Below are 288,358 nucleotides of genomic sequence, written 5' to 3'. Positions count from 1 at the left end.
AGACGTTCTTGGGATGTTTAATTTTGATTTTTTGTCTTCCCAGGAGCTTCTGATCATTATTCACATTTGGAACCACTGTACAAGGGTGGCCCTCAAGGTTCCCTGTAGTGGTAGAAATAGTTCTAGGTTTGTAAGAAAAAATAAGAGCAAACACCAGTCTCCAGTCCGTGACTCCTGAGAAGCATGACCTACGTTAGAAAACATTTTTCAAGGGAAAAGACCTGTAAAACATTCAAATTGGAACAAGGACCCAGGTAGCAATCACTGCAGATCCCCTGCTGTTCCACTTTCCACAAAGCTGAAAATTCATGCTTCAGAAACAGTGAGGCTCAGTCAGGGGTAAAGGCACCTGCGGCGATCTGAGACACATGAGGTGCGTTCTGATTTCCTGCACAAAGAACCTTCCATCCAGGATGTCTCCATTGGGTGATGTGCATGAATTGGACCCCTGGTTGAAGGGCTAAGACAGGTTTTAATAGGAAGTTAAATGGGAAAAGGGAAAGGAATGGATTCTCCACTGCAAATAATTTAAATGTAGCAATTCTCTTTCAGACAAACTTTCCACAAATGTGTGAAAGGAAGAAGCTTGTGTCCATGGATCCTTTGTTCTCTCATCTTTACTAAACTGGACAACTTTATGTAGTCATGGTGAATAAAATATTAGTTTTACCCTTGTTTGATATAAGGAAATGTTGACAGAACAGAAGCAACTGTAATCCAAATACTTGCCAGCCTGGCATCAGGACAATTTCATTTATTTAAAACGTAACTAAGTAAAGGAATATATTGCATTGTTTCAATTGCAGTGATGTGATCACTAGCATTGATTATTTGTTTATTTTCAAACGCTTGATTCATTTATTAATAATCTATTGATATAATTTATCATTATATTGTTTTATCTTATGTTTATATTCATCATATATTTGATCTATTTATTAATTAATTTATTACTCATAGTTGTAGTAATATATTTGCCTGATGATTTGGAAATCTAAACTTTATTTTTGGTGTTATTATAACTTGTGATATCTTCTCTTGATTTTAGACTTAGCAAATCTTGCCCTACTTACACACATTTAAAATAAAAAAGAATTATTTTATATATACACATATATAGGTATAGACACATTTTAAAAGCACAATATTAAAACAAAAAACCTTATGTGCTCTGCTCACCTTAAGAAATAGAATAATACTGGCACCATCCAGTTGAGCACATTTGTCATCTTGTCCCAGAGGGTAGACATGATGAACAATTTTCTGCTTAGAATTTCCTTATTATTATTTTGGTTTACAAATATGGGTATATCTCTAAGTAATATGTTCCTTGATTTTGCCAGTTTTTAAAATTTACATATATGAATACTCTCTGCATAATCTTCTATGGTTTCTTTTTTCAACCAACATGATACTTTTTAGTTTCAGTTATGTTTATGTGTATAGATCTGGTTTATTTTCACTGCTATACACTTTATTTTACATATGTGTAGCACAATTTAATTATATAATCTATCACTGATGAATATTTATTTTTCCTATATATTTTTAACTATAAAACATGTTGCTATACACAGTGTTATACATATAAACATCAGGATTCAGCTGAGATCCACCAGGGAGAAAGGTGAAAATTTAATACAAAGAATTGTTAGCTGGTAAAACACTCTCCACTACAAAAAAAGTGGGGTGGGGGGAGAATGGGCGGGAGTAGAGCAGGGGCAAATGCAGACAGCACTTACTGCTCTCGGGGAGAGAGACCAGGAAGAGCAAGGCTGAGGCTCTGGCCTCTTTGGAGAAGGCACTGCTGACGGCGACAGCAGCCCCAAGGAGGAAGACGCTTGCTGGAGGATGTGGACAGAGCTGGTCCATCAAGACGGTCATCTCCAAGCGGTGGAGGAATTTGCTGGAAGGATCAGAATGTAGCTGGCCCATGAGGGCCACAGAGGTGCACGCTGCTGGGCCCCCTGCATGCCAACCTGCTGGCTGCCAGGTAAACAAAGCTGGACAGAACCAGGAAAGGACTCCCTTTCCCTGCCATGGTATGGAGGGACCTTCCCGTTCTCTTATTCTCTCCAAAGATGGAGCCCAGCTGTGGCCAGCTGGCAGAGAGAACTGCTTGCAGGACCCGTCCCTATTAACACAAAGCAGGCAAGGACGGGAGGATGTGGAGCTGGGTGGGTGGCAACGACCCACAGCAGATGCAAATCTCCTCACGCTAAACATCTGGTTCTTAAAATAAGAATTTTCCAAGACTTATGCCGAGTGGAAATGCTCAGCCAACATGTGTCCATTTCATCATTTCTAAGAAATGCCAAATCAATTTCCAAAACTATTTTACCATTTTATACTACTGGTTGTGAAGTGTTATCCCATTGTGGTTTTAATTTTCCTTCTTATGATTACTAGGATTGTTGAGTTTATTTCCGTTTTTTTATGGATGTCTCTGTTTTCCCTTCTGTACAGTGATCGCTCATGTCTTTGGCTTGTTTTGTCTAATTTGTGTGTGTGTGCACACCTGCCCTTTTCTCATTCTTACCAGTTTTTTTTTTATATATTATGAAAACTAATGATTTTTAGTTACATGTTTTGCAAATATCTTCTCCCTATGGTCAATGTCTTTATGGTGACTTTTATTTAATAGAATTTATTAATTTTAATGTAAACCAAGTTAACAAGTGCTTGTTTTCCTTATGGGTTGGGCATTGCTAAAGAATTTTTTTCTTTCTTTGGGGACATGAAAATATTCTGACAATTCCCGTGTCACATTTTTTAAAGCTTGACTTTGCATTTAATTCTGTGATCCATTTGGGATTAATTTTGGAGGGAAGGTATGAGATGGAGTCAGGATCTATTTTACTTTTTAAAAATATATGGATAACTGTTGTCCTTGTACTGTTTATTGAAGAGTTCTTCCTTATTAGATTCAGATATAGTTCTGTTTGGGGGGCCAGTGCATTATGTTTCTTTCTGTTCTGATTTGTTTCTATAAGTCTGTGGCAGCCCACACCATCCTAAATATTACAGCTTTACAATAAGTCCTAACGTTAAGGACAGTGATTCTTTCCACCTGACTCAATAATTTGCAATTTTTTGCAAATTCTATATAATTAAGGAATGCACTTTTCAAGTTCCATGAAAAATTTAAATGATTTTTCAAACAAATTTTTGGAAGAACTGGTATTTTTACAAGGAGCCCTCCAATCAATGGATACAATGCATTTTTTTGTTTATTTAATTGTTTTGAATAAAGGCTTATAGTTATGTTCAGAAAGGTTTTGAGTCTCTACTGATAACTTTATTGTTGGTTTCTTTCTGCTTGTTTCTACTTTTGTAAAAATTATGTTGAAATTTGTGTTTTCCAAATGCTGTAGTCGATGTATAGAAATGTAGGTGACTTTTTAATGAGGATTTTAGATCTGGCACCTTGTGGTATAAGAACTAAAATTAAAGCCTGATACTATGTGCTGTCATGACATCTGGGAAAACCAGGTGACCTTGAATGCCCACCTGCAAGCCCCCCTCCTTACGGTGATCCTGAAGACAAGGTCCCCTAGACAGACCCTCCTTATCAAGGGAACCAGTCCCAGTTCCTGCTCATCCTGGAGAAGTGACCTTGCTTTCCTGCCAGCCCATGGGTTTATTCAAACAAACCAACCACATCCACCTGTGGGAACCAGGGGCACCTGGCCCTACTGATCCTCCAGAGCTTGCCCCCTGTAGCCCTGGTTTTTCTCTCTGTTCCCAAGCGCAGCCCCCGTGTGGCCTGTGTAATGTGCTGTGTCCCCATCCCCAGGCTCTGAGACTCTGTGATTAATAAATAGCCGTCAATCTCAGCTTTCCGGTGTTGGGTGTCCTGTGCTTGGCCATCCCTGTGACCCTACAACTGGAAGGTCTCCCTCACCAATGCAGTGAGGGAAGATAAAGCACCTTCCTGCTAAACTTACTTTTAAATTCTAACAATTTGTTTCTATTATTTGATAGATTTTTCGTAGACCAAATCTACACTACTGGGGTGCCTTAAATGAGTTGTAAACATGTTGAAAATTTTATCCAATCAGTTATGCTTGTCCTAGGGTTACCAGAGCCTTGGAGCCAAGAGTATACAGTATGTAGGGGCTTCCCTGGTGGCGCAGTGGTTGGGAGTCTGCCTGCCAATGCAGGGGACACGGGTTCGAGCCCTGGTCTGGGAGGATCCCACATGCCGTGGAGCAACTGGGCCCGTGAGCCACAACTACTGAGCCTGCGCGTCTGGAGCCTGTGCTCCGCAACAAGAGAGGCCGCGATAGTGAGAGGCCCGCGCACCGCGATGAAGAGTGGCCCCCGCTTGCCGCAACTGGAGGAAGCCCTCGCACAGAAACGAAGACCCAACACAGCCAAAAAAAAAAAAAAAAAAAAAAAAAAAAAAGAGTATACAGTATGTTGTACAAATGGCACCTTTTTCTATAAGAATCTAAAATTAAAAATTTAGGCAGCCAGATTTAGATAATTGTATCATCTGCAAATAGTGATAGTTTGGGGTTTTCTTTTCCAAACTTTGAGAACTTTAACCCCTACCATTTTTTTGAATTATTGCATGGCTAAGGCCTCCAGTGGGATGTTGAAGTATAGATAGCCAATATTCTTGACTTTATCCTAGATTAATATTCTACTATTAAGTAGCTTCTACGTATTTTGCACCTTTTTTTCAGGTTAAGGGAATTTCTTTTTTTCCTAGTCTGCTACGATATTTCTTGTAAATCATTGCTGAATCTATTCAATTATTTTTCAGGATGTACTGAGATGATCACATGGTATTTATCTTTTATGAATTAATAAAAATACGTATGGTGATTGACACTGACACATTTCACAATGTCAAACTCACTATGAACTACTGAAGTAAGGCCAACTCAATCATAATAACAACATTTCTGGATTATATCTACTAATATATTTTCAATGTTTTTCAAATATATTCATGAGTTATTAAACAATATTTTTCTTCTTCTCCTTTCTTTGTAAGAATTGCCCCTGCATGAGGGTGAGGGGAGAGGTTCCTGGCAGACAGTAGAACAAGGTCAAGGCTGAGATGTTGGAGAAACACCACCCAGGATTCCTGGACATCAGGGTACAAGGAGGCAGGGAGTGATGCAAGCGCAGGTAGAAACGCAGGGCTTGATGGACGTTTAGGTCCTGCTGGGAAGTTTAGACTCCTTTGAAGTCGTTAAGATTTATCCATATATTTAAACACAGGAATGGAATGCCCATATCTGCATTTTAAAAGATCATTATTTCCACAGTCACATGAATGTATTAGAAAGACATGAGGGTGGAGACAGAGAAATAATTTTCACAGCTGTTGCCATAATTCAGACATGACATTTAATGAATTTCATATTTTAATTGAATAAAATGATACAAAAATTCTTGTAATGAGAGTCAGATCACTGCAACTATTTTCAAAATCCCCATTGTTGGTGCCGACCATGGTGTTCTGATGAGCTATTCTCTAGTGGCACAGACAAGGTTTCCCTGAAAATATGAAACAGGCCAAGTCCCTTTGCAGTCGTAAGGGCGAGACAATCAAAGATCTTCACCCTGACAGCAAGGGTAAAGCCTCATCAATCCTACCCTGTGGAAACAGATGATCACAGTGTCTGAGTATGCAGCCAATTCTGAGAGTGTTTTCGTGTATGACAAAAATGTGTATCTATCTTCAGTTACAGTATTTTTGTGAGAGTGACTTTGGCCAATCCCCATTCCAGTGGAGAAAGAGAACAAACAAAAAACAATGAGTATTAAAGAGAAGTTTTGAAATTCCTAGTTCCCTTAAATGTTAGAGATGACAAAAATGAAGCCCCAGGTCAGGAAGCTCTGCAAGCGTCACAAAGGAGCAGAGGGGCAGAGACTAAAAGCTCAACCACTGGCTTCACAGACCAAGCTTCCCTGCTCCCTCAACATATGTGTGGAGCCAATTCATTTTCCTCTCTGGACATGGATTTTTACACTTGCATACAGGGTCTAACGACGCCTATCTCATTAGGCCATTGTAAGATTGAGTAAAATACGGTAACAAAGCACTTAGAACACAGCCGGGCACCTGGTCAGGGCTAAATACACGTCACTATGTAGTTTTAAGACATGGCTAGAAAGTTTTAAGTTGGAATGTGACATACATCAAGGCTGTGTGGACCCCACTGCACTGACAGTTCCTCTTTTTGAGGCTGCATTGATTCACGTTGTAAGTTGATTTTCTCCTTTCTGCATCGACTAATTCCATGACTACAATAAAATGTATCTGTAAATTTTGCTTTAATAAGATATAGCAATATTATCTGATAAAAATGCATTCTTCTATGAAATATACCTGTGGTCAGGATTAGTAATAGTAAGTCATCTCCTCTTTCCCTTGGGATAAATGTATCCTTTACACAAAATGCACATTTAGCCCTAAAATCCTGTGCTGTGTTATTTTTTGAAAACATATTTGGAAAAGTTTGTTACTATGGAATCTTAAAGATCATGTTTTTCCCCCACTCCTGCCCCAACCCCATCTTCACTCCATACATGCCACAAAAAGCACTCATTCTTTGATTCATCCATCCATTCACTCATTTATCCATACACTCATCTCACAATTATCACGTGAGAGCATATTATCATGTGCACAGGTCCCATGACAGGCAATGGGGTTACAAACAAGAAGCACAAAATAACCTCTCCTTCAAGGGGAGAGAAAAAGAGAGCTCTAAACCCCAAATTTTAATGAAGTGATGCATGTCCTTTGATGGAAGTTTTTACAGATATCAAACGTCTAGAGTAAGGGTCTTCATGAATGAAGCAGTTTTCGATCTGAGCATCAAAGACAGGTGGGTGTTGACTAGGAGACTCTGAGAGGCAAGGTTGTGAGGCAAGAGAACAAAGGAATCTCCTGAGTGGGAACAAAGCACTCTGTGGTCACCTGACACATTTGAAGAATGTCAGAAGATTCTAAATAGCTGGAACTTAGGGTGCCCACTCCCAAGGAGTTCTGTATACCTTGGTCATCAGCCTGAATTTATTCAGGGAGCCAATGAAGAGATTTCATTTAAGACTAAACTTTTAAGATTTGTATTATATATAAAATAGATAAACAACAAGGTCCTACTGTAGAGCACAGGGAACTATATTCAATATCCTGTAATAAACCATAATGGAAAAGAATATGAAAGAGAATATATATCTATATCTATATATGTATATGTGTATAACTGAATCACTTCGCTGTGCACCAGAAACTAACACAACATTGTAAATCAACTGCTCTTCAATTAAAAAGAAAAGAAAAGAAAACCAAATATTCACCTTGTTTTATTTAGGGGCTATCATTACAACCATGATCAATAATGAATTCCTTATGAGCTGTACTAATGTCTATAAATGCCAATACACCAAGTACATTGTAAATGCAAATTAAATTGCCTCATTAGCGTTCTGTTTTCTCATGGCGGTGCAAGGAAATGCACACCCATTTTCACAAATCGGAAGTATTTTTTTTGATGAGTGAAAAGGACTAAATTGATCACTACATTTAGGAGCATGTTTTAAGGTATGTGTATCATGAAATTGTACGGAGACACTTTTCTTAAACAGCTACTGTGTGCTGTGCCTGACTGCTTTAATGTACTTTATTCCATTCTGCCTTTCAAAACACCCTGCTGTGAAGTCACTCGCTCACACAGCGAGCACAACTGGGGCTCTACTGTGGTGCACACGCTCAATTTCATGGTCATGAAGGCCTCGCAGTTTCATATCTTCTTTACCCCTTGATACCCACAGATTTATTCCTTGTTAGTCAATGTCATTAGCAACTTTCTGCCTTGTATGAAGATTGTTTATATTATCTCCTTTATTAAAAATAAGCCCTGGAAAGAGGGCTTGGGGAGAAAGTCTTACTGATTTCTGTATCCACTCATAATGCATGTAGAGTCACTAGTTATTTGATTAAAAAATGAACAGATAGATCAGTGAATAAAAATAGTAAAAAAAAATCACCAGTGAAACTTATGCTATCCCACCACAAAAATGTTTTCAAACCACTGAAATATATATATATTTAAATTTTTACTCATAATGTCTCCTGAGAATAATCAATTATTTCAGAGAAGATATATGCAAACAAATACAAAGCTAGACACAGCTGGGAAAAGCTTTATACTTCTACCTTAGCCTGTTCAGTCTGTTCTATTGTTAATAAATATATCAAAGACTGGGTGGTTTGAACAACAAACACTTATTTCTCACAGTCTGGAAGCTGGGAAGTGCAAGATCAAGGCCCTGACACATTCAGTGTCTGGTGACAGCCCTCTCCCTGGCTCATAGATGGCGTCTTCTCCTGTGTCCTCCCATGGAGGAAGGGGTGAGGGAGCTCTCTGGGGTCTCTTTTACCAGGGCACTAACCCTATCATGGGGGCCCCATCCTCAGGACTGAATTATCAATATCTCCCATAGGGCCCTGATACCATCATCTTGGAGGTAAGGGTCTTAACATACGAATTTTGAGGAGACACAATCATTTGGTCCACTGCAACCTCCATATAGAGATTATTTTTCTTAAGGTAAGATTTATATTCAGTGAAATACACATACTTTAATGTGCCATTTAATGACTTTCAATGCAATACCTATGTAGAACATACTTTCATCCAGAAAGTTCATTAGTTTTCTATTTCAGTCAATCTTTCTTCCTAGAAGCCACACTGTTCCAACTTTCATTCTTAGACTTTGTGTTACTTTGCTCAGGCTGCCATAACCAAGTGCCACAGACTGGGGGGGCTCACAAAACATAACTTTATTCTCTCACATTCTGGAGGCTGGAAGTCTAAGATCAAGGTGTGGGCAGGGTTGGTTTCTCCTGAGGCCTCTGTCCTTGACATGTAGAGGAGATGATCATCTCCTCACTGTGTCCTCATGTGGTCTTCCCTCTGTGCATGAAATTTCTTGATGTTTCTCTGTGTAAATTTCCTCTTATTGTAAGGACAACAGCCAGATTGCATAAAGGCTCACCCTAATGACCTCATTTTAACTTCATCACATATTTAAATACCTTATCTCCACATACCTCACATTCTGAGGTACTGGGGGTCAGGGATTCAGTATTAAATTTGGGGGGCATACAATTCAGCCCATAACAGACTTCATATAAACTGACTTATATAATAAGTGCCCTTTTCTGCTTGGCTTTTTTGGTTCAACATAATGTGTTTGAGATTCATCCATGAGGCTCTGTGTATTGTTTTTAATTCTTTTATTGCTAAGTGATATTCCATTGTATGAAAATACCATATATTTTTACTCATTTCCCTGTTGAACACTTAGATTTTTCCAGTTTGGTTATTATCAATAAAACTTTCCCCCATTATTTTAAATGATAAAAATTACTGTGTGTCAAATGTCACCACAAACTCCCAGTAATCTTTGAGATAAATATGATCACCCCATTTTTGTATAAGTAAGGAAATGAGGTTTAAGTTATTTGCCCAATTCAGAGAGCTAAAAGTGTTGGAACTGTGTTTCTGGGCTGAAGCTGTCTGACTCTAGTGCCTATGTAGTGAGGTTTTCTCCCACTTTGTACTCTGGTCAGTGAACAAAATACCACTGATATTTTTATATTATGCTTCATATAATGATGCAGACTTTCACCTTATGGGTTAACTATCTAAATATAAATTTATGGAAAGGATTTGGCCACAAGAAGAACTTATCTTTTCCCTTAATGCCATAGCCCAATACTCACGAGGAGACCATGACAATTCTATGTTATAATTTTGTCATCATTTACTTCACATGAGAAGGTGAAAACAGAATTAGGAAAGCTGTCTGATCTGCATACAATAATGTGGTACCCTAACAAAAAGTCATAAGGCAATGGGACTGGAAAGTATTTTAAAAATTATGTAGTTAAACCTATTTATTTGCCAGATGAAGGAAAATAAACTCAAGAGTGATTTTCACCTCTGGGTACAGACAGAGGTGAATTTAAATCCAAGATTCCAGACTACTATTACCTTCAAACTATATCATTTTTCTCTTAAAGAATGATGCCTTTAATAGTTTCTTTATACTGTTTTAAAAGTGACCAAAACTCACTTGTTATTCACAGAGTATGGATAAATAAACCACTGTCCTTTCTGAAGCCCTCATTTTTCTGAGCCCACAGTAGAACATCATCTTTCAGACCTCCAGGTGCACCTGAGAAGCGTAGAGCTCTTCTGCTGTGATGACACTGCCCAGCTCACTTTGAGGATGTGGGATTCTGTCCAGGAAAATGTCAGCATCGTCTTGCTTCCTGATGTGACCTCACGTACTCACAGTTCAGAGGGGGCACGAAATTACATTACAGACAAGGATTTCATGAAAACTGGGTTATGAATACATTAAACAGCAATTTCAACCATCTTATTCACTCAGGCACTTAACAAGTGTTTTCAAAGCCCTCACCATGCTCAAGCACTGTGCTGGGTGCTTAGTATACAGCCGTACTCATTAGCAAACAAAGAGGGTCTGTGTCCTCACTAGGCTTGTGTTCTATTAGATATGACAATCTCAGTATAACTTCAACATTGCCACTCAGACTAATAAGGGCTCCCCTTGCCTAGAGCCTTGATGAAATTTATGTAGTAAGCAAACATATCTCCTATTCCTTCATTCCGTAGAGCATTGTTAATATAAAGAACGTGGCTATTAGGGCAATACATGAGCTTGAAAAACAAATGCAAACACTTAAAACTGAAAATTATAATGCATGTCAGTAAGAGTGGATTGGCTTGGACATTTGCTGCTACTGATTGTCTCATAAACCCTGGCTAATACCTTCTGTCTTGTATGATTTTTCTAATTAGACCTGCCCATCTCCAAAAAGCCCTTCCAGCTGATTCCAGTATACTGCCACCAGCCCACTCCCCAATTCCTGTTTCTTCTCAGAGGCGTTTGAGCATGGTATTAAGAGCATGAGCTCTGGAATCAGAGGACTTGGATTAAAATCCCAGCTTCCGCCTTGCTGTCGGTCTCCTTCTCCTGTGACCTGAACAACAGCTTAACCTCATCTGTGTCAGTTTCATCATAAGTAAAACAGAGACAAGACTATCAGTAACTCACAGGGTTGTTTTATGGATTATGTAAAGCCATGAGTATTTAAAATGATCCTAGTAAGCTTTTAATATTCATTAGCAACTTTCCTTCCAGAAGGGTATGCAAATCACTTTGATAGTCTCACCACCAGGGTTGATTGTGTCTGTCCTTCTGCACCTTCACTACTATTGGCTAATAGTGTTTTGTTATAGATGGCTTTGCTTATTGATGAGTTAAGTAGGATTTTATACACTTCCTATTTGTACTTCCTATTTTGCTGTAAATTGGCTGTACATCATATTTGTCCATTTTTCTGTTAGCATTTTTGTGTGTTTCCTTTTAAGAGCTATTTATTTAAAATATTTTTTCCCTTTGAACCCTTGCTGCAAATACTCCCCAGGTCTTCCTCTTTTGTTTAGTTGTTTCTATTAAATGGTTGTTATTTTTGCTTTTAGTTTTAGAACTAAACTCTACATATATAGAAATCTATATATCATTTCCTTTTCCTTTGTGACTTCACCCATAATTTTATGCTTAGCAATTCTGTCCTTTTCCTGATATGATTTTCTTAATAAGACCTCAACAGATGATTTGAGTTTGTATTGAAAGGAGAAAGAAGAACTTTAAAAAAGAATGACATTATTGAGGAAGAAATTTTTTAGACCCATCTTGACTATTTAATTATTCATCATTTTTGAGACCTAAATTTTATTATCAAATTCAACTATAATATAGTAAAAGTGAAAATTATTATGTTAGAATAAAGATGCTCTGAGAGACTTACTGTGTATAGCTTTTAGATGCTGCATTTTTAATATAAAATAGAGGTGAAGATTTTGCAATACAAATGGTGCAAACTCAAGAGTTTCTATATATGGTCCATTTAAATTGAAGCCATGGCTATGTGGTATATTCTAACCTTCTTAGAGTTTATCAATATTGTGCAGCTGTTGTGTCTCAAAGAAAATGCCAAGAAGAAATAATGAGGTTGCATGAAACTCGAAGTAAGAACTTTCAAGGCAAAAATCACAGAACTAAGGGAACGAAGAAAAAAAGCCATAACTACAGTAAGTCTTACTGCTTATTTACATAACATTACCCTAAATGCTTTGCATTAAATTTTTTCTTTGAACAATTGCCCTCTTTGGAATATGCCAAGAAGCAAGTCTGTTTCTTTCAGGAGCTGGCACCACACTGATAATTTCTGAGTACAAAGTGTGCAACTGCAATTTCTGTTTCACTCTGAGCTTGAACTACAGACGTCTTTGGCATGAATACATTGCCAAGTGAGGAGACCTCACTAATACAGAAAGAAAAAAAATAGACAAGTCATCTTCATTCTTGAATAAACATACTGTTCAATTCACGTAAAAGCAAGTTAATTTCAGAAAGGTTTGCTTCTGTTTTCTTGAGATAACAAGATGTGAAGCATTTGCTTAAACTCAGACTGTTGATAAAATCCTTCAGACATTATCATCATTGGCTACGTATTTACACCCATAACATATTCAAACAGAATGCTATTTTGGTAATTTTTTAAACTCATACCTTCCTTGAACATGAATGGCATCTTCCATGTCTATCTACGCTCTGAGAAACATTCGTTAAGTTTGGCTGAATCTTTCCTTGTTTAAAAAATGGGAAATCCTGGGTTTGCCCAGGAAGTAATGATTCCTCTAGTCTCTCTGAAATTAGGATGTGCATTAAAAATGTGTTTCACACATGTCAACCTAATTCCATATTAATATATAAGTTAAAACTTTTTCTGTAACTATCATATAATTAGCCAAACATTGTCAGGTCTGAGTAAAAAATATTTTGGAAAGGCAGTTTTATAACTATTATACGTCAAGTATTTGCACGAAGCAGTCATTATGTTTACTATAGTTGTACAAATTAAAATTCATAGAACTTTTGATTTTAACATATTTTGAACTATCTTCTAATACTTTTAGATAAAAGTAAAAATCACTAAAGTATACTTCATCCCTTAGATTCTAAATAAGTAGTTGGTTTAGTTTTGATTGTAAAATTATTGAGTAAACAGATTATCAGGAAAATGTAATCTACAGTTCAGATTATTTATAATAGGTAGAATAGACTAAATGTATAAAAAAGAAATTTAGGGCAAATAAAAGGCAGTGTTACTTTAATAGCAGCTGGTAAATTATGGAACTGATTTCTGCTGAGAGCTGTCTTCAGTTTTCTTTCCTTCTTTTTGGTTTTCTTTTCTCCTAAGGTTGAACAGTATCATAAAATCTAACATTTCATTTTGGAGTTTAAGGAGAAGCCCCGTGCCCCCTCATACTAGAGAATTCTTTTTATGTATTCCTCATAAAATGATAGTTTATTCCCTCTTGGATTCTCTTCTCTGGATTAAAGATCCCTTGAAATCCGTGAAAGCAAAAGTGTCAAATTACAGAGCAGATTTTGGATTTTGAGGTTTTTTTTTTCCTTTTTCGTCCCTGGTCTTAGTAGCAAAACATACTCCAACTATTAATACTATAGACAAAAAATATAAATTCATGGAATTGTTTAGGTCATTTTTTATAGGAAATTGAATTTTATTTTTTACACAAATTGATGGTATTTGGGGGCATATCTAACTTTTAACAAAATATTGTTGATATCAATGATTCCTTCCTTAAAGAGTTCCCTCCCCCCTCAAGAATTCAGTGCAGATGTAGTACTAGATGTGTCTTTCTCACATTTTGGGAACTATATACTTAAACATAGTTTTATGTGGAGGTGTTCCCTGATTTAAGATAGCCGGATGTTTGAAATATAAAAAGTAGGTTGGTAATGCAATTGCAAGGGAATTTTGATGCCCTGAAACAATTGCCGTACGATTTCCTCTGAAGCCTGTTGAAGTCTCTCCTAAGGCATTTGCAGCTCCTCAGCCACCTGCACTGTAGGCTCTCATTTCTGACAATGGATATTCAACTCCTAGAGTGTTATAAAGTGAATTTCACATCATGAGGTTTAAATAAATGTCTGTTGAATAAGTGATAAATGTCATTAAAAATATGGATATTTCCAATGATTTCAACGCTTATTTACTAATTTAATTCTATTGTACTTTCAGAGATAAGGTCTAGCATACTATCAAGAATTATGAGAACTATAAAGAAGAAATACAATGTGGCTCATAGTTAAGAGAAAAATCAGCAAGTCATACCCCCCAAATAACCTGGATGTTAAAGAGACAGGTAAAATGAGTGAAGAAATGGGAAATTCAGGAGAGATTTGGAAGCTGCCTAAAAGATTCAAATTGCTATCCTAGAGAAATGGGGCAGAAAAATGATTGACGGACCAATTTGGGTGACGGACCAATTTCACAGGCACAGAGAAGATTCACAGGGGGGTAAGCTAAGAACAAAACAACAGGGGAACCTACAAGAGCAGAGCACAGATAGCAGAAGCTGCAAATTTTGAGGTGACAAAGTTAAATATTAGAATAAAAAACTACTAATTTTCAGAATAACACAACAAAGTTCAGAAGCAACACAATGTATTATATTCAATGTCCACTTTTCAAAGAAAATGATTGGCATGTAAAGAAACATAAAAAGAAGTAAATCAATAGAAACTAGAATTGATCTGGCCAAGAAGTAGTATTTAGGATAAGTGACCTGGAAAACAGAATGGTGGAATTCACTGCTGCTGAACAGAATAAAGAAAAAAGAATGAAAAGAAATCAAGACAGCCTAAGAGACCTCTGGAACAACATTAAACACAACAACATTCGCATTATAGGGGTCCCAGAAGGAGAAGAGAGAGAGAGAGGACCCGAGAAAATATTTGAAGAGGTTATAGTCGAAAATTCCCTAACATGGGAAAGGAAATAGCCACCCAAGTCCAGGAAGCACAGAGAGTCCCATACAGGATAAACTCAAGGAGAAACATGCCGAGACACATAGTAATCGGCAAAAATTAAGGACAAAGAAAAATTATTGAAATCAGCAAGGGAAAATGACAAATAACATACAAGGGAACTCCCATAAGGTTAACAGCTGATTTCTCAGCAGAAACTCTACAAGCCAGAAGGGAGTGGCATGATATACTTAACGTGATGAAAGGGAAGAACCTACAACCAAGATTACTTTACTCAGCAAGGATCTCATTCAGATATGATGGAGAAATCAAAAGCTTTACAGACAAGCAAAAGCTAAGAGAATTCAGCACCACCAAACCAGCTCTACAACAAATGCTAAAGGAACTTCTCTAAGTGGGAAACACAAGAGAAGAAAAGGACCTACAAAAAGAAACCCAAAACAATTAAGAGAATGGACATAGGAACATACATATCGATAATTACCTTAAATGTGAGTGGATTAAATGCTCCAACCAAAAGACACAGTCTTGCTGAATGGATACAAAAACAAGACCCATATATTTGCTGTCTACAAGACACCCACTTCAGACCCAGGGACACATATAGACTGAAAGTGAGGGGATGGAAAAAGATATTCCATGCAAATGGAAATCAAAAGAAAGCTGGAGTAACAATACTCATATCAGATAAAATATACTTTAAAATAAAGAATGTTATAAGAGACAAGGAAGGACAGCACATAATGATCAAAGGATCAATCCAAGAAGAAGATATAACAATTATAAATACATACGCACTCAACATAGGAGCACCTCAATATATAAGGCAACTGCTAACAGCTATAAAGAGGAAATCTACAATAACACAATAATAATGGGGGACTTTAACACCTCACTTACACCAATGAACACATCATCCAAACAGAAAATTAATAAGGAAACACAAGCTTTAAATGACACAATAGACCAGATAGATTTAATTGATATTTATAGGACATTCCATCTAAAAACAGCAGATTACACTTTTTTGTCAAGTGTGCATGGAACATTCTCCAGGATAGATCACATCTTGCGTCACAAATCAAGTGTCAGTAAATTTAAGAAAATTGAAATCATATGAAGCGTCTTTTCTGACCACAACATTATGAGATTAGAAATCAATTACAGGGGAAAAAATGTAATAAACACAGACACATGGAGACTAAACAATTCGTTACTAAATAACCAAGAGATCATTGAAGAAATCAAAAAGGAAATCACAAAATACCTAGAGACAAATGACAATGAAAGCACGATGATCCAAAACCTATGGGATGTAGCAAAAGCAGTTCTAAGAGGGAAGTTTATAGCAATACAAGCCTACCTCAAGAAACAAGAAAAATCTCAAACTATCTAACCTTACACCTAAAGGAACTAGAGAAAGAAGAACAAACAAAACCCAAAGTTAGCAGAAGGAAAGAAATCATAAAGATCAGAGCAGAAATAAATGAAATAGAAACAAAGAAAACAATAGCAAAGATCAATAAATCTAAAAGTTGGTTCTTTGAGACGATAAACAAAATTGATAAACCATTAGCCAGCCTCATCAAGAAAAAGAGGGAGAGGACTCAAATCAATAAAATTAGAAATGAAAAAGGAGAAGTTACAACAGAAAACGCAGAAATACAAAACATCCTAAGAGACTACTACAAGCAACTCTATGCCAATAAAATGGACAACCTGGAAGAAACCAACAAATTCTTAGAAAGGTATAACTTTCCAACACTGAACCAGGAAGAAATAGAAAATATGAACAGATCAGTTACAAGTAATGAAATTGAAACTGTGATTAAAAATCTTCCAACAAACAAAAGTCCAGGACCAGATAGCTTCACAGGTGAATTTTATCAAACATTTAAAGAAGAGCTAACAACCATCCTACTCAAACTCTTCCAAAAAATTGCAGAGGAAGGAACACTCCCAAACTCAGTCTATGAGGCCACCATCACCCTGATACCAAAACCAGACAAAGATATTACAAAAAAAGAACATTACAGACCAATATCACTGATGAATATAGATGCAAAAATCCTCAACAAAATACTAGCAAACAGAATCCAACAACACGTTAAAAGGATCATACACCATGATCAAGTGGGATTTATCCCAGGGATGCAAGGATTCTTCAATATACACAAATCAATCAATGTGATACACCATATTAAAAAAATTGAAGGAGAAAAACCATATGGTCATCTCAATAGATGCAGAAAAAGCTTTTGACAAATTCAACCCCCATTTATGACAAAAACTCTCCAGAAACTGGGCATAGAGGGAAACTCCCTCAACATAATAAAGGCCATATATGACAAAACCACAGCAAACATCATTCTCAATGGTGAAAAACTGAAAGCATTTCCTCTAAGATCAGGAACAAGACAAGGATGTCCACTCTCACCACTATTATTCAACATAGTTCTGGAAGTCCTAGCCACGGCATTCAGAGAAGAAGAAGAAATAAAAGGAATACAAATCGGAAAAGAAGTAAAACTGTCACTGTTTGCAGATGACATGATACTATACATAGATAATCTTAAAGATGCCACCAGAAAACTACTAGAGCTAATCAATGAATTTGGTAAAGTTGCAGGATACAAAATTAATACACAGAAATCTCTTGCATTCCTATATACTAATGATGAAACATCTGAAAGAGAAATTAAGGAAACACTCCCATTTACCATTACAACAAAAAGAATGAAATAATTAGGAATAAACCTACCTAGGGAGACAAAAGACCTGTATGCAGAAAACTGTAAGACCCTGATGAAAGAAATTAAAGATGATACCAACAGATGGAGAGATATACCATGTTATTGGATTGGAAGAATCAATATTGTGAAAATGACTATAATCCCCAAAGCAATCTACAGATTCAATGCAACCCCTATCAAATTACCAGTGGCAGTTTTTACAGAACTAGAACAAAAAAATCTTAAAATTTGTATGGAGACACAAAAGACCCCAAACAGCCAAAGCAGTCTTGAGGGAAAAAGCGGAGCTGGAGGAATCAGACTCCCTGACTTCAGACTATACTACAAAGCTACAGTAATCAGGACAATATGGTACTGGCACAAAAACAGAAATATAGATCAATGGAACAAGATAGAAAGCCCAGAGATAAACCCACACACCTATGGTCAACTAATCTATGACAAAGGAGGCAAGGATATACAATGGGGAAAAGAGAGTCTCTTCAATAAGTGGTGCTGGGAAAACTGGACAGCTACATGTAAAAGAATGAAATTAGAACACTTCCTAACACCACATAGAAAAATAAACTCAAAATGGATTAGAGACCTAAATGTAAGACTGGACACTATAAAACTCTTAGAGGAAAACATAGGAAGAACACTCTTTGACATAAATCACAGCAAGATCTTTTTTGATCCACCTCCTAGAGTAATGGAAATAAAAACAAAAATAAACAAATGGGACCTAATGAAACTTAAAAGCTTTTGCACAGCAAAGGAAACCATAAACAAGATGAAAAGACACCCCTCAGAATGGGAGAAAATATTTGCAAACGAATCAACTGACAAAGGATTAATCTCCAAAATTTACAAGCAGCTCATGCAGCTCAATATCAAAAAACAAACAATCCAATCCAAAAATGGGCAGAAAACCTAAATAGACATTTCTCTAAAGAAGACATACAGATGGCCAAGAATCACATGAAAAGCTGCTCAACATCACTAATTATTAGAGAAATACAAATCAAAACTACAATGAGGTATCACCTCACACCAGTTAGAATGGGCATCAACAGAAAATCTACAAACAACAAATGCTGCAGAGAGTGTGGAGAAAAGGGAACCCTCTTGCACTGTTGCTGGGAATGTAAATTGATGCAGCCACTATGGAGAACAGTATGGAGGTTCCTTAAAAAACTCAAAATAGAATTACCATATGACCCAGCAATGCCACTACTGGGCATATACCCAGAGAAAACCATAATTCAAAAAGACACATGCACCCTAATGTTCATTGCAGCACTATTTACAGTAACCAGGTCATGGAAGCCACCTAAATGCCCATCCAGAGAAAAATGCATAAAGAAGTTGTGGTACATATATACAATGGAATATTACTCAGCCATAAAAAGGAATAAAATTGAGTCATTTGTAGAGACATGGATGGATCCAGAGACTGTCATACAAAGTGAAGTAAGTCAGAAAGAAAAAAACAAACATCATATATTAACGCATATATGTGGAACCTAGAAAAATGGTACAGATGAACCAGTTTGCAGGGCAGAAATTGAGACACAGATGTAGAGAACAAACGTATGGACACCAAGTGGGGAAAGTGGCAGGGGGTGTGGGTGGTGGTGTGATGAATTGGGAGATTGGGATTGACATGTATACACTGATGTGTATAAAATGGATGACTAATAAGAATAAAAATTAAAAAAAAAAAAAAAAGAAGGAAGAAGGAGACCAAGCAGTGGCCTTTAACTACTAGTGAGTGAGAAGGAGGCATAATTACATAAATAGGCAGCAAGGCCAGAGTGGTAATTAAAATAGCTTGACTGTATAAATCTTTGGCAGTAGCTAATTGATCACAGTCTATGTAGGATTAGAATAGGTTATCTCATTTCAGGTAGAGAGAAATGTGTTTTCATTTGTACAAGAAATTTAATAGGATAGGTAAGAATAATTTTTAATATATAACTATGGGGAAAATCAGAGAAGTCAAAGTGTCGGACTATAGTAGACATTCTTTTTGCTGAATTGTTCCAAATTGGGGGAAGTCCCAAGATCAGTGGAAGCAAGATTCTATCTCTCACTGCAGAAGCCAAAGTGGAGAAGATAATCTGTCTTCCCTATCTCTTGGGATACAGAGTGTGGGCACATGCCTTAAACATACCCAATCAGTTGGTCAGATGCATAGTTTTGACCCTTAGGGAATGAAGCAAAGTCAGCGAGAGATTATTTTCAGCACTTATGGGGAAATCAAAAATCCATGACATGGCTGCAAGTGTTCAGTGGTTAAGTCCAGTGTTGTAGTGCCAACAGAAATATATAAAGAAGACTGTAAGTTGAAACCTTGGCTATCCTTGCCTCCCTTGGTTCCTGTCTAAACCGGATTCTCTAGCCCACCTAGCAATTCTTTTAGTTTCTCAATATCCTTCCAGTAAAGTCCTCCACTGTTTAAAGATGATTTCTATGACACGCATTCAAGCACACTGACTACTACAGAGGCATAAATGCACTATAGGATAATTATGCCATCAAGGACAGAAACAATTTACTGCCTATGTATATACTACTTCCTGTAGCAGACTGGAAGGTAAGTAAACTATAATGACAGACGTATGCTCAAAGCCAGAATATTTACTTCTTCTATTAATACGTTAGATTGAATCAAATGAAAACTATAGCTATCAGACCATTTTTTTTAACCTAAAAAAATTTTTATGTGGTTTAACCTAACATTTCTGGGTTGTATTAAAAGGCAGTCGCACCTCTCCCTACCTAGCTGTTCTTAGCTAATTTTAAAAGGTTAGCTTCGAAATCCTTACTTAATTTGTCTGATATTTTTTAAACGTTTAAGCTTTAAAATTCTACTGGTAACAGCACAGATATTTTTACCCAGAACTGGTTGAGCCTTACAGAATGGCGACCCTCTTAAAGTCTGTAAATAATAGAGAACTTTGGGAAAAAATAATGTTCAATAAGAATGAATTAGAATCACAGAAATTTGTAACCAGAAGGGCAAAAGAAATTTGTAACCAGAATGTGATTTGACTCACATTTAGTCCTAACTTGCATCTTGTTGGTTTGAAACTCCTCCTGTCGAATGGGATTTTGTATTATTCTTAAAGTCATTAAGAAAAGAATATAAATTTGGGGGTAAATTATTCTAGTTTCCAACACCCAGAAACCTGTCTGGGGGGGTGTCTTTTTTTCCTTTATATTTACGTATATCATACCTGCTACATTTCCTTTTACATTTACAGAATATTAAAGGTAGTTTCTCATCAAACAGTATATATTTACTTTTCATACACTTAAAAGTACTAATTTAGGCCTCAGCATTTCACTTCCTACTCAACCATCCTAATTCTTTTAATATTTCCTCAGGAGTCTATTTTCTAGTCCCTTTCTCATATTCTCTAAACCTTGTGCACATTTGCCAAATCTTCCAAACTGCAGAACATAGTATATCTTAAAAGCAGATGCAATGTGAAAGAAGAAACCAGTTTTGGGGGTGGGTGAAAATGTGCTCCTGGAGACGAGGATCAAAAAGGAATTGATGATAAGGAACATGGAGTGGGAACGACTATTAGTAGTCAAATAGGTACTTACCCAACCATTCTTAATACAAGTGCAAGGCTAGAAGAAATACACTGTGGAAAATGAGATAAAGCAGGTTTGCTTTTTGTGTTTCTTCCTTTATTTTTTAACCTATCACCAAAGTTCTCTGAGTCCAACAACAAATTATTAGATTTTGCTCTAAAGCAATAGTACTTAGGTTGCCTCCATACTTGCTAAAGTGTTGCTAAGCTGATGATGGATTTTTACCTGAATGGCACTTCTTCCTGTGGAACATCCACATGGTAAAGAATAAAAGATCTCTCAGAATCTTCTCGCTCACCATCAGTGACAACAGTGCCTTTAAGTTTGAAAACTGATGGCAATCTATAAATAAAAAGCAAAAGAGATATTTTAAGATAATAAAAATATTTAGTCTTAGAAATAAAATTATTGGTTTGAGGCCCAGTCTTATTCTCTTGAAGGGCCTCATGTGATTTAGCTCTCCTTGTGTACAACTACCAGCATGAACTAACATGGTATAAAATAAAAGGACCAAAAATAAAAAAATAAATAAATAAAGAAGAAGTACTATTTAGCAAATACTTCAAATAAGATATTAAATATAATATTCACAAAATTAAAGAAAATATGCTCAATTAATTAAAGGAAAACATGGTACCAATAAAGGTACAGACAGGGAGGATCAACTATATAAATTGTCATTCTAGAGCTGAAAAGTACGAAAAGAAAGAATATAATGTTTTTCTACTTGATCACAATACCAGAAATAGATGCATATAAATATAGTTAACTGAGTTTTGCAAAAGGTGAGAAAGGTAATTCAATAGAGTAAGGTTAGTCATTTCAACAAATAAGTCTAGATCAGTCAGATATCCATATGCAGTTACGTACATAAAGCAACCTCAACACTTACCTCATATCTTATACAGAAGCTAACTGTAAGTTGACCACAGTCTTAAATGTGTAACATAAAACTATAAAACTTCTAAAAGAAAACAGGAGAAATGTGCATGGCCTTGGATTGACAATGGGTTTTTAGATAATACACCAAAAGTGTGATCCATAAAAGAAAAATAATGTACAGGTTGGATTTTATTAAAACTCAAAAAATTTTGGTCTGTAAAACACACTGAAAAATATTTTTCCAAAACCACACACATGAGCCCCTCCAAATCAGCCCTCTGCATTGCCAGACTCCTGGGTGCCCTTAATCCGCACTGGAGTCCCTCTAAAGTGGATCCCACCCTGAGGGCAGGCCCTGCACAGAATAGCGCCCAAAATAGTTGTGACCAGACCTTACTACCAGCCTCACCAGGGCCAACCCCTCACATTCGTGCACCAGCAGCAAACATGGTCCAGCCACAACAGAAGGACACACACAACCCACGCAGTGGGTACTCCTGGAGCTCCTGGCACTGGAGACCAGGGAGGAGTGCATTAGTGGGCCCCACAGGATGCCTTCCACACAAAGCCACTTTTTCAAGATCAGGAAATGTAGCTGATCTACCTAAACATAGAAACAGGGAGTTAGGCAAAATGAGGAGACAATGGAATATGTTATAAGCAAAAGAAGAATACAAAATCTCAGAAAAAGAACTAAGTAAAAAGGAGATATGCAACTGTCCAGATAAGGAGTTCAAAGTAATAGTCATAATGATACTCAGCAAATTCAAGAGAAGAATGGATCTTTCTCCTAGGGCAAGGGCAACAAAAGCAAAATCAACAAATGCAACTACCACTAAAAATGTTTTGCACAGCAAAGGAAGCTATCAACAAAATGAAAAGACAACCTACTGAATGGGAGAAGATATTTCCAAATGGTATATCCAATAAGGGGTTAATATTCAAATCATATAAACAAATAATGCAGCTCAATTTAAAAAATAAAAATGATTAACAAGTGGGCAAAAGACCTGAATAAACATTCCTCCAAAGAAGACATACAGAAGGCCGACACATGAAAAAATACTCAGCAGCACTAATCATTAGAGAAATGCAAATCAAAACCACAACGAGATATCAACTCACACCTGTCCAAATGTCTTTCATGAAAAAGACAAGAAATAGCAAGTGTTGGCAAAGATGTGGAGAAAAGGGAACCATCATGCATTGTTGCATGATATAACATGTAAATTGGTGCAGTCACATGGAAAAACTATAAAGGTTCCTCAAAAAGTTAAAAAAACAAAACAAAACTAAACAAAAAAACAAAACAACCACCTACTAGCCAGCAATTCCACTTCTGGGCATTTAACTGAAGAAAACAAATACACTTGGAATTTGGAAAGATATATGCACTCCTATGCTCATTGCAGCATTACTTACAGTAGTCAATGTATGGGAGCAACCTAAATGCCTGCCCATAGCTGAATGGATAAAGATGTGGTATATATATGCAATGGAATATCTCTTAGCAATAAGAAAGAATGAAATATTGTAATTTGCAACAACATGGGTGGACCTAAAAGGTATTATACTAAGTGAAATAAGTCAGACAGAGAAAGAAAAACATAGTATGATTTCACTTATATGCGGAATCTAAAAAACAAAACAAAAGGACAAACAAAACAATACAGAAACAGACTTAGAGATACAGAGAGCAAACTGGTGGTTGCCAGAGGGGAGGGAGATAGGGGATTGGGAAAAATAGATGAAAGGGATTAAGAGGTATAAATTTCCAGTCATGAGGATTCAATATACAGAATTAGGAATATAGTCAGTAATACTGTAATAATTTTGCATAGTAACAGATGGTTACTAGACTTACTGTGATTTTGTAATGTAGTTGATTGTAAAATCACTACATGGTATACCTGAAAGTAACATACTGCATGTCAATGATACTTAATTTTTTAAAAATCCACAGACCAGGAGAAAATATTTGCAAACTGCAAATTAGATGAAGAACATGTATCCAGGACATGCAAAAGACACGTAAAACTCAACAATAATAAAACAATGTATACTATGTGTACTAGCTATAGACAGAGTGCATTGATTCTTAGAAATGCATCCATACAAAACATGTATGTAGTAGCTTATTTAAACATTTAACTATGGAAAATAATTGTCAGATCTTATGTCTTAAACGCCCTTAGAGCTAAAGATAGTTTCGAGATTTAATGCATCTTTTACCAAAACACTATTTAAATAAAGAGCTTAGGATGTCAAATCCCCTATCAAATTACATAGAGAAACATGAACTAAAAGAAAATAAATCTAGTAAATTTTGTGTGTTGTTGCTATGGTTGCAAAGGTCTCTGAACTCACAGTTCTTTAGTAGAAATTATTTGGGTACAGACAAAGTTCATTTTAGATATTACATTTTCACTGGGATTTTATATAATTCCTATAAAATTATAGGAACTATATAAAATGAAGAGTCTAACTGACTTGGTCAGATATTATGTCAGCATTGACCTGAAGGCACTCACATTTGGGCAAGTCACTGCAGCTAATAATTTGTGATATTCTATTAACAAATTTTGAGAAAACAAATTTTACCCTCGGTCACTTGGATTTGTACCATTGGCTCCTCCCTGCTTTCCCTAGAGTTGACTTGGCTTTACTCAGGTTGACTCTGTTCATCTTTCCATCCCTTTAATCCAAAGCACAACAGATAATTTTAATAATCCTTTTTGAATTCCAATCAGAATGTCACTGATTGAAAATGGTGTTGTGGATCCTCAAAGCGGTTTCTGATGTAGTGTTTCTCACCATTTCTCTTTCAGAGTGCATCTTAAGAGCTCTTTTATAATTCCGTACAATACCAAACTGACAGTACAATTCTTTGTGGAAGAAATCTTTATCTGAGGGTGAATGGTTTACCTTAGAAAAGGTGACAAAATTCTATATGGTATTAAAAGTATAGAGAAAAGCATAGAAGCTAAGAAAATTAAGAAAACATGTTCTAAGAGAAAACAAGACCAAATGGAGAGATTGAAGAAAGAAAGGGGGAAATAGGTGTTCTCCAAAATTTGCCTGGTGAAGACCCTGGGGTAATCTTGCCTCTGTGCAGCTGTGAAGGCTCTGGGTGGGCTTGAGGCCGGGGGGTCTGAGTCCCATGCAGGATGTGCCTACGGCAGAATCACAGAGCCCGATGTGTTACCCTAAGGAGGTCTGCTCCCAGGAGTGACCCTCCAACACTCAGGCTTTAGCTGGTCCAGCAATGTCTTTAGATGTCACTGTGGAGACAAAGGAGAAAGCAGAGGTTTTGTTATGTGCTTGTGGCAATGCATAATTTATCAGCAGCTGCTCCATATATATGTGTACTGAGTCAGAGTCAGATGATTTCATGAAAAGCAAATTCCAGTGAGACTGGGAAAACGGAGCTCCAGATCTGATGAGAACTTCCTGTGTGCCTTACCCACACTGACTGTTTTTCTTTCTTTCTTTGCTTGTCTACACCTTTCTCATGACAATATACCTGTTCTCTCCTATCTACCTTACAAAGTACTAAGAGGATAAAATCCATTTAGTTCTCAGTGAGTGGCGCATGCCGAGAGTGTGGAAAGGAGGTGTTTCCCCTCCTATCCATCATTTGTGCGTCTGCCCCTAAACTATTCACTGACCTTCCTTGATTTCTGAGATCTCCCTCTCCTCAAATGTGGAATATAAAGGCTAGTTGACAGATGGATAGAGAATGTTTCTGCCTGGTAGACTTTCTGAAATTTCTTGACTAGAATTATCAATTCAAAATGCCAATAAGGTTATCATAAAAAAAAAACACCATTATAGAGGCTCAAAATGAAAAGCCATAAAAACAGAATAGCAGTCAAGAAAAGGATCTGGAATGGACGGTCTGATAGGAGGAAAATGTGCATTTCACATTGGGATAAAAACAATTTAAGGTGATAAGAAAAAGGGGAAGTCGCCAGTGTTGAAAAATGTAGCAATAAAGCAGCAGGGAAACCTTGGACAGAGAGAATTTCAAAAGAAGTAGCTATTTTGAAGTGGAAGAAGTAAGAAGGAAAGCAAGGGGTCCAAGCCAGCTGAGAGGGTGCCAACTTCCATGTTCCAGGAGAAAGAAAAGAAGGAGGGAAAAGCACAGTGCTTGAAACAATGGGATTAAGTGCACCAGGAGAAATTAAAGAGTGAAAAGTGACAGGAAGTTCACAGAGAGCCTTGAAGATTTAGATGAATTCATGCAGGACTTTACATCTGGACATATACTGCCAGTCTCCTAACAGAAAGGACCAAAGAAAGAGATTCTGGAGGAAACAAGCTCCCAAAAGCGTTTGAACAAGCATCTTTTCATATCCCTTAAATAAGAAAGTGATTGAGGAGACAAAACTTAAGAAAAGTAAGTCTTTCCTGCAGGAAATCCTCAGCATCTTTCAGTGCCCCTGTGTGCAGGAGTAGGTCCCCAGCACCTCTTCCAAGGGTCAGCACGATCTAGCCCCTGGCTCCTGCTCCAGCCTTCGCTGACCATTGCACTGCCCGACCCTCTTGTTTTTGTTTGCTTCTTCCCAGGCAGGGGAATCTCTGGCCATCTCTTGGACTATCTGTGTCCACTTTCTAGAGCACCTTCCACCCCCATTCCCCACCATTTGGTTGGTCTAATTCTTACACATAATTTAGACTGAAAATTAAATCTCTCTTTCTAAGGAGAGAATTCTCTGGCTAATAGTCTAGGTTAGGCAGGGTGTCTCATGCAATTTATCATTCAAACTATGACACCTTTGAAAGTAAAAGGGGAATTATTAATACTTATGCTGAAACAAGAGGTGTACATCAGGAATGTTCAGGTCAAACTGGCATGGATGTTGATTGAAAATTAGGATTCCAGGATACATTGGATTCGTCCATTAGGCCATAGTAAAGTAGCATAAACTATGTGGCTTAAGCAACAGAAATTTATTCTCTCACAGCTCTGGAGGTAGAAACCTGAGGTCAAGGTGTCAGCTGGGTTAGTTTCTGCTGAGACCTCTTCCCTTGGCTTGTGGATGACCCCCATCTCACTGTGTCCTCATGGTGGTCTTTCCTCTGTGTGTGTCTGTGTCCTAATCTCTTTTTATAAGGACATCAGTCATATTGGATTAGGGCCAACAATAATGGCTTCATTTAACCTTAGTTACATCTTTAAAGACCCCATCTCCCAGTAGGGTCACATTTGGAGGCACTGGGGCTTCGGGCTTCAAGATACGAATTTGCGGGAGGGGCACAATTCAGCTCTTAATAGGTCCTCAGAACACTCTGCCTGTTTTCTCCAGAGAACATCTCTCAAGTGAAACTTCATTCATGAGAGTAGAGACCACGTCTATTTAATCCAATACCTAGGATGGAGCTCGGCACAGAACTGGCACCAAATAAATGTTTGTTAAGTAAATGAGTAGAAACCAAAATATAACGATACGTGCATTACAAAATCTCTTGTCAAGGTAAAGTTCATCTGCTACAGAGGAGTGACAGTGAGGAAAAGGCACATTGACATTCGGTCTTTGATTTTACCATACCCCTCAGTTACCTTTCTTAGGTAAGAGGTTGAAGTGGCAGGAAACAGACAGGCTATACATTCCGGAATGAGGTTAATTTGATATTTTTGAAGGGAAGGGCAAAGAGGTGGAAAAGAATCATGGATTATCATATAAAGATTCAGGAGAGCAAAGTCTAACTACCCGATTCTGCCAAAAGTGGACCATAACTCCTGAAAGGGCAACACTGTGGTCAGATAAAAGAGAGGACTGGACCCTTTGAGAACGCTGACTTAGTAAACATGAGATTTGTGACTAGCCACTGGTTCAGGATGACTGTGATTTGCTCAAGGGAAGCACCACTTAGGGGCACACTCAAGATGTGGAGGCAGGACATGAGATTCTGAAACATGGGCCCCTCCCTCTCTATTTCTGCTTCTCCCCACTAGGTCTTAGACACCCTTCCCTCTACCGAACCCCAAATTCCCTCGTGGCAGGAGCAGGAACTAAGTGGCCACTGCCTTTTCTACAATAGCATTCCTAGGTTATTCCACAAAGAAGGAATCCTTCCAGGTTGTTCCACAGAGAAAGCCATTGCCAGTCTTCTATCTCCACTTAGCCTCCTTCACGATCTGATGTCATTAGCGCTCTCTTGCTGACCACCGTGCTTTCTCCATTGACACGGAGCTGGCATTGCTGGGTAAGGTAAAGGGTGCTGACTCACGTGGTGAGTTGGCAAGGTGTCCAGGACATCCGCCTTCATGCAACTCTGAGGACTGACTCACAGGGCAGATCTGCCTGGTGTCTACAGATGCCTGGGTCAAGTCATATCTCGCTGACCTCAGCGATGGTGCCAACCAAGGCCACAGGCGAGATGGCAAGTACATGCACACACACAGAGTACAACATGCACACACACACTACACACATATACCACTGCACACCCAGTTACAACATGCATGATGCTTAGTAATAAATCTAGAAATGGTATAGTTTTAGCATGGTTTAAAAAATTTTAAAACTTACATATGAACTAAACAGTCATATAATACAGCCTAAAAGTGTAATTAAGCAAACAAAATAAAATCTACTCATAATCCTTTCATCCAAATATAACTACAAAAGAATTTGGTTTTATTCCTTTGCATATATAGTTTTCTATATTAACACGTAATAACCATCTTTTCAAATGACTATATTATTCTACTAAGTAAATGTGGCATACTTTACTTAACCAATTACCTATTGATAATCATTGCCTATTTATATACCGTGGCTATCTTAAGTAGTGTAATGCTAAACATTTTTGTTTAAAGCTTTGATTATATCTTCAATTACTTCCTAATTCACCTAATGCTAGCAGTATGCTAAAGATAATTTTCTTTAAGCAGGATAATTTTCTACACATCAATCACAAGTATTTATTAGTACCACTGTGTGTTATAACTAACTGCTTGTCACTGAAGAATCTCACTCTTCGTATATAGGTCTACCCTTTACCTCAACAAGAGTTGGTTTACTCCTTCCCAGCACACGGTTGAGGCTTCTCAATCCAAATTTGGAGTTAGGAATCTGAGGTCTTGGAGTGTGTAGGTAGGCTGAGGAAGTTATTTGTAGAGTGTCAAAACAAAATTAGTTAAGATAATTGTCCTTTTATTTGCCTATTGTTTTACTTCCTCTATAATTTATTAATTATGAAAGCTCTGGGCCAGATGACCAAGTACCAAAATAAATGTCTTCTTTAATAGCCTAAGAGGGTGCTTATGGAAGTGTAGCCAAGGGCAACGTTGAATGGTGCAACATGGGGGAAGAACATTTAGAAAATATAACTTCACCCTTCTACTCAAATTCCCCAAATTAATGATACCCCTCAAAATAAGATAAATAAATTAACATGTCTCCCAAAATGAATCATGGAGACAATGTGGGTATATATTAGGAATCTGAAGAATTGGGTGCTTGTCTCAAATTGAGCCAACAAAATCCATGGAGTGACCACTCTGAACAAAGAGGAGACGCCTTCACTGAGAAAGGTGGCTGTAGTGAATGTCACATTAGGTGATGTGATTGAAAGTTTCCTGACAGGTGTAATCACCCAGCGTGTCACAGAATTTAGGAGGTGAGAGGTATTTTAGACCGCAGCTAGTCTAACCTCATTGTTCTACAAATTCTGAAACTGAGTCAGTGAGAAAACATTCCTCATCCACATCACAAATCCAGTTAACAGTAAATAAGGAACAAATCTGAGTTTCTGCCTTATGGGCTATTTACACTATTTGCACCACTTGCATTTTTATCATTGCCTTTACGTGGAAGGCACACTAAACTTACTATGCTAGTTTTTTCTTTGTATATAGCAAATCATCACAAACTTATCAGTTTGAGCAATTTGCATTTATTATCTTTGATAATCTCCTTTTTGATTAATTCAAAGTCAATTGATTAGTAGCTGAAATTACATCTGTAAAATTCCAATTTCCATATAATATAACATAATTGCTGTGTGATATTTCATCTTAAGGGGGCGGGTAATCAAGGCCGGATGTTTGGGAATTATCTCTATCACATCTGATGAAATATTTTAACTTCTGTCAAAAAAAAAAGAAAAATAACAGCCAATGCTCAATTGCTCTGTAATAATTTAGCCCCTTTATCCACCGAAAGTTGATCTAGACAGGAACTTCCTTGGTGATGGAATTACCTTTCTTGGTCTCCATCAAACAGAGAATTATTTGGTCAGTAGTTTGATCAGTTGGCCATAGCTTATTATCAACCAGCTCCGTAGATAAGGGCCCTATTTACTGTACAGTGTCCAGAGGAGAAACACATCTTAACAAATGTACAGTTTTTCCAAGATGGAATCATTTTATGAACTAAGAAGATTTCTGTTGAGATCACTCCTTGTCATTCTCTATCTCCTTATGTGGCTTTGTTTTTCCTTGCAGGAATCTTTACCACTGCCAATCATTGTATGATATTTTCATTGTCTTTCTTCCCCACTGAAATGTGAGGTCTATGCAGACAGAAACTATTTGTTTGGTTCACCACTTTGATCTTTGAAAGTGACTTGCTTTACTTACTTAATGTTTGAGTAGTCCTTCCATTATCCTTGAAGTTCAATAACTTATCCAAGATAAGTCAGTGTTAATTGCTCTGTATCAGTTTTTTTTTTTCCCCTGGAAAAATATTTTGGCCTTTATCCTTGCAGACTCAGGTCTTTATTTAGAGAAAATACACTTCTGTTCTATATTTAAATTCCTTTTTTCCCTCTTCCGTTGGCTGAGTTCTCAAATTGAGGGACATGGCTTATTCAAAGGTCTCTTGGTGCTCCTGATGAATTATCTTTGTGTTGAATGCTCTAATCTCTGGGCTCTTTCCTAGCATTCAATCTACCTCCAGCTGAACCTCTATGTCAGTAATTCAAATTCTAGCCTTGTTTAGACATTTCTACCATATCTATCTGTCGTGTTTTGATGTTGCCCCATCCTCATTATGTTGCCATTTTTAATATTTAATTTTAAAGGTATTTTAATGGAAGGTTTACTTTCACAGCAAAATTGAGAGTGAGGTGCAGAAATTTCCATATACTTCTTGTTCCCACACACGGATAACCTCCTTCATGATCATTATGCTCCACCAGAATGGTGCATTAGTTATGCTGCCTTTGTTTTTAATTGCTCTTTTTCTTTGTTTTTGTAATGTCTTTTTTTGCCTGACAACATCTTTTTGCTAAATTCACTCAAGTGAATTGATGGTCTTATTAAGTTTTCTATAGGGAGAACTTAAAAGGGTTTCCCTGCTCCACTTAGGTTATCTTTTTCTTTCTCCCCTACCCCAGCCCATACCCATCTGAGTACTTTTATCTGCAGCTTGAGACGTTTCTCCCTCCCTCTGTTTCTTCTCTGGCCAGTGTGCATAATGGTCATTTGACTCTTCTAACATTCTCAGGCCATTCCTTTGATATGGCATGGTTCTCACTTTCTTCATAACTTTTTGGTTCTCTTTCAATACACACTTGAAGGTAAGGGGTCGAGGCTGGAACTCTGAGCAGCAACTCTTAATACTATAGCTCTGTTCTTTTTTGCCTGATATTTTTTCAATACCTTTTGTCAAAATTCAATATTCAGAGTTGTGAGTGTAACCTATGCCCATGAGAGAATACCTTCTGAGTTTTGATTATTTCCCATTACAGCTGGACAACTTGGCAAAGAATGAGACTCTCAGGTAGTTCCTTCTTTGTCCGAACTTCTGAAGGTAAAAGTTCAATGATTGAAATCTTCATCTTCTTCTTCTCCTCCTCCTCCTTTCTTCTTCCCCTTTTCCTCCTTCTCCTCCTCCTCCTTCTCCTTCTTCCTCTTCTCTTCCTCTTCCTGTTCTTCTTCTTCTTCTTCTCCTTCCCCTCCTTCTCCTTCGCCTCCTCCTCCTTCTCCTCCTCTTTCTCCTCCTCCTTCCCCCTCTTCTTCTCCTTCTTCTTCTTCTCCTTCTCCATTCCCTCCTTCCCCTCCTTCTTCTTCTCCTTTTCCTCCTTCTACTTCTTCCTCTCCTTCCTCTCCTTCTCCTCCATCTCCTCCTTCTCCTTCTCCTTCTTTCTTCTTCTCCTCCTTCTTCTCCTCTTTCTTCTTCTTCTTCTTCCTCTTCTTCTCCTTCTCCTTCCCCTTCTCCTTCTCCTCCTCCTTCTTCTTCCTCTCCTTTCTTCTCTTCCTCTCCTTCTCCATCTTCTTCTTCTCCTGCTCTCCTCCTCCTTCTCCACTTCCTCCTTCTTCTGTTCTCCAGCCTAACTATTTACTCCACTGTGTGCTGTTCCCCATTGAGGGTAATTGTACAAAAGTTCAAGGTCTTTTACATTTAATCTTTCCAGCAGAATAGCTTTTTAAGAATGGGGGAAGGAAGAAATCATACTGAGCCATGTCAAAATTGATTTGTTTCTTTGGCAGAGTTTTCTAAAGATTGTTGATTTTTTCCCCCTTTTGCTTATAGTATTTTACTGGGTTTCATTGGTTTGATTTTTGCTCATTTTGTCAGCTATCAGCGCATGAGAGTCAATTCCTTTGACCAATTCATCTAGAATAATGTCTGAGTTATTATTTAAAAAATATTCTCTTCAGTTGGAGACTTTTTTGTAAAAACACAGGTTTAATGAGGAAGGTACGAACTAGGAATCAGCAGAGTTAATTTTAATCTGGTTATGTCACCTAAAATAAGTCACTTCACCTCTCTGAGCTTCTGCCTTTTCATTTTTAAAAAGAAGAGGGTCAGATTATGTATTATGTAAGGCTGTTCTAATGTTCACATTCAACAATTCTGCACTTCCATGACTCTATATTTATATAACTATATTTCTTTTATGCTGAGTCAGTAGAATGAGTCTATAAAAATAACTTCAGTTACAGAAGTTCCAAAAACGTCCAGGGCAGTTTGAAAAGGTTTTAAAGAAACCAGCTTTTAATCTTTTCTATTTAAATAAAGCATTCTTGCCTAATGTGCTCTTTTAAAGATTAGATAAACTCTATTTATATGGTGTTTCATGATTTTTTTCTTCAGTTCTGCTAGTCAACAGTTTGATGAACATGGTACCAGTTTTGCTTGCCAGTGTAATGACCCAGCTACCAACAATTGCTCTATTTCTCATTGGGTTCAATAATCTAAAGAATGTGCTAATTCCTTCTTCATGTATTTTCATTTTACCCTAGAGTAGTTGCTTTTTTTGTACAAATATTAATCTAACCTAGCTTTACTATCAAAAGTATTCTCATTGGTAGCATGTGTGGTGGGTAATTTTATGTGTCAGCTTGTCTGGGCCATGGTGCCCAGACATTTGGTGAAACATTATTCTGGACGTTTCTGTGAGGATGTCTTTGGACATGATTAACATTTAAATTGGTGAGCTTTGAGTAAAGCAGATTGTACTCCATAGTATGGTGGGATCCATCCAATCAGTCAAAGGTCTAAACAGAACAAAGTCTGACCTCCCCACCCACCAACAAGGGGGGGATTCTGCTTGCAGACAATATCCAGACTTCAAAGCAACATTGCTCTCCTGGGTTTCCAGTCTGCTGGACCACCCTGCAGAATTTGGACTTGCCAGTCTCCATAATCACATGAGCCAATTCCCTAAAATCAATCTCTCTCTCTCTCTTTCCACATATATACGTATATTCATTGCTTTCATTTCTCTGGAGAATCCTGACTAATACAGCATGACTTAATTATTTCCAAAACTGCACGCATGATAAGAACACTGAATTTCTTAAGGCAAACATAATTTTTCTGGAGGGTGCTGAGGGGCTGAGGGGGGTGGTGGTGGGGAGTAGAAGAGCATAAGAATAAAACAAAGCTTCGTCTCAAGGAAGAACAGATCTCCTTATCTTTGCTGAAGGAAAAGTGCTTGGAATTAAACCTCAAGTTGCTTTTGTTCCTTATAATCTGGTGTGTTCTGATACCACTTCTTATTTAGCTGCAGGTCTTGCCAATCTTTCTCCCATGATACAGCTACCTGGTTTTATGATTAGACATCTCTAATTTAACACCCAGTCTAGTTTTCAGTAAAACAGACTGTTGCCAGTTGTCAGTGTTGTTAATAGTTCTGCTCTATGATGAAACTGAAAAAAAAAAAGTTTCCCTTCTAAGAGCTAGTTGGCAGCTTGCCTGGGAAAGGCATGCCAACATCTCCTCGGCCAGGTCTCTGGGCTCCTGCCTGTCCAGACTGCATATTTCATGGGTCGTTCACTTTCACTCCTTAATAAAAATACTGTCTTGTCAGAATATCAAGTTCATAAGTCATGCCCTTCCAGATAAAATCCCAAGTCAGCTATCAAAGTTTGCTTTTGGTTTATTTGTTTGTTTAAAATTTTTATGGAGGTCAAATGCCCTCAAATCTATTAATCTCATCCATACTCTTTTGACCACAAACCTGTGTGCTGAGCCCACAAGGGCCAAAAAGGGAAAGATGTTGATACTTTCTCAGAGCCAGAGGCACTCAGGGCACCTAGGCTGCTCACTGCATAAGTCAGTCGTGTGCCTTTGAGATAACAGAGTTGTGTTTCATTAGTCTTACTCATCCGGCCTCAGTGTTGGAAGAGCCATTTCCCACTGCAAGAGTGATGCTGTTGAAATACAATTGTTCTCCGACTACATAAATTCTGGCATATATTTTCCTGGCCTTCAACAATCTAACTCTATTTAGTTACTATAAAAAAATTGGGAATTATTGGTAAGATAAAGGAAATCTTTTAAAAGTTACCATTCTCGGCATATAAGATAAAATGGTAGGAGAGCACATACTGTAATGTGTGTGTATTTGTATAAAAATTAGGATGCCCTAGGTTAGTAAGCCCTCATTTAGCAAAACAGTACATCTCTGTATGTGGAAATATAAAGAGCCAATTTATATTGTGTCACAAAGTCTTTATAATATCACAATTTATTTAGACAATTTGTTTTCTAGACTATAGAGGAATTATATAGAGGATAGAATAAGGAATTAATTCTATCCATGAAGAAAGCAATGTGAGGCGTTCTTACTCAAGAGCAGTTATTCAGGAAGTTATTGTCAATGAATCAATATGTTACTATGATCACTTCACAGTATGCTTAACAACAAAGGAAACAAAATAGCAAAGTACCTTTTAAAAAATGTATTGATGAAAAGATTATGGGCTTTGCCATCAGACAACAGGATTTGAATGGCAACTTTTCCGCTTCTGTATTACACAGGTGAAAATATTTCACCTCTCTGAACCTCAATATCATCTGTATAATCATGCTATTATAAGATAGAAGGATTAAGGGTAATCATGTATATAAATGATCTAGAACTGTGTCTGGCACAAGTAGGTGTTCAATAAACATAATTTACCGACCCCTTTTTCCTGAATCTCAATTTCCTTGTCACCAATACGTGGGGAATATTTTCAAGTACAGCGAGGTTTGTGAGGATTAGATATGATTCACGTCAGTGCTCTTGTGCTGTACCAGGGAAATAGTGTATGGATGCTGTGAACCGGCTGATCACTTCTCAACCCTTCCACCCCCATCCTGCTGGGTACCGCGAAGATTAGAAAGCCAACACCGGACTCTTCGGTCTGTTTGCAACTGAGTTCTGGTCGCCCTTGCAATGTGGAACAGTGAAATAAAATGGAGGTGTCTACATGTCACCTTGACCTGCTTCTGAGATTTTAGCAGCACTGTCAAGGTGAGAAGTCTTTCTGCAGGGCATACAATGGTCATGCTCAAGCTTCCCAGTGATGAGAGACAGCTGCTCCGTGACCCCCATGGTGCACACCTCTGGTTTCTAGCTGCCCCATTTCCTAGATCACAGCTCTGATCTTTGAACTTGATGGTTTTGGTAATGGTCTCACAGGAACCAGATCACTGGTGTGTCCCTTGTTTTTCACTCTGTGATACATTCCTGGAGACCCACTAAATTTTTTCCAAAACATTTTTTGAAGCACTGAATTTCTTCCAAGACTTCATTTTCTATTTAAATCTCCACAGTGTTTTCTATTTCCTGTACAGGGTCCTAAGTGACCCCCAATTGGTCTTTAAATGATATTTCCCTGTAGTTTTCCTTGACTTCAAGGGAATTACCTTGTGGCTGGGGGTGGAGGCCCAGTGCGGAGGGTGAGGACACATGAAACTTACCAAGAAAAGTCCAAGTCTGTCTGTGAGTGATTGCAGGTGGCTACATGGCCCACGAGGGGTTGGGGGCCGTGGGCGAAGGACGGAGACAGAACGCGACAATGTGATAAGAGGGGACTGAGCCTGGTGAGGGGCTTCAGTGGAGCAGGTGAGAAAAAGAAAGGGGGACCTTCTCCTGTCATGGCACAAAAACATTCTCCCGCTGTGATTTGAGCGAAAAGAAGCACAATTCTTCCCAGATAAACAGGAACACTTGAGAAGAGAGAGAGAGAGAGGTTGGTTCTATTTCCACAGAGCTTATAGTAAAAATTACTGTGATGTCAGGTGCGTAGACTGAATTCCAGGGTTCCTGGAACTCAGAAAGCGGTCATTCACCTCCTGGGATGCTGTACATTGGGAATTGGGAATGGGAGTGGGGCTGGGTTACTGGTAAATATGATGGGGAATAGCTGAGTGACTATTTTAAGATCAACATAAATCAATTTGATTTATTTTCTTTTTTTCAACTTGTTTGGCAAACAAACAAAAACAAACAAACAAAAAACACCTCTTTTGATGGTTTTTCCAGTTATGCAGGAGGGCATTTCACTCCTTCCTCAACGTATGAATGGTCAGTTACTGCATAGCATGACCATTCTCAAAGAGTCCTTTATGCAGACATATAGAAACAATTTGCATTTAATGATACAAAGTACACTTTAAAAGAAATGACCAGAAGTCATTGAGGAGTCTATAGGATGTATGAAGAAAAACAGGAATAGAAAAACTATAAAAATAACATAGCTATTACATTAAGATCTCAGCCAACTTTTCAAATGAGACTAGAAAATAGATTCTCTTAATTTTATGGCAGTCTTTTCATTATGTTGCTCCCCAATGCCTTTATAAGAGAAAAGGGCTTTGTAAATTAGATTGTCTTATTACACATTTCCAACAGGATGTATATTCTCTGCAGCCCCTTATTTTTCTGTGAAGAGTCCTTGATGAATAAGCAGTGGGTGGGCTGGGTAAGATTACATAAGACCCAAACTAAAATTTAAAACACCTCAGTGATTTTACCTAAGATGACTGCTATATGCACATCTAGGACTTCATTTGCAAACAGGAAAACATATTTTGCAAGTTGGGGCAAAAAAATTACAAGCTCAAATTGCTATTATGAAAAATATTTAATCTAAAGCAACATGTACCCCAGAAATCACTGACTAGTTTCCCTTCAGTACTTAGCATGTTCTTCTGAAGTACAACGTTTTATTTACCAAAGACTACAACACTATCTTATGTATCATTGACAAGCAAATTTAAATTTCTTTCCATTGTAGTTAATAGTCATAATAGCTAATATTTGATTATTGTCTTTTTTTCTTTACTACTGTGTGTAAAGTGGCTTTTTGGCAGGTTAGGAGTTGCTAATTTTTTTCTGCAAGCACTTCCTCCCCTTCAGAGAAGTTTTATTTGAGGTTTTGCCTGTTCAGCACTTCCTTGTATTTGTTGAGTGCTCAGGTGGACAAAGCCCTTAGCTGAGGAAGAATCACCTGAGGGGTGTGATGTTTGTTGGCTACTATACCATCCTAAGAGGCATCTGTGAGATTGAGTGAAGTGGGAAATACATTGTCTTTTGTCATTATAGTTATTTGAAGCTTCCGGAATCTCCAGATCAAAAAGGCAGGAAATTAAATTGTTTCCCCTAAACGCTTTGCAAGCTAGGACTTTTAATTTTACTTTCTCAGTTTCCTTTATACAGACTCTGCAAGGAAGTATTTACCTATTTATTTCTCAGATGACGAAACACACATTCGTCAGGGCAGATTGTTTTTGTGGCCGTGTACTTCATGTACAGGTAAGGGTGCGGCTGAGATTTTTTTATTTCCTTTTTTTCCTCCTGGCTCTCAAATCCCTTTTGTTTCTCTTTAGTGATAGCTATATAGCTGTCAGGCTAAAACCTGTAGGTTGTTTTGGGAAATATTGGAAGAGAACAAGTGCTAATTTCACCAGGGCAAAAAGTGGCAGCTATAAATCACTAAACATTTACCTGTGCTAAATCTTCTGCGTCATTTACAATTTATCACAACCTTCAGAGCAGTTTTGTACTGGCAGATGTTTAACTACAGCTCTTTAGAAAAAAAAATAGTATTTGCCAATTTCTGTGGTGCAAAATCCCCAACTATGGCAGAATTCCATCTCGCAGTGTGACGTCACAGAAGGCAGAGTCTGGAAGAGATGCGCATAGTGGCTCCTGGGCCATCTGGAACCTGGACTCCAGCAAAACACTGCCCGGAAAGTCATTACTGCTAATCGCCCCAATTCACAGGTGGGGAAACTGAAGCTGGAAACATCTGGCAACTCTCTCGAGGTCACATATTAGAAAGTAGCATTGCTGGGGATGGAAACATGGACTATCTGATTCTAAAGCATTTAAACAGCTTCGGGGATGATTCAACTCTTATAACTGCAGCGAGAAGCTTATTTTTCTACTTATGTATAATTTTATCAGCAGACTATTAAGAAAGACCGAACAACAAGAGGAGCTGCATCTCTCACCTAGCGGGTAAAATGTGTGTGTGTTTGGTTTGCTTGCTTTGTTTTGTTTTATTTTCCTTAAAGGTTGTTTCTCCCCATCAACAAAATCATGCAATCTTATGGACAAGGTAGTTACAACCCTTCTTAGAAATCTAGGTAAAATACTAATTGCACAGTGGGAAGAGTCGGTTAGCCCTGGAAGGTGGGTGTCGGTGCGCAGGTAATAGGATTCTGTTCCTCTGCCCGGGTGCGGGGCCTGCTCCAGCCCCAGTATTCTGCTGAACTGCGGACAGAGAGGCTTACAGGGATGGGAGCTATGGTACCAGAATGAATACAGCACCTTGCAGAGAGGTTACTTTTTCCAACCAGTTTATTATTGGGCCTGTTTCTCTTCTTATGAGTTCCTGTTGTTGGAAAAGAACCTAATGCTTTCTTTAAATCTAGTTTTCAGGAAACAAGGAAACAGAAAAGTACTCAAGCTTTACTTAAATGAAAAGTGCTGGGTATTTACCGGTAGTTAGTCTAATTTTGAAAGGGCAGTCTTTTCCCAATGTAGACAGAGAGCTTGGCTTCAGTGGGTGAATTTTTTTCCTGTTTGATTTTTCATATTATCTGGTGTTAATACCTTGAAGTATACCTTGAAACAATCACCTTAATTAATAAAAATGCTATTTTAGTTTTCTTTGCTGTTTACCTCATGAGCTATTTGTTGTGTAATCTGATACAGATTACATGTATTACATGATACAGATTCATAAAAATAAACCAAGAGGATTAAACACACATGGATAGCCGGGTCTCTCTCTCTCTTTCACACATAAACACATGCACACCCCACCAACACACAGACCTGTGCACACACACCTCTTCTAACTTTGAGATAAAGCTAAAAATACCTGCTGTTTGAAATCACTTCCAGTGGTGCTTAAAAAGGATGTTTCCCACCGAGATCAAAGATGGTCCTTCTTCTCTGTTGAATCAGGTCCTTTGCCTTGGTTGTCAGGGTGCAGCCATGACTCCTGGGAAAGCAGAGCGTAGGGTGTGTACTGTGGGCTCATTTAAGCTAGGTTTTGTTTAAAAACAATCTTTTCCAAAGTTATTTATAATTCTTTGGCTGAGAATAGTGCAACTTTAGTGTAAGTAGATAGTAAAAGGAAGCAATTCTATTCTGTCGTGCAATGGTCCTTTTAAAAAAAAGGAAGGACGCACAAGACTAGAAGTCAGAAGTCCTGGTGGGCACTTCTTACATTGCTGTTTTATGTTATGGGGCTGCAGATATATTACTTACCATTCCTGGGTCTTAATGCCCATATGTGTTTGCTCATTCTCATTTGTATATACCCACAAGAATGGGAAATGACGTTGGGCTCCTAGGTAGATTATGTCATATAGACTGTAAGTAACTTGAAGATACTTCTCAAATTGCAAGTATACATCCTCCAAAGGTTCTGATTCTCTGGTGCGAGGGCATGTTCGCCCCCCATCCTTCTGCCTACACGTATATACTGGAAATTACTGGATTTTCTCTCCAGGGTCCTTTCCAGCCCTGAAATTATATGACTCCAAAATTAACTCACTCCTCTGAAACCTCATTTGATCACTTGGTCATAATAGCTTGTCCATAATATTCATAAATGAAGAAGCCTCTCTAATGGTTTTTCACATTTTATATAGCAGCTTCCATATACTGAGTGCTTATAATATGCCAAATACTTGACTAATCTTTTCACTCATATTATCAATTTTAAAGTCACTGAATTATCAAAATAACCTTATGAAGATTTATTATTTCCTTTTTATGGGTAAGAGAACTAACAGTGAGTAGATATCACTGACATTAAGTGGAAGATTTGTATCTGTAGATCCTTAGAATTCTTCATATTATTCACTATATAAATTCTATATAATAAACACATTCAAATCTCTTTGAATTTAATAGACATACATGTATTCATATATAAGATTAAAGTTCAATCATTTTTCCGTTAAAAGCAGTGTTCTAAGGCTTTTACTTAGTTTGAACCTACCGAGAAAGTAATAAATTTGCCCTTCAATCTAGTTATCTTTTTAAAAATAATGTTTTCTTAGTCCTTAGTAAAAGGACTTTTACAAAAGAGTTATAAAATACAAGAAAGGTAAACTGAATTCTCCATAAGCCATCACCTATATAATCAGATAACCTTTATTTAATAATGTATCATTTAAAATACAAAATAATTTATAGTTATATACAAATGTTTACATTTTTAATTATTTTTCTAGTATTAACAAAATTTTACCTTCCCTAAATCACCATTCAGATAATAATAAAAGGAAATAACCCAGATATAAATCAATGGGAGGTGCATACAATATGGATTGAAAGACAATGAAGAAATACAAAACACGTCACGTTATATTAGCATTCAGAGTTTAGAGAAAAATTCACCTGGGATCGGATCCCAGCTGGGACATGCACATCATATTGAGGGTGAGTTTCCTCCTGTCTAGAATGAAATGTAAGTGTCTAGTGTAGTTCCTACCTTTTATCACATATGAATAATCCATCTCTTCCTCTTACTCGTGGGACGGTAATGTGGGTATAAAATTTAAATAGAAACACTTTATATCCAATAATCTTGCTTTCATCAAACCAGACATATTCTTACCATGACTACTGCAAGCAGAGCATATAGGAGAAACAAAAAGCAGTAAATAAAAAAGCAAGGACCTTGGGGATGTGGAAGTAGATAACAACCATCTAACTGAACCTAAGAAGTAGGCTTAGAGGCACCTGGATGAGTTTGTGCAGTTGGCACCCTGGTCTCTGTACCTGTGGAACCACTATGGGAATTTCTCAATGTAGATGTACCCTCTGTGTGAGGAAGACCAATTTTTCATATCCCTTAAGCTTTGAGATTCTTTGAGATGGGGGTGATATTGGTTTTCCGAAGATAAGTGACCAAGCGTATTGAGCGAGTGGGAGGAGGAAGAGCTTGGAAGCTTTGCTGGAGGAGAGCACGCGGCTCATTCCCTCCTTACATCCTAGGAGGCAAGATTTCATCTTTTAACTGGTGAGGGTGTTAGAACCACGTAGCCAACCTAGTTTACTTCCTGGCGAGGACTAAATGCTTACTTTTGATGCTAAATTAAAAACAAAAAGTTGTCTTCCTTTCTACTTTAGAAAGTAAATATAAAATATATTATTTTATTGTTTACTCATTCTGTGGTCACTAGGTTTTCAACAAAAGTGAAGAGAAATGAAAGAGGAGAGAGGTTTGTAAAATGGATGTTTTTGGTCAAGTTTATTTTATTTTTATTATTATTATAGTTCAATGTTTCAGATGTACAACAAAGTGATTCAGTTATATATATGTATATACATATATATGTATTCTTTTTCACATTCTTTTCCATTATAGGATATTATAAGATATTGAATATAGTTCTCTCTGCTGTACAGTATTTAAGACTTCTCTATTTGGCATACAAAGGTGATATAAAGGTGACATTTGATAGCATCTTGAAAGTTCTTTAGAACTCATCTCTAGGCTATATGTAAATTTTAACTGTATAAAACTTATTTCATTTTAAATTTAAGATTGACCTGAATGTCATGTGTCTCTGGAAAATATTGGCATATACGGTTAGTTGTTATTCATTGAAATTAATTCACATTCCTTTCTGAAATTGTTTTTCTTCTATTCTTCAAACTGTAGATCACAAACCTCTGATGTCTACCAATTTTGTACATAAAGATGTATAATCTATTGAGTCATGCACTTTTGTCTTGACACTTATAAAAAAAAATAAAACAAACTAATGGGCTCTCACTAACTCCATTTTACATTTTTTTTAACTTGCCTGAAATAGAGTTGTCATCCAAGCCTAACGTGTTGTTGTAGAATTATTTGGGGGGAAAGTCCCCCAATGAGATGACATGGAAATTTGGCACTGGATCAGCTTGTGACCTTTAGTCTGACTATGTGTTACCACCAAATGCACAGAAACCACCTGGGGCAGGGGAGCCGGCCTCATGCAGTCTTTCTTGAGAAGGTTCCTAATTGCCCACTGTGGTTTTGCATCTTCTTTACCACATTTAAACAGCTCTTTACTTCTGCTTGAAACCTCTCCTATTTGACTTTTTTCTTTTGTTTTTAAAAATTGTCTTACTTAGCACATTAGCTCATTGTCTCATTAGCACATTTTATTTTCCTTGCTTCTTAACTATTTTGCTGTCCCATCTGGTCAACCAGTGCAACTTTTAAAAATTATGTAATTCATGTAATAATGTTTCTTTAAGCCGAGTATGGTTAAATCAACAGTGGTTACTCGTTTGATTTTCAGCCCAGAGACCACAATAAAGTCTGCTTCTGTACATCAGATGTGTTGATTAATACATTGTAGAATTGGGCTCAGATTTTTACAGCTTGGGTAATTGATGAGAAGTCAGAGCTTGGGGCTGTATAATTAAGTCAGCTGGAAAATGAATGCAGAAATTGGCTTTGTGATTTGATTGGTTTAAACTCTATGAATATACTTACCTCATCCTTTTGAGTTAAATTCCGTGCCAAAAAAATTATGTTAGCTACATCTCTGCAATGTTATATCTTCAGGGCAGTGTTCTTTTGCTGTCTTTGAAAGAAATGATGTGTATACAAAACACAATGACCACCAGCAATCCAGAAAAAAAAAAGATTATTTTCTTGTTCGTTGGTGAAATGTGCTTGATATTTTCCTATACCTTTACTTTCTCAACTGATCTTCTAACTAACTTCTGTGCAGTAAATAATTATAGCGCTGTGGCTACAGCTGAATACACTAAAGTCTGCTACTAGGATTAACTTGTCCTACTGGTCAGCAACATCAGGCAGTTTTTATGCACAGAAATTATGCTAAGCAAGAACAGTCATTTGACAGCCATATGCCATACTTTACTGTATGATGGTGGGTATATCCAAGGAAAAACACAGAGCTCACCAGAGTGACTGTCTTTTAAAGACTAGGATAAGTCTAACTAGTTGAGTGCTATGCATTAATTACAAAATAAACACAAGTAGTAAGTGGATAACCAAATTAATGGAATGATTTCCTTACTTGGTCTTTTCCTCTCCCCATCTCCCTCTCTCTATCAATCTCCATTCCCATCTCCATCTCCGTTCCCATCTCCATCCCCATCTCTATCCCCATCTGCAACCCCATGCCCATCTCCATCCCCATCTGCATCTCCATTCACATCCCCATCCCACCTCCATCTCCATCCCCATCCCCATCTCCATCTCCATCCCCATCCCATCTCCATCTCCACCTCCACCTCCGCCCCCACCCCCACCCCCATCCCCATCCCCATCCCATCTCCATCCCCATCCCCAACTCCATCTCCATCTCCATTTCTTTCTCTCTCTAGCCCTCACCTCCTGAGAGTTTAAACCACACAGACTTTCCATCTTAACTACACAGATACCTCCTAACAATGCTCTAATATGTCTATTTTCCTTTCATTTGCTAGAAAATAGGAAGGGAATTGGGAATGTGGATGTGTGTAGTACATGTGGTGGGGGAGGAGATGGAGTTGGCTAAAATTGCATAGATGATTGTCCCAAAGCTATAGACTTCCTTTGTCCGTGGAGATGGCTATCTAAATTGATTACTGGTTTCCATGACAGCCAATCTAGATAATTTGAGCCTTCCACAGCATGGATTTTAGGATGTCCAATTATTTTAAAAATTACCCAGTTTTCTCTTCCACAGTTATCACCTCAGATATTAGTTGTTAGAATGTAGAGATTACTTATGAAAAAATATTGAAAATGCATTCCCACAGAAGTATTAATATGTCAAATTTTATGCACACCTATTCCTGAGGAATTTTTTTTTCTGTTCCACACCTGCACAGAATTGAATTTTAAAGTGATTGTTTTGTTGTTGATGCTTTTTACAAAGGTAGACAATGTTTCTTATTTGTAAAGAGAATCAAGCAAAGTCCACAGAAATATTGAAATGGAAGATCTTTCTGATAATTTTGGCATTTCCTGATACATTCCGATGGCCACTTTATAAACTGTTATCCTCTTGCATGACATGACACTAGCTTGCTTCTAACTTAACTCCTGTGAACTGTGATTCGCTTTTCTAGGTAGCAATGAAATTCCACCTTTAATAGAATGTTTGGTGGTCATGTGAGCCTGATAATGCTAAATATTATCACTATTTTAAGATTCTTTATTCAGAATATACAGGGCATATATTCTGTAAAATGATTCTTTAGGAGGCTATTTGAGGAAAATATTGTGCCTTAAAGGTGTGTTTTCCCAAGAGCTCTATACGGTTTAACTCAATTTTGTTAAACAATGACTCATAAGTTTCAGGGGATATCTGGAACTGTGGGAAGAGTAGGCTGACCATCAATGCATATGCACATGTGACCTCATGACCTTCAGGGAGCAGCCCATCCACATGCACATATTTGTTCTGAGGAACCAGATGTTGGGCAAAAGGACACATGGATTTGAACATAGTTCTCTGTGTGTCACTCTGACTGTCTCCAATTCCTGACCTCTAGGTTTATGCCTGAATACTAGAGCAAAAAACTATCAACAAGAGGTTATAATGTGCACGCTAACATACTGAAAGTCATATAGACAGAAAGCTAACAAAAGAAAAGAAAATTGTAAAAAAGATCCAAGAAGAGGAAAAAGGAAACAAAGAATAGAAATTTAAAAAATAGGAATATAGCAGAATTTAAATCTAACTACATCAACCATTACATGAATGTAATGGGACTAAATACCTCAATTAAAAGTCAGAAATCATCAGTTTGGATAATAAAGCAAGACTTGACTTCATGCTGCTTACAAGAATTGCACTATATTATAATTATACTAATAGGTTAAATGAAATTGGATGGGAAAAAATATAACACACTAACAGTATTCAAAAAAAAAGCTGGAGGGACAATGTTAATATTTGTCAAAGCCAATTTCAGATCAAATAATTTTTCAGAGGTATAGAAGTCATTTCATAATGACATGTGTGCCAATTCATCAAGAGAAAATAATATCCTTAAACATTTGTGAACCTAATTACAGAGCTTCAAAATACATGAAGCAAAAACCAATGCAACTACAAGGAGAAATAGACAAATCCAAATTTATAGCAGGAGATTTCAGTACCCCTCTTAGCTACTGATGTAACAATTAGTCAAAAAATTGATAAAAAATAATGAATGACTCAACTCCATCAAATAATTTGACCTAATTGATTTATAGAACATTCCATTCAACAATAGCAAAGCACACATTCTTTTCATGTGTATGTGAGACATTTATTAAGATAGATTATCTCCTGGGCTGTAAAAAATCTCAATTCATACAAAAGCATATTCACTGAATACATTTGATTAAGTTAGAATTCAGTAACAATATGATACCTTGTTATCCCCCAAATTTGGAAAATAACACTGCTAAATGACTCCACGGGTCAACAAAGAAATCAAAGAGAATATTATAAAGATTGTGAATTGAATGAAATTGAAAACATATCACATCAATATTTGTGGCATGCTGATACAGCAATATTTAGAGGAATATTTATAACACTAAATGACTATTTTAGAATATAAGAAACACATCAATCCAATAAGCATACATTGGACTTCAAGAAACTAGGAGAAAAGGTCAAAGCAAATCAAAACCAAGCAGAATAAAGGAAATAATAAGGATCACAGGAGAAATCAATAACTTTGCAAACAGAAAAAAGTAGCAAAAATCAATGAAAAAAATTGGCTCATTGAGAAGATCAATATTATTGAAAAATCTCTAGCAAGACCGACCAGAAAAAAAGAGAAGGAAGACACAAATTATCAATAGCAGGAAGTGGAGAGATGACATCAATGTGCATTTTATGGACAATTAAAGGATAATTAAAAGGATATTGTGAACAAATTTTTAACAATCAATATGATAACTTGAAAGGAATGGGCACATTTCTTAAAAACATAAGCTGCTAAAATTCACTAAAGAAAAATAGAAAACCTGAATACCTTATAGCTAATAAAGAAGTTGAATTGAATTTTTACTTAAAAAGTCTCCTCTGAGGAAAACTACATGCTCACATGCCATCACTGTTACTTCTACCAAACATTTAAGGAAGAAATAATACCAACCTACACAAATATTTCTAGCAAATGGAAGAAGTGAAGACGCTTCCCAACTCATTTTATAAGGCCAGCTTTAATCAAATACCAAAGTGGCAAAGAGAAGGACAAGAAAGAAAAACCAAATGAAACAACAGACCATCTATGTTACTCACAAACATAGACGCAATAATTCTAAAACAAATTTTAGAAAATTCAACAATATGTAAATCCAACAGTATATAAAATGACACTGCATCATTACCAAGTGAGATTTATCCCAGGAATTCACAGTTGATTTATCATTCATAAATCAATGAATATGATTAACTTCCAATCGATATTGCACTGGAGGTTGTATGTAGCAAGGGCAACAAGGCAAGAAAAAGAAAAGGGATATAGATTGAAAGGAGAGAAGTAAAACTCTTTATTTGCAGATGGCCTAATTGTTTATTTAAAAAGTAAACAGCTCGGGCTTCCCTGGTGGCGCAGTGGTTGAGAATCTGCCTGCCAATGCAGGGGACACGGGTTCGAGCCCTGGTCTGGGAAGATCCCACATGCCGCGGAGCAACTGGGCCCGTGAGCCACAACTACTGAGCCTGAGCGTCTGGAGCCTCTGCTCCGCAACAAGAGAGGCCGCGATAGTGAGAGGCCCGTGCACCGCGATGAAGAGTGGCCCCCACTCGCCGCAACTGGAGAAAGCCCTCACACAGAAACGAAGACCCAACACAGCCATAAATAAATAAATAAATAAATAAATAAGTAAATAAAAAATTAAAAAAAAAAAGTAAACAGCTCAAGAATGCTAGAGGTAGGGCTTTGAAGCTACAGTAACATATAACAAAATGACCTCAACTTTGCTTATTTTTTAAAGAGTTTAAAAGAAATCAAAGTAGAGTTGTCTCCAACACGTAAAGAGCTTGATAGTCTTCACTCTTTTCATTACAACAAGAAAAGAAGCTGAAAGAACTGAAAATCCATTAATTTTTTGGACGTGGCAACTAAACAATGTTGCTTGCCATCTGCCTCTACAAGGATTGAGTCACTAGTCACTGCAGTCTCTGACCTTTAACATACCCTGAAAGGAGTTCAGGGCTGAGATCAGAAATGAGGCATCTGTGCTCTGGGAAAAACTGGAAGAACAGGTGTTCAGATAGTTAGATATTTTCAGATTTTATAAGCCCAATTTCTTGCATCTTCTCATATCTAGAAAAGCACTAAAGTCATTAATGGAGACATCTATTCCTTGTAGCGACTTTCTACTGAGACGTGTGCTTCATTGCACGTACCACCTTCACCAAAATCACATATATACTGACTTCCCCTATTACCTCTTTGGAGCTGTTCCTCAGAGCTATCTGAGATGCTGTCTCCTGGGCTATAGTCCTCATTTTGCCTCGTATAAAACTTAACGCACATCTCTCACATTGTGCTTTTTTTTTTTTTTCAGTCAACAGATCTATCAGGGAAATGGGGTCACAGGGCAAACAGTTACCTTGAAATCTGGACAGACATGTGAATATAGAGAATCTCATCCGAGATTAGTTTATCAGGAGCAGGAGTTGCTAAAGCCATGAACTGGTAGAAACACTTCATCGGTAATTTTGAGGAATTGCTGGAGGCTGAGTGTGGTCTCATTTTAGAGTGAAAACTCCTGGGAGTCCAATCATAGGAAGACATTCACATTTTCATGAGTTTTATTTCCAGAAACCCCACCAGGTTCTCATGGTTAAGACTTAAGAAAAATCCCCTCTTGTTTCTCTCAGGGGAAGGAGAAAAGAAAATATTTTAAAATACTCTTAGAGCATTATCAATAACAAAGGCATACCCTCCAAGGGAAAAGATATTACCAGATCCTTACCAACCAGGTGCAAGGGCAATTATCCAATCTAGCTCCCTCTAGCCTTCCTGTCTCACCAAAGGGAAGGATAAAAATGTTAAGAAAAACTTCTGAAGATCTCAGCACAGGGACACAGGCCCACCAACAGACTTAGATGTAATCATAAGATTATAGAATTCATCTATCCCCTCACTCCCATACCTTAACATCACATCAACAAGGTTTCAATAAAATAGCAGTGAATTATAGCAGAATTTGCTGCAAGACATAAACTCTATTAAGAAGGAGCTCTCAGGAAACTAAGCAACAGTGGGAAAAAAAACAAGGAAAAAGGAACTGAAAAAAAAGTCTGAAGAGAGAAAGTAAGTATTGGAGACAGACTCAGATATAACACAGATTTTGGATTATCAGTGTGCAGTGAAGATTTGCTCGATCAGAAGTCTGGTCTCCGTCCTCAGCTACCTCTAAGCCCTTGGAAGTTCTTAGTGATGGAAGTGTCTTTGTTACACATGGTGAGCCCCTCAGACCACACCTGATTGGTTATGCTAATAAGGTGAATCATGCCAAGTCCCTCAGACCACAGGGTGTCAGTGTGACCTCTAAGGAGGGGTGGACAGAAAACCAGGTGGGCAATACTTCAAGGTGATGTGCAGGTACACGTGGATGCCAGGAGGGGAATAAGTCCTGAAGACAATGGAAGCTTTGTGTTAGAAACCCCCCTGGACTCTACCCTATGCACTTTTTGGCTGGTTCTAATTTGTATCTTCACTCTGTAATTAACGATATCTATGAGTATAATAGCTTTCAGTGAGTTCTGTGTTTCTGGTGAGATGAAGTGGAGGGTGGACTTGCAGTAGGTATCAGAAGTGAGCGTGGTCTTGTGTGGACACTTCCCTCTGACTTTAAAGTTGGACCCTAACTCTTTGCAGTTGGGTTCAGAACTCTCAAACTCAGTTGGCTGGAGGACTGTGCTTTGACCTCACAGTTTGACCAACTCTGGGTAATCAGATAGGAAACTTAAAAATTACTATCATTAATACGTTAAGGCCTCTATTGGAAAAAGTGGACAATATGTGATAAAAGATGGGCAACATTAAGCAAAAAGGAATTTTAAGAAAGAATCAAAAGGAAAAACTAAAAATGAAAAATACTGTAATGGAAATTAGTTATGCTTTTGTTGGGTTCATCGGTAGACTAGACATGGCTGACACAGGATCGGTGAGCTTGAAGACAGGTCAGTAGCAACTTCCCAAACTAAAAAGTAAAGAAAATAAACTGAAATAAAAAAAGAACTAAATGTCCAAGAACTGTGGGACAATTGCAAAAGGTATAACATATGGGAAGTGGAATATCAAAAGAAGAAGAAAGGAAAAATGGAGCTAATAAATATTTGAAGTGATAGCTGACAATGTTTTTAAATTAATGACATACATTAAACCACCTTAGACCCAGTAAGCTCGGGTCTATAAACATCATATTAAAATTTCAGAAAACCAAAGACAAAGAGAAAATCTTATAAGAAGACAAAGAGGGAAAATTCAATTTATCTGTAGAGAAACGAGGATAAATATTGTATCAGACTTCCTGTCAGAAAACACTTAAGCAAGAAGAGATTGGAGTAAAATACTGAAAGTGTTGAAAGAAAAGAAAAATTCTATATAAAGTGAAATTATCCTTCAAAAGTGAAAAAGAAATAAAGACTTTCTTAAACAAAAACTGAGGGATCTCATCACTAGCAGAATAACCCTATCGCCCCCCCAAAAAAAGAGTTAAAGAAAAATAAAATATTTTACTTTTATTATACATAATTGATATAATAAAGAACTGTTCAAAGTAATACTAGCAATAATGTATTGGTGTTTATGGCATATGCATATGTGAAACGAATAACAACAATGCTGTAAGGGACAGAAGAGGAAATGAGAATACTCCTCGTAAGACACTTCAATTACACATGAACTGAAATAGTGTTAACTGAAGGTATATATATATATATATATAAATCTAGTAAAAACTCATAACTTCAAAACTTTAAGAAGAGTCTAGTTGATATGCTGGGAGAAGAGAGAGAAAGTCATTAAACAAAAGTTCAACTAAAAACCAGAGAAGGCAGAAAAAGAGGGGAAGATGAAAAAAGGAAGGAAACAAAGTGCAAGCATGCAACAAATAGAAAACAACTGCAAAATGCTAGATATTAAGCTAACCACATCAGTTATCACTTTAATTATGATCTAAGCACTTCAATTAAAAAACAGTGATTGTCAAGGTGGATAAAATACTAGATCCAACTATATGTTGTCTTTGAGAGACCTGCTTTAAATATAAAGACATAGATAGGACAAAGGAAAGAGAGAGAAAAAATATATATCCTGAAAAAACTAATTAAAATAAATTTGGAGTAGCTCACTTAGTTTCAGACAAAATAGACTTCATAATAAGGAAGATTACAGGGATAAAGAAAGGGGTCAGTTTTCAAGGAGACACTTCAATCCTTGGAATGTATGCACCTAAAAACAGAATCAAAATATGGGAGACAAAAACTGAGATCTGCAAGAAAAAAAACAGACAAATTCACTATGGAATTTGGAGACTTCCATCCCCTTTTTTCTGTAATTGATACATGCGGTAGGCAGAAAATCCATAAGGATTTAGTTGAACTAAACAGTATCATTAATCAATTTGATCTAATTGACATATACAGAACATTTCATCCAAGAATAGACGAATACACAATCTGCTCAAGCTCTCATGGAATATTCACCAAAAAAGACCAATACAGGGCCATAAAGCACACTTTAACACATTTAAAAGAATAGAAATCATAAAGAATAAGAACATTTTGGAATTAAGCTAGAAATCAATAACAGAAAGATAACTGGAAAATCCCAAGTTCTAGGAGATCGAGCAAAGCACTTCTATAACACTTCATCAAATAAAAGTCTCAAGAGAAATTTTTTTAAAAATTAGAGATAAGTGAAAATAAAAAATCATTTATGAAAATTTGTCAGATGTCTGAACTTGCCCAACCTTCAGTTTCTGACGATAAAATGAGTGCAATACTGTAATCGTATCTATTCCAAAGGGTTGTTGGGAAGATTATAAGATGATGCATATAGTTGGCATACAGTGAAGTTTTAATAAGTATTATAAATATAATAGTATTGATAAAAATCTTTCAAGCTTCTGGGGAGATTGAGACTTGAACAATCATTCATTCAATGTGCCTTCTGTACCTACTCTGTATCAGGCCCTGGTTCTAAAGAGATAAGATACACTATGTCCTCTTGACTCTCAAAGAGGCTTAGTGTCTGGAGGGAAGATAGACGTGCAGTCGATGCAGCTGAAAAGGAGGCACATACAAGATGATTCAGGGGCTTGGTGATAAAGGCAGTTCATTGGTGAGGATGTTTTGGGCTGAAAGAAAAACACAACTCAAATTGTCTTAAATAATTTGAAAATTTATTATTGTACATGACAGTGTCAAGAGACTCTACCACTCAATGATTGAATCAAGGACCCAGATTCTTTCAATCTTTCTGCTATAATAGTGTTGGCTTCATTTTCAGACTGTTAGTAAAGAGACACAATATTCAAGCACATCCAAATATGATAACGTGTAGAAGAAGAAAAGATAAAAAAAAAATTCTGTATCTCTTTATAGGAGCAAATACACTTTTTTTGGAAGTCCACTAGCCAACTTCTCTAATCTCATTGGCCAGACAGGGGTTATGGGGCTATCCTGTACAAATCACTGCAAGAAGAATGAAATTACCCTTAGAATCTGGAGCAGGGATGAGATTAGCCTACCTCTAGGCACATGGATGCATGGGGAAGGGTAGAAACCTAAATCAAATCCCAAGCAAAATCCCAGCAAGCTATTTTATAAATACTGACAAACTGATTCTAAAGTTGATATTTAAAAAAGCTAAAGACACAGAGCAGCCAACACAATACTAAAAAAGGTGGAGTACTTGAAAGCAATCAGTGTAATCTATCATATCAATAGGCTAGAGAAGAAAAACTATATATTAGTTGATGCAAAACAAGCATTTGAAAAACAAAACACCCATTCATGACAAAAACTCACAGAAAGCTAGAAATATAGGGGAACTTGTTAAAGAAGATCTCCAAAAAATGCTTACAGATAACATTATCACTAAATGGTGAGAAACAGGATATTTCTCAATATCAAAAACAAGGCAAGGATATCTTTTCTCACAGTTCCTATTCAACATCACATGGGATGCTATGTAATATAATCAGACAATAAAAGGAAATAAAAGATATTCAGATTGAGAAGGAAGAAATATAACTGTCTTTGTTAGCAGATGACACAATTCTCTACCTAGAAAACCCCAAAGAATCATCAAAATAACCTTAAAACTAATAAGCAAGTATAGCAAGTTCACAGGATACCAAGATAATATACAAAGGTCAATTGCTTTCCTTTGTGCTGGCAGTGAACAACTGGAATTTGAAATTAAAAAAAAAAACACAATACTGTTTACGATAGCACCCAAAAAAATGAAGCACTCAGGTGTAAATATAATAAAATATATACAAGATCTATACGAAGAAAACTACAAAATTCTGACTGTAGAAATCCAAAAAGGTCTAAATAACTTGAGAGATAGTTTATGGATTGGAAGTTTCAATATTGTTAAGATGTCAATTCTTTCCAACTGATCCATAGATTCAGTGTAATCCCAATCAAAATCCCAGCGAGCTATTTTGTAAATACTGACCAACTGGTTATAAAGTTGGAATGAAAAGACTAAACACACAGAATAGGCAACATAACACTAAAAAAGAAAAGTATTAGAGGATTGTCCCTACCAGACGTCAAGACTTACCGTGAGTGTACAGTGATCAAGACCGTGTAGTGTCGGTGAAAGAAAAGAGACAGAATCACTGCTTATTGGAACAGAACAGAGCCGATAAATAGACCCACACATATTTGGTCAAATGATCTTTGACAGTGGTGCAAAGACAATTCAATAAAGAAAAGTTTATCTTTTGAAAAAATGGTGCTGGAACAAATGGATGCCCCTAAGCCAAAAAAAAAGAGAAAAATGTAGATTCAGCTTTAAATCTGTTATTAAAATCAACTCAGTCAGACACCTGAATATAAAAGTAAAAATCTATAAAACCACTATAATAAAGCTAAGAGAAAATCTTGGGTTTGATGGTAAATTTACGTTATAGCACCAAAAGCATGATCCATGAAAGAAAAATACTGATAAATTGGATTGTATTAAAATTGAGAATTTCTAATCTACAAAAGACACAGTTAAGAGAATAAAATAAAAAAAAACATAGACTGTGAAGGAATATTTGCAAAATGCACATTTGATAAAGTGACTGAATCAAAATATTTAAAGAACTAGCTATTTGTATCAAATAAGCTATCAAGAAAAACACTCAGAGGAATCTTAAGTGAACATTGTTAAGTAGCCAGTAGGAAAAGGTTTTACACCCTGTGATGCCAATTATATGACATTCTGGAAAAGGCAAAACTACAGACCTTAAAAGTATCAATGATTGCGAGGTGTTCAAGGAGAGAATAGAAAGATGAAGATGTGAAGCACCAGGGAATTTTAGGGCGTGTAACTATCTGTATGGTTTCATAATGATGGATACGTGACATTATGTATTTGTGAACATGTGTAGCATTTTATAGCACAAAAAGTGAACATTATTGTATGCAAGTTAAAATAAAAATAATTTAAAATGTTGGGGGATTCTAGGAAGGAATGCAGACTGTGACAAGAGAACCTAATATGGTTATAAATAAAACAACTTCAAGAAGGAGGTGTAGAGGAAAGGTGCTGGCTTATATAACTTTGGAAGTGAGTGAAATCTGTTAAAGTGAAGGCAAAGGAAACTGCACATAAGCACTGTATTCCAGTTGATAGAGCTGTTTCCCACAGGAGTACTGGATAGCAATTCTCATACTACTATGGAGGTACGTAGGAGTTGAACACTTAAGGAAATAGACAGCAGATGGTAGGAGAGGGAATTTACAGACATGCAAGGAAGCTAAAATGATCCAAGTGGAAAGGGATTAAAGTTGGAGACCTCAGTGAGAACTCAGTGTAATTACAGATGGCTACATATGGAAATAGTTATAGCTATTTCTATATACACAGGTTAATAGATGCACATATATTCCTTTGCTCTGAAGGACTAAAAGAAACAACTCTTCAGGAGCAAGGAGCCCACCTCATGCCCAGATCTTGGTTTCTAATGCCTATCTCCAAAAAAAAGAAACCAAAGCTTCCTGGAGAAATGACTGATTCCAGGACTGGGCCAGGAAGTATGCAAGACAAGCCTGATTGGAGCATCCTGCAGTGTCGGGAAACAAGGAAGTGCCCAAACAAAACAACAAGAACTCACACTGATGGGGCATGTCAGAGGGACCAGGGGCCACACAGAGAGCCCCATGGCTGGAATGGTCTGTGTCACAAATCCAGTAAAGTCATATTAGGTTATACCTCAAGTGTAGAGTAAATATTCATGAGTCCATACTGATCTAAATAAATGACTTAATAAATTAATCAATGAGGAAAGAGGAATAAACCTCCCATGCAGAAGAATTCCAAATAATTTATATAGATGTTCAGCCCTAAAGAAGAGAGATCACAACTCCAACTCTTCAAGTGTGAGCTGCACAGAGACTTCCTTCCAAAGAGGAATCCAGGGGGAGGGGGGGTTTGAGTAACTTTACAGTAACAACCTGACAACCACCACTTCAGACAAGTTATCCAAGTCGACATCAAAGGTCATAAATTGTGTTGCTATTATGTGTCCTTGATGTAACATGATGAAAATGGCACTTTATGTCTGTGATCTTCCCCCTCAAATCTCAAAGCCCTAGTCAAACCATAAGTAAAACATCAGACAAATTCCAACAGAGGAAAATCCTACAGTATCCCTGACCAGCGCTCCTCAAAACTATCAAGTTCATAAAAGACAAGAGGAAATATGAAAAACTGTCGCAGTCGGGAGGAGCTTAAGGAGAGACGAGAGCTGGATACAATATGTTGCGCTGCATAAATCCTGGAACAAAAAAAGGCCAATTTGGTAAAAACTAAGGAACTCTGTATACAATATGGACTATTGTTAATAATATTTCATCAGTATCTTTTCATTGATTATAACAAATGTAACAAAGTAATGTAAAGTATTAATACAGGGGAAACTCTGTGTGACTATATGGGAACTCTCTGTATTATCTTCCCAATTGTTCTGTAAATCTAATACTCCTCTGAAACATAAAGCCTAATTAAAAAATAACCACAAAATAACCATGCTGGAGTACTTTTTTCTAGCAGCTTTTTCCAGCTATGTCTCATTAATTGCAGCTATATTGTAGTTTTCTCTTCCTTTAAATTTTGATATTTATTCCACGGAGCTGTTGGGAGGATTAGACCCTCACAGTGAAGTCCCTGGCATAGAGTAGATGGCCGATAATTATTCCTATGCTCCCACAGCTAAAGCCATTCTAGAGCTGATATTTTAGAATGGCCACCAGGGCCACAGGGAAAAAACAATTTCATGTGTTATGTTAAGATATAGATTTTGAACAAAATGTTACTTGAAAGCACGATCACCTATTGCATTAATTTGATTTATGTATTCATTTATTTTTTTTCAAACAGCAAATTTGTAGCAACTACCTTGGAAACTTTGATAGGCTTCTGAACCACTAAAGGAGGTAGCAGAATGTAACGTTAATAAAATATATTTCAGAATCAGGGAGATTTGGATTCAAATCAAACTATGCTGTGTAGTAGCTTGTGCTTTTGAATAAGTTACTTAAACTCTCCAGGTCTCAGTTTTCTCAACTTAAAACAAAGATAATATTTTTTATAGCCTTAGTGTGAAAATTAAATGAAGTAATGCTTAGTAGGTATTTAGCACAGTCCTTGGCATATGGTAAAGTGACAATATGTTGTTGTTGTTACTATTATTATTATTATTCATATATAAGTTCATGAGTCCTAAGTTTTTCCATTAATATTTTAGACTTACAAAAATCTAAAATAATTATTTATATTATAGCTCAGGGAATTCTGCTCAGTGCTCTGTAATAACCTAAATGGGAAAAGAATTTGAAAAAGAATAGATACATGTATATGTATAACTGAATCACTTTTCTGCACACCTGAAACTGACACAACATTGTTAATCAACTGTACTCCCATATAAAATAAAAATTTAAAAATAAAATATTTATGACATTTTATATTATAAATGCGGGAATGAAGTGGATTTTCAAAAGTTCTAAAACTAGATAATAATTACGGAACTAGAACTAGAATACCAGGTCTCTTTTCTTCCAGACAAGTGATCTCTCTTTTCAAAAAAAAAAAAAAAAAGTATTAATGGTCCTTAATATTGGGTAGAATAAGAATAGACTGCATTTCTTTATCACATCTTCATTTATTTTTTGATATGAAGACACAGGAAACAATTTTGGCTAGATTGTGGTTTAGAAACCACACAGGTGGTTCTCTGTTAAACTCTGGGATTAGTTTCCTATGATCCCAACTTTGCTAGATTCACAAAAGAATGAATATAACATAGAAAGAAATACAGTGCATCTCGTTCCACAGAGCCTGTTCTAATATTCCCCATGCCCAGTGAAACAGAATTACTGCTTATCAAGGAGGCATCTTTCTGTATTTTTAACTTAGAAATATGAACTCTAATATACCTCCACTAACAAAGACTAACAGTCAGAGTGTGAATAAATTGCATCGACATTCTCCCACACCTGTATATCTCTGGTTACCTGATTTTGCTATTTTTAAATCAAATTTCTTAAAATATTTTATAGCAAGCCATAAACAATCTTGACATTAAGCAATTTGATAGAGGTCTTTGCAGTAAATAAATACACTGCTGGGTGGTTACACATAGTTAACCATTTTAAAACAAGAGCTGCTAATACCTCATCACATGAGATGTGACACACTTTGTATTATAATGTGCAGGAGGAAACAAAAATGCATCTTCCCTCACAGTGATGATTGGACTTACGTTTCATAAATATTTTCACTTGCGATTAGAGTTGCCATATTTCACAGACACACATTGAAGTAAAGAACTATATTACTATCTCGAAATCTTCCTCTTCCTCAGGGAAGGTCCTCCACCACTGACTCAGCTATATGATTTACTAAACATCAGCTGTCCAAGCACTGCTGGCTAAAAGTTATTTTTACGGTGTATGTAAACTTGAAAATTTAAAACGAAGGAGAGAGAGAGAGAGAGAGAGGAAGAAGATAATGTCTTCCAGACGACAGCTTTTTGGATGGGATCTGAAGCCTGAAGCAAGAGAAAATTTTCATTAACATTCAGATTACATGTCATTTTGATTCACACTCCCTAAGCAAGCTAATTTGGTCGGCAGCCAGCCTTCTCGCAGTGTGATGACAACACAACAAGCGTCACCGCCTCCCTTTCATTGCTAATGATTCCTTGAGTGACAGCCATGGTCTCAGAGCTCTGCAAGACACATCGCCCTGCCTCGCCCTGCAATGCCAGGGCTGCTGTTGTCCTGGCAAGGACAGGCTGTGGCTTCAGGGACACACTGGCCACCGTCATCCCCAAGCACGTGGATATCTACACAGACACAGGTGCCCCTGACACTCACCTCTCACACGCTGCATGTTGTCAGAACAATATCGCCAGGACAAAATCAATTGCGTTGGTAATTGGATGCCCTCTGTGGACCCCTGCCCTTCCAGCCAGGGCAGCGGGCATTAACCCTTCACCTCACCAAGGCTGCACCTAATCAATGACTTCTTTGTTGTGCTATATGCCATTCTATTCTGTGTTCAAATGTCACCGTTTGCTTGCTTGCTTGTTTAAGTTTCCATCACTCTCTTTTTAACAATCTTTTGTTCAATATATACGTATTTTTTTTTCAGAAATCAAGAAGTTTGGTTTGCTTGTTTGTTTGTTTTCAGAGTTCAGCTTAGCAAACCACAGCCCTCTCATTCCACATCCTTCTACCTGGTGTTTTGAGCTATGAGAAGGATAGTGACCTTCATTTCCTTTCTGGAAAGGATTCTGTAGATGTAGGTTTGGGAAAGGACCATAACCCCCTGATGTGAGATCTGCAATGGCAGGTGTCTTGTTTCAATTCCCTTGGGCATCCTGGAGCATGGAAGAACGTCTGCAATGGAGGCATTCAGGAGTTGTTTATGAATGAATGAATGTGTACGTCTCATAATGAATTCAGTTTTGTCATTTCTGCCTGCAATTTATCAGGGTAATTGGCAAGTTTGGAAAGCATACCTGCCTTTTGGGTGTATCTTCTCCCTCCTCTGAGTCCTCTTCATTCATTTTTTTATGATAGGAATCTTGTTGTCAAGGAACTAAAGGTCAATAGGGGTTTGTGCCCAGGCCCTGGTTCTCTCACCCCATAACGTGCCCCAGTTTGCATTTTCCTTCATTTCTTAGTTCATTTATTTATTTGTTTAATATATGATTACTGAGTATCTCTGACTGCGGGGCACAGTGCCGGACTCCTGGGCTACAAAAGGTGAACACAGGTGAACAGGTAGATCCCCTGGTGGCTGGGATCTTGAATCTAATGAAAGATGTAGAAAAGTTCATTCTAGTTTAAAGGTGTTAGGAACAAGGAAATTCTAAGTTGAAACAGAGAGGCAGCTGACAAAGCCTGGAGAAGAAGCTGCCTTTTTCAGAAAGCCCTTTGTGGGAGGCTTTGTCTCCCTGGTTTTGCAGACCATTTGTTCCTCTGCAGTTTAAGGTTCTGCACAGAGGAGACTATCTACAAATACATAATTTACAAGTGAAGATAGGTAGACTCTGTTTTTCTAGAAATCAATGGGCCTCAGTGACCTAGAAGAGGACATTAAACATGCATGAACAGAGAGAAAACAAAATATACTAAGGGGTCATTGTAGCTCCAGCTTTTTGGAAGTTCAGTAAAGACACATTTCGTTTAAATATTCTTCCCTGCTCTCACCATGATAATGTGGTAGTTAATTATTTTTCTCACTTTTTTGAATGTATCAGTATATGTGGGGGGCACTTGACGTTTGAGAGGGGAGAATGATAGCTCTCTCATCAGAAATGTGTACCCTTTTTTGGCTTATATGAAAATGTGGAAAGATGAATCTATTTGGAATTAAAATAATCAAACTCAACACAGATTCACAATTTATTGGGTTGCTTAAATTTTTATCCTCTCTGAAACTTTCTATTCACATCTGTAAAATGATGATCATAATAATGCTTATTTATAGAGGTGTTTTTAGAATTAAATGAGATGATTTGTGCACTCCATGTAAGTAATTAAACCCTAAACATAAGTCAATACTATTCTTCAAAGAACATAATAGTCCTGTTATTATACAGCTAAAGAAAAGATGCATTAAAATTAATTTTTCTTCTCTTTATATTTTATTACAATTTCCTCAAGGTGAAGCTTTTAGAAAATAATGTCTCTCATGTTTTAAAATCAAATTTAAAAGTGTGGGGAGACTGGTGGATGAAAGGAAGACTGAACATTATCTATATTAGAATTTTTAACATATTTCAGCTTAAAATAGCGCAGGAATATAAGAGAGCATGAATCTTTGTGTTTTCTAAGCATATCCATAGTTTACAAGAGTTTGAAAAGTGCAGGGATGATTAACTTGCAAGATAAACAAATTTATTTCGGTTCAAGGCCACAAAATTTTCAGTGGCCTAGTTCAGATACGAGAATTTTAGTTAAAACAGTGCTCCATAAGAATACTTCTGTGGAAGGTTTACCTTATTGCTTTTGAGGGTTTCTCTAAGGCTTTTCTCTTGTATCCACGAGTGCCCTTCCGAGACACTGGTCTCAAATGGAACCAAGGACATTCACCCATCAGACCCAGGGAACTTGCCTCAGTTTACATGTTCATTTTAGTTGGAAGCATGTGTCCCTCTGGACAAACAGCCTGGAGCCACAAGGAGAAAGTCAAGGTACCTGTGAAAAGAAACACAATGGAGCCATAATAATGACAATTATCTTCAAATATAGAGAGGGGTGAAATGTATTCTCTGTGGTTCCAAAGGGTGAACATTGCAGGGGAAAACTTTTTTACTCTAAGGAGTTTAGAAAAATTAGAGTTTTCTGAAATGGAAATAATGGACTGACTGTCTTTTGCATTAGTAGGTTATAAAGTGAAATAATTCTTACAGAGTAGACAGATTCTTGTCTACGGCGTTTAAGCCCATCCATATGTCTGGCAGGGATAGAATTTAAAATATTCTCACTCTGGATTAAACTTTAGGCTCACCTGGGATGCATTTTACAATAAGATACCTGGGCCCCAAAGGTAAAGATTCAGATTCAGCTGATCTGGAGTGAGGTCTCACCATGGTTATTTCTAAGCCAGGATTAGAATAACTCCCTAATTGTTCTAACATGCACCCAGAATTCAGAAGTACCTATGCCAGTTGATTTTTAGAATTGTTTCTCATTGGACGAATCTGGTGCCTTTAGTAGGTACCTGTGCCGATCAAAGTTAAAGCAGCTGAGCGTAGCTGGGGCTCAATATGGCTTGCCCAGCAGCTCTGCAGGCAGTCCTGATACAAAGCACTGGTAACAGATTGATAGAGTTTAAATACAGGGTTGATCTGTGCCTTGTTCATTACTGCTTTATTCAAGAGACAAGTATCAGCCGAGTCTTCTGGTCTTTGCCTCAAATAGAGACAGTTGCTGACAGGTCGGGTCCGCCCCTCTTCCCCAGGAAGACGTTCTTCATGGAACACAGCCAGTAACACCATCCCAGAAACAGTGACAGAGAAAAGCTTATAATATATATCCTCCTATCTAGTGCATTGAAAGATTGCAGAGCCCATGATGTATTTCATTAAAACCACCTCATTCCCAGAGCCTGTTAGCAGAGACTGGAAAACATCATTCTCAACACAGTGGGGAAAATCCTGTCATTTTGTGGTGGAAGCAGGACGGGGATTCTGACAGCTCAGTGGCAGGGTGTGTGTGTTTGTTACAACCTCTTTTCTCTGTAGCTGTGCTCCCCAGACTTTATGACACCAGGTCTTGGCTTAATCCCCAGCCTCCCTGCACATTTGCCTCTGCTGAGAACGAGGCATTTTATTTTCTGCGTCCTTATTGTGGCTTTTGGATGTAAATTCTCATTAAGCTATTTCTGTGTAAATAGAAGTTTGACATAACAAGAGCACCAGCATAGACTGGTGTGGCTTCTGATAACTCATTTCTAATCCATCTCTTCCATGCTGGGGCTTAATTTAAAGGCTGGGGCACTTGAAAACGCATTTATTAAGTCTGACCTACTTTTTAAACATTTAATATTCCATTTTGGTTTCCTTGTAACAAAAGAAGCTTCAAGGTCTTCATGTTCTTGCCCATTTTCAAAGCATCGATATTGATTCAGCTAATAAGAAACTGTACAGACTCACTGACCCCTGGACCACTTTCCAGATTTGTATTTAAAGCAATTAGCGGGTTCATAAGATCTTACGGGTACTCGGACGTCCCAAAGGACTGGTCTGCATTTGTTCTTGATAAAAATTATCCTCTTTCATTTTCTTCAGATATGTGCCTGTGTGTTGGTAAAAAAGGCTCCAGATCCATAACAGGGAAAGTAACCACCATCTTCACAGAGGGAAGCCTGCTTATAACGTATTAAGGCTTATTCCTTTGATCAAAACTATTCTGATTTGAGGAACGATAGATACAGGCAAAAGATATAGAGAATGGGGAGGGAAGAAAGTAGGGAGAAAATACAAAATAATGTGCAATGCAAACTTGTGAAATTTAAGCAATACTTGTATATACATACTGCTTAGTTCATTGTAAAAATAAGTTAGATAACACACATATGCCAAAAAACTCAATAAAAGACAATAAAAAGTAAAGATGGAATTAGGTATGAGAGAAGTAAGAGGGTAGAATTGCTTGCAGCCAGGGTAAATCCAGCACACAGAGACACTTAGCATAAAACTGTGTGCTAGATGGAGTGCAAGTTCCCTAGTAGCCGAAGCAGAGATCAAACATGACAATTACATGAGTTAACTCTCTATATGATAAGAGCAAACAAGTCACTCAGAAGTGAAATTCTTTTTGATCCTGATCTCATGGAGAGTTTCTTTAATAGAGTCACTTAAAAGGGATACTTCTGGTCCAGATGACAACACCCAACAAATTAGCAATAATAAATGCGATAAAGGATTTCATAGAATTGAAAATATTCATCAAATTATACTCATACTCGCATACTTAGCTTTGGGAGTACGAATGCAATAGGTGAGGCTCTGTCTCGCTACGCCATCTGGTTTACGGCTCCATATTAAACAAAAGCAACAGATCTCAAAATTGGGAGGAGGAGGTGGTGGTGGAGGTGAGGGGTTATTGCTCAGTTACTGCAGAGAAAACATGTTGTTTGTCAGATAGGCTGGTAGGGACATGCTTTAAAATAGCAAAGGACTTGACTTTCATCTCCCGTAGAGTTTGAAAACAACATTAGTTAGCGAGTGTGGAGAGAGTGACAGTAACTCTTACAAAACACTTTAATCAAAGAGATTGCAATTTTCTGATGTATCTTTAAGTCCTGAACAGAAAAATAAATGTCTGGGGATAAATTGTGATGGGCACGGTTTTAGAACTAGGACTCAGCCCTTATGAAGAGCTCACTCTTTGTAACAGCATACTTTGACAGAATTCTAATATTCTTATTAAATAATACTTTATTATTTTTATAAGAAATATAATGAACAGACATGTTCTTTTGGGTTGTTTTTATTAACTCGCACTCACTGCATGCAAACTCAATACAATTTCTTGCTCTGGAAGCTATACATGTAATATATCTAATCTTTAAAAGATGAAATTTGAATGTCACTATTTCCCTTTTATTAATGTTTAAAAATTTGAACAATTCCTCATTTGATGCTACTGAACTTTCTATTTACATGACCATACATTTTGAGTGTAACGGTATTCTTCCCGTTGTTTATATATTTATGTTTCTTGCCTAATGCATTGGCTGGAAGTTCAAGAACAATGTTGAATTATGGTAGTGATGAAGGGACTGATTGTTTTGTACCTCATTTTAATAGGAATTCCACTGTGTTTTGCATTAATTAGGATACTCCAGTGTGAGATATATTCCACTTATATTAAGATATTTCTCTTCCATATCAAATTTACTGACATCTCCTTTTAATCAGGAAAATATTTTACATTTTAAAATTAATTTTATTGCCACTCAAAAAGAGTGGATGTAGTTTCTCTTTTAACCTATTACTTAGATGAATTTTACACATTATTTAGGAAATAGGCATTAATATTTTTGCAGTATTGGAGCAACCTTGTGACCTTGAAATTCTGATGTGTGTGTGTGTTTGCATTAATGCCAATATAGATACCTATGTTATATAGGTTTAAAAAAAAAAATTGAACGTTTTCTATGCTTTGAAGCTTGACATACTTTAGAAAGTATGTATTCCTTGAAAACTCTATAGAGTTCTTAAAACATATGAACCATATACTTTTTATACAATTGTTTTTAATTATTTACATCGTCCTAAAAATATTTTTCAGTATGTCTTCACACTTATTAACATAAAGTTTTATATAATGTATAACGTTCATAAAACTTTCTTAAAGAGTATATCTCCTCTAGAATTGTGGTTTACCCCCTTGTTGCTAAATTTTGTGTATTCTTTCTCAATTTTTAAAAATTTAATAAATCAGAAATTTATCAGAGGTCTTTTATTTATTCATCTTTTTCTGTGGCATGGGTCATTCTATTTTACTAATTCCTGCTGTTATTTTTAGGACTTTTCAGTATTTGTACTTATTTGAGTGGCATGCCCATCAGGATAGGGATTCTGAGGTAACAAGCAAGGCAAAATCTCAGTGGCTTAAAGCATCAAACCAACCTCTTGCTCATGCTTTCTGCCCACAGCAGTGTGGCGGGAGCATTTCTCTGAGTTGTCCTGACACCAGAAAACATCGTGGATTACTGCCGTGGCTGCCACACAGGGAAGAGACAGGATAACCGATGGAACCTGGCCTTTAGAGCTTCAAACATGCAATGACACACATCATTTGGTTAAAGAAAGGCAATGGTCACATCCAACTTCCGAGTGTCACAAAGCGTATCATCACGCTCCTGGGGAGAGAACCAGAGATATGGGGGGCCCCCTCTCAGGATGAACACAGCCCTTCTCTTTTGTTTTGGTTTTGGTTTTGTCTCACTTTCAGGCTGGCTGTTTGGTTCAATTTTTAGTATCTATTTGGTTAGATATATGCAAAGTGTTTTAAGACTTACACTGAGTTCACATTTTTACTCAGTGTTTATTATCTTCTAATTATTTTGTTCTTTTGATTTCCTCTTTGACTCTGGTAATTAAACAAATATTTACAAATCCACTGGCTATATTTTTTGTTTTGTTCATTTTTTGGTTTATAGTTTAAAATTCTGTAGCATTAGGCTAAAAGCACTTGCCCTCAGGTAGGTAAAATGTCTCCATTTTGGAATTTGGGGCTTTGTAAATTATACCTGTGTGTGTGCCTATGTGTATACACCAGTTAAGAGAAGTTATTATAATCTATGTATTCCAACATGTTTTGAACATTTCCTGGAGATGGAGAAAAGAGGAAATGAAAGCCCAGGTCTGTATGCATTTGTTGGGGGAGAAAGTAGGAGCAAAGGGGAGAGTTTGGGTTAGGGCAAAGTAACTTCGATATTGCCATGAACTTTGCACACATTGTCACACGTTATAAATCCAGTGTTCTATGGAAATGCACGGGTATCCTCGTTATACAGTGGTGACCAAGAGGCTCCGAGTGGTCAGGGCATTGGCCCAACACCATGCATCTAGCAGAGTGCTGAGGTGCGCTCACTTCTGCTTGTTTGGCTGTGTTCCTCCCCCCTTTCTCTATTCCTTTTGGGGTGGGAGAGGGAGAAACGGACAAGACTGACTTACTTAGGCGACAGCTATGCTATCAGCTTCTCTCAGTTCATTCCACACCGTGGATGCCTCACTCCCTTCTTGAGTTACTCTGTCCCTTTATATTTCATATTTTTCCTATTTTCAGGGCTTCTCCCAGTTTTTCTCTCCTTCCTTTACTGCTCTCCTTTTACTCCTCATTCTGTGGGCATCTCTTGCTCTATGCCCACTTCTCACTATGCACTACTTCACAATGTGTCCATTCTCTCCCCATGCCTTTTACTATCACTATAAGTGATTACCACTAATAAGTTCATGGCTAGCACATTTATGTGTTATTTCTAGAACTTTGTTCTGAGTTCCAAACATATATGTCCAGCAATCCATAATATCTCCACTTGGAAAAAATCACAATTTAATGTCACCCCATAAAACAATGCTCAGTCTCTAGTGCCCCTCTTCTCAGTGAAGGGTATTTTTACGCACCTAACTATTCACAACAATATATAGGAAGTCATCCTTCATAGTTTCCTCTCTGTTAACATACCTGAACAGCCACCAAGTTCAATGATTTCTATTTAAGTTTTGCTCACACATGTCCATTTATCTCAACCCCTATTGTCACTAGTCTAGTCTTAATCACCTTCGTTTTCTTCTGAGCGTGTTGTGAAATATTCCAGGTAAAATTAACCATACTATATGCTGACCGTGAACTCTTCAGAATCCCCAGTGTGCGGAGTATCCAGGTGTGCAAGACCAGCACTGTGACCCGGCACCTGTCAGCATCCTGTCCCTTCATGGGAATCCTAAACCATCCCTCTTTCTGCTGTGTTTATTGCTTTATTCCTTTATTGCTTTATTCATTTTTGGTGACCTCCTAATTGTTACACCAGTCATATAATAAACTTCCCACTTCAAGAAATATTCCAGGGTCTTACTCTTTTCCTTCATAGCATTCACACTACTATCATTATATATATATATATATATATCACATATATATTCAATTATTTAATATCTATTTCCTCCACTAACCTAAATGCTCCACGAAGGCCAGGAATTAACCGTACCTTGTTAAATTTTATATTCTCAACATCCGGTGCCTCAATATAATAGGTATTAAAAATTATTTGTCTAATAAATGGAATACCTAAAGACCACATAGAGTATATTGAATAATAAAACCTCTTTTTAAAGAGGAAGCTAAGCCTGTAGAAATTTTATGAAGGCCCCTTGATATCAAGGTAGTCTGAAAATTAATTATTTCTGAAAAGAGGTCTTAGCAAAATCCTAAACATATATGAAGGTTAAAAATTTTATTTATCTTTCAATACCCCAATCCAACACTATCACCTCCCCGAAGCCATCATGAACCTATTCTGGTCTTCTATCATGAATTTTAATGAATTTTCTTCTTGTCTTATCTTCCCAGTTATCCAAGAGCTTCATGGGAGCAAAGACCTTTCCTTTGTATTTTGTGCCCCATTTTGTGCATATTAAGTAATTATTAAACCTCTACTGAATAAATAAATATGTCCAGGATGATTTATTATAGAATACTAAATACCAGCAAGTGCTAATGGAAAACCTATTATGATACAGACATTGTACTAGACCACAAATAAAAACAAACTAGAGACCATACCTTAAAGACTTCGTATGTTTACTTGAGAACCCTTTTAGTCTTTATTTCTGCCACTCATTCTGCCCCCACTGTGTCGTAATTCCAATACCACCTAAGAGGGAACAAGGGAATCACACCCAACTCCCTGGCAACTGCTGGGGTGATCACATGCATAACAAACCCTAAGACAGTTTATCAAATTAAAAGTGTATATGCTTCATAATTCATTTTTTATTTACTGGAAATTTGGCTTACCACAGTTATAATATTGCATATGATTAATTATGCCATAGAATTTGTATGTTCGAGCTGATGTTTGCTCCCGTAAGTGGAGCCATGCCTGTTTTCTGTATTCTATAGAGAGCTCATCATGATGCATTGAATTTCCATTTGCATGATATTTACATAAATTTGCATTTCCATACAATCTTATTAATTTTACATAAGAAATATGCCTAATTTTAAAGACAATTAAATCTAATCTTATGGCCCCCCCAAAAGAAGTAGTACTACTGGAAGAAACTGGATAATATAAGAAGCTGGAAAAAAGTACAGAATGTATTTTAAAATATTGGAAATGATAACTCCCCATTGCATAAGGAGTTCTATGTGCAAAATATTTCCATATATTTCATCTCATCTGAGCCACATTTGAAACTTTTAGTTAAGTAAGTCAGAGATGACACCAATCTTAACAAAATAAACTGTGTCCTAGAAGTTCAAGGTTGTGTCTAAGGTCAAGGAATAGGTTCCTGGCAGAATCACAACTTGGAGCCAAATCTCCAAAGCTGAGGCCTCTTCCACCTGGTCTTGGACATGGGTTCACACACAAGACAAATAGGATGGAAGAGAACTACACTACAGACAAGAGGAGCTCCAGAAGTCCATGCTTCTTCTTTCTCCTCCCTTTGAGGTTCTCACTCCATCCTTTCTTTAAACCTTCATTCCGTCTCACCAAATGCACAGCCTGGTTCCCACTAATTGGTTCTGAGGAAAACGAAACTAAAAATTCAAGGTGGCCACTCTCTGGAAACTTGCACTTTAAAAGGAGATCCTTTCAGTTAAAACAGTTTTTTTCTTAGAGAGCTAGAGCTGATTGTGCAAGATTATTATCAGCTTGATTTTTGACAACAGGAAAGGCCAGTCCTGACTTGGATTGTTAAATTGCTGAAAGGATAACACAGAAAGACAGGCGTGTGTTACGAATTCCAAGTTCTTATGAAGATGAGGATGAGTAATAAAGGGAGATGTGGGGGCACATTCAGGGGTAGCTCAGCTCTTTAGATGAACAATTGAATCAAATAAGCAATTACCAATCACCACCACAGTAATTTTCTGTCTTCTGTCCACAGACTTTGGCCAGTAGACTCTCTGCCCTGTCTCTAATCCTTTCAGTAAATCTGTAAAGTAGTTAGTACTAACTTCCTATGTGAACAAACCAGTGCTTAAAAGGATTATATAACTTGTCCGAAGTCTCATAGCTAATATGTAGCGGCACCAAGATTCAGACTGTGGTCTCTCAAATTTTTAAATCACTTTATTAATGTCATTCTTCAGATTGTTGACTAACATAAGTTTGAGAAATTGGAAAGCTAGAAGGGAAAGCCTGCCCTTGTGTCTTGCATCTCACAAGAAGATGAAGGCTCGGTGACATGCCCCAGACTGGAGAGTTGGTTGGTGGCCACATCAGGACAAGAACCAAGTCTCGGTTTTTCAGGCATAGATTGTTTGCATTTGTTTGTTCTGTTTGCCCCAGAGCATCAGGCTGCCACTCTTTTTCCTCACAATGGCTCTCGTACACATGCTCCCCTTAACTGAGTCTCTGTGATGAGTCCTTCTGCTTGGATCCCAGTAAATGATGTCAATCAGCACAAAGATAGTATCGATACAACCCATAGGGTGACCGGTGGCGGCAGAATATTGACAATGAACATGGGAGACACAAGTCCACCCAGAATGTAAGATTTTTTGTAGCATTTAGGATTATCCTAGATGCCCATATGTTTGTATCAATGGATTTGGGGTTAGAAAAATTTGTGTTCCAATCTCAGCACGAGTGTATATAATTAGCATGTCCTGTATTCTGATATATATACCTCTGAGACTCAGCTTTTACACCCGTGCAGTTGAACCAATTAAAACCTGCCTCACAGAGTTGTTGGAAGTAATAACAACTATAAGCATAAGCAATAAGATGTATAAATTATATATATATGTAAAATAAGTGGCATTTCCATTGTTGTTTTTAAAATTTGTTTGTTTTAGGCAAACACCCCTAAAAGCCAGCCTCACTGGTGAAAACAGAGACCGTTAGCCGAATACTGTAGTTTAAGTGAAAGTCGAGCAGTTTTCCAGTGAAGCTTGTGAATTAATTGCTTAGTCATGACACAAGACTTGAATAATAGTTGCAGCTTGATGCAAACCTTTTCAGCAACCACCATGAATACTCAATACTTCTACATTTACCCACCTAACCTTTCTTTCCTTTTTATCCTCCTTGCTCTGCAGTGAAATAATGTCATCAATTTTGTAAAGTAAGAGTAATTAAAAAATATTGATACGAACATCAACATAGTGTGGTTCACACCTTACACTTGCTACATTATGTGCAAAGTTTCATGCTGTGATATAAAATATATAGATTTTTGTTTCATTTTATCAGGAAAATATCAATATAATGATGCCCGGTTCACACCCTTCATTCACTCATTCCAGGATTGCTACCAGGCAATCTTAATTTCAGTCAGCTGAGGGAGGTGGTACGTAAAACTGAAGACTGCCATTTCATCTTAAATTAACAGTAGGGAAGGGATTAGAACAAGGGAAATATAATCACATACCTTGGAATTTGGCCAGAGTAGCAGAACTCCAAAGTCCAATAGACCTCATTATGAAATGATGCGTGTGTGTGTGTGTGTGATGTAATGACAACAAATAGGAATCCAAATCGATCACACACACACACACACACACACACACACACACACTCTCTCTCTCTCTTTCTCTCTCTCTCATATGTGTGTGTGTATATATATATATATATAAATAATATAGAGCACACACATATATGTGAAGCTCACCAAACCCCAATCAAGTCGGCTGGTTTGATATCCTGTTTCCTCTGCCCTCATCCTCTGCTTCAAGGGAAGAGGTATCTGGCTGACAAATGCACCGATGAGTAGCTTCAAGCAGTTCCCGAAGCAACCTTGACCTCTAGTTTCAACACTGACCAGGCTTATCCATATTCAGCTTGTGAAACAGAATGAGATCAGGGAAAACCGTAAGACAGTTGTTTTATTGGCAACAGAGGCCAGTGTTGCAGAGGCTGCTTTTCTGGGGTTTGAGTCTCACTGGGGCTGCTGGACAGGCTATTCCCTTGGGGAGGTCGCCCCCTAATGTTATGGGAAGAAACCAAATACTCTTGCTTTAGCTTAGTTGAAAAAACGCCATATCCCTAACTTGATCTTAATTAAAATCTACATATTATCATAAAGAGATATAACACAATTAGAGACTATCTTAATGGCATGTTCCAGTTAAAAATTCAGCATTAAACATTGTACTAGATACATTAAGAAAGGCAAAGTGGCATTTTTATTCGTGACTAGTTTTCGCAACTTTGTAGACTTTTACCTGAAATCACATTCAATTTTTATTTTCTATTTCGTGCTTTGTAATTCCTATCTTCAACAATTTTTTATGTTACTTCTGAGCTCTTTGTTCTTAAACAGAAGCGTATTTCTAAGACTTTCACTATGCATTTCCTCGGAAAGAAGTCTTGAAAAGATGGTTAATTGTTCTAAAAAAAGACAGACTCGGTGATTAACATCTAATATTTAAGCATAATACAGAACAAGTTCATTGTTTGGTTGTTGCCATTTTAAATGTAGAGACTTTCAGGTACAGAATTCTTAGAGGAAATTTTCGTCTGTGTTAGACTTTTCCAAAGACTGTAATTGGGAAATGAGATTAAAATATTTGGTATGTAAGTGAAATATTAATAGAAAGTAAAAGATGATATTAAGGAAAATTGGTGCATTTATATAAATATTTATTAACAAATAAAGAGTAAATAGATATAAAAAAAACTAAAAGTGGCCAAGGAATTATTTCATCTTCTGTGTAACTTTAATAAGCTTACTTTAAATGTGAGCATACTCTGACATGTAAACCAGAACAGCTACTGAACTGGTTTAAATATTCAAGAGAGTTATTCATAATTGATTTATTAATACAAACAACTTTTCCATACAAACAGGAAATATAATTTTTTGGATATAATTTATTATGAGTGAGCAAGTTTTCAAAAGGTGAATTAATATTAGATCTGTTTCCCCACCACCAAAGAAATACAAAACAACACTCCAGGAATTTTTTTAAAATATGGCTTCTATGATTTGGGTGGCTTGTAGATGAGTGCATAATTCATGACAGATGTATGTGTATAGAGCAAATAAACAAGGTGATTTCCTAAGGAAATTTTAATTTCTTCCAATTGATCACAACTTCCAAAATTTCTCTTCACCTAAATAAAATCTTGAAAATTGAAACTATGAAGAGATTAATAAAATTTAGTATATAGAAGGAGTGAAATAAACTATTCATTTAGTTTAAATTAAAAGCATGCTTATTACAGTAAGAATTAAATTTCTAAACTCACATTTGAATTCTGAATTTTCCAAATGGGGATAGATCATGTGCATCAGCAGGGGAGGAGATTTAATAGGTTAGTGCTTACACTAGAGGTTGAGAAGTTGGGAGGTTTTTTAAAAATTGTTTTGTTTCTTTACGGAGATGCTCTAATGGTGTGTGTTTTAACTTTCTATTTCAAACACTGAGTTTTTTTAAATGACTCTGTCAGTATCTCTGTATCAAATCAATTATAAGGCAATGCTATATATTAACAGACAAAAAAGAAGCTTTAATTCCATTATCAATTACAAGAATAAATGACCTCCACTATTTAAGGGCTATAGTCTAAACAACTACAGACTTGATTCTTTATCTCTGATACGTCACTTGAATCTCCGCAAATTTCCTACGCGATGCTGAAATGTAGCCTGTCTCAAAGGCACAACCCACTGGAAAAGCTATTTTAATGTAAGACCAGGTTAAAATAAGGTTGTTTTATTTGGTGCTTCAAAATATTTCTGAAAGAGGATCACTGCCTCATTCTGGCACTTCATGTTGGGCGACCACTTCAGTCAGAATGCATGCTTTTCTTAATATTTCCTTTTGCATTTGGATTAACTCTATCCATAAAGCAGCCTCTCCATGAACCCTTCTTCGACTGCTAATGATTATCTATTGGAAAAAAATGTTCTCTTCCTTTATGAAAATGGCAGGGCCCCGTCTGCTTCCTGTGGGACTGAGATGTGCCAGAGCAAGGTCCTCTCGGTGGGCGAAGTTTTATCCTAATTAGAGCGGTGTCGCTGGGACGGTGGGGCTGCTACTGTCTGAAGCAGAAAGTGCACTAGACACGGGGCTTCGAAGGCAGCTGTGAAGGACGTGCAGCGCCTAGTAAAGTCACCGGAGACCGGTGACACGGCACACGGGTTCTGATGCTCTTTCTGAAGCTGACCTTTTCATGGCGAGTGGGTCTTACCTTATCCCTGTGATGAATTCGAGCCTAAGTCACAGAATCATGACCTTTGAACATATGGGCTGCCTTTCCCCAGACTGCCCGTTCATTCCCAGCGAGGCAAGAACACAGGGTGACAGTCGGTTACAATCGTTATTTTCACACACAGACCGTAGGCAGTGGTCTTTTCGCGGTAGCTTCACTGAGAGGCGCATTGTCATAAAGTCAATTGTCAGTCTGACGCACTGTAGTTCTGTAAATGGGATTTTCTTCAGCCCTAATTAAATAAGTAGAATCAGAGCAGAGAATAAGGAAGCACAACCTAGGTGCTATTTGTATGTTTGAAGCTGTCATATCTTCCACCTACTAATTTTAAAGAGATCACAGCATATGCTCAGTGTCTGATCTAAGTACCCAAGAAATATCTCGTTATCATGACCTAATGAATCAATTTTAAATGTATAGCACGACTTTAAGATTCTATTTTCAGAAATATTGAGAACGGTGTGATTAAGTTAAAATCTGTATACCTGAAGCTCCCTCCTCTGCTCAGGTTTCTTCTGAGTTCTGACTCACCTGGCTGTATTTTCAAGCCATTCTCAAAGACCCCTGAACACCCAGCTCTCCATATTCTAGACTGAAGCTAAAACACCTCTTCCAGCAATTCTCAGATCTTGGTGGTTTGGTCTTCCTGGATACCCCATTAGAAAATTTCCTGTTTTGAGAAAAAAAATCCTTTCATTCTCATTCTTCAGCTTCCTTCTGCTTTCCTAACCTTGTCCGCATACCTCCTACCACAGGATGAGTTCACTTCTCAGAATTAGTCTCTCTACTCTCAGTCACCTCCTGGTCTTCATAATGCTCAGCTTTCCAGGGTCTGAATGCCCACAAGGCCTGAACATGAGAGCACTTACCTCAAGCAAGATTTAGGTCAAGAACAGGGAAACCAGCCATGACAAGATGTTAGGTGGACAAATACATATTTTACCAATGAACACAATACAGGGATAATCAGGGCCCAGCGCAGTTGCTCGATTGTTGTATGACTCTTAATCTCAAAGAGACATTTTCTGGATTTCTCATCATGCTATCGCCTATTTCAACAAACTGTGTCTTACACTGTCAGCCAGAAGTCACCACTGCTCTTGGTGGGTAACAGGCAGTGGGAATGGGCCTTCAGCTGGGACAGCCCTGATCTCCGCAAGGGAAACATCAGATACATGACCATTTGGGTCTGCTGGACTGACAGCCATGATGATACACACTACCCTCTCTTTTATTAGCTCCATGTTTTGAGACAACTCTTAACCATTATACCCACAATCCTTGTCTGTAAAATGGAGAGCGGAGAATCATGGTTTTAGTTACTAATAAGATGACATAGCGCAGAGTATGCAAATTGAGAATGGTGTTGCTGCTGTTAACGTTATCGTGACCCTTTGTCATGTGTACAAAAATAATCTTCCACCTTCCATACTCCCCCTTCAGTCAAGACCAGGGAAGGGCTAACACTTTTGTGCTGTGTTCAGTCTCTGAATGAAAACACTCCTAGGCGCGTTTTAAATGCAAGCTCACCCTCACTTCAGAAGACAGAATATTGAGCCAGAGATATCAATCTAAACTTCTACACTTGATTCACGTCAAAACTTGCCCTCTCCTTTCACCAAGAATCCTCCAGTTAGGAAGTTGAGAGTGGTCCTCCTATTTGCTCCAGGCTCTGTTACTTTAACCTGGATGACTATGGCCGAGCCATCCAACTGCCCTCGTAGGGGATGGAATTCCTCCTGGACGCCGTTCCACCAGGGGCGGCTTTCCTGCCTTCATTCACATGGTCACCGATGTGCCAGCCATGCAGTCAGGTCTCAGTTGTGACACCTATTCGTGGCCAAATGGAATGAAGTGTGGGAGGTGGACTTGAGCTATGATGGGCCAATAAGAAGACTGTCTTGCCTGGAATTAGGGCTGAAAAAACTGTCTCTTCTGGATGAGCTGGTAGCAGGTACGCCTCGGACCTGTGGTCTCCACATCTTCCTCTTCCTTCCACACAGGGCAGAGAGACAGAATCCCAATCCCAGGAGATGTAGGGAGAGCCCAAGAATGGGGGCCAAGAAATGGAGACAAAGAATAGAGACGTTCTTCTTTGGCCCATTCCTCTATCCTTACAATAAAGAGCCTTTTTCAGCTTACCTTATTTCAACTGGATGATGCTATTTGCCAAAAATAACACAGTCCTAGTTAAATAGCTTCCCATCCACTGTTTCCCCTGATTTAATGTGTAGTTAAGAATAAAATCACCTACTTCACAGGTTTGCATGTGCTTCCAACAAGGTAATATGGAAGTACATTAAAAACAGTTATAAATACATATGATATTAAAACTTGAATGTGTCTTTGTGAAAGAAATCTCTCTTTTTTCTCATTGCAAATAATCTTGGGGACTTTATGTCTCCAGTGTGTTTCTTTAAGAAATATAAAAAGACTATAATAGGAGATTTTGTTCATTGAACATCAACTTTTACATGCTTAATTAGATGTGGAGGGCAGTGGTTAACTTCTCAACATAGTTTAGATTTTATGGGAAAAATGGGAAATAAAATTAAATATACATAATTATATAGAACTAAATACACGTACACACTGTTTTATCTCATTTCTGGAAATGGAACATGTTAGTGACTAGATCCGATACATTTACGCCTTCTTGAAAAAAATTAAAAAAAATCACCTTCAAAAGAAATGTAGACCATTTGGCAACTCAATTTTTAATCATCTTCACTTTGTTCACTTGGTCTTGACACATAACTAAGGTTTTTGGTTGTTCTTAAAAAAAGTGAAAGATTTCAATTTAGAAAAAAGTTTATTGAAATATCTCCTCTGTGTAAGTCACTGTAAGAGATTATCTGGAGAAGAGAGTAATAAGTATTTTATAAAACCTTCTCCTGAGGATTTGGAGTCGAGGGGAAGAGACAGTACTTTCACCATTGGCTGCCCTGTGGTTGAGCTGCTGTAAGAAATACAGAAAAGTATAAACACACTGTGATTGGAAAACAAATAAAAATGTTATTAATTCTGCTTGGCACTGAAGAAATCAGGGAAGGCTTAATTAAGTAACTTTGGAGATATTAATTTACTTATTTACACTCTGTGTTATAAATACATTTTGAGATGACTACTTTTCAGTTGTACTTTGAAGAATAAGTACAATTTCAAACAGATCAAAGTTCAGAAGAAAAGTATTACACAGAGAAGAAACATTAGGTAATACAGATGGTCTAATAGGAAGTGACAGTTTAAATTTTTTTCTTATCATGCTATAGCTGATATTGCTGATAACACAGGATGAATGAAAGTTTGTGAAAGACTAATAAAGACATAAAATTACCCACAACCCACCATCAAATGGTATGTTATACCTCTTTCTAATTTATTCTAAATATTATTTATACAAATTGAGACAGTCTACATCTATATCTGTGCTGCCCTTTCAATTAATATAAAAAGTTACATTACTAAATCAATATAATTTTAATGTTTACACAATAATCTTTAATACTAATACATCATGTGAGTATATCCTCATTTTAACATTTTTTTCCCTAACTTTTCTCTAGTAATTGTTATAATTTACATTCCAGTGAAGTAATGTATATGAAATTATTTTTTCAATAACCTGCAATTTGAATCACAAATGTTTTATTTTATTATTGTTCGATGTTCTTTTCTGTAATTAGTAAGCAGTTGAGATGATCAATTGATATTTTATATGTTTAGTGCTGGTATAACTTTAGGACACATTCCGTTGAATTGTCTCTAAATGTGAATGTCTGTGTGTCATAAACATATTTGTTCATGAGAGCAACTCATCCTGGAATCATTCTAAATTTAAAGATGCATATGAAAGTCTCTTCTGCTTTAAGTCACTTTCATCCTTCAGACTAAGACCTGACATTTTCATACTTCAAGATACTATGTAAAGTCTGGGCATAATCTTCAGATAGATCCCACGAAGACAAAAAATATTACTCACTTAATATTCTCATTGTTCAACCGATATGACTTGAGTGTCTGAAAGTTGTATGATCTTATGTATAAAGCCCTGGGTGGTAAAGGGTCTGAGTTTAAACACGTTGCATGTTTATAGGCCACCTTGTATTGTGGTGAGATTGAAGTCTTCTGAATCTGACAGACTTGGACACAAATCCCGGACAGTGGATAAATCTCGCTAGCAATGCCAGCTATGTCAGTCTCATACACTCATCTCTTTGTATCCTCAGGGTACCGGTACCAGGACCTTCATGGATACCAAAATCCAGATGTTCAATGTCTTTACATAAAATGGTGAAATATTTGCATATAACCTACACACATCCTCCTGTATACTTAAATCATCTCTAGATTACTTATAACAACTAATAAAATGAAAATGCCATGTAAATAGTTGTAAACACAATGTCAATGCCATGTAAATAGTTGCCAGTGCATGACAAATTCAAGTTTTGCTTTTTGAAACTTTCTGGAATTTTTAAAAATATTTTTGATCCCAGCTTGGTTGACTCCATGGATGCAGAACCTGTGGATACAGGGGGCTGAGCGTATTGACTAGGGGTTCCTTGTGAGAGCCCAGAGACAGTGACAATCGTGTGCTGCCCGAGTGCCCAGCTTGTCCCTAAGTCTGTCCAGTGCAAGCTTCGGGTTTACAGAAACTGGACACCTCACTGCCTGCCACAGAGAACACAGTTTATAAGAGTTGAGTTTCTGCTGGCACAAAGGACCCCTTTTTAAGGGCATTTATAGACTTGCCTGGTAGAAATGATAACCTCTGTATATTGTTTAACGATCAAATTCTGTTTTCCAGGTAGATCTCATTCAATCCCAGCTCTAGAGGAAATATTGGATTTCTTTATGATAAAGATACTGCTAAGCAGTCAGAAAGCCATGTCTGAAAAGAAGTAATTTACATGTAAATAAATACTTTAAAATTTTTACCAAGGTAGCCATTTATTTGAACTCCATTTCTTTAATTGCCAGGCCTGGAGTCAGATACTTTTTCATATGTTCTCCCTTTCTCTTTCTAGTTTCAAGAGAAGAGCAGAGAATGTTTTAAAGTAACAAATGTGAGTAATATTCATATCATTAATAAAGCAGCCTTGGCAAGTCATTTGTGAAACCAGACATAGTTAGCCCTACAAATAGTACTTCATTGTTAGGAGCAAAAAAGAACCCCACGTCCTTGGTCTACAGAAGATCTGACAGATGGAAACGTGATGACCTGCTTTACTTCTCTCTGTCATCAGAGGGGAAGCACGTGAAGATCAGTAACCATACGACCTGAGTAAAAATGCAGAAACAAGCTAATCATAATCTTCATGTGATAACATTTCTCTTCAAATGTATGAAGAGGATCTCTCTGTTCAAGCACTCATCTTGCTTGATGGACAAAATCAACTTGGCCCGTGTGATGAGTGAACCTCATTAACCAGAATCTCTTATGAATAAAATGGTAATTCTGTAGTTGTGTTTCTCAAATCATTTTGTTGTGTCAAACACTGAATTGATTAGCACATGATAATATATGAAAATTAGGAAGGCAAAATAGATGCCATTGTAAAGCTTTATAAAATTATCAGAGTCTACAGATTCAAGGTTCTGGGGTCTTGTTGTTTTTGTTGTTGTTGTTGTTTGGAATAAGCAAGGAATAGTGAAGTTTAAATTAAATTCTATGCTTGAATTAGGGCGTCTCTTTCTCTGTCATTTTTTCAGAATCCTCAAAAATATATAGCAAATATTGCAGATGGAATCCACACACCAAAGCCATCAATATTCCGGTTATATTTTATCTGTTCTGAGATCATAGTATAGTGATAACAAAATTGTAAAAATTTTAAAGTCATAAGATGAAAAGAGTGGGAAGTGCGTGTCAGTCTGCATGGAAATACAACTCATGTAATAAGCTTCACCCATCTGTATAGATTGGTTAAAACCACTTTCCCAGGTCTTGCACTTAATCATGAAAGGTCACCTAACAATCACCCAAGATTTAAGGAGAAACTTCCAAGAATAAAAAAGGACAAAAGATAACAAACAGAAAAACTAATAATTTAGAAAAAGGAGAAGCAAAATGGGTATTATTCTAAATAGAATATTTGGACAGCTTCGAGGGAGAAAAATCAGGAGAGGAACAGAAAGGAACAGTTTTAGACTGAGAAACAGTTGTTATCAATTAAGCATGTGATTGCCAGAATAAAAATATAACTGGCATTTTGGGAAATAAAGTGAAGAAAAATCTGACAATGTAGATGGAAAAGAGGAAGAGACAGAAAGATGAGAAGAATAACAATAAAATAGAAGAGGGAAAGAGGGTATTATGGTTTGGATTGCATCCTCTTGAAAGTTCTGTTGAAGCCCTAACTCCAGTACCTCAGAATGTGACCTTATTTGGAAATAGGGTTGTTGCAGACATAATGAGTTAAGACGAGATCATATTGAGTAGGGTGGGTGCTAATCCAATATGACTGGTGTCTTTATCAGAAGAGAAGAGACACAGAGACAGAAGTACTGGGAGAAGAAGGTCATATGGTAATGGGGGCAGAGACTGGAGTGCTACAGCTGTAAGGCGAGGAATGTCGAGATTCCTGGGAGATGCCAGGAAGGATACTCTCTTGGACGCTTCAGAGGAAGGATGGCCCTTGGACAGTGAATGACACAGAGTAGATAGAAATAAATAAATATAACTATGGTGGGCAAATGGCAGAGGGGAGTATGGGAAAAGCAACCAAGTAAACTCTCATCTTGGAAGGAAGTAAAGAGACAATGTCTACAGGTGGTAAATAAAAATGACAGCAATGTTTCCTGGAGATGTAATGAAAACAACAGAAGAAAGAGCTAAAAGAGTTCAAGTTGGCTCTGTTTAGGGAGTGGAAAAGGAGGGTAGGGTAGAGAGCAGAAGGGAATTGTTTGTTACTCAAATTTTGGGCTACTTATTTTTAATCATGAGCATTAAGTAGATTAAAATATTTATAATAGAACAGTTATTATAAAAGATATGACGTTTTTGTCGATGAACTTGATATAATTCATTTCTAAGAGCAGACAAAATAAATTCGCGTTAAAATTTAAAGGAGATAGGGCAGCTATTAGCCTTTTCCTAAAGAAACCGGGAGCCTGTGATTGACTGCCGCAGCATCAAGCCAACGTCTCAGTACCTACAGTAGCACCAGCATGAACTGACCTATGACATCTGTTTACTTCCAAGGAAAGCATTCTACTCTATACCCACTAAGGTAATTCCAGTAAGCAGACTGGGCAGGGGAGCGTCCCCCAGAGAGGGATGCTGGGGGCAATAGAGAAACAGAAAGATCGTTCTGCTCAGTAAATAGAATCCATGCCTAGTCAAGGGTTTCCCCACACCCAGGGCAGGGGCTCGCTCCAGACACCGTCACCGCCATGACCCGATTCCTGCTACTGTTCTTCCATTTTCCAAATCCCAGATGTGTCTTTGCTGTGGCTGCCCTTGCCCTATTTCATGACTGTATATTGCTTGTGTTTGGAGGGATGGTAATGGGGCGGTGGTGAGGGCTTGGGGTGGCAGATTTTATGTCTTGCATCTGCACATGCTCTGAGTCAGTAGGCACGTTCATACTTGCCACAGTGCATTTGAACAAAGACCTTTATTCTAGCTGTTACCTTTTACTGAGCAATTATCATAATTTTGATGGAGACAGACACTAAAAGAATATGACTTCCACCGAAGTGGGATAGGAAGAGCAGTGAACTGAGGAACCTGGAAACACAGGTTCTACTCATGCCTCTGGAATGTGTTCACTGACTTAACCTCCTCATCTGTAGAACTGGGAGAACAGTAAATTTCAGAGCTGTAGTGGGTCAACTAATCAGTAATCAATATATGTCACCATGCTTGGTGCAGAGAAAGTACTTACAGGGTGAGCCTTCCCTACACAAGATTTATAACAGAAAAGCATCCTCTTCCTTCACAAGGAACTTGCCGTATAAAATGATTCACTTCTCTTGTTCCTCTGCCTTCCATTTTCTAAGCTATCCTAAGATCTTGCAAATATCTTGTAATACTGTCCCCTCAGTGCTTTCAGCTCTGCAGAGTTAGGCTTTCATTTTGAGTGAATATCTTAGATCTTTAATTAGGTGATCTCTTAGAGAGCCAGCAAGTAATTTTATAAAAGGAATGATAACACAAGAACACTGCCTCCCAGATATTTTAAAGCTTTCCGAGAAATATCTGTATCCTTGGTCTGAGGAAAGTATTTGTCTTGTCAGTATTTGGATATGCCTGTTTGCATATTGCTAGGATTTTTCTGTATAGTTATTAACTCTGGTTATTCTTGACATCTATGTTTATATAACAAGAAAAAAACACTTTCCTGAAAGTTATCTTTTATATACAAAGAGGCATTCTGTTGTCCTGAAGACATGTGATAAATGTTTTAGCATATGCCTTTAATTTTAAATGGTACCTGGATAAGAACACACAGATGTATTTAGTATAATATGTGCATAGAATTAGCAAATGCATACACTGAGATAAATTAACCTGATGAATTACTTGTTTCATTTAAAAATATAAAATATTTAGCATGCTTAGATGTCAATACATTCCTTCAGAATCTAAGATGGAAACCTTTGACCTTATAATTAAATAATTGAAATTCAGCTTTTTTTCTGTCACAATACATCCTTATATTACCACATAATAAACTAGAGGCTGTACAGTTCAAATCTAACTTAGGCATACAGTTAAACCCTCAGGAAATTAAAGAAATGCTATTGGCAACTTCAGGCTGCTCTGTAATTAAACTTTTACATTAAGTGGTATACTGTAGATTTTTTCAACGAAATAATTCTCATCTGACAGCTCCTAATAAGTTAAAATGTATTGCCTTAACCACAGTTTTTGTTCACTGATTCTTTTCAAAACTGGAAAAATAAATAAAACCCTTTTAGAGATCCTTTTGGAAAGTCTTAAACTCAGTTATGTAATGCAGGGCTTGAATTTCTTGCAAAACTGTACCTAGGGAAAACAATTTGTGCTTATTTGTAAAGTCCTACTGGTGATGAGGTTTAGTTAGGTTGAAAATCATTGCTCATAACCTGGAAAAAACTTGGTCAACTGATTTTCCTACATAAAGTATAGCAAATGATACTTGATGTCTTCATGGTGATGACAACCACTTTTATGCTTAAGTTTCTGGTTCTAGTCTTGGCTATTCAGGCCTGGCAAAGGTACTGGGAGTTGGGACCATTGCCTGCCTTCAGAGTAACGGCTGTGACAGTTTCTGACCAGGGTACACTGCTGACCACCTGGCTCTGCCGCCTACCCAGTGGAAAACTCTGGGCAACTCCTCATGTTTCTCTAGATCTTGGTTTCCCAACAGTAAATGTGGGACAAGAAAGAGGGACAGATTATGTGGCACTAAGATCACTCCACCCCTGGCACAATATGATTCCATGAAGGTGCTGGACAGGAGGGGAAATTCAAAATTGCTTAAATTTTAATCAAATTGTAATGCTGGCTCTGATAATATAGTTTGCTATTTGTTTTAATACTTTCAAGACATCAAAAACACTACTTAATATTCCCCATCATGTAGAGAAGAGTAAATAATCACAACATATTCCACACATCACAGCATGTCTGGAAAAGAAAAGGAGGTCAAAAAATGTCAGGTCCCTCCCCCATCACATTTTTTCCCCTTTTATGTCAAACATTTGACTTAGTTTGTAGTTTTAGATGCAGTTCTTACATCTTCACCACACAGATGAGTACAGGACTGCAGTATAAATTTTTCATTCTTTTCCAACAGGGTCTACACATAATCATGTTCAAAAAAATAATAAATTATCTGGCACCTCTCTGTTCAATCATTATTTCCAAGCTATAATCAACTCACTTCCATGTTCATACTCCAGACCTTCTGATGACCAATGTCTGCACCTCCTCCAAAAATCCATCACAAGTATTGCTTTTCCTGACCTCCATCTCCTGTTCTTCCATGTCATTTACTCCAGATCCCCACTGAAACTGACCCTCATGAGGGCTCCTCAGCCCTGACTCTCCACTGTTTCACTCTCCATCACCTTCCTCCCTTCACTTCACCTCCTACTTGCTTTATTCCCTGGAGCATCCACAGCCAGGCCCTTGCAGACATGCCCATTCCCCCCAGTCCTCTTGAATGTGTTCTGAAGCTGCTGAAGGTCGCCCTGCGGCCACGCCAAGCACAGATAGGTAACGAGTCCACCTCAGATCTGGGAAATCCTGTTACGTTCCTTAGTAAGTTCACTTCCCTAATCTTAGTAAATTTACTTCCCTAATCTTGTGTATGATTCTATTAAAATTTTGCCAAATTCCCTGTATTCTCAAATCTTCACCCACAACTTATTCCAGTCTGTCTCAGTTGATGACATCACCTCATCCTTTTTTGTGGGAAAATAGAAGCAATCAGAAGTGAATTTATCATCTCAAAATCCACAACCCTCCTCGCATATATTTCTTTATTAATTCTTCTCTAAGAATATACATTCTTCTACCATTACAAAGGGAGATGCATCTCTGCTCTTCTAAAAGCCAATAAGTATTTAAACCTTTATTTCCCCTTCTTATGAAAAACCTTCATTCCCTACTCATCACTTCTCTCTTTCCACTGGATATTCGCCTTAACATAAAATTAATTCCGTACTTCAGATGAATCCTACATTCCCGTAAGCTACTTTATAATTTTGCTTCTTCTGATTCACAGAAGAAATTCCCTAAAATATATTCAGATGCCCTCTCTCCAAATTTTTACCTCTCAATGATCTTCTAATGTGACTTCCATTCCTATCACACTGCATAGGAGAGATTAAATTTAATATTCATGACCTGCCAACATTGTAATTGGCCTTGCGGGGGTGTTCAACACACTTGACCCTCCTCACCTAATTGAAACAATTTTCTTTCATGGAATTGATGATACTAAACTCTGCTGGTCTTCTCCCAACCTGATTGGCCACTTCTCATAAGTCTTCACTGTCTTTTCTTTTTCTGGTAGACCTAAATGTTGGAGTACCCCAGAGCTCTTTCTTGGTCTGACCCTTCTATTTTCTCTCCACTCTCTGTGCCCAGTCGGGCTCTTATTGGTCTTTGACAATACAGATAGTCAATATGCTCATGGTGCTCAGTTTTATTTTATTCCTGACTTCGAGGCTGAGCTCTTCATCTGGTATCTCACTGCTCATTTAACACCTCCATGATATTGACTAAAGAAAGACACTCCAAACTCAAAAAATTAGTTTAAAAAACTAATCTCTTGATTAAATTCTTTTCACACACTGTAACAAAACTGTTCCTCCTCCCATATTTCCCAATCTAAGCAAAATGTAGAAATCATGGCATTTATCTCCCCAGCTCCCACCTTGTCTTGCCATAGGTTGACGGGAGCTGTGTCAGGCAACCTTTTCCTGTAGCTCAGGCTCCGGGTCCCTCCCTCCCTTTTTCTCACCCTCCCCTCCCCTCCTAGCTCTGAATTCCTTCAATAGCTTTTCAGGTTCTCCTTCTGGTCCAGAGCTGATCATGTCTTTCCACTATTGCAGTCCCTAAGTTGGTTCCATATTCATGTTGCTTTTCCTGACCCTGAATGTACCCCTTTGAGTAATACCTTCAGTAAACTCTCCTCGTTGACCAATGGATGTCATTTGTTTCCTCTTGGGACCCTGATTGATGTAATGAGAAACGGAGACCCAGAGATGTCTTAGCTTCTAGTGAGGTAGGTAGAGCAGATCTCGACTCTTATAAGGACGATTTAGAATGATTATCTGGAGATCAGAAAATCTAGCTAAGGTTATAGAGCTAATCATTTGCATTCTGGATTTATTTTTCAAAACTAGGAACAGAAGCTACTTATTCTCCAACCCCCCCCCGACCCCCCGCCCGGTATCACACTGCATTCCAGCCTCCTGGCACCTAGTTGTAATGTCTTATTTAGTGTTTTTCAATACACTTTTAGACAAATGAGTTTCTGTTATGTTTCACTGCAAGGTAAAATGGCTTATGGTACTCAGTGTATAACCCAGTAGTCAGCAAATTACAGCCCATGGGCCAAATCCAACCCACCACCTGTATTTGGAAATAAATTTTTATTGGCACACAACCACACTCCTTCATTACATATTGTCTATGCAACTTCCTGCTCCTGCAGCAGCACTGAGTAGTTGCGACAGACCCATAAACCCTAAAATGCTTACTTCTGGCCATTCATAGAAAACGTTGGCTGACTCTTCATATATCCCATATTTCTGTTTCACGTAAATAGAAATGAGGTACTGTGGAATAATAACACGCTTACAGAAGTCCAGGGATAGAGTTATGACTTATTGTCAAACGCAAACATATTAAGTCTTTCTAAGGTACGGACTCCCACCCCCTACCTTTGTGTACAGCCCTAATAAGAGCTAGGAGCACATTCATGAACATTTATGGCATTTGCTCAATGATTATAGATGTGGCAACTCATTTCCATGCCTTTCCAAGTGGCGAAAATGTTGATCATCATAAATATATTGAAGGGAGTTAAGATATTGAAATCAAAGACTTGAACATGATTGAAATGTTGAAAGAGAATTTGACAAGGGGGTTCCTAAATTTCCTGAGTGTTATTCCAGTTTTCCACCATAAAGGAGAATAAGACATGGTCCAGGGCTCTGTTCCAGAAACCCAAGCACCTATCTTGGTCTAGTTAAACAAACAAACAAACAAAAAGAGAAAAGGAGAGACAGAATTGACATGGCCCAGATTAGATTTATAATTGAAGAAAAGGGATCACAGCTAATTTATGATAGGTTATTTATCGACACCTTCATTCAGTGATTGTTTTTGCCTTGACGTCCTGTATATTTTTCCTATTTCACTTATGCCCCTCAAATATTTTATGGAATTAGAAATAAGTGAAGAAATAAATAAATATGTATTGTAACATTTGTTTTTAGACCATATTAATATAGTTTCACCAAACAACCAAGCAGATGTTTTCCAGGTAGGAAGAAACCATACACACTGGTATTGCTTCAGAATATTTCCAAAGGTGAGACGTTTCTCTCAAATGCCCAAGTTTCAAACATTGTATTTAACGTGACAGGAACAAAAATACATTTCCTTCACCTGTCTTTGCAAATGAGTATCTTCTTTACCAGAATGATATTTTTCCCTCAAAAGGATGGGTGGGGTTGGAGGTGCATTAGTTTTTCCCAGTTGCTCCATATGAGGTACCTGTGCTGCTTCTAACAATAGACACCACCTTTTAACAGGCAGAAACCCATCTGCCTGCATCAGCTGTCAGGATGACTTGGAATGCACAGTTTTCAGAAATCAGCTTTAATTGTGGGCCTCCAGTGAATAGAGTCAATTTCCATGACTGTAGGGCCTCTTAGGCAATATAATAAAATAAGTCATCAGGAGACTTGACATTACCTTTTAACTATTAACTCCAAATTACGTATTTTAATAATAAAATGGCACGGTAGAAAGAGAAAGCTCTCTGGTGAAAAGATATGTGTTTAAATTCTATTGTTAATATTTTAGTGGACGTGCTACATTGGGCAAATTACTTCAAATCTCTGAAATATATTTCAAAATTTTTCAACAACAAAATGATAATAACCCATAAAAACCGGTATGGGAAGCAAATCATACACTATATCAAAAGTGCTTTGTAAAATAGAAAACCATATTGTATTAAATCAAGCAAAGAATAAATCAATTTCATGATGAAAATTACATATATTTATGTTTTAAATAATAACATTCAGCAGTACAATAGATCATATAACACAAAAAGGGTATCTTTTTCCTACACCAGAGGAACCACTGCCATCAACAGCTTTTCAGAAACTTTTGTCTTCCAAAGATAATTTTTTGCCACAAGTATGATTTGCAAGATGTTGGCACGCTTTGATTAATGTAACTTAAGAAGGAAATTATTTTGCCATTTTATAAAATGCATTTGTTATTCATAAAATTCTTCCCAAATAAAAGACATAAAAATTTCTGTACTTTTTTCAGTTAAAGAAAAGGAACTCAATAGAGCTATGTTAATGATTTGGTTTCTTAAGTTTTATAAATACTTATTAAATAGTTAATGAGTCAGTAAGCACACATGGGTTTAGCAGAAGAACAGTCCCCAAAGATGTCCACCCACATCCTAATCCTGGAATATGTGACTATGTTAACTTACATGGCAAAGGGAAATGATGGTAGCAGATAGAATTAAGTCTGCTAATCACTAGATCTTAAAATAGGGAGATTATACTGAATTATTCCAGTGGGTCTATTGTAATCACAAGGGTCTTGAAATGTGGAACAGGTTGACAGAACACTCAGTGTCAAATGATGTGACTTAAGAAGACTCGATTGGCCATATTTGACTTTGAAGCTGGAAGGGGCCATGAGCCAAGGAAGGCAGGTCGCCCCTAGAATCTAGTAAAACAAAGGAATGGATTCTCCCTACAGCCTCCAGAAGTCAACGCACCACCCAATACCTTGATTTTACCCCAGTGAAATCCATGTCAGATTTCTGTGAAATAATCTTTTTCCTTGCCTCTTCCAGCAGCGGTAGGCAAGTAACTGCGTTACTGAATTTGAAATTGCTTAAGTATCTGAATACTATGCAAATCTTAGAAATACAACTCAGCAAAAGAATATCTGAAAGTTAATATCTGCTATACTTAAGTGAAAAGTATCCATTTATACAACTGTGAGAATCTCTTCTCTTGTGTCACAAGAAGAGGAAAAGAAAATCTATTTGCCATTTATTTAGCAATTCTGTAAATGATACTAATGAAAAGTCCCGCAAAGTCTACTCTTTGCAACAACTTTCTGTCCCGATTTGTTGCTACGGGATTTTTTATATTCTCCTGCCTCTGATGATTTCTCTTCTCACTCTTCCTATTCTTCCTGCCCGCTACCCCACCGCCTGGAAATACCACATATCTGCTTTTCATCTCTACGTGTGTTATTTTCGCTGGTGTCCTTTTCCGTTCCCAAGACTTCTATGACCCCTTCCATCTTGATAGAATCAACCATACACCTTCAGCTTGGATATTTTTCTCAAGTTGAATTCCAAACTGTCCAACTACCTCTCGGGGAGCCTCCCCCCACCATATCCAGTCTACTGCGTGAGTCTCCGGAAACAAAAATTCAGCACACCATGAACTGAAACTTCAATCTCTCCTCTACCCATATCTTTTTCACTTGGAGTCTCAGGGAACACCTTCAGAGTCTCTATCCTCCAAGTCATTGCGCCAAGAATCCCAATGTTGTGCAATCTCTCCTTCCATATCTAATCAGCCACTGACTCATATTTCTGCAAATTCTCAAATGACACTCTCTTAGTTTCTATTCTAAGATCCCACTGGAAGAGCCTTATTACAGCTGGTCTTCTAATTGGTCTTCCCACCTTCTGTCACTGCCTATCCTAATCAATGCTGTATTCTAAGTCCAGTGCAATTAGGAAAGCATTACTCTTTGGCTATAATATCTTCATGTATTGCTCCTGATAAAAGGCCAGCTCTTTGCAGTGACATTCTGTACTTCCACAGTCTGGAGCTAGTGTATCTTTACATATCTGTCTTTAATTACTTTCCTGATACACCAGAGTTTCTCACATACTTTTGTCTCAGTATTCATTTATACTCTTAAAGACTACTGAGGACACCAAAAATTATTTTATTTGTGTGTGTTATATTTATAGATAGTTAGAAATTAAACTTAAAATTTTGAATTATCTATTTGATAATTCATGTAAAAATAACAGTAATATGCCCATCATATATGAACATAGTATTTCTTGTAAAAAAAAACAACTGTAATTTCCAAACCCCAAAAACTTTTGTAAGAAGAGTGATGTCATTTTCCATTTTGGCAAATCTCTAACATCTGACTTCATAAATGAAAGCTGGATAATCATATATGTTTGTTGATCCTATCCATTGTCATATGTTGATTTGTTTAAAATATACACAGGAAATCCTGTTTCCCACAAATATGTAGTTGGAAAAAGGAGGAATATTTTAATAGCCCTTCAGATGTTTGTGACTATTCCACTTAAATGCAAACCAAAATTCAAGAAGCAGTAGTTTCTTAAAAGTTTACTTTCAGTGTGAAATCCAAAAGCCTATCAGTTAAGTTTTAGTATGCTTACCTTAAATTGTCTTGGTCTATTTTGCACTTTGAATGGATCATTTACCTATCATAATTTTGTAACATCATGCATTGGTCATTTAGAAGATAAAATATTACCACACTGAGTTGTGCAAATCTCCCAAATGTTGGCATGTTTCATTGTATAATAGCTAGAAACAACATTTTACAATGGTGATTCATTAGTATCATCAAAAAAGTCTTTAAGTATTGGGATGCATGGTTGGGTGCTACTGCCTTGATTCATGGTAAGGCATTGGCAGTTTACCCGTCACTGCTTTTGTATCGTCAGGATGAACATCAGCAAATTTAAAAAGGTGGAAAATGTCTTGGTGTTGTGAAAATAGCTTTGACCTCATGGTCCCCTGACAGACTCTTAAGGCACCTCAGAGGCCCACAGACCACACTGGTACTCCCGCTCTGTAGTCACATTTAGTGCCTTTCAAATAATTTTAATTATTTTCACACAAAAAATATGGAGACAATATTATAAGGTTTAAAAGAACTGCTTCATTTCCAGGGGGAGTTGGAGACATGGAGCTCCTTCTTGCCATTTCCCCACCCCCCCCCCCCTTTCTGCTGTGATCCCATCCCGGTTTCCAGAGTCACAGTCTTGGAAACCAATATATTCACTGGTCCCGTTGGTATTATATCATCTCATCGTCTCCGTACCATTGCTCACCAGCACTCGTCTGCACACCGTCCTCGCTAATGGAATCACCCCAAGCCCCTGATTCAGAATGTTTCTCACCCTCACTTTGGTTTTTAGCCATAACTTATGAATGGCCCATCACCTGCCTTTCAATAGAATGAAGTCTCCTCCAGGGCAGGGACCATACCTAATATAATTTGCCTTCCAGAAAACACAGACATGGTAAAGAGTTTTTGAATTTAATTGAAAATGTTACCTAGAAGAAAATAATTTTCCTGGGGTGTTCGATTCTTTTCAGGTTGTGCAAACTTTCAATGCTGCTACTGTGTATCTATCTTCCAATCTCAAGGGCCTTTCCCTCATTAGGTCTTAGAAAGGTTTCTGGTCAGGAGCTGATTGTTACAAAGAATTGCAAACCAAGATCATCCCTGTTTTAAAAGTTATAATTGGATGAAATTACAGAAATGCTTAGACAAGCCTAATTACAATCTAACACTCACTCTACATTCAGGCTTTTCAAGTACATTTCCCTGGGGTGTCTTCACCTGACCTGATGTATGCTATTGCTTCATGAGAATTTTGAGAGTATTCTCCGCATTCCTCTCCAGTGATGTTACGTATACGATCCCCCATACTCTCTTAGAGTCCTTACAGGTGCAGGTACCCTTTCTGGAGACCTCATTGCAAGCCTGGATGCTTAGACTCTACACGGTGCTCCCTGCCAATTACTGTCAAGGATCCTGCCGTTGTTTCCAAAGGGCCGTGTAGCTGCTGATGGGGAAACAAAAGCCAGTAAAGCCAATGCAGCATTGATTAACTTGTTCCACTTCTTAGGATTCAAAAATGACTCATTTATGTCAAAAATGGAATATTTTAGGGGTAACAGTTGTATCTAAGAGGTTCAGTGTGTAACAAGGAAGAAGAGGGTTATGGTTCAGGAACCCAGACTAGGGAAACCACATTGGCTGTCACGGGGAAGACTTGCAGAAAGTTAGGGGATGTCACACCTCACCTACTGTATTGACACTCTCAGTAAAGCAGTGGAGGGACGACAACATTGGGATGAAGAGCAAAAATGCTAAATTTTATGACATGGCCACCTTTAAGTCCATTTCCTTCCTCTTTTTCTCCTTCTAACCTATAGAATTGGACATCTGGCACCAAAATGTGAAATAAAATTTACCATCCCTAATACATAAATAATGGCTAGAGTTTAACACCCACATTTTGAATAGGGCGATGGTTTTAAAAATTCCTAAACATTACATGAACAAGATGTTGTGCATTTGGAAAATAAGCAATATGGAAATGTTTCCTGGATTATTAAATTGCACACACAGTAATTCATCTTCAGCCCTTTAGGGTCTTACAAACTCACTTCTATCATCTTGTATCTCATCCCACCCCTGTGAGGCAGATACTATTTTCATCTTAGTTTAGTCACAACTTTCCTGATAAAGGTTCCGTAGCGTGTCAGGTAGGGGTGTATTTGATTGTTTTTCTGGAATCGGACAGTCACGGTCTGTGTGGTGGACCCAGGAAGTAATCAGAGCCCCGGATGTCTTCGTTTTTCTGCTGACATCATTTGCTTCCGTCTTAAAGGTTCAGAGATGCTACTACAGGTCATGGATCTTAGTTTCTGGCAGGAAAAAGAGGAAAGAAAGGAAGAACAAGACCATTTACTTCCTAGCTGAGTCACGCCTTTTTTTTTTTTTGGCTACATTGGGCCTCTGTTGCTGCGTGGGCTTTTCTCTAGTTGCGGCGAGCAGGGGTTACTCTTCGTTGCGCTGTGCGGGCTTCTCATTGCAGTGGCTTCTCTTGTTGTGGAGCTCGGGCTCTAGGCACGTGGGTTTCATTAGTTGAGGCGTGTGGGCTCAGTAGTTGTGGTGCACAGGCTTAGTTGCTCCACGGCACGTGGGATCTTCCCAGACCAGGAATCAAACCCGTGTGCCCTGTATTGGCAGGCGGATTCTTAACCACTGCGCCACCAGGGAAATCCCTGAGCCAGCACACTTTAAAAGGTATTTTCTGGATGTACACTAGTGACTATTTCTGCTTACCGATAGTGGCCACACAGACTTGCAAAGAAGACGAGAATGCAGTCTTTTGTTGTGCATTTTGCCATCCCAAATAAAAGCCAGTTCTGCTCCTAGGGAAGAATGACAACTAGCAACCACTCTGCAGATTGTTATTCTGTTACAGGGCTGAAGCTTGAAGCTAAATACTCTTCTCTCACTCTGCCATGTTATATTTGAACCTACACCAAGGACTGTATGTGTGTGTGTGTGTGTGTGTGTGTATATATATATAAGATGTTTTAATTTAAAAAAATTTATACAATTTTCAAGGTTACTTTCCATTTACAGTTATTACAAAATATTGGCTCTATTCCCCCTGTTGTGCCATACATCCCTGAGCCTGTCTTACACCCAATAGTTTGTACCTCCCCCTCCCTCATTCCTTAATTGCCCCTCCCCCCCCCCCACTGGTAACCACTAGTTTGTTCTCTGTGTCTGTGTGTCTGCTTCTTTTTTGTCATATTCACTAGTTTATTGTATTTTTTAGATTCCATATATAAGTGATATCATATAGTATTTGTCTTTCTTTGTCTGACTTATTTCCCTTAGCATGATGCCCTCCAAGTCCATCCATATTGCTGCAAATGGCAAATTTTCATTCTTTTTAATAGTGAGTAGTATTCCATTGTATGTGTGTGTGTGTGTGTTTATATACACATTATGAGCAAAAGATTTATATATATATATATATATATATATAGTAAATAATCTTTACTTCTTTCAATTTCCTTCCATTAAATATATCCTAATTTGAAAACTTACTGTATAGAAAAGCTTTAAAATTACAATTTTTTTCAGTCCTTTCGTGAGCTCATACACACTTAGGGCTTCAGCTTTTTTATTTCTACAAAAACCTTTCTTCAGTCTTTCTTTCTGAAGTTCTGAACTTCACCAGTACTCACATTACACTTTTCAAACTACTTGTAGGTCGCTTCCCACTATCAAAGGAAAGTCTGTATTCCTACCTGATCAAACTTGTTCACTGTGTCCAATGGCTCCATCATTCTCCAGTGTTTCAGAACAAAATGGTCCCATGTCAATGGTAACCCAAGATCTAAATAGAACCCAACATAAGTCCCCCCTGAAAAAGATCCTCAGATTCGGGATTCTGGCTTTCCACGTGTTACAATAAACCAAATATGAAAGACTGCAATCAAAGATCAGCAAACATACAAAAGAGCCACCATGTACATGAGATTCAGTTAGAAATGCAAGCAGCATATTTACACTTCCTGGTATTGGGATTATAAGATAAATATTATTTAGTGTTATGCATATCAGATATGTATATTTTTAAATTGGTGAACTGAGAAGGCAACAAGAAACTGTCCTAAATGACAACATAGCTTTGAAAAATAACAAATAAAACATTTATATATAGTCTAGATATACAGATATAGGTATAGGTAGAGATATATCTATTTAGATGGGTAGATATACATAGGTATAGATGTATCTATCTGTAAGTATATAAATGTGTGTGTGTGATATATGAGATATGAGACATAATAACCCAATTAATTATTTAACAGTTGATTAAATAAAGAGAAAATACATATTCTCAGATAAATCCACAAAAATCACCCAGAATGCAGCCTAAAGTCACCAGCGTCAGAAAATTTGAAGAAAAATTCAAGAGATAAAGGGGTAGTATGAGAAAGTCTATCCAACATCTAATGGGTACTCCACAAGGTGAGACTACAGAGGGTAGGGGAAGGGCAATACTTGAAGAGCTAATAAAAGGGACTTCTTTAAGACTAATGAAATGCATGAGTCTACAGTTAGAGCCACAAAATCCACAGGAAGAACAACATGTGACAAACAGAATTAAAACAAAGAAAACCACGTCTAGACCAACTGTAGTGAAACCAGAGAACTCAAGTGAAGGAGAAATTTTAAATAGGAAAAAGACAGCTTTCTTACAAAGGAAAAAAATTACATTTACATTACACCCTTCAACCTAATAATGGAAGTTGGAAGACGGTGGACAATATGTCTTCAAAAAGATGAGATAAAAATAAATGCCAATTCTCAATTATGTATGCCAAACATGATCTTGTGGATAAAAGCAAAATAAAGGTATTTTAATATAAATAAATAGAGGAATTACTATCAAAACACTTAATCGATGATAATAGCATGTGTGCAGAAATTCAGGGTCAGTGGAAGAAAGAATCAGCATAACAGATTCTAAAGCTATTTTGTTCTTTAGGATGGGACTTAAGACATAAACTTCAGAACTGAATAATTATGCATGTTAAAACTGACAGTAACAAAATGCATAGAAATAGATGTTTTGCATTTTATCAGTTAAAGGAGTACTGGAATTGTAAATTATTTTTTTAAAACAAAGGGGAAAATGAAAATAATGTATTGAAAAATCAAGACAGTAGACAGTACAAAGTTAAAGGGGTGAAATGAAATATTCAACTCAAAATAAATGTAAATCTCTGTGATGATCTAGATGGGTGGGATGGGGGTTAGGAAGGAGGTCCAAGAGGGAGGGGATATATGTATACATATAGCTGATTCACTTTGTTGTACAACAGAAACTAACACAACATTGTAAAGCAACTATACCCCAATCAAAAAAAAAAAAAAGAATGCAAAAATAATAAATAAATAAATGTAAATGGGGAAAACACTAATATGAGAAACATAGATTTAATAAATAAAAATATTACTAAATGAAGTTATGTACTATTTGCAAGGGGCACAATTTAAACAAACAAAACATTGGTAATAAAATGACAAAGATATATTGAGCAAATAATAATGAAAAAAGGCTTCGTAAATGTTAAGACAAAAAGTATTTTATGGATAAACAAATTCATTACAAAATTAATTTTAAAAAATTCAACAAGAAATACAGAAAGAACACGCACGCAGGGCCAGCTTCCTGGGTGTGCCCCAACGTGGTCATACAGAGTCCTGCACTAAAGAGGACCCTGCATCTTGGTTTTCATGATTTGCATTAGCCATCTTTAAATTTTTAATACTATTCACCTTGAAATTATTTTTATAACTGAAATTCAGTGAAACATGGAACACGTGCCAGTGGCTTGGAGCTTCAGCTCACACGTGGTCATGCCTTGTACCGCCTCTCCACCTCCCAGGGACAAGTTTCTGATCCTCCTCACACCTGCCCCCAGGAGCCCTGGTCTCCACCCGGCCTCCTCCTTCCCTGCTTCCTTGGTCACATCAATTGGGGGTGCCCACTTTCTGCCATTTCCCTCTGCCCTGAGAAGTGGACTGTATATGCACATGGGAAAGATGGGCATGGGTCCCACGATGTCTTAGAGCAGAGTGGCAGGACAGCACCGTGGTGCATTTGGCAGGTGACTTGATGGGGTCTCTTGCTCGCCCCCAATCCAAGTACCTGACCTGTACCAGTGTGAGTTTGCAGTGTACTGGGCATTATTCTTGGGTCAGGGCGGCAGGCCTGTGGGAAGAAGATATTAACCACTCTGCCCATGACCAGGGTCCTACACTTTTCCTTCGCATTGGGCCTTGCATAGTATGTGACAGACCCTTTTTAGATGCACTGGTTAAGTGGCCTTAAATGAGCAAAAATGAAAATATGATAGAATTGCAACACAGATACCATGCCCAGCATTATATTGGAAGATTTCAATACATCTCTCTCTCTCTCTCTCTGAATTAATAGGTTAAGGGCATCCAAAAGTTAAAATGTTACATACAAATGGAAAATAAACATCAATAAACTTGATTTATTAGATATTTATAAAATATTGTACCCAGCAATTATCTACTGCTGTTCCAGAGCACATGTAAAACATTTACAAAATGTTGCCAGATGCTAGGCCATAAAGAAAGACTTAACAAATTTCAAAAATAAAAACCAAACAGTGTAGTACAGAGTACATTCTCTGAAAGCAAAGCAATTAAGTTAAAAGTTAATTACACATAGAAAATCAGAACTAATAAAAGCCCCACAGGCTCCTTGGAGAAATAGCTGATCCTAGATCTGGGTCATAAAAATAATAATGTACCTGAATCATCTCCTATTCCCCCAAAGGAAGGGAGGGCTCAGAAAATGAAAACAAAGAGTGGGGTTTATTAAAAGGACCCAAGGGGTCCCCCAAGGCCAAAAGAAGAACAATTAGAGAAACAAGATAAAAAATGTAATATTGGATTAAAACCAAGGGTATAAAACACATGTCCTGAGTCCATAGTGGTATAAATAAATGACTTTATAAATAAATTATTATGGGAGAAGAGACAAATCTTCTTTACAGGAGAATTCCAAATAACATATGTGGATAAGGTGAGTTAATTCCCTTCCTCACCACTCATTCTTCACCCCCGTGTGTTCTATACTTAGTAACTTGCTTCAAAGAAGAGAGTATGAAAGGGGGATACACAAAGAAACTTTATAGTGAAAAAATTTGGCAAACACTCCATCACCCAGGTCGTCAAGGGGAACACCTACAGGATGTCATGTTGATAACAGGACTTTTGATGCTCCGTGATATGAAAGGCACTTCTCCTCTCTGGGATTCTTCCCCAAAACCCATAACCCCAGGCTGACCATGAGAAAAATCTCAAGTCAATACAAATGGAGGATTATTCTACAAAATACTTGGCCTTGAAACTGTCAAGATCTTGAAAAATAGGCAATGTCTGAGAAACTATTACAGACCATAAGAGGCTAAAAAGACATGTTGATTAAATACAGTGTGGTGCCTTGGATAGAATCCTGGGACATAACAAAGGCACTATTAACAAATAAAAGTAAAATCTGAATACTGTAAGGAATTGAGTTAATAATACTGTATCCATGTTAGATTTTTATTTGTGACAAATATATGAACCTGTGGTATGGGAATTCTCTGTACTATATTTGCAACTTTTCTACAAATCTAAAAGTATTTAAACTATTCAAATATTTTTTAAAGTTTGTTTAAATAATCAACAAACCTCTGGAGTGATTCATCCAAGAAATAAAGAGATAAGACACAAATAACATTGATGATGAAAAAGGGAACTCAGCTACATATCCAGCTGTCCTTAAAACAGTAAGAAAATGCCATCAAAACCTTTAGGTCAATCATTTTGAACGTTTAGAGGAAATGGGCAAATTCCTAGAAAACGGTTAACTTAAAATGGATGAGATGAAATAGAGGAATAATTATATAACATTAAAGAAATTGAATTTGTAACTTAAATACTTGCCTACAAAGAAAACAAGAAGCTAGATTTCCATAGAGGAGATTTCATTGAAAAAAAAAAATCTCACAATAAACAGATAATTCCATCTTGTGGAAACTCCTCCAGAGAACAGAGAATGAGACAGCATGACTTCTTGTGATTTATGACAATGGCGTAAACTTCTTGCCAAAACCAAACTTGGGGAGGAATACGATAGTAGTAAAAAGGAGGTAATGACTGGCCAAACTCATAATGAATCTCAATTACATGTTAAATCTTAAAGAAAGCATAGCAATCCAAATAGTGCAATACATATCCCCAAACCCTAGGTTTACCCAGGACTACACTTGTGATTTACAATTAGGAAATCTGTAAATAGTCTCTGCTGTATTATCTGATTAAAGGAGGGGAAAATACATACAATCAACATTTGGGGGTGTAAAATGGATTACACTAGACTGAACAGTGCCTGTAGGAACACTTTCTGGGCTTCTCCTAGGAGACAGAGAGAATCACTGTGCTCTGTGTTGGGGGCAGAAGACCCAGGAGCAGGAAATATACTCCTTTCTCCCAAGGAGCTCGTTACAGACTCAGGGACACAGGTCACAAAGAGAAAAATAGCTGGTGGCGCACGGGTTAAATACCAGCTCGAGAGAGAAACAGGTGTGTCACTGAGTAGAACAAAATCAAATGTTTACTAACTGGTGTCCCTAGTTCTAGACTTATACCATCCAGACCAATTTCCCTATACGTAAGAGGCAGATGTTTGCTTCTAAAGATATTTCAGAAGCCCCAAAAGTAAAAGTAAAAGAAAAAAAGTTTTATCTTTATCCGCTTCACACAACTCACGGTGCAAGTACTCCCCACCTATTAGATTCCAACACTCTACTTTTGTTTAAATAAACTGAGGTGTCAGGGAGGGTTGGGGTGGGGCAGTACTGGACATTTATTAGAAATTCAGGAAAGATACAAAATTATTAATTCTTAGAAAATATCACATATCGACACTGAATTACATGCAATGATACAGTTTTAACAGCAAATATGATATGACACTTGTCAATAGCGAGAAAAGGGTTGTATCAGTTACATTGTTTCTAAAATGTTTGGCACAGAAGAATTTCTGCACATAAGAAAAGTCTGAAGCAGTTAGTAGCAAAAAATGGTAATAGGATTTACTTTTCTTCAAATAATAAAAGCAATATATCTTACGATGAAAGGAAAAACATAAAAAATACAAAGATGAAAAAATCACTTATAATTTCACTTTCTAAAGAAAATGGCTGTTTTTATTTTATTATATTCCATTCAAAGCTCTCTCGGATTTATGTATTTTATAGACATGCTCATTTTTTCTCTGTCAATAGATAGATAAATAGATATAATAATGTGTTTGTATGTATAGCATGGTTATAAAATTGAAAAGCTTTTCTTTCTTCTTTTTATTTTTTTAACTAAAAATCCATTTGAAATATAGATCTGTGGTAGAACTCTACCAATTACAAGAAAATGCAATGATGAGGCCCAGGACTAAAACTGTAGCCCCTGTCACTTGCCTATATCTTTAATCAGTAATTAAAGGGTTTTGCTGATTCCATTCAATAGCAGTTTCTTTCTTAATGGTCTGCAGTCATTCAGCTAGATCAGTGATTTAATCATGTTATCATGCCACCGGCTTTGGTCTGAAATCCTTTTGTAGAATCCTTTACAGTTTAAAGAGGCTTATTTTCAGGTTAGAATGATCTGAAGGGTTGAAGATTAAGGTCTAAGAAAACCTCATCCTCATGTACAATATTTACCCAGTATTGATCTGAAGCCAAATATACACACTAAAATCTCATTGTGCAGTTTCAAGAACACATGAGCATGGTTTGTTACAGAGAAATTTCCACCTTCTAAACCTTTTAGGGGCCTGACCGAAAATTTACTCTTGTGTTCTCTTCTTTTATACTTGCCTCCAAATGTGGTTATCCTTAACATATGTATGCTTGCAATCAAAACACAAATATATCGTAGTGTGGACTTGATGTTGAATTTGCTTGGCTAAAATCATCTGGGAAATATAAAAGGCTTTTGAAATTTTTATATAATTTGAAAGCATGATCACTTTTCATAGACATTCCATTTTTTTCTTTAACTTCAGAGATCTTCACTATTTAAAAAACAAAGAAAAAGGACATGTATGATGATAGCCCTGGATTATCATAAAAATATGATCATCACAAAGTATCAGAAAGAATTTTGTGCTTTTTATCAACGTCATATAAGAGCAAAACTTCATCACCATAAGTCTTGAGGCAGCAAGGATTATCTTCTTTGGAGTAGTAGATAAACCAGCAAAACGCCGAAGATGAAGTGTTCCAATTGGATTTAGGCAATTGGGCTTCTCACCTTTGCTTTCAATGAAAACCATCCCATTCACAGGCCTGCTATGTGAATATGTGTTTATTTCACTTGATGTTTACATCATCTCAATGAAAAATATGATATTTTACATAAAGTGTGTCTATATATGTAAATATATGAATGTATGTCTATGTGTACATGTATACATATCATGATGTACAAATTTTAAATTGTGAAGTATTTTATGAATACAGTCTTAGTAAATCTTTGCAACAAAATGACATCTCTATGTTAAAAATGAGAAAAGACAGTCAGGCAGAAAAATAACATGTCCATAGCAGTCACGCAGTAAATCAGCTTCCATTCCTTTTCACCGGCTCACTGTCTGTGCTATCAGCTACCAAGAAGTGGTCTTTTTTCCCAGGTACAGTCAGCTGTACTTCTTCATTTTACTCACAGCATTAAAATATGCTACATTAGTTGTGGCTGGTCCTTGCTGCCCACCATGAATACTTACTCTTTGATATGAATGATCCATTGGGCCCGCCATAAGCAAGAGTCAAATTCATTCACAGTGATGATATATTACAATCATTTTTATCATTTTTTTAACCTGGATGTTTTGTCCAATAAACTGGGAGTCCCATCATCATCATGATTCTATCTCCAGTATTTACCATGACTGTATGTTCATTGCCACATAGATCTCATCTCAAGTGTCACCTCCTCTCTTCTGGCCTCCTCATCTAAAGTACCACCTCCAGGTTGCATTTATGCATGAAATTTGTCAATATCAAACCACCCTCCTCGTGTGTTTGCTTGTGTATGATCAGTTTGCACTGATTAGAAGGTAAGCTCTGTTTTTGTCTTCTTTGTTCTGGGATTCTCCACACTAAGAACAGTGCCTCGCATAGTAGTGCTTGGAAGGATTATTGTAAACTAAAATACACTGATTTGTTTTTTGTTTGTTTCCAAAGAATGTACAAACCTGACATTTTTCTTGAGCAGCAAAAATAAGACACATTTTTAGTGTCTGCTGCCTTCACATGATATGTTCTCTTGTCACTTAAAGACTGGCTATGGGTGACGTCACGTAGATTTGTTCACAAGAACCGAGGAGGCTACAGGGAAGCGATGTTATGGACACACGCCTGAAGATTCTTGAGAAAAGTATTATCATCCCCGTTTCACATACATGCACAATGAAGCTCACATATTTTAGAAACTTGTCAGAGTTACACATGTGATTGGAAACAAGCTGAATATAAATCCAAGGTTGTGCTTATTCCAAGGAGCTGTCTTTCATTCTCCCACTTTTAAAGTTGCTCTTGTTCACCTACCAGTGTTTACGAAGTCCTATATTTTGGATGCTTTTTCTATAATAAAATGTTATCATTTGTGAAAAGAAAGAAGGCCAAGTTAGAGAAACACTGACGGGCAGATCACCTCCCGAAGGCTGGCTCCCAAGGTGTGCCCACAGATGGAGGTGGGGCCCTATGTGCTCACGGAGCCTACAGCAAGGCTCACATCTATTCACACACACAGTACTTCATCCATTGCATGTGTACAGCCTAACCTAAAAACTGTTACACTGTACCAACATGCATGTGTTTATTGCTTAAAAATATTCAGGTATTTAACTATCACAAAGTTTTTAAATATATCCGACATTCCATGGACAGTTTTCATTTTGCTCAAAACTCACTAGAATTTGAAATGGGCAGATCCAGTTGACACCTCCTGTGTCTCTTTCAAACTTCTGATTTTCCCTATGGTAACCCCTGGTCTGAATAAATAGAGACATTCTGATGATTTGGACTCATCTAGCTGATGATACCAATTACACTGATGACACTTGCCACAGTATATTCATTGTTTTTCTCCTTTCTGGTGGCTTATCCATCATTCATCAGCCCACAGAGTACCAAAAACCTTGCATGGGGTGTGGGAAGGCTGGGTCCCGTGCATTAGTGCCTTTTGCCTCTAGCCAAAATATCTTCATGAATCCAGGTCCACGCATGTAAGAGGGATCTCAGAAAACTAGAAGTTGTGCAGATGTGAGTGACTGCAAGATTGAGAGGTTTTAAACCATATATTTTAAGAATTAGTTAAAGAAATTCCAACCCCTTAGCTTGATGGAAAACAGGCTGGGGAGAACATAAAAAATAACTTCATATGTCAAGGACACTCAAGCAAAACAAAAGAATAAGACTTATATACTATCTGGCCTGAAGGATTAAGCCAAGACCAAAAGAAACTCTTAGGAAAATTTTCACTTCAGTTTAAAACATAGCTATTTAAAAATCTAAGTTGTCCAGAGATGAAAAGATGGTACTGAGTTTGCTTTTAGCAGCAGAAGAAAAAATTATTTAGTAACTGTCATATGAAAAGCAACGTTCTGGACATTTTTGTTTGTTTTTTCCATAATAAGCTAATCAGGAAACGAACTGTACTCTTAATTTTCAGGGTGAAAAACAAACTCATCGAAGTTAGGCAAATTGCCTTGGGTTACCCAGCTAACTGATGACAGAGCCAGAAATCAGACCTAGACCTTGGACACTGCATCTTCTGGTCTTTTCTTTTCCATATTCTCACCAAGGTAGATCCTCAATGATTGTTTCCTTCTGTAGAGGATTTCAGAACACAGTGTGGGTGGCCTGCACGGATTCAGGTTTGGTACAGCTGCAGGTTTTGGCTACTGATGATCCAAAGGGGTTTGGGCCCACGTCAGAGGTTTTCTTGGAAGGAAGCATGCAGGGTCCCAGAGCAGGACCGTGGCTCCTAGTCTGCTCCTGCTGGGATGAGCAAGCTTCAGTGGCAACGGCAGAACCACTGGATTATGACGAAGTACATGATCTAAGTCATCAAGCCACCATGAAAACAACTTGGACTCCAAGCTTGTAAAATTATTCAAATTGTTTTTTTACACTTGAGGCATAATATCAAGAATAATATTGAACCAAATCTGTCAAAAGGGACAAATAAAACCTGATCCCATTTGATTTTTAGTTTAACCTATGTTATTAAAAATAAGTGTCTTATTAAAGGAACAACCAGGAGCTCAGAGGCAAGGAACCAAAGACAGAAATATGGCAGTGAGTGTATCCCATTTTAAATTAATGGATGAATATGTGCTTGTTGTTCAGCACAGGAAACTCTGGGTCAAACTGAAGTTTGAGGGAGAAGAGAACCCATATTTGGACCAGCAATGTTGTGTGATTTGAAAGAGTCTTTGGGGAGATACCAATGGCCCCAAGCATCCCACTGTCACATGGGATATCTAAATGGGAGTAACCAGTACAGAAGTGTCTGGAATCTGGAAGCTGTGAAGCAGATTTACTCCCAAAGCAGGTGGTTTTAAATCTCCTGAAACTGAATAGATTTTATGACTTGCTCTGGATTATCTTTATAGTACTTGGTTCTGTAAAACAAATCCGTATGCTTAATTATGCATCAAGTCTTTCTGCTAAGGGCTACAGGGAATGCAAGGGCAGGTAGACCGAGTCTTTGCTCTCAAGTACCTGTTGTCTTGGAAAAAATAGAGAGAAAAGAAGAAAACTAGGATATCTCAGCACCTAAATGAAGTGATTAGTAATTGGAAATTTAGTAATAGTAATGCAAGGGTCCAGTAATGGAACCTGCCTTGTACCCGATATGGTGTGAGGCTCAAGAATGAAAAGTCAGTATTCTCATTTTGCTGGTGAAGTAACAGAGGCATGGATGGTAATTTGCTGAAAATGACAACTTCTCAGTAAGTGATAACACTAAAGTCATAACTATGTCTGACCTCAAAGCCCATGTTCTTTGTGGTCATTATATTGTAAGGCACAGCCCTAGCTGGGAGGTCATCTGAATTTCAGAGGTCAAAGTAGAAGTTTCTCTTGACTGACATGTTCTCAAGTGCAGGCTGTCTTACACTTCCTCCCGAGGACCATCTCAATCCAATGTGTTGTTACATGTAAATCTCTTGGGCATAAATGTCTCCCTACATATTTTTAACTCCTAATAGGTGTTTGTTTAATGCCCATTTTCTTGTCTGATGCTAACAGAAAATGCCCACCATCAATGCCTTAAATGTCTTCCAAAGAACACAGCACCTCTAGTTACAGGTGTTTAGATGGCGCTACACAGCAATTGTTGTTGCTGTGGCTTTTTTCCTTAATGTTTTTCCCCCCTAATTCCTTGACTAACTTTAAAGTGGTAGAAAAAAGATTGAAATTTTACAAGGCTAACTAAAAAAATTAAATAATTATACCCCCAAACTTCCAAGTTACTATTCAGAAATTATTTTTATTTTTCTTACTGCTTAGGCATTATTTCACAGTACTTGTTTCCCCAATTGTGAGGGGAATCCCATAACTAATTTAATAAACAGATTTAGAAATATCAAAAGAAAAAAAATGCCAATCATTAAATTAAGCTCAACCTGAGTCACCCACACAATGGTTGAACCTGGAAGGATTTGCCTCTAAACACTAACTATCTCTCTGAAGAAGGTCAAAACAAGCAAATTTGATTAAAAAAAAAAAGCAGAAAGAGACTTTTATGGTTTATTGGGGAATTCTCTCTAAAAATATTTATCTAAACTCTTCAGAGTTGTTCTTCAAGATAATTTCCTCAAAAAATAAAAAACAGAGTTGGCTTTGGAAACGCCTCTTATCACAATATTTTCCACAGATACTGATATGGTTCTAAGTCTTCTAAGTCTTTCAAACAGTGTCATCTGTTCTTTTGATTTGCTCTAAGACAGAAATTCATGAACACCTAGCCACCTGCCTTCTGATGTACTAGAGAGAAAAACTAATTTAGGTCTGCTCTGACTCATTTTGTCTTCCTTCATGACAAAAATAGCTTCTCTGGTTGTACAGTTCCTTCTAGGGTTTTCCCTGAAATGCTGCGAACTGGTTCTTGTGAAGAAGAACTCTTATGAGTTCCTTTGGTTTGAGAGAGAAAATCATGAGAGAGTCAAGGACGTGAGCAGGGATGGGCAGGGAGGAAAGATCAAAAACATCAAAAACAAGTTGCCCAGAGGTGGGAACTGTCCAAGAAAGGGAAGTGATGGCAACAGGAGTCCACTCTCCACGAGATGCTAAACCAGCCAAGAAAGACTGAATACTTTAAGCATGGAGCACGATAATCATCAACTTAGAAAGAACAGAGCAAAGTGCAGCAGTGGTGAAACTGGGGGACGTATAGCATCTCAGTACAGCCCTGTTAGGACAAACAACTACACGCACACTGGTGCAAGGTCCTGTGCTAGGTTTTGGGGAGCCAGCACAGAGGACATATTCTTCACCCTCAATTCTTATAGCCTAAGGATGGGGAGGGAAGATGTTCATGGATGAAGGCAGCACACTGGGGTGAGGGGCGGAAGTTAGCAGAACAGACCTCAGAGAAATAGCACATCGCCTCAAGCATCACAAACAGGGAAGAGAAAGTGACCAAATTCAGAGGCACGAGAGAAAACATGACGCTAGGAAGTGCCAAACAGCTTGACCAGGTGATAAAGGAGGTGGAAGAGGTGGAAATAGGGCAGATCAGACAGAAAGGTTGAAATTAATCTAAACATTCTTAGTATTTTCTTACATCTAACACCTACTCAATGAACAGATGTTAACTGTGATCACAGATGAATTCCTGTGATCGCCTTGGTCTTTGAAAGACATAAAGGTGAATATAAGAAAGCATTTCTGCCCGCAGGGCTCACACTGTCTTTGGAAAGACCCCGGACAGAGCTGACCACCCACTCCTGCCCAGCTGTCTCATCAGGACCCATAATTGAGGAGGTCTTTACTACCGTTCCCTCCATTTCAGATGAGTAAAGGCATAAAATGTTTAAGGAGCACATCTAAGGTAATCCAATCATTAAGGGGCAGAGCCAGGATCTGAATTAAAACCATATTGTTTCAGAAAGAGCCCTTTTCATACAAACTCTAATTTCCAGTTTTATATGTGCATCATGTATGTTATCATGTAGTTCTATTTGTGTACCTGTACGAGAGACACGTATAAATTCACATACATGTACACGCACACACACACACACACACACACACACACAGCCATATGAAAAATGGAACATTTAATGGTTTGCTATAGGATTAAGTACAAGCTTAGCATTTAAGACCTGACCTACTGGGACCACCCACATGTCCACTTTTACCTCCTGTGGTTGCTAATTATCCTTAATTTCAGCCATGCCGGAATATTTGAGATCTCCCACCCCACCTAAACTTTGCTTATATTTTGTCCACCTTGCCCAACAGAGACCAGGGCTCTCTTCTAAGCTAGTGGAGTCCTATGTACTCTTCACACATAGCACTAAACCTACTTTCCCTGTGAAGTTTCCGTGAACCTCCTCCAAGAAAAATAATTTCTTGCTTCTCCCAAACTACTGTGTATGTTTCATTACTGTACTATTTGTCACATACTAAGGGTTATGTTTTCATTTATATTTTTACTGCTAGCTATGAACCTGCAAAGGATATACACTTGCTTCTCTATCCTCATCAAACAATATGGTCCATAATACAGAATAAGTGCTCAATACACATATTTTGGGTGAAAAGAGCTCCCTGATTCTTCCTTAATGGGGTGTTAGTGGTGGTGAGGACAAACATTCTCTAGCCAGGAGATCAAACATCAGATCTATGCTTTGATTTTGTTGCTACATTTTTTTAGGTCTTGAAATTCTACCTCTTCTTTCTATAACGTGTTTTTTTTGTCTTTGGTATGCTTTTGTTTTGGTGGTTTTGTCTATAGATTTAGTTCCATTTGACAAATATTTATTAAGTTGTATCAAATTTCCAAAACTTTGACAAGTTCTTGGGATGAAAAGAATAAAATGTAGATTCTAACCCCAAAGGGTTCTTGGGATAAAGAGAAGAATAAAATGTAGATCTTAATCTGGGAGAGGAGACATACTTGTAAACAATAATTAGAACAGAATGTGGCAGATAGGAGAGGAAAGGAGTGAAATAGTGAGTGATTGAGGGGATTAGGGAAAGCTTTTCAGAAGAGTTGACACCTCAACAGTCTGTTGAAGAGTGAGTTGTGAACTAGTTTCCAAGGGGGTGAGGGGTGTTTCCAAATCCCCAGGGTCTCTGTGTGGACCACTTTCCCACACCCAGCACACTGATTTCATAAAATATACTCCACGAATTCACATCCACGAAAAGAATGATGTGTTTTAATTTTTAGAGGTATTTTATAATTTTGCTTTGAAGATATTCATTATTGTTGGCTCTGCTTTCTTGGCAATTATAGATAATTTAGCCAAGCAAGTATGGAAATAAGAAAATATAACATCTGAACTCGTATAAACATAATATTTTTTTCTAGAAATTAGGAATTATAGTAAACAATAAAGTTGGCATAATGTATGTGTTGCAGACAAAACATTGGTTGCTTATAATTTTACTGTTTTTCGTTTCAAATTTTGAATCCAGCACAGATTTTCAGGATCCGGTCATTTAGATAAGCCCCTGGGATTTGGGAATTCTCTCTTAGAATTTCCAGTGGATGCTCTGGCCGTGCACAGAGGCTGGAGGAATGCACACACAACAGGAAGAAAATGTGCAATGGCCAGGACACGTGAAATAGACTTATTAGTTAGGAAACCATGAAGGTTTGAATATTACTGGAGAATAAACACAAAAGGCATTTGCCAGAAACTCACAGATTGTCTTTGTATTGACAATCTCTGGTTAGTACTAGAGTTCTGCTTCTCTTGCTGCAAATTTGCTTTCAGAATGGTCTCCTTCGCTTCTTTACTTGTCTGTGTTTCCTCCCTTGCACACTTTTTTTTTTCTCTCAGAGGTTCTAAGCACTCCATTTCTCACACCAAATTGCACAAGGCATTTACCTTGTCTATTCAGTCAACATCTGCTCCAAGCCTAGGAGTAGACCTCTTTGTCGTGGTGCCACTGGTCCACTGCCTAGCTCACCGCCTCCTACTGGGCTCTGCCACTTCCCAGGGACATCTCTACTGAAACCATGCTGTTCTATCCCTGTCCAAATCTGAAGAGACGGGTTGATGCCTTTACTTCTGGAAACCCCATCTTTTAAGCAGAAAAAGGCTGTCTGATTTAGGGACACCAGAAAAAAATATCTCTATCAAGAATATAAAACAAAATTATTTTCTAACATTCTGACTGTTTTCATTGCCTTAAGTAATCCCCCAGCCAGAAAATCTGCCATACAATATCAACTTAAGACCAGCTCCTTTTGTTTCTTAACCTTTTAGAACATTTTTAGGAATTTTTTTTTCGTTTGAAGCAAGCTATGTTTAAATGTTACTATTGTCTGAAAAAAATATGGTTTCTCACTATCTCAAAGGAGTTGTTTGCAATAAAAAACATATTGCCTATTGTGTTGAGTTGTCAAGTGACATCGATATTATTGTGTTTACATATTAAAACTGTTCATGGCATCAAGTGATTAAAATGGTTAGGACAATTATTACTAATATATGTATGTTTTTGGTGATTGAATGACAATACATGTCATTTTAAAAGCAGCTGGAATTTAATAATAAAAGAGAAGGTGAGAGTTGTGCAGCAACTATCACTCTATTGATTATTACACCAAAATCCTGTTAAAATCCAGTTTGAAAGCTTGGGAAAGATTTAGCAACGTCGGGCATTGATGGTTGGATCTGTTTACAATGATCGAATATAGTCAATATTTTGCTAAACCAAAAGCAGGATTTTGGCAGGACTTTCGATATTTTTATTTTCAACATCCAGTCTTTAATGTACAGTTATCATTAAACTAGTGAGCTTCTTTTATAATTAGATTCCTATGCACACTGTCACAGCGGTTACTGAGGAATGATTTGAGAAAGGAGAGTGATAGGAGCTCATGGCTTGAATCGGTTCAGAGAAACTCCCTATGAATGGGTCCCTTATGGCCTCCAAGAGCATGCTTTGATCCTCTCATTCTCCCTTCTTTCTCTCTTTTTTTTTTTTTGGTTGTGTTGGGTCTTCGTTGCTGCGCGTGGGCTTTCCCTAGTTGTGGCGAGCAGGGGCCACTCTTCGTTGCAGTGCACAGGCCTCTCATTGCAGTGGCTTCTCTTGTTGCAGAGCATGGGCTCCAGGCACGAGGGCTCAGTAGTTGTGGCGCGCGGGCTTAGTTGCTCTGCCGCATGTGGGATCCTCCTGGACCAGGGCTTGAACCCGTGTCCCCTGCATTAGCAGGTGGATTCTTAACCACTGCACCACCAGGGAAGCCCCCTTTCTCTCTTTATAATCACACGTGTCCTTTATTTCTCTGGCCCGACTTAGCAATTCTCAGTGACCACTGTCACCAGCACAATCTGAGGGGACGTGGGATGAAAACCATGGGAGTTTTTAGACGCAAAGGGCCCCTCATTACTTCCTGTCCAGAGTCCTCACGAATGTAAGGGGACACGAGGCGAAGCAACTTCCTCTCACGATGGCGTGAAGAATTCTGCATTCATGGAAACAGGCACTTTGTGGTTTTACCAACATATTTTAAGACCGTATTTGTATCCAGGGGTGTAAACATAAAATCCAACGTATTAGTTTTACTTGTGTAATGCTTTGCCAATATATTTGTGTACCTAATGTTTAATTAGGATTTGATATATTTTTTCCGATTAAATTTTTTTAGTTTAATTTTTATTTTATATTGGAGTGTAGTGGACTTACAGTGTTGTGTTTGTTTCAGGTGTACGGCAAAGTGATTCAGTTATACATATGCATATATACATTCTTTTTCAGATTCTTTTCCCGTATAGGTTATTACAGAGTACTGAGTAGAGTTCCCTGTGCTATACAGTAGGTCCTTATAAGTTATCTATTTTATATATAGTAGTGTGTATTTGTTAATCCCAAACTCCCAATTTATCTCTCCCCACCACATTTCCCCTTTGGTAACCATAAGTTTGTTTTCAAAGTCTGTGATATTGTTTCTGTTTTGTAAATAAGTTCATTTGTATCCTTTGGTAAGATTCCACATATAAGTGATATCAATATGGTATTTGTCTTTCTCTGTCTGACTTACTTCACTTAGTATGATCATCTCCAGGTCCACCCATGTTGCTGCAAATGGTATTACTGATGATCTTAAATTTGATAGATTGATGACCTTAAAGTGGCTTGCAGGATTTTAAAAATGAGGATAGTTTTACGTTTGATTTAAATTTATAAAACTAATACTCGATCAAAGTCTTTATAGTACCAATCACTAGTCCCTAAGTCCTAAAAGAAAAAAAAACATGATGGTGATTTTTTGACTGCACAGAGAGATTAGTTAGAAGCACAACTGAGTGGTTTATTAATCAATAACAATGTTGAAGAAGCGAGATTAATGCAATTAGAATAATTCACATAATTCAGCTCTTGCACACTCATAAAAATCAAATTGCTCATGGTTGGGTGTACAGATACTAAAGAATGATGTTTCTTGGCTTCTTGCTGGATGAAGGGCAGAACTGACATAGGAACATCAGGGCCCAAACAGCAGGGTCTTAGATGATCTGGTGAATATTCATTCTTCTATGCTTTTATTTTTTCCCGAGTAAAATAGACATGTACTTTTAAATATCACATTTTTAAAAATCAGAATCCTGAGATTTTGTGTAATCAGATTAAAAGCCAGATAAACTTTAGATATTTACTATTAGAGAAAAAAGAGGGGTCGTTAGTGGTTGAGGTGTTTTAAACAAGGGGGTGAACTCGTGGTTGCTAAATAATTGCCAGAATAACTTAAACAAGAACAGTACCTTCTGACTGAAACATGGAGGCCTTTTTTCAACTACTTTTTTGCCCCCCCGTTTTACTTCTGATTTAATCAAATTATACTAATAACTGATTGTCTATTTGTAAAAATCAGTAATATTTTCAATAACAACCCTCTAACTACCCTCCTCCCATCAGATCCTGGAGCTGAGACTTTCTCAGTCGGACCCTCCCTGCTTTCCCACTGCCTCTGTTCCCACACCTATGCTCAGCTCCTACACAAATCTTTGTCTTCTCCCACACATTTCCCATCTGTTTTACCTCCCTGACTTGGCGTAGACAAATGACTCAGCATGTGAAGTTGTAATTCTATTTCCCACAAGTATCCCCTGCTCATTCTCAAGGTCCAGCGCACATGCTTCTTCCAGCCTGAAAAATTCACTGGCACTTTCAAACAGAAAACCTTCCTTCCCAGCTACTCCTGCCTGATTCTATGCGCTACTCAAATGCCTTATATCAGGTGCTGATTCGCAACACAGTGACTGACGTGACTGTTATTTCATTCTCCACTGGATTCCATGCTCTTTGAGGGCGGTACTCCTACGTTATCCTCACAAGCGCTTTGCCGATGGCGACCAGTCAGAACATTTTTTTACATAAAAGTGTTCATACAAGTAATTAGAATAACCTTTACATGTAAATATTTACATATATTAAACTATCTGTCTCCACCTTCACTCACTCATGTACTCCCAAAACAGGTGCTATAAACCTACAACTATTAAACCAGATCATGAAAATTTACCCCAAAACAAATTAAAATTGTAAAGAACCTTAGGTATCACACAGTTCAATTTCAACTACTATCTTCCAGATGAGAAAATGAAAGCCCAGAGAGGAACAGAGATTTGCCCAAGGCCCTGGCTAGTCTGACATTATCTTAACTTCAAAGATACTGTTAAGATATCGTTACTGTCAGGGAAGAACTCCCCCTCTTCCAAGGCTCTTTTTCAAAAGAGCATGGATAAGTTAGGGGAATATTATTCAATATAGACAAACCCTTAAAAACAACCAGCAAGAAAAAGAGAAGATCCAAAGACATGCCCATGTCTGGGTTCCTCATGTAGTTAAACACAAATGGCAACCTGCCCCTCCTTCCTTTGTACCTGTGCTATGTGCCCTCCACCAACACCTGGACCAGTGGATCTGAAGTCACCCAGGTGAATCACAGGACCCATGGGTCAGCCAGAGTCATTCCAGCTAATGCTTAGGAGAAATTGCTTATCACAGTGTGAGGATTCAAGCAGGATTCACAGGCCTGCCTGGGCCCTCCACCCATTTTCACTGGACTTCTGAGGTCCTTATAATTCCCACACGTATGTAAATTTGCTGGTCTTCTGTTCTTCTAGCCCTGTCTATGTTGAGCTGCCAACCTTGCCCTCTGAGGGGTACCTTTACATTCAGAAAGGCCCGGTGGCTAAAATCAGCATTAGCAACAAAGATTCCTGGCTGGGAGTGCCTAGACTTTCTAAAGAAATGGAGATGGGAGTGGTATTTGGATTACCTTTAATATTAATATATTAAGGAGCTGGAAGATAGTCCTTGGGAGAGATGTAGGCCACTTAAAGAAAAGTAGTTTTTAAAAAAAAATTTTTTATAGAAGTATATTTGATTTACAATGTTGTGTTAATTACTGATGTACAGCAAAGTTATATGTGTATGTACATATTCTTTTTTTGTATTCTTTTCCATTATGGTTTTATCATAGGGTATTGAATACAGTTCTCTGTGGTATACAGTAGGACCTTGTTGTTTATCCATTCTATATATAAAAGTTTACATCTGCTAATCCCAAACTCCAAATCCATTCCTCCTCCAAACCCCTCCCCCTTGGCAACCACCAGTCTGTTCTCTATGTCTGTGATTCTGTTTCTGTTTCATAGACAGGTTAATTTGTGTCATATTTTAGATTCCACACATAAGTGATATCATATGGTATTTGTCTTTCTCTTTCTGACTTACTTCACTCAGTATGACAAACTTTAGGTCCATCCATGTTGCTGTAAGTGGCATGGTTGCATTCTTTTTTATGGCTGAGTAGTATTCCATTGTATATATGTACCACATCTTCTTTACCTGTTCATCTGTCGATGGACATTTAGGTTTTTTCCATGTCTTGGCTATTGTGAATAGTGCTGCTATGAACATAGGGGTGCATCTATCTTTTTGTCCAGATATATGCCCAGGAGTGGGATTGTGGGATCATATGGCAACTCTGTTTTTGGTTTCCTGAGAAACCTCCATACTGTTTTCCACAGTGGCTGCACCAACTTACATTCCCACCAACAGTGTAAGACGGTTCCCTTAAGAAAAGTAGTTTTGACTCTGGCTATAACATGATGCCTCATTGAAACATCATTACCTACAGGTCACAGGGAGAAGCACAGGAAGCTCCTCCTCTTCCAAAGGATAATTCTGAAATTCCACAAATAACAAAATACTTGTAAAAAAGCATTATGGCGTCAAGAGTGGAAAAATCCACATTATTAAAGTTCTTTATAACTTATATAAAGGTTATATGACTTCATAACATTTCAAAAGAGATTCATCCTTGTTTTCTTCAGTATATAAATCAGTGTTATAACAGGTGGACACAAATGGCATTTAAATGTGAACTTAAAGCTCCCAGATGCAGCATTCCTTACTTCACACTGACATTTTATTAAATCAGGTGATGGCTTACAGAGTAAATGATGCCCTTGTATGATACGTGGCGTGTTAACATTTCTGATTTGAAGTATTAATTGTAATAAGCTAACTCATGGTGGCAGAGACATTTGCAAATCTGACACTCAAAGCTTCAAATTCTGATTTTAGAAGGACAATTACTGGAGATAAATCCTGAGCCAAGCACTCCTGATGCTCTTTAATTGACGTTTCTGGTCACCAAGAAGAAAAGTTTGAAGAGATGTGTACAGGTGGGATGTTTAAAGCGGTGTGATGGATTGTATAATTCAGTGAGGCACTGGGAGAAAGATGTCCGTCTGTGGGTAAGTGTGTGAGCATGGTTATGATGAAGACAGAAATCACATTGAAAGGATGCAAGTTTGGCAAGAGGAATCATATGAACAACAAAATAAGCCCTGGTCTGACTCACTGATTAATCTACCTAGGCTAGATGTTTCATTTAGGGGTATATTTCCACAGTCTGGGACAAAATTCTAAACACAGAAAGAGGAGAATCAGAGCAGCTTTTATTAAGAACAGGAGCAGCATGTACAGGGTTTAATTAAAGCTACTTTAGAAATCAGAGAGCTAATACAGACCCTGTCTGACTTTTCAACAACTGTATCCTCCCAAATGTCTCCCTAATATATCATTAAATTATATAATCAGTACATCTTCTTTTTGTAACACCAGGAGTTCATTGCCTTACCAAAAAACCATGTTCTGATTATGGTGTGAGTATGTAGACATATGCATGTCTTTAGGTCAGGAAAGGGCACTATTTTGCCATCAAAATGTTCAAATTGTAAGCCATCACTCATTCTCTGTTCCAGCTTTCTTTTCTGCTCTATCTCTGTGTTTACTCATTCAAAACCTTTCAGTATTTTCAAATTCCTAGTATTAACATTCCTTCCTCGTAATGAGGGTGGGCGTATGACTACAGCACAGACCCTTCCCTCATGGATCTCATAGTAGGATAAGTGGACACATAGGCAAATGATCAAAGCAAGTTGTCGCACAACATGTGCTGGAATCCTCTGTGACCATAGAAGAGGGAGGTTGTTGTCTTAATTGGTTTGGGCAGCTACAGCAGAGTTTCATACACTGAGGGGCTTAAACAGCAAACATTCATTTCTCACAGTTCTAAGGCTGGAAGTCTAAGATCAGGGCTTCAGCACATTCAGTGTCTAGCCCCTGGTTCAAAGACAGCAACTTCTGCTGGGTCCTCACGTGGGGGAAAGGGCGAGGGAGCTCTCTGGGGTCTTTTATAAGGACACTAACTCCATTCATGAAGGCTTTGCCCTCATGGATCTAATCACCCCCCAAAGGCCCTGCCTCCTGATACCATCACCTTGGGGGCTAGGATTTCAATAAATGCATCAGGGGGAACACAGACATTCAGTCCATAGCAGTCATCATGATAGACTTCCTGGATGAAATTATATTTATTTGGATTTTGAGAGAAGCAGCTTGGTGTGACAGAAATAGCCAGGATTTTGTAGTCAGAAACTTGTGTTTAAATCATCGGACACTTGGGAAGAAAATCTCTCTCAACCTTCCATTCATAGCTGCTCAGTGCAGATGATGATACACCTATCCAGTGGGTACATGCAGTAAATGATTTGAATGTGTGGTAATGAAGATGGCAGACGCATGGCACGATAATGTGTAGCAGAGTTAATACTAGTTATAATCATAACAGGTAGAGAGCATGGCGGAAGGGAAGAGCATTTAAACAGAGGTTACAGACTGCAAAGCCCTGGGATGAGGAGAGAGAATGGCATCGCCATGGAAGGGCAAGATTGTACAGCTCTCTGCCCTCCACGTATGGTGGGGTGGCAGAAGGGGAGCTGAAACATTAGGAGGGAGCAGGCAGTGAGGGTCGTGTTTGCCACACCGAGGAGGATGAAAATTCTTGTGGAGACAGTAAGAAACCAATAGAGGGGTTTGCAAAAGAGACTGGTGTGATCAGATTTGTGTTTGAGAAAGAGGACCTGGGCATTCGGTGTATAGAATGACTAGGGTTGGTGAAACTGTGTCTGGGAAAACAATTAGGCAGTCATGGGAGACGGTGAAGAAACCATCTAGGTCATAGTATGTAGACTAAATTAGAGATATGTCATGGGGAGTACTGCCAGGTGGAATGTGGAGGGTGGTAGAGAAAGACATCTGTGGGACTCTCAGGTTTCCAACTTGGCCCATTGCTGGTGCCCACATCTGAGATGGAAAAGAAAGATGGTGAGGGAGGGAAGATTAATCCACTTTTGCACACGTGGAGTCAGAGTTTCCTGTTGGGTGTTCAGGTAACAGCACATACGAATCAGCAGCGTGTGAGAGAGGTCTGCTTATGAATAGAGACCTAGGCGTGGTCAGTGTCCCTGGCAATGAGATTTGGGGCATGGGCGATGCATGTGTCTGTTCATATGACATAATCTTTGATGCTACCACAGTTGAATTCAAATAAAATTCACATTTCAAGGGCATATCACAACAGTCATCAGTTTGCACACACAAAACCAACTCAGGATTACCAGTGGTTTTTACCAGACAGGATCCAAAGGAAGCTTCAGAACATTTCATACCTACCCCTATTCTTTTAAAGCCTACATCACTTGCTTATGAAGGACATAGAGATGCTGAATTATTATTTTTTGTTCTGGTAGGTCACTTCTCATTAGTGATATTAAATATATTACTGTTATTAATGTTACTATTAATAAAGTCATATTTAATATTGCAAACATTCCTTTCCAAGTCATAAAAGTCAAATAATTCATACCCAAATCTCCTGACAGACAGAACTCAAGTCTACTTTGTCTCACGCTAAATCCCATTCCCGTTACACTTGTCAGGTGCCTTCATGTAAGTTTTATAGAGCAGGGGTTGGAAAGGAGAATTCATAGTTCCTTTCTGCTACTATGTATAGACTTGGGTCTTAGTCTGGGTCATGAATTTGACTTTTTGGTATGAAATAACTTAGAAAACAATTCATATGCGACACAAAAATTCCTGGGACATTTGAATTGAAGTCAGAGTTTGGTGAAAGAGGAGAAACATGGAGAAGTCTTTAATGATGCTCACCCAGCGATTCTAAAGCTTAGCATCGCGATGCTCAAGGCTTCCAGCTTTAGAACACACCACTGCACGTTTTAATTTTCCCTAGCGCACTAACTTTATTTTTGAGAGCACTAGAGATAAACCGACATAGGAGTTGAATCACCACCCATTATTAATACACTAATTCTGTAAAGAGCTCCCGGCATTTGCGAGTTGCTGGAAATGACAGTGTAGCTAAAGGATTGTTCAGAAAAGCCACATACGTGCACGAGGTCTTTTCTTTTTAGCACAATTGTGTTTACCAGATAGATGAAGCTCTCTCTCTCCTAAGAGTTTAATTTTTTCTAACTGCTGAGCATCGTGTTTTCAATCTGGTTTTGATATTAATTAACATAATCCTTTAAAAAACATTTAACTATGTGAGCATATTTCTCATTTGAAAATATAGAGGGGGTCTGGGCAAGATGGCGGAAGAGTAAGACGCGGAGATCACCTTCCTTCCCACAGATACAGTAGAAATACATCTACACGTGGAACTGCTCCTACAGAACACCCACTGAATGCTGGCAGAAGACGTCAGACCTCCCTAAAGGCAAGAAACTCCCCACGTTCCTGGGTAGGGCAAAAGAAAAAAGAAATAACAGAGACAAAAGAATAGGGACGGGCCCTGCACCAGCGGGAGGGAGCCGTGAAGGAGGAAAGGTTTCCACACACTAGGAGCCCCTTCGCGGGCGGAGACTGTGGGTGGCGGAGGGGGAAGCTTTGGAGCCACAGAGGAGAGCGCAGCCACAGGGGTGCGGAGGGCAAAGCGGAGAGACTCCCGCATGGAGGCTCGGCGCCAACCAGCACTCACCAGCCCGAGAGGCTTGTCTGCTCCCCCGCCGGGGCGGGCGGGGCTGGGAGCTGAGGCTCGGGCTGCGGTCGGATCGCAGGGAGAGGACTGGGGCTGGCGGCGTGAACACAGCCTGAAGGGGCTAGTGCACCACGGCGAGCCGGGAGGGAGTCCGGGAAAAAGTCTGCAGCTGCCGAAGAGACAAGAGACTTTGTCTTACCTCTCTGTTTCCTGGTGCGCGAGGAGAGGGGATTCAGAGCGCCGCCTAAACAAGCTCCAGAGACGGGCGCGAGCCGCGGCTATCAGCGCGGACCCCAGAGACGGGCCTGAGACACTCAGGCTGCTGCTGCCGCCACCAAGAAGCCTGTGTGCGAGCACAGGTCACTCTCCACACCGCCCCTCCCGGGAGCCGGTGCAGCCCGCCCGCCACTGCCAGGGTCCCGTGATCCGGGGACAACTTCCTGGGAGAACGCACAGCGCGCCTCGGGCTGCTGCAATGTCACGACGCCTCTGACGCCGCAGGCTCGCCCCGCCTCCTCCGTACCGCTCCCTCCCCCCGCCTGAGTGAGCCAGAGCCCCCGAAGCAGCTGCTCCTTTAACCCCGTCCTGTCTGGGCGGGGAACAGACGCCCTCAGGCGACCTACACGCAGAGGCAGGGCCACATCCAAAGCTGAACCCCAGGAGCTGTGCGAACAAAGAAGAGAAAGGGAAACTCTCCCCGCAGCCTCAGGGGCAGCGAATTAAAGCTCCACAGTCAACCTGATGTACCTGCATCTGTGGAATACCTGAATAGACAATGAATCATCCCAAATTCAGGAGGTGGACTTTGGGAGCAGGATATATTAATTTTTCCCCTTTTCCTTTTTTTGTGAGTGTATATGTGTATGCTTCTGGGTGAGATTTTGTCTGTATACCTTTGCTTTCACCATTAGTCCTAGGGTTAGGTCCGTCCGTTTTTTTTTTTTTTTTTTTACTTAAAAAATTTTTTTTTCCTAATAAACGTTTTCTTAATAATTTTTTCCTTATTTTCTATTTTTTTAGAATTTAAAACAATTTTTTAAATAAGTTTTTTCATATTTTTTATTTTAAAAAATTAAAAATTTTTTTCTTAATAAATTATTTCTAATAAATTTTTTTCTTATTTTTATTATTATAAAAAATTAATACATCTATTTTAAAAATAATTTGTTTCTTAATAAATTGATTCTTAATAATTTTTTTCTTATTTTTTATTATAATAGCTTTATTTTATTTTATTTTATCCTCTTTCTTTCTTTCTTTCTATTTTTTTCTCCCTTTTATTCTGAGCCGTGTGTATGAAAGGCTCTTGGTGCTCCAGCCAGGCATCAGGGCTGTGCCTCTGAGGTGGGAGACCCAACTTCAGGACACTGGTCCACAAGAGACCACCCAGCTCCACGTAATACCAAACAGCGAAAATCTCTCAGAGATCTCCATCTCAACATCAAGACCCAGCTTCACTCAACGACCAGCAAGCTACAGTGCTGGACACCCTATGCCAAACAACTAGCAAGACAGGAACACAGCCCCATCCATTAGCAGACAGGCTGCCTAAAATCATAATAAGGCCACAGACACCCCAAAACACACCACCAGACGTGGACGGGCCCACCAGAAAGACAAGATCCAACCTCATCCACCAGAACACAGGCACTAGTCCCCTCCACCAGGAAGCCTACACAACCCACTGAACCAACCTTAGCCACTGGGGACAGATACCAAAAACGACGGGAACTACAAACCTGCAGCCTGTGAAAAGGAGACCCCAAACACAGTAAGATAAGCAAAATGAGAAGACAAAAAAACACACAGCAGATGAAGGAGCAGGGTCAAAACACACCAGACCTAACAAATGAAGAGGAAATAGGCAGTCTACCTGAAAAAGATTTCAGAATAATGATAGTAAAGATGATCCAAAATCTTGGAAATAGAATAGACAAAATGCAAGAAACATTTAGCAAGGACGTAGAAGAACTAAAGAGGAACCAAGCAACGATGAAAAATACAATAAATGAAATTAAAAATACTCTAGACGGGATCAATAGCAGAATAACTGAGGCAGAAGAATGGATAAGTGACCTGGAAGATAAAATAGTGGAAATAACTACTGCAGAGCAGAATAAAGAAAAAAGAATGAAAAGAACTGAGGACAGTCTCAGAGACCTTTGGGACAACATTAAACGCACCAACATTCAAATTATAGGGGTCCCAGAAGAAGAAGAGAAAAAGAAAGGGACTGAGAAAATATTTGAAGAGATTATAGTTGAAAACTTCCCTAATATGGGAAAGGAAATAGTTAATCAAGTCCTGGAAGCACAGAGAGTCCCATACAGGATAAATCCAAGGAGAAACACGCCAAGACACATATTAATCAAACTATCAAAAATTAAATATAAAGAAAACATATTAAAAGCAGCAAGGGAAAAACAACAAATAACACACAAGGGGATCCCCATAAGGTTAACAGCTGATCTTTCAGCAGAAACTCTGCAAGTCAGAAGGGAGTGGTAGGATATACTTAAAGTCATGAAGGAGAAAAACCTACAACCAAGGTTACTCTACCCAGCAAGGATCTCATTCAGATTTGATGGAGAAATTAAAACCTTTACAGACAAGCAAAAGCTGAGAGAGTTCAGCACCACCAAACCAGCTTTACAACAAATGCTAAAGGAACTTCTCTAGGCAAGAAACACAAGAGAAGGAAAACGCCTACAATAACAAACCCAAAACATTTAAGAAAATGGGAATAGGAACATACATATCGATAATTACCTTAAATGTAAATGGATTAAATGCTCCCACCAAAAGACATAGACTGGATGAATGGATACAAAAACAAGACCCATATATATGCTGTCTACAAGAGACCCACTTCAGACCTAGAGACACATACAGACTGAAAGTGAGGGGATGGAAAAAGATATTCCATGCAAATGGAAATCAAAAGAAAGATGGAGTAGCAATTCTCATATCAGACAAAATAAACTTTAAAATAAAGACTATTACAAGAGACAAAGAAGGACACTATATAATGATCAAGGGATCGATCCAAGAGGAAGGTATAACAATTGTAAATATTTATGCACCCAACATAGGAGCACCTCAATACATAAGGTAAATACTAACAGCCATAAAAGGGGAAATCGACAGTAACACAATCATAGTAGGGGAATTTAACACCCCACTTTCACCAATGGACAGATCATCCAAAATGAAAATAAATAAGGAAACACAAGCTTTAAATGATACATTAAACATGATGGACTTAATTGATATTTATAGGACATTCCACCCAAAAACAACAGAATACACATTTTTCTCAAGTGCTCATGGAACATTCTCCAGGATAGATCATATCTTGGGTCACAAATCAAGTGTTGGTAAATTTAAGAAAATTGAAATAGTATCAAGTATCTTTTCTGACCACAACGCTATGAGACTAGATATCAATTACAGGAAAAGATCTGTAAAAAATACAAACACATGGAGGCTACACAATACACTACTTAATAACGAAGTGATCACTGAAGAAATCAAAGGGGAAATCAAAAAATACCTAGAAACAAATGACAATGGAGACACAACGACCCAAAACCTATGGGATGCAGCAAAAGCAGTTCTAAGAGGGAATTTTATAGCAATACAAGCCTACCTCAAGAAACAGCAAACATCTCGAATAAACAACCTAACCTTGCACCTAAAGCAATTAGAGAAAGAAGAGCAAAAAAACCCCAAAGCTAGCAGAAGGAAAGAAATCATAATGATCAGATCAGAAATAAATGAAAAAGAAATGAAGGAAACAATAGCAAATATCAATGAAACTAAAAGCTGGTTCTTCAAGAAGATAAACAAAATTGATAAACCATTAGCCAGACTCATCAAGAGAAAAAGGGAGAAGACTCAAATCAATAGAATTAGAAATGAAAAAGGAGAAGTAACCACTGACACTGCAGAAATACAAACGATCATGAGAGATTACTACAAGCAACACTATGCCAATAAAATGGACAACCTGGAAGAAATGGACAGATTCTTAGAAATGCACAACCTGCCGAGACTGAACCAGGAAGAAATAGAAAATATGAACAGACCAATCACAAGCACTGAAATTGAAACTGTGATTAAAAATCTTCCAACAAACAAAAGCCCAGGACCAGATGGCTTCACAGGCGAATTCTATCAAACATTTAGAGAAGAGCTAACACCTATCCTTCTCAAACTCTTCCAAAATATTGCAGATGGAGGAACACTCCCCAACTCATTCTACGAGGCCACCATCACCCTGATACCAAAACCAGACAAAGATGTCACAAAGAAAGAAAACTACAGGCCAATATCACTGATGAACATAGATGCAAAAATCCTTAACAAAATACTAGCGAACAGAATCCAACAGCACATTAAAAGGATTATACACCATGATCAAGTGGGGTTTATTCCAGGAATGCAAGGATTCTTCAATATACGCAAATCAATCAACGTGATACATCATATTAACAAATTGAAGGAGAAAAACCATATGATCATCTCAATAGATGCAGAGAAAGCTTTCGACAAAATTCAACACCCATTTATGATAAAAGCCCTGCAGAAAGTAGGCATAGAGGGAACTTTCCTCAACGTAATAAAGACCATATATGACAAACCCACAGCCAACATTGTCCTCAATGGTGAAAAACTGAAACCATTTCCACTAAGATCAGGAACAAGACAAGGTTGCCCACTCTCACCACTATTATTCAACATAGTTTTGGAAGTGTTAGCCACAGCAATCAGAGAAGACAAAGAAATAAAAGGAATCCAAATCAGAAAAGAAGAAGTAAAGCTGTCACTGTTTGCAGATGACATGATACTATACATAGAGAATCCTAAAGATGCTACCAGAAAACTACTAGAGCTAATCAATGAATTTGGCAAAGTAGCAGGATACAAAATTAATGCACAGAAATCTCTTGCATTCCTATATACTAATGATGAAAAATCTGAAAGAGAAATTAAGAAAACACTCCCGTTTACCATTGCAACAAAAAGAATAAAATATCTAGGAATAAACCTACCTAAGGAGACAAAAGACCTGTATGCAGAAAATTATAAGACACTGATGAAAGAAATTAAAGATGATACAAATAGATGGAGAGATATACCATGTTTTTGGATTGGAAGAATCAACATTGTGAAAATGACTCTACTACCCAAAGCAATCTACAGACTCAATGCAATCCCTATCAAACTACCATGGGCATTTTTCACAGAACTAGAACAAAAAATTTCACAATTTGTATGGAGACACAAAAGACCGCGAATAGCCAAAGCCGTCTTGAGAACGAAAAATGGAGCTGGAGGAATCAGGCTCCCTGACTTCAGACTGTATTACAAAGCTACAGTAATCAAGACAGTTTGATACTGGCACAAAAACAGAAATATAGATCAATGGAACATGATAGAAAGCCCAGAGATAAACCCACGCACATATTGTCACCTTATCTTTGATAAAGGAGGCAAGCATATACAGTGGAGAAAAGACAGCCTCTTCAATAAGTGGTGCTGGGAAAATTGGACAGGTACATGTAAAAGTATGAAATTAGAACACTCCCTGACACCATACACAAAAATAAACTCAAAATGGATTAAAGACCTAAATGTAAGGCCAGACACTATCAAACTCTTAGAGGAAAACATAGGCAGAACACTCTATGACATAAATCACAGCAAGATCCTTTTTGACCCAGCCCCTAGAGAAATGGAAATAAAAACACAAATAAACAAATGGGACCTAAAGAAACTTAAAAGCTTTTGCACAGCAAAGGAAACCATAAACAAGACCAAAGGACAACCCTCAGAATGGGAGAAAATATTTGCAAATGAAGCAACTGACAAAGGATTAATCTCCAAGATTTACAAGCAGCTCATGCAGCACAATAACAAAAAAACAAACAACCCAATCCAAAAATGGGCAGAAGACCTAAATAGACATTTCTCCAAAGAAGATATACAGATGGCCAACAGACACATGAAAGAATGCTCAACATCATTAATCATTAGAGAAATGCAAATCAAAACTACAATGAGGTATCACCTCACACCGGTCAGAATGGCCATCATCAAAAAATCTAGAAACAATAAATGCTGGAGAGGGTGTGGAGAAAAGGGAACACTCTTGCACTGTTGGTGGGAATGTAAATTGATACAGCCACTATGGAGAACAGTATGGAGGCTCCTTAAAAAACTAAAAATAGAACTACCATATGACCCAGCAATCCCACTACTGGGTATATACCCTGAGAAAACCATAATTCAAAAAGAGTCATGTACCAAAATGTTCATTGCAGCTCTATTTACAATAGCCAGGACCTGGAAGCAACCTAAGTGTCCATCATCAGATGAATGGATAAAGAAGATGTGGCACATATATACAATGGAATATTACTCAGCCATAAAAAGAAATGAAATGGAGTTATTTGTAGTGAGGAGGATGGACCTCGGGTCTGTCATACAGAGTGAAGTAAGTCAGAAAGAGAAAAACAAATACCGTATGCTAACACATATATATGGAATCTAAGGAAAAAAAAAAAAAAGGCCATGAAGAACCTAGTGGCAAGACGGGAATAAAGACACAGACCTACTAGAGAATGGACTTGAGGATATGGGGAGGGGGAGGGGTGAGATGTGACAGGGTGAGAGAGTGGCATGGACATATATACACTACCAAATGTAAAATAGATAGCTAGTGGGAAGCAGCCGCATAGCACAGGGAGATCAGCTCGGTGCTTTGTGTCCACATAGAGGGGTGGGATAGGGAGGGTGGGAGGGAGGGAGATGCAAGAGGGAAGAGATATGGGAACGTATGTATATGTATAACTGATTCACTTTGTTATAAAGCAGAAACTAACACACCATTGTAAAGCAATTATACTCCAATAAAGATGTTTTAAAAAAAAAGAAAATATAGAACCTGCAGCAATAATTTACTTCTACTAATAGAGTTGAGTCTTCTAGTTGGGTATATATTAAAAAGTTGTTATTTCTAGAAGATTTGTGTGGTATGACTGATTAAAGAGTTCCATCACCAGTGTCAGGGACAGGATTGTATCTTCTTTCTTGTACATTCATGGGTTTAGGGGTCAGTTTGCTGTGTGAACAGCAAATTCACCTCACTATTCACCTAACTGGAACGTGTCCATTTCTTCTAGGGCCAACCGGACCAGATACAACTTGCAAGATGTTGAACACAAGCTCGGCTCAAGAAGTACTAGGCAGAGAAAAAGCAGAAAATTTATTCTTTTGGTTCAGTCCTTTAATTATTTATTTATGCCACATATATAAATATATACATATATATACGTATATATATATCAACCTTAATGTAGAAATAAATGGGGGAAATATTGGGATTCATCAGTTTTTCTTTCAAACATTTATAGGAATTCTGATTTCAATTTCCATATATAAAGTAGTTAATGGAGGCCACATAGATGTTTTCTTAAATGTTCCTTCCTAATTTGAGTTAAATGCCCTTTAAAGGTATTGGCATATGGTAAATACAGTGTCGGATGAGTCCAGTCCCCACGGATGTTGTAATCTTCAGGCTCCTGCAAACAAGCTCTATTACAGCAGTTCTCCGTCAGAAGCATTTGCCTCCTAAGAGATATCAGGCCATATCTGGAGACATTTTTGATTGCCTCCACTAGAGGTAAAGGGGGTGATACTTGTATCTCGTGGGTAGAACCCAAGGATGCTACTAAACTCCCATAATGTACAGGACAGCTCCCCGCAATAAAGAATGAGCCAGTTCAAAACAGTGCTCTACGTACCACATCACAGGTAAATTAGTACATAGCGTTAATACTGTAGACCTGTCCCCACTAGAGTTCAAGCCTAGAGTGTGGTCACATGATAACAGGGATAGAAATATGCTACACTTAATAGGGACAGATGAAATAAAAACTTCCATCTGGCTTCCCTGCTGAGGCCTGCGGAAGTCTTAAAGACTAGATTTACTGTGGCTTGGGCAGGATCTACAAGTGGAGAGTTCCAACTGAGTATTTATTGAACTTGGCATAAGTACTAGTTTTTGTTGGAGGTTTGCATATCATTTTATTAATTCAACTTTTACCATATTCCAATATTTTTGGTTAACATGGGACTTTAGTGGGCCATCTGCTTTCGATGTTGCAGGGTATTTGCTGCCAAAGATTTGGAAAGATTCAAAGAATAAGATGTGCGTATTGTCTCAGGAAAATAAATAAAATAATTAAAATGTTGCATTTACTATTGTCCAACTGAATTTTCAAAACTCTCATTTTCAATTTTTTGCTAACAAGCCTTATGAGCATTTAAATAAATCCACACACAGTGCGTTTTGATATGAAGTTTTCTACAGGGTTATGTCGGTGTATGTGTACTCTCCCATACTATATGCATTCTTATGCATCTTACGCATTCCCATATGCATTCTTCCACATCAAGAAAACTTTCCATTTAATGTGAATTTTAACAATGTGGGGCGTATAGATATTTTTAACTTGCTGAGACAAATCGTGTGCATAGGTGCTCATTACCATTTACTCACATGTGTAAGAGATATCTTGCTGCCTAGAATGTGCTGATTTGGTGAATGAGACTGAGGTGCAATCTAGCACTTGGGCACATGGCATTTCCAAGGAGTTATCTAAAGTTCAAGAATTCCAATATAGTCAGTTCATCTGCTGCTCAAGTATTTCTTCCCCAGGGACGATTGCCATGAACAACTTTCTTAAATAGAACCCCTGGCCTCTCTTTACCTGCCTCACTATGCTTTGTTTCACTTCATTGCATTTATTACTTCTAACATTTTAGTATATATGTATTTGCTTATTTTCTGTTATCTGTTTTCCCCACTTGCACATGTGTAACTCACTGAAAGTACATTTATTTCCTATTAGCTGCCGTATCCCCAGAAGCTAGAGAGTGTCTGGCATTTGCTAAAGGCAAAGTAAAAAATGTTTTGAATGAATTCTAGGGTGAAGATTCACAAAATTTTATAGCTATAAACAGTAATAATAATGGTTTAAATGTGTGGACCACTTCCTATGTGCCAGGCACAGTATGTAAATATCTCATTGAATGCCAGTCACAACCCACCGAGGAAGGTGATATTACTATCCCCAATTGACGGAAGTAGAAAACCAAAACTCAACCAAGTTTAGTAATTTGCCCACCTAGAAAGGAGGGAAGGTAAGATTTTAATCCAAGATTTTGATTCTGGAACCTGTGAATCTAACCGCTACGCAATACTCCGTCCCTAGTGGATGAGGTTAACCTTCGAGTTAGAACTTCACTATATTTACCAGCATCCTAGAGGTAACACAAAGGTATGTGCTTTACAACAAACACTTAATGGGCAGTGCACAAAGAATTTGTGATATGACAGTCATAATGAATTGGGATTTTATGTATCCTCTCTCCACTTAAAGGCAAATCATTTAGCTCTGGTCACCAAGGAACTCTCAAAGAATCATCCTCCAAAGAAGCACAGAAACACTGCGTATTGAGTTTGTGTATATTTGGCATCAGAATCAGCAGACATGCTTTTTTCTTTCTGAGTTACAGCCCAACCCTACTGAGTTAGAGGTGCTGCAGGTGAGACCCAGGTGATTCTCACCACACTTGTTAAAACATCGGGCAAGGAAAAATTCTTTTTTTTTTTTTTTAACATCTTTATTGGAGTATAATTGCTTTACAATGGTGTGTTAGTTTCTGCTTTATAACAAAGTGAATCAGCTATACATATACATATGTTCCCATATCTATTCCCTCTTGCGTCTCCCTCCCTCCCACCCTCCCTATCCCACCCCTCTAGGTGGTCTCAAAGCACCGAGCTGATCTCCCTGTGCTATGCGGCTGCCTCCCACTAGCTATCTATTTTACGTTTGGTAGTGTATATATGTCCATGCCACTCTCTCACTTTGTCACAGCTTACCATTCCCCCTCACCATATCCTCAAGTCCATTCTCTAGTAGGTCTGTGTCTTTATTCCCGTCTTACCACTAGGTTCTTCATGACCTTTTTTTTTTTTTCCTTAGATTCCATATATATGTGTTAGCATACGGTATTTGTTTTTCTCTTTCTGACTTACTTCACTCTGTATGACAGACTCTAACTCCATCCACCTCACTACAAATAACTCCATTTTGTTTCTTTTTATGGCTGAGTAATATTCCATTGTATATATGTGCCACATCTTCTTTATCCATTCATCCGATAATGGACACCTAGGTTGCTTCCATGTCCTGGCTATTGTAAATAGAGCTGCAATGAACATTTTGGTACATAACTCTTTTTGAATTATGGTTTTCTCAGGGTATATGCCCAGTAGTGGTATTGCTGTGTCGTATGGTAGTTCTATTTTTAGTTTTTTAAGGAGAAAGGGAACACTCCTGCACTGTTGGTGGGAATGTAAATTGATACAGCCACTATGGAGAATAGTATGGAGGTTCCTTAAAAAACTAGGAAAAATTCTTGAAATGTCACACCAGTCTTGCTGATGGAGATCCAGCAAATATGTGAATGTTTTATAATTCTATAATAAAATACATTGCATATTCCTTTCCAAGCTACTTTGGCTCAGTGACCAATTTGACAGATACAAACTCTTCTCTCTCTAGAATGTCCTTTATTTGCATTGTTCCTAGAAAGACTGGTGATATCCCAATACTTACCTCTGCCTGTGTTTGTGCTAAGTTAGATAATAGCAGTTCTGCCTGTCTCCCATAGACACAAGACGCAGTTTATGGAAAACAAGATGATTTTAGAAACTGCTGAAGTTAATGCAATTTCTTCAAGCAGGATCAGTCAACTGAAGTTTTTTCTGATGCTCTAATATTTCTAACATGCTACAGATGTAAGGAGATGGATGCTTAGAATTTGGTAGAACATTAATCCATTATTAAATGCTCTTTTAAATATTCAATAATTTATATCAACATTTTAATTGCCACCATCCGCTAATTAATGCACTGTTGCTGTTTGAATTTGGAGGAATATTACTCCCTTGCTGTCTTGTTAGGTCACTTTGGTGCAAAGATTGCCAAGGCCTTGGTTTTGATCTGCTCCATGGTCCCTACGAGTGATCTTCACAACGTGAGTCATTACTTATAATAAAATTTGACAAGGGCATGGCGGGATCGGGGGAACTACCAATGAGATTGGGAAAACCACTTAAGACACACGTTGTGCAATTATTAACTTAATAGGCCTTGAGTCACAGGCATATCTATAGTGACTGCAGTAATACGTGAAGTCAGTATAACAGTATCAAAATGGTTTTTGCATATATTATTGAATTTGATCTTCCCAACTTCTTTATTTGCATCTGTGCTTTTTGGCACTTGACATAAAAGTATTTGAGACTCAGTTGTCTATCATCACACAACTTGTACATGATAGAAACCTACAAGAAATTTGTGTGTATTTGTGTTTAAATGGACACATTGCTGCCCTTGTTTATCTGAAAAATAATAATTTACCAGAACAAATATATACTGATAAAAGTCATTTTTTCTCCTACTTTTCCATTTTTACTCCTACTTTTCCATTTTTACAGCTTTTGAAAGTGTTCTCTTTTAGTCAGTGTTCGTCTTTATCAATCAGTTTTAATGAGCTATGTCAAAGGAATTAGAACACTGTATAATGGTTTAATTCACAGGGTTTTTTTAGTTAAAAAGTTCATCTTTTTACAATAGCACCTCTACGAGGAAAAAAAAAAATAGGCCCTATGATTTTACATCACTCTTCTCTGACCCCAAACTATTTTAAGTTATTTTATAATTATCAACAGCAGACCCAGTTGAGGCTGAGAAAGAAATGTTGGGGGAATTAATTTTTCAGAATTCGCCAACTTTGTCTCTTACCATGGCAATAAACCTTACTAATTTAACCTAGGGGGAGAAAAGACGACGCCATTTAAAGAATAATCTAATTTCCTTGTCTATACCTAAAATAAAAATTGTGATTATAGCAGTGATTCCCAAAGTGGTGTCTGTACCCGAACCCCCAGGGGAGGGCAGGTCCCTGAGAATCTTTCAGGGGCCCTGAGAGGCAGAAACTATTGATAGTTTCACAAAAATACTAAGATGTAGTTTGCCTTTCTAATTTTGTTGGCATTTACCCTAATGTTGTAAAAACAGTAATGGGTAAAACTGCAGGTGCCTTAACTAGAATCAAGCCAGTGACACCAAACTGTACCCCTAGTCATTATATTCTTCACCTCCACACACTGGACAGAAAAAAAATAAAGCCAGTTTCACTTAAGAATCCCCTTGATGCAGCATTATTATTACTTTATTAAATCTCAACATTGAGGGTATGTCTTTTTATTAGTCTATCTAATGAAACAGGAAGTATACATTAAGCTTTTCTGTTACATGCTGAAATACAATGGCTGTCTTAGGAAAATCATTCTTGTGACTGAGTTTCAAGTTGATCTGGTCATTTTTTTTTTTTTTTTTTCATGGAACACAATTTTAATTGGAAAGAATGACTGAGAGACAAACGGTAATTATTGAGAGTGAATGTTGGACAAAGGGGTCTTGAAACTGAATAAAGTAAGGCTGCCACTTCAAGGAAAAGAACTGAGAGTATGTGTTGCCTATGATGAACTTGGAACTTCCATTAAAACATTAGACATTTGGATAATTTGTAGCCAAAATAATCCAAAATAATGTAAAGACACATTCAAAATGCAAGAGAGGCCAACGGATTGTGCAAAAAGGCTCATTGGTATGATTTCAGATTCTGCCTTGTAATCAACCTTATTAAAGTATCACTTGTTGAGTTTTGGAATAATATTAAAGAAGATTATCCTCAATTATCTGAAAAGACTATTAAAATACTCTTCTTTTTTCCTCTACATATTTGTGTGGGGCTAGATTTTCTATATATGTTTAAAACAAAACAACATATAAAAACACATTTAATGGGGAAGCAGATAGGAGAATCCACCTGCCTTCATTTAATCCAGAAATTAATGCAAAAAATAATAATACACATATGTGTGAGGCTGGTAATGATTTTGCAAAACACATGTCCTCTCATTAAAGTGACACAAATATCTATTTCTCTTAATCTCCATGGCATCTCATAATAAACTAAGTTTATCTACTTTAACCAGAACAGAAGAGAGATACACAAGGACACAGGACATAATGTGGGTCAGACAGACAGAAAGGAAACATGTATTTTATTTTACCTGCAAGAAATAATGTTTTGTTGTTTTTTTAGTATTGCTTTAGAATTTTTTCACACCTCTCGAGAAAACCAAGCAACCCTGAGCCTTGCTTGCAGTAGAAGATCCCTCTTGGTGATATCTCTGCTTCCTTAGGGAGTTCTACACTGACGCATCTCCCGTCACAAAAACCATAAAGGCAGCAAACTGGTCAGAAACCAGGGGCTTTGCCAGGTGATGCCCAAACCACTTAGGGCTCAAATACAATAGACTCAGCTAGGGCTTGACTTGGTGCTCTCCTGCCTTCATCTCATTTCTCATGTGGAATATGTCGTCAAGGGAGTGCCCTCGTAAATTTAGTGTAGCCCGAAAGGTTGACTTTTCAGGTAAAGAAATGTCCGCAAACGTTTATATCTTTATAAAACAGATAACTCATAAGGACCTGCTGTGTAGCACAGGGAACGCTTCTCAATACTCTGTAATGGCCTATGTGGGGAAAGAATCTAAAAAAGAGTGGATGCATGTATATGTATAACTGACTCACTTTGCTGTACACCTGAAACTAACACAACATTGTAAAGCAACTATATTCTGATATAAATTTTTAGAAAACTTTCTACCTTGACAATATGCTGAGTGTGCTGATGCCATTTCTGATGCCAAGCCCAGGGTCTGAGGAGGCCTTTTCAACCACCGTCCAGATCTCTCAGGAAAGGTGAGTCTTTAGATCACTGGACGCTATTTCAGTGACATTACATGACCTAAGATGTCACTATGTTTAAACCATTGACATCCAGATGCCTTTATGGCAAAGACAAGGTTAATAACTGCTTAGTATCCTTGTCTGAACTCCATTTGTTAATAAAATGACTCCAATTTTTGTGAGTGAAATCCCTGCTTTTTTCCCCAGACAGGCCGAATGGTATAATGATAGGATCAGGCACTTTGGAATCAGGTAGAACTGAGCCCTAATACTGACTCTTATTACTAACTGGACACATAACTTACCTCCTTGGGTCTTAGTTTCCCCAATTAAAAACAGGAAAGGGGCTTCCCTGGTGGCGCAGTGGTTGAGAATCTGCCTGCCAATGCAGGGGACACGGGTTCGAGCCCTGGTCTGGGAAGATCCCACGTGCCACGGAGCAACTGGGCCCGTGAGCACAATTACTGAGCCTGAGCGTCTGGAGCCTGTGCTCCGCAACAAGAGAGGCCACGATAGTGAGAGGCCCGCGCACCGCGATGAAGAGTGGCCCCCGCTCGCCGCAACTAGAGAAAGCCCTCGCACAGAAACGAAGACCCAACACAGCCAAAAATAAAATTAATTAAAAAAGCAAAACAACAACAACAACAAAAAAAAAAAAAACAGGAAATAATACCATCTACCCTGCAAGGATTTTGTAAGGATTAGCAAAAATGGCATCCCTCATGCAACATGGTAACCTCCCCTTAGGTGGTAGGTATTACTACACGCAGGACCTGGAAAATTGCTGCCCTCGCTCTTTCTTAAATTTCTCCGTGTTCATCCTAATATTAAAAGTTGTATTTAAAAGATTTGAATTCCTTTTCACTGTATCAGGTATATTGGGTAAAAAAAAAAATGTCATCTTTAGGAGGTAGGGACGATATATGTTTCGTATGGTCTGAGAACGTGCACTGTCGAGGGGGGAATGCTTTACAGAGCACTGGGGACATCAGATGGAGAACAGGCTGTTCATACTGCCAGCGCAGAGATCCTGACACTCTAAGAATAGGCCACGACTGGGATTAAAGCATGCCGGGAGAGGGCCAGTGCTGGGAAGGCTAGTAAGGGGCACTGTGGTGGGGATTCCTAGGATTCCCGAGTATCTGTTCTTCACTCTTTCCAGGCACGTGCGAGGAGTCCACGGCACTGCCTGCTTGCACTGAGCTGGAGTCCTTGACTGGTTCCGACCGCTAGGCTGGGAGGGGAAATGATGTGTGCAGTTAGGGCCGCAGCACTTCTTTGCCACAGAAGCAAGGAAGGAGGCCACAGTCTCACCCACAGCTACAAGCTAGCGGTTCCTTTCTCAGACTGGGTTCCTGGGTGGCGGGGAGGGGCAGACATCCTGCCAGATAATATGAGCCAGGCATGTGGAGGAGAAGTAAATTTCTGTGCTAGTAAATTTCTGTGCTAAACTGTTGCAATTTGGGCGGCTGACGTGGCAGGGTCATTTGTTAGTGCAGGGCCATCTAAACTAACCCAACTGATACATTTCAGGAAATTGGGACAGGAGACTGAGTGGTAACTAAGGGGGATAAATAAAAATGCTACATTGTTTGAAACAGAATAGTTAGTGTTTTATGGAAGACAAACTATAAAAAAGGGCTCAGTGATAACAGGAAAATACATCTGGAAAATTTACAAAGCAACAAGTTGAATTTTTAGAAGAGAAGGTCTGCTGCTTAAAGAAATGGCATGCAGGTTTCTTCTGGAATGATGTGTGGTTTGGGAGAAACGATATTATAGTCAGACAGACCTGAGGTTGAATCCTGGTGCGTGTGTTCAACTCTGTGAACACGGCAAGTTACTAAAATTTCTCAGCTTCAAATGAGAATAATACTGAAACATTGGGGTCACTTTGAACATTACAATAATAGATGTATGTAAATACCTAGCATTATTCGCAATAGCAAAAATATGGGAACAACCCAAATTCTCATCACTGGGTGAATGGATAAAAAAGATGTGGTACATAGTACACAATGAATATTATCCAGTCATGAGAAAGGAGGATATTCTTCCAAGATTACATATTGTAATGGGTAGCAAATAACCCATAGAGATCAAACACACAGTGAATATATGTCTATATGAATAGAGACAATAATATTGCACTATAAATACATAATATGATAAACATTGCTGCATCAATCATATTACAATACACAAATGTATCATGCCATACGCCTTAAACTTACACAATGTTACATGTTAAATTTATTCAATAAAATAAATACCCAGCAGATAACTTAGACTATGATAGACATTCAACAGTTATTAGTTTCTCTCTCTATCCTGTTCCTCCAAATGAATGACCAGAAACCCCATCGGGAGTTCTCTCATAGTAATTATGTATTACAATTTTTAACAGAAAGTGTGACTTCAAGAGGATGTTTGGTTAGGTACCAACATAGGCGCAATGATTTTGCCATTGAGAACTAAAGGCTTGCTTCAACCTGCAAAGGATTTTGACCAAAAATTTAAGTCTTTCTAGCAAATTCCATCCTAAGCCACTCTCACAGCTTCTTGACTGGCAGTGAGTTTGTATACGACAGGTGGCCTTGACATTTTTGGCTCTATTTCCCCTCAGAGTAAAACGTGTTGCTGTTTTTACATCTCCCTTCTTTTGAAAAATAAAACATGGACTCAGATACCACAAAGCTTTGTTCCTTTGTTTCTTTACATAGTTTGGGTAAACAGCTCACTGCCTATTCCAGGCTCCCAAGACCAGAGGAAAACAAGCTCCTAGCTTTTGGTTGGTCCCAACAGGTAATGGCCGAGCAGAAGGAAACAGTCCCCACCTGGATTAGGGCAATGGGGCCCCAGGAGCCTCGCGTCTGCGTGTATCACTAATCTTCAGGTTTGTGGGTTCTGCCACGCAGTGGGCTCAATGGAGAGAAGAGAGTAAGGTCCTTTGAAATTCCCCAGAGTGGGTGGGATGTCAGATGTCTACAGGAGGCAACCGTGCCTCAAGAGTGCCTTCTTCAGGGAAGTGCGATGATAATTCTGATCTGCAGAGCAATGGTGTAAATGAGTGTGAATCAATGTACAATACGTAGTCGGCCTGAGAACCCTCCCAGAGACAACATTTTCCACTTAGATCAGAAGTTGTGTTTCTCATCCTCATTGAACAGAATGCACGTTGAGAGGGCTTCTGGTTGAGAAAGAGAACATGTGACCTCAAAGAAGCAGCTCAGAACCTGTTTGTGAGGAGAGCCTGTACTTCTAAGTCGGGTAAACCCGGTTCACCCCTTTACCCGCTACTCCCCAGGTGTGAGGAGTGTCTCTAACGGGGTCTGGGCAGAGCTGAGGGGCCACCCTAAGAAAGACACCGTTTGGTGGCAGAAGAGGGGACAGCAAGTGGAACCCAGAGAGACGGCTTCCGGAGAAGTCTTCTTTCTTTGACACTGAGTTACAGACAAGGTTGGTGTCAAATAATAAGAAAAAGAGCCCAGAAATGCCTGCCCATGTGAGTCTGCTCGGAGCTCAAGACAGAGAATGGAATGTGGGGAGGACCGGAGGCTCAGGTGTCTCTCACGCTTCAGATGAAGGTTCAGTTGCTATCATATAGTTATCCATTACTTTTCTGGTGTAAATCAGAGACAACTTTTCACTTCCTCCAAACATTATGAAATAAAATTGCAATGCACTTATGCAAGGGAAGAAGCTTTTCTTTTCTAAATATGTATGTGATACTGAACTTTTAAGGGGGGTGGGGAAGGACAGTGTAATTCACTCAAGTGGGCTGTGCCACTTAGGCACACCAAGGAGATGTTGTGTTGCCTGTTAGTAGGTGGAATTGATTAGTATGACACATAACTCACGGAGAAAATTGCCTGAAACTGACCAATGGTATCTTCTAAGAACAAAAATAATCTTCCAGCCAAATTATTGAGCACTTACTATGGACTTTATTATTTACAATATAATAATAATAAATAAATGGTTAAAGTTTACCTGATGGAATATCATATAGTATATATTTATTTTAAAAATCAGACCTCAATACAAATTTTATATGGAAACAAATAATAAAATCACATTAAAGGTACATTGTTAAAGGAAGCAAGGATGATGGATGAAGTAAGTACCTGGAATCCAGAGGAATAGGAGAGTTAAGCTCTTGCACAAGGATTGCCTTGAGAGAACAAAAATCAACCCAATATTTGCAAACTGAACGAGTCCAAGAGCGGTGAGCGAGAAAGGGGAAGTGAATGACATGATTCTTGTAGGGGGGGTTTGTTCTGTGATTCACAGAGGAGGTTTCACTTGAGCTGAAGCTGGAATAAGGCTGCATGAGGGTTTACACGGGCCGTTGGAGTGGGTCATAATGAAGGTGACATAACAGAAGCTGAGCTTCCCATCCTTCAGGGAGTAGAAGCGATCATTGAGGGTTTGTGCAGCAGTCTGGAACACAGGAATCCAGAGTGTGGATTACACGTGCGTGCCAGCGAAAATGCACTGGAAATGTCTTGAGACTTTCGGGGTGGCTCTAGTTAACGACCCCTCTGATTTAATATGAGCTGTTGAAAAGAATCACTGCATTTCAAACAAATTATCATACCACTAAAAATGCTCGTCAGCCTGTCACTGCTGTGTCTGCAACTTGAACCCTCTGATGATTTACCTTTCCTGCAGTGTTCCCTTTTCTTACCATAAAAGTGTAGGTAAATAACTCAAGTGCACACAGAAATTCTTTTAATACTTTTCAGGGAGCTGCTTTAAGAGTCCAGGGACCTGTGCCCCTTGACTCAGTAGAACAGCTTAACACGAGAATCTTGGCTGCAAAACCCAAGCATTCTGCACTAGCAGATGGAGCGCGTGGCCATTTTTGAAGAGGAACAAATGTATGAATTTAATTAGAAAGGATCTGACAAGCTCCTTTCCTTTAGTTGCATAATTTGCAATAATTAAGACAATCGGGATAAATGCATGCTTTTTTTTTTTCTTACAATGATATACCGTTGCAACATTTTCTCATTTCTTCTTTTTTTCTGATTTTCTATATGCCTACCTCGGTTTAGGAGTGCATGAATGATACTGTTCATGCAACTATTTTTTTTTTTTTCAGATTTGCGGCAAAGACTGGCTGTCTCCGTGATGCTTTGAATACTTGGGCACTGAATCTATGGCTGACCGAGAGCTTGCAGCAGCCTGCCTTTGAGACCACGTGCCTCTCATCACCTTGAGCAGTTTGTCAAGGATGTTGTGGAGTGGAGCAGATGCAGTCTCTTCAGAGGGCAGGTCTCAGTGCATTACGTTATTTTTATGGAGGATATTTTAGAGGCCCAATCTCTGGCCTCACAATATATTAAAAGAAGAACTAAGGACAAAGGAAGCATCCTTAATCTCAGTCCAATTCTTGATATTAAACAGCACAAGTTCTCCAAGGGTCAGTGTGAATGGAGTGTTTGCAGAACTCTCAGTAGACATCAACCCTCTCCAATGTGTTTGACGCATAAGAGGATTAAATAAGAAACCAAGGGCACAGAGGTACCATAAGCAAGAATCTTTTTGACTCTTAGGTATTTCTTTTATTTATAAAATGTATATAATACCAACCTTACTTATACTTCAACCTAAGGCTGATTAAGAGCAATAATATATATACAAAAACTGGAGGCATTCAGATGTAAAGGATTAACACATTATGTGAGCCATTCACTAATCCTGGTCTTGGAGGCTCCCCCAAAAGCCTGGGCCAGGCCACCTGTTCCTTGAGGACCCCAGCACCTGAACTGCATTGGACAGCTGAAATCTTTTGTTCTCTTTGTGACTCGTAACTCTTCATCTGCCTGCTCAAACCTGGCCCCTCATGAGATGCAGCGACACATGGAGGTGAGATTATGGATGGTAGACAGTGAGTAGACCTTGTGACTGGGCTTTCCAGCTTCTTCCATGTCAAGTGAAATGACAAAAGGGTCGAGATGTGACCCAGAATATCCCAAGTGACTCCGGAAAGTGGAAATAGAGGAATCCTTTTATGTATTCGCTGAACAAATACATATCAAGTAATTGCCACTTACCAGTCCCTTGTTCAATGTATAAGAATTCAGAGGAGATATAATTCCTGCTTTCTGAGAAGAGTTTAGCTGTGGACATCTATAATAAAAAGGAAAACAACAAATACGCATAATCAGGACTCTGGGGAAGAAAGCAGGGTAGGATTCAGGTAGTGAGTGGTGAAAAGACATCACTGTTACTGAGATGTTTACGATGAGACGTGAAGGTATAAAAGAAGCCACCAGGAGAAGAACAAAGAGGGGGTCATCCAGGCTGAAGGTGCAGCCCGTGTGCGGGTCCTGAGGCAGAAAGGGAGTCTCATTTCTGAGGAAACAGAATGGTAAGTAAATGATTCTGGGTCCAGCTCACACGGTGCGTCCTTGGGCATGTAAGAAGTTTCTGTGTGGAAATGCACTGGAAACAATGTTTTGAAAAATTTTCGAGGTAGGTTGGTGGCTGTGAAACTGGAGAGAAATTGATGGATTTGAGGCTTGTGAATATATGATTCACAGGACTCTTTGAAGGGAAGAAGAGCGGTTGTTCAGAAATTACTCCAAATATTGAAGTAAGTTTATAGCAAATGATTCGAGATTGGTGCTATTGGCAGAGACAAGGAATGCTGAGGGAAAAGGATTTTTTAGGAGCTAATGACATGGATGTGTTTAGGAGAGTAAATATTAGAATTCAATTTAGACATGTCAATTTTAAAAATCAAAGCTGTGTCTTAGACGTTTACTGGGCAGCTAGATATGAAAAACAGAGTTGGATTTTGTCTGGGTACGAGATATACATTTTGGAATTGTCAGTGCCTGGGTGGTGGTTAGAGCCATCAGATACAATGCAGAAAGAGAAAGAAAGTCAGGACTGAGGGTGAGGAGGAAGAGGTTCCTAAAGTCTACTGGTTTCAAAAGTCACCAGGAAAATAGTAAGAAAAAAAATAAACCAGGGCAGAGAGAAGCAATAGGAAGCAAAAGCAGGAGTAAGTGAAATCATGAAATCCTTGAAGAGTGATTAAAGAAGGAAGGATGGTAAACTGTGTCCAACATTCCTGAGATTGGGTAAATAAGAAGAAATGTAATGGTGCAGACTGCCATTTATTGAATTTGACAACATGTGAATATCTATTGGCTTTAGCAAAAGCCATTTCAGTTAACTGTCTGGGTGGAACTGACAGACAGAGGGAATAAGAAAATAGAAAGAATTGAGTAGAAAACCTCTCTGAGAAGTGTAGCAACAAAGAGGCTAAGAATCAAAAATAAGAAGGGCAAAATCTGGAAGAAGGGGAACAGAGAACTTGAGTTGTAGTGGGTGGTGGTGGCAGGTCAAGTGACATTTGCTGGGGAGATGCTCGTGCATAGACATGTGTGCCCATGAGGATGAGCCAGGTGAGAGGGAGAGGCAAAAATGCAGAAACTGGAGGGGCTGACAAAGAAAGAGGGGCATGGTATCCTCGGCCCTTGTGCAGAGGCTGGTCTTCCATCAAGGGAAGGAAGAAATGTGAGTGGGTATATTTAAAGACACCTAGAGCAGTGGTCTGCAAAATTCTTACTACCACACAAAAAACCTTTTACTTTCCCTTCACACATTTTGTCTTTGAAATAGTTTATGTGCAATATTTACTTAGTTAATTGGTGTATCTGTTTTTTTTTTTTTTTTTCCAAAGACGAATGAATCAGCAATCTGCATGAAATAAAATTTTGTTAACAACTGAAGTATGCACTCTCATGACTTCTGGTCATTGCTTGGCAATCACTATTCTAACTTGTCTATAGTGTATTTAGAGGTAATTCAGCAACTCAAAAGGGAGATAAATGTGAAGAATATGGACATCTTGTGAAAGGCTTCAGGTGTCACTGAAAGCCGACACCCCTTCTCCCCACCTCGACACTTCAAGACTGAGTATGGGAGATTCAGCCAGCTGACAGCCCTCAGCTAAGTGGTCCGCTTATTCAAAGGTTAAGGCCACTTTCTGGGGTAGCTTGAAACCAGTGACTGGTCCATGTAGGTGATACAATTTTCCAGCCCTTTTGTCCTAATATGGAAAAATTCTATGGGCTCATACCAGATTTAGAGTTTTCTCTCAAGTTGGCTGAGGTTTTTATTGTGACTTTCTCACCACTTAAAATCTTCCTCTGCAACCCTGAATTCTCCCCTTCCTAGAACATGTGTTAATCCCACTAACCCTCCTAAAAAAGTCTTATCTTAGAATCTACCTCCTAGAGGACCCATGTTATGGGTAATATTGTGTTTTCCCAAAGGATATGTTGAAGTGCTAACCCCAGGTATCTGTAAATGTGACCTTATTTGCAAATAGGGTCTTAGCAGATGTAATTCAGTTAAGGTGAGATCATTATGTTGAGCCGTACTGCAATATAACTGGTGACCTTATAGGAAGGTAAACGTCATGTGAAGACAGAGACACAGAGGAAGACACCTTATGATGACAGACACAGAGTTTGGGGTGAAGTAGCTGCAGGTCAAGGAATGCCAAGATCTACAGCTGCCACCAGAATCTGGAAGAGACAAGAAAGGATTCTTGCCAGATTCTCAGAGGGAGCATGGCCTTAATGGCACCCTGATTTTTGACTCATAGCCTTCAGAACTATGAAAGACTAATTTTTTTGTTATCTTAAGCCACCCAGTTTGGTGCACTTCGTTATGGCAGCCATAGGAAGCTAATACACCATCATTCAACTGTTACACCAACCGTGGTCCAAGAAAGCAGACACTAAAATTGGATTCTGTAGTTGAACTACCGCTTGGAGGGTCAGCAATGAGGAACCCACCACAGGCAGTATGCGGAACACATATAGTCCTAAGCACAAGTTGAAGCACAATGGTTAGAATTTTCACGAGGATGAACTGGGTTAACAAAACAGTAGAAGGAAATGGACTAAAAGATTGAATACATCAGATGTTTGAGAAACATGGGACAAATAGCTCTTATAAGGACAATGGTATTAATTGGATTGTAGGGAAAATTATTACTTGGAAAAACATAATGAAAGATGAGAACCTGTAATCAGCAATTGAAAGCTAGGTGTAAAAGTCAGAGGTGCATTTCGTAGACATGACTGTCACCTCCTGAACCCAGATGGCACAAGCATGTGTCACCTGGCAAAGAGCTAAGTCCTAGGAGAGGCACAGCTCCAAAATAGGTCAAACTCTTCAACCAGGCAGACCTTCCAGGTCAGACTGGGAAAAAGTAGGTCCCAGGCAGATGAGGTGGGGACACATGCACTGATACACTTGAAAAGTTGCATTCCAGACTCCCCTGAACCCACAGGACCCCAGCAGAGCCCTACTCCTCCTGATAGAGGCTAGTGGTCTCCTTTTCTTAAAGTGAATGTGGAAACATTGGTCTACCAGACAAAATGTGTCCCCATCAGGATCTAGCCCAATGTCTGCTTCTGAGCAGCAGACCAATAACTGGGGAAAGGCAGAGCCTGCTAAGAGAAGACCAAGGGGTCCACTTTACAGCAAGGCAAGAGGCACCTGGCAATAACATCCTTGGTTTCTTTCCCTTGCCCCTCCACACTGAAGCTTGTTGCCAGCCTCTCAAAGGCACAACAGAGACTCTGTATCTGAGACGACACCATGGTGATAGAAGACGTCTCCTTTGGTACAGCGGAGCATAGTGGTACTGCTGGAAAGATTGCACCAGTTGACACTTACGGTGTGCCATCTTTAGGAGCTCCACCTAAAATCATGACCATTGTATGGTGCTGGGTCCCCAGGAATTAGAGTACGTGGGTCTGGGAAACAACGGGTGGAAATAGGAATGGCTCTGCTTAAAGTCACTTCCAGGGACCTACTTTGGGGAACTTGTGGTTTCTGTTCCTGAAACTCTAGTCTTTGCAGGGTTGTAGGTTCTAGTTCCCAAAGGGAGAAAGATTTCATCAGGGGGCACCATGTGTGTCCCACTGAATTATAAGCTATAGCTGCACCCAGGCACTTAACATTCCTCATGGAAAAGCACCAGCAAATGAGAGTTATCTCAGGATGAGACATTCTGAAACTTTTCCCTCTTTTTTCTAATTTTAAAATCAGAATGTTATATTCATAATATTTAATTAACTTAGTATGTGTAATTTTTCTATATGAACTTAACTTCAAAGTTAAAATCAAGGATTATGCTACACAAGGAGCCATTCTATGTGAACTTGAATATAAATTCAGGGATTGGTATTTATTTCATGTTATACATGAGAAGTATGTGACTCAGAATAGACTACTTAATCTTTGAGATCTTTTCATTTCATAATTGTTAATATGAAGATGGTAGGCTTGAAATATGTTTGAAAAGTTACCTGCTGCAATATACTACCTGAAATCATAGAAACATGATGTCTATATATTTTAGTTATGGTTTCAGGAACATATAAAAAACAAAATTGTGGAAAATCTTTCATCTCTGGTATCTAGTATGAAATAGGTTGTTTTGGATATTAAAATGAATAGAAAATACAAAATTTACTTTGATGTCAACTGTGAGTTTATTTTTGAGTAATATTAACTGACAGTGCATCATTTCAAAATGGTCTTTAGCAGGTATTCTTATGCAGTAAAAGCTGTGTTGCTATAAAAAGTTTATAACAAGAAAAGATTATATTAAAACAATGTATAATAATCCTGGAACGTTAAAAGCAAAATGAACCCTGGAGCATCATGATTAGATTCTTATCAGTGCCAGTGCTATTGGAATGGGGCTGTCAATGCTGGCGATTACAAGACTAGGACATCTCAACTCTGGGAGGCTTATATCTGTTCCAAGAGTGTCACAAACTGTTGAGAGCCTCATTAGGGAACCAGCAAAGAAGGGCCGACTCACTGAAATTTGAATCCTAATCCATTAAAGACATGCACATTCTTCGGTACATCCATTCTGCATCCATTCTACGTTAAAAATTAACGAAAGGGAAATGTAAGAATATGTAGAAAATTTAGTCAGGGAATATGAATAGCAAAACTCAGATAAGACCTCTCAAATGCTCTATAGTTGGACCTGGGCAGAGGATAAGCTGAATTCAATACTGGGCAGCAAACAGCATAATAAATATTTATAATTGGCATGGAAAACGGCCACAATACATGGCGGAGTGAAAAAGGAAATCACAGTTTTAAAAAATCATCCAGAGTACATCTGTGCTTTATAAATGATAGTATATAAAATATCTTAAGTTTATTGCTGATATCTGTATATTTCCTTTCACTTTATGGAATTATCAAGCTTTTCCTGAAAAATTTTAAAGAAGTTTATTTTTCAAAATGTGCAACTTGTTACATAAAAAATATTTTGTTAAACAAACAGAGTGCTGTATTAAAAGTGATACACATTTGCCCAGGAGGTTGCATATGAACTATTCACAGTAATATAAAAGATTGCTGTTGAAACTGGTTTTGTGACTCTTGGCCTATTTCTGTAATTTGCTATTTACTAGGAAACACTTCTCATCACAGAGTTTACAACTACCATTAACCAACAAATGGTCCAATTTTCGAATGCATAATATTCTCAGACGATTGCTTCACAATGTCACAAATGTCCTGATTTTGAATTTTGTAATTCCCATCTTCCTTCTCACTTCCCTTCTCTTCACAGTTTTCAAAGAAATCATGCTGTCTTCATCTGATAATCAACTATATTGATAACCTACCAGTCATTACAATGGGGAAAATTAATTACAAAAAACTGTTCTAAAAGAAATAATAATGTAGCAGGCAAGTTTCATTTAATTCTAAACACGATCAGCTGTTTCTCACAATTCCTGTGTGATTTCCCATCTTGCCTGCTCCTATGCGAATGCTTTTATTTACCATTGGAAAGGGCTGCATACAGATGCAATATTCACCAGAAATAATAACACGCTTCCAGAAGAGAAAAGCATCCTCTAGCACTTGAAGAAGTTTAAAAAGAAAAAACCCACTGATGTTTAGACAGCATCTGCTGTTTAATACAAGCTTTCTCATATATTATATAAAGTGAGCCCCTTCTCAAATAGTGAGGCTTTCTTGTTAACCAAATATTACATCCAAGGATACAGAGCCAGGAGAGTTTTACGGAGACAATAAGCAGCAGAGCAAGTATCAAGCTAATAATCTGAATAATAATACCTCTGTTACTAATTAAAAGCTGAGGCTCAAAGAGGTAACCTCCACGTCCAAGACCATACAAGCTATACCTACAATGGCCCAGGTGCCCATCAGCCCTGCCCTATAGCCCAGGCCATCTTTAATAGTCTTTACTGCCTGTGAACATATGAGATGGTCTGAAAGTTATTTTGGGACAAGACATCAAACTAAATATATTTAACCCAATTATATGATAGATTTGGTTTGCTCCTATGAGTGTGTGTGCGAAAGCTTGTGACAGGAAGAAGGTAGAAGATATAAATAATGTCTTCAAGGAGTGTAACATCTATCCTTGTGATAGAAACAACTACCATGATGTCTGATGGAATACATGCTCTACACACAAAGTGCTGTGGCCCTCTGTTACCCCAGCGCTTTCCTTTGCCCCTCTTTTCTCCTTAGAACCCCTCACCATGCCACAGATCATATTTGCTCATTTATCTCTTTTATCAACTGTAATGTAATTTCCACAAGGGCATTGGCTTTGCCCTGTTTTGTTCATTAATGAATCCCTGTTTCTAAGATGGTGATGGTCATGTAAGAGATGCTCAATAAGTGTGTTACAATTTAAGGAGAAAAGCAGGAATAAGTTTACATTTTTGGTTCAAATTCTGGCTGTGTCATTAAATAGCTGTATAACCTCAGACAGGTAATCCTGTCTGAATGTTGATTTTCTCACTTTAAAAACTGGGATATTAGTAACAATTGAAATACTACTAATAATTAGCTTTATAAAGTTGTTAACAGCAAATTATATATGCAAACCATCAGCAAAATGAATGTCTCACAGCTATTAATACATGCATGATAGTGGTGTTGGTGATGATTATGAGAATCAATTAGATTTCTAGCATATTCTAGGTTTTTGGTTTTGGAGGTGATGGTGGTGACAGTGGTGGCATTATTTTTTCTTTCTGAAGACTGAGAAGGTAACTATAGTATATGGTTACAGTGTCCCATCCCAGGTTCCACTGGGACACACCAGTGACCAAGACCCGGTAAACATGGACCAGAGCTCCTCATTTTGACACAATCACTTCATTCCTAAAGGTTTTAAACTTGAAATTAATTAGCGTAAGTTCCTTCCTGGTTCACACAAACATGTGTAATGGGAAAACACTGTCTAAGAGGCTGCATGCACACACACACACTGTGTGTGTGTGTGTGTGTGTGTGTGTGACTAATGTCCTGAATGTATATCTCTCAACCATTTTATTAGGTGGAGAATAAGTTAGTTCAATCCCATTATTGACAGCATCTGATGATAAGTGTACAGTGATTAGAACCCTGTTTTGTGATGTATTTTGTGTACTACTCATTGGCTTTGATCTCTACATGTCCCAAAGGAGGAGCCCATCAACTCATAAAACAATCTTTCTTCCTGTTCACCAGGAGCCCTTTTGAGCTTATTTGCAATTCACAAAAAAAGAATTCTAAGCAAAACAAATGAGCTTGCTCCAGCAGTAGCAGGTTCAACCAAAATAAACAGTTCATGTTGTGAAACTCATCCAGCAAGGGGCACCTGACCAGAGCTACAAGACACACCTTTCTGTTATCAAGGAACTGCTTCTGGAAAGGAGCAAATGTACCTCCACCACAAAAGGACCTGTGCAAGGCATTGAATTACCCATCTCCAAAATCATCATCAGCCCAGCATGCTTTATTGCCTCTATGAATTTGTAAGCCCCTCTTTGCCTAACTTGCCTCTTAACAGAGAGGTGGGCATGCAAAAAACAAACAAACAAATAAACAAAAACAAAAACATAATGGATAGATAAACTGTCCTGGGGCCATTGAGAACAGTATAATTTAGAAAACATGGCTAGGGGAATTTCTTATAACATCCTAGGAAGTTGACTCCTTTGGAAGATGGTAGAAACTGAGCGTGCCCATTCTGTTCTTCTGTTTTTGCATAATTTTAAGCTTCACCTGAGAGAAGGTTCCATCGAATAGCTGACTGGATGTGAGGGGGCTGTGCTGTACTCTCAGATGACACAGAAAAGTCCCTGCACACACCATGCATTATGAAGACGTAGGCTCTCACCATTGTTTTGACAGCAAAACCCTTAGGTATTGAAGAGCAGACCTCATCTTTGCCTAGCAGCCTGAACACACAGCCTGTCTGAAGCAGTGTCACTTTGAGGCTGCTCTCTTCCTTTTCTCCCTGTGGGCTATTTCCTTCCCTCCTTCATCTCCTCTCGTTGCACCTCTCCCTGGGAGGCGAGATGCACAATCACAGGCCAGCCTGGACATGACACGGCTGTGGTGCCACAGGGCTTCAGCCAAATGTCCCTGGAGTCCACTGTCTCCTCTTAATTGGCCCCCATGGCTCTCTCTCCACTCATGCTCTGCTCCAAAATTAGAAGCATTTAATGCAGACGAAGCTCCTCAAATCCCGCTTCCTGACACCCTGCCCTTCCCCCCTCACTCTAAGAGACACACACTGTTGCAGACAAGCAGCCTCCTTTCCAGCAGTTATGCAAAGGTCAGAAAACTCTAGGAGAATCAGAGAAAAGAAAATGTCAACCTGGGAATTACTGAATGTGTGTATGTGTGGAAGGCCAGATCTCTTAAAAGACAGAGCTGAGGGAACCTTTGTGTTCTTGCCGTTCACTGGGAGCTTTATAAAGTCCAAGCTGCTTAGTCCAGCATTCAGTGCAGCTTTCAGATACCTCCATGGTCTAATGTCATTTCTTTTTCGTCCCACACCTGCTCCTCTCCATTCTATTGTCTCCGCATTTCTGGGAGTTGGGGCTTTCCTTGACCCAGTTTAGATCAAATGTTCATTACTGGATCATTTAAGTGTGGCCAGGAATTTAAGGTCATTTCCTTAAAAAAAAAAAGAATGCCTTTCAGAAGTGCTTAAAGAGGACACCGGAAAACAGTTTGTTAAGTATTTATGACTGCAAAAAACAAAAATTAGATCAAGGTCTCTACTCTTCCCACCTTCAGCAGTAACCACAAGACGAAAAACAAGTTACTAGGTTACATCTGGTGGGTGACATTTGGGAAAGAGTAAACACAAATGGACAGAGCAGAATATTCTCCAGGAAGGTCGCTCAAAACACGTCTTCCACTTTGGTCCTTGCAGCTGTGCGTCTGACTAGTATTCCGTTCTTAAACTTGCCCTGGGGATACAGACCCCAGGCCATGGAGTTGGCCAGGTATGAATGCACTTTCAGAGCAGCATAGCTCAGACTTTGGGGTCACATGGGACACAAGGTACCTCTTGATCCGTCATTTCTAATCCTTGTGGTTTTGAGCGTGGTAGCTAGACATCACTTCCTGAAGCCTCCGTTGCCTCGCTTATACAGTGTGGGTGAGAACGATGCTTACGTCTTGGAATAGTTGGGAGGACGGAATAATGGGATGCAGGAAACACACACAGCACAGTGCCCACTGGTCTTCAGCTCTGATTTTCTACTGAGAGAAATCAGGCAACAATACCACGCGGTACACAGGATGATGGCCGTGATTAATATCCCAGCTTCTGATAACTGCAGTGACATCCAGAATGATTCAACAGTTAAGGTCTCTGTTTCTCAAAGGGCCAGAATTGAGCCCAGAGTGTAAACCTGAACCCCCTGAGTGGTAATTAGAGTCTGAGAAGGTAATGGAGTCTTTCCGTGAAAAATGGTACTATTACAGATCCTTTGGGTCTGCAAAATGCTCAATTAGGACTACACAGTTTTGTAGAGGTCGGTGTCTAAGGCTTTGAAAGCTAACTGCATGCTGACACATGAAGCAGAATTTGAGTGTGAGCATCTTAAAATGTACTTCCTTGTGATGGAAGATCAGGTAAAGCCGTGGATTTACTTTCCCCTAAAAAGCAAAATGCCAGTCGAAAACAATTCTTGTTGTTTCTGTGCTCAAATTAATGAAAACTTGGCAGTAATGTGAAAGACACTGAAAACTTGCTGATTTCAGAACAATAATGACTTTCAATAAATGGCTGACACCCACAAGATATTTGTTACAGCCGCCGTAAGAATGAAATTCAACCGCTGTATCTAATTTGAAAGGCTTGTTGACATTGTGTGAGCTGCATTTTTTGATGATTTATCTAATACTTTAGTTGCCTTTAGGTTTTCATGCTCAGGTAAACCAAACAACATCACAATGGATTATCTTCAGATGTAGAGGAAATTGTGATCTTTTTAAGAGTTATTTTCAAAAAGAAATCCTTACACTGTGTGGAAATTTTTTGTCACATCTAACTTCCTAGAATGAAAACTCTTAAATGGTAGTTTCTCTTTTAGGGAAAACAAATCCTATACCATGTTTTGCTCTTAAAATGTTACTTTGAGTGGAAAGTGGAGAAACTTCACTGGGGCCAAGGACATCTCTACTGTGACAGAGCAAGGCTGTATGCCCTGAAGACAAGTTCTCTCCCCTATACTCACTATCCCTCCTGGAAACATCATTGCCATTTTAATTGCTCTGGACCTATGTGCCAGCACCAGACATCTTTTTAATGATCAATGGATGTGAAGCTCAAAATTTTCCCTTCATGCCCCTCATCAACAAATTGATCCCTAATTTCCATCTGATTAACACAAAAATGTCTCTTCAGTAAGGGAGTTACTTATCTCCTAGAGAGGTGTATTTGGAAAATAAGAAACATTCCAAACTGGCTAATGGAAAATTTAATTTTCACTGCTATAAGTATAAGAAAGAGCCAATTGTCCATATTTAAAGGGCATTATTTACATTGTCTCGCAATGTTCTAAGAAAAATGTAGTGGTGCATGTGAGATATAACTCTAGTACTCCTCACATGGGTCTAGGCATGCAACCCCACAAGGGTTTCTGAGTTCTCATATGCCCTCTCTTTAACCAAATACCCAAAGTGGGAGACATTTAAAAAATACCTTTTCTGGGGATCAAATGCCAGTAATATTAAGACTGTATTCTATTGTTTTGATGCAAGATATTAAGGCAGAAATGTGTGAGTATTTCCCAAAGACAGGTGCAGGAATGCAGCAAAAGAGAACATGATACAAGTCTCCAATCCAAAGTCCTTTGCATAAAAATTATTTTGTCGATAAAAAGTTGGCAGTAGCTTGCCAATTCCTGCTCCAAATAAGGTTGAGAAGAATGCACCTGGATGCCAGCATAGCCCACAATCACTTCTCTGGGTGAAGTGGGCAAAGGAAAGAAAGGGAAATGATCTTTCTCACCGTGCTGCTGGCATGGCTCTCTGGTGCACCTGACCAGTTTGGGTACCTGACAGGTGCTGTGCGGTCATCACTCTTTTCCAGAGAGCCATGGAAATCCCAGCTCCAGGGCCTTTCAGAAAGCTCACCAACCCCACTCCCGCCCTCAGGCTCAGCCCAAACGTTGTGTGAGTGACATTTTGTGTCCCCTGGCGTTGCATTTAGCCTGGAAAAGGGAGTGGGAAAGCACATCAGTCATCTTCATCCTAATGTGCTCTAATTTCCCTTTCTCACTAATTTTTTAAATTAAAGTATAAAATTTGTAACTATGTGAGGTGACGGATATTAAGTGACCTTATCATGGTAACATTCCCCAGGATATACACGCATCAAATCATTCCCCAGGATATACATGCATCAAATCATTCCCCAGGATATACACGCATTAAATCATTCCCCAGGATATACACGCATCAAATCATCATGCTGTACACCTTAAACTTATACAATGTCCTATCTCAATAAAACTAGAAAAAAAATCAAAGTATAATTTTGCCTGAAAAAGCAAGACTCACTGATCTCTACAGATTTTAATTTGCTTTAGGCCAGCCAAAGTTCCTCAAGTTACAAAAACCAAAACCTGTGGGTGGCAGCCTTTCTGTGCATTACAGGTTGTCAAATACTCTAGAGATGAAAGTTTAGGTGTAAGTGGTTCCATTGCAAATTGTGTTCTGATGTGCACTCCTCCAAAAGGAAAAAGAAAAGAAGAGAGAAAACCAAGAAATTAACTATAAACAATGAATGACAAAGCTAGAAACCACAAACACAACCGTCAGTTTGCTGGGCACCCAGCAATATATGACCACTCTTTCAGTGGCAGAGTGACTAGTGACAGGCGTGTTTCCCTGCATGACACTTGGCTTTCTTTTTATTGTAGAAATGGATGGGGAAGCAGGCACAAGCCCAGCTTCCTTACATACTTAGAAAACTCAGTGGTTTTTTAGAAGTGTTCACAGATGTAGTAAACAAGATTTTTTATATCTCCTTGAAAAACAGGGTTTCTAGTGCTTTGCCCTATATTTGTACAGAGATGTACTTAATAGACCCGATTTATAGTGAGGACGGGCCTCAGGTTTGCCTCCTGCGTGGCCACCAGAGGTTGGCTTATTTATTTATTTTCATTTTCAACTGCCTTTGCCCCCGAGGATCTCATTAGAGTGAGGAATGAGGATAAGGAAAGCGTGGCGGGGGGGGTGTTATGCTGCTCTTCTGTACCCCAGACACACTCACATTCCTCCACGTGTCCCTGCAAACCTGTGTAGATCCTCAGGGCACAGCACAACAAGAAAACAAACAGGAGATCTGTTTGCTCCCAGGGTCACTGGGAAAGCCGACTGCTGATGCAGATTCCCTCCTTTTTACCTTGAAAACCCAGGGCACATACAGGAAAGTAAAGGTTCTGGCACATCAGTAAAGGGAGGTGACCACACCACGGACAATTCAGTAGTTTCACAGAACCTTAAAGATGCCCCACCATTAAAAAATTATGTAATTAACCCACTGTACAACCCGGACATCAGAATTACCGGTGGAGAAATTCTAGGGTTGTGGAATCCGAGGCAGCAGCGGTCCTTGGTCTGGCTGTTCGTGAGAGTCGATGAGGCCTGGGTGGAGAAATGGCAATGAACTCATTCTGAGAGCCTTAGTCCGAAGCAAGCTTCATCTCTGCCGTAAAGGGAGAGCGGAGGTCAGGTGAGGACCAGGGGTCAGGACAGTAGGGCAGGAGGCGGCCGTGTGTTATTGTTCTACAAGGACAGAGATTTCCTGCCCATGTGAAGAGCTGTCTGGCCACGAGCGGGAAGGCATCTGAGGGACGGCTCTGCGTGTGTGAGAAGTGAGTTCCTACGTAACCCTATCTGACTGTCTTCCCCCAGTCATCCATCTTCCCTTGTCCCCAAGCTTGTAAAGGTGCCAATTTAGAATTAAATGTGAAACAAGCAACCAAAAATGTTAATGGTAGTCAAGAGCTTCATTTCCCCAGGTTTAATCCTGTGTATGAATGAGGTGGCCTCAGTATTCGTTTCAAGCCCTCTGGGTAGGATTGCAGGAGCTCCCCTGTGACTGATGGGCAAATCCAGGGCCTGTCCCCCCAGCTCACATGCAGTCCGGCGTGCCTGCACTGTCCAGGGGGTAGTGGACGGGGGTGAAATAAAGGGACAGCAGCGTGGTTCAAGATCAGGTGGCCGTGAGCATTTAACAAATCGCATAGTGTTCAATGTGATGGTTGTATCTGGAAAACCTCTTTCCTGGTTGAGCTGACCTGGATGGGTTCCCAGATAGCAGCCTTTGGAAACTGCAACTGCCAGTGAGTAATTTGACAGAAAGAGTTGAATCATTTTTTTGTTTCAAACACCTAGGGCCTCATACAACTTGACTGGTTCAATTGTTTTGAGATGTATTCCTATTTAGGTATGGGGATTAGTTTTGAAACTGTGTGCCCTCTGAGTTCAGCACGATGTATACCTCACATTTCTAGCCAACTCTTAACATACAGCAAGATGGTTTATTTTTATTATGTTTTAATATGGAAGCAGACCCACTGCTCTTCCTCAGCCTCCAGAAGCTGACCAGCCTAACTGCTATCACCTGAGACATTGGTTAGAAATTTTTCTATTCATAGAGGGAAAATCCTGAATATTAAGAGGGGACACCCAAGAAATCTGGGTTCATTATTGACTGTTGTTAACTAGTTGTATGACTTTAAACAGGTCTCTGGATGCCAATTGATTAGCACTAGACTGACCATGAACTTTATTGATTTTCTGTACCAGATGCTATCAGAGTGAGAGAGGGCAGTACTCACAGTAACGGAAGGATGGTAAGCATAAACCAGAACAGTCCCGGGCAGGACACAACACGTGGTCACCTATTATGTCAATGGATGCCACTAATGTTTCGACCACAGGGAAGCTGTTCAGAGAGACACTTTGCCCTCAGCACTCAGCAGATCAACTACGTGTCTTACATATTGTGATTCCAAGGAGGACTTCATTTGGAAGAAAAGTTCCCATAGGGGGAAGTGTGTCCTGAGGATCTCAGATCGAGAGAAGAAATGGTAAGAGAGTAGAAGGCAAATTCCAGTATGAGAAGCTATATGGCAGCCCTGCAAATGGAGGGATCCTCTATCCCACTGTGAGGAGGGAAGGCCAGTGTGGACCCATCTATCACTCCCCAGGAGTGGAGGTGGAATTTGGGTGGCAACAAAGTAGAATTTGTCCCTTTCTCTATGTCCATAGAAATAGAGAGAGAGAGAAAGAGAGATCACCCACAGACCCAGAGATGTGGCACTGAATTCACTCAGACCTATATGTTCCTGATTTGAAGAAGAGAAATATCGCCTCTGCTTATGTCTCCTGTCTCCCACCCCAAGCCCCCATCTCTCTTCTTTCTGTGATTTTCCTTTTCTGCCCCCTCACTTTCCCTCTCCCCTGTGGATACCTGGGGCATGGAGCTCCCATAAGCTCCTTGAGGTTGGGAGACTTCTCTGTCTTGTTCAACTAGAACACCCAGGATACCATCTGGTACATGGCAGGTGTTCAAAAAGTACTGTGAAGTGACTAAAGAATGAGCTCAACTGAAAAAAAAAAAAAAGAAAAACCAACATGACCAGGAGGCTGAGGACTCAGAAAGAAGGAGAGAAAACGTGGGAACCAACCCCAGCCTGCGTGTGCATCTCACTTTCTCCATCAGGTGTTCACCCTTCCACCTCCTGGAGCTCACTTCTTCTGCCATCTCCCTCGACCTCTCCCCTTCGGGCCTGACATGCTCCTCATATCTGGGTATCATAGTCTGAGCAGCTTATAAACTGCACAAGTTTATTTCTCATGGTTTTGGAGACCGGAAGTCTGGATCAGGATACCAGCACGGTCAGAGGGTGGCACTCTTATTTAGTTTTGCAAATGGCTATCTTCTCACTATGTCCTCTCATGGCAGAGAGAGATTCTCTCTCTGTCTCTCTCTGTCTCTGTTCCTCTCCCTGTCTCTGCCTTTCTGTCTGTCTGCCTCTCTCTCTCTCTCTCTCTCTCTCTTTCTCTCTCTCATCTCTTCTTATAAGGGCACTAATCCCATCATGAGGGCTCTGCTCTCATAAACTGAGGACCTCCCATAGTCCCTGCCTCCTAATACCATTACCTTGTGGATTAGGGTTTCAACAAATGGATTTGGGGGACACCAACAATGTCTATAGCCTCTTCATTTATGTATATACAATGGAAGACTACTCAGCCATAAAAAAGAATGAAATTTTCTATTTGAGGCAACATGGATGGACTTGGAGGGCATTATGCTAAGTAAAATAAGTCAGACAGAAAAAGACAAATACTGCATGATATCACTTATATGTGGAATCTAAAAAAACACAACAAACAAGTGAATAGAACAAAAAAGAGACAGACTCACAGATATAGAGAACAAACGAGTGGTGACGAGTGGGAAGAGGGAAGGGGGAGGGGCAATAAAGGGGTAGGGGATTAAAAGGTAAAAACTCTTTGGTATAAAATAAGGTGCAAGGATATATTGTACAAATAGGGAATATAGCCAATATTTTATAATAACTAGAAATGGAGTATAATCTTTAAAAATTGTGAATCACCATATTGTACACCTGTAATTTACATAATATTACTGTACACCAGCTATACTTCAAATCAGTCAATCAATCGATCAATCAATCAATAAATCAGATCCAGGAGTAAGGCAGGAGAGTACTGTGTGATATGAATGTTTTCAGGAGGCAGGATTTAATGATCCATATGTCCTCATTTTGGAACTCTGGAAGTTTGAATGCGCGGTTTATGCTTGGAATTCTCTATAACTTAATTTTATGTCGATGACAGCCAATAATAGTGATAATATTGATAATAGTGATAATAATAGTGATAATAATAGTAGTTGGCGCGCACTGAGTTCTCACGCTGTGCTGAGTACCAAACTCAACACTTTACGTGAAGACTTTCACTGCATTTTCAGTCATCCTTTGAGATCACATTATTGACCACTCGTTAGGGGTAAGGATGCTGAGACAAGGCTTGCGCTTTCATGGGAAAGGTCTGAGTGGAAAGAGACGAAGGGCTGTGTCCCGTGGTGGATCGCCAGGGAACTTAGTAGCATCAGGAGCGGATCGCGGATTGCGCGACAGGAGCGGAAGACGAGTGGCCGCTGCTCCCAGCACCCCCAGCCCCCTCTGTGCCCTCTGTGTCAGGGTAAGTGATGCCTTTCGAAATTAATTATTTGACTGTCTTCCCTTGCATTTACTTGTCTTTCTTAAATAATGGAATCACAGTCTGGGAAAAGGTCCGTGATAGTATTTTTCCCCTATTCCCAGATGAGCAATATTGAACTAAACTTGTATGAGAACGTGTTCTAAATGGCTGTGTGTCCTATACAGATTACTGGACAGAAATGCTTTAATGCCCCAAACAGTCCCGAAAGTGCTTTGTCTACTTATGTTATGTGATTCATTGATTCACTGTAGAACTGAATTAACAAATAAAGAGATAGCCAGAGTGAGATTTCTTCAAAGTAAACCAGAAAATCAGTGGCAGAGAAACAGACCTTCCCAGAGTATACTATTTATCAAATAAAACTCTTTATTTTCTAGTCAACTCTAATGTAAAAGCTTTTAAAGAGTATAATTGACAATATATTATATTAGTTGACAATACTGTAAAATAATAGAGATAATTTTTAACTGTATGTGAATTTAATTCTGTGGGTCTTTTATATGATTACGATGACTTTTTTTTTTTCCTTGTTAGCAGGCACTTTATTCATTTGATCTTAAAATCAAGGTTAAACAAACTCTGCATTTCAACCTCTATATTCCCAAGGTTAAACGTAACATATGCTCTATTCTTGAGCCCTAATTATGCTCCCAACCATTTTTTTCATGTATTATGACTCCCAAACACACTGTGAGAAGAAGAAATTACAAATTTAACAATTTTTGAAAGAATCCAAATCCAATTAGATAATCATCTGATTTATACGTTATATCTGCAGAGTGAATCACAATGTAAAAAAACGAGCTGTAATAGTTTTGGGAAACGTTCCAGAGACACCAGAAAGACATCATTTACAATAAGTTATTACAATTTCCTTTTCCTTGTTGTTTCTTTATATCCTGTAATTACAGTATTGATTATCTGAAGGATTAGTCCATGACTAAGTGAACATAACCTGCTTTGCCTGGTTAAATCAGTAAACACCTCATGTCACTGATTCCTAACATTTTGTACCAATTAGTAACCAGAGAGTAACTGCTCATGTATCATGAGCTTATCATTAGATATTTGGGATTTGTGAGAATTGCTTCATGCACATGTGGAACTCATCTTTCCCGATGCACGTGAAATGCTTCCTTGGAATAACAGATTGTTGAGATCGACATTTTGGCATTTTTGTCTGCTAAGAAACAAAAGCCAAAGACATATAAATGAGCTGGTCTCAGCATTTATACCCCGACTCTCATCAAGGACCTTAGACCTTTAGGGGCAATTCCAATAATTTGCTTAGTATTTCGCCCTAGAACTTTCTTGAGGAAAACCCAAGTCATAAGCATTGTTTATACACACCCTCACTGGAAGAAAATGTAGGCTTGAGTTTCAGATTTTTCTTAGAAAAATAGTGGAGGAACCTCAAGCCTAAGCATTGCCACCCACCTGGACTTGACATCTTCAGCCAATGGAGTGCTCATAAATGTTCATCCACTGGGGTGGGTGGGTTGTTTAATTTGTGTTACAGTAAGTCCCCTACATAGGAACCTTCAAGTTGCAAACTTTCAAAGACTTGAATATGCGTTCCATCAACGTCAGGTGCGAGTGGAATTGCAGCTTGCCCTTCGCCTCCTATTGCTGACGATACTTCAGCTCTACCATCTCCCATCTCCTCTCCCTCCTCCAGTCAGTAACTCTTCCTGCTGTTCCTCGATGCCAGCCCCTGGATGCCAGCCGTTGTACTGTACTGCTGTACTTTTCAAGGTACTGTACTGTAATATTAAAAAGTTTTCTTTATTTTTTGCACTAATTTTTTCTGTATTATTTGTGTGAAAAGTATTATAAACCTATTACAGTACAGCACTATAGAGCCGATTGTGTTAGTTGGATACCTAGGCTAACTTGCTAACAAATTGGACTCACGAACAAATTAGACTGACATATGCACTCTCGGAACAGAAGTCGTTTGTATGTAGGGAACTTACTGTATTGTTCTTAAATTCAAGAAGGATCCTTAATTCTTTAGCTGTCTTTAAATGTCTTTCAGTTTCAAGTGAATGGAATCCTCTCAAATCAAGCAGGTCCATTTGGCATTTAATCCAGTGATGGACTACCTCTCAGGCAGAAAGAACTTTTCATAATTCAGAGTACTTTATGCAGAAATCCAAGAGCCTGCCATATACTTTTCTTCTTCAAATAGTTCTATCATAGCTTCATTTTCACACTCGATCCATTTCCTAGGAGTTCTAATGTGTCTTTTAAGTTCACATGTTTTCACTTCATCCTTTTAAAATACTCTTATGATAAACTTAATATGCAACCTATTTAAAAGCATAAATAAATACACCCAAGTGAATTAGGGTCAGAAGTCATGTTTGGTTTTACAGGCAAAGACATCATTTCTTTGAATAAGAACATCATAGAATTGCCCAGCCACAAATTGTAGGTTTTATGCCAGATCCTCTCCAACTACAATGAGCTTTTCCATTTAAATTATTTTTTCACTGGTGGAAGATTGAATAGAGCAATAATCCTCTGAAATACTCTGTGGAGCCTTTATGTATAAGAAGTCTGGAAGGTACTGCAAATCCTTATTTTTTAAGATCAATATAAATGGATGCAATCTGGTCATGTGTGCATGCATACACACATGCATGCATAAACAGGTAGCCTTTGCTGGTGGCTCTGAGAATAGATGTAACTCTTTTGTAAAAAAAAAAAAGTCAAAAAATAGCAAGAATCATCTATATTGTATACTTTTACATTCCGTAAATTGAACTCCTAGAATTTATTCAAAAACTAATCATTTAATAAAAACATAAATATATACAATGGATATATCCCTCCAATACTATAAATAATAACAAAATATGGAGCATTACAATACATTAACATTATTATTATAGAATCCATATAGAAGAATAGAAATTGTAACATATTGTTCCAAGAAAAGAGTAGCTTTGCCACTATGATTTCAATTATGTTAAATTGATTACATTAAACATTTTAAAAAGTAATATCTTATTTTGTTTTCAGCTAAAATAAATGGGTTAATTGTAAAGAGATAAGTTTTAAAATACTGGTATTTGGCAGCTCAACATTATTATAAAACAAATAAGTTTAAAAAGCCTAAGAAAACCCCAGTGTCATCACATTTTAATTATAACATGGCATTAGTGTCACTCAAAGGTTTTTTTTTTTTTTTAATTTTTATTTATTTATTTAGTTTTGGCTGTGTTGGGTCTTCGTTTCTGTGCGAGGGCTTTCTCTAGTTGTGGCGACTGGGGGCCACTCTTCATCGCGGCACGCGAGCCTCTCACCATCGCGGCCTCTCTTGTTGCGGAGCACAGGCTCCAGACGCGCAGGCTCAGTAGTTGTGGCTCACGGGCCTAGTTGCTCCGCGGCATGTGGGATCTTCCCAGACCAGGGCTCGAACCCGTGTCCCCTGCATTGGCAGGCAGATTCTCAACCACTGCGCCACCAGGGAAGCCCCAACTCAAAGGTTTTTGAAAATTTATTTGTGTAAAAATTGTTAGATAGAAATTAAAAGGACGATGGCATCTGTGTGAAGATGAAATTTAGGGTGATTAGGGGAGCAGTGGAGCCCTGGTTTTCGTTTTGATAAAACAGTGACTTCAGAATTCATTACTCTGATCTTGACATTTCAGGGCTAAGAAGCCTGCAGGTACCACGGGCACACACGTGTCTGTTCCACTGGTCCTTGTGTTCAGCGCGGTGAGTCAGGAATCAGGGAGCGTCCGTAATCCAACACAGGCAGCAGGACCCCGAGTATCGGATTTCCCCAAGGCCAGTCAAAGAGTGTGTACTGTTCAGAAGGGAACCATGCAAAGAGTGGAAATTAGGTCAGTGTGTTAGAGAGCTAATTAGAACGGTCCCTTTATAAGAATCAGAAAATGTGTACTAGAGCTATTTCAGTAGATGTGGGGAGGATGTAAAAAGTAAGCAGAGCTTCGATGTGGACGCGGGGACACCTTTAAAGACAGAGATGCGTGTTTCAACTGTGAGGAAACACAGCTGTATTTGTTTATTAGGGGAAATAGTAAGTTATAAAAGCTCTCCCCGGACAAAATCACTTTCCTCCACTAAATGGAAGATGAACATAGGTGTCACATGGCAGACAGGCCATCGCCAATCCCTCTTGGGGGCTGGGGATAAACTTAGCAAAACCTTCAAATGTTTACTGTATAATGAGGTGTCAGAAACCTGGCCTGCTAAGTAATGTTGCCTCAAGAGTCTGAGAGGAAGATGGGTCTCAGCTTATTCCACACTAGGGACCAAATCAAACCCTTGGTGATTTTCATCAGCTGTCAGGAGCAGGCAGATATTTTTGCAGGGCTGGGCAGGAAATTAGGCTATTAAATTACAGCCTTTCTCCGAGAGGCGCTGTCGTTCTCTTCCCCCTTCCTACAGATGTTCTATCAAAGCAAGTCATTGTGGCCATTTATCTTGCCAAACTTAAAATACCTTCTCCAGAACTAATTTTTCCCTCAGTACTTGAGGTCTTTGTACTCTCTGTCTTGCTTCCCTGATCTCGTATGGATCTAAGATTAATTTGCACCAGCTAGGAGTTCAACAACAAAATCAATTTCAATTGGGTCAGACGGGGTCACTGTGGGCCCAGTAGTGTGAGGAAAGAAATAGATTATTATCATTCCAGAAGCACAATGCTAAGGTTCAGTATGAGGGGAGAGAAGCACATTCCCATAAAAGCAATAAATAATTCTTTTCAAAGCGTCAGAAACAAATAGGAATTGGGCTTGTTTTCCACCAGCCTTTACAGAAACTATACATACGCGGGTCAACTACGCCCTTGAGGAGGTGAAGAAAATTATCAAATGCGATTTGTGGTACCTTTGGTAGAATTGCATTAGGACCGTTTGTCCCTGTCACTGGCAGGACCACTGATAGATGTCCTGTCCTCTCTTTAGCATATTTAAATTAAGCACACACTTTCTATATAGAAATACTCTCTGGCATTTCACATGAAGCATCTTACAAGAGGACTTCAGAGCACTTCTCCTAAAAACAAACCTAAACAACGGTTGTATTTATTTCCCTTTGTCATTGAAATGTACCATCAGTGGAAACGGCATCCAGTGAGTAAATTAAAACCAAGCTCAGTAGGTCACATTTTTAGCTTTTTGTTTGGTCATTGAGATTAAAAGAAAATCAAGAATAAGCAGTGAAGTTTTCTCTGTTTCTTCCTTAAAAACGTCAAAATTTACAATGGCTCATGACAGTTTATTAGTTTAAAAATGTATTAGTTGCATGAAAACTATTCCTTATTACTCTTTACCTCTCTTCATTCAAAACGTATTAGTGGGTATCAGCCATGTAGAAATACACTGTGCTGAGTATTTAGAGCAATGGACAGATGAATCAACGCTGGGTCTCATCCTCAATGAGCTTGCTTCAAACTAACCCACACCTAAGAAATATGGGATTAACAAAGTAAGGTTACTTTTAATTGGAAAAAAGGTAATGCATTCTCTACATGTAAATGATTATTGTAGGTAGGTATAGGTATTATTTCATTTAATTGCCACAAACATCCTGGAAAGTTGTTGTATGACTCTGGTTTCAATCACACAGATTGAAATCAGTTCTAGCTTATTTAAACACAAAGGGATTTATTATAGGCTACCGATTGTCAGAAGGACTGAAGAAAAGCTAATCTAGGCTGAGGTTTCAGGGTTGATTGCCTTGATAACACACAGACTAGACTTACACCATCAAGGGAGCCGTTGGCCTGTGGAATCAGGACATGACACTTAATTCATGAACCCACGAAGCAGCCATTGGCTCCCAGAGCACATCACAGAATGGGTGTCCCACAAACCCCCTCTACCCCCTAGGATCCATTCCCACATTCCAAGTAACTCTGATGGACAGAAGTGACAGTACATCTAGTATCTTTGCCTCTATTAGTCTGAAAAGCACAGTTTTTAGCTCTCCAGCCTCTACACTCCTGCACAGGTTTGGATCAACCAACCAGCAGTACCTGCCACAGCAGTTATGATCTCATTTTTCACAGAAAGGACCAAATTTAGGGAAGATTTATGTAGAGCAAATTCCTTATAAAGCCCCAATGTAGCAGGGCTATGAGTCAAATATAACCCCAAAGCCTCTCTCCACCCCGTTTCACTCACAGTCAACCAACTGAGCAAAAATGTGCTTATGAAGTACTTCCGAGCATTTGTGGATTAAAGGGGAGCAAGACGCTGGTTCTAACTGGTGAGGAGGCCGAGTCCTACTGGTGATATTCACAGAGGTTCTCTGATGGGACAGGCACTCGGGATGTTCTTAGAAAGCACAGAATCTAAATGTGAGCGTGGAGAAGGAGAAGGGCCTTCCAGGGAGAAAAACACCACAACTGGGTGAAGACACAAAGGCAAATGATTACATGAGGGGCGAGTCTCGTTACAATGAAGAGAAGTGAAGAGCCTGGAAGGGGAGAAAGTGCACAGAAACGTGTGTTTTCCTCACTCTGGACTTTGCTCTCCAGTCGGGCGTCTGGCCTTAGAACGCCGTTGAGGTATCTGAGATGGGAAGGGACGTGGTCAGATTGATGCTTCAGGAAACTCAATCACTTCATCCATGCTCCTTCGTAATGGAATAAGAATTTTCCATAAAGATGTGCTTACAGCACAATCAGAAGTGGCAACTGACCCAGTTAACGGGGCTGGACTCAGCTCCCGTGTGACCTGTCCTTGTGGACGGCGACCGTATGCCTGGAAGTCAGGATCCACGTGAGACACACGGAGTCCTGTCTCATGTAAACGCAGCAGTGTTCGCTGTACACAAAACACTCATGTCTACAGACCTCTGTGATTGTACAAAGTGGTAGGGAAGGAAGCCCTTGGAATTCACAAAAGGAAGAAAAGATCAAAAAAAGTGAGAAGTGAATACAAATAGATGCTTGTAAATGTCTTTGTGGGGAAAATAATATACCTAAAGACCTGCTGTCCTGCATTTGGATAATTATAAAAGTGAAGTACAGAATGTGTCCATCACCTGGCTCTCCTGAATGTACATGAACTCGCTGAAACGGCATGGAAACATTCCTACATTTCCTGAGGTTGGGGAAGGAGGAACTTCAGGAATTCAGTAGAATCCAATCTGCAGGCCACCAGCCTCCAATGGGAAGGTCCTGGAGCTAAATTACTGTCCCCCCGTGAATATGAATGCAACCCAAGCAAACCCTTCAGGAAGAGCAGCAAATCAGGAAGCCCACCCACCTGGTGGGGAGATGCTTGTTCTGTGCTCCCAGAGTCTGCTCTGGTCGTGGTTGAGGCACAGATGTGGGTTCTGGCACACACGTGCAGATGCACACACAGACAGGCACACACACGCACCCTACACATGTGCGCACCAAAGCCCTAAGGTCAACGACATCCTAACTAACAAAAAAGCCAGAGCCTTGGAACTTGCCCTTGGGCCCGTGCATTATAAAAGGCCAGCAGGGCAAACATTTACAGGAGAACGTCTATGGAGCTGGTCCTGGGGAAGCAACATTTCAGCCATCCCTTCTCCTGGTCATTCTAGCCCTACTGGCAAGAAAATTTAAAACGAGAAGGAAAAAATGAGAATGCTTATTCATGGAAAAGGTGTCAGATAAAAAGAGGTAATGATTTAATTGAACAAATGTAACAGGCCTTTTAAAATATATGTTTGTGAATGCCGAAGTTTGAATTTTATAACAGCCTTTCAACTTTCTAATGACCTAGGTAAGCCTTAATTTTGCCAATAATGGGGAAGGGCAGGAGGATGAACACAGGGGAAACCGACGCAGTTGCCTTGCTCTCCATCAGGGAAGGATTATAGGGGGGCATGGGAGAGGGGGAGGGACACGCCGGTCCTGAGTGAGGATTTGGGGGGCAAGAGACAAGAGGTGGCTGCAGCCTTGAGAAGGTCATTTGTAAAAGAAGAGATCAGTTCCAAGGATTTTATACTTTCAGCAATTATTTCAAATATAAGTTCTTCTTCCCTTTCTTCGCCCAGATCTTAAACAAATCACACGTTTGTGTTAGGGCAGCACCAGATGTGGACGTCCGTGTGCGCTGGGGAAAAGCACCCATGGTAAGGGGAGAACCTGGGGAAGAGGCACACATGGGGTTACATTCCTAAAATAATAATAATAAATAAAAGTGAAGAAGCGTAGCCTCTTAAAAGAAAAATGAAAAATTCTCATAAACTCGGGAGACAGCAACACCAAATTCGGCAGCTGTAATTGAAGTTCCCTGTCTTTTACCTACTTAATGTCGCCGAGTAGAAATATCTGGATTTTACCCCCTGGACGGGAGTGCTGTGCCACTCCTCCTATTTTCACACTTAAATTTTCCTCTTTCCCATTCAGCTGGTGCCTTAAAACGATATTCACTCTAAGTTGACAAAGCATCCCCATGATATGGAGGTCCATGATAAAGCTGAACTTTAAAGTACATGACCTTGAATGCTAAGGTACACACACACACACAGATATATGAGTGTACACATGTGCACACATATACACATATATTCATGCATTTATGTACACATATGCAAACAAGTCTATGTACATGTGTTACACCTGCATGCACACACATGCATATACACACACAGATATATCAGTGTACACATGTGCACACATATACACATATATTCATGCATTTATGTACACATATGCAAACAAGTCTATGTACATGTGTTACACCTGCATGCACACACATGCATATACACACACACAGATATATCAGTGTACACATGTGCATACATATACACATATATTCATGCATTTATGCATACACATATGCAAACAAGTCTACGTACATGTGTTACACCTGCATGCACACACATGCATATACACACACACAGATATATCAGTGCACACATGTGCACATATATACACATATATTCATGCATTTATGCATACACATATGCAAACAAGTCTACGTACATGTGTTACACCTGCATGCACACACATGCATATACACATACACACACAGATACACACATAAGTGTAGTTCCAATAGAGATTGTCATCAAAATATGACAGCACTTTTTTAACCCATTAAATGGTTAAGGAGGCGGGGTTTTTGAAATGATCTAACGTTGGCAGGAGAGCAGAAGCAACCCACACACTGCTGATAGGAAGGTAAATGTCTCTATGGAAGCTCATTTGACATGCTTATTGGAAACATTAATCATACCAGTGCATGGCAAGGTCTTCTGTTATTGGGATTTTATCCTAAATATAAACAAGAATTTACATATTGATTTACCTGCAAGGATATTCACTGCAACTCTGTTTATAAATAATGAGAAATTGAAAACAAAATACTCATTTTATAGTAGAGATTTGGTGAAGTAAATGGTGGTGAATACTTAAAATAGGACATGAAGCAGCCATTTAGGATTATATTATATTCATAAATGTAGTCACATATGAAGATATTGAGTGGAATAAAAATAGCTTATAAAACATGTTATGCACTATGAACACATTTATATAATGTAGTTATAAATATATATTGTAAGAGCTAGAATAATTTTTGAGGTGGAGAGAATACTGGTGATTTTTACCTACATTTCACTTATGTGTTTTCAAAATATTTTACTACTAACAAGTATATTAATGTATGATTTTATCATGGGCATATATAAATGTAATTTTTGCTACATATTAACACTCTGCTATTTACTGCTACAGGAATTTCTTCAACTTTTCTCTTTTTCTTAATATGCAGTCCCCTTCAGAAACTGGTCATAATTTTTTAAAAAAGTCTTTATTATAGTTTACCTCAATATTTTGACGATATCTGTAGTAGCAACATGTGATTATGAGATAAATCTGGTAAAACTATAGGCGATTAAGATGTAGCCTGCGATATTTTGGAAAATTTAATAAGTGCAGTTGTTAAAGTACTTCACCAGAATAAAGAGTAAATTGCCACATGATGGCATTAGAGTGAGGGATGTCATTGCCTTCCCTAAGTCACAAAAATGTTACCTTCCTAATCATCTGAAATTCTCATTTGGAGCCCTTTCCCGTCATGTAGAAAATTCAAATGTATTTGCCTGTGTGTGTATGTTTTTTCTATTATGTATTTGGTCATCCTATCCCCTTGCTCAGCAGCCTTCCACTTCAGTGAAGATGATGATTGTGGAAGAGAAATCTCCTTAGGTGTATGTTTTTTGCGGTTAGGACTCATGTGCCCAAATAATACATCTTGGAGAAGGTCAAGTCTGAAGTACAAAGGATCAGGAAATGTGACACGTTTCATCGAGACGGTGCCAGGTGCGGAAGAACCCAAGAAATCTGGGCTGGAGTCCCAGGCCCACCGTTAGAAATCTCTTTGTCTTCAGCCTGATTCTCATTCTCTCTGACTTTAGTGAACTGACGACCGAGTGAACTTCAAAATTCTTTCTCTGCTTCCTTCTTGCGAGTTTCACTTCACATGAATTGGCATGAGGACAAACTGAAGTCTCATGAGAATTTGACAAGTGTTAACATTTATCTAAATATTTAATATTGAATTAATAATGCATTTAATAATAATAAATAACTTAAATATTAAGTATAAGACAATCCTATCATTATCTTTAATAACTCTCTGGCCCCTTGCTCCAAAATGGAGTCACCTTCACAACAAAGCTCTTTCTTTGTCAACTCCTCAAGGCAAAAACAAATTACATGAGACCGAGGTGGGCTCCTTAAGTCTGCATTCCAATGCAAAGGGAGTAAAGAATAAAAATAAATTTTTCATCTGACACGTGAAGCAAAATAAAAATAGCAATAATAAATCAAATCATAATAAAAATCGTATAAACATGTATCACTTTATATGCCCGTGCTGAGCACTGTTGTAAATATTTTCCACAGATTGATTTATATAGTCCATATAGCAATCCTGTAAGCAGATACCATCATTATCTCCGTTTTATATTTGAAGAAACTGAAGGTGACATCTAGCATCTAACAGTCGGGTTCCATAACTGTCTCCTCTAACCTTATCCTCTGTGACTTCTCCATCTAAGAATCATTCTGAAGATAACCAAAGAAAAGAGACAGTTTTATTTTTTGTATGCTGTTCTCATTTGATCCTGTGTTCCAGTTGTGACTTTATAGAACACAGAACACTTTGATGAAAATGGAAGGGATTTCGAAGAAATGCCATTTCTTCTGAGAAGGATTTAGAGTCAGGTGGACCCAACCTTGAAACGTAAGTTCTGTTTCTCATCAGCTTTGTTGCTTTGGGCACATTTCTGAGCCTCAGTTTCTTCACATTAAAGTCAAGGAATAACAAGTATTTTGTGAGGAAAAGTAAAATATTTATGAATAGTCCTGCCACAAAGCCTTTCGGAGGAGGGGACCCTTAAACGCTGGAAGCAGCCTCGCCTACATCACATGGGGAACCAGAGCCTCCACTGCTCTGTAGGGCACCCCCTTGAGTGCCTGACGGGCCCATTTCCTGGGAACTGTCTGGCTGACGTCACGTATATTTTCCATCATAACACAGCCCACCATTTACTAAGCTCAACCATATTCTCTTTGTCTGAGTACAATTTGTACTGAGAAACATAAAGATGTGGAATTGGGATCTTAGATAAATTAATGGTACAGTTCAAGGGTCAAAGCCGACAGACTCTGGAGCAGCTCTGTTTATTTCCTTCTCTTAGATTTATTTACTTTTAAAATTTTTCTCCCTACTTATAAACAAATCATAATTGTTTTCATTATTTTGCAAGGGCTCACTTTAGTTGTTTTCTGTTACTTTCAACAAAGAACTTGAACTAGTATGAGATCCAAGAGTCTCTTCTCACTCACTTATACTTTTTCCACTAACACACAGATCAGAGAATTTGGATGACTATCTTCACTGTGAACAATAGTGATGATATTTTGACTATAATGGGGTATAGACACATAGTTTTGCATTTCTTTCCTGAATTTAATGCTCTTTTAATATTTTATTTAATAGATTTGAAAAATTAGTGTTTCATGAGATCCTTTTTCCAGAATTAAATGTTCAATCTTTCACCAAACCTTAATACTTCTAAATCATTACGAGTTGCAGTAAATAAAAAACCCACGTTTATATATGTGTCTCATTTCACCAACAACTTGAAAATATCTGATATGAAAAATTAAAAGAAAATACTCCTGAATTGGCAGAATACTCAAGAATATATTGGTATTCTGCACAATGTTCATTGCAGCTCTATTTACAATAGCCAGGACATGGAAGCAACCTAAGTGTCCATCGACAGATGAATGGATAAAGAAGATGTGGCACATATATACAATGGAATATTACTCAGCCATAAAAAGAAATGAAATTGAGTTATTTGTAGTGAGGTAGATGGACCTAGAGACTGTCATACAGAGTGAAGTAAGTCAGAAAGAGAAAAACAAATACCATATGCTAACACATATATATGGAATCTAAAAAAAAAAAAAAAGGTTATGAAGAACCTAGGGGCAGGACAGGAATAAAGATGCAGATGTAGAGAATGGACTTGAGGACATGGGGAGAGGGAAGGGTAAGCTGGGACTATATGAGAGAGTGGCATGGACATATATACACCACCAAATGTAAAATAGATGGCTAGTGGGAAGCAGCCGCATAGCACAGGGAGATCAGCTCGGTGCTTTGTGTCTACCTAGAGGGGTGGGATAGGGAGGGTGGGAGGGAGATGCAAGAGGGAGGAGATATGGGGAGGTATGTATATGTATAGCTGATTCACTTTGTTATAAAGCAGAAGCTAACACAACATTGTAAAGCATTTATACTCCAATAAAGATGTTAAAAAAAAGAATATATTGGTATTCTGAATGTATTCACAGCATTCTAAAATAGATTTGTAGGACAAAATGTCAATACTTTGATCCAAAGAAGATTCTTTTTTTTAGTGTGTGTGTTCTTAAAGTTTTAACATGTTTCCTCCTCCCATAGTCATTTGGGGCATCTTTCATAATGAAATGCTGTTTTTAAGACAGGCTTTGAAATCCTAAGTGAAACAAAAATTAACAAGATCTTTGATTTGTGGTGCTGTATTTTGCAGGTCTTCAGGATTCCAAAAGTGTACAGAAGGTATAAGGGACATTTCTCTTCATCTGATAGATTCTGGTCTCTTCAAGGCTGGATGTGAGATCCAGGACTCAGACCTGAGATGAAAGGCCATGGCTTCTAGCCAATGACAACCTAACCTGAGGCTCACTGGCATTGTATTTCTAGACGGAGCCAAATTAAACCACATTATTACACATTAGTAATACTACAGCTTCCTAGAAAATTAAGTGTGTTTTGTTATTACAAGAACACACTGGCAATTAGTAGATGTGCTTGATTTAAAATTTTAAGATGCTTATTCAGTGTCACTGTTGTATAATATTATTCTATAGAGTTTCTGTCTTTTCAGCAGTTTCATTACAAGAGAACAACACCTATAGGCAGAAAAAGTTATGACTAACACACATACAATGAAAACATTGTGTAGCAAGCATTCTTTTTTTTTTTTGTTATGAGACATCTCCTTAATAAAATATGCCTATTATAAGAAGAATAACTTTGTTTTTTAAAAAGTTAATAGGTGGGTTGGTTGGGAACAGAAGCACGTTTTTAGTTAGCTATATGAGAATAAAAAGGAAGAAGGCTGGCCACAGAGGGACCACGTAACCCCTGTTGACACGGATATGATGCTTGCATGTGAAATAATGAAATATACACCTCCTCACTTGTGATCCCCTAAGTCTGATGTGTAGGTAGCCCATGAATGCAAAGTAAAAATAGAAAACGAGATTGCCATCTTTAAAATTCCCGGGAAATTCCTTTTAATCAAGTCTGTGGTGCCCATAAGAGACATATACCAACCAACACTGGAAGTAGCAATGAACCCAAAGCCTTGGCCCTCAGGAGCACAGGGTGCCTCTGGTCTAGCAGAATCACGTTTCTTTTAGCGATGAATTTCTTCAGCCGAGCAGAAAGAAGGGTCCCCTAGAGATCCAGCCTGATGGCGCAGGTTCCTGGGATGTTGTTTCAGGTCAGGGCTGTGGGGTAGCTGCAACAGGGCTGTCCAGGGTGGTTCAGGGGGGGCTTGGATGATGAGTGAGCACCTGCACAGAGGACCTTGTGTGGCCACCCTGGGGCAGGACCCTCTCGAGTCACCACTGGAGCCCTTGGGTGGAAGCCAGTCCTGGGCTTGCTTCCTCCTCATGTCCAAATATGTCAGGTGAAAGTAAAGTGGACTTCAGTCCAAGGGTTTGCTGTAAACTAGGATCCCAAGTGAGAGTCCCTGTAATTTAGCCACACCTGTCTACTCAGCTTTACTCTTCTGGGGTAGGTTTGGGAGATTTAGGCAAATTAAGAGTTCGATGAGAACTTTTGGCTGGTACCATTGAACTGTACCCATTGTCAGATAATGATGATAATAAAAGTATAATGATATTTCATCAATTAGGCATTTAAATTCCCAACTTTTGAAGTCCAGTACAGATTCATTGAAATAAGTCACTTCAAAGTGATTTGAGATGTTTTAAATCATACTTATATCTGTAGAGAGGAATAATAATATGTTAGGCTCTTCAAATGTTATAAAAATAATCACTTTCAAAGAAAATATCATTTTGAGTTACTGACACACATCCTTACTTTTTGTTTTTCAAGTGAATAGTGGAATGAAACAGATTTATTTTAATTGATATTTTCAAGAAGTGAAAAATCTTTAAAAAGTGGTATGTTTTCCCATAAAACCACTAAAAGCAATCAAGTGTTAATATTAGTGATGTGTCTTCAAACACATGTATGATTACGTGTATGGATAATAGACAAAATGTCCTCCGTATGACATTTTATCTATGACTCATAGTTTACCTTGGGGTTCGCTCCTGGTGGTGTACATTCTATGGATTTGGGCAAATGTCTGATGACATGTATCCATCATTATAGATTCATAAGGGGTAGTTTCAGTGCCCTAAGCATTCTTTGTGCTCTGTCTAGTTGGTTTTTTTTTTTCTCTAACCCCTGGAAACCACTGATGTTTTCACTATATCCATAGTCTTACCTTTCTGCCTTGGGGTTCTCATGTCTCTCATGTACAGAAAGAAGAGTTTGCACAGCTATTTCGTAGACCATTAGTTGTCTGTCTCTTTCTGAGCATGTGGCCACCTAGCTAGAGATTACATTTCCCAGTTTTGCTGTAGATGTGGCCCTATGACTAGGTTTCTGCCAATAGAATATGAGCAGAAATTATGTATGAAATTGCCACTGATCTTGTTAAAAATGTTTTCCCCTCTCCACGGTCTCGAGCCAAATGTCGGGGTGAATCTTGATGTCTGCAGATAGAGAACAGACACTGGGAGCGAAGGAGCAGGAAGAGACCAGAAAAGTTCTTCTGAGTAACCCAAGAGGAAGAGCAGCCTCGCCAACCTGCATCAATCGTAATGTTAAATGAGGAATAAACTCCTGTTTTAGTAAAGATTTTGTGATCGGGGGCCCTTTGTTACAGCATCTTAAACTCTACCCTAGTATGCCATTCTTTTATTAATGAAACTGAACACCACTTTGTTGTGTTATATTATTCTTTTTACATGATATTGGAAACATGCTAATATTTTTTTTGGTATATTCTATGTCAGTTTTTTAAAAAAAAGTTATAATGCTATTTTTGTTAAATATACATGGACGTGTGTGTATTAGCAATATTTTTTCTTTTCATCAAACTTTGAATGAGTTGGCATTATTGGCATTATGTACACTTGAATGTTGGACAAATTCCCCTATACAACTCTCATGGTGTGGTATTATGGGTACTGGTTAAGCCTTTGGCTTTCTTTTCAATATATTTCACAATAATTCACTTACTTCTTCTCTCCTCTGTGCTCTTTAGAATATTAATGTTTTCATTTTAAAAGTCTACTTTTAAATAAGTCTTCAAATTCACGGTCATATATTTGGTAAATTACTCTCATAGAACCCACAATGCTTTCTCTGTGATTATTTACTAATTTAAACTCGCTGAACACGAGTGACTCCTGGCGTGGAGTTTGCACTTGCTGGGATTCTCCATTTGGCTTCACCACGTCAGTGTCGAGCACCAGTAAATGCTCTTTGGCACTAGCATCTGCGGTTCTCACTCTACAGTCATGGGGATGGGGATTAAGACTCCACCAGGACATAAGAAATTTTAAGTTAGACTTTTCTAGACCCTTTAAAAATCCAAATGAGGGGTTGAGTTAAAAACAAACAAACGAACACTGAGGCATTGCTGGCTGCTATAGATTCAGGCAGTCTACACAGTTTGAACCTCCTGGATCTTTAATCAGCAATTTGAAGAAATTGCAATTTACCCCCGTCAGTTGCTCGTGGGAATGACTGCAGGACTCTCAGTTTATTCAAAGGAGAGCATCAGAAGGGTGTCTGCCTTATTAGACTTAGTTTCACAATGGTTTTCCTTGCAGAAAAAAAAAGTTGATGAGTTTTGCTAGTCTTCCTAGAAACCAGAAAAACAATCCCACCACAGGTATTAAGAAAAGATGGATCTTAAGAAGTCTGAATAGTGCAGAAAAATCTATTGAGATTTGCAAGGCAGCGTTTATCACTACAGCAGACAAAAACCAACTCAAAAGCAAATGCCAACCCAAATGGAAACATCAACAGAGAGCTATAGACTCAGGGAAGGGGTGCAATAGGAAAAAAAGTGTGTGTTTACTGTCTACATACAAAAGGTGAGGTGTTCAGCTAGGAGCTACACATGGACATAGCTGATTGATAACAGCTTTTGTGAACTAGTTCTCCCCATTTTAACTATGAAGAAACAGATGTGGACACAATCACAGATGCATAGTTCTTCTCATAGAACAGAACACTAAAAAGACTTTGACCTGGAGTACAGAAGTCTCACATTTTGTTCTATCAGCAACTAGTTGCATCTGCTTCCCTTGCCTTATCTAAAAAAATGAGAATGAATCATTTGCCATTCTTATTCAAAATATTTGTTGAGAATCACATATTATGATACATACATAATTGTTTGGAAAAGCAGAAACCACCAGCATTGATTTGCTTTTTTTTAAACTTTCTTATTGAAATAAAATATATATAACATAAAATTACCATTTTCACTATTTTTAAGTGTACAGTTCAGTGACATTATTTACATTCACGAGGTTCAATTTGCTTTTGTAGCTGATAAGATTTCTGTTTGAGGCATGGTGTGACTAGTGAACCGAAACATCATGATTGTCTTATTTTGGCTCAGAACAGGAAATAGTCAATTATTGAAAAGGATCCTTCCCAGAAAAGATGGTAGAATGTTTTTTTTTCCAAAATTAGCTGTGCAGGGGTCTTCAAAAATCACATAGTTCAACTGAGGTATAAACAGATTAAATGTCTTGTCAAAGCCACACCTTTAGATGGTGCAGATGTTGCAATCAAATTTGATGAGCTAAAATTTTAGCAAGATCCATAACTTATGTACTTCAGGAAACAGCGTGAGTTATCTATTACTTAATGGTAATTAATGGACTTTGTACCAGAGTTTGGTAACTGCCCTGTACATCGTCTTGAGTAATGACCTTAAATCAATTCCAAACTGTGGAATTCTCATCCAAACACAAAACCCTTTTTTTGAAAGGAACATTATTAAGTGTCTACAGTAGTGATATGTACAATAATTGTTTACCATTAGTCGGGCTTTTTTTAAAACGGCTCTAGCTCTCCAACAGTCTGATTCTAACATTGAAGCTTCATGTTTGTTTTAGTGTTTTAACTGTATTGGATCTTTGTTTAACCCTTTTAACTCAACACCAGGGCCAGCTTTATGAGGCGCAACTCGTGAAGGCACAAAGGGTCCCACACGGATGCTCTGCTGTCCCAGAATTCCTAAGGATGTCATCTTGGAGCTCGTGTTTTGTAAGGGAAGTCGTATGGCATAGCAGGCAGGTGATCAGAGGACAGACAGACAGTATGTGTCCACCTCGCGTCTGTCTTCCTCTCTGTCCTCCTGGGGCGTTTATGATGCCATCAGGAGCATAGGATTCCAGAGGACCCAGGATGTGGAGTGTGGGATGAGACTCAAAGCAATGCAGGCCAAGTGTGTGACATCTGCCACGGAGTAAACAGGGCCACTGACGGCCCCAAGACGCCAGAACTTGCTTGAATGCAGAGAGAAGGTAATGGCGTTCTGAGGAACACCAATGACCAGGGAGTCTTAGCCTGTTCTTTCTCACTCATTTTATTTCTCTGTGTTTGCCAACTGCATACACTGAAAATGATGGAAGGAAAGGGAAAGATGGACAGCCCTCAGTTTTCCTCTCAGTCCTTCGTTTCTCATCATAAGCCTAAGGTGGAGAGCGTTGGGGGGATATGTGTGTAACAAGAAGTGAAATAAAGACAGAGAGTTTTGTGCTACGTTTCCACTGGTAAGAATGAAACATATATGCATGTGTGAGCCATGGAATATAAATCGTATAATTTTGGTGATTTTGCATACGAGTTAAATGGTGAAATACAAGCTAATAATTAAATTAAAAAAATCTTTCCTTATGGAGAATATTAAAGAAGCAAATAAAAACATCGTAAGTTGAAAAAGAAACTACACAATAAAGGGAAAGCTATATATTTTAATATTTTTAATGACAACCTTTTTCTGCTTTTTGAACACGGGGCCCTACATTTTCCTTTGCCTTGAACTTTGCAACTTATGTAGACGACTCTGCTCAAAGCACTACCAAATTTGACTTTGTTAAATGTTAAACGTGGTGATATATTATGGTTTTGATTCTAAGTGAAAGGCACAAATGTTGTATAAAATTCTAAATTGTTCCTGCATTTTTTTCTTTTTGTGTTTCAGTGCAAATAAGAAAAAAAGAAAAAAGAAAAAAGAAACCCACATGAAGTAAATTTACCTTGAACACATCAACCATTAACAAGAACAGGCAAAGTACTAAATATGTTTTTATTGTAATTAATATAGTTTGAAAGTTTTATCATTTCTCCCAAAATACCTAAGTTCATCAATCTCCAGTATAATGTAAAATATGATCCCCTTTAGTGACAAGTCAGACCTTATGCGTCTCAGTGAAGGATCTTCACAGCACCAAGGTTTTGCCAGGGGCTGTGAAAACCATCTCACCCTTCATGGGCACCCACAGACCAGCCCCTTTATTTTGTCTTCTCTTTTCCACCCACTGGATGATCGCTCATTTCTTATGTAGTTCTCAGGCACCACATTGCTACCTTTAACCTCAATCTAAGCAAAACCATCTGCGAAAACAGTTTTAGTAGAGAGGTTTTGTTTTTGAAATGCATTAAAATAAATGCCTAATTTTCGAAATAAAAAAGGTGTGTAATCCTTTTCCACTTTGATTCCACATGTATATTCACTTAGGATGGGCAGAAATAAAAATTAGTTTGCTGACTTTTCAATCTTGAGAAATTTCTAAAGTAGAAAAAAAAAAGTTTTTGCATCACTTGGTGACATGTTTTATGTTGATGATTTGTTCAAACCCCTAACTGTCTTTGACTGAATAACACACAAAAAAGGAAAATATTATCTAGGGCTTCACTCTCCTCCTGCGTCCCATGAAACGCTCCACTTGGCTGTCTTTCCTGGATATTTCTTAGGAAACCTGCAGTCTTACTTCTCCCTCTGTTAAGATTCTCACCTCCTCCACCTTCTCAGGGCAGTGAACGCCACTATGTGGGGCACCAGTATCTCAAGGAAAGCATCCCCCCCTCCTCCTTGACCTGTTTCTCGAGCATTCCATACCATAGACTGGCAGCTCTTCTGGAAGACCTTCCATCGCCTTGAACCAGAATCTTTTTCCTTGAAAATTTACCCCTCGGTCCTTACTTCAGTTTGGAGGTGGGAGAAGGCGGCATAAACGCACTTGTTGCATTTCACTCTCCAGTGTAATTATTCTACTTCCTACATCTCCTCCCGGCCAGGTGTCTCCTTCAGGATCCTCCCAGAGGGCAAGTTAATCAGTTCTGTCTCCACTCTCCCCCTCTCCTCTCATCTCATCAGGAGAAAAAGCTCTTCTCCTGGATCTGAGCAAATGCCGTCATCGTTCTCAAACTGGCTTTAGAAATGGATCGGTTTTGAAAATGCATAAATTATTTTGTACTTTGCTCATGACAAGCCAGCCCCGGCTGTGATTTACAGAGTAACTGGGAGTGGCTTGCCAGCAAGCTTCTGCCGGCTCCTGCTTTGGGGAAGGCAATCATCTAATGAAATCCATGAAAATGGCGTTAAAGAATTTGGGAGGAATTGTGCAAATGCAAATGCTGTTAGAAAAGGGGCTTAAAGAACCCCTCCCTGTCTGCCTGGGGTGAGTTCATGTTGACTCACAGCACACACTTTCACAATCATATTTTCTTGACTCAAATAGGCAGTTGGCTTCTCTCCCTTTATTTCAACTGATCTAACTCAAAGCTTTGAGGGGTTCCAAGACGGATAATTGGAAGATTCACTCTTTCACTATTTATCAACTGGCAATTCAGCATTTCGTTTGAATATTCAGCTTTACACGAAGACACCTTTATCCGCCTATGAATTTACAGTTTCCATAAACTGAAAGCATTTCTGTGGCTGTTCTAATCCACAGAGGAAAACACTTTTTTGGAGCAGAGGAGTTCAACCAGAGGCCAATCTTGGAATATATGTGAGGAAGAGAGAGAAACAGGAGAGGAAGAAATCTCGATGTTCCATTGGAGAGAAATAAAAATAGCTGTGAATGTTATCATTTTCAAGTCGGTACTAGGAACTGGGAGATGTGATCCAAATACCAAGCTACAGCAGGGTGCAGCCTCACCAGATAAAGGCCTGTGGTAGGCGTGTGGTGAAGGAACGTTATTATCAGCCGTGTCCAGAGCGGCAGGCGGCCAGGACAGCCAGCAGTGCTTTCTCCCCATCTGCTGGCCCTGCCGGCCTAACTTTGCAGATTCGTCTAAAGGGGAACCCTAGCATGGCTGTCAAATTGTAGGGGCATGGGGGAGGCGTGGGGAGGGGTGAACATTTCCCAAACCCGGGCAGTCTTAAACACTGTTTTCCTGATCACAGGAAAGGAATCAGGCTTGTTGCTTAAGATGATAACAATGGAACATCTGCCTTTTTTGTTTCGTTCCAGTAATTTGAGATTCTCAGTACAGCCCCTCTTTCAAAAATGACAGTTGATATTTAGACTCACATAGCATCTCTAGTCTGGAAGAATGAAAGAGCTAACGCTAAAGAAGAGAAGCCTCCACATTCTCAAAGCCCCGTCTTTGCTTAGCATCTCCTGTGCTGAAAGAATACCCGCCTCCCCTGCAACACGCTACTGGGGATGGGAGGTTAGGATGCGTAAGATAGATACATAGATATTACATATTTTGAATAAAAAGAAGGATTTAGGATGAAAAATAAGAGACAGATTTTAGACGTAAATTTTCTTAATTGGAGAAACCATCTATCCTGTGATAAGGCAAAACTGGCATCAGTGTTTATAACGGTAGATGCTTGACACAAATCCTTTGTGTGTTTGGGCAACACCCCTGCAGAGCCAGCCGTTCAGTGCAGAGAGAGCTTTATGACAGACTGAAAGCATAGCCATTTCCTACCTCGTGCCCAGCACTGTATTAAACACAAGGGACCTTCTAAAAAAACCTCAGGCCAGATCCCTAAACTCTAGAGCTGGGAATCCGTACACCAAATGAGATTTTCATGAAAGAAAAATTAAAGGCCACTGTTTATGTGTGCCAACCATGGGCAAAGGGTTAGTGGTAGTACGGAGAACTACTGCTTCTCCACTGGGAGACGTTCCATTGCCTTTCTCAAAGCACTGCCAGCCTCACATTTGGGCAGGGAGGTAGCTTTTAAGGAAATTACCCCCATATTACTATTGCCATTATTGAACGCAGCAGACTAAGTTGTCTACCATCTTGGCTTCAGCTGGATTTCTCTCCCAAACCTCTTGCTAAGTTCATTTCTAAAGACTTTGTTTTAATATTCAACATGAAGATCTGTATCCCACAGATTCACAGACTCGCTAAAAAAACGTGTTATTGTATTCAAACAAGTCGAAATAACATACACAAATTACATACTCTCTAAGCCTCTTTTTAGGTGTGCCGCTGGCTTGGGTATTCATACTGGAATTTACTTTTTTCTTTTTTGGTAAATTCACATCTTCTAACAAGACTTGGGGTAGATCTCTGTAATACTTCATATTGATGTTGCAATATTACATATTAAACTTCTTCCTTAATTAAATTGAAAGTGTGAGATTATATTAGAAAGTTAAACAATAATGAAAGTTGCTGCCATCCAACAATCACAACTTTCTTTCTTTTCATTTTGCTTGATGTTGCTATAAACGCTGTTTTGAGCTTTCTCTTTTTCTTGAAGCCCATGCCTTTTCTCCTCTACATGAATAGTTCATACTCCTCATACTTCCCAAATAATTATTCTCTTATTGTGCCAAAAACAGGCCAATGATGTGTCAGGAAAACCATAGCATCATGCAGGACAGAAAAAATATGGAAAGAAGATTCACTGAGGAGTGTAGGTCTGGGGTCGAACTGACTGTTCTAACTCCTGCATTCGCATGTGATTGATACTGAACACGGCTGTAAGATGGGTTTAGACTCGTCTTTCTCTTCGAGGAAAAGCAAAATTCAGGAGGCACACACTCCGCATGGCTGTGCCTATCGGTACCTCCTGCCTCCAATTCACCACGTTATGTTGATGTACGAAAGGTCTTCAGGGCAGGTCACTGCCACCAGACCGCTTGTTATTCTCTGTCTTAAGGTATACACTAGAGAGTTTTCAACCGCGTTATTCTGAGACCGAGTCTGCAAGTAGGCACTCTACCAGGGCAGTGATGCAGCCCGGCTGGCGGCGCTCCAGAACATTCAGGCCGAACATAGGCCGTGCTGTCTAAGCAATGGCGTGTTGTGCCTGCCGCCTTGACAGCTGCTGGAAGACTTTCTATTATGACCCCACTTAGAAAATCACAGCACAGTGAAGTATGGACTTAGAGTGTGGCAGAAACGTGTGAACCACTGTGGAGGCAACTGTATGATCAGCCACATCTGGGTTACAGGTGTGAATATGATGCTTGCATTGCCTGCTAATTAATGTCTAGAGAAACACGTCCCTAGTGAAGTGCTTCCCCCAAAGTTTTAGTGTGAAAGGGAATCACAGCCTGTGTTTGGAGACTTACATCATGTAGCCACGCAGATCTTAGAGGGAAAAAAAGAAACACATCTGAAACTTAATTGACATTTTTAAAGATATAAAATGAAGATGATTTTGTTGTTAATATCACATTATCCCAGGGAAACATTCCATTCCATTGACGGAGATTTTTGTTCCAAAACCCAAATAAGGAGATGAAAAGCTGACAACTAAGAAAATGTGCATTGAACAGGTACACATTCTGGGTGGGACTTCAGGTTGTTCAGAATTTCTTTGTTGCTCTGGTTACCCAAGTACTTCTTTTATAGATATAAAAGAGTGGCCAGCTGCTGTTAACTTAACAAATGTTCAACTAAGGACTATGGAAGAGCGAGAACTACAGTGCTGGTATCCTGGATTCCAGTGAACAGCTCGTGGTGGGTTCAGCCTGTGCATGATATGAGAAGTGAGTTCCCACGGAAGAGTGTGGGCAACCATCCTGGTTCCATGATGGGTTCTACCTGCCCCCATGGAGGATCAATGGACACTCCTGTCACTCTTCATTCTGCTAGTCGACCAAGAGAAATACAGGCTAGGCTCTGAAAACACAACTGGACAATCCCCCAATCGAAACCTCTTATGCAATTATTATTCTTTAAGAGAATCTAATCTAGAGAAACAAGAAAAGGTGTGGAGAAATCTCAACTTGTGAGAAAGATCAGCCCTTAGACACAGACTTAAAATGCAAAGGCTGTGTAACATAGGTACTTTCACCTGTATTGGTGTGTTTTGAGTTTTCTTCAGATCACAAGGACTTTTCATGAGTTCTACAAGTGCCTCTTCCTCATCTCTCATTTCCCCTTTAGATTCAAAATGCATTCAACATTTTTTTTTTTTTTTGAGATCTGTACTAACTTTGAGAGCAAATGAACACCTGTCTGTTGACTTGGAAAGAATTACCTATTCTTTGTTCTTAGGAGGAGGAACTAAGAGTTTCCCAGGAAACACTAGGAAGTGTCTGGTATCATAAAGATTCTGCTGGTCTTCTTCATGGGGGTTATTGCCTCCTCAGTCTCCTCTTTTCACTGAACTCACTCGCTGGGAGGCTCCTTTATTATTTCCTCTTAAGTCTAGCTCAAGTCATGGTGCCTTCTAACTCCACTCAAAATTCTGTAATAATTACATTTTTTCTAGCAAATAAAGCCCAAATACCTTAGTTGGTATTTAATCCCCTTCAAAATATAACCCCTGTTTATGTTGGTCTCATATCTCGTTAGCACCACAAAGATCAATATTTCAAAAACCTGTACCATGTCCCAAAGAAATCAAGCTTCACAATATTTCCTCTGTTTGAAATATGCCTCCTTCCTCTTCGTCCTTGTCCCTCAAATTGCTACTTATCCTTTAAGATTTCTTTCAAAGTCTATCTCAAAAACTCCATAAATGTGTATCTTAGCCAAGTAGAATGACTTCCTCTTTTGAAATGATATACATATATAAACAGTTCTGCCAGAACTGTAACACCTTTGTCCAGGGACAGGTAATACATTTGTCTTACTCATATGTGTGTGTCTCCTATAGAACTTAATACATTGAACATACAGCTAGTGTCTAATTTGTTCATATGTCATCTCATTTAATCCTCTTTATTACCATGGAAGATTAGTATTGGTAGTAACACTTTGTAGAAGAAGAGGAGAATCAAGGAGGCTAAGTTAATTTATCAAAGGTGTGGTTTTCTTCAAGGGCAGGTTTGAAATTTGACCCCCCTTGTCCCTCCAAGATCTAGGTGTGCTTACTACATGACATCTTTGTTTTGGAAGGAATGGCTTTGGGTGATTTTTCAAATGACTAGTGTAATGAGGTACGGCACCTCTACCAGATTACCTCAATACTCTCGGTTGTAACTTCCAGAGCCAAGAAAATGTCATGTTAAGGACATATACTATTACTGTACAGCTTTACAATACTAACTCTTAAAGATTTTATAATTAATTTCTTCAACGTTTGAAGCAATTAAGGGCAAATGCAGAATCAAGTTACAGAAACATCACTGACACAGCATCATAGGAAGTTGTCCCTGTGGTTGGTTATCTGGAACCACCTGCACATTTCCAGAGATGCCATCGTACCTCTACTGTCACTTGACAGTCAACCCTCCATGAACACTTGCAAAAGGTGGGAAATTTCAAACCTGCTTCAAGGAGACAGAAAAATAATGGCACCCTTTGTTTCTTGTGTGTGTTACTATTGGAATAAGTTAGTACTGTGTAATAAGTTACTTATGTGTGTAACTATTGGAATAAGATATTTCACATTCACTCCTTTTATCTCATCTTTTCTTTACTTATACTTTTATCAAATATACAGCAAAAATTCTCCTTTCTTTGTGAACTTTACAGCACTCTTTTTCCTAAATAATATAAGAATTACAAGATGTTGATTACTAAACAACAATGCTAAGAAATTTACATGCATCACCTATAACGTTTATACTGATTCTGAAATACAGGTTTATTATTCCCATTTTACATATATAAAGAAATAAAAATATCTGCTTTTTGTCAAACTTATTAATTGATAGATTTTAATTATGAATGTATTTTTTGAACTAGACTATACACCTGTTGTTAGAGAATCAAATACTCCCCATAATACATTTATGGTTTTGTACCTGTATGTTGCTGCATTCAAAATTAGTATCGTCACTATAGTAAAACAGGTAGAACCTCAGGTTGGAAATATCCAAAATTAGAAGTACTAATGTGATCTTTATAAAATAATTCCCTTTTCTCATACATTCTCAAAGATTCAAAAGTAATTGATCCATTCATTTTCTTCTCCTTAACCTTTAGATATATAAATAGACCACATCAATGGGATTTACTTGTTTTTAAAAATCATGAGGATGTGAGTATAAAATGGTCTGAGCTCACAGAAATTACTATAAAAGAAAGTACACAAGATTCGGTATACTTTTCATCCTATGATAAAGGTAAAAAAAATAAACATGTAATTACGATGAATCATAAACCAAACAGTATTTGTTACCATGTGTTCTCACTCTAACTGCCTTGTCAGTTGAGGAAACTGAAGTTTCAAGAAGTTAAGAAACCGACAGGCAGAACACACACGAACTCCTTCTTGTATTGTGTTTCATACGCAGCCACACGTGCATGTATACGCACAGACACGTGTGCACACACGCACGCTTGCACACTCTGTGTTAGCTTTCAAGGTTAGTGCCTGACCCTCCCCACTGGTGTGGTCCAGCTGCAGACTCCAGCCTCTCAGCGTTCAACTTGAAGGGACACAGCGCCTGCCCTGTGGGGTGGGTGGTAGCTCTTCCGTAAGGTTCCACGTGATTCTCCTCTAATACCTGGTTATCTGTAGTTTAGTTCAAATTCTCTCGATGCAAAACAAAACCAAACAAGAAAAAAAGTGTAGTTTGTGTGTCCTGACTGGAAACTGATAAACATACATACATACACACATACTTCTTTCATCCTAGTTTTGGAAGAAGAAGAAAAGCAAAGGGGAGACCCAGTTGGACCACGTTCCTCCTGTCTGCTCCGCCCGCTTCCTGGGAGCTGTGCTGACTGCGTAGGTCACCTCAGCTGTAGGACCTCAGTTTCCTCTTCTGTTAAAAAAAAAAGGACATTCTACAGCCAGCTCCAGGACTGCATAAATTAGTTGACAAGATGTAAGCAAAGGGTCCTAGTACAGTGAGGCACACTGAGGCACGTAGCAGGCCCTTGACAAGTCAACTGACTCAGGGAGCTGCTGTGCAATGACTTAAAATCCCTCCCTTTCCTCAGTCAGTGACAGTGTCTCTAGCTGTTCCCACGTGGAGGTGGGCACCTGCAAACAGGAAATAGAGCCCAAAGATCCACCCTGGGGTAAAGTGAACCCCAGGAAGAGAGAAACAGCTTTCCAATGATGATAAGCAAAACGATTCTGAGTTTAACTCTTTGGAAAAGTTATTTCATAACTATGAATAATGGTGAAGTGTGATTCTGTGATGAAAAACCTATAAAATATCATTCCAACTGACAGCTTTGGGATGCATTTTATAATGTTTGTGGTTGATGATTTACTAGATATGACAGTATCTTTCTGTAATATAAAAAATATACAAGAACTATCATTCCACCAAGACTACAGAAGAACAGTTTTTGTGATACTATGAAAGTGCATGCAGCTCAGCAGAATTGGAAACAGTGTTATGAGGCATTCAATATACCATGAAAAATGAGTTTTTCCTATGAATTATCATTCTAGGAGGCTACAGGCCAGATAATTCAGGGATATTTCTGAGGGTCTGCTGCATGGCAGGAGGTGTGCAGGGCCCTGTGGAGAGGATGGTGGCCTTCGTCACTTTGTCACTGAGTGCTAGGTCCTCCCATTCATCACCTCTAGGACCCCCTAGAGCAACAATTTCAGACATGTAGGGGGGGCTTGATCATAGCTGGGGGATGCTTCTTTGAGATCCCAGAGAGATAGATGGATTTTTATCACACTAACATGTAGGAACACTCCCAAATTTTCAAATGTATTGATTTTAACTAAACAATAAGCAATGGCACCAGGTCAGGATGGCCCCTACCTAACCAGGGATGCCATTACATATCCCATCTCCCCAAAGTGGTGATTTCCAGGTGAAAATCTATGGGAAGTTACTTCCTTCTGATAATAGTTGTCAGCTCAGACTGCTGTAACAAACATATCAGGGACTGCAGGGCTTAAACAAGAAACATTTATGTCTCAAGGTTCTGGAGGCTGGTAAGTCCAAGATCAAGGTGCCAGCGGATCCACTGTCTAGTCAGAGCTCTTTCTGACTTGCAGATGGCTGTCTGTCATCGTATCCTCACGTGGCAGAGAAAAGGGAAGAGAGAGAGAAGAAGCAAGCTCTCTCTTGGTGGCTCTTCTTATAAGGGCACTAATTCCATTCACGAGGGCTCCACCTTCATGACCTAAGCACCTCCCAAAAGCCCCACCTCCCAATACACATTGATGGGTAAGATTTAAACATGAATTTTAGGGGGACACAGACATTCAGTGGATAGAAGTGTATTCCTCAAATCTATGCTCTAGGAACCATATTCGTGCATTCTGGCAAAGGATTCTCAAGTTTCAGCTTGAGCATATTGCTTACATTAAATGAGTGAGTTCTCTGTCACTATTCTCCAAATTAAAAGTTATTGCAATAATGTTTCCTGAGGCCCCTGGTTTGATGACCCCTAAAGTTTGTCATTCAGGCAACGTTGCAAACTCTGAATTAAAACACTAAGTCTGGGCTTCCCTGGTGGCGCAGTGGTTGAGAATCTGCCTGCCAATGCAGGGGACACGGGTTCGAGGCCTGGTGTGGGAAGATCCCCGGTGTGGGAAGATCCCCCATGCCGCAGAGCAACTAGGCCCGTGAGCCACAATTACTGAGCCTGTGCATCTGGAGTCTTTGCTCCGCAACAAGAGAGGCCGCGATAGTGAGAGGCCCAAGCACTGTGATGAAGAGTGGCCCCCGCTTGCCGCAACTGGAGAAAGCTCTCGCGCAGAAACGAAGACCCAACACAGCCAAAAATAAATAAATAAATAAAATTAAAACAAACAAACAAACCAAAAAAAACACTAAGTCCTAGTCTCCTGGGATTTGGGGACTGTTGCTTGACATCCATAACCTTTGTTTTCCCATTTGTATAATTTGTTTAATAAATGAGCATGTTCTCTGCCAGGCTTGTGCCGATTGTTAATGAGAAAAGGTCATAGATTAATTTATAAAAAGGAAATAAATGAGTCTGGGTAACTTCCATGTGCTCAGGACTATGTGTGTTGCTATTTTGGAAACATTATTTTCACTTTTTTTAAGCCACACAAACAAATTTATAAAGGTTAGGTAATTTGTCCAAGGTCCATGAGAAAGACATTAAATAACTAATAGAGCCTGAATCCCACCCAAGTTTGAACACAAAACACTGGCCATTTCTACAAGGCCATACTCTGAAATGAGATCTCTTCCAGCACACATATGAAAGTCTGTGGCTTTGAAGAAGACCTTCTCTACCTCCTCAGACATATCAAAGCTAGGTGCTGAATATAAAATCCCCAATTTTATACTTCTCAAGTTAGTGAGAAAAATCAGAATTGCAAACTAGTAGCTACAGCTATGAAATCACAATGATTATGAAGATGTTCTGCAGTCTATAAAAGTTACTATAGATTGGTCCTGTTAAAATCCCTGTTTATTTCTGTTGCACCGGGAAAGGATAAACGGAATTGCTTTTTGCTAGAGACAGAAGATTATATTCTCATCTGAGGGTGAATCCAGTTGCAGCTGGGCCTTTATAATTGTGACTCATTTAAAATGCCTCGTTATTAAAACTGGATTGTTTTGGATTGTGACTTTATTCAATTGAGGCAATTATGTGTTCTGTGTGATTCAAATCAATGATTTCAGGCAGCAGTTGATTATTTCAGCTTAATTTGTTGTGCCTTTTGCTTTTTTAGACAGCCATTGGATATCAAAGTCTGAAATTAGATTTGAATTTCCTTCTGGGGAAATTTCACATGTATATTGCTTTAGCTTTCATAAGTGTCATGGTGCTTTCCTCCCTATGCAAGTTCATACACAAGCTCAGGGACTATCTATCCATTGACAGTATAGGTTCATAGATTTCTGGGCAGTAGCCTCTGTCCTCTGTAAGGCAGGGCTGTCTCTGAAGCCACGGGATAGTTAAGCACACCCTGTTGGGACAGGCCCATCATATCTACCAGCCCAGCTCCAGAGCACTTTGATGAAGCAATTTCGTCATCTGTAGGCTCTCTTTTCTCTGCTTTCTAGGAGGAAATATTCAGAAGTCAGTGGCAGCCCCAGGAAATGCTGCCGTGAAGATGAAGCCAATATGTGCCTCTGCAGGGGGAAATGGCCCAAGCCCTGCTCGCCAGGGGTTGCTGGCAATCTGTGGTACACAGGGACGATGAGACATATTCTGGTAAACAAGTCTTCCCTCCAACTTATTAAGATGCCTGCAGGCTCGAACGTGTCCTGTGGAGGTGGCCATGTCCTCATAGCCTCGCTCATTGCAGAGGTCATTTCTATTGCCATGCCCCGCCTCTTCCCGGTCATGCCCTGGGGGTTGGCAATAAAATCATCAGATCCGTGTGTGAAATGATGATTTTTAGTTTTTGGAAATACATAAAATCACGAGAATGTGAAACTCATTTCTAGCATTGGGATACATATGCTTAATAATCCATCGTAGGAGTTATCCGACAAGGGAGAAAAACACTGTGGTGAACGAGATGTGCTAAAGAAGGGTGAGGATCTCCATGGACCAAGTCAGTGTGTAAATTATGAAAATATTCATGTTTATAGCAATCATCAGCTTTGGTTTTCAAAAAAATGGAACGAAGACTATGAGAGATTGCAGAGGCAGTAAGTAGCCTAATTGGAATTTGAATCAATATACGTCTGACTCCCAAATCCACACACAGGCTGATTCGCAGATTTTGAAACAGCAGGTATCTATCTTAAAAGATATGCAGGTATATATACACACTACCAAATGTAAAATAGATAGCTAGTGGGAAGCAGCCGCATAGCACAGGGAGATTGGTGTTTTGTGTCCATCTAGAGGGATGGGATAAGGAGGATGGGAGGGAGACTCAAGAGGAAGGAGATATAGGGATATACGTATATGTATAGCTGATCCACTTTGTTATAAAGCAGAAACTAACACACCATTGTAAAGCAATTATACTCCAATAAAGATGTTAAAAAAAAGATACGGAGGAGATAGCATTTTAAGGGAATTTGGGTGTCGTGATATTTAAATGCCATTTCAACCTAAAGGATGGATGATTTTATGGTTGATTGAGCCTCCTGTGGGAGATGAGGACTGAGGTAAGGGAGGTTTTAAGAAAGTACTGAGACTTGAAAAACAATCTATTCCTGTATTATACAATTTCAAATTAAGACCAAGAAGGTCTTACAGAGATGACTCATTGCCCTAGGGAATCATGCAACCTAAACCAGAAATTGGTATGGCTGTGACCTCCAAGCTCCAAATCCAAGCCCTCTGCTACTTACAGAGAAGAATTTATGGATAAAAAATTTAAAATTATATCAAAATAAGAAATGCTTGACTATTTAAATGTGGTCAAACAAGAATCACTAGCACAGGCCAAAAATCATCTCAGTGATTCAGTGTGCATACTGTGAGCTGCAGCAGCGATTCCTGAACCAGGTAATAGATCTACACCAGGAAATAGATAGCCTAAATAAATACACAATCTGAACAACAAAGGCCCTACCTTGTGTAGGTTTTCCATTAGAAACATCCATGCATTACAAAGGAATCTTTTCCATGGGAGGGAATGACGACGCTCTAACTCGGGCTGGGGGGCGGATTCAGTGTAGGATCATAGCCCGATTCTGTTCCATTTTTAAAAACATGGTGTTACAGCTTGAAATCTTCGATCTCCTGGACATTCTTGGATGCCATGTGAAAGACCAATACTATTTTACAGCTCACTAAGCTTAATTTGTTGATGTCAATCCCAATCTAGAGAATCGATAAAATGCCAAACTCGGGGGGAGACTACTCACTTAATTCTCATCGTGGTTTATTTAATTGTATTTTGCTTGTTCTCACCCAAGGAACATTTCTAAAGAAAAATAATATTTTTAATGGTTAGCAGATCAGAAAACACATCTTACTCTCTCACATCCACTTTGTGTGTTCTCTGTCCCCGGGCCACCTTTCCTGTTCAGCTCCTTATTAATTATCTAGACTTTTGCAGTTGTCTGCTTATAATACGTCCAACAATTTCCACATGAAAATACTTAGCTGCCATAGTTTTAATTTCATAATCTTGCTTGCGCATCCTGCCAATTTCCTGGAGTGAGGAGGGAGGAGACACAGTGCTTTCCTCACTAATTATAGGATTGTTTTAAATTCTGTAGTCTGCTATTTAGAGCTCCATCCAAATAATTCCATCTACTTGTGTAGCCCCATTCCTCACGATACCTTCATGTGTATTTTCTACAGCACGTAACTGTGGGGCATCTATCTCCCCTGCTCCCATGGCTTCAGATAATACCTAAGTACTTATAACCTTCAAATCATGAACCCAGACTGTTCTTTTGATATTATATATATATAATTTCTGCCTCATTTAGATGTTTGACAAACAGTATAGCTTGAAGATTCTTGTGTTTTGTTTTGTTTTTTTACCCAAGCAGTTACTCCTTCCTGTGTTTTACATTTTAGTAAATGGCACAAACATCAATCCATTAAATAAGGTGTCACACTTGATTCCTTTCTCTCATTCTTGAGTGTCCACAGAATCACAGTGTCTTTGGTTTATATATTAGCTCATTTTCCATTGTCTCTATTGCTCTGTGTCCCGACTATACTATCTTTGTCTCTGTCACCAATTTTCCTCTCCAGGAACATGGGAGTAGCCTCCTAATTGACCTATAATCTCACCACGGTCCAGCTATTCCACACTTCCACAGAGCAGTGTTTCCAAAATGCAGATCTGATCTTGACATTGAGACCTGGTCTAAATGTCCCAGTGAGGCAGAATCTGGATTCTCAATGTCATTTGCTCTTCAGGACCTGTTACACAGCCCTAAGCTCCACTATTGTGACATTTATCAAATTTCAGAAACATGTGCTTAAGTTTTTGAAACAAGTCCTTTGCATGTTTTTTTTTTCTCTTTGCCTAAAACACTGCCCCTTTGTAATTCTCAATCACCCTTTAGATTTCTCCGTAGAGATAATTGTCTTCAAGGATTATTTGATGACACTACAGCTAGATTAAATGTCTCCCTCCTATGTTTTGCCAGATCATCTGTTCTAACTCCTAACATAACATTCATGTGATTTCAGAATTACCTGTTAACTGTTTGCTTCTTTCCCCACTGGAAAATATACTCCTCAGGGACAAATTTCTAAGGTGTATTCACTGTGTGTTCTTAGCATACAGTATAGTACCTGAGATACAAGACAGACTCAATGTATTCTCAATGAGTGAAATGTTCCCCCCTTCCCGGGGCTCTCACCAGTAAGTCATTCTTTTCTGTGTCAGTGTTAAGCTCCCTTCACGCAGTGCATTCACCTGATCTCAGATCCTAAGAAACATTAAAAAAAAAAAAAAGTAGCTTACCTTTCTCTTCTTCTCAGAAATCCTTCCTGAAGACACCAGTTCATGGTGATCATTCTCTTCTTTAAAAATCTGCAGAGCCTATTATTAAAAAAACAAAAATTGGCATCTTGTTTTATGTCCTTTCCACCCTCTCTTCTCCCCATGCAATAAGTTCATGATTTTACCTAAGGGAAGGTTTTGTTTTATTCCCCAACCCGTAAAAATATTAAAGAATATTTTCTCATCATTAAATGACTTCCAAGGACATAGTTTCTTCAGAATTAGAAGCCATTTTCTTCATACTTCTTCAGAATTAGAAATACCAATACCATTCGTCTGTAACCTTCAGAGCATAAAAATAACACAGCAACCAAAAGGCCCTGGTGTTTTGTTTGTTTCTGAGTCTGAAAAATATTCATGAATTGTTGGCTTTTTGTTGATTTACCACTTGTAGTCAGTTCAAGGTCCACTGTATCATGACAACTGTGTCCCAGAATGAGGAGACATATTTAACAAATTAGGTAGAATATATTTTGCAAACTCAGCTTCACATCGATTCTTGATGATTCCAAGTATTAACTTGGGCTGGGCAAACCCAGCATCAAGCCCAGGAGCCCTGATGTTAGCCCAGATGTAAGAGCTGCCATTCAACTTGCTTTTCCTGAACTACAATGTCAACTTATGCAGGGCCAAGCAACTGAAAATCCTGAAGCAATTTAGGAAAAGTAACCAGCAAGCAACCGACCTGATATTAGGGGATGCCCTATATAGACCAGGATAAGAAGTCAATTATACCTTTGATGATTCTAAAAAAGAAAACTCTTACCAGAAAGTCAATTCTTGACTCAATGTCCTGTATTTAATATATTTCATAAAGCTTTAACTTTTTGGTCATGGCATGATTAGATTTAAATTAATAAAGTAACATGCATAGAGTTGCTACTTATGTTGAGTAAATATATGATAAGATATAGGTAAAGGTTGTTTCTCATTGTCACTTTATCGGTGTGTCTAAACCAAGGCCTTTCCATCTTTCCTGCATGTATCCACTCCCATCCACTAAAGTCAGACCTCATCTTTCTCTAAAGATCTCCACTCTGTTCATTACTTGTCACCCCAGTAAAATCATCTTTATACAGCCAGTCAAACATGAGCTTGGGAGTTGGATTTAGATTTAGATAACAAAGCTGATGGATTCTTGTTATTCACAATTTAAAAAATGAGAGAGTGACATGGACATATATACACTACCAAATGTAAAACCGGTAGCTAGTGGGAGGCAGCCGCATAGCACAGGGAGATCGGTTCCTGCTTTGCGATGACCTAGAGGGGTAGGATAGGGAGGATGGGAGGGAGACGCAAGAGGGAGGGGATATGGGGACATATGTATGCATATGGCTGATTCACTTTGCTGTACAACAGAAACTGACGCAGTATTGTGAAGCAGTGATACTCCAATAAAGATCTATTAAAAAATAAAAATAAAAAATAAAAATATTGGAAACAGACGGAATGTTTTTGGCTGTGAATATAATAATCAAACAGTAACACACTCATGGAGCAATACCTCTTGTTAATAAACAGGAGGTCTGCTAATCCTCTAAACAAAATGGGTGAATGTCAAATGCACTATGGCTGGGGGAAAGCCAGGCTCAGAAAGGTTCACATTATATAACTCCCTTCCCATAACGTTTAGAAAAAAGCAAAACGACTGGGACAGGAAACAGGGGAGACTGTACTACAGAGGGGGCAGGGCACTTGGGGGAGGGGTGATGGGATTCTTCTATGTCTTGATTCATTACTTATCACTCTGCCTTTGTCAAAAAGTCATAGAACTGTCACCAAACATGGTGATTTTTTACTGCAAGAAACCTCACTTAAAAAATTCTCTAGGCCCAAAACTTGATAAACATAGGGAAAAAATAGATTAAAACAAAACTAACCATTGCTTTGAATGAGTCTAAAAATGCCTTACCAGGTTACAGCGTTGACACTTTTCTTTCTCAAATTTCTAACTCAAATTTTGATTCTAATTATTTAATTATTAGAAATAGTAAAGTGAAAATATTTTATTTCAAGTAATATTTTAAATACTGTGATTTGCACAGCAGGCAGAGCAAAAAATTATTGCAGTTTGATCCAGGAAAGACACATTATACATATCTTATTGGGAAGCCATGGAAGTTTAGGAAGAAAGACTTGTGTATATTCTGCTAATGACTTATTTCCTGTGTTGTTCTCAGCACATCTGCTCAGCTTTAGTCAAGGGCAGATCACTATTTTGAGAATCTTATTCCCGTTGGGAAGGATTTATAATAATTTGTGATGCGGCAGGATGGGATTACAAACATCACATGGAATCCTTTGACATCTGAGCACATGAATTTTACTCATCAATCCTTGTCTGTTTTCTGTTTCATTTTGTTTTGTTTTTTTCTCTGAAATGCAAACCCAGGGTTTGCTACTAATACAGTAACTTTGCTCAGACCTAAGGTAAATAATTTGTGTGAGGAAATTCTAACCTATTTTAGACAGAAGTTTGAAAGGATAGGCAACAGAAGCAGTGATTCATAGGAGAGATTCCTGCAGTGCACAGGCTGAGAAGAAAACATTTTCTTGTTTCCTCTCCGTCAGCAAGTACTTGAGAAACCTTAGGGAAAATCCCAGTCTCTTACTGGACTTTATTACCACCCCCGTGTAGGTGCTAGTCCCCTGGAACCTCACCAAACACTCCTCTAGCCTAGTTAACTCCAGGAGTTAATATGACTTTACAAGAATAAAGGAATCAGAACAGCATTGCAGCTTAAGGCCGATGCCTGGAATCGTCAAGGGCAATCTTTGTCTTTGACTTTGGTCATGGCAAGGGACGAGGAAAAGCCAATGACGTTAGTAATAATTGCTAGCACTCACTGAACACTTAGAACTTGGTAAATGGTGTGCTAAACAGCTTCACACCCATAACTCATTTCATTGTGGCATCAACCCTACAGACCTGAAGGTCACAGAAGTCATCCTGCACAAAATTATAGCAGCCTATATGTGTCCATTGCCAAGTCTCATGCCCAGAGCTGTGTGACCCCAAAACCTACTAACCAGTAACTAACCAGTAAGCAAGGTATATCAGGTACTAAAAAAAAAAATGGCCTGAACCCTGAGTTTCAATTTTTTCACCTGTAAAATTTCAATAGTTATGAAACAGAAGAAAAGCCACATGGGCAAGTTGTTATTGAATGTATACTACATGCAAGATTTCATGATAGGTTTGGGGTTTCTAGGAAGTCGTAATATGATTAAAGATATGGGTTTGTATGATTAGGTTATATAAATGTAACTGCATAATTAATAATATGTGGATAATTTGTTATAATTTTTAAACCTGTGGAATTTGTCTTTAGCCATCATTATAAGGGATGTATATTTTTATTACTATAAAACAATATGACATTCATTAAGGGGACCGGAGAGGGGGAATGGACTCAGGGCCTTGTTCCAACCTCACAAGTTGCTAAACAGTGTTTAATTATGTGAGGGAGGAAGTGCTCTCGTAGCATAGAAAGACATGGCAAGGGTATTTAGCTCCATAAATGTGCATGTATTTATGGCTTAGAAAAGAATCTTGAAAGGGAGAAAAGCTTTTCACAAATTTCAGGAAAAATGATTCAGCAAGCTCTGAGGAATTAGAGAGAATTTTGAAAGAGTGTAATTATATTCTTCCTATCTAATTTGCCAAGGCAACTAACAAGAAAACATTTCAAATGGAAACACTCCTTATGTGGCCAGAAAGAGGCCATTATTATATAAAGGGCCTAATCCATTGGGTTTAGAGTGTACATAAGCAACATTACACAGAAAAAGGAATAAACAAAAATAATTTAATTAATGACATGTAAAAGTAGGATGTTTTGACCATGAAAGTCCCTCAGATTTGGCACAGTCCTGAGCTATTGGCAACACACAACTATGGGGTAGCCGCATATGGGGTGAGAGAGTTCTCTTCTATAAAACACCAAGGAATTCTGTGGAAAGTTATATATGGGAGATGGAGTCATCTCCTAGAGCTGTTATAATAAGAACCATAGCTGAGTGAATTAAACAACAGGAACTTATTCCCTCTCACATTTCTGGAGAATAGAAGTCTATAGTCAATGTGTCAGCAGAGCTGGTTCCTTCCAGGGGCTGGAGGGAGAATGTGGTCCAGGCCTCCTCCTTGGCTTACAGATGCCCGTCTTCTTCTGTGTCTTCATACTCTCTCCCATCTATGTGTCTCTGCGTCCAAATTTCCTCTTTAATAAGGACACAGTGATATTAGGTTAGAGCCCACCCTCATGACCTCATCCTAACTTCATCATCTGCAAAGACCCTTTTTCCAATTAGGACCATATTTATAGGGGGCTTAGGACTTCAACATATGAATTGGGGGAGACCCAATTCAACCCATAGCAGGAGAATTTTAGCACAACTAAAATGAGGAAATGATAGGACTGGCCTAAAGTGGGCAAGCGTGAGTGTGTGTGTGTGTGTGTGTGTGTGTGTGTGTGTGTTTGCGTCTCAGGTCCACCAGACCCTATTTGTTCCCCCTCCTTTTTCTGACATAATTACAACTGTTGGCTGGATGACAACAAACAATAATTCACAAATTCAACTATTGACTGCCAGCTCCTTTTTCAAATGTCTGCTATGTGAAACACTTGATACAAAGCCTCAGAATCTGTAACAGAAAACATATTTCTCTATTTTAGGTGTTTACAATTTAGTTGAAGAAAGGTATCTACACAGAGAAAGGTAGTTGAAGTAAAATCACTTTCAAATGAAATAGTTATACAAGAACTTACAAAAGATATAGAATTAGCGCCAGACCTTATTAAAAATATTAGTAGGGCCTGAAGACATTGGTCATTCCTTCTATATATATTCCTTCTCTTTTTTTGAGAACTGAAACATGGAAATATGGAAATGCAGGATTTGTAGCTCAGCCCCCAAGGATTCCAGTGCAGTCCCATTGGAAGCCAACTTTGCCCCAGATGAGTGAGAGGAGCAGACCTGCCATTTTGAAACGCTCTCCTAGGCGTTTCTGCTTTACCTAAGCCATGCTGAGTTCCCATTGCTACGGCAGTTCAGCCTTTACTTTAATCCATACTATATGTTGTCTGTAAATTAAATGATATATGAATCTTATAAGCTAGTACATGCAAAAATGCTTTATAGACCATAAGGACATTTGCAAAATGTGATTTTTAGTACAGGAGAGAGTAACCTCTACAGAGCTGATGATGTGATTGAATACAGGGATTGAAGGAAAGAAGGATACATTTCTATCCACTCCAAATTTGGATATAGAGCCTAAATAAATTGTCAAAGAAATAAAATCTTCTTAGTAAAAATATGTAATAATAACAATGATACCTCATGAAATTGAGAATGCTGTTGTACCATTTCATCCTTATAATATACATACAAAGGCAGGTCAGTATGGAAATGTTTCTCTTGGCAGATGAACAAAGTAAAACAAAGAACAATTATGAAAATTGTCACCCATTTGTGGTTAACCATTTGTGGCAGGACTGAGAAAAGTACTCAAAAGTCCTATTTTTCCCAGGTCCATAACCCACCTTTCCACTCCTACAGAAACTATTTTTAAAAGAGCAGATCACACATCACAGGTGGGCTCGGAAGGGAGAAACCCAATTATTAAAGTAATGACTTTTTAAAACTCTATAGACCTAAAAAATATATATATATTTTTAGAAATGTTTCCAACTCTTTTGTGGTTGTACAATTATCTGTGAGGTTGTCCAAGAATCCCCTAAATGATGGTCCTTGCCTATAAGAAATTTCATAAGGAATCTTCAGGTGTATAAACATAGACACAGTTAATGTTACATGAGACAAGTCTATCTCCATTTCCATGGGGATGTCCAGAAGGAATTCTGAATTATAAGTTCTAAACAGTCATTTGCAATATTGAAAATACATGTTGATATTTCTCTCAGATAAACTCTGATCTTTCCAATTAGAAATTCATTCAGAATGTCTAAATCTTCCCTTAACCAGAATACTTTTCTTATTTTAAAATTTAAAAAGTGTTGAGAAGAGCCAGTTTTCGGTGAAGATTCTCCATTCAGTCAAGGGAGCCTCAGAATAGAAGAGGTGGCACAGGCAGAGGGAGAGGAACAGGCTGATGGTGTCAAGGTGACTCATCTGTGCAGGTTCCTCAGGACAGTGATGGATTCTCCCTGCTGACCTGGCTTAGACAAGGGGAACACGTCTGTTGGATGTCCATAGGATAGACAGCCATGGGGTGGAGAGTCAGAACAGGACACTGCAGTGTCTCTATCAGAAGATCTTAGATATTCCAGAGGAAATTAAAGAGGGGATCTTCTGACGGAGGCGATTATAGCACAGACAGGAGGGAAAAGGATCATGACATCTTCAAAGAGGCAGAAACAACTTGGAAGAGCACCTGTGACAAGGAAATAACCACAAAAAGCAAGTTGTAGAAGTGAACTGAAACAGATGAATAAAAGCAGGGGAGGGCAGCCCGTGTACCAGAGTTGTGGTAACTTCCACAGCCTAGAAAGGAGGTGGAAAGACTATCGGCAAGATCGCCAGATGAAGAGGGAAGAGACACTGAAGGCTGATGTCACTGGTGTCAGTGGAACGTAATTCTGCTTCACAGGTACTGGACCATTGTATGAAAAGGCTTTACCCAGTTCCAGTTACTTAGGAAGAGAAATTAGGAAGGTTGCCAGATAAAACATAGAAGGTGCAAAGAAATTTTAATTTTAGATAAATAAAGAATATTTTTTAGTACTGGTATGTCCCAAGTACTTAAACTAACACTTTGCAATATTTGAGACATAATAAGGAGGTATTCATTATTTAACTGAAATTCAGATTTACCTAGGGACCCTGTATTTTTATTGGCTAAATCTGGCAACCTTATTTGGGAAAAAAACAGAAAGACTGACTTCTCACACTAAAACCTGCATAAGTCATAACCCAAAATAAACAAATGTGTTAGCACTAACAGAGTGGATACATAGGAGCAGGGAAGTTTAGATGACATTTAGGTTCATGTTCAGTAGCATCTTTGGTCCCAAAGGAACTTTGAGGTATCAATATTCTATCTTATTTTCCCTGGGAAAATTAAGAGACGTCTAAGGCCTTCAGAGTCGATTATATGATCTACCTGAGCCTAAAATTGGTGATCATGCAGCCAACAGCATTCCTAATTGGTAATAAATATAATAGCAGTTTCTAAGACTTTGTAGAGAAACAGAGAATAGAGTTTTATGTGATGACATACTTGTAGAGAAAAAAAGATAGGAAAGAGGCATCCTTGTACCAAATGCTTGCTGCCTTTCAAACTTTCTGAAACAATTCCGTTCAGCAAGTAGCCCAGCATGGTTGGGAAGGTAGTGATTGCATAAGGCTGACTGACGATGGCTATTTTTTGAGCCTCCATTCAGGTCACACACTCATCCTGAGATGAGTCTCACGCTGGTTAATCCCAAGCCCTGCCTTCCTCGTGCTGGCCGAGTAATCCCCCCCTGTTCTCCTATCACACCTCACCTTACCTCTCACTTAATCCTGAACATCTGGTGTCCAAGTCAAGTGCTCACTTGTCAATCTCCATACCAGCCCATCTCCCAGATTATCAGCTCCCACTGGGCAGGGGTCAGACTTTACTAGGAACAATAAAAATGATGAATGAACTGCCCCATTATTTAATTGTGCATTATTTACTTAGTGTGAACAAATACAAATGAAACACAAACACTCATGAGTGTATGATAAAGCCTTAGAATATAAAGCCAATCCAAACAACAAGGAAGGCAAGAGAAAGGTAGCTCTGAGCAAGTCTGGTGGATCCGGGATATGGTATTGGTAGAATAGGAGCCACGAGGAAAGACCCCAAAGCAGACTCGAGGGTGTTGATGGGGAGAGTCAAGAGAAGGGCAGATAGACAACAAAATCAGGGGGCAGACAGCATGGGGGCCAGGAGGGGCTGGGGGTTAAGGGGCCCCCAGATATTGTGCCCTTGGTAGAAAATAATAAGGATTTAAAGTGGAAGAAATGTAGGAAGCAACATGAATCCAAGAAAACATTTAAGGCAAGGTCCTTAGGTCTCGTACTAGGGAGACTTAGCTGGACAGCAGAAGAGAAAAACATTGTCAGATATGACAAGTAGCTTAGAACAAGAGGGCCTAGAAAATAGCTTTTCTGGAGATAGAAACAGAGAAGTTAGGAAGGAAAAGACAGTTTGGGGAAGAAGATAACTCTTGATTAGCTTTGCTAGAAAAAACCAACAATGGCATATTTAACTCAGTAATGCAAACAACCACATTCCCACTGCTACTATTAATTTAATTAGAAAAGATCCCCCATTTTTAACAGTTTTTATTTAAGGAAAACTCAAAAGAATGCAGCAGGTGATCTCTGGTGGAGTCTTTAATGAGTCACCATTTTAGGAAGTAAACACAGCATATAAAACTAGGAATATCCAGAGAACCTGAGATTGGTGGCCACAATTTTCACACTCCCATACTTCCAATAGTAACTGAGTAGTGACGTGTGTAATGTAAGTCCCAAAACCAGTCACTTAAATGTGGAAATAAAGCAACATTTAAATAGGGGAGACAGCATTTTGAATGTTTGTCATGTGCTCAGAAACTCAAAACAGCAAGGTAGTAGACTGTACTTTTTAAGTGTTTTGATCATTGACAATGAAATTTTACATTTGCTGCCGCCATAATGAGCTACAATGGTAAATTAAGAGCTTAATTTAGATTTGTTAATAGAAATCAATGAATGAACAATTCAAGATTTATCCTTTAAGTATAATTTAAAATATGTTGCCTAAACATGGCATAATACCTGTGTACAAGCAAAAAGGAACCATGAGGAGAAATCCCTTTAGGTTCTCAACAAAACAGACCAGATTCAGAGTCTGGCAGGCTGGTACATTTGCTCCCCAGCTGAAATAGCTGTACCTTGTAGAGTTAGTTTCTCAAACGTTGAAGCTTTATATTGTTAAGATGACACTCCAGGAACAATTTTTGTAGACCAACTGGTATGACTGAGTGGTCTCCAGGTGGCAGGCACCTGCATCCTCATTTGCATTAACACAATTCCTCTTTAATCTGGTGATGATGTAAAGAGCAAAGACAATTTTTGGCATCTCACTTTCTTATTCTGCTTTGGAAACTGCCTAGACGTACATTGCAGGCAATTTGCTCTTTTCAGCACGCACAAAAGATGGATTCACTTAGGCAAAAATTAGAGTGACTAACTGCATATCTGACCTCCAAAATGCATCTGTGTTTCTTTTTTCTTTTTTTTTTTTCTATTGTGTAAGCTCAAAGGATTTATAGAGCTGGAGGGTTCCACTCAAAAACACCAGCGTGAGTCCTGGTCTTTTGTCATTCTTCTTCCCTCCATCTCCCCACACCTTCTACACATGCCCAGAGGCCCTATCTTACCAACTGAAAAAAAATTAAATCTAGGATTTAAGGCCACAGTACAGGTGTTATATAAGAACCTGTCCTATTAATGTTATGTCTGTTCTTATACAGCTAGCAATGAAACATTTACTGTGAAAAGGCAAAAAAAAATAAAGCAATAAGAAGTGTCTTTTTTTATGAGTATTCACTACAAACTAAATCATTTCTGGCACTGTGTTTTATTAACTGTGCAAACTTCTCCAATTTAATCTCTCCGAACTTCTCTTTTGAAAATAGAGACAGTTACCAATCTTAGGGGACATGAGAAGTAAAAAGAGAGCAGTAGTAAAATAATGTCCTGTACTACAGGTTGGTAAATGCTAGCTCTCTTCCCTTCTCCAGTTCTGGTCCTACTCTGGACAATCAACGTCAAGCCTACCTGGCCGTAACCAGGAGAAAGTCGATGTCGTCCAGGCGAGTGGAGTCTTGTCCTGTCACAGCCCCTGCATCCCGACCAGAGGCAGCTGTGGCTGGAACAGGAGCCCACACGGGAATCACAGCTGTGTGGCTGCGTTGCTCTGTCTTTAACACCAGACACAGTGAATGGTGAAATGATGGTCAAGCAGGATTTACGTACAGTCAGCAGCTCCTTATCCCAAAGGTCTGAATTTATAAACAGGCTAAAAATGAACGCCTTTCATCAGCTTTAATTTTCTAATGCAGTGACCCATCCTAACACTGTGTAGTAACAGGTCCCAGAGTGACAATTAAAATAAATCACCCTATAGAATATGCCATTAGAAGCATTCACGCCTCATCAGTAACCGAATTGTCTTATATAATGTATCTTAAGAAAATATTTATAACTTTAGCTTCAGCTCCCCAAAGCACAATCTGATTAATATTCTGCCCTTGTTGTAGGTTTCTCGGAAATTGAAACATGGTTCAAATATTACTTTCCGGGTGACAGCCTAATTTTGTTTTAATGAGGAATACCAATGGCTAATCAGGAACCAATAGCTATTGATCTGAAATGGATGACCTTCCCACAGAGCCCAAGAGGAAGATGAACCTTTGCACATCCCTCCCTTTTTAAGAAAAACTCTTGAATGACTGAGCCCATTTTTCCCTTTCTTGATAATGCGGATAAAATCTTTCTGAAGGGACTTTGAAACATAAAATCCATTCCTCTTTCACTCTTTAAAAAAGTTTATCCTGGGCTTCCCTCGTGGCGCAGTGGTTGAGAATCTGCCTGCCAATGCAGGGGACACGGGTTCGAGCCCTGGTCTGGGAAGATCCCACATGCCACGGAGCGGCTGGGCCCGTGAGCCACAATTACTGAGCCTGCGCGTCTGGAGCCTGTGCTCGGCAACGAGAGGCCGCGATAGTGAGAGGCCCGCGCACCGCGATGAAGAGTGGTCCCCACTTGCCGCAACTGGAGAAAGCCCTCGCACAGAAACGAAGACCCAACACAGCCATAAATAAATAAATAAATAAAATAAATAAACCCAAAGTTTAAAAAAAAAAAAAGAGTTGAGGGACTGGTCATTCGTTGGTTATAAAAAAAAAAAAAAAAAAGTTTATCCTAAGTGTCAAAAGAATATATTGACAGAAGCTGGTCTGGGGTGAAGAAGCCTTGGGGGTCATTCCATCATGACTCCTCACCCTTTACCTCTCAAGGGAGTCTCAGGCGGCTTGACCATCTCCTGATGAGTCTCTCAGCTCCTATTGGCTAAGACAGCCAAGTATAAAACCTAGAGAAAGACACCAAAGCAGCATATTTAAGTAATCGATTTACTTTGGCAAACACCGAAAAGGGCTTTGAGGTGACCTGTGCTGCAATGAGTTGTGGCCACAGCTGCTGTATTCCAATTGACGCAGAAAAAATTAGGCATAGACCTTGGAGACCAAGGCACGGCGTCTTGTTCAGCTTGGGCGGCTGTAACAAAATGCCACGGACTGTTCGGCTTAAGCAACGTACACTTATGTCTCACGGTCCGGGAGCCCACAAGTCCACGATCAGGGAGCCAGCACTGTGGACTTCTGGGGAGAGATCTGCCCCTGGCTTGCAGGTGGCCGTCTTCACAGTGCTCACTCCTGGCAGGGAGAGAGCCCTGGTGTCTCTTCTCATAAGGACACTAATCCCATCCCAAGGCCTCCATCCTCAGGATCTCATGTAGCCTAATTAACTTCCAAAGGCCTTATCCCTCCCCTCTGGGGGTTAGGGCTGCACCATAAGAATTTGGGGCAGACACGTACAGTCCATAACACACAGCAAGGAAATGTCTGGCAGCCAAAGACCTTGTTGATGTGGCCCTGCTCCAGGTAAGAGGTTTGAAAGGCAGCTAGTCAGGGATTGACTCATCCTGGGACCTGAAGTTCAGGTGGTTTCCTCATTCCTTGAAGACTATACTGCTGGAGTCTTAGATGTGTGTATCCTCATATATATGCTTCCCACATATTCTTTTTGTGGTTGATTTTCTAGTTTGACAGTACACTGAGATCTCAGCAATTAAGGTGAGTTCAAAGAGATAGTTTTGTGAATCATGGTCTCCAGACCAGATTTTGTGTTCTGACCTAGCTTACATATACTCCACGTTTCAAAGAACTACACAGGAAATGCGGATACAAGGGGACCTCTAAACCCACGGCCAAGAGGAAATCAGATCAAGTGTGCCTTCTGAGGTCCAGGGCACAAGTGCCCAGACTCCAGCTCTGCCATCTGGCATTTAGAGTCTTGGCTTTTGAGACTCTTTTCTTCACTACTAAGGAAAGATATAAATATTCTGAATTTGAAATCTCTACATTATTTACCTTCCTAATTTTCCATGTCCTCTTTTGCTAAATAGATAAAACACCTGCGAACAACCTGAAAGGGTAGCAGTAAGAATTAATGGGATTACATGTACAGCAATGTCAGCTTTGAGAGAGAGAAGCATTAATATGAATAAATTGGCCTCTTCTGAACAAGTGTTTTATGTTAACAATTTTCTAGCAAATTTCTCCCTGACTCATCACTGGAAGCCTTTTGAATGCAAAAGCCTTGACCTTTTGAAGAGGACTTCATCTTCACGATTTGTTTTCTATGGATTTGTCACACCACACAACCCTGTCTCCCACCCTCACTCTCCTTCTAGCCGACGAGTAGTCACTCAGAGAACATCTTCTGTAAGATGAAGAGGCTTTCAGAACACTCTGGTTCTGAGAGGAAGAGGGAGAAGTAGGAGGAAGATATTGCTTCTTTACTTCAACATGGAAACGTAAAGACCTTCTGGATTATAATTAAAAACCCCGGGAAACTGCTTTTCGGGGCCACACAAGGGAATTTTGGAAAATAGTAGTCGCCGTCGGGACCGCGGCTTTCTTCTCTGCAAAATAAAGACATTGGATTAAATGATGTCTACTGTCCCTATTGAGTTCTAACATTTTATCCTTTACTGTTTGCTGGGCATTTAACTAGACTCTTGAGTTTGGTTTGGTAGAAGGTGGCAGGAGCTTGAGAGTCTGCACAGTGGTCTCTGGAGGAGAGCTCTTCCAGAAAATTCTTACATGGCAAAAATCCATATATTTCCCACTCCCTTGATTTTACTTGTCTCCCTAACCCTGCAATCATCCCTTCCGCAGACTGGTCCGTAGGGAGGGGAAAGAGATAGATCCAACAGAAATCTTACCTGAGCGTAGAGGATAAGAAACCCTCCCTACTGAAAAGTTTGCATTTCAAAGCATTCCGTCTTGTGACTACTCAAAAGAGAGAGAGCTTTTTGCTACTTGGTGGAGATTTGTCTTTGTCCTGAGGTACTTATTGGCAAAACCAGACCTTGAACCATTTCCTAAGAAGCCTCAAAGTGTTTGGGTGAGAAACAGCAGAGGATGCCAAGATGACCCATTAACTAGTTTGCTTAAGGCCACAGAGCGCTAAACTGCAGAGCTAGGAACAGGATAGAGACCCCGGGGTTTTCCTGGCCACCTGCCGAGCTCCAATCCCTGACTCCCACCAGCCAGGGCTTTCTCTTCCTTCAGCTCAGAGACACTGGCCGCACCGGCCCAAGGCCTGAGCTTGTTTGCAAAGCTTCTCTAACTCTGCACTCCCACTTGTTGCTGTGGTGACTGATGGACAGAAAACAGGGGCAACCACTTGTCTATCAACTCAGTGAAAACCAAGTGAAGACTTTATCAGACAGATACTGGAAACAAATATATATGCAGCTATTTTGTTAAGAAGGTCTTTCCCTCCTTATTGCATTTGGTTTATAAGATTTGGAAAATGATACAGGCAAGAGATGTATGCATCCCGTGGGCTCAAAGGACTAACAAAATGTGGAGATGCCCTCCAGATGGGCCTGGAGCTGGGGGTCACTGGGCCACCTTCTCTTAATCCAGTCCCAAAGCAATCATCAGACGCATTGTTTGTACCCGATGAGTGGCAGGCGTGGAGCCGATGTCTGCAGAATGGTCAAGAGAGAGGTTTTTACTCTTCCTGGAATGTTCAGTGCAGGTCACAAGCTCTTGGGTTCGCCCACAGCTCTGTGACCTGGAGACTACACCTCCGTCTGTGAGCAGGAGGGCCCTAGAAAGGGAGGGAGGGAGGAAAGGAAGACCACTGTTCAAAGATGTGTAAGCAAGGCAACTCCAGAGATTGGAGAAAAATCCTAAGCTCAATATGAATCTGCGCTCACGTTTCTTCAAAATCCTATATGTCCTCACTCTGCTTTAAAAAACCCAAATTTAAAATCACAGACAAACTAATATGCTAAGATTTATGAAAGAAAGATAACCAGAAGATGGAGTTCCACCCCTCATCTCCCACTCAAATCAAAGGCTTTGGAAATTATACATATATGAAATGAATCTGCAATATATGTCTTCAAATATCAAAATGTTTATAGTTATTATGAAGTGCTGCCATAACCAAATCAGTTTAATAATGGATTGACTAACGCAATGCTCTGATATTGGCAGGCCAGAGTGCTCCTTTTATATAAGACAGCATGAATGCCCACATATTTTACATCTCTTTTTATTAGTTTCCTTTGTTCTCATGTTTAATTATTTTAAAAGTATTCCAGTACGGTATGTGTCTTTCTCCAAAGCATTTACATGTCTATGACTTACTCTTACTTAGATATTTCATCCTGCTGCACAGAGAGTTTGTGGAAGAAACCCTCTTCCTGACTTGATTACCCAAGTTTAGAGTATCAGGTTCCAAAGTGACATGCCCATGGTTTGCAGCAAAGCTATGGCTAAAGGCAGAGAACAGTTTAACACAGCTGGTCAGTGGCAAAGTAACAAGGAGGTCTCCGTGCCCTGATCCCCTGTGAAGGCTGAGGTGTGTGGATGGCATTGAGTTTCCTTAGACTCGTCCCGGTTTCTCTGTACTAGCAGAGCAGTGACGGAGCCAAATCTCTCTGATTCGTGTGCTAAGACAGTACAATTTTTTAAAAAAATATTGAATCAGAAAAGTATTTGTCGAGTTCTGTTGTTGTTCCATAGCAAAAGGTACCCAATTTATGACTGAGAGCATTTGACTCTGCATTCTGAAAGTGTCTTATTACATTTGAGTTTCAGGCTGACGCATCTCTCGAGCTTGTCCACCACAGAAATGAAAGCCTCTCAAATGGCATTTATGTGCGGGATCTAAAAGGTATGAGACAAAGGCATGCATTTCATTCAACAAGAGTTCTGCTTTCCCAGAAATGATCGCACTATCAGTTCTGATGATTTCAAGGTTATATGGTGTCTTAAAGAGCCGCGCCTCCTGCTAAAGTGAAAGCTTGAGTGTAATGCGTTTTGGGGTGCATATCTGTGTGCACACATGTACGTGTGTATGTGTACACGTGTGCATGCACACGTGCAGGTGTGTTTGAGAAAGTAAGCCATCACCTGCTTTGCTTTGTGTTCAAGCTTTTATAACACACTACATCTGATCAGCCAGTTTCCTTCATTCCGGGGGACGGGGGTTGTTGTTACGGCTCTGGGGCCAGTATCCCAGATGAGGGACACTCCTGTCTTGTCCTACGTTGTATTTTGCTGTCCTTCCTACTGGCTGTCCCCTGAACTTAAACATGGTTTGTACTGTCCCCGACCTCACAAACATGTCAAAAGTCTTAAAGCCTGTGTACCCTTTGGCCCAGCCATGCCAAATCCAAAGATGTGCCAGAAGAATCACTAGGGATGTGAGCAAAGATATAGTAGTAATAAAGGATGTTTTGCATAAATACCTCCCAAGAGAGAATTGGTTAATAAACCATAGTTTGTCACATCTGAATATATAATTGCTTGGAACCTTGTGCTACTCAGGTGATGGGGAGAAGGAAGGGTGAAGTGGGAGGCCAGGAAAAGGTGAGAGAAACCAGGAGCTTTAGCAAGTCTAAGGGGAAAACTTGGAGAGTGTTTTAGTAAACCAAAGTAGTTAACTGACATTTGTGTGTTTTTCTTATCTCCATTACGTCAAGAAATAGAAAACATTCAGAGGAAATTGTGTGGATAAAATGCAGGGCCATGCCAAGTCCATGTGTGGGTACCCGTTAGCACATATATTCAAAGTTCAAACATTTCCCTGAGGAAAAAGGTCTTCTTTCATTGGTGATGCCCAAGCTGGGAGATGATTGGGATGAGAGAATTTTGAAAGAGTGGACCTAGAGGTGAGACTCACAGATTCAAAGTGCCTTCTAGGAAGAAGAGGAAAAAAAAAAGACACTTTCATCAGCTTTAAATGAGGATCAGAAACCTAGTGGCTGCGGGCACGTTAGGGCACTGGTTTTAACCGGATCATCCTTACCCTGCTGAAGTGATTGACCACTTTTCCCTGAATTCTCGAGGCTTAAGGAACGGCAGACAAGAGTGGGGTTTAGTCCCCAGGGACCTACAAGGGTAGGTCACTCCTTTCAAATGACCTACAAGGGTAGGTCATTTGAAAGTCACTCCTGGATTTCTCGAGGACACCCACGCTTGTACCCCACAGCCAGGGATTCAGAGTCAGTTGGTCTGGGGTGGAGCCCAGATATTTGAATTTATTTTTAAAGTTCCCTTGTGTTTATAATAATATAAAGGATCATTGTAAAGCTCTTGGCCTGAGGCAACTGGAAGAATGGATGCCTGAGTTTTGCATCATTGCCCTAGTTTACCATGTAACTGCTGAAGCACGGATTTATTCTGTTGTCTCAACAAATATTTATTCAGAGAAAACAATGCTCCAGATGCTATTCTGGACACTTGGTACATGTTAGAAAAAGAAAAAGAATCGTTTCTCGGCCTTTTGGCTAAGATCAAGTGTAAAAGAAAAAGAAAAAACATTGTTATGGCTAAGCTTAGATTATATCAGGGGATACAGACGATTAAGCCAAAAGCATGACACACAAATATTATAAAGTAATATATGCCATTAAAAAAAATAACAAAGTGAGCGGACTTGAGATTGTACAAGGGGTAGGAAGCAGATTTCGGTATTAACATAAATCGTATTAGCCTTCACTAAAAGCTAGACACTTGAGAAAAATCTTGAAATTGGTAATGAAAGGAAAGACTATTCCAGGCAGATGGGACAGCTAGTGCAAATGCCCTAAGACTGGATTTGACACATGTGCTCAAGACACAAAAAAGGTGACTAGTGATGTTTGAGCAGGATTGATGAGGTGAAAAGATTACAACCTAATTTGGAAAGATAAGGGGAATCACATTCATTATAAAGGGCTGTGCCATTGTAAGGACTTTGGCTTTTACTGAGCAAAATGGGAAGCCAAGGGAGAGTTTGCAGTCAAGATCATCAAACATGATTTGACTTATATATTTAAAAGCACCAATTTCACTGTTATACTGAGTCTGAAGTAGAGATGACAGATGTAGAAGAGAGATCAGTTAGTAGACTATAGCAATTCCCTGGGCCAAAGGTGGATGGTGGCCTGAACAATTGTCTCAGAGGCAGAGGTGGAGCTAAGTGGTCAAACTTTGCACATACTTAGATACTAGAGACAGTAATATATTCTAGAGATTAATGTAGAAAGGCAGAGAAGGATAAAAGGTGACTCTAAGGTTTGCTTTTGGTCTAAGCCAGCTGGAAGGAGTGTATTGTCTTCAACAGAGAGAGTGATGGTTGTAATAGAAATGGTTTTGGGGGAGAGCATGAGTTCAGTTTACGTTATGTTGAGTTTAACATGTTTAGGAGGCTAGTGAGATGCCAGGTATATGTTGGATCTATGGATGTAGAGTTGATAAAAGAAATTTGGGCTCGAGATATAAATTTGGGCATCAGGAGCATAAAGAGGTAGTGTTTAAAGTCATGAAAGGAGCATAGTGTAGCTTTTTGTGTCTTTTTTTCTTTTCTTCCTCAATTGGAAGGACAATTCTGGAGGGCAGGTTCTTTTTTTTTTCATCTATTATATTATTTAGGTATTGATATATTAATTTAGGTATTGATACAGGCAGGTATTTTATAATGTATGTATCCACTCACCTATCCCCAAAGTGTAAGATTTAAGAAATAATTCAGTGACTATTTTACGGTTGTGGTCTATGACCTAATATTCATTAGAATTCTAGTATTCATCCCTAGCTAGACCCAAACACACGGAGGTGAAAGCTTTATTTCTGTACCAAACTCACTTTTTCAGTTGACTGATAAACAATAGTTTTTAATCACAGCAGAGAAGCTGAAATAAACAGGTGAAATTTTTCTGAGAACATGGCAGGCATATAACTAAAAAAACTAGGGGGGGATCGTACTCTCTGTGTTAGTTTTCTGTGGGTGTTGTGACTAATTACCAGACACTCAGTGGCTGAAGACAACAGAACTTTATTCTTTCACAATTCTGGAAGATGGAAGTCCAAAATCAAGGGCTGGCAGGGCCGGGAGTCCTCTGAAGGCTCTAGCGAGAGTATTTCCTTGACGTTTCCAGCTCCTGGGTCTCCAGGAGTTCCTTGGCTTGTGGCAGCATCACTCCAATCTCTGCCTCTGTTTTCACACGGCCTCTTCCCAGTCTCTCTGTGGCTTCTTTTCTATTAACCAGGACACGAGTCACTGGGCTTACGGTCACCCTAAGTCCACCATGATCCGATCTTGAGGTCCCGAACTTAATCACATCTGCAGAAACCTACTTCCAAATAAGGTCACATTGTGAGATTCCAACTGAACACCAAGTTTCGGGGGACACTGTTCAACTGACTACACCTTCTAACCCAGCACTCCCCCTAGTCTAAGAAAATAATAATATATTTAAATAAGTGCACGTACACAACAATTTCATCCAGCATTGTTTGTGAAAGCCGCAAGGAAGGAAATCTTCTAAATATTCTAAAGGAAAATAGGTAGCATACATGATAATATGAACTTATATAGAACTTATATAGAAAAATACTTAATGACATGAGGGATTGTCCATGGTACTTTAAAAAAAAATGCCAGTTTATATGTACATTATAATTACTTTTGGAAGGGAAAATAGAGTTTACTATATGGATACAAGTAGGAAAAACTGTGAAAAGAGTACACATCTACATTTAATAAAAATTGCTGGATTTAGAGATTATAAGAGGTATTTTTAATGCTTATTTTTATATGTATTTGAATAATCTAAATTCTTTAGAAGAAGCATTCTTTATTTATAGTTTAAGAAAAAAATTCAAGTCTGTCAAAGAAAAATACAACAAAAAACAACCTAAAATGGAATACTAAAAGGAAAGAGAGATGAATTCTAATTGATCTGCTCTTGTTGAATTTTAGAATTTGAATACTAGATCAATTGATACACATAATTTATTCATCTGTACTATTAAATGAAATAAATTCATGATAAAGAATAGTGAATAAAAGATTATAAATATGTATTAGTGTAAAAGTAAGCAATAGCTGTGTTTTAATTTCAGTATAAAGAATTCCTAAGGAACAGAATAAAAATTATTTTGTAAATTAGTGTGAAAGTTGAAACATTCCAATATTAGATAAGGTCTTGAATGACAAGTATATATTTTAGTCACTTTTCTCCAGTCTACATTTAGTTCAGATGTAGGTGCATTGAAGGAACGCTAAAATATTTGTTCAATGAATGAGTGAACATTGTAGGAGTCTTAATCGATAATTAAAATATATTTTCAATGATCACTCTTGTAAAGACAAGAGTGTCCTATAACTAACCAGTTTGGAAAAACTATCTCAAAGAGCTTTCTACTGCCCTCATTTTTTACAGTAATCCATCATAAAAACAACCCTTCATCTGGGACCCTCCACCCCACCCCTCGTTCTTTCCCCAGCACTCTGCCAAGTCCTGGGCTCCTGGAGAATTTCAAACTTCGCTAGAGAGAGATCTGGTTTTGAGAATGCTTATATTCTGGCTTTCACTCCAGTGTTACTAACAGTTGGTTCTGGGTTGTGGTTGTAAGGAGGCTTTATAAATCAGCTTATGTTCTTTATGGTAAAGCTCAGAGAAACACATATGTCATGAGGATGTTTAATCACTGTAGAGATTTGATTACTCACAGAGAAGAGAGTGCAGCCGCGTTGGGAGTTCTCTCTTTGGTCATCCACATACCTGAACACAAAGAAAAGGGAGACAATACAATTTTGAGTTAGCCATCAAGTCATTTTAAAATCAAACCTTTCCCTTCCTTTTTCCTATGAGATTGAATCATTCTTCTGAGTATATGTGTTTAAATCACAAGACGATCTTGGTGCCCAAGATGTAAGCCATCTACAATTTTACTTTAATTATTTGCCTCTGCCCATCACTTAAATACTGGTGTTCCCTTGTGTTGTAACCATAAGGTCTTTGTTGCTCCATCTTTATGCGGAAATTAAGTGATCCTATCAACTCCTGGAGATTTAACTATCATCTTTTCACAAAATGATGACTAGATCTCTCTATTCCAGATTTCTCCTAATTTCCAGATCTGTATCCCAATCTGTATCCCACATATATTTTATGCCCAGCTGAATCCATTTCCACTTCCTAAACCTTTCTTTCCTTTAGTGACGAGAGAGACAGAGGGCTTCGTCTAGGAGAATGACTTAACGGATACATCAGGTCCTCAAGAAAGAAATACGCAGTAAATCTAGATTTCTCCCCTCTGTATTCCTCACTTCCACTATTCACACCCACAGGGTTTAATGCATTAAAAAGGAGCTCCCTAAAATTTTTCTCTACTTCGTCTCCACTATCTATCTATGTATCAGCCTCAAACCGTCTAACAGATGGGTACTGTTCTTGTCTCCAATTCATTCTTCCTAGGCTGGGCTAACTGTTCCAATGTAATCCCTCAAAATATTATCAATCCCCCATTCTCAACTTGGTAAATGTGTCACCACACTCCAAAAATGTACTTTCACTCAGGTATGTCCCCCATAGGAGAGTGCCTCTAAGTCTTAATTTCAAATTTTGTTATCATCTATCTATTTGAAGAATACGTGTAACTCTGGATAGATATTCTGACATAATTGGTCTGGGATGGAACACATGTACTGTAGGTTTTTCAGTACGTAGGCAAGGTTTGGAACTCCTGGGTTAAGATGTAGCAGATGCTATGAATCGGTCCTTAGCCCAAATCTCTGTTTTGTCCTTTCCACCCTCACCGTATCTTCATATTCAGGTGGAAAAAGTTTTGTGAGCTGAGATTAGATTCCATCAAGGTAACAGATGCTACTTTCTTTGGTTTGTTAAGAGGCCTCCAAACACCACCCCCTCAATCCGTTGCTCCATCAATCATGGGACACAAGAGATCAGATTTAAGGATTTGTATTTTCATGCACTCTCCAACAGCAAATCTGTGTTGGACTGAGGAGAGGCCTGTTTATTTGAAGGGAAGCAGGACAACTGCACTTTGGAGCTTTTTCAGACACCACGCTGAGCAGACCTGAACTCCTTATTGATAAGCTGAGTGATCAGTGGCCAACATCTGCCAGGAACCCAACCCCAAAATCCAGGAAAGAAGATGGGAGCTGAAAGTGGTATTTCCAGAAGAATGGCTAAGATGGGGCTAAAAACAATTGAGAAGAGGTATCATTAAAAAAAGATGAAGAAAATGGTAGTTTTGCTTGTGGACTAAAGGAAAAACTTATCCATAGAGTTTCATAGTTTAACTCAACTGACTTTTCAGTGCATGAAGAGCTTGCCTCCTCTTGACGTTTGACCTAATCAATGATATGGTGTGAGTTGATGGTTTTCTTCTCGACACTTGTCACTATTTGCATGCACATATTATGTATGCGATGTCTATTTGTTCAGTGTCTTCCTCATCCACCAGACATGCCCTCTGGAGTCTGTTTTTCTCCTCCCCAATGTGAAGCATCAAGAGGTACTTGCTTAAATCAGGACGAGGCCCTGTGTGTTGTGTGAAGAGGGGGTAAGACCACATAAGCATGTTATACTCTGTCCACATATATAAACGAAAGACAGAGTCTTTCTAATGAAAATAAAAAAACAACACCCCTGGGCCTTCTGCCCCAAGAATGATGCTTAAATCTTACATTTCTCATATTTCAATATGACAAGAAGATGAATATGCTCTTTTTGGATACCTTCCAGTTTGAATTCATGCTTCTAAAAATTTATATTTTGGTGACAGGAGCCCCAACTTCAAATGAGAGCATATTTAAAATGTGTATCCAGTGATTTCTCTAGGCTGTGGGATTTCTATATCACACAGTGATATGTTTTCATTTGAAACAAAATTGGTGGTTCACCAGACTACAAGTTTTGTGTGGGCTAACTGACAAATTCCATCACCACTCAGAATTATTCTGGATAACATCGCTAACCTGACTGTTGATTTGCACTTATTCAGTATTCAAGGATTGTTCTCTTTCAAAAAGAAATTTTGCTGTAGAAATAAAAGATGTACTTTTTTTCCTTTAAAAAAGTTTCAGCACAAAATAATTTGGATTCTTGGTGAAGAAGCTCAAGAGTGAAATTGAGTATATCACTCATTTTTGCAGCCAGTTCCTCATTTCACACCTTTTAGGCTCCAACTCAGATTGACCATCCTTTTCCCCAACTGATCCATCCCAAACCCTCGATAATGTAATAGACAAAATGGAAACAATTGAGGCTTTCTCATTTTATTCAAGCATTTCTATAATTGTTGCACATTCTGACTTGGAAACTCTTAAATGACTAATACAGAGTTTATTTCACCAAGGAGAACTAAATGCACAGGCACTTCTATCTGACAACAGTGGTTCAGACTGACTAGACTGTTAAAAAAAAAAAAAACTACTTAATGAAAACATAATATATATGCTCCAACTAAACGTGATGCGTCTCAAGTCCACATAAAAGATAGAGATGCATAAGCAAACAACATAAACCCACTATCTCAATTTAAAAGTGGTAAAACATTCACAAATGCAGAATATCTTATAGAGCATTTCAAGTCGATGCATTTTACCACCTGCTACATATTAAGCTCTCAATTGTGATGTCATGACTCAAAATGTTACTCTGGCTTTTTTTTAAAAAACAACAAATGATTTTCACACACATGCATACACACACACACACACACACACACACACACATACTGCCTTAATTTGAGTCAAATTCCATGATATAAATCTACTCAAGCACGTTAAAGTTATGTTCCGAGAGATCCTTGCTCATACATCAAGAAATATCTCTTTTAAAACTGCATCCATCAGGTTCTTAATAGTAACTTAAGGGACTTCCCTGGTGGCGCAGTGGTTAAGAATCGCCTGCCAATGCAGGGGACACGGGTTCGAGCCCTAGTCTGGGAAGATCCCACATGCCGCGAAGCAGCTAAGCCCTTGCACCACAACTACTGAACCTGCGCTCTAGAGCCCACTAGCCACAGCTACTGAGTCCACGTGCCTAGAGCCCGTGCTCCGCAACAAGAGAAGCCACCACTCCCCACAACTAGAGAGAAAAGCCCAGGTGCAGCAACAAAGACACAACGCAGCCAAAAATTAATTAATTAATTAATTTTAAAAACCCAGGAACTTAAAATCTTCTTACTTAAAGAAAGATACTAACCTTTCTATATTTCTAAATAAAACAAAAACTTGATAACTAGATTATAAATCAGATCAGATCTCATCACATTTTGAAAAGCACAAGTGGTCTCTTTTTCCCACTACAGATGATTGTCACCAACGTGGATACTTCTGCCTTATGTAATAACTCAATGATATCTTTGGCCAGAATATCAGGAAAGGGATGTCAGGAAGATTTTTGCCAACTAAAGTTTTGTTTATTTATCTTAACATTTAACAAAGAATATTAGCAGGGATTAAACAACAACAACAACAAAAAAAAAAACAAAGGAAAAACTCACCCCAAATCCTCATACCTTCAAATGAAAGACTTTATCAAGATTTCAAAATAATATTGGAGACATCAAAAGAGCTGTTAGATAGCTACTTAGATAAAAACCTGTGTTTTCAAACTCATTTTCTATAATCAATATACCACCACATCTAGTCAGAGGAAGGATTATTCTTTCCATCAATGTTATCCCCTTGTTTCGGGAAATTAGGAAGAGTGAGGGCCGATATGAAAATCTGCCTTATCACCATCTGGGAGGTTGGGAAATGCACACTGATGAAATCTATTCCCATCTTTCAGATCTATCAAGGATTTCTGAAGTAAGAACGGTGTCACTATTCTGAATTTATTCAAATTTCTCATAGAGGTGCTTTTGGGTCTGTTTTGCTCCAAATACAGTGTATTTAAGAAAAGAATACCAACACCTTAAAAATATGAAACTCTAAGGAGTCTGCTATAGAGATGCCTAAAATCTCATATCACATCCTCTTTTGGATTAAGGTAAATTGAAGAAACTTGTTAAAAAAGGGAGTAAGACGTTGGATAAAAATAAACCCCACCCCTCTTATATAGATAGTTGAAATGAATACCTCTAGAATGGAGGCTGTGCAGTCTGTATTTTCAAGAAGTGATTCCTCAATCAGGTTGTCAAGGTAGCAGGTTTTGAGAGAACGAGGCCCAAAGCTGATGGGTTGTGCAAGGCATGGGGGTAGGATGGGGCTGGAATGTGAAGGTCCGCATTGCTACACGGCATCGAGTGGCCTAAGGGATGGGAAAGGATACACCTTGTGTAGACACAGAGACTACCACCAGCAAAAGACATAGACAATTGCTCAGTTTGATCCGTCCCCATTCCACCCACCTTCTCACCCCAATACCTGCATTTTACAAACGAATAAACAGAATGGATATTGTAGTTTCCCAGGCTACATGGCCAACCACTGGACAAGAGAGCCTAGAGCTCAACTTCGGGCTTGTCTTCCATGGCACGAGGATCTCCTCAGTGCTTCGAGAATTACATTCATTTCAAACAAAAAATAAGAAGCAACAGGGAAAGGCCCCATAAAATTCTGCTTTTCCCTGAAAGACAAAATTCAGAATGGAGTTAAACGCAGAGTCCCCAAAGGGCCTTTTCTCATCACACAAATTCATTCTCAAAGCAAATCATTTGAAACCAACAAAAGGTACTGCAACCCCATCTGACAATATGGGTGGGTTTGCTGTGATACAACTAAAAACCAGTGGAGAGAGACTGGGAAACTTATTGGAAAGTGAGGGGAAGTGATATAATCTACTGATGGACCTCCCAACATGTGCTGTGTTGACTGGAGACTCAATGAGGCCATGCCACAGTGGGCAGATGGAGTGTTTTGACAACTTGTACAAGCTCATTTGAGAGAGACCCAGGAGGATTCAGAAAGGGTGCCAGGCACAATCTGAAGACTAGTTCTGAGAGTCACCTCTGTCCCCACATGGCCCTGTTCTCCTGGTCAAACCCTTTAAGCCTTTTGAGCTGCAACTCTCTCATCTTAAAATCCAGAAACAACATGTATCCAACCCAGTTCTGCACAGAGATGCTATAAAAGCCAAAATGAGATATGCCAGAAAACACCTTATCAGCTCTAATTCCTCTATACTTCCATTCATCATTTTTTGAATGAGGAAAGAAATGAATGAAGTGAAGCTAAACTAAAATATCTTGATCCTTGCTCTGCAGAGATAAAGGGCTTATGGAAAGGAGTTACTATTAGATGCCCAAGAATTGTTATTACTTTATTCTGCTTTTGCTTACTTCATATTAGTCAGGTTTGCATATTACTGGTTAAGATTGAACTTTGCTTAAGAAAAAGTTTCTAGAGAGTACCTTGGTCCTAGTTGGCCAAAGACCATCTTGGTATTTGTTTATGGCCAGAGATTTTGGTAAAGAAAATGGAACCCTGATGGATCATGCCATTTGAAAGAAGGGAATTTGAACAGTGGAGAATTTCACCCCTTTATTCACCAGTTGTCTTCAGGTCACACTCTCTGTCTCTTCAGCCAGAAACTCCACAGAGAAAAAAAATCCACCCTGCTTCTCCTGCGGATACCTGCAGAAAGTCAACTATATTTAGGCAGCCCTGATTTTCTTGAGTGTTTATCCTTTGTAAGGGCTGCTACTACACCAGAAGTCTCTCATGGGTGTATGTGGTCTTGCTGGGACCTGCTTCTCTGGCACTGCATGATCCAAAATGTCCAAAAAGAGTGGTCCAATGAGAAACCTTAAGAAGGAAGGAAAAGAGAAGAGGAGAAAGGATCTTTGAATGGAACAATAAAACTACATCTTGGAATTGGGTCACTGAACCCAGATCAAATCTGACAATGGATTTTGTGAGGTGGAGGAACAGCTGTGTGTTTCTGGGTGTATCACCCAGCAATCACATGCGTGGTTGGCCTCTGCAAACAGGGGACCAGCAGATAAGGCTGTGGCTCCCACAGTATGTGTGTTGTTCCAACTTATTAATAACTTGATTATTATAAATTTACCAAATTAATTAAACTATCGCCTCCTTTTATGAAATGAGTTTACTTCAGAAGGAATTTTTAGAGGTAATCTTTTTTTGTAATGCTGTGTACTTTACCTTGCTGAATTTCTTCTGTAGATACTTCTTTGAGGGTGTGCAATGTTTTGGAAAAAAATTGTACTGGTGACAAATTCATGAGAAGAAATCAGGGCTTGAGATGGCAAGCATTCCCATGCAAGTGCGATCTGAGTGTTTTGTTTTTGTTTTTGTTTTTGTTTTTGCTTTTCACTCCAGCTTCAACATGATTTGCAATTCAGAGTTGTAACTTGTTATGGTCAAAAAAAGTCTCTATTGTCCTCTGATGCATAAGGATGCCGGTGGATTGACTTTCTCTGACTGAGGGGGGAGGGCGGAGCTGGTAAATCCAAGTCAATCCTGGCATGGGCAGGCCAAGGGCCTGGTTTATCTAAGGTGCCATCAAAAGAACACTGAACCTCAGGAATATGGTCCTTCACTGCCCGAGCTGACTGCCTCACTAGCAAACCCTGTGCTGTCCACTGCTTACTTCTCAGTCTCAATCCCTTATTAAAAATGAAAAAGAAAAAATATTAATTTATATAATCCCTCCATTAAAAAAGAAGAAAAACTATTAACATACTTTAGAGTTTTAAACTCTAAAATATTGTAATTCTGTAAATTCGTTGAAAGTTAAGAGCTGCCAAGCCTTTCCCCTGCCTCAGCTAAGAGTATGTTTCCCTGGGAATGACTCTGAAATTTGATAAGACACTTGTCTCAGGTCCAAGAAAATTACCTTAACCTACCTTACCTTTTCACAAGAACTGATAGGGAAAACTAAAAACTGCCCTGAGTCTAGACAAGTCTGACACAAGAATGTACAGAGTATTAAGACAAAAGTTTAGATCAAGCTGATAGTTTGAAGCGGGGAGATAATCACGTGTCAGAACATAAACACGAATCCAGATGCCAATTCAGTGAGGTCATGAAACCGTTATATAATAGATTGGGCCTGACATGCAATGTACTGCTGGACCAGTGCAAGTTTGCCTTGGGATTCTGGCAACCAGTTCCATCAGAAGACCCTTATTACAGTCCTGCCTAGTGTCTAGGCTTAGAAGCTATGGAAGAAATAAGAAAGACAAAATTATAAAAATGGAATTTATAAATAAACATGAATTTTTAATGAAATTAATCAAATTAAAGCAGATAATAGTTAATAGATTATATAAAGAGCTCATGAAACATTATATGAAAACCACTAAAGCCTCCAAAAATGGGTAAAGGGTATAAACAGATGATTCATAAAAGCAAGACTGGTTAATACAAATGCTCGCTTTCCCTCAAAATCAGAGAACTGCATGTTTGCTTATCAAATCAGAGCACATTGATACACACGCACACACACACACATACATGATAAAACTTCAGTGTAATAAAATGGATTCATTCATGCACTGCTGATGGAAGTACAAAACTAATTAGTTTATTTAACAGCAATTTGACAATATGCGTCAGCTATGTATACATACAAATAAAACATCATTATAAATAGGATTAAGAAATTCTCATAGGGAACATACACTACTAACAGTGGCTTCTGTGTTTTGTAGCATTATATGTAGTTCAAAATTATTTTTTTGTATTTTCTATTTTCTTAATTTATAAGAAAAACAGAATAACGTTTATTTATAAAATGATGCTTATTTATTTATAGAAACATAAACTCCCTCACACACTTCCTACGCATGAACTTTCGTGTTAGTTTGACCCAGCTCATGCAGTCTATGGAAAGTTTATTCCTAAAATAAATTTTTAAGGCTATTACAGAATTAAAATGCTGCTTTGATATTGAAACAGATCCCTGCGTTGGAAGGTGCGTTCATATTAATACGTAATAATGGGTCCTAGGGAAAGAAGAATGGTTCCCATAGAATATCTTTCAAAATATTATTTAAAATAAAGTCATGCGGCAAAGACATGATTACATCACTGCAGTGGAGGTTTAGCGCATCTAATTAGGGTTTAAGCAAATTTTAAATGCTCGACCCGTGTGTCTGTGTGAAAGCCAACAGAAGGCACGTGGAGTTGGAGGTATCCTGCAGCCGAGGCCCGGTTCTGAGAGAAAGCTTCCCCTAGGCCTTGCTGTCCTGGCGAGTCCTCCACCTGCCAGCAGGTGTGTCACCCAGGCTCCCGGCCCGTGACAGCAGCCCAGCAAGGAGTCCTCAGCCCCTGTATCAGGAAGACTAACGAGAGCAGCGACCTCATTCCAAATTATCCATGTATTAAAACATTTCCTTACACCTTAAATACGGACTCGAAATCTTTCAGCTCCATCACAGTAACGAAGAGGGCTCGGCCACAACACACACCCTTGGGAAGACCAGCTCCTTTGGTCTTTAGTGGGTCGGGGCTACTTCCTGTCTCACAGATTTTTCTCTCTTCCCTCAATTCTTTTATTTCTCATCCTTTGTTTGTATTCTGAACCCAAAGTCTTTAATATACACTCAGAAACAAAAAGAACTGTCTACTTTGGAGCAAATAAAAACCAAGCCACAGTAGCCAAGCAACCTCTGCAAAATGCAAACCTCCCTGTTCCCCAGAACCTGAAGTTATGCTTGAGTTCTTTCTTGTCATTTGCCCATGATTGACAGGCAACGGGATTTAAAATGCAGAGCCATCTGACAGCTGCAGTACAACGCTCAGGGAGAAGATAAAGCCAGTGTTCTCAAATCAGGGGCCGAAGCCCAGGCTGCAGCCCAGCCGGCTCAACATGTGTGCACATCCATCCGAGGTCGAGCGTCCCTACCTGGTGGGCTAGATGCTGCCCTGTGCTTCCTTTCCGTGGGGCCGCTGACCACCTGTGCAGGATGCACAAAGATAAACTCAGCCCATCTCATGTATCCATAGAAACGTGACAGATTGTGGACCACTGAGCCACATGCCATACAGTCTTTTACGTTCAATAGTGATCTTGTTTCTGTTATGATTTCATCCATTTAAAAATGAGCCAGGGCCACGGAAAAGAAACTTATCTTCTCAAAACAGACTTTTCTTGGAAACATTCCATTTACTTATTAGAAACTGACATCTACTTATAATCAACATGGTTTAATTGCTTTAAATAATCTCAACCTCCCTTTTAAGAGGCCAAAAATAATGGGTAGACTTTTCTACCGCTACTCAGAGCTCAGGCATGCACAGTTCCTGTGGTGTCCATTCCAAGTGGAATGTATAAGATCTGGGTGAAAATAAGATGAATTTCAGTATTTCCATGTAGGTAGCTGCTGCTCCTTTTTCCCTCCTTTTGAGAATTAAGAAATTACATATGATAATTTCATGTTTTCTGAGTAAGTGCTTTGACAGCCCAGATGGGCACACATGCATCTTTACAAATTATTATTTGTTTCAGATAGTCCAAGCAACCTATCCCTTCTTAATTAATTAAATCGGTTCTCCCAAGAAATGTTCTCCAAGTTATAAAGCCTACTGTTGAATATGGGTGGTAATTCATTTATGAACACTCCGTCTAATTAAAAAAAATGTATAAAACCAAGAACTTTTTCTTTTTGTTTTACAGATTGCTGGAGTGAACTGTCCATTACTTGTGATGTGTCCACAGCTCCTGTACACTGCGATGTGCAAATGCAGCTCTGGCACATCCCTGATGCCCCCCTGGTGAGTGTGAGTTTCATTTGTGAAGATGAGAACAAAGCTTGTTCATGTCAAGGCCATGTGACTTCAGTCTGACCCAATGAGAGAGGGACTAGCCTACATCTAAAACTAAGAAGAAACAATTAACTCTCAGAGATGCAGTAGGAAGTGATGTATTCCTAGAATCAGTAGGATTGCAAATACTGTCCATTACAACTACCTTACTTGTACTTATGTGTGAGAAATGGGTCCTGTCTTTGGCAGTTCCTGTGTGAAACCAAACCTCGCCAGTCAGGAGCAGGCAAGTTCATCAGCACAGATTGGGGAAAGAGGGCTTAGGAGACACAGCTGGTGTGGCAGGTTTGGCATTGCTGCCTCATCATCTCACCCATTCGGCAGGATGCTGGATTACATCGTCTAGAGCTGACTTAAAAAAAAAGATTTGGTTCCTTTATTTAATCACTCTCCTGCTGCCTTCTTTTCCTATTGACAAAAATTGTGCTCTGGCTAGATGAAGGTGCACAAATTTAAAAGTCATGTTGGCATCTGGTAAATGTTCTAGAAACACATCTATAGTCATGGTATTCACCACCTGTATTCTAGAAACACATCTATAGTCATGGTATTCACCACCTGTATTGAATTGTCATTAAAAAATATTATTTTTCTACTGAGACCCCCATTATACTTAGTAGACTACTCTAGTATGCTCTAATTGCAATACATTTAAAAAATCATTCTACATGGGAAACTGCAGGCCTCCCATGAATTTTTAAGTCTCTGCTACCTGCAAGATAAAATTATTGGCTAAACAACAATCCCCAACACTGTGTTAGGCATACTGACCTTACACAGCAGTATCAAACTTGGGGTACATTATTTTAAAGTACTGGGCTAAAAATTATACAGCGATAGCTTTATTTTACTGAGGATAAGAATTTCCAATTTACTGCTGTTTTTAAACCTACTAATCTTGGTTAAAACTTTTATTTGGGAAACCAGAACTGTGAAGTGGATTCTAGCTACATCTTCTTCTCTAAGGTGAGTATTGATTACTCATGCCACTCAATAATATCTCAGTTTATCCATCCAATTGCTAAACAGTAATGCTTCTCCCTTTTCATTGCAAGCAGAGGTGTGCAGGCATAAGACGTAACATTTCACAGAGTGCCTGGGTTCATCAGGGGTCAGCAGGTACTTATAGCAGGTGAAATTAGATTACGTACCGGCCCTCAGTCTCCCCTGGGAGCTGTGCGCGTGGTCCTTCCGGCTCTTGGGCTGGGCGGAACCTCACTGGCCCCTGAGTCCTGCTGCAGGTTCTGAAGCCCACAGGCTGCCCTGGGCTTGTGGGTGAGTGTACCAGGACCTAGACGGCCCCTGACCCTGGCAGAGTCAGGCATCCTTTGGCTCCAGGGCTCCCTGAAGGCCTGGCCAAACTTTCCTTCATTCACGGTCTGCCTTGCCTTGTGCTCTGGCAGCCCGTCCAGCCCCTTCCGGCTCCCTCCCCATTTTTTCCTCACAGGCATTTGTCCTATTAAATGTCTCACATGCCTATTCTTGACATAGCCTCCAAATCTCAAGACCCGGGCTAATGTTTTCTCCCAGAATTTTTATTAAGGCACGCGTGTAATGTGTCTCTTCCTAGGACGTTCTATCAGGAAGGCTATACAGGATCCATTAATGAGGCAGGATCCTTGCAGAGGCAGTTCCAAGGACTCCTGGAGAAATGCCCTTATTCCCTGGACACACTGTTGCTTCCTACTGTGCTTCACAGCCTGTGGTGTGTGGGCCAGGCCTTTCCTACCCTCATCCACTCCAGACCTGAGCTTTCCCAAATGATGGCAGCTGCTCCCAGGTTCCCCCTCACAGGATCCGGGCTCAAAGGAATGGGGTCTGAAAGAGCATCAGCTCTCCTCTCCATTCACTGCAGGCATTTCACTGTGGGTTCCAGGACTGGGGAGAGATTGAATGCCCTGCACTCTGGAGGACTCTGCCCTTCAGCTTAGTTGGTTTCAGATTTTTCTCTGTGACCAGGCACTTACAAGGCATCATACTCTGGATTTTAGGTCCTGCTACATTTCCTCCTCACGGGCACTAGAGGTCAGCTGGATATAGAACAGCTGGAGTCTCTCACCCATTCCCTAGGAGATCCCTTCCCCCTGGCCAGAGAGGACATAAGTTTGCCAGATCCCTTTAAACTCAGTATCTGCACGGGTAGACTTCCTACCTGAGGATGAGGGTCTATTTCCCTGTCATGGTCTCTTTCTACTTCCTACCTTCCTTCTTGTATGAACTCAGCATGAGAGCCTTTTAATGTCATCCCAGGAAGAAACATGCTACTGTCACCTACTTATTTGTCCTGCTCACCACATGTCTGGCAGAAAGACAGCAGTGAAAATATCTACTGGAATTAATGAATATTTGTGGAATAAGCAAGTTGTTGATTAATTAAACCACTGGATTAAATGGGTGAATTGGAGGGATGGATTTAGGTGCCAATATATATGGCCAATATGAACAAGTCCAAAGTGGAAAAAAAATAATCGTAATCATCTTTGAATATCCAGCCACTTACTATGACCCTTGCATGTTACAGATGTTTATTATGTTTGCTGGATGGACAAAGATATAAATGGTACTTTGGACAACACCTTCTGACCAGGCTTTGGAATTAAATATATGTGGGCTCAAATCTAATCTACAACACTTACTAGCTTTGTGACTCAGGTAAAATCTTAAATGCTCTCAACCTTAGATTTCTTATTTATAAAAAGAGTACAATAATAACTACCACACATGGTTGTCATGAAGATTATATTTGATAACAGATGTTGTCTGACTTGGGAATGTATTATTTAATATTTCTAGTGTTAGAAAATATTCATTTTTTCTTTCTATTTTCTTGCCTAAACTTTGTCTTTATAGTTACATCCTACTTTTAGCACCATAATCCATTTGTCTATCCACCCATCCATCCATCCATCCATCCAACCGTCCATTCACTCGTTTTTCCTCTGTCTCTCCCTCCCATCCAGTCATCTATCCATTCACATGTCCATCTGTACATCTATTAATCCATCCATCCATTCAGCCATCCATCCACTCATCCACCCATCTGTCTGTCTGTCTACCCATCCATCCATCTCTTTTCCTCTGTCTCAAACTCTCTCTCTCATTTGCAAACTCTTCCTCTTAACCAGATGTTTCCCCTTCGATTTACATTTATACCAAAGATTCTTGTAAATGAATTCTCTCTGTTTAGAAAGATGAAGCAAGTTCTGGAGATGGATGGTGGTGATGGTTGCACAACACTGTGAATGTGTTTAATGTCGTTGAACTGTATACTGAAAAATGGTTAAAAGAGTAAATTGTATGTCATGTATATTTCACCTCAGTCAAACAAAGAAGCTCTCCCAAACCGTCCACCAGTCAATTACATTCTTCCTTGAACTTCCTGCTCCCCTTGTAGCCATGTCTCTTGAGTCATCTATACTTGTTTTATATTTTTCTGAAATTTCTTTCAACTTGCCTTTCCCCCTCAGTGATTCCACTGTAACTACATCCACTAAGGCTCCATATGCCATTCTAAGAACCAAATCTTCAGTGGACTGTTGATGAGAATTGACCTTGTAAGACCCCTGCAGCATCTGACTCTCTTCAGCGCTGCCTCGTTCTTAGACTTCTTTCCTCTCTGTCGTCCTATCTAAAGTGGATCCTCTACTTTGCACTGGATCCCTTCTAGCCTCTACTCAAGGGCCTCTTCCAGTCCAACTGGAACCTCCCTTTCCTGCGTCGTGTGTCATTCTCCCTAGAATGGTTATTCCCACCAGTGTGTAGACATAAGTTATATTCTTTCATATATTTTAAAATGTTTCACGTCACTTCCCCTGTCATTACTGCTCCATTTTGCAGTGAAACTAAGTCCTCAAAGATGTTGTCCACTTTTGTTGTTTTCGTTTTCTCTTCCCATTTTGTCTTAAGTGTGCTTCTCTAATCCACGAAGTGTCGTGTTCAGGTCACTGGTTACATTGGTGCCACCAAGTCTAACAGTGAATTCTCGGCTTTCATCTCACTTGACCCACCAGCAGCGTTTGACACAATCAACTTGTTCTTTCCATCTGGAGGCATTTCTCTCTTTGGCTTCTTTTTTTCTCTCTCTCTCTCTCTCTTCATTATTCTCCTACTTTTTGGACTATTTCTGACTCAGATTTCTTTTCAGATTTAATACAGATTACTTTTTCACACAACCCTCATCCAATCCATCTGGAAATCCTGTTGACCTTGACATCAGTGTGTTGCCATAAATTATCACCTTCACTACGACCACCCTATTCAAGCCACCATCATCCTCACCTGGAGAATTCCACTCGCTTCCTGACTGGTCTCTTTACTCTACGCTTGCTCCCCTAAAAATCCCTCTCCACACACCATTCAGAGTAACCATGGTAAAGTGTGTGTCCGATCAGCTCATGCCTGTGCTCAGAAGCCTCCTCTGATTTCCTATTTCTTTCAGAAGAGAAGCTAGAGCTCTTAGTGTGACCAGCAAAGACCCTCATGATCTGGCCTCTGCGATGTCTTCCCCGTTTTTCTTTCCTTGTTTTCCAGGGCACAAACAGCCTCTTCTCCATTCCTCCAGGACGCCAACCAGGCTCTTGTTTCAGGGCTTTTTCTGCAAATATCTGCATGACTCCCTGTTTCCTCCCTCGGATTCTTTTTAATTGTTACCTTCTCTGAGGATCCTACCCCGCCATCCATTTAAATTGCAAACCCTCCATTCCAAAGACAGCGCTCTCTGTTCCTCTTCCTCTAACTTGCTTCTTCCATATAGCATTTAACAACTTCCCGTGCATCACGTAACTTACTTACCTGTTTTGTTAATATTGTATTTGTCTCCTCCATTAAAAAGTAGGTTTCAGGATGGTAGAAAATTTTCGTTTGTTTTCTTCAGTGATGCATCCCTCATTTCTAGACCTACCTGGTGCATTTTAAAATATATTTGTTGAATAAATGAATAAAGGTGTCTCTGGACATTTACCCTACCGTAGTGCTGGAACAGGAAAGAATTTCTTCTCTCTTTAAACTAAAATGGGACATATTTAATTCCTAACCTCTAGCTCTTGGCAAAATCTTTGATTAAATTTGCTCTTCCTTTCCACATCTGTACTTTTCTCCAATATTCTTCAGTCTAATACTTTTATTTTCCCCCAAACAACACCTATTCCTCCATTTCTACCGACACTGCACGTACCTGGAACACTGTCAAAGCTGCCTGACCCTTCACAGGGAACTTTCCCTGGGCTTCTGAACTCCTAAAGGAGTGGTTAAACTCACTTGTTTGAGGGGAAGTAAAGACTTTCTTTCCAAAATTCTGTGATACTTGGACACAATTCATTCCACCACTCAAACAAGAAATCTTGCTAGCAGAAAATATAAAATATCAACAAGCAGAATATAGTTAAAAATTGTAGTGAAAAAATCTTAAAATAATATTTTCATGCTTTTCCATTAATATTCATTGGCAACTTCATTTGTTCATTTGTTTTATAATCTGCTGACTCTCATGAACAGAGCAGTGGCAGCAAATGAAAACATTTTAAGAGGGATTTATAGGAGCCAATCTTTACCAGCTGAAGCATTCCATAAAATAAGGTAACATGACTCATTTGATTTTAGAGGAAGGATAACTTGCTCTACCTTAAAGAATGCCTTATTTTCCTGGTTCAGAAGATAAAGTGCGTCCTTCATAGCAAGGAGGGCACAGGGGGCCTGAAACACTTACCTCGGAGAACTGATTTTTCATTCTTTTCTTCCTCTTCTGTCCTCTCTCCCTCTTTCCTTCTGTTCATCCTGTCTTTATTTCACACCTCTTTGAAGCAGCAACTGTGTAGTTATAAACTGTGTTAGGAACTGGGGATGAAAACCTGACACAATTCAAGAGTTTCTGCAGCTTTTATCTTAGTTTGGAAAGAGCATTTAAATGCAGTAATCACAGACCACAAATGTCTATGCCCGTCCCTCATGCTCTCCTGTTGTGCGACCACTTATTTCCAGAATGTGCCATGCTATGTCTGTTTTCTCTTCCACTGCTCATGTTTTCCTCACTTCCATTTTTACTGCTTAGCTCATTTCACCTCAGGTTCAAGTTTTAGCTCAACATGGAAGTCACCTCCTCCAGGAAGTATCCTGATTACAGATGCCCGTGGCTCACAGCCTCAAAGCAGAGAGAAGCCCAGGACCATACCAGGTTCATACGCTGTTCTGGCCCAGGACTTTACACCTAGTGGTCACTCACAACGAACACCTGTGGAGTGACTAGCCAATGTTTATTTTTTGCATGGCTTTTCACTATTAAGTGTAGTTTTTTCCTAGTGTCCTTTTTCTGTTCCAGGAACAGACTGCGGATAGCATGTTACATTTAACTGTTACGTCTTCTTAGACTTCTCTGGTCTCTGACAGTTTCTCACTATTTTCTTGTTTCTGATGACCTTGGCAATTTTGATGAGTACTCGTCAGGCATTTTGCAGAACACCCTCAATTTGGGCTTGTTTAATGTTGTTCTTATGGTTAGCCTGAGTTGTTGGCTTTTGGGAGGGAGGTCACAGGTGCGTTCCTGCCCTCATGCCCTGATAGCCTTGCATGCTATCAACCCATCAAAGTGCCCTCTCACTGACGGTGCTCACCTCGGCCACCTGGCCAAGGTAGCAATGGCCGGAATCCCCACTGTAGAGTTGCCATGGTTCCCGCTTCCCACATTCTACTCTTTGAGAGTAAATCACTAAGTCCTGCCCAAGTCAAGGGACGGGGAGTTTAACTTCACTCCCTTCTCTGCAGAAGATTTTCACTCCCACCTCATTTATCCATTTATTCAGTAATAAATATGGACTCATGGGGAATGTTTCTTAATTAAATGTGATGTGAACAATTGTCAATAGTCCAGAGAATATGATATTTGAAGCATGGTAAACTGTGAGGTGATTAAGATTAGTTCCTTTCCAATTTCTGCATCATTTATTCATTCAGCATGTGTGTGGGAGTGGCATATGTGTGTTGGTGTTAGCGATGGGTATGTGTATGTCGAATGCATGTGTGTGGTATGTGCAAGCCAAGTGCTGTGGCGGGTGAACGGAACACGATTAGCCATATAAGTGGCGGCCGCCTTCATGGAACAGACAGTACAGTGACATGCGGCCAAGCGGACGGGCCTCTGTAGTACCTACTGTGAGGCGGGAAGGAGCCGTGTGCCCTGCGACAGGGACCACCCCCCGTCAGGGTCTTCAGAGATGGCTTTTCTGAGAAAGGTGAACTAAGCCGATAGCCTGAGGACTCGGGATGCCTTTGAAACCGGCCGTCAGCCCACCCGTCCCGGGACCTGTGTTGTCCCCTTCTCCTCCCACCCCTGTGCCCTCCCACCCTTGGCTGGGTCACCTTCTCCTCTGCCCCCTCCCCAGAGGTCCTGCATTTCTTCTGTCTCCCTTTCTCTTCCTCACTGGAGACTCTGCCCTGCACAGGAGATTCCAAGGGCTGCGTGGGATTTCTGCTACAGGAGACTGACAGTGAGACTGCATGAAGTGCTATGGTTTTGGAGACAGACAAGTGAGTTCAAACCCTGACCCTGTCAGTCCCTAGCGACCTGATCGGTCAATTTCTCCCACACAAAATGAGGCTTAGCCTGTTTCCTGCAGGGAAATGAGAATGGTGTGTAACTTACAAGGAACAGAGTAGCTCGTCAGGTATCGTATACTAAGTGTTACTAATGGGTGATTCATAATGGCTTTCTAAAGAAAAATTTAACCCCAGGGGAATGTTTTCAGTTGGAGGAAATTAAAGAAAGGGTAAGAGTAACATATTTTTAGCCAAGAATATCAGTGACCTTCAGATAATACCTGGAGTAACCTGCTGTACGAACAAACTATCTTTTCTTTTAAGAAAAGTCCTGGAAATCAGTAAACTAAAACCTTGTATAATTCCAAATTAGATGTAAGACTTGACAAAACGTTTAGTTAAAATATAAAGTCAGGCTTACATTTGCTCACAGAATTACTTCCATAGTATTTACAAATGTCAGGATCCAAGAGGCCTTTTTTGACTCAGTGAATGGGGAGTGAGGTCGGGGGTGGGGCTCCTCCCTTTCTCTGTCCCATGTCCCGTCCGTCTGGCTGTGGCCAGGAGAGGAAGAGCAGTGGTGACACGGGTCCACCCCAGGCCGTTTTCAGCCTGTCCTTCATCCAGCCGGAGTCTGACACGGGGAAGGCAGAGCGTGAAAACGGGCAGTGCTGAATTTAGGCAGTTTCACAGGTGGTGATTCGGAGAAGAACCTTCGTGATTGCTGAAAGAATCCCCTTTTTAAACTCCTTTTGTCTTTTTTTTTTTTTTTGCTGGGAAAAGACTGAAAAGAGATCAGGCTGTCCACATAGACTGCTTTAGCTGACATTTCTGTTGGGAACAATAATAGTCCAATGAATTGGTGTGAATGACCTCCTGTGATTGCTAGAAGGTCATCTGTGTGTGCTCCTATTCAAGCCCCCAAAACCAATGATGCACCTGAGTCACCAAATTCCTATGAAATTTTAACAGCCCTCCTTTCTTCCCTGTGAGTCAACAAGCTCTGGTTTTCATTCTGTACTTGGTGCCTATCCTATGGTTACTGAAGAGGTCTTTGCTGTTGTGCATGGTGTTTCATGTGAAATGGTGTTCACCAGACAAGCCCGTCCAACAGGTAAGGCTCTGACCCCGGTAATAAGGAAACCCACCAATTCACCAGAATCTTACATCAGTAAGAACAAAACAAAGAAAAAGGCATTGAAAATGGACAGGTGTTCAGAGCCCACATATTTTAGCAAATAAATAGCAGTTTTAAAATAAGGCATTATGTGCAAGCCAACACCATTTGACTGCCCTTATGTCTAAGGCACTCAGCTGGGTTTCTTTCTTTCCTTCCTTCTTTCTTTCTTTCCTTTTTTCTTTCTTTCTTTCTCTTTCTTTCTCTCTCGCTCTTTCTCTCTTTCTTTCTTTCTTCCTTCCCTTCTTCCTTCCTTCCTTTTTTTGATAACCCAATATTTGTATATCAAGGACAGATTAGTGTTTTGAGGAAGAATAAGGATTTCTTCCTTTTTTGTTTTCTGCTGAAATGTACCAAACTTGTCAGACTCTAAAATTATTTTTCCATGAAACTTAAAATTAAAAGAAGGTCATTAAGCTATTAAAAATACTTTGTGTGCATATATTTATACACATATATGTATATATATATATTTCTCTCTCTATATATTTATCTAAATAAGATCCCATTATAAATTAAAGCAAACAGATTTTCTAAAGAAACATCATCTTTCAAAGCACACTTTTAAAAATAGTCTCTCCTATCCTTGGAGTAGGTAGACTGGCAGAACCAGACGAGGTCCGGGCGAGGGAACAGAGGTCGGGCAGGTCTGAAGTCGATGACCTTGTCTGAGTTCACAGGGCATCTCAAAGCAAGAAAGGGCGGGGACAAGTGAGCCAAGGGGCAGGGAAGCCAAGAAGCCGAACCCAGAATGAAGAGTTGAAAATAACAGTAAAACGAAGGAAGGCGACAGACAGGGATGGAGGTTCGACGTGGAGGTAAGAGTTCAGAATAGGAAGAGAACATTTCACAACAAAGGGTTGCCATATACAGGGGAGAGATCTTTTCTAGTCCCACGAAATTCGGGTCTCGTTTGAAGCTTCCACTCACACAGCAGTAGAGGCAAACGTAGAGGGGCTGGGGCACCTGTGCTCCTGATCATGGTGCCCCTGGAGGGCCAGCACGGGGTGTCACACACGTGTCTCTAAGCCTGCCACCGTCCCTACGTACCTGTGTACCTGCCTGTCACCTACATACCTGTGTACCTGCCTGTCACCGTCCCTAGAGTAAAATCCTGTTTGATGGATGAGCCACTGTGACTAAGAAAGTATATGTTACTTTCCTATATTTACAAAGAGGTAGAGCTAGAATTCTAACATGACTCTCAATTTCCTGAGACCATACTCCAAAGAAATAGTTAAAGATATTTTGAGAAATGCTGACTAAAGACATATACTTTTCCCCATATGATCACTTTAAAGGAGTCAGATTGTTTGGATACACATCACACATCTGAGTGTTTCTTGAGTCAAATGTGTTCATTTATGGCCACACTCTTCATGTACCTTTCTCAAGAACTGCCCAACAGAATTGGCATTTATAAAATAGTTTCAAGGGGGTGAATACGGGTTTAATAAAGAGAAACATTGAACTTTAACAGTATTTGAAAGCTGAAGTACATCCAGAAGCCTCTGGGAAAGCACTGGAGGTTGGACCATCTAGTGTCTTGATTGACAGAATCAGATGATCGGACAGAAGAGCAGACTGCTTCACTTCAAAGGATGAAAGTGAGTGTCTGCAAAGTTTTCCATACATTGCTGTGAGTTTAAGGTAACATTTAGTTGCAGACAATAGCGAATTCCATTTATTAAATAATTGTGAATGAGTGTATATTTCTACTGACCTTCACAATGGTTACAAAGCTGTGCCATCTCACAGAGGAACAAAGGAGACGTTTCACTTCATTCTTATAAATCTGTACATCCAGGAACCCAGGCATCTGGCGGGACTAAGAAGATGGATGCAATATTGAGAAAGTAGTTGTGGAGACACGTGTCTTCATAAAGTGTGGGTGTGGAGCATTTCATGCACCTCATTGCTCCTAAGGAGGAGCCAGGTGGGACTGACATGGGACAGGTGAGCAAAGGTACCTGTGTGTGTGTACGGCTAGTTAGAAAGTAGATAAATTAGTTTGCATGGACTAGTACTAATTTATTTCTTAACTAGCTTATTTTTTCAGTCCAACAACATTTAAGTGATAAATTCTGCCTTTTTCAAGCTTGTTTAGACAGCTCTGCCACTAGCCATTCCAGAGCTGAACCCTTGAGCTCTCTAAGAACCATAATATTTAAATTATTAGAACAGCTCTTTCATTACTAAGAATAAATGGAAATATTACTCAGTAATCTTACTCATTGCTGAACAGTGTGTAATGGATAGAACCTGAAAGAATTCATAGCAAAATGAGAATGATATTTTGAATCATCAGTTATTAAGGATAAACCTACTTTCTAATACAAAAGGAATTCAATCAAAATAGAAGCTGTTCAAAGAACCTCTTGTTCCTTCCTGCTTCTGTCAACCATGCTTTATAGACAGTGTGCGTTTATGTAAATAACCACAGATCAAATGGACAGAAAGATTATCCAAAAGAGAACCATAGTTACACCCCAGCTCAATCCAAGTTTAAAGCACCTAGAAAAAATATCCAAATCATCATTGGTCCTATTTTGACTCCACCTCTGGTACTTTCTTCAATAAAAGTATTTTACTATAATAAAAATTGAGTCAAACTTTTACAAACTTAATTTAGAAAGTAGTTACAGTAAATAGTAAAATTAAGTTACCTAAACCACAAAGTTAAAGAATGTTAGAAAAAGAAGAAGATCACGATGAGGCCTTTTTTTAAAGGCATAATTATTTGCCAGATACTGTGCAAAGTGTAGCAAAAGAATCATCTCATTTATCTCCACAACAATCCTGTAAGTTAGGTGTTTTTATCATGTCATTTTATAATAACTTAAACCCATTTTAGGATGGGAAAACTGAAGCAACAAGTTAAATAAACTGTCCATGGCCTCCCAATAGAAATAGAATAATGAGGGCTTGAACCTAGGTTTCCCTGATTCCAACATCTAGGTATTTATAGATCATATTAGAATATTTTATCTGTAGTTATACAAATGGAAAAATAAGACACTATAACAGTGTCTTAATAGTAAACAAGCCTTTAGAATGATACAGAATTTTGTGCAAGTACACACACAAAATAGGCTCATGGAATCTACATATAATTAAAACTATGTTATATATCTTATAGTTTAATATATTCAAATAGCACAATGTTTGTGAATTTAGATACCCATAATTGAGTTACCAGTACGTTTGAGGTTGAAACTTACAAAATATATATTAAGAAATTCATATGGAATTTTCAAAGATTTTGGAGATATAATATTTTTTCAATATCGATTTCTCACTGAATTTGTTTTCTGAGCTTTGTCTTCAAAGTTCTTTAATTAGAACAGACAACTGGTTTGCATGAATAAAATCAAGCAAAAGCTCCAGCAAAACTCCCTCCATAGAGTCAAACAGAACTCAGAGATGTTCTCGAGCCACCATTCTTGAGGCAAAATACTGCTGAAAGATCACAGGTGCTCAGTTTCAACAAACAGATGTTTTTAGAGGCAAATAAGTGGCACCATGTTTAAGTCTTATCAATAAGATGGTAAATATTCATCCCTGGGATTCTACTTCCTGGGCAACTCAACAGCCAGAAGGGACAGAGACCAGTTTAAAGTAAATTCCTTATTTCATGAACATAAATATTTTATCCCCTGAATCATTGATGTGAAAGAATCACACTTTCAGCAACTTATTAACTGGTGAGGAAAAACACTAGGCGGGACCAAGCAAAGGAGGAAACCAGCTGAGCACAGCCTCTTACGTGGGTATCAAAATCAATGAGTCTTATATCTACAGTGGAATATTATTCAATTCTTAAAAGCAATGAGCTATTGAGCCATGAAAACACAGAAAGGAAACTTAAATGCATATCACTAAGTGAAAGAAGCCAATCTGAAAAAGGTACATACTGTATGATGCAAACTATATGACATTCTGGAAAAGCCAGAACTATGGAGACGGTACAAAGGTTCTAGGAAAACCACCACCTGACCTCCCAGGGGACACCTAGAGCTGGTGCTGGAGGAATTGAAGATCTCAGTGCCTCTGAAGAACAGGTTTCAGGCAAACAACACGAACGACAGAACTGCTTTTCTACTTTATTGTCCTGGTCTTGATTGATCTTGACATGATCTGAAAAATAGTGTGAGGGTTCTTTTCAAGGGTGGCAATGAAAATAAATATGTGTGGGTGTGGATTCAGACACAGGCAACTGGGTAAAACTTTTGTTTTCTGTGGGTTTTTTTCACTGACTTATAAAATTTGACTTCTCCAGTCAGAATAAATTTTGATAATAACAAAAATTTAGAATTAATAGAGAGATATAAAGGAACAAATATGTGTCTATTTTTAAAATTATTTTAATATATAATCTAAGAACTAAAAATGTTTCTTTTCAAAAAATGGAATTCTTCTAGGGAGGAAAGATGAAGCTTCCTCACCACCAAGATGAACCTATAAATCCCTCCACTGTCCAACCCCTTCACCTTCCACCCAAATTCCACTTTTAATTAAAGGGAGTTTTGCAATGATCTGTGTCCTTCTTATCAGTGAGCTCTTAAATCCTATTATTTCATATTCCATGCTGCCCATTGAAGTCTGTGTATGAAAACAACACAGAAACCTTGCTGTCAGGGACTCTTAGAGTTTTCTAATAACCCTTTGAACCTGAGCTAGTTTTCTCCCATAATCTACTAAATCCTCAAACTTTAAGGAATGGCTTTCCTTTCTCAAAGCCTCCTCTTTTCTCTATCTTTTTTTTAAAAACATCTTTATTGGAGTATAATTGCTTTACAATGTTGTGTTAGTTTCTGCTGTATAACAAAGTGAATCAGCTATAAGTATACGTATGTCCCCATATCCCCTCCCTCTTGCGTCTCCCTCCCACCCTCCCTATCCCACCCCTCTAGCTGGTCACAAAGCACCAAGCTGATCTCCCTGTGTTATGCAGCTGCTTCCCACTAGCTATCTGTTTTACATTTGGTAGTGTATATATGTCCATGCCACTCTCTCACTTCATCCCAGCTTACCCTTTCCCCTCCCCTCTCTGACTATCATCTTACTTTTATATATTACAAAGAAACTAGAGCTTTGATTTTCTTCTCTTTTCTCTTACAAAAAAAAAAAAGAAAGCCAAACCAGTTATAGAAACACATACATAAAACCTTTATATTATCTGTAGCAGTTTGCACAAATCTCATAAAAAAGGACATTGAGAGGGAAAGCCTGTTGTTTCTATTAACACGTTTCCTTTCTTAAAGCTCTAAAACAATTTGGAAAGTAGCTGTTAAGGCAACATATTTTGGAAGAACTCAAACTGACCTAGAGTATTTAGTGTTTCTAAAAGTACGGTCTATTGAGGTTGCAGTGTCATTCTTGATTTGCATTTCCTTCAACATACCTCTTTTCAGTACAATACGGCTAGTGAGTGAATATACAAATATAGGAAACCCTGCTTGCTTTGAAATCAGGCTTCCCAGCAGCTTTATTGCTTCGAAAACAAAAACTGACATTAAATATATTTTTCAAAAGGAAAACTACACATACCTCTGATTACCAAATAAGCTTTGCCTTACAATTTTTTTTTAATCACACTCACTTTTTTGATTAAACAACACAGAGCACATGAAGAAAGAACACTGAAGAGAGCTGGGAAGGATGAGAAAAAACTCATGCATCGCAGGAGGCGTATCAGTGGAGAGCTCTGCATCCGAGGAGGCCACGGGGGCCCCTCTGCTCTGTGTAACAACCCTTGGAGAACCACTGGTAACAGAGTGATAATTCACTCAACAGAAGACTATGCTTTGGAAAGATATTGGAATTTTCAATGAGAAAGGCATCGCTTTGAATACTAAGTCTATCTCTCCAAGTTTTACGACCTTAACCTTGTTGCTTAAATTCTCCCAGTCTTACTTTGCTCAGCAGTGAAATATGAATGAGAGCTCTCAGTTTACTGGGTCTCAAAGATAGCCTCCCATAAAAAGGCGGTGAAAGGACTGTCATGTAGTAGGTACTCAATAAGGAACACTCTTATTTTCGTGGCATTACTGTGCTCCGTATTATTTTCCTAAGAACTCAAGGAAGTGAACTACAGAAGATTCCTTGCAGCTATTTAAAACTAAATGCTTGTACTTGAAATATTAAGGTTCAGCCATCTGAAAAATTCATTTCTGTGATTAACAACGTTCTCCAGAGCTTTTGAACAAATGATGTGTGAATGTACATAATTGTGTTCTTATAGAACTTGCTCTGCATGTGCAACGTAATTGTGGGGTATGCATATGTGTATCTACGTAACCATGGCATCTCATTCAGGCGTGTTTATATTAATTTAATCAGCATTAGCGTTTACAATTTTTTCAAATGGACATGACTTTTCTCAACACAGAAATTATTGTAAAACTATTAGAAAAGATAAAAATAGTTATAATTAGAGCATGTATATATATATATATGTGTATGTGTGTATGTATATGTGTGTCTGTGTATACCACACACTTATACACAGATGTACAGCTGCTGTGTAATAAGTATTTATCCTGTATCTTACAATGTAAATTTGTAAGGTTTTCCCATCAAATACTTCACATGATATTTCCAAAATTATGTAAAATATTAGATTCTAGTCAATGAGGATGATAAAATCAAAATGTTTACATTGCTAAATTAATTTTAACTTCTTTGAGCAGATCTTAATGATTACAGGCAATGTAGTCCATTTATTTTCCTCCTACGAGGATGTGGGCACACACACATGTGCACAGACGTAAAGCATTACACATACACACATACACATACACACACACATACACACATACCCTAAAAACTGCAAACAAAGTCATACAAGGAAATCAAAGTGAAATCACATGCAGAGTTCCATGGCTGGAGTTCCAGGTCTCAGGGTCCCAGGGCCTGAGTGGGGAGGTGTCCTACCGTGACCCTAGGAAACCTTTCTATTAACTTGTTAACCACTGACTCTGCCAAAAATACAAAGAGCAGGGCGCGTACCTTAGGTTAGAGCACGTGATCGGGCATCAAGTGTGATAGTGAAAAATCTAGGGCCTCAAATCGACACGATCTTTTATTTTGTAAATGGAATCTGAGACACTTATTTTCCCTTAAATTCCCAAATCTGAGTTTTTGGTTTGTCTTTAATAACAATAATAAACACAGGTAAGTTGGAAAGGTACAGCCTGGCCATATTCCCTCAGCAGGAGAAAAATCTACTAACGAGACCGCTGTGTCTGGCGGGTCCCAAAAGCAGTGGTGTCCGCTTTCTTTGTAACTTCTGTCACTTCACCTCCGTAACGCGGAGACGTTCCTGAGGGGTCCTAAGCATCCTTCTCCAGTTTCAACCAGAGACTGTGAGTTTCTGCGGCGTGAACCCCTCCCTCCTCCCAGGTCCTCCCCTGAGACCCAGGGTCTCTGTGACGTGCTTTCTGCCCCAAATGCTGAACCAGAGAGCGGGAGCCTGGCAAGAGGCAGGCCGAGGCCCTGGCGAGGAGACACAGTCAAACACCCAAGTTGCTGAACTATTGTCGTGATTTCTCTACGTAAAATCCAAATTGTCTACGAGGAGAGCAAAACCGTCTGCATCTTCAGTTGTAGCCTGTGCACCAACCATAGTCCTGTACTTACTGAATGCTTACCCTGCACTCAACATCAAAGGGTAACATAGCTTAGGATGGATAAAAAACAAGGTCCTACTGTAGAGCACAGGTAGCTATATCGGAACTATGTCGATAGCCTGTGACAAACCATAACGGGAAAGAATATACAGATGTTTAACTGAATCATTTTGCCACACAGAAGAAATTAACACAACATTGTAAATCAACTAGACTTCAATAAAATAAAAAAAAAAATGTAACATAGACAAGGCTTGCAGCAGTCACCCTGTTCTTCAAAAGCCACCTGGGGCACAGAGAGACGCCACAACTAGCCTCAATGAGCGGGCAGAGCTGGGGGACTGGTTCCAGAGCCCCCTTGTTTTGTGACAGCAAGGACAGGGCCTGAGCTCTGTGCAGAACGACCCCAGCTGATGGACCTTATAAGGACCTCCTTTGAGGAGCCAGGGCAACAATTAGTCTCCCCTTTCATAGATGAGAAACTGGGGCTCAGAGACTCGCAGAGGCTTGCCCCATGTGTCACAGATACTGAAAGGTGGCGTCAGGCCCGGAACATGGAATCCTAAACCAAGACATTTTCTAAATGGTCACTGGGAAGTAATCAGATATTTCCTTTTTCGTTTACGTTGTCTCTCTGCTTACCTTATGGATTCTTCTCGTCACGGGCAGTGGGCAGGGCATCATGAGTGTTTTGCTGGCTCAGGGATACCCGCCTATGCCCTCAGGTGGGATTCGGATTGTTGGAATACGAGCAGCTGTCCAGAGAAGCCCCGGGCAGAGGAGCAAGGGCATTACGCAGGCCTCGCACCCTGAATGCGTCATGATTATTTGGTAAGTAAGCAAATGAGCTACCTAATTATAGGGGGTTGTTAAGAGAGCAGAGTGGGGAGAAAGAGGCCAGGAGACCCTCTCCAGGACCAGTGTCAGCCAGCCACGCAGAACAGCCTCACCCCACTGACTCAGCTCCTTTATGAAAAAGAATAAGAGACCCTTGCATTAAAGTGAACCTCATAACTGGAGAAACACACGTGGTGAAGCTGACACAATCTCAGCTCCAGAGCCGGGTGACCGAGCACCTCCCATCAGTGAAGCCTTGGCTTTGAAAAGGGGACGCTGACGATACCAGCTCTGTGATTCTGAAATCCTTCAACCCAGAAGGTGTAAAGTTACTCCAAGAATCAACACCAAAAAAATGTTTGCCTTTAAAAGCTCTTGGTCAAATGCTAAATAGCCATGAGCTATTCTTTTATCTCATGCCAACATGTATTGTAGAATGTTCTGTACACGTAAACGTGATGTGCACCATTGTTCTTCTCAGGGCTCAGACACCTTGGGATGCTCTTCTTCTGCCAAGAACTCTCCAAAATCCTTACAGGGCACAGGCTTCCTCTGAGGGGTGAGCGCATCTCCCGGGGTTCAGGCGGTGGGCTGACTTCTCCCATGGGGTATGAGGCCAGCCTCAGCCTTTCCTCAAGGAGTTAAGATTTGTTTTCTGAAATTAACTATTCCTCAATGCACTGATGGAGGGTAAAGTCTAACTATTCTTCTTTTTTTCCTCTATTTTGTATAAACGTACATAACTAAGGACACATAATCTGCACAACTCTTTCATTATATCTTCGACTTTAAAGATACACGTAATTTCACTTGACAGGAGTTGACCAATTGCACATTCTTTTGGATTGAACATTATCTCAAGAAAGGAGGTCTGTGTGTGTGTATATGTATCTATATCTATATCTGTATATCTATATCTATAGATACACACACGTATATGTATACGTGTATATATGTATAGGTATGCATGTATACACGTGTGTATAAATATACATATTACATACACATATATATGTAATTTAAGCCTGAACAAGTCAATCTTGAGGAAGGTAATTCTCCTACGTCAAATCATTCATTTAGTTATTTATTCAATAGATAGATAAGGAACAATAATTGTAGGCAGCACCTTAAGTGAAAGAAATAAAAACGTCTACCTGTGAATTGTGAATTTAGAGCATAATAGTATAATAAAGATATTCATGCTATTAACAACGTGTTTGACAAACTCATTTGTTCCTCTCAACTTATGAGTTATCTATTTTTATTTACCTGTGACCTTTGGAATGGGCCTCAGATAATTAAAAAACAGACAGAAAGCATCTTGCCATCCATTTCCTTGGCTGCCTCTCTCCTGTGTGTCCGTGTGTATCCAACCCAGACTTCTCTCACATGTGCTTTCCAGACCCATCTATCAAACCCTAAAGGACACTGTATTTCTAACAAGATCAAACCCAAGGCGACCAGACCATAACCTAATGAGACTGAAGGTTTTATTGCATTGGCTGCTGCCCTGCCCCAGTAACTAAATTGGCTGTTGGTAATTTTCTACTCTTTCTGCTTCGTTGGAGTGGTTCCTCTCTTAAATTCTGCAACCGTCAGGCCGCGTACCTATGCCGGTCCAAACTGAACTCACTGCCCTTTCTCCTCAGCCTCTTTCCTTCCCGCAGGGGCTTCTTGTTTCTATGGACTCAGTCTCCCACACGGCAGCCCAGAATTCTTATGGTTCCTCCTTCTTCTCCGAGTCTGCTTTGATCACCAAGTATCACTGCAAAACCCCAGCTACCCTCCCCTTCTTCGCATTACCCTGTCATGGGCCAAGTTTAGAATTTCACCATCGCTAGCCTTCACTTTTTCATTGCATCATGTTTGGTTTCTATTTCTCCTCTTTTCCTTTTTAATCTTTCATATGTACTCCCACTAGAAAAGCTTTCTAATACACGCATCTTACATGATTACTCCCTGCACAGACTTTCACATGCTCTGTCCCATCTCTCAGCCCCACCTTTAAGTGTCCTTATCACCAAGACCAACAGCCCTTCGATCACTACTTACGTGTCTCAATGCGTGGTCGTTATTTGTTTCCCTGTATGACCTCACGTTCTATGCACTTATTAAGGGAGGAGTTTGTCGAATTGATCTTTGACGCTCCGGCAGATGGAATGATGTCTGGTTTAATAGTGTCTGTTTTAAACGAGGAAATTAATGGTTAAGGAAAGGAATGAAACACATTCGTTTATGGAACACATCACTTGTGATCAGCAATGGGGATTCAAAGATTATGAAGAGATGACCTTTACTCTTAAGGTATAATGCCTAGAGCTGAAGCTTACAATGAAGCAGCCTTTCTCAGCTTTATCACTATTGACATTGTGGGCTAGAAAATTCTCTTTAGTGGGGGAGTGTCTTGTGAACAGTAGGATATCCAGCGGCATCCCTGGCCTCTGTCCTCTAGCTGCCAGTACCACCTCATCACCCCACTTGTGACAACCAAATATGTCTCCAGGGTCCCCTGAGGTATAAGAACAACCCCAGCTGAGAACCACCCCAGTAAAACTGCCAATAACATGTTCGTCTCAATATCATTAACTGAATAACAAAATAATAATAAAATAACAACAACAACAGCAATAATAACACATATTGAACTTGGAAGAAAAGTCAGTGCTGTACTGACTTTTTTTTTTTTGTACTGACTTTTAAATAATTTTCTCAATGTAGTATTCACAACAGCTCCAGAATTTAGTTTTTATTATTGTCCCTGTTTTACAGACAAGAAAACTGAAATGCAGTGAAGTTCAGTAAAGATTACAAATCCTGAAAGAGACAGAGCAAATTCTGGTCTCAGACAACATGCTTCTAGGCCCTGGTTGTGTTCTTAGCTTACCTTAGTCCCCAAAGTGTTTTTATTTGTAAAGTAACAAATTGCACTGCAGAATTCAAACTTCAGTTCATTTCAAATGTAACATCAGTCTTTTGACTAAGAATCCATTTTAAAATAATATTGTGGCTCAAGATATAGATATTAACTATATCTATAGTTAAAGGATGGCTACCTGTTTCAGTGAATGTTTAGACAACAACATTAAGGGTTAGTATATAACACTGGGACTAGAGACCAGTTTTTTCTCTTTCCGAAGATTTTACTAACATTCTCATGCCAGAGAGTATAATGTAAATGAGAGAGCAGAGCTATGAAATTCTGGAGTCTTAGAAATTCATCTCAAAGTGTTCCTGCTCATCTGTTTTACTATATCTCTTTTTTATTAATATATCAATAATGTTTTGACTGAATGGTAATAGTTCTATTAGCTGAAGAAAATATGAGGCCATTAATATGTTTTCCTCAAAGATTTTATAAGTGCAGCTGCCAGAACTTGTGCTTATGATAATTACATGAGTAGAAATCTAATTTAGAGCAAAAACAATAGTGATAAATATCCAAGTTCCTCTTCAAAATCTCAACACTTCATAAACACATATCTGAACAATAATCACTCAAATATCTTAATTCTACTGAGGTTAATAGACCTTTTGATTCATTTTGGGGATTTTAACAAATAAATAGTTTTAAAATTCTCCATGCACATGATTTATTACAATGTTGTGATCTTGATGTCTTTCAAATAGGAAAGATTTCATTAAAAGGCAACTTGCATTCACAATTGTATACAAAGTGGAAGAAATATCAGTAAGAATTGATCACTAAATCAGCCTATTGATATTTAGTTGTATAGTCCCGGACTTACACACAAACACCTTCTAAAAATTTACAGTGAAAACTTGAATTTCACTTTATCTTTTTTAGCTTCAGTTTTGCATCTGTATTTAGAAGACTGTAGACTTTCTAAAACTCAAATTTGATACCATTAAACACGGTTTTGTCAAACCCTTCTAAACTCAAATGCCTGACATTTGGAAACATAAATGGTATATCCCTTTCTAGTTCTTATCAACTTCTGCCCTGCTTCTTAATCCACCCTTTTTTTTGTCTTAGAAAAAAACCTGAGTTCACAGAACATTGTCATGCAACTTATGATTCTTTGTTGAAGTTCTTTCTCAACTGTACTATGACATACTGCCAACCTCTATCCTGAGTATATTGAAGAACTGCCATTCACCCTTCAAGACTTGGTTCACCTGCTCTCTCAGTTGTAATTGTTCATTACCTTTGGTTTTGCATCCAGAGAGAGAGGTTAAAAGGTATCATCAATAGGCTTGTCGTCCTTTCCACTTGGGGGCTTCCTGCGGTCAAAGGGAATTTTTACTCATCTCTTTATTTCCAGCATCACCTGTCACACCAAACACCTAGTAGTTGCTAGTTGAATAGTAGTGTTTAACTGAATTGAATCAAAATGAAATAAAATAGATTAACTGAGTACTGCTTTCACAGAGTGGCTGGAAGGATAAAATAATGTATAGGTATTTAAATAGTGATTCCATCTCCTATAATCTGCATGGTCTTGGTCAAATTAGTTTACTTATCTTTGCTTAAAAGTTTATATCTGTAAAAAGAAAACGATCACAATAACTTAGTATCGCACTCCTAAAGGATCAAATGAGGGTAAGTTTAATAAAACACACAGTCCCTTCCTGGGACATAGTGGATTGTCAGTATTTAAGGACCTAAGGCATGAATCTAGCAGAGAGATGGGCATAACTTGCTCTGGAATTGGTTTTCTTTTCCTGTGTTATCACTAATACATTTTTGGACAGTGATCTAAATGTGCTTCCTTAAATGGGATATAACATAGTACCATTTATAACAATTTGCAAATACACATTAATTTAATGCCCCTTGACACTGGAAAAATTGTTTTCAAGTTGTTATTTAACTCTTTTTTATTGTCACAATTATCTTTTAAATTAATTTAAAAAAACCTTCTTGTTGGCAAACTCTGAGATATGATAAAACATTTAAAACAGAGTGAGACACTTCCTGTTTCAACTTTGACATGTCAAGAGATTGGAAGTTATCACTCCCATCCTCACAGTAAGAAAAAACCTGAACAAACTAAATATCAGTAACTTTTCTTGGCCCCTTCAAAGAATTCAGGTTTCGGTGTAAGCTGCCACTCTGAAATCTGGAGAGAAAGGTGAACGCAGACAATCAGCCAAGATCAGCTCATCTGGAGCAGAAGTTGTTGGAGCCGTAAATGGTAGGAAGATGTAATGGTAATTTTGATGAATTGTTGGAGACTGAGGGAGACGAGCATGAGAGGGACAAGCATTGCTGGAGGGCTTGGAGTTGCTGTCATGGGGGGTCCCTACATTTCATGGATTTTACCTACAGGAACCTCACCAGTTTCTCAAAGGGAGGATCAGAGAATGATCCAGTCCTAGCTCTAGAGCTGGAGAGGGAGAGTAACCATTGTAAAGTGTGACCAGAGGATTCTCCGTAACAAAGACCTACTCTCTGGGATAAAAACTTTACCAGAGCCTCTCCCACTTGGGAAGGGGCACGTCTGTATCCCATTCCAGTCCCTTGTAGTCTTCCTGTCTCACTAAGTTGGGGGAGGAGGAACCCAAGAAACCCTGTGAAGACCACAGCCCAGGGACTCAGTCACACTAAGCCTGAGATTTCATTACAAGGTTTTCAAGCATAGGATCATATACATGTCCCCTCTCTGGGGCCTTAAAACCACACCAGCTGGGCTCTAGCATAATAACAGTGAATTTCAGCTGAAAATGTTACAAGACACAGACTCTCTAAGGAGCAGTCTTGGGGAAACTCAAATTCAACAGGGGCACTAGAAAAATGTGAAGCCTTGACACCTACAGGTACAGCACACATTACAACACGGTCCAGCTCCAAGCAAAATTAGCAAAACCTCACACTGATGGCTTATTTACCTCAGTTTCTATTACCTGATGTATCGTATCTGCCTTAGAACAAAAACGAAAAATACGAGTCATGGTAAAATTCAGGGAAAAACAATCTGAAGAGACAAAAGAAATATCAGCATTTGGCTCAGATTTTAGAATTATCCCATAAGGAATTTAAAATTACTATCATAAATATACAGAGAATTCAATGTAAAAAAATAAACAACATGCAAGGAAAGATGGTAATGTAAGCATAGAAATAGAAATTCTAAGAAAGAATCAAGAGGAAATACTAGAAATAAAAAATACTGTAGTGGAAATAAAGAAGGTTTTTGGTAGGTTCATCAGCAGACTGGACAAGTCTAAGCAAAAAAAAAAAAAAAAAAAAAAAAAAATATATATATATATATATATATATATATATATATTATATATATCAATGAGCTTGAAGGGAATCAATAGAGTCATCCGAAAATGAAATGCAAAGAAAAAGGCATTTAAAAATAGATAGTCCCTCTTATTTCCACTCCTAGTTTTACTGAGCATTTTATGCAGTTCAACTCTATCTATTCTCTTAGCAACAGAAGTAGAGGGAACACTTTCTAACTCAGTCTACAAAGCCAACATTACCTTAATAACAGAACCAGATAAAGACATTACAAGGAAGGAAAACTACAGACTAATATATTCCATGAACTTTGATGCAAAAAACCTCAACAAAATATTGGCTAGTTGAATCTAAAAATGTATAAAAATGAATTACACACCATGACCAAGTGGAAGTTATACAAGGTATGCAAAGTTAATTTAACATTTGAAAACCACTTCATGTAACCCACCATATCAACAGGCTAATGAAGAAAAATCAGATCATATGAACTGATGCAGAAATACAGAAAAGGTATTTGATAAAATGCAATAGCCATTCATAATAAAAAAGTTTTAACCAAAATAGGAATACAAGAAACTTACTCAACTTGTTAAAAAATATGTACAAAAAACCCCTGCAACTAACATCATACTTATTGCTGAGAAGTTGGATATTTTACCACTAATGTCTGGAGCAAGGTAAAGATGTCCATATCCTCTTTCATCACTTCTATTCAACATTGTACTAGAAGTCCTAGAAAGATAAGAAAATAAAAGATGTACAGGTTGAGAAAGAAGAAATAAAACTGGTATATTTAGACATGATTTTCTATGTAGAAATCTCAAAGAATGAACAAAGAAACTAAGAAACTTCTAGAACTAATAAGCTAGTATAGCAAGGGTGCAGGGAATAGGAATATTATAGAAAAAGATTAATTGCTTTTGTCAGCTTAAAAGAATGCACAACATGAGAGTTGCAAGTTAAGTTTTATTTGGGACTAAATGAGGACTATAGCCTGGGAGACAGCACTTCAGATAGCTCTGAGAAACTGCTCCAAAGAGATAGGGGGGAAGGTTGGTATATATGTGATTTTTGTGAAGGGGGAGTACATGCAATCAAGCATGTATTTTTTTGCAGAGGGTTTCTGCTAGTCACAAGGAGCAGTCGTCACCATGAAGTATTTGGTACTTTTCTAGATATGAGGAGATACAAGTATTGAATTCATAAAATCGGCTCCTGAAAATATCTAACTATCCAAAGACCTGTTCTACCAGTTTTTCCCAGAGCACGGAGTGCCTCATTTCTGCTCTCCACCCTGAACTCCTTACAGAGGGTGTTGAAAATCAGCAGCTGTGGCAGCACATGATTTAATCCTTGTAGAGGCAGATGGCAAGTGCCAATTTGTAGTTGACACTTTTGATATATGAAAAATGAACAATTGTAACTTGAAAATAAAAATACCACTTGCAATAGCACAAAATAAATGAACTACTTTGGTGAAAATCTAACAAAATATATACAGGATGGAGACGTAGAAAACTAAAAAGAAATCAAAGATCTAAATAAATGGAGGCATATTCCATGTTCGTGGATTGGATGATTCAATATTGCTGATAAATCAGGTTTTGCCAATTTGATCTGTAGATTAATTCTCAATCAAAATTTCAGCAAGTTTTTTTTTTTGTAAATTTTTACATACTGATTCTAAGGCTTACATTGAAAGACAAAAGATTCAAAATACCCGAAATAACACTAAAGAAGAACAAAGTTGGTAGACTGACACAAACTGATTTTAAGAGTTAGTATAATGCTACAGTAATCAATGTAGCATGATATTGGTTAAAAACAAAAAAGTAGACACAGGATTCAAATGACCAGAAGAGAGCTCAGAAATAGATGCACACAAAATCAGTGACTGATCTTTGACAAAGGGGCAATGGCAGTTCAATGCAGAAAGGATAAACTTTTCTTGGAAGAGTTTGAGAAGTATAGGTGTCAACTCCTCTCTAAATGTTTGATAGAATTCTCCTGTGAAGCCATATGGTCCTGGATGTTTGTTTATTGGAAGATTTTTAATCACAGTTTCAAATTCATTACTTGTGATTGGTTTGTTCATATTTTCTATTTCTTCCTGGTTTGGTCTTAGAAGGTTGTACCTTTCTAAGAATTTGTCCATTTATTCCAGGTCATCCATTTTATTGGCATATAGTTGCTTGTAGTAGTATCTTATGATCCTTTGTATTTCTGTGGTGTCCATTGTAACTTCTCCTTTTTCATTTCTAATTTTATTGATTTGAGTCCTCTCCCTTTTTTTCTTGATGAGTCTGGCTAAAGGCTTATCAATTTTGTTTATCTTCTCAAAGAGCCAGGTTTTAGTCTCATTGAACTTTGCTATTGTTTTCTTCATCTCTATTTCATTTATTTCTGCTCTGATTTTCAGATTTCTTTCTTTCTACTAACTTTGGGTTTTGTTTGTTCTTCTTTCTCTAGTTGCTTTAGGTATAAGGTTAGGGTGTTTATTTGAGATTTTTCTTGTTTCTTGAGGTAGGCTTGTATTGCTATAAACTTCCCTCTTAGAACTGCTTTTACTGCATCCCATAGGTTTTGGCTCATCATGTTTTCATTGTCATTTGTTTCTAGGTATTTTTTTTATTTCCTCTTTGATTTCTTCATTGATCCACTGGTTACTAAGTAGCATATTGTGTAGCCTCCATGTGTTTGAGTGTTTTACAGTTGTTTTATTGTAATTGATTTCTAATTACATTGTGTTGTGGTTGGAAAAAAGGCTTGATATGATTTCAACTTTCTTAAATTTACCAAGGCTTGATTTCTGACCCAAAATGTGATCTAACCTGGAGAATGTTCCACGTTCACTTGAGAAGAAAGTGTATTCTGCTGCTTTCAGATGGAATGTCCAAAAAATTGAACATACCCAAGTTTATTCTATGAGGCCACCATCACCCTGATACCAAAACCAGACAAAGATATTACAAAAAAAGAACATTACAGACCAATATCACTGATGAATATAGATGCAAAAATCCTCAACAAAATACTAGCAAACAGAATCCAACAACACGTTAAAAGGATCATACACCGTGATCAAGTGGGATTTATCCCAGGGATGCAAGGATTCTTCAATATACACAAATCAATCAATGTGATACACCATATTAAAAAAATTGAAGGAGAAAAACCATATGGTCATCTCAATGGATGCAGAAAAAGCTTTTGACAAAATTCAATACCCATTTATGATAAAAACTCTCCAGAAAGTGGGCATAGAGGGAACCTCCCTCAACATAATAAAGGCCATATATGACAAACCCACAGCAAACATCATTCTCAATGGTGAAAAACTGAAAGCATTTCCTCTAAGACCAGGAACAAGACAAGGATGTCCACTCTCACCACTCCTATTCAACATAGTTTTGGAAGTCTTAGCCATGGCAATCAGAGAAGAAAAATAAATAATAGGAATCTAAATTGGAAAAGAAGAAATAAAACTGTCACTGTTTGCTGATGACATGATACTATACATAGAAAATCTTAAAGATGCTACCAGAAAACTACTAGAGCTCATCAATGAATCTGGTAAAGTTGAAGGATACAAAATTAATGTGCAGAAATCTCTTGCATTCCTATACACTAACAATGAAAGATCAGAAAGAGAAATTCAGGGAGCAATCCCATTTACCATTGCAACAAAAAGAATAAAATACCTAGGAATAAACCTACCTAAGGAGGCAAAAGACCTGTATGCAGAAAATTATAAGATACTGTTGAAAGAAATCAAAGATGACACAAATAGATGGAGAGATATACGATGTCCTTGGATTGGAAGAATCAATATTGTGAAAAAGACTATACTACCCAAAGCAATCTACAGATTCAATACAATACCTATCTAATTGTCAATGGAATTTTTCACAGAATTAGAACAAACAAATTTTAGAATTTGTATGAAAACACAAAAAACCCCCAAATAGCCAAAGCAATCTTGAGAAAGCAAAATGGAGCTGGAGGAATCAGGCGCCCTGATGTCAGACTATACTACAAATCTACAGTATTCAAAGCAGTATGGTACTGACACAAAAACAGAAATACAGATCAATGGAACAGGATAGAAAGCCCAGAGATAAACCCACGTACCTATGGCCACCTTACCTATGACAAAGGAGGCAAGAATATACAATGGAGAAAAGACAGTCTCTTCAATAAGTGGTCCTGGGAAACTGCACAGCTACATGTAAAAGAATGAAATTAGAGCACTACCTAACACCATACACAACAATAAACTCAAAATGGATTAAAGACCTAAATGTAAGGCCAGACACTATAAAACTCTTAGAGGAAAACATAGGCAGAACACTCTTTAACATAAATTGCAGCAAGATCTTTTTTGATCCACCTCCTAGAATAATGAAAATAAAAACAAAAAGAAAAAAATGGGATCTAATTAAACTTGAAAGCTTTTTCACAGCAAAGGAAACCATAAACAGGGCAAAAAGACAACCCTCAGAATGGGAGAAAATATTTGCAAACGAAGCAACCAACCAGGGATTAATCTCCAAAATATACAATCAGCTCATGCAGCTTAATATAAAAAAAAAAAATAGATAACCCAATCAAAAAATGGGCAGAAGATCTAAGTAGACATTTCTCCAAATAAGGCATACAGATGACTAAAAAGCACACGAAAACAACGCTCAACATCACTAATTATTAGAGAAATGCAAATCAAAACTACAATGAGGTATCACCTCACACCAGTCATAATGGCCATCATCAAAAAATCTACAAACAATAAATGCTGGAGAGGGTGTGGAGAACAGGGAACTCTCCTACACTGTTGGTGGGAATGTAAGTTGTTATAGCCACTATGGAGAACAGTATGGAGGTTCCTCAAAAAACTAAAAATAAAATTACCATATGACCCAGCAATCCCACTACTGGGCATATACCCAGAGAAAACCATAATTCAAAAAGATACATGTACCTCAGTGTTCATCGCAGCACTATTTACAACAGCCAGGTCATGGAAGCAACCTAAAAGTCCAGCAACAGAGGAATGGATAAAGAAGATGTGGTAAATATATACAATGTAATATTACTCAGCCATAAAAATGAACAAAATAATGTCATTTGCAGCAACATGGATGGACATAGAGATTGCCATACTGAGTGAAGTAAGTCAGACACAGAAAGACAAATATCACATATCGCTTAAATGTGGAATCTAAAAAAAAAGGGGTACAAATGAACTTATTTACAAACAGAAGTAGAGTCATGGATGTAGAAAACAAACTTATGGTTACCAGGGGATAAGGGGGCGGGGGAGGGATAAATTGGGAGGTCGAGACTGACATATACACACTACTATATATAAAATAGGTAACTAATAAGAACATTAGTTAAGGGAACTCTACTCAATACTCTGTAATGGCCTATATGGGAAAATAATCTAAAAAAAATAGTGGATATATGTATATGTGTAACTGTTTCACTTTGCTGTACACCTGAAGCTATCACAACATTGTAAATCAACTAGACTCCAATAAAACATTTAAAAAATAAAAAAGAAAGGATAATCTTTTTAACAAATGATGCTGGAACAATTGGATGTCTATATCAAAAATCATCATCCATGTCCTCATCACCTGGATATAGACCTTATACCTTTCACAAAAATTGTTTCAAAATTGACCACAGACCTAAATGAAAAACACACAAGTATAAAGTGTCTAGAAGAAAACAGAGGAGAAAAATCTGTTATCTTGAGTTGGTGATGACAACCACAGTATGAAACATGAAAGAAAACATTATAAGTAATTTAAATATCTGGCCTATGAAAGATACTGTGAAGGGACTCAAAAGACCAGACAAAGGCTGGGAGAAAATATCCGCAAAACAGGTATCTGGTAAAGGACTTGTATCCAAAATACACAAAGAACTCTTAATACTAAAAATTAATAAGAAGCACTGATGTTTTAGTGATTGGATGAAGCCTCATCTCTTGTGAGTAGCAAAGCTATAACTTTGGGACAAAGAAGTTAAAATATAAGCTTATAAGTCCAAACTCATATACCAAACATCATTACTAAACTAAGTCCAAAAGGTGATAAATAAAAATCCAGAAAAAAATTAAATGACGTATCAGTTTATAAGCTAGCTTGCTGAATCAGTCTCTGAGGATAGAAATGCTGAGTCGTCTGTCTCAGTGACAAGTAGGAGCTTCTCAGTCTTAATTGGACCCTATTAGTATCAGCAGTATTATGAGGTTTGGTGTTAAGGAAAAGGGTGATCTTGATATTCTGGCCACCTCTGTTCTGAAGCAACACTTACTTATTTTATAGTACCTCAGTGAGGTCTGGTGACTCTTCTGAAACAATATTTTGCAGTATAAAACTGAAAAAGAATAAACATAGGCTAAAGAGGTTTGTGAAAATTTATTCCTTCCATATTTTCTCTCCCTGCCTAGGGAAGCGGCTTATGTTCTTGCCAGGGCTTCGACTTTGGAGGGTTGCATTAGAAAAGATACGAAAGAGATAGGCTGACAGGGTCTTTGTGAGCTGTGAATGTGTAAACAGGAAGGAATACTAGCACAAGTCAAAAAGTCAGGGGTCAGCCAATGAGCCAGAAACCAAGAAGCAATGTGGACAGACTGCAAACACGAGTCCAACAAAGATGGGCTAAGTTTCCATCAGGAGGTGGTGATAAATCGGAAGAGAAGGAGATCAATACAAGGGCAGAACTCCCTACCCTGGGTTGAAACCTATGCAGTGTCGGGATTGAACCAAGGGCTCAACAAATGCTATTTTATTTAATTTTAATGGTCTTATCTCATTTAACAAATAAAGAACGTGAGACTGAAAAGATAGGAACCACCAGGAACTACTCAGCCAATGAGAGGCAAGAAGCACACAGTTCAGAAGGTCATGAAGATTAATGGAACCAAAGAGGCAAATATGAGACAAGAACTAAAGGTGTCCTGTGGCTGAGGTATGTTCCCTCGGTCAAGAAGCTGCTTTGCTTTCTAGGGTCCAGCTAAAAGACTGGGAACACATTACAGCAAGAGAGTGTGCAGGAATGACCATCGATCTGACCCTGGTTCTCACGCAGAGGAGGCATTGCCATGTACCCGTTGTGGAAACGTGTCCAGACATCTCAGGCTGCACTCTGAGCTCGCACGCGACCAGTTCATTCTGCATGTTAAAAGCTACGTTTCAAAGTTCTTTATAACACTCGTTGCAGCACTGGACTAACACATACATGTCCAAGTTAAAGAAAATCCCTCTTGAACTGGACATTGGAGGTTACTATAGGATATGAACACTCATAAATTGCCTACTAATATTGCACTATGTGCTTTTGTTATTACCCACGTTACAGAGGAGAAAACCAAAACAACAGTGAGAATGAAGCTTAGCAAGTTCCATCCATCTAGAAATAAAAAGGAACTGGCATTGACACTGAGGTCTGTCTAACTCTAAATCCTATGTTCTTTCTACCGTATCTTCTAAATGTCTATCAAAAAATTCCTGTGATTTTTTTTTCTCTAGGCCACTCCCATAGCATGTAACTCTCCAAACTTAAGTCAAAGAGTTGAAATAGACCAACATAACTAATGCCAAAAGTTTTCCCCCACTTGCAGTTTTTTTAGAATCATCTCTGTTTCTCCAAAGCATTTTGTATTCATGGTTTCTTGCCTATTTCTTTGAACTTTAAAAATAGCAATAACAACAAAAAAAGAACCTATGACAATCTCATAATTATATACTTATTTTTCCACAGTTGAATCAAATCCAATACTGCTACATTACCCTGGTTATCATTTTAGACATGCCATCAGGAATATTAGAGGAGCGATTGAGGGAACACAGAATCTCATCTTGAGTACACTTTGCTCAAATCTATTCTTCATGGTTTTGTGATTGTTATATTTTCCATAAAACTGATCTCCATGGAGACTGTTATGATGAATTTCACAATAACTAATACAATTACCCCCAAATGGAGAATGTGAGTACTTGTGCACCTCACTGTGAGAAAGTGTGATCTTAGCGAATAAATAGTTATTGGGGGGATCATACCAGTTTTCAATTTTATCAGGGAATTTGGAGCTAACATGTGTGGGAGGTGAGAATTATATTGTATATTCTTAATTAACAACTGTTTTTAATCAGGGGTTTAGAAGTTAGCACCTGTAAGAAAGTGAGAATTGAATGCAGAATGGACCACCTACAGAGTAGCTGTGTTATTGGGTGGAGCTTAAAGCATTTGCTAAGAGGTCTGTAGGGAAGCCAATGTGAGTGATGTGAGTTGGAGGCACATGGTTATATGTTTCTGTTTCTGGAAAAAAATTTACACATTGAATAATGAATTGTCTTCTACTTTTAATGCCTCCAGAATCTGAGCACAGGTTTAATATCCATTTTTTGACATAAATTGAACAAATAATTATCATTTACCTACATATGAGGCAGTCCCTCTAGTTGGATAGCCCTGGGTATATCCGGCTGTCACTTTTTTGTTGTATAATTTGAGCATGGCACTTTACATCTCTGAAGCTCAATTTCCCCATTAATAAAACGGTAGTTATAATATTGACCTGGCAAAACTTATGGAAAGAGTCAATCTAGTAAGAATATAATACATCTAACATAGTCTCCAATATATAGGAAAAGCACATACCGATTTAGTATCCTTTTCTAAGATCTTATGCCTAGCACTCTAGACAAAGTAAGGTCTTCATTACTCCCTAAATATGTGCATTTTTAACTTGGCCTCTAAGCTGCCTTTGTAATAATGTTTTTACTTGGACTGCTTCCCTTTTCTTTTCCACCTGTTCAAATATCTCGCTCTTCGGGACATACATATAATAAAAAATCCCTTGTTTTTCTCAAATTAAAATGTAACTGGGCACCCTGAATTTTTATTTGCTAAATTTGGCAAGTCTGCTTTCAAAGGTCTTAAAGTTCTTCAGTTTAGAATTTTTTTTTTAATTAATTAATTTATTTTTGGTTGCATTGGGTCTTCGTTGCTGTGCGCAGACTTTCTCTAGTTGAGGCGAGCAGGGGCTACTCTTCATGGCAGTGCGCAGGCTTCTCATTGCGGTGGCTTCTCTTGTTTCAGAGCACGGGCTCTAGGCACGCGGGCTTCAGTAGTTGTGGCGTGTGGGCTCAGTAGTTGTGGCTCGTGGGCTCTAGAGCGCAGGCTCAGTAGTTGTGGCGTAGGGACTTAGTTGCTCCGCAGCATGTGGGATCTTCCTGGACCAGGGCTCGAACCGTGTCCCCTGTGCTGGCAGGCGGATTCTTAACCACTGCGCCACCAGGGAAGCCCCCAGTTTAGGGTTTCTGGTGGAATGCTCTTTGTGTGTGCAAACAGGCACGAGGGTGTTGAGGGAGAGCGCTAGCCTGGCCAGACCCTGTCTGCTTCAAGAAATAGACCCCTCCTCTCCAACCCCTGTGGTCCTTCTCTGTCACCTGCTTTCCCGGCTCTGTGGCTCTGTTCAGGGTCTTCCACATGACTTTCACATTTCAACTACACTAATCTTTGCCTCCAGAATATCTGTTTTAATGATTATCACACTAGAGTACCTCTGTGACGCTATAGCAATATTCTGATGCCACTCTACTTCCAACTATCAGTCGTCACTGCTGGACTCGTTTTGAATAACTTCTGTCCCTTTTTTCCTCCAGGCTTCAGGTACATATATCCAACCCTTATCAAGAGCGTGCTTGTGTCCCTGTAGGTTTCCGACTTTGAACTGACCCTGCTCAGGATCTCAATGGGTTCTTCATACTGCCTGACTGTGGGATTGAAGTTAGTCAAATACGAACACGTAAAAGTTTCCTATTTCAGCTCACTATAATAATCACTTCTTGAAATATCTAGAGCCCTAAAAATTTATTCCGGAAAATATGGCATGTATTGTCTCCTATTATTATTATTGATACTGTCCTATTATTATTTTAAAATAATAACTAGGCTTTATTGAGACTTTCCAATGTGTGGATCTGACACTACGCACTTGTACAAATGATGCAACCCTATGAGATACTTACTATTATTGTATCTATTTTACATACAGAAAAAATCATAAGTACCTTGCCCGAAGACACATAATAGCAAATAGCAGAACTGAGGCTATTATAAGCTTCTTTCTGGCAGGAAAAGTACCTTAGCATTTAGTAGACTCTTAATAAGTATTTTTTGATTAAAAAGGGGAAAACTCCTAGGAAGTACCTTGATTAGCATGTTCACACTTGCTTTATCATACTAATTTTTTATTTATTTAAACTGGATTCTAAGACTCTGCTCCTTTGTTTATTACAATCATTATGTCTTGTCAGTAAGACTTAAACCTCGTGGATTGCGCAATTACCTGTGAAATGTCCCAGAAGAGGACATGCTTATCCCAATATTTTTACTCAGTGGCAAATTTCAATGTTTAGAACCGCAAGCTAAAGAGTGATCGTCTTTTACAGTGGAGTCAAAAATGATCCTAATTAATGGTTTTCTAATAATTTTTTTGGCTTATAAGCGCTAACAGCTTCTTTTTAATTAGGCATAAATATCCATCTAGCACAAAATATGTTGTCAGAAAGAATCTCTGTTTCCTCAAGTTTATTTTCTTAGAATTTATTTAGCCTTTCATTCACATGTAGAGTTATTTATTAGTGAATCAGTTCTGTGAAAGCTCTGTGATTACCGGGTGAATACAGGATGATGACCACGCCTGCAGAACGTGGGTCCTCATGCCACTGTAGCTGTTTTAAGGAAAGAGAAATCAGGAAACAAATCAAACAAAGGAATATGTATGTGGGATGTGTGTGTACACACACTAAAATGAGTACCATAATGGGAAGAAATTCAAGGGAAAAAAATCATAGGCTCAGGCTTCTTACTCCTGTGGTCTTTTAAGAAACAAGGTAACTTACTTACATATTCTCAGAATAGATCAGTTAGATTCCTATAACACATATGATATTTGTCACATGGTACCTTATGCCCTCATGTCTTGAATCTTCATTGAATGGCCAACAACCAAGAAATGGTTGAGGAGGGAGCTGGGTCATGAATATAAAAGCACTCTCAACCCTTTTATTTTCTAAGCAGGTAACATTTCAAACTTGTGCAATACTTAGAGAAGAAGATTTAATAATTATGCCTGATCTGAATAGCTATTTCTTATGCTCATTTTTATGAGAAGAAAGAGTGAAGGGAATTATTCTGCAAATGCAAACATACACAAATAACCACAATTTATTCCATAGATCATTTTCTTGCTCAGAATCCAGGGACAAAGACGATATAAATCTGAAAAGAGAAAGGACACTTCAGTTCATCTAATATCAACATGGTATTGCTATTGAATTAAGAAATGAATGATTAAAAAAAATAGACTCAGATGATTTAATTTCTGTAATGTGGTAAATTGAGAAATAGCTACTGAAGAATATCCAGTAAGTCACCAAACAATATATTCCTTTGTTTTATTTTAAGGTGAAGATGAATCACATGAAATGTGACTTTTGAATGTAATGATTTCCATGTGCTATTTGTTTTGTGAATGCCAATAAGTTATTTAATCATGAATATTAATAAATACAGCAATCTTTTAAAATATAGAGAAAAACATGTAGCTTAACAGATCCAATAAATTCAGCTCCATAAAATGCATGCCTTTTTCTTACTTATCTTTAGGGAAACAAAAGAGTTATATGATTGTTTACTAACAGCTTTGATATCAAATTCAGGGTGATTAGAGCACACCTATAAACCACAGCCCTCCTTGAGTTCAAATACATGACTTTTATAAAATAATATGGTCTTTATGGATTACACAGAAAACCAAGTCAAGGGGATGCCCTTAGCATAGAAGAAGGAAGGGCCCAGACAGCAGGTGAGGGGCAACCATGGCACCTAACCAGGTACTGAAATTAAGGAAAGAAAGAGAAAGCCAAAAGGAAAAAGATGTGCAAAACCACGAGATGCTGGGATGAATTCTGTCCTGAAAGGAGTATATAGAGTCTCTTTTTTGTTGTTTTAGGACAGCATAGAATGATAATTCTTCAGAGACATGATCAATCTCTGCTCTTAAGGAAATGAGAATCCAGCAGGGAGATAGATAATTGAAATGACAGTTGCATTGGATCTGTTCACATGTGGTAGTGGATACAGGCCCCCAAGTACAGTGGAGCTCTGGAGGGGAAGGAAGGGTGACGGATGAAGGTGAGAGATGGGAACAAAAATGAGGCCCAGGATTCGGGAGCTCCGGTGATAGAAGTCCTTTTTTGGCCTCATGAAGACTTTTATTGTGGAACTTGGCTTACTGTCCCAGGTCTAAAAACGCTGGTCCAATTGTCTCCTTCCACAGAGAGGACAGAATTAACTTCCCAGTCGATAATGAAAGTCCATCAGAATTTAACTCCCCGAAGGCAGAGAGTTATTCTGGTTTCCATGTGTACAGTGTGTAGCACAGAGCCTTACACACTGGAAGTACTTAATAAATGTTTGCTGTTGTTGAATAAAGGACTCCATCAAAGATAAGCTCTTGTAAATTGGGAGACTCAAGTTTCTTCTCCATGGACCATTCGGCCTTAATCCCAGGAGGCCAGTGCAATGTAGGTAAAGTACAAATGTTGATGGAGGACCCCCTACCCATTGGAAACCTGGTTAAACTAGGCTTAACCTCACCTCAGCGGACTGTTGATAAAATGCTGACTTAACACTTCTGCAAGTTCCTGCGTTTCCTTACTGAGAAACAGAAGCCAAATGAGAAGCCTGGCCCGGTTTTAGGTTTACACAGTGACACCTACATAACACGTGCATACATGCATACACACTTGCTTGCTTATATGCACACATATGTACATTCATCCAGAGTATCCTGTATTTGGGATATTTGTTAACATGTTTGGGGAGGTGGATGCAGTTGGGGGCACATGTCATCAAGGTTTTCTAAGCTCTAGGTACTTGTGGGCCACTTTAATAATAATTCATAATAACTTTAATAATACCTTCACTAGAATGGGCCTCTGCTTGTACCTGCTGTAACATATTTTGTCTGCTATAACATGACATCAGTAACATATTCCCACTGAGAACTGCTAGAGTGCCAGGGGGTCCCATTTTGCTCAGGAATTCTTCTCTGAGAGTTTTCTTCCCCATTTGCCCTGTGGATGCAAGATCACCCGGCCTGTGTTTCACCAGTGCCATGAGGTCACTACCTTCCACCAAAAGGCTGAAATGCAGACCAGATGGGTCTATATTAACAGCTGCAGACTTTGCAGTTGTCAACGGGCCAAAGTGGCACTGGGTATATTGGAGGATTAACATTTTAAAAACTTTTTCTATTGTTTGGAGATCATCATTGCACACATATTTTTGACTCCTTGACCTTAAAAAAGATAAGAATGGTTACTTTGACTCTATAAACTAGATGCCAAGGAAAATGTTGACACTACATGTTGATAAATACAAAAGGTTAAATGAAATTCATACTGACACTGATTAATTTTGCCTTAAATATTTGCTGAAATGAACATTCTTAAACTCAGTTCGTTTCCCAGACTGTGTTCTCTATTTTCTTTCCATTGTGCTTTTACTGAAGTGCAAGTAAAGTTTACTATTAAAGAGATACCATACATATTTTAAAGTGAAGGTTTACTATATTTATATTTTAACCCATAACAAATTTACCAGATATAAATATATAATAGAAATCATTTTCCCAAGTTTAGTTTTTCAAGAACATTTTACTGATTTTGTGTCTGCCAAGAAAATTGTGTTGTTTTATTGCCTTTTAAACTAGTGCCATTTATTTTTTTATTTTAAAAAATTTTTTATTTATTATTTATTTATTATTTTTTTTTATTTTTGGCTGTGTTGGGTCTTCGTTTCTGTGCGAGGGCTTTCTCTAGTTGCGGCAAGTGGGGGCCACTCTTCATCGCAGTGCGCGGGCCTCTCACTATCGCGGCCTCTCTTGTTGCGGAGCAGAGGCTCCAGACGCTCAGGCTCAGTAGTTGTGGCTCACGGGCCCAGCTGCTCCGCGGCATGTGGGATCTTCCCAGACCAGGGCTCGAACCCGTGTCCCCTGCATTGGCAGGCAGATTCTCAACCACTGCGCCACCAGGGAAGCCCCATGCAATTTATTTTGTGTTATTTCAAACGTACGATTTTTCTAGTGTTTTTTTTTTTTCACAGTATTTAATGTTACAAATAACATATAATTACTTAGGCAGTTCTTTTGTCTATAATAATTTCACCATGTTCCATTTTAGCTATTCTTCATTTTATTTTTGTTTTGTTTTGAAAACCTCTAGCAATAATATTCACTATATATTTTATAGAGACTGATATTATTCATTTATGTGTTGGGGTGAAAAACAGAAATCATTAAATGGCAAAGGCACAGGACCAGAGAGCACGCTGGATGCGAAAAGCAAGACCACGCCCCCCCCCCCCCCCGCCTTGTCTTACACACACATCAGTCGTCCCAGGCTTTGTGAATGCCAGCGGTGGACCCCACTAGTCTCCACATTTTCTTTATGAGTAAAACAGCATTTTTAGGACTTAAACTAACAAATGGATCCGTCCAATCACAAAGTATCTGTCATTGCTGAATACTGATTAAAAAGAAAAGAATTGTGAAGATACAGATAATTTATATCTAAACATAGTTAATGTACATTATTTTGCCAAGAGAATGTTTACATTAAGTCCCTGAGAGCAGGAAAATTCACCACCTTTCCCAAAAAGTAAATTCTTTCTAGATGTGACCCAAACTAACTATAAAGTTTAATCTGGAAGCATTTTGTTACGAAGCTGATTAAAATGGATTGATGCTGTTCAGTAGCAATCCTAGAAAAAACTGGGAAGTACCTACTTTAAGCCAATGAAACATCTTTCTGGATCCCCTCTCTCTGCTGGCACCTTGCCTGTTAGTGTCAGATGTTTGACAGTTTCCATCACACGCATTTCCTGGACTTTTCTGACTCACTCTACCTTACGTCTAGATTCTTCTCCACGGCACCTCAGCAAGGTACCTCTCTCCTGTCCCTTGGGGAAACAGATGGATAGTAGTGGTTTACTGGTAAACGTTTACCAGCTATCCATTAAAAAAATCACTTCTGTGGTCTTTGCCAACTTCTGTGGTGCAAATACTCCCTCTGTTGCTGAATTCAAGCCACCAATTTGACTGAATTTGGAGTTGGGAAGAAATGAACACATTGTGAGCTGGTAAGAGTTGGCTCCAGCCACACTGGTGGTTGCTGGCTTCCTCATCACTCTGGGAAGTATGAGGTGAGAAGTGCAGACAGAGGAACAAGGAATCTTCTCCCGATGTCTGGAGGGGAGAGTAGGAAGGGGAGGTGCGGGGTAAGGTAAAGAATTATTGTGCACTCTGTGGTGAACATTCTGAAGTGAGTTCTCAGGTGGGGCTGCAAGAGAATGCTAAGCAAACTGAACAGGGGAAGTCCATTTTGAAGTTTTCAGTATATTTCTCAGTTATTTTCAAACTTTTCTTCTCGTAACAATCACACATAGACTCTCTTCTTTGAAGTACATACTTGATTTCAACCCAAATGGACTGAATTAGTCCTTCTAGGGAGACCCTTGAGAAACTATATTTCAGCAAATAGACAAGATTAGGAAGTGCGGAATTTGAATCCTTGACTTGGGGTTTAATTATCTAAGGGAGAGCAAGTAGAATGGCGTTTCCCTAAACTTACCGTGAGCAGAATCACCTCGGGAAACTTACAAATTCTGCTGCTTAGATTCAGATTTAATTTGTCTGGGCTGGGGGCTAGGGGAGACTGGACCTCTGTAGGTTGGAAGAGCGCCCTAGGAGATTCTCATATGCAGCCCATGCCGGGAACCACTGATGGGTGTACTGAGCATGGAGAAGGACAACAGAACTAGAGGAAAATCGACATTTCAAGTGAAAGCATAAACTATTGCAATTGCAGCTTATAGACCCATAAGTCTGTGTTTCTCAATAAACTATAGCCTCCCTTAGAGCTCATGTCTGCTTTCCCTCTGCGTTCCCAGCACTTAGCCAGGGGTTGGCATATGGTAATCCTGCAATAAATGTTGAGCGAGTGAGCGTCCTAATTGGCTTACCTCATTAATAACTTGGTGATAATGTGTTGATTAATGCATTATCTTGTTCTGAGTATCATATTTGCATTTCTACAGGACCATCTGCAGACAATGACTTAACCCAAAGAAATGCCTCCCCTGCTGGGGAAGGGCAGGTGGGGAGGACATTTGTGATTAAGCCTTCTGTTTCATACCAATTGTATCATGTGGGCAGCTTATTACTATTAAGGGAAGTTTAGTGTCCTGGTATATTTTATGTTTTTAAGCATTCGTGAAATATCAACTTCCCATCTGGAAGACACAGCCAAGGCTTTTGAAATAATTATTTTAGAAAGCGATACAACATAGATATTACTGATATTTATGTACTTAAAAGCAGTTAAAGGCATTTTAGTGTTAGGTAAGGTAAAACTTCCTCAAATGTATAAAAAATGGCATTTCATTCATATGTTAAAAACTGGCATTTTCTTCATAGGCAAAAAAAGATTATTTCACAATTATAAAAATGAATCTATTCCAAACGTATACTTCTAGTTCTCGGTGTACAATGGCTTTGGAGTTTGAGCATAGACAATATTCAAGGATGCTTCTGGCACCTGTGATTTACTTGGTAAACAATGTGCATGATATTCTTCACATTCACTACCAATTATGAAAGAATCAGTGCCCATTTGCTCTCAGTCTGCTTTTCCCATGTGTCTTACCTCTTCCTATGCTGTTCTCTTCATTTTCTCAATGACAATTAAAACTGAATCCAATGAGAGAAAAGGGCTTTTTGCTTACTGCAATTTGTTCTGTTTTGATTACTTTAAAATGAGCAATCATCCCACTCTCCCCTGTGCACGGGAAACATGCATTTCTCGGGGTCTATTTCCCCCCAACATTTTCCACCTGGGTTTTGAGGGAAGGCTGGCTGGATACAACCACTGGGTAGATAAATGTTATATTGATCTATCTATACATCTACCTAGATCTGGATCATGTGTCTCTGGTTGTCAACCCATGGTGTCTTTGTCCCTCGGGGGATATTGCCTGAGTCTGGAGACATTTTTGGTTGTCACACTTAGGGGGTGAGAAGGGTACTGACATCTAGTGGTAGAGGCCAGACACATTGAAAAACATCCAACATGCACAGGACAGACCCTGAAAATGTACCTCTGCAGCCCCAAACATCAATAGCACCAAGACTGAGAAGCTTATCTTTATATGTATATTCACGTCTATCTCTGTACATCTCAAGGTTACACAGCTCTGGACAAGAGATGCATTCAGTTCTCTTCATCTCTGTCTCCTCTGACTTAGTAAATTCCTCGAGAACAGAGGCAGCCTCATGCCATCGGTGCTGCCATATCACCTAGCACAAGCCTTTAGACAGAGATGCACAATGAATGTTTTCTGAAATGAAATCTGAGAACCCAGGAGACTTTTTGCCCCAATTGCCTCTCCCATTGGCCTTACCATGGCGTATAAAGTAATTTCTTTTGTTCGGCACCTTGAAGGCCCCTGTAAAAGTGGACATGGTACCTTCAGGATGGAGCATTGTAATCCTCTACCAGCACCTCGGCTTAAGCCATCAGGTTGTCTAATTACAAAACACAGCCCTAAATCAGATGAGGCATTCTCCGATGAAGAGCACACTGAGAACGTCATAGCCATCCTTGACTCTCCTCTCGCCTTCCAGCCTTCAGTCTGTCACTAGACTTTCCCAGGTGAGTCTCTTCTCCTCAATGTCTAACCCTGCCTGGAAACCAGGACGTGTTCAGCAAATGAGGCAGGTGACCCTCAGTGGTCTGGACCTGCCCTGCTTTTGTCAAGTCTCCCTGCACTGCAGATGCATACACTGCTTGTGTGTCCCAAACACATTATGGACTTGCACACCTCTAGACTTTGGCGTGTGCTCTTGTTCTAGCGATGCCCTTCTCCTACTTTGTTTCCTGTTTAATGCCTCATTATGTCTCAGGGTGCTACTCCAATCTCATCTCCTAGAATGATCTGCCTAGTGGTCCTGGTCCGGGGTAGTGCCTTTGTCTGTCTTAGAGCGCTAACCCCATTGTCAGTCTCTTCCCCATAAAACCATTGCACCACCCAGCCCATTTGCTCCTGAGTGGGTGGAGTGACACGGTGGCATCTGTCACCTCAATGAGTGAGTGACAGCACGGTCCCAGTGAATTTGGCCTGGCCCACAATGGTGTCCACATACCCAACAAAAACAACAAAAAAAAATTTTGCCTGGTTTCTGAAGGACTAGCGACTTCATAGGAAAAATGAATCCATTGTATGAATTATATTCTGTCTTTCTTTGAAACCCAGCACAGATCTCTAAGAGAACAGTAATGATTTATGTATTTGTTTATTACCTTTTCTTGCAGAAATGACACCTGTTAATCAAAAGGGGGGGAGGTAGAAGGAAGGAAAGAAAAGGTCTTGCCCATCTCTAGGCTGTAAAGCATGGGCAGGAGCGTTAAATACCTTCCACACTAATGCACTGTCTTGTAAGCATGCTTTGGAAACCAGACAGAACCCTTGGGTTTTGCACATGGGTTCGAGAACACATATATTTAGTCAGGCAATCGACCACACTCCATAAGCGTGGAGGACGTGGGGAGAATACATAGAGAGAAAGCAGAGTGCCACAAGAGTCTGTGTCATGTCCTCAGAGGACGTACTTTTGTACAGGGTTACTGGGAATATTTATAACTATCCAGGTACTGCATAGACCATGAGAGGCATCAAGGAGAGGATGGCTCAGATCACACCCTGTGCAAGTTCGGAAGAGGTATAGAGCGTTTCCGGTCAGTAATCGGAGACAGCGTCATGGGAGAGTTGGAATCTGAGCTGTGCATTGATCTGACATGCAGCAAAGTAGACTTCTGGAACCTTCTGACGATAGCATATTGGAAATGCTTCCACTGTTCATTCTGTGAAGATACCTGTTTCTGTGAAACAAGAGTGATAGGAAAACACTAAAGTAGGAGAAATAAAAGGCTACTTTACATTGATTCAATACAGCAGATACTTGTGGAAACCGTGCAAGGACACCCTACTCTGTGTGGCTCAGGCTTATAAAGAGAGATGCATATGGTTTTTTTTTTTTTCTCCAAAGAAGCAACATCACTTGGTGGAAAGGGTTTAGAATCAAACAGCTTTCATTCCTTGGCTTTGTTGATGCTTTTTACACTCAGTTCCTTAACTTGGGGCACCAACACCCCCCAGGACTTCTGTGAGGGTAGAGAGACATTGCGGACATGGTCTTGCAAGGAACACTTTTAGAATGCTTCCTGCACTTAACTGATGTTAGCTACTATTACTACCACCATCACCCTTATTCATCCACAATGCAAGAATGGGGGAAATGATGTCTAAGCCACCGGGTTATTGTAAGGAGGAGATCTGATATCAAATGTGGTAGTTCTTAACAGGGCGATTTTGCCCTCTGGCCCCCTGGGGGAAATTTGGCGAAGTCTATAGCCTTTTTGTCATTGTCACAATCGGTGGGTGCTACTGGCACCTAGTGGGTAGAGGCCAAGGATGCTGTTAAACAACCAGCAACGGGCAGGACAGCCACCGCCACGCAGAATTGTCCAACCCCAAATGTCAGTGGTGCCCAGGTGGAGAAATGCTGCTGGAAGGTGGCAGTGCTGGGCCCATAGCGCGGGGTGAATCGTTGCAGCCCTGCTCTCGTTCACCGTGACATCACGTCACACTCCTCCTGGCCGTGATCACACCTTCAGCATGACTCACTTTCTGTTCTGGGGCTGATTTTCAGGGGGAAAAAAAGGGAATAGCAATCAATTTGATGCCATCAAACTGCTTTCATGGAAAGTCTCCTGTGCCCTGGGAATTGGGCATCTTGTCTTTCCTTTCCTCCTCCTGCCGAGCCAGCTGGGGACACAGGGTCCTCCTGAGAGCAGCTGGGCCTGGGGAGCTGCCCACAGTGGCAGCCGGAGCCAGCAGGGCCCGGTCCCTGGAGGGCTGGTAGCCGTGGCCCAGGACCTGCCAAGTGCAATTGGTCTCCGGCAAGTCTGCTCTCCAGGAAATCCTGGCCCTCAGCCCACACTGGGACCAGAGGGGCAGAGCGCCCAGGTGCCCAGCCCTCACCCTGTGCCCCTCCCTCTGTCGGTTTCCCTCGCAGGGCACTGGGGCTGCCTTGAGAGGGAGATGGAGTACAATAAGTACAAGTGAAAAACAAACCAACCTTGGGTCTCCCGTCCTGGAAGGGGGCAGATGTGCCAATTCAGAGACACCCTGAGTTTGGATGCTGCCAAGTGACGTAGCCGCCTGGCTCTTCCCCACCTCCCGGGGGGCACTTGCTGCCACGAGAGTCCCCGGGGGGCAGTGGGCATGCTGCCGGGTTTCAGAGGAGAGGGCTATAACCTGGCAAGCTCTCCAGTCTGCAGTCTTGAGTTTCAAAGGCTACCACTTCCCTGGAAGAGCCTGTGAGTGGCCAGCCCTCTCCCTTTAGGGATGATTATGGCAGCAGCAGCCCCAAGAGCTAACCTTGCCACGTGCCAGGTTAATTCTAAGAAGGGTACAGAGGTGAGCTGATTTCACCCCACGGGATTGCGGGTAGAAAGGGTGGGACTAAAGAGTCCACTCGATCTTAGAGTGGAATGTTCCACCGACAAGGAGAATGAATTGGGATCTTGCGCTAACCATCCCCTGACAGCCATCTGAGTTTAAAACTCAGGCAGAAACTTTAGGAAAGTGCAATTGAGATTGACCTCACTAGGAAGCTTTAAAAATCCAGCTGAAAAAATAATGTTCTCAAAGTAAACCTGGGCTCCACATTTTTAATCTTGTCGGTTTACATACGACCTCCTCTGCACAGCAGCTTGTTGTGGTTAGTTGGGTGAGAATCAGTTGAAATCAGAGAAAAGCCCAAACAGCGGACTTTTTTGAACGAGTATGCTATTCTCCCTGAGAGCTTTTGGAGTAGCAGACTTTGTGCTGACGTTGCATGAAGTGAGAGTAATCTGTGATTAATTCAACATCAGACAAGCTCCTGTCATTTCATGTAAATGCTACCTTTTAAATCCTTGAAGATGGTTTTATAAAGAAGACAAATCATTCTCCTATGTATTTGCTTTGAGTGTCAGATTCCTAATTAGTGAAATTTATGTTTGTGAGTTAGGGAGAAACAAACTATTTGAGTGAGGTCCTCAAAACCACTCTCCATCCCTTCCAGGCCCCCTTGCATCTTTTTTTCTTATGTCAATAGAGGACAGAAACCTCACAATTTTCCCAGGTCTTCACCCAAGCTCTTCATTTCCCAGAGAAAAGAGGGCTCCCAAAATAGGGTCCCGTAGACAGAAGGCAGTCAGTACATACATACTGAATAAAGGATTGGATGGTTGAGTAGAAACAATCTAAGAAATCAGAACCTGGGATTGGAAACTGTGCTGAAAAATTATAACTACTCAATAAAGAAGAAAATTGGGGACAAGAATTTAGAAATTCAATTTATATAATGTGCATGAATTGACTGTAATTTTCTCCATGCATTTAAATATTGTGGCTAATTACTCACTAAACAGTAGAATTTCAATAAATTTTATGTTGAATGAATAAAGGTCAGGTTCTTTTGAATCCTCAAAGAAATCTTGTGAAATGAAACTAAAATTTTCTTTGGCAAATTAAGTTACGAATGTAATTAATTTGCCAAAGTGGTCAGGTCATCCATTTCAGTAACAATGTCTTGACTGACAAATACTACATATAATGGAATATTGTGACAAAAAAAGTTTGTCTCAATATTTCGGAAAAAAAGATAATAACACAACTACATCCAATAAACAACAGATGTGCCCAAGTCTCCTTTCTTACTGGCTAATTACTGAGTTTCTAATCTTAAGAGATTTTTTTTTGGTTTTCTGACACAAACATTCAGAAATATTTGAGGAAAGAAAAATTTAGGATCTAGAAGACATAGAATAATATATTTTGATTAACTCTAAAAAGATTTTATAGATTTCTTCTAAGTTGCCTGATTTACAAAGTAGTGCGTCAATTAATCTCACATGAAATTGTCCTAAATTTAAGCACTAAAATAGTGATACTTAGACCAAAAATTAGAAACACAAATACAGTCAGGGGGCATAAAGAAATCATAAAATTCATATAGGACAACAACACAATCAGATATGGGGGGATAAGTGTACCTATTCCATCCATTCTGGTGCTAAAGCAGCAACAAGATATCCAACACTCAGGGGAAGTACTTAATATACAAATTAAGCTCTAGCAACTATAGCTGTATTGCATCAGTTAGCACTCAATTAGACTGATATACACAAGCACTGAAGCAACTGAAACAGCATATTACAATAATGAAAGAAGGACATTTTGAGCACCTGCAAAAGATCAAGTCTGTGAACTTGAGTCCATCACCATAAGAGAGGATGAGGCAGACAGTGGGAGGAGATAGAAAGCTGCCTGGGCTGCCGGAAAATGTGGGATCTACAAGCCTGGAGTCTTGGGAGAGGCCACTGCACACACCTCATCTGTGAATTAGGAGGGGGATCTGGATCATCACTTAGGACACCACCCAAATCAGTCTGAGTCTATGGTGCAACTTTCAGTTGTCAAGTATGGAAGAAGCTGGGCAGCCAATAACCCCTTTGCCATTATGTGAGTATAGTTACAGACGATTTACTTTCCTATGTCTGCCCCGTGTATTGTTGGAAGGCAGGGTCGTTATCTTATTGATATTAATAGTGACAATGATAACACATAGAATCTTTTTGAACAATAATATATATTTTACTGCACATGCAACTTCTTATAAATCCCTCACAAATTATATCATTTAACCTTTACCAAAACTCTAAATTAAAATGTAGGTCAATTATATAAATTGGAGAATGTAGCTGAGAAAGGTAAATAGCTTACTAAAAGTCATATAACTAGTATGAGGTTATACTAGTTATATGACTTATAACTAATTTACATTATTTTCTCATCTGATACCAAATCCCAACTCTCTTCACCTCTGTACTGTTAAATAAATGCAACTATAGACAAAAAAATATGGAAACATATATAGAGAAAATAAACAAGAAAAATGTGCAAAGGAAGATAATAAGAAAAGGAATTACTTTCCCCAAGAGAATGTACACTTTTGCAATTATTAAAGTCTTACATTTTTAACCAAAACACAAAACAAACAGAAAATCCTTCTAAGTCTAGTGAACAGGTTGAGTTCTCTTCTGGACTTTTGCTAACATAGCACATATTTTGAAGAAGTGGATAAGGCATTGGCCAAAATGCAACCCTCTGTCTCTTCTTTCCCCCTTCTTTCCTTTTTTTACTTCAGTATTTCATTCATTCATGCATTCCTTTGTAAATCGAGTTTTTTTTCAATTTTGTGAAGAGTATAGTTTATTTGGGGAGTAAAATACATGGAGAGCAGTAGTGGACAGCAAGTTAGGACTTGAGCTCCAGAATCATGCCAGCTGGAAGGTGAGCAAACACATGGCATTAGAACCCAATTAGCACAACAGGACACGCCCGTATTTCTCGGGGTCAGAGAAGACTCTGCGAAGGAGTGATTGAGTTGAGATTGACACAGAGTTCAGAGCTGCAAGATTGAAGACACACTGTCCCCAAGTGATACCCAAAGAAGAAATCAGTCATTTCCATTTTATTCCACTAAAAATAAACCATTCTCAAAGCAAGGAACCTGGTCATCTTTACTCTATTCCATTTGAACGGTGGCAGGACCATGAGTTCGGGGACCATAACTGAATAGTCATCATTGAACTCCCTGCATCCAACTCAGCTCTTGGCTCAGAGTAGATGCTTAGGACTTATTTAGAGAGTAAAGGAATATTTTTATTTATTTATTTTCAGAAAATCTGGTCTTAAAAGAACGAATCCTCCAAATCTCTGATACTGAGATGGGGCAAGGGAAGAGAAAATGAAAATAAACACATATATTAAAGTCAGACTGCATCTTCTCAAAACTACATCCAGGACTGTCAGTTGTCAGATTGAGGTAAATGGTGTGGGAGGGATAAATGGCCAGTCACCCCACCAGTAAAAGACAGAGCTGTGGCTTGAGTCCTGAGGTCTGCGACTCTAAAGCCCTTGCCTTAGTTATATATAAAGTGCAAGTTAGCAAGGGCTTCCTAAGCTAAGCATCAGGATATATAGTTAGGTGTCACACCATCTTGGAAATTCACCTGAAGACCAACAGAAGCCCTCATATTTTTAAAGTGTGGGAAGTAAATACAGAAAATAGATTTCATTAGTCTTGATCTTAGTTCCATGCTTTGTCTTCTTGTTAACTCCTACTGACCTGGACCCAGAATACCTCTGGGGGAGCTGATCCCTGCACTGGCCAGAGCAGCTGAGAGCTCATGTCCTTTGTCTAGGACCATATGCTCCAACATCTTTAGTTCTCTAGTGTCCTCCTAATAGTCTATAATACCCACTCACCATACTGTTATTGGGGGTAGAGCAGGCTCTGATGTCTGGGGCTTGTCCTGCTCAGGGGAAGAAGATACCATCATACTGAATAACCTGAACTCCAAATTGTCTGAAGGATGAGGAAGTTGGGAGAAACCATATCAGACCATGTGAACTAAACTCAAAGGGAAATGAGATGGGGGAGCAGAGCATAATGATTAAGCATGGGGACTGGAGGAGACTCTTAGTTTGAATCCTTGTTCTGTCACTTACCACCTGTTAGACCAGGTGTAAGTTACTTCTCCTCCCTCAGGGCTGTTGTTTGTAAGAATGGTGATGGTGATGGTGATAAAGCCAGTTCTCATCTCACAGAATTGTACCAGCATTCAACAGGATAATCCTTATATAGCTCTATAGTATAGAATGCACATCTGCTATCACTTTTGATTGAGTAAACAAGTGTGTAGTGTAATGAGTGTTTTCCACATATTGTATTAATTAATATTTAATAAATCATGACATCCTTACGTGATAATAATTGAACTTTTATGGAAGCAGGTCTAAAAATTAAGAACTATAAATGTAAGCTTCCCTTCCTTAACCCCTGACCAGTTGGTGATTAAATTTCCAAATAGCGACCAGCCCCAGCAGACATTTTTTTCTGTGATAAGGTCAGTGCTGTTGGACTCACTAATATTTCTTAAACCTATCTTTGAGAGGACAAGAAAAAAACAAGGATGTACTGAATCTGGAGGGATGCACTGCTCACCCCATAGAAGTCAACTCAGCACCATCTGGGACAGGTCTCACTGCTGTCTGTTTGGATCCATTTCTAATTATTTTCTTTAATCATGCGGACTTTGAATATATTTTTGAAAGTATATATATATATTTCCCTGTTCTTTCTTCCTTGATGTATCTGTCCAAAGAGTTTGCACCTCTCAGAGGCACCTACTACTAAATTAATGTTTTGTGAAATGGTCTGTTAGGCTCTAGGAGCTTGGTTGAGGTAATGCAATTGGATATGAAGATGATGACTATATATGTGCATGTTTGTGACCTTCTAGAGACAGGCACTGCTCATTCCATCAACCAACGCACTATGTGGTATATGGCAAGTGCTCAAATAAAGGGTTGTTGAACTGACATGGTAAGCATCAGATGGCTGTTTTAACCTTGCACATGGCAGGGCAGAGCTGAAAATTAGCATGGAGATCTGAGGGCAATGATTCACCTTTGTCATGCTCACTATGCCTCTTCTCAGTACTTACTGTATTAAAATGGGTCCATTTGTTATTTAAATGGCTGAATCTTGAAAGATTTATGAGGAAATAGGACTTTACTCCCTGTTTCATAAGCAAACAAAACAAGTAAACCACTGAGAGAATAAACCACATGTCCAAGGTCAAATGTGAAAATTTTGATGAAGGTTCTACCTTTTGTTTTCAGTAGGATTTTCAAAACTTAATGTTTAATATCAAAGTGGAAAACATTTCAAGCACATTTCCTTTGCTGTATGTGGCATTCTCATGTTATAAATATGTCTTTAAAATAAATTGAGCCCACAAAATGAAACTATCAACTCATCTCAAACCTTAGATGACTCTTAGATGGTGAGAAGCCACTGTGTGATCTTATTTCTACAGGTATATTCTAAGACGGGTACCAGTTGGCCTATGTCAGAGAGCTAGTGGGGCTTAGTGGCTCCAACGAATTATTGTATCTCTCATGCTTGTTTTGTTTCCTAAAGTATTCATAGAATTATATATTGGGATTAAAAGAGACTGTTAAAATTCTATCCCATCTTCATATTTTACTGATATATCAATAGAAAGGCTAATCATATTACAGATGGTCTCATTGTTACTTAGTAAAAGACCAACCACAACAGCTCTTCAATCTAACACAGGCTCTTGTTACAAGACTTTGGAGGATGCACTTAAATGGAGTGAGCTATCTGGTATTGTCAACATATGTCTTTCACTTTGTTGATTTTCTAACTTTTCTCTGTTTTATTCACCTCTGTTATTGAGGGGATATTTAAGGTTAAGAACAACTCTCTATAACTTCAGATTTATTTTAAAAAGTAGAACAAAGTAATATAGCCCACCTCCCTCTCAACAAATAATACTTATTTCTTGGAGTTGGAATAGTGATTTCTTTAAATTACTGAATATATATTGCCTTATTAAAAAACTGGGACATGCTCATAAAGTTGGATAATGTCTTGAATTTGTAATCATATGGTAAGAAATGTATATAATAGAAAAGATTAGAATTTTACATCATTTCAAAATTAATGTAATTGTTGCAGGATAAGATAAAATAAAAATATAATGCGTTGAATTAATAGTTTCAAACATTCAAATAAGAAAACAACTAAATTCCTATTAGTATAATAGAAAAGAGACTAACATCTGCATTGATATAGCATCATTCAGATTATAATGTGCTTTCATAAATATTAATTTACCAAATGCTTTCAAGAATTTTGGAATTTAGGTAGAGTGTTAATATCACTTTCTTTACAGGAGGCAATTGCAGCTCAGAGAGACTGACTTACCCAAGATCACACAGCAAGTAAGTGATGAGGCTTTGGATTGCCTCAAAATTAATCCAGCATTCTTTCCAGAATCTCAATGGTTCCGAGAAGTATTAATATGGAAGACTTAGGGTTCCAGGAATGATGACTCATAAAGATGTGAAAAAATAAAGAAATAAATGACTGTGAAAGCTGAAGATTAATGAAAGCTAATAATAAGGTAAATAAAAATTCTCTCAATTTGCTCACAAATACTTGACTTTGTAAAGAACAGGCAAAATTCGTATCAGCCAATGTTTACTATATATAAGGAGTTCCACTTGATGTTAAAAAAACAAAGATGTTTAAGCACAGACTTTCTTACTAGTGTTCACAAATGAGAGCGTTTATAGTCCAATAGACTATACAACTTAGGGCATAGGATCCAAGAAGAGAGATTTTATATATTATATATCTTCAATGAAACAAAAAGGCATATTAGGTTAGTATTAATGTTTAAGTAGCCGTATAAAATATCGGCATGTTAATAAAATGTTACCTTTTGAATTTCAAATTTTAAGAAAATAATTATTCTAAAATTAAATCATCATTTGATATTTGATTCATGTGCATTAAACAGATAACTTGTAATTAAAGATCAGATCAAGTATTTCTGAGTTAAGGGAAAAATCACCTTAGTTTATCAACTATCATATTTTCCATACACAGGTAAAAGAAAACTACAGTTTACATACACACATACACACAAATATATGTTTATATATTATTACATATATACATACAAATATATATTTATATATATTGATATATATTACCAACACATACATAGATACAATTGTAGATATATTTATATATATAAGAGGGAGCTAAGAGAATTATCAGGTGATACATTAGAAGATGAATGAAACATCGAATTAAGTGTTTTCTAATTTTACTAAATACTGGAGGTAGTTAACAAGTACATAGTCATTGTAGAAATTTGAAATTATACAGTAAAGGATAACTAAAAATCAGCTTATTTTTCTCTGAATATGTAAAGAGTTTAATGTTTCTTACATTTAAGTTTATATTTTTACTACATTTCCATTTGATTAGATATTATTTTGAAAACATAATTTTAATGATTTGCATAATGATTTACTATGTTTATATTTAATTCTCTGCTGTCAGTCAATAGAGTTATTACCATTGTTTTGGGTTTCTTAGCAGACAGAAGAGCACTAACCAAGTGAGAAAGAGTCTTGGAAAATTTGGATGGAAAGAACATGGCTCAGGACATCTAGATCCTGAAGTAGAAACTTTGAATCTCAGCATGGATTGATATTTGTACATTAGCTTGGTATTTAAAAGAAAAAACAACAAAAAACTTTTCTAAGTTTTAAAAAACTCTAAATTTTAAAAAACTTAATTTCCTTAACTATATTCTTTAAAGTGAAACTCTGAACTTTGTCTTTATTACTCTTACATATATTCTTCTTATCTCCTGTTGACAAATTGCCTAACATCCCTGAATCTGTCCCCTAATCCATAAGATGGATTTAATAATTATGAATGTAAATGTTTAATATATAGAATACTTATATATCTATATGCTACAGCTATTTGGTATATAGCACTCAATTTTAAAAAACCTTCTACTACAATAAGTCTAGCACTTTACCTACGTGCTTTATAAACTGATAATTATAGCTATCAATAACTGAATTGATAATTATTTTAGTTTTTTACATAAAACATATAATTTTATTACTCACTATGTCTTTCTTTATTCTATCTTGAAACCAGATAGAGTCTTACTTCATTATTTAGATGGTCTGTTTCTAGAGAAATGAAAGTATGCCTGAAAATTATTCTCTTTATGGAGCTTGTGTTGAGTAGCTAGCACTCACTGAATGAATATCTTCAAGTCTGAGTATTTTCAAAAAAAACCTGCATGGGAGGTGAATGGTTTTTATGCAGTGGTGAGATGATACCTGAGGAGCAGTAATCTATTATAAATTTTCTACTGAAATTGCCAAGTAAAATAAGTCACTGTTGTTCAAACTTTTCAGACAGGTAAAAGATAAGCAAATGCATCATTACTGACTTTTTGGAGAACTCCACCTCCTGTGATTTCATGCTGCTTCTAAATTGCCTGAGAGCGAACTGGAGGTCGCACGGCACAGTAATCCCGCGTGTAATGTGCTGATAATTAAATCCCTCTGACAATTACATCATGCATTAGCAGGCTCAGCCCGGTCCATTACTCATGATCACCGTCTTGGACAAAACAAAATGTGTACACGAGGGACCACCAGTGGAGCAGATGCTCCTGTGGAAGAAGATAGCCAAATTCTGGTTACGTAATGTGATCCGTGGAAGGCTGGAGTAGGGATCCTTTCACCTTCCCTAGTGAGAACCAAGCTCGTAGAGACAAGGACACCTGACCTTGCCACCTTCCAGTCTAATAGTATGTGGCGAAGATCAAACAGTCATGGATGATCCCAGCATATCCCAAACATTTTCTAGTGATTTTGCTGTTATCAAGAAGCAGCCACAATCTGACACTAAGCCTAGTGGAACACATTTCTCCATTTAGAAAGGTCCAATCAGCTTAATTATTGGATTGGAATGTCACTCTATACTTAATTACTTAAAGATCATTCTGAAATGGCAAAAGACAAATTAATGCATCCTTACAATCTTGAATTATAAGAATTCTACCTCCAAAATATACTTTTTGTATACACACCCACACACATGCATACACGCACACATATATACTCTTGAAGTTTTAAATGTTCATGCATTTAAACACAAGAAGTTAAGACTTTTCCTTAAAATTTTTACAGCAACATGAATAATAAAAATTTAGTTTACCAGATATATGCTAAAAGGTCAACACTGTAATCAACAGGAATCCAAATAACCAAAATTGTCAATTAGACAGAATGTTTTTCTTGCAATACACATTTAGAATAAAGAAGAAAATAATAAGAAAATCTTATCAGATAGTAATACTAAAGTCAACGAAAAAACAAGCCAATTTTTAAAAATCAATTTTATCCCAGAGTTATTAACTTTCTACTTTGATCTACATATTCACTATATCCGCTCTTATCCTTGGATAACTGTCAGGGTAATGACTCTGAAGTTTTTCTAGGGAGAGCTAATATCCAATGAGTATGTATTTATAGGACCAAACAAGTTATTCTGTACTTATAGTAAAAGGGTCTCATTTGATTGGTTGGCATGTCTGCTTCACTGGTTTTTAAGTATTTTGATTAACATCGCTGCTTCTAAGCTACAATAAACATGCCAAATATCACTCACATTCATTATAATCTATTAGCTTAGCAAAGGACGGGAACTCATATTTTTAACATTATTTCTAAGACAAACATGGGCTTAAGTCAATGTCGGAAGTCACCCAACTGGAGGAAAAATTGTTGGAGTAGGTTCCTCCGAATGGGCCTTGCACATCAATGCACAGGAAGCCATCTGTTGATATGTGTAGCCCTGCTTATTGGGGAGCTCTCTCTCTTTGGTTCCTGGAGACTGAGCTGGTTCCCTTTCTGAGTGAATCCAGAAAAGTGTATTGATTAGGCACTTGGCAGTGAGGTCAGACTAATGTGATTTCAAATCCTGGTCCCACAGTTTACTGACCATGTGACCTAGGGTAAGCTATTTACCCTCTCCACACTGTGGTTTCTTCTATTTGTATTACTCAGGATAGGGAGGGTCTGCTGCTATAATAAACACAGCTCAGAATCCTGGTGGCTTAGCATAATCAATGTTTACTTTTTGCTCTTGGAAAGTCCAAAGCAGGTCAGAGTTCCCCCAGAACAGTGACCCTCCACATGGTGACTCAGAGACTCAAGCCACGTCAAAGGATGCCACTACAGATCATGAGAAGATCTTGCACTTGTAAATAACTGCCTTTGACTGGAAAGGATAGACACTATTTCTCACATTCTGTCGGCTGGAACGAGTCTGATGGCTTCAGAGTAGCTCGAAGAGAAGCTGGAGGGTCTTTCCAAGTGTCCAAAAATACAGAAGAACCAGCTCTCAAGAGGACTAGTAATCCAGAAACTATCTCATAGGGTAAAGCTTAAAAACTAGTATTTCTAAAGCTGTTGGTATACTCCTCGACACTTACTAATGCAAGAAATGATAATAATAATTATACTGTAAAAATATTATTATTATTATTATTATATTTCAAAGGCATAAGAGACTCATTTATCACTCCCCTCTGCATGGTGTTGATGATGATTTTATTGTCTTTCCAGGACCTCATTCTGACTTCTAGTCATATGAAGATAACAGACTAGATCAGCTGCTTCTTGTGAGGTGTTTATGACATCTAATAAGTGACTTTTCCCATTTAGCTGACCAGCTAAAGCCAAATGGTGAAGCAGGTGATGTTTTTCTACCTCCCTCGTTAGTTCAAACCTCCCAGGATCTCCGGGACCTCATGAATACCACCAAGCTTGCCTGTTCCACCTCCTCAGGGTAAATCCAACTGAGTCTCCCCGTGTTACTTTCCACAGGTCTGGGAGCCCAGATTCTAATGAAAGTTTGGAGAAGAAGGGAAATCAGATGGGATTCAACTTTGAACTAGGGAAAGAGAATTACTGCCAAAATACTATAGTACGAAGGTTCTGTTGAGTTGCCATGGGCAACCTAGGTGACACATAATCAGAGACTGTGAGTGTAGGATTGTAAAGAAGACAAGCTGAGAAGAAGCGAAGCTTCTGGCTGCAGACCACGTTCCACCGCTTTCTAGTCTCCAGACCCACTTAACATCTATTCTGATAGTTTTTCATTAGACTGTTAGCAGGCTTGATTATAATTGCAACTAATGGATAAATACCCAACCCTTCTCGCTCTGGTTGACTAGTACTTTGATGAACTGGTGTTAATACAAGGCCAAATGATGGGTTGGTAAGAGAAGAATTTTGCAAAGAGCTGATAAGTCTTTAGAATTCCAGGAAAAGGAAAGAAAGAAAAGAAAGGAAAAGCAAACGTAAAAAAAATAAGAAAGGAATAAGGAAGGGAGGAAGGGAAGAACTCCAACCTTGTAGGCAGCTCTGTTTTTTTCTAGACGTTTGATTGACTTTATTTCTGGTCTTACAATCATGCTCAATTGTTTAGGGCAATTATTTCTCCCTTCCTTACCAAGGGGCCAACAGGGAGCCATGGGGAATCATAGATCAGTTGTGTGCTCTCTAAATATCTCCTCTGAAAAGCTGTGTATTTCAGGATCCATTTATTTGGTTGCCAATTCTTACCATTATCCCATTCAGTGAGCCCATGATGAGCATCAGACATCAATCTCAGGAACCTAGTGGTCAGAACCCATCTCCCACGGAGGCTATTATGGAATTTACAGAACACTGCGAAAGGTTTGGTACATTTCAAAGGTGAAGTGGGAACAGACAATGTTATTTTTTTGTGCTTTGAATCTGTCTGTATCAGAAAAATACTAGTGTTTATCAAGCCGTTCGTATGAGCTGGGCTCTGTGCTAAGCACTTTTTGTGCACCATCTCATTCATTTACAACGCGAATCTATGGCATAAGTATTATTTCACCCCCAGTACACAGCTAGAGAAATAAAAGACGAGTATTTAGTGATCTCCTCAAAGTCACCCAGATGCAGAACTAAAAGTTTCTATCCTAAGTGCTCTCAGATTTGCTTCAGTTCAGACACCTAACCCTTGTCTTGGGAGTTAATTCTCAGTTAATTGTAGGATACATGCAACACACTGTCTGGTCCTTTCTGACCTTAAGTAGAGGTCGTGGATAACCCAGTGGCAGAGTGTTCACTGGAGGATGAGGGTCCCCAGGCAGAGAGGCAGTGGCTTCTGAGAACCCCAGAGGTGAGTAGCTTTGAGGTGAGAAGAGACTCCTCTGGTCTTTTCACCAAACTGTGACACAGCACAGACCATACACTTAGTTTTGCTGTGGTCCTATTCATATTTCAGAGTTGTGCCAGGATACATCTCAGATGAGGATGGGATGATACTCCTAGTGTCCCCAGGAGGAAATCTTTTCCCATTTTTCCATTGCTTGACATTGTTCAGACACACACACACACACACACTAACCCACTGCCTACAGGATAAATTGTGAAATCTTCAGGGTTCAAGTAGCCTCATTATCTGGTCAACAACCCTGACATTTCCAGTCTTGTCTCTTGTCCTCAAGCCATTATATCTAGTTCTGTATCCTTGGTGATTAATTCAGAGTCAGTGCTCTCAAAATTCACTGACAGAGTGAGAAAGAGAAACCAAAATGCCTGACTGAAAAACTGACTGAATTCTAGTCACCATAACTAAAGTGAAAGGTACCTCTCCTCTCAGGTTAGTTGGTTTATTCCAGCATTCTTTTTTTTTTAATTGAAGTGTAGTTGATGTACAATATTGTAGGAGTTACATGTGTACAATACAGTGATTCACAATTTTTACAGGTTATACTCCATTTACAGTTTTTATAAAATACTGGCTATATTCCCAGTGTTGTACAATAGATCCTTGTAGCTTATTTTATACATAGTAGTTTGTACTTCTTAATCCCCTACCCCTATATTGCCCTTCCCTCCTTATTCCAGCATTCTTGATTCTCACTGATGTCTGGAAAGATAATAGAGGTGTTTTTTAGGGGGTATGGATGAAAAAGGCGACAACATATTGTCCTCTTAAACCCACCTCACCCTAGGAGTGCTCCAAATGAATGGGAGCAAGCTCCTTTCCTGGCCAGCCCTCTCCTGGTCTCAGGCAAAGTTGGGTCTTACATGTGGGACATCCACCACCTGCTGTCCCCAAAGTGACACTTCCTTTTTGCAGCAAGTTACACTGAAAGGTTTGAGGTGGTGCCAACCAACTCCCTAGGATAACTTTGCAGTCTTCTCCTCTATTTGGACGCCCAAACTGAGAAAACCAGGAGAGGCTGCCCCCATACCCACTTCCCTTATTTAACTCCAAAGCTTATTCCACGAGTGCCAAGATGATGTGCCACAATCTTACACGAGAGCTGAGTGTGGGTGAGACCTGGGGATGCCTGAACATCTTCTTGAGCTACCCTGTAATTACAGGCAATAAGAAGACAAACAGCTCTTAGTAAGATTAGAGGAAGGGCTAGAAGCTGAGAGAAACGGTGAACCAGGAAGGTGCAAAAAGAAGTCACTCATTGCCTTCACAAACCTCAGAGAATTGAGACATTGACAACCTTCTGCCTCCGAAGCACGTCATAATCTACTAGCAGTACAGGTAATTAATAGCTCTTGGGCTTGGGAAGATAACAGCCACAAGCCTTCGGGGAGCGGCTGGCTGGTTGGAGCACATTTTTGCCCATCTGCTGTCTAGCACTAGCTCTGAGTGAATTAATGGGGGAGATTGATGAGATATACAAATGACTGCCAGTGTTTTTAATATGACAAGAAGGCATATGGGTAAGGACACAGACGATATTCCTGTACTCATTTAGATAGAAAGGAAAGCCAATATGAAATCTACTCCAAAAATTCCAAGTTTGCATCCTATTAAGTAACATTTCAAATCGAGGAAAAACTACAATAGTCATAAGTTTCATTCATTTGGCACATTTGGGGAAAGGAGAATTCCACGTAAGTGAATTTCAGAACTGGCACATGCCCTTTCTTGCACTTTAGAACGTGGCATACCACTCACACAACCACGTGGACGGCATGCTCTTTCCTGAGGCTCAAACACCTCTGTCCACTGCTCCACACTGTATTGCATTGGCCAATTCCTCAGATCTTTAAGATCTCAGGTTAAATAGCAATCCTTTAGATGAAACATTCCCTGCTTCTAACACTGACTTACAGACAAGTTAGGCACCTGCATTTGCTATATAAAAATGTCTCTCACATTTATTTAATTTCTTGTCTAGAACCCAGTTTTTTAGTTAAATATAAATTCTAAAACATAAGGCCTAAGACTATTCTGTTCATCCCACATCTCCAATGCATAGCAAAGTGCTTTAAGGAATATTTGCTGAATGTCTCTTAGGAATGCCCGCGATCATTTTTGTCTAAGAGTAACTTTATTTCTATGGGTCCAGTCTTGCTCCCTCATTCCAATACATTTTCTTTTGTTTTCTCTCAAAGCCAATGTGGTCTGTCTAAAACAAAAAATATAATAATATTGCTGGTCTAATATTAGATATATAATAGATATATTAGACCAGCAATATTCTGGTAATCTATTGAAGTGTAACAAACCACCCCAAAACTGAGTAGCTTAAAACAAGAGTAATTAGTGGGTTTGCACATGAATGTGCCATTTTGGCAGGGCTTAACTTAATTCACATAGAAACCACTCCCATACATACTCCTCCGGCAAGTCAGTGTAAATTGGCAGAATCTGGCAATTTCTTTGGTAGGTATTGCATCTGCTTTTGGGTACCACCTTGTTCCTGTTTCTTCAGGAACCACCTGAACTTGATTCTGGTTATACGTGTAGAACTACAGTTCCCAAACTGTGTGCCAAGGTTCCTCAGGGCACCACAATAAATTCACATGGGTGCCAAAAGATATTTTAAGGGAAATACAGATACTCACATTTTTTAGACGCTATGTGAGCTATGAGCTTGAAGTATGCTGCAATCTTTTCAATGATGTTTTATCTTTTCAAAACTGAGAGCAGTAGATGGGATAAAAAGCAAATACCATGTAAAAATAACGTGCAACATGAAATAAAGGTGCAGTTTCCAAACCTGATTCCAAAGTTTGACAAGCTGTGCAGTGCCCAGCAGTACACACATGGCATTAGTAAGAAATTGTGGTAACTTAAGAACGAAGGGAAAACATTTTTTCCTTCAGTGGTGTGTACCATTTTCTTTCAAATTTCTACCAAATGTTTATAAATGAATGAATTAACATTAAGGGTCACACTTCCTTTTCATCCAGCTTTACTGAGGTATAGCTGACATGTAACATTGTGTAAATGTAAGATGTAAAATGTGATTATTTGATACATGTATATGTTGCAAAATGATAACCATGCTAAGATAAGCTAACACACTTTTCACCTCACATGATAACCATTTGGCTGTTGTTGTTATGGTGAGAACATTTAAGACCTAATCTCTTAGAAACTTTCTAATTATGCAATGCAATATTTTAAACTATACTCACCATGCTATACATTAGATCCCCAGAACTTATTCCTCTTATAACTGGAAGTTGTACCCTTTGACCAACATCTCCCCATTTCTCCCATCCCCACCAAACCCCTGGTAACCACCAACCTTCTCTAAGTTTCTATGTGTCTGGCTTTTTAAGATTCCAGATATAAGTGAGATTATACTATAATTTGTCTTTCTCTGTTTTATTTCAGTTAGTGCCCTCAAGGTTCGTTCATGTTGTTGCAAATGACAGGATTTCCCTCTTTTTCACAGCTGAGTAATATTCCAGAATTTAGAAATTCAAGGTTCTCAGCCACATGAGAATCTTCTCATAAGTCCTTATCTGTAGTAACTCCATGGTGGTTCAGCCACCCACTAGATCAGACTTCAGTTTTGGTTTTCAGAAATCTCAATTCTGTGCCTAGTGGAGACTAAGTTACTTTTAGAGCAATTATAGAAGCTTTCTGTTCCTTATGAACCTTAAATTGAGAATCTAAATTCCTGATTCATCATTTTTTTCCACCAAGGTTTCTAGCATGTTTACAATCAACAAATCTACTGCATTATGCTTCCTATTTCCACTAAAATTTACCACTTAGGGGTTGCCTTCTGTATGTACTTGTTGGTAGGGGCCCACAGGTAATAATTCAAGCAGCTGTTTTGTCATTGCATACCATGAACCACAGTACCCACTTTGCCACTGTAACAGGGTCACTGATGACTTTTAACCAAATCAGATCAAAGAACCAATTCCACATTTTCATCCTAAATGTTCTGTTGCCGTAGAACTACATTTGGTATCAACAACTGTATTAATGGAAGTAGAATAGAATTATAAAATATCGTAGGTTAAGAAATTAGACCTTACAAGATTATGCAACTACTAAATAAATTTCTGAAAGAGAGAAAAAAAAATGAGTAGGTCACTAGCCGGCTGTAGATAACATGAATGAGTTGGAGTTTGGGGGGAAAGATGGAAGAGAGAACTGTTGGATGCTGGGTAGAACCACCAAGGGAGAAAGGAGTAGAAATCTATGGAAAGGTGTTGGTTCTTAGCAACTGTTGTCCGCCTCTAAGTGTGCAGCAAAGCTTCTGGTGATGGACCTGGGATGGCGGTTGCTCAACCGGGTCAGGGGTCAGAAAGGAGAGCTCTGTGCAGAACAGGAGAGAAAAAGGAAAGCCGGATCAATATGCACAGCCCACGTCTGCCTCTCACTGCCTCTAATGATGCCCGGGACTTCGCTTCCATCCTCAGTCCCACACAAGTTCACTTTTGAACAGCTGCAAGCCAGAAATGTAGAGAAAGGGATTCGAGGAAATTTAGTTTCCAGAATAACCAATTTGACAATAGAACGATCAGCTGACACAAACCCATTTATTATCTGTTAATCTGCTAACACTTCAGCTGGCATCTTCTCCCAATTCTCTCTCTTACTATATTCAGCTACTTGAAGTTTTGAAAAAGAAATCAAGTTACTGTTTCCTCTGAACTCTTCACCTTCACCCCACCTACTTTGTTGCTAAACGTTGATCTTAGAACGGACAGACCACAGCATCAGTGGCTATTCTGGAAACAAAACACCAAACAAAAACAGACAAAACCCTTTCTGAGCTCTTCAAGTCAAGGTTAAATGCTTCTCCTCGCTGATTTGTAGCACCATATTATCCCTATCACATTACTTCTCTAACTATATTGTACTTGTTTACCTTTTTTGTTTCCTTAAATAAATATACTCCTTTAGACTAGGGACGCTAGTTAATATAGTGTAAAGGCTTTGCTCATAATAAATTATGCACCGATATTATTTTGTTTGGGTGGAAAGAAAAACGAAGGAAGGATGGAAGGAGGTAGTCACTGAAAGAAGAAAAGGAGGAAGGAAAGAAGGAAGTATTGAGCATCATAATCTAGCACTGCTCCTATTTCTCTTCAGGTGCTTATTCTTTATTGTTCATTTAATCCTCATTGACCCTTCGAAGACATACTTTTCCTTTTACCCACTGGCACTAACTATTAATGTCAGTACAGGTAATTACTTCTTCCACCTGGATCCATTTTTTTGACCCCATGAATAAAGCGAAAAACAAGTCTGAAGTTTAGTTTTTTAAGATATTAAATAGTTTACTTTGATACAAAGGGGCCTGAATGTGATCTGTCTTAAATCTTAGAGACTGAGGGCTATCTCGTAAACAAATGACAGAACTGCACATAGAAATATGGTGTCCTGCTTGCAAAAGAAACTGGACAGAGAATTGAAGGTCCTCTGTCTGCCTCCATCTCTTCTTAGCTATGAAACCCATGTGAGTCACTCAATATGTCTGAACCTTCATTTTTTCCATTCAATAATAACAATGATTCTCATTTCCTGAGTGCTCCTATGTGCTTTATATGCATTATCTCACTTAGTCTTTTCAACAGCCATGTTAGGTAAGTTTTATTATCATCATTTACGTAGTCTCAAAAATGTTACTAACTATCTGAGGTCACAGATGAAGCCAGAGCAGACTTAAAAATGTAACAAGTCAATCTTATTCCAAAGTCCATGCTATTGAGGGTTATACTAAATGTCTAAGCCAGTTCAGGCTGCTGTAACAAAATAGCACACACAGGGGGACTTACAACCAACAGAAACTTATTTCTAACTGTTCTGGAGGCTGAAAGTCTAAGAGCTGGGGACCATCCCAGTCAGGTTCTGGTGAGAGCCCACTTTGATTTCAGACTTCTCTTCATGTCCTCACAGGGCAGACAGCAGAGAGGGGAAGCAAGCTCTCTTATGATTCTTACAAGGGCGTTAATCCCATTCATGGGACCTCCACCCTCATGACTTCATCTAAACCCAATCATCTCCTAATACAAGCACATTACAGGGTAGAATCTCAACATATGAATTGGGGGAGGACACAAACATTCAGTCCATGACACTAAGCAATTTGGAATAGAAAGGGATTGCTACTTATCTGCTCTGTTTACAGTTTGATCCTGCAGATCAAAACAAGTATTCTATGTGAAGGCTGTATATAAACCACTAACTGTAAACACTGAAGTCCTACAAATGCTAAGTTTTTGCTGGAATATTTGCTTTCTGAGACTGTTACTGTATAGACTATTTGCCAGTTCCCCAGGCTTGTAAAATTTTTGATTTTGGTTTTGGTTTTATTATGTTTATCTTTTCACTTTCATTGTCAGATTGTCAGCTATGTTTGCTTTTCTCTCTGGTCTTTCTATTTCTAGCTGCTCTTGCTGCAACTTGCTGAACTTAGTCCTTTGTGGGTGCAAAGCTAGAAAGTCAAAGGGGGTACTGAATAGATTTCTTAAATACAGAGAATATGACTTATGAAATATATTTTACTTGGGATTTGTAATATTTACTTTGATTACATAGAAAACCTCCTTCCTCTCCTTTTTAAAAATCTATGTCCTGTTGCTCAACTGTTCCCTCAATAGTTGACGTCAAAAGAAATAATTGATTTTGAATAAATAAGATGTAATTATATGGTTAAAAACAACTGTCCCATAACCCACAGGATATTCATGAAAAATTTTAGCATTAAAAATACATTTACCTATAGACAACATGGAAACAATAGTGACTCATCTAAACTAAAACCAATACCTTGATTCTATCCTGAAAACAAAAAAACAGTATGAACAAGCAGAAGAGGTGTATTTTCTTCCACTGGCAGTTGATGATAAACTGAAAGTATACATTATAAAGATTTTTAAAAAATGGTGACTATGAAAACACTGCATAAACCAAAAACAAAATGAGAACCCACATTTTTATTTCTGCCACTCCAATTTTTTGCTTACCTTTAATTTCATTGGGAGAATTATACTATAACTTATTAAATGTGACCATAATTCTCCTTCATGTTTGAGAATACACCTGGCTTGCTTAGCCAGCGATTAGTTTAGTGTCCAATTACCTATGCAATTAATTGCAAATAACAAATGTTACCTGGTAGAGACTCTGGTAAATGTATTCTGATATCTGCCAGGGCCAACAGTTGGCTGGCGATGACCAAGAAATTTGGTTTGAAGGACAGAACTGGCCCTGGATACTGACAGAGATAAATATTATTAAAACTCTATTGGAAAATAGAATGCAAAAAATGTACTGGCCACCAAAAATGAGTTGCAATTAAGACATTTAAATGTCGATTTTAAAGGAGCCATGTTTTTAGGGCTTTTTAGCCATAGAGGAAGGACTAACAGAAGAATCAAGCAAAACAGTTATAAAATATTTTTCTTTAATGAGGTGTTTTTCTGTGAGTGCCTCTCCAGAGTGTTAGAAAACAACCAATAGGAACATTTTGATGTTTGGACCAGAAGTTGGAAAATAAGCTGGAGATAGGAGAGAGTTTCACAGAAGATGAACTGTCCAACACACGAAAGACCAGATCAAACCTCATCATATGAAAAAGTCTACATAATTGAAAGCTTCATATTCCAATGGGGGGGGGGTTCATTTGTGATACCTTCAGAGTTTTCACTTGCGGTGGGCAGAAAGAAGAGAAGGTGAAGGCACATTATAGGTAACCCAGCCAGTTCCTAAAGAGAGGGCTGCATTTGGTCCTGCATTTTGAAGTGGCTTATGAAATACATTTCTCTTTATGCATGGGAAAATAAGCTCAGGATTCATGGGAGTTGCTGACATTAGGTAACATCATGATGAAGCATGAAGGGCATTTTATTAAGTAGCTGCAGCTTAAGACTTTCTTCTACCTCAAGGACCATGGAAGAAAAAACAAAACAAACTATAGAATTTGCCATTCCAGTCTCTCTGGGAACAGTTCTCTCTTCCCAGGGCAGTTGACACACCCGGGGTCCAGAATCCACACTGTGAAAGCAGTGCACTGTTTCACAGGGAAGCGGCAGTGAGCATGTTCTCAATCTACTTGCACAACCGAGGATGTAGTCCTTAAGACTCAACGTACATTCGTGAATGTTCATCTCCTGTCCCCTCCCTCTATCTAACCATGAGTTCACACTCCAATCTCAGTCTACACTCAGAGTTCATCCTAGTTTCCCTGTTCTCATCTTGGTAATTAGCTCCCTTCTCAGTGCTGAGAAAGCTGGCTCCCATTTCTGGAACATACGTCCTTATTTGATCAATCCCCCTGTATGTATCCAATATCCCATCACCTCCACGGGCACCCCCCCACTTAGAAACCCTCATCAGCCCACTCCTGTGTCCACTCTCCACACCCAGGTGCCTTGGATCCTCTCCTCACTCTCCACCAACTGTGCTCATGCCCTCCTTGCACCCTCAGGCTCTGAGAGCCCCGCCGAGCCATCCTCGCATGGAAGCCTGCATCCCCAGCTCCATCTCCCACACCCCCTGCTAGAGCATCACCCCTGAGTGGCCACACTCCTCACCCTTGTCAGGCTTCAACTCCCCCCAGCCCACTGCCCCCTTCAGCCCAACTGGATGTAGAAGCGTACTTTGTTTTGCAAGACATAATGGTTTCTGTACAGAATGATTCAGGAGTAGAAGGGAAAGAAAGGGAGGGGAGAGAGAGAAGAGGAGATGGAAAAAGAGGAGAGGAAGAGGAAGGACTCCTGTAGATTTTTAAAAAATATTGTATTTATTTATTTACTTTAACTTTTTATTTTACATTGGAATATAGTGGATTAACAATGTTGTGTTGGTTTCAGGTGTACAGCAAAGTGATTCAGTTATACATATGCATGTACCTATTCTTGCGCACACTGCTATATTTAAAATGGATAACCAACAAGGACATACTGTGTAGCACAGGGAACTCTGCTCAATATTATGTAACAACCTAAATAGGAAAAGAATTTGAAAAAGACTAGATACATGTATATGCAGGTTTTTTGTAGACACACTTTCTCAGGTGAAGGACCTATTCTGTGCTTCCATTACCAAGACCTGTATATGTGTGTGTGTTCTCCTTTTCATACATTTAGTGAGATAAAGATATCTTACTTTGTTAAGTTCATTAAATTAAGTTTTTGTGTCCATTTTTTTGGTCTTTTTTTAGTTGGTATGTTGTAGTTTTTATATAGTCTGGTATTAGTTCTCTGTTGTCTATATGTGTTACAAATATTTTCTCCCATTCTGTGACTTTTAATCTGTTAATCTGTTTCAATACGTTTATCGATTTTCAAAAGTCAAATTAGGTTGTCATTTCTGGAGGGTGAGGGATGTAACTCAGTCACATTAAGTATTGTTGGATTTACTGTCTATATTCTGTTTAGATTTTTCCATCTGTGTCAACACTGGTGGTATTTATCTGTAATATTCCTTCATCACTGTGTCCTTGTCTGTTATTTTCCTTTTATTAGCATGATTATGATGACCTTATGAAATAAGTCAGAGAGTGCTTTCTCATTCTCCATCTTCTGGAAAAGTTTTGAAAGTTTTAAAATTAGTTATTAAATAATTGGCAAAATTGTTATGAAGCTTTTGTGCTTGGTATTTTCTTTGTGAGATATCACTGCAGATTCAGTGATGTTATTGGATTCAGCATTATTTAAGGTTTCCTGTTGTTTTTTTTTCCTCAGGCTAGTTTTATTTGTTAAGTTATCTAGGAATTTTTCCATTTGATATAAACATTCAAATTGACTCAAATAAAATTGTAAATATTCTACTCGTTTTTATCTTTTTAATACCAGCTGCATTATTCCTGCAATTTGTTGTTTTTGGCATTTCAGATCAGAGAGGAGAGGACTGTATCTTCAATAAATGTCATTGGAACAATTGGGTGTCCAGATGAAAAAATAATGAAATTAAATCCCAATTTCACACTATGTACAAATAGCAAGTCCTCATAGATTAAAAATGTAGATATCAATGGCAAAATTATAAACTAAATTAAAATAGAATAGCATGACCTCAGTGAAAGGAGTTTTTCAAAAGGATAAAAAATATTAACTTTAAAGTAAATGGTTGAATACTTCATTAAAATAAATCTTTCTTTTTTTGGAAGTCACCATAAGGAAGATGAAAAGACAAGCCACAGAATGGGAAGAAAAATTTGCAATACATACCGCCAACAAACAACTAATACCCAGGCTAAAAAGAACAACATATCAATGGAAAAGACAAACAACTAGAAACATAGATAAAATTTTACAAATGTAATGAATTAAAGAAAATAAGAAATCTGTATTCCCTTAAATGAATGGAAATGTGACCAACCTTCTTATAATCATGGAAGTTCAAATTAAAACTCTTTCCCTGGTCACCACTTACCTTCCTTCCTTGTTTTATTTTTCTCCAGAACATTCATCACTACTTAATAAGTCATTCATCCTTTCATTTGTTTATCTTGTTTATCTATCCCGTTTAGATCAGGGGTCCCCAACTCCTGAGAACTGGGCCGCACAGCAGGAGGAGAGTGGCGGGAGAGCGAAGCTTCTTCTGCTGCTTCCCATCGCTCACATTACCGCCTGAAACATGTCCTCCCCACCTCCCGCCCCGGCTCCCATCCGTGGGAAACTTGTCTTCCACAAAACCGGTCCCTGGTGCCAAAAAGGTTGGGAACTGCTGCTCTAGATTAGAGCCTACATGATGATGACTTGCTGTATTTTTTTTTTTTTAACATCTCTATCCTTAGTTCTTGGACCAATGCCTGGGTCATAGTTGGTATTAAATAAATAGTGGTTGATTGAATGGCAGAATGAATTTAAAAAATCATACTCCAATTTCAGGAAAGTGATTACTCCTGAGGGTGGAGGAGGGGGATAGAATAAAAAGTTGGTGGCTTGTGTATATCTCTTCCTTAAAAAAGGAATAATCTGAAGCATATAATTCAAAATGTTAACAATACTTTAATCTCAGCTGTGCATATATGGATTTCTTTTAATTTTTTCTATACTTTTTTGTATGTTTGAAATATTTTCTAATTTTTTAATGTAGAGAGAAAAGAAAGATGCTTTGGAACCATCACATATTAACTTGCTTTTTTAGGATATAGTGTGATTTTTAACTCAGTATTTCTCAAAGATATTTTAGTATTTCTCAGTATTTCTCATGGAACACATTTTTTTTTTTTCCAATGGAGAATCCATTAATATCATCTTTCTGAGAACACAGTTTGGGAAATCAAGCTGAATGATCAGAAAACTGTTTAGATAGATCATATGAATTCATGCTCACTTCTGTGACCTGATGCCAGAGTTCATTCCTTCATACATTTGGAGTTCTGTTTTAGATTTTCAGGAAGAGGGTCTACAAAAAATAAATAGCCACAACAATGTGATGTTAGGACTATTTTTGTTAACATGCTATGTGAGAGTATTTTGTGATTACCTTACTAATCCCATAGAACCCAACTACAGCCCTGTGCCAGCGTGGTAGTTTCTGATGGTCAGATGCTGATACCTTAAAGAATTAAATTATGTGTGGTGGAAGGTTAAAAACTCAAGAATAGGTGAGTGGAGAGCTGGAATTCTAGTGGCCCTAGAATATAATGGCAAAATCTTGGAAGTAGATTGGATACAAGTTGAGTGGAGAATGAAGACCAAGAAGTTGATCTTGCCTTGGTGGTTGGTCTTACGCAGTCTCACAAATCTGTTTCTACATTTTCCTAGAGAGATGTCTCTGCAGATGAAATCGTTTACTCCATCAAATCATCACATTGCTCCTGACATGAAGCTCCACAGGAGAACATTACTTCAAAGACTGGTGATCAGATCCCTGACATGACATCTCCTCAAGGACAAGGAGAAATATGTAACTGATGATGTTCTTCTATTTTACTTTAATTCCCTGAGAACTCATATCCAGCTTCTATTAAAGAAGTTATGTAGACTCTCGTTGCAAGCTAGACTAAATTAAGGTGCACATGGCCAGTATAATAAGGGATAAGAAAACAAGTTCTTTGAAGGAGAAAATAGCAGAACATTTAGCTAAGGGAAAAAAAGAGCTGGTTCTACATCTTCAAATATCTGGTAGTGTATAGCATGATTCTATTTGATACCAGAGGGTAAAACTAATATGAATTAGTGGATATTAGAGGGAAGCAGATTTCAGCACAAGAGAGAAAGTTTTAATGATTAGGACTGTGCATAAAAGGACACAAGTGTCCAGGTTGTATCCAGTTCAACATGTACAGTACAGATGGTGAAATCTTGAAGATTTTCTCCAACTCTGTAATTCCATTAATCCATGATTGCTGTCCCTCTGATACTTATACCAATCTGTTCTTTAATCTGGAATTTGTGAAATCCTCCCCATGGATGACCAAAACTCCTTCCTCATTTAGTTTATCTCTAAAGACTCTGACATCTATTTGCAAAAACTCCTAACATTACAGACTTCAGGCAAGGACGTTTGCCCAAAAATAGCTATGTGTGCATGCCTTAAAGGCTACTGATGTATGCCAAATATTTTAAAGAGTCATCTGGTGCTCTGGGTAGAAGCCACTTCTGGTCAGCCTGTCGTGCTGCCATCAGCTCATCCTAAATCCTTCAGAAGGCTTTGCACTGTCATGGGCAATTTTGTTTTTATTGTTACTCTTTCATTTAACAGAACATGATAAATTGGTTCGGTCTATTGTATATTTCTCAAATAGCCACTTCCTGATTCATTATCATCATTATATGACACGTGAAAAGAATAGGGAAGGTTGAATTAATGGGGCTGCATATGAGCCACAGAGTCTCCTAGGAACCTAAAGAGATCTGTATTCTGACAGCCATCACTGCCGAATATCAAGACTAAGCTGTGACCAAAACCAAGAAGACTGCGTTGACACACACACACCCATGACTACACAAATGTGTGCACTGGAAAGGATTACAGGTCAGTGTAAAAAGTAAAAAAGTCAATGATAAAAGTATTTAATTTTCTCCTTATGAGTCCCCCAACTGCTTGCTACATGTTCCCTATAACCTTTGTAATAAGAATAATGTGTAATGTGAAAATGCAATTAACAATTTTGTAAATTAATTGTAAGTGTTTTTAAAATAAAGTTACCAAATATTAAATTTACTCTTTTCAGGGAACAGAGACAAACTTTGATCTCTAGTAAATTAGGTTTTTTATCAAAGAATATGCTCAATTATATGACATAATTTTGTGCTTGGTATTTACCGAGAGAAAGAAGAAGAATTATTCCATAATTCCAATTTCATGATTATAATTCATCAAAGTGCATTCAGAAGCGATAGCTCCATTATTTAATAACAACAAAAAAAAGGAACTGAGATGAAGTTAGATATTGGCTAACATCAGGAACCATTTCTGGGCATAGAGTTTTATGTGTGTGCACTGTACACAGCTAACAACAATGGCGACAAAACTAGCACATGCCTGTTTCATTGGACTTTGAAACATTTTCCATGAATTCTCCCCTTTGACCATCCTGTTGACACTGAGAGGTACATATGTTCTACTCCAATTTCCAAGTGATAAACTTGAGGCTGAGGGAGATTAAGGAACTCTCCCAAGAAGACGCATTTAAAGTGTGCCAGGTATAGATCAATGGAACAGGATAGAAAGCCCAGAGATAAACCCACGCACATATGGTCACCTTATCTTTGATAAAGGAGGCAAGAATATACAATGGAAAAAAGAAAGCTTCTTCAATATGGTGCAGTGAAAACTGGACAGCTCCATGTAAAAGAATGAAATTAGAACACGCCCTAACACCATACACAAAAATAAACTCAAAATGGATTAAAGACCTAAATGTAAGGCCAGACACTATAAAACTCTTAGAGGAAAACATAGGCAGAACACTCCATGACATAAATCACAGCAAGGTCTTTTTTGACCCACCTCCTAGAGAAATGGAAATAAAAACAAAAATAAACAAATGGGACCTAATGAAACTTAAAAGCTTTTGCACAGCAAAGAAAACCATAAAAAAGATGAAAAGACAACCCTCAAAATGGGAGAAAATATTTGCAAACAAAGCAACTGACAAAGGATTAATCTCCAAAATATACAAGCAACTCATGCAGCTCAATACCAAAAGAACAAACAACCAAATCCAAAAATAGGCAGAAGACCTAAATAGACATTTCTCCAAAGAAGATATACACATTGCCAACAAACACATGAAAGGATGCTCAACATCACTAATCATTAGAGAAATGCAAATCAAAACTACAATGAGGTATCACCTCACACCAGTCAGATGGCCATCATCAAAAAATCTACAAACAATAAATGCTGGAGACGGTGTAGAGAAAAGGGAACCCTCTTGCACTGTTGGTGGGAATGTAAATTGATACAGCCACTATGGAGAACAATATGGAGGTTCCTTAAAAAACTAAAAATAGAACTAACATATGACCCAGCAATCCCACTGCTGGGCATATACCGTGAGAAAACCATAATTCAAAAAGAGTCAGGTGACACAATGTTCACTGCAGCACTATTTGCAATAGCCAGGACATGGAAGCAACCTAAGTGGCCATTGACAGATGAATGGATAAAGAAGATGTGGCACATATATACAATGGAATATTACTCCGCCATAAAAAGAAACAAAATTGAGTTATTTGTAGTGAGGTGGATAGACCTCGGGTCTGTCATACAGAGTGAAGTAAGTCAGAAAGAGAAAAACAAATACCGTACGCTAACACATATATATATGGACTCTAAAAGAAAAAAGGTTCTGAAGAACCTAGGGGCAGGACAGGAATAAAGATGCAGATGTAGAGAATGGACTTGAGGACACGGGGAGGGGGAAGTGTAACTTGGGATGAAGTGTGGATGTGGCATGGACATATATACACTACCAAATGTAAAATAGATAGCTAGTGGGAACCAGCCTCATAGCACAGGGAGATCAGCTTGGTGCTTTGTGACCACCTAGAGGGATGGGATAGGGAGGGTGGAAGGGACACGCAAGAGAGAGAGGATATGGGGAGATATATATACATATAGCTGACTCACTTTGTTATACAGCAGAAACTAACACAACATTGTAAAGCAAGTATACTCCAATAAAGATTTTTTTAAAAAGACATATATTTTTAATAAATAAATAAATAAATAAATAAATCAAAATAAATAAATAAATAAAATGTGCCAGGCTAGGATTCTGGTCTCAATGACGTTTTCCCTCCCATTTTATAGCACTGTTTCCCTGTTCATTAACAATCTGACTCCTTCTCCCACCATCTTCAAGTCCTCTAAGTGGATGTCCCAGTTGTACATAGATGTTGCTGGCTGGCAGACCGTGTCATGTGATTCCACACGCCCACGCCTGCCTCAGGCTCTTTTCACTGCTTGGACTTCTCCCAGGAAGCTGTTAAATTCCTATTGATCCTATAAAAGTCTTCAGAGTATTGCCTCTTTGGCATCATGCTTTCCGATATTTTTAAACATTTAAAAAAATTGTGTATTTATGAAAATGTTTGA

The sequence above is a fragment of the Balaenoptera ricei genome, chromosome 13 (assembly GCF_028023285.1).
Source record: "Balaenoptera ricei isolate mBalRic1 chromosome 13, mBalRic1.hap2, whole genome shotgun sequence".
Taxonomy (NCBI): domain Eukaryota; kingdom Metazoa; phylum Chordata; class Mammalia; order Artiodactyla; family Balaenopteridae; genus Balaenoptera; species Balaenoptera ricei.
The sequence above is the reverse complement of the archived record's forward strand: the minus strand, read 5'-3'. Positions refer to the sequence as shown.